At 46.2% G+C, this 282503-nt stretch overlaps 2 protein-coding genes and 1 long non-coding RNA gene across 5 annotated transcripts; 1 reads left to right on the forward strand and 2 right to left on the reverse strand.

The window, feature by feature from the left end:
- Window positions 1-396: 396 nt before the first annotated feature.
- On the reverse strand, window positions 397-141046 carry SPECC1L (sperm antigen with calponin homology and coiled-coil domains 1 like). Of its 3 annotated transcripts, none has more exons than XM_042962151.1 (16): window positions 140894-141046; window positions 108091-108280; window positions 91731-91884; window positions 85799-87432; window positions 84559-84766; window positions 73041-73114; window positions 71721-71896; window positions 67030-67193; window positions 62622-62713; window positions 56888-56978; window positions 43199-43282; window positions 40769-40925; window positions 36957-37059; window positions 5623-5739; window positions 4734-4793; window positions 397-3037 (listed from the first exon to the last, which is right to left on the reverse strand). In XM_042962151.1, the coding sequence occupies exons 2-16, from the start codon at window positions 108241-108243 to the stop codon at window positions 2948-2950; spliced, it is 3357 nt and encodes a 1118-aa protein (XP_042818085.1). In that variant the 5' UTR covers window positions 108244-108280; window positions 140894-141046; the 3' UTR covers window positions 397-2947. The 3 variants fall into 3 exon arrangements, with proteins under 3 accessions (XP_042818085.1, XP_042818083.1, XP_042818084.1); XM_042962149.1 differs by lacking the exon at window positions 140894-141046 and adding an exon at window positions 135623-135641; XM_042962150.1 differs by lacking the exon at window positions 140894-141046 and adding an exon at window positions 134173-134191.
- On the forward strand, window positions 135935-138946 carry LOC122232541. Its single transcript, XR_006209891.1, has 3 exons — window positions 135935-136104; window positions 136438-136546; window positions 138729-138946. It is a non-coding gene; the product is annotated as an uncharacterized LOC122232541 (long non-coding RNA).
- Window positions 141047-154105: 13059 nt separating the features above from the next.
- Window positions 154106-281537, reverse strand: BCR (BCR activator of RhoGEF and GTPase). The gene is made up of 23 exons (XM_007092344.3): window positions 280086-281537; window positions 216451-216632; window positions 208569-208673; window positions 208028-208213; window positions 202952-203059; window positions 199198-199258; window positions 197861-197913; window positions 195808-195948; window positions 184546-184667; window positions 183151-183319; window positions 182471-182590; window positions 181516-181591; window positions 179997-180101; window positions 179275-179349; window positions 175833-175930; window positions 173871-174002; window positions 161941-162000; window positions 161143-161252; window positions 159696-159835; window positions 158708-158842; window positions 157839-157944; window positions 157187-157349; window positions 154106-156839 (listed from the first exon to the last, which is right to left on the reverse strand). The coding sequence occupies exons 1-23, from the start codon at window positions 281398-281400 to the stop codon at window positions 156750-156752; spliced, it is 3852 nt and encodes a 1283-aa protein (XP_007092406.2). The 5' UTR covers window positions 281401-281537; the 3' UTR covers window positions 154106-156749.
- Window positions 281538-282503: the final 966 nt, after the last annotated feature.

A 282503-nucleotide genomic window follows, 5' to 3' on the forward strand; every position in this document is an offset into this window, starting at 1 on the left:
AGAACAGCACATGTCTGGGCTACAGTTTGGGAACGCCAGGGCTTCTGTTCTTGTAGGGCAACTTAGACTGTGCTTCTGGGGTCTTGGTATCTGTTACACAATCTCAGTGGTCCCAGGGCCACCCTTGTCTCAGGCCCGGGCACTTGGTCATGCCTGGTGGCTCTGCACAACAGCCCAGGGTGGGACCTATCACACACCTCCTCCGTCCCTCAGGTCCTTTCCCCACAATGTTTCCTGGCCTATGAGCTGAAGGGGAGGGGGAGATAAAGGGGACAGAGCCTGGGCTCAGGTGCCCTCCTCTTGCCAAAACCCAGTCCCAGGAGGCTTCAAGGGTCCTGTTCACACATGTCAGAGGGGCAGCTGGAAATGTCGAGCTAGAAAAGCCCAAGCCTGATGTCTTTCAGCAATTTTAATACATTTGAGAATATTTCATAGAACAAAATAAAAAAGTATTGTCAGTCAGCAGAAGCCCATGGTTGAGGGATACAGAAATGTAACTGGCCCTTTTGCAGTAAAGCTTGTGCTTGAAGGGAGAAGAGGCAAAATGACTTCCTGGAGGCTTCAGGTCAAGTGCCACTGGACCAAAAGCACCTCACAGTAGCACTTTTAGGTATGTATGACCATCTAGAATTATCCTATAAAGCCAACATCATAAAAAGAATCCTATTAGAAAAAGCAAAAATCACGCTTCTAGAATCTTCTCACCTGTGGACCCACATGCAAAATGTGGGCAGCCCAGCCAGACACCCCTGCACAGCTTCTTGTCAGAGAGACAGAAATGGGCCTTTAAACAGGTGGGCCTCGTCCCGGCACTCCCCGCGGCCACCCTCTGCCCTGTCACTGACCTCACTGGCAGCCTTGTGAGCACAGCCCCATGCCTACCAGCATGAGTTGCCAGGGCTGGCTCGCTTGGCTAGGAAGGGACAGATGTGTGAAGTGCAGATCCAGGGAAATCTTTTCCTTCACAGAACAAAAAAGCACCCCCCAACACAATAAATAAACAAAAACATGGCCGCAGATCGGACATACTGGGTCCAGACAGGAGCACAGGCTTCCATGAGGGCGAATGAGAGCCAAAGCGGAACTCAGAAAGACCAAGTGGAAAGACACTGAAAAACAATTAGTTCTCACCTAACAGTCCCTCCTGTGACAGCACAGGGCAACTGTCAACAGAACAACAGAAATCAGAATAGAACCTCGTCAGGAAGGTTGAGACAGGTACCATCTCCCAGGGTCTTCCAGTGTGCCCTGGGGCTGGACTCTGCTGACCTCTCCTTCCTTAGCTGAAAATAGGCATTTCACAAAGAGCCTCCAGTTGGGGCAGCAGGTTAGGACCTCTGGGCAGGGCTGATGGGCACTTACCAGCCACCTGACTGTGGGCCAGCAGGCCACATGCACACAACACACAGCCCATTTCACAATAACCACATTCTTCTCTAGGCTACAGACATATCAAGTCCTAGTCAGGAACACCACACTTGAACGCAGAACCCTCGGCCCATGTGTTGGCCGGGCACCTTCTTCACATCCTGTGGTTGGGGCAGTGATCCTGCTTCCACTGGTGGCAACTCTTCCTCATGCTGCTTTGCAGGTGCCAAACACAGCTGTGTTCTAGAAGCAACAGGTCTTGACACTGTTTAAACCAACAGCTACTGTGTTAGGCACACATGAGATGCAGGCTCCCTGTTTCCAAGAAGGGCTGAGTCCCAGTCTGAGAGTCATCTCACCAGGACACCTCATGATAAGGCTTTGGTTCCGCTGCACAGAAGAGGTGCTGGTGCGGCTGCCTGTCACTCGGAACCTGGAAGGTGGTGTGGCAGGGGACCAACTCCATCGCTGGGCTGCATGTCATGAGCCCTGAAGACATCTGCTGTAGCTGTGTATGCAGTGGCCTCCAAGACCCCCCTTGCAAGGAGAGTTAAGGCACTTCCTTAAATTCTTGCCTAGGAGGATTTCGTCTGAGTGACTCAGAGTGACTTTAAATTACACTGTCTGGGCTGCCTCCAGCTGTTTAGCTTTTTCTCCTGCTATGTCCGACTTCATTTCTGGCTTTCACCAGGCTAATGTCCAGATTTTGTGTTTTAGCTCTACGTTCACGAAACAAATTTAACTTTGGTACCAATAGAACAGGAGCTTTTCCCCCCAATATTGCTCATAAGAAAAAAAAAAAATTTTAACCAGAACTTCTTTTGACCAATTCTTTTGTCCAGAAACCTAATGCCAGAGCTGGGTTTCCAAGCCCCTTCAAGGCTGAAGGACAGGTCGGCAGAGGCGTGACAAGGGGGACCCAGCAGCAAAACCAACCATTCAGCAGCAGCAGACCCTTTGAGCCAGGAACTTGAGTCGCAATCATTTGTTAGCTCAAGTTGCAAACACTTAAATCACACGGGCCAGGACAGCCCTGTCACCCGGAAGCGGTGGCCATCCCACTGCCATGGGATGCACGCCTTGAAACTGAGCCCGCGTCCAGGGCCGTGGCCTGTTCACCCAGCCATCTCTGCCAGGTGCCGACTTCCCTGCCCAGTTCTCCCAGGTGACAGAACCTGCGCTGGCAAGGAGTCCAGAAGAGCTGCAGCTAAAGCTTTCACTAACCCCCTGTGAGCTGCCCACATCATTTCACCCCCTTCCCCAAGTTTAGCTGTGCGTGAGCCGTTTTTTACACCCCGCAGCACTAATGTAGTTCAATATTCTCTTCAGAAAAGAAACTCCGCAGCAAACAGCGTGTGTGATGTGCATTGAGCCCACGCCGACCTCTGACCTGACAGGTCATGTACGAGGAGCCCAGTGTGAGCCGTGGGCCACAGACGCCTGAGTTCTCCCAACTCAGAGGCCCCGGCTGAAGGCTCACACGCTGCGGGGCAGCCCAGAGAGTCGCTGAAAGCTTTACGGGGTGCATAGCTAATGGCGTTGGTGTCACTTGGTAATGGGGAGAGTCCTTCTGGTGTGCTCAGGTTTCAAAGTACTTGTAGATTGCTGTCACGTAAAGCATCACGCTTTGCCAATCAGGCCGCTCGGTCCGGACCATTTCATTAATGTCCTGGCGGAGAAGGAAGAGACCTGCTTAGAATCCCAGGTCACCTCTGGGCCCATCCCAACAGGCTCCCCCCACAGCTGGGGTCGGGGGCTTCGACTCTGGGCTAAGCTGGATCATACCCACCAAAGGCCTGGCCAAGATGCCTGCTCCATCGCTACCAAGTGTGCCTGCGAAGTGTCAGCATGGTCCCTGAGCTGCCTGTCTGTGCCCGAGCCCTACCCCAGAGTCCCACACCGGGGTGCCCATGCTCCCGGCCACAGCCCTCCAAGGCTGGCTTTTGTCTTCTTTGGGGCCTTGCTCTCTGCCTACCTCTCTTAAACCCCTCCACATGGTGGCTTCTGAGAGCCCTTCTCACCCTAGTCTCTGTCCTGAGAGAGTCTCTGTGGGCCCAGGGCTCCCAGAACTCAACTTTCCAATGTCCTTCACCATGGCAACCATCTGAAATCATCAAAGACACTGTTCTCTAACTGTATCCTGCAGAATATCAGTGATCTGTGAGATGCCAGCTGATGAAACCCAAGACTTGGATATATGACTAGAAGACCCCAAAAGAGTTTCACTGTTGCTGAAGAACATCCATGACTTTTCAGGGGAGCCATGCTCAAGAGAACCCGTGGAACCATGGGTGAGGGACACAGAACATGTTGCCACAGCCAGCACAATGGAACGGGCCACCCAATGGTGGTATAGAAAAAAGAAAATACATTTGTTCAATGTAAGATCTTGACTAAAAGCTCTTTAGGGTGGGGAAACGGACAGCTTTTTATATGTTAGTACTTTACATGTGATATAAAATACCCAGCTAACGGGAAACATTTCAATAATGGTAATTTCTCTTTCTCTCTGTACAGCTGAATAGAGGACATATTTCTGTCAATTCAGAAGATACAACTTCTGGGACTTTACATGAACACTCCTGTGGGGTAAATATGAATGTAAACACTTCTTCAAAACCATCCAACGGTTACAAATGAGGGTAAGGGGTGTCCTTGAGTCCCTGACCCAGTCCCACAGGGCTCTTTACTCTGTGGAAATCTCAAGCTGGGCGCCCTGGACAAACACCTCAGTAGAGTTTATATATATAATGAAAGTGTCTCTAGGTGTGGAAGTACTGGCTTTGCATCTGGACGCAGTATTTTCTTCAGAAAGTCAGACATAGTGACAAGGTGAGAGCTCTGACAGAAGCATGTGTGGTTTGAGCTACTGCGGGCACTGAGCAGAGGCCTAATGACCCTGAAATGTGGGCTCTCTACAACTAATTTCTCACACTGTGAGTGGCATTTGCCACAGCACTTGTGAAGCGTGGCATACCTGCTCCACCTCTAAAGTCTCCTTCCTCGAATCGCACTCGCCTCCTCTCCCCCTAGCATGACAAAAGGCAGACAAACCCACAGGAATGCATCTCTGACAATGACATGTTATTGTCATGAGATTCACCTGAAAAAGAAGGTGACTCTAAGGAAGTCAAAGTCGCTGGGGCTGTGGTCAAGATGACTCCACCCACCTCAGGTGCTTCCTCAGGACGCACAAAGCGCCCACAGGACTGAGGTGAAACCCCTGCCGGGGCCCCTCTGGCAGGATGCTCACTCGGCCGGCCAGGGCCTGTGTGGACCCCTGTCTCGCCCAGTAGCCACCCAGGAACTCTCTTAATGAGAAGGAAGCTCTTCCCAACAAAAGAAGGGGCCTGCCAGTGACTCACCAGTGTGGATTTGATGCCGACGCTCTCAGCTGCCTGAAAGGCCAGGGTGAAGTTCCTTCGCTGTAAAAGAAACTGTGTGACTGGAGTGGACAAGCGAGGCCAGGAGGAAGGCAACCTGCACTACCTGTGCTGCCGGGGAAGATGGACAGCCACCTCCACTTGGTGCCAGAACAAACCTACACTGGAGCCCCTGAAGCCCCCACCTACCCTGACCACCCCTCCGCAGGGCCCACCCACTCCTCTGGTGACCGGCTGTAGAGCAATCTCCACAAGCCCCTTCTTTCCTCGCTGTGGAAAAGGGATGCTTCTGACACATCAGCCCTGAGCTGCCTGGACCTGGACCCCAAAAGCTGATCAGAAACACCTGTCAAATGAGCTTCCTCCCCAGGGGAAAATCTTCAAGGGTTATCTGAGGGCAGGAGGGGACCAGAGGAAGGCTCGGGCTTGGGACCTCTCCTAGTGCCCATCTGGATGAGGGTTCTCCCCAACCTGTCTCCAAGCACCTCCCTGAGTGGGACACCCGGACTGCACAGGGCTGGTGGGAGGCTGGCCTGGTGTGGTGAGAGCCCTGCCCAGACTGCTCATGCCTTGAGCAGTTCTCCGTGGCCAGTTCTTGGTAAAACCCTCAATTCTAAATATCATCACCCAGGAAGGCTGACAGCTCCCACAGGGAATGTTGTCACTTGGGGAATTCTGAACCCACCAAATGTCCTAGAAAGGTTGGTCAGGGACTGGCTGGCTCAGCACAAATAACTCAATCCCAGAACAAAACTGAGCTGGGATGAGGCCACTGTGAGCCAGCAATGTGACTTGGGTCCTGCCAGTGGAAGGCTCTGCCTCTCCTATGCGGTAAGGACTCCAGGAGCTGGCCATTCCACAGCCGGCCTACCTTATCTTGGCTGTTCAGCTCTTGATATGGAATGTGGGCCGGAAGGTACGTATGCAGGAGAGCACAGAAGGCCAACCCGTCATTCCAACTGCTGCTGAAGTTTGTAATGTCAATATTCTGAAGGAAAAGAAGAAAAACAGGTAAGTAACGCACGTTGTGATCTTCTGAGGAGGACGGTAAGGAGGAGAAAGGAGGCCTCAGATGCCACGTGGCCTCCAAATGCCAGGCAGGGGGAGCTTCCGGAGAAAGCACAGAGTGCTAGGGGCCATGTCCCAAGACCAGCAGGTGTCAGTGACTGGCCTTGTAGCAATTCCCCACTCCATCCTATCCACCACCTACAGATTGCTGCCACCTTGGTGGCACACGTTTGAGCCACCTCCTCTTCACGTGAAGAACAGTGGGCACAGGGCACTGTTCTGGCAGTTCTGCAGCATCGTGGGGCCCTGGGGAGCAGAGTTCTACGCTGAGAAGTTATGATTCAGCCTGACCTCCCCTATTAGGGCTCAGGCACAGATTTACAGTACATAAAAACCCCTGTGTTCTGAAGGCATCAACAGCTGCCATCTTGCATTAGGAGACATTGGGAGCTGATTCATGCTGGGGCTGTGTGCGTCCCCACAGCGCTTCTCCCAGATCACCTCGACTTTCTTGTAAGAGGTACCTCATTCCATATTTATAGTATAATTATTTGCAACCATAAAAGTAACATATTCAGAATAGTTGACTATATGGTAACACAATTTGGCTAATGTGTAGCCTTTACCTTTACTTGCGAGAATTCTTTTTTTTTCTTTGAGAGAGAGAGAGAGAGAGAGAAGAGCATGCTCACTCGAGTGGGGGAGGGGCAGAGGGGCAAGGGGAGGGGCAGAAGGACAAGGAGATGGGGAGAGGGAGAGAGGGAAGGAGCGGGAGGGAGAGGGAGAGAGAGAGAGGGAAGGAGGGAGGGAGGGGAGGAGAGAGAAAGAGAGAAAAAGAGAATATGAATCTTAAGCAGGCTCCACACTCAGCCCAGAGCCTGACTTGGGACTTAGCTGTGAGATCATGACCTGAGCTAAATCAAGAGTCTGATCCTTGGGGCGCCTGGGTGGCTCAGTCGGTTAAGCGGCCGACTTCGGCTCAGGTCATGATCTCGCGGTCCATGAGTTCGAGCCCCGCGTCGGGCTCTGTGCTGACAGCTCAGAGCCTGGAGCCTGTTTCAGATTCTGTGTCTCCCTCTCTCTGACCCTCCCCGTTCATGCTCTGTCTCTCTCTGTCTCAAAAATAAATAAACGTTAAAAAAAAAATTAAAAAAAAAAGAGTCTGACCCTTAACCTTCTGAGCTACCCAGGCACCCCATAAGAATCCTTTAAAAAATTTTTTTTTTGTTTATTTATTTTTGAGAGAGACAGAGACAGAATACCAGTGGGTTAGGGGCAGAGAGGAAGACACAGAATCCAAAGCAGGCTCCAGGCTCTGAGCTGTCAGCACAGAGCCCGATGCGGGGCTCGAACCCACGAGCTGTGAGATCATGACCTGAGCCGAACTCGGACACTCACCCGACTGAGCCACCCAGGCGCCCCAAGAATCCTTTTGAAAGTAAAACTCCACAATTAAATTTTGGAAATTCACACACTTTATATAAATGCCACAAACTGAAAAAGCGAGCACTTCCCAAACACCTCTTATTTAAGGTCACACTGTTCTTTCATGCAGACTTCAACTGCATCAAGGGTTAGTTCTTGGGGGGGCTGGGAAAGCCCACATTTTATTATTGAAGGCAAACCACCCGTTCCTGGGTACAGGTTCCTACTCCTTCCTGGGACAAGTGATCACACAATATGAATACCATGTGTACATGTACAGAGTTTTACAAACTTTGCCATCCCTGACCCTGGTTTACAGACTGTTAGGTTCTCACACCGAGTAGGGGGATGGATGAGGGGCAGGTGGGGAGGACAGGACCAGGCCTAGCAACTGGCCCTTCGGGAAAGACAGTCTTAGTCCAGACTCAGCAGCTCTCAGGCAGTTTCCTTACAAAAGCAGCAAGCAATGTGGAAGAGCACAGAGCTGAACTTTTCATAAGCTTTTATCATCCAAGTGAATTCTGGCCCTCGAATGCAGACACCCAGAATGCTGCCCTCTGGGGGCGGGGGGGGGGGGGGCTTCTACTCAAACATAAGCCGTCAAAAAGGCAGCAGCTCTGTGGGCAATTATTCCAGAGGTCATTTCCCCTCTGTAACCTGATTATTTGGGGCAGCCAGTCACGCTGATCTGGCCTGAAATCATTGTTCATAAACTGTGGTGAGAGAAATTACCAGATTAAAGCACAAAAGGATACAAACCTGCCAAGAGTCACAGGGAAGATCGCAGTAAGCTTTCAGGGCCATCTGACTTGGCCTCAAAGAGTGCACCCGCCCACCCTCCCCCAGTGACTGGGGCCTGACAGGTCTTCCCTGCCTCGGTGCTGCAGTCCCCACACTTCCTGGCCACGAAGACACAGTCCAAATAAGCATGCCTGTCCGGTTCCCGACAGCCCCTCCCCGCCCCCCTCCAGGGGACAATACCAGTCACCACCTCCTTTAAGGGCGCCGTGCAACCAGTGGTGTCTGACAGTTACTGCTGAGCCGCCACAGCAAACGTGCCGCTTTCATCTCACATGAATCTCAGGAAGCAGCCAGCCAAGGGGTGCCAGCACCATCTGGGAGGAAACTGGAAGTAGGGAAGGGAAATGACCTGTCCAAGGTGCTGGGCTGGTAGCAGGGAGGATTGAGTGTCAGTTTAATTCTATCACCCGGGAGCAGTTTTAGATAAGAAGGCTGGGGCGCAAGGAGGCCCAGGTCCCAGAGCTGATCTATGTGGTTATTCAAACTCAGGCCTGTCCAAAGCCCATCCACACTCCAGAAATCAGACTAGATCTCATGACAAGTGCCCTGATCAAAGACCCGAGGGCACGGAGTATCACTGTGTGGAAAGCAGGGCGAGAAGCTTCTTAATGACTGTCCAAGGCCTGTGGGAGGCCAACAGCAACATGTGGCTGCTAAGGACTCCCAACCCTTGCCCCCAGAGGTCACATTCATTTCTGGAGGAAAACAAATCTCTACTTCCTGCTGCCGCAGCCCCCTCTTCCAGCTCCTGAAAGTCAGGCGTCTGGCAGAGCTGCCTACGTGCCTGGCTTCCCAGCACCTCCAGAGGAAACTGCTGCGCTCCAGCTCCCCAGCTGTGGGAACCCCAGCCTTCCCCAGCTTCCTCAACACAAACCCAACCTCAAACCTGGAACCTCCAGGCAGAGCAGCGACTTCATTTACAAAACATGCCAAAGATATTTAAACAATGAGGAAACAATGGCTTCTTGAGTTTCAGGGCAGGGGGTGCTAACTTTGAAGTACCTGACTACCAAACTTCCAAATCAAAACAAAGTCCAAACCCAGGCAGGCTGGCAGGTGTCACTGTCCCCGCCAGCTGGAGGCGAGCCAGGCTGGGTGCTGTACCCAGCAGGGACACTGAGGCCAACATGCAGGAAACCCAAGTGAGACCTTCAAATGCCCTGTCCCCGTCCTTCTATCTCCTACCCCCTCCAGAGAGACCCTGGGGGAAAATGACGCCAGTGCTTCAAAGGAAATGGAGAAAAGCCTAAAATCTGAGAAAGCAGGCCTCAGGCAAGGCTGCCATCACCCCATGCCACCACGGCTGTGCTGGGCCTGCACCCTCTGCTCCCAATCTCACTGCTTATTCATTTAAAAACAAATTTTTTTTAACGTTTATTTATTTTTGAGAGAGAGACAGAGAGCATGAGCAGGGGAGGGGCAGAGAGAGAGGGAGACACACCATCTAAAGCAGGTTTCATGCTCCAGAGTTGTCAGCACAGAGCCTGACGCAGGGCTCAAACTGAGATCATGAGCTGAGTTTAAGTCAGATACTTAACTGACTGAGCCAGGCGCCCTTCTGCTTGTTCGTTTTTGATGTTCAGGGCTGGGATATCAATCTACTGTGAAATAATGCAGACTGAACATGGAAAAGTCTATAAACAATGAAGCTGGTTCTCTGAGGCTGAAAAGGGTGCTAGAAAATCCAGATGGGAAGACAGGAAAGTTCCGCTGGCTTCCTCTCTGGAGCTCTTAATTTTGAGGCTATTAATTTAGGCTTAAGAAGCCACCTCGTCACAAAGTTATCTGTAACAGCCTTAGGACTTTCACAGATATACTTTTTGGCATGTTTATTTCACAAAGGATGTCTAGGAATGGACCTTCTATTTTCAAAAAGTGGCATTTTCAGTGCATAAGGGAAGTCCTTGACTGTAAAACCTAAGTGTACTTCTCCCTGGACAGAAGGGCCATTTACACCTTACAGATTACCACAGGGGCTGCGGTAGGATCAAGGGCCTTCCCCCCCTGGATGTGCCCTGACTCCTACATGGATGGCTTCTTCAGCAGGCCAGCCAATACCTATAAAATGAACTATTCTTAAAGCCCAAAGCATGATGTTTTCAGGGAATACACATACCAATGCTTTTCTTACTGTTCACTATTCACAGGTACTGATACTAACAAGCTCTCTAAGAAGGAAACAGTTTTCTTTTTCTTTTTAAAAATTTTTTAATTTTTAATTTTAGAGACAGAGAGAGCACAAGTGGAGGAGAGAGGCAGAAGGAGAGAGAGAGAATCTTAAGCAGGGACTTGATCCCACGATCCTGGGATCAAGACCTGAGCCAAAATCAAGAGCTGGACTCTCAACTGACTGAGCCACCCAGGTGCCCCCAATTTTGTTTTTAAAAGAGACACAGAAGTAGTAATTACAAAAATAGACACATACAGTAGTAATTATAATGCAAGTTTCTTTAACAAAATTTTTTTTAACGTTTATTCATTTTTAATTAATTTTTTTTAATGTTTATTATTTATTTTTGAGAGTGAGACAACATGAGCAGGGAAGTGGCAGAGAAAGAGGGAGACACAGACTCTGAAGCAGGTTCCAGGCTCAGCACAGAGCCTGACACAGGCTCAGACCCACGAACCGTGATACCATGACCTGAGCCAAGTCAGACGCTTAACCGACTGAGCCACCCAGGCACCCCCAATGTTTATTCATTTTTGAGAGACAAAGAGAGAGAGCACAAGCAGAAAAAGGGAGAGAGAGGGAGACACAGAATCTGAAGCAGGCTCCAGGCTCTGAGCGGTCAGCACAGAGCCTGACGCAGGACCCCAACCCACGAACTGTGAGATCATGACCTGAGCCGAATGAAGTCAGACACTCAACCAACTGAGCCACTCAGGTGCCCCTATAATGCAAGTTTCTACTTAATGAATTCAGATTTTGCATTCAGTTTTCAGGTCAATTCAGGACTTTTCTACTTTTCTAGAGAAGTCTATGTTTGGATTAGGCGGACAAAAATGAGAGGCTTATGATACGTGCCAGAACAAAAGTTCAGGAAAGCATTCAGCACAGACTCAAATGAGGCACTTTGTCGCATTTTCTCCCACAGCCGCACGTCCTCCCATCCAGGAAATGTCCACTAAGAGATCTGATGGGGCAGATGGACGTGGCCTGCTTCACAGGCCCATCTGTTGTCCTTTTCACTATCATAAAAATTCAGACCAGACACCTAACACCCTCACGCCCCTCCATAGGATTGGCTGGGTGATTCCCACTCATTCAATTCTTGACCTGGGCCAGAAGCCCTCTCCTACTCCTGTGACTTAGATATGATGCTGTCCTTTGTCTGTGGCCTTCAGGTAGCCCCACTTTGGTGTGTGTTTATATGCACTGAGAGTTGAGCGGTGGAGTAAGAGAGCAAAAAAATTACACAAAATCTCCACAGAAAAAAATTAAAAAGTGTCATAAAACATCTTAAAATGTTTTAATTGGTCTGAAGCTTAATTAAGGGCCATAAAATACACCCCCAAATTCCACATGTTCTTTAAATAGTTATTAAGGTTCTGATCTATTTAAGGAAATGCCACTTTTATGGGCACAGGGCAAAAAGCCAAATACCATGATTCATCTCTCTGCTCACATCAATTTCCTTATGCCCGTCTCAACTGTGGAAGAGTGGGATCACAGCCAAACACAGACAGAGAGGCCAGGTCCTTCCTGCGACTGAAGATGCTGGGAATGCTACCTGCTGGGGGTCACAGCCCAGCCTTCAGGAGACACAAGTGAATTACAAACAAAACCAACCCTGCCCAAGGTGCCTCAGCCCCAGGCCATGGGTCAAGTTCTGGAGGGTGTGTGGAAACTGAGAGAGGCAGGCAGGAGAGGGTACCTTTAAATATGTGGTATGGTAGGGGGATGTGAGGTCTAAATAGCATGAGGCTCTTGATCTCGGGGTCGTGAGTTCAAGCCCCACACTGGGTGTAGAGATTACTTAAAAATAAAAACTTAAACAAACAAATAAATAAAATAGAGGGAAAAAACATCAAGAGACAGTATTTACCATTGCTGGTAGTGTTAAACACGGAGGCCTCAGAAGACTCTGGATGTAACCAGCAAAAGCCTGCTTGGTGCCCAGGGCTGCCACGGTGTGAACTGGCAGGCCCACTCTGGCTGCAGATCTAAGGGAGGTGTCCTGGGGACCTTAGTGCTTTCTCCTTTTTGAAGGAGAGCTAAGCTCTCTCTGCTCCAGGTCAGAGAAGGAGAGGGGAAGGGAGGGGAAGGGAGGGAAGGAGGGCAGCATATATCCATGAGGCTTGCTCACCATGGAGTCCAGTGTTGGGACTACGTGGTAAAGAGGGAGGAAGGAAGGAACCAGCAACCCTGAAGACAGGGCCCTGCAGCTCGTGCCACTTGTCAGGGAGGGGCTTCTAATAAGGACCTTTGATCTTCACTGTGCATCAGAATCACGTGCAAGGCCTTTCCAAGGCCACATGTTCAGCTCTACCCCAGAGAGGCTGACCCAGTTGTCTGGACGTTATTTTCGTTAAAGGTCCCCAGATCACCTGAGTCAGGACCACTGATCTAAAGACTGACAGCGGTGGAAGTGCAGTGGATGGGAACATTTAAAGGTGAAATCCGGGAGTTCATGATGATGCTCACAGAAGCACACCCAGCCCAGCTTGGAAACCACTCACAGTCTTGAGGGCTGGGAAACCAAGGGAGAGGATCAAGCACCGGATGGAACTTCCCCGACCAAACTGGATGTCAAAGCAATTAAACAGCTGATGAAAGAGTTTGTGAAGAGGAATTCCAAAGAAGCAGGAGTGACTGACAGAAATGGAATGGTACCATTTGGCAACAGTGATGATGAGTGGCCAGGACCATCTCAGAAACACAGAGCCAGTCCTGCTCTGCTCTATCTGAAAGGGCAGGACACAATTCCACAACTGAGGTGTTTCTGCCAAAACCTGGAACCGGAATCAGATCTAACCTGTAGTTCTATTTTCCAGCTTATATTAGGGAGAGCAGCACAGGGATGTAGTCAGCAAAACCTAAAATGTAGAACTCTATAGAATACATGATCCACTTCCCTCAAGAGGACAAACTGAAAGGAAAAAAAACGGGGGTGAATCTTACGATTAAAATAGACTTAAAAGAGGTATGTTATCCAAATGCAACGTGTGAACCTTATCTGGATCTTATTTGTAACAAATCAATGAAAAAAAACCATGATTCAATCGGGAAGTTTAAACTAAATGTGAGAGGGCATTAAATGACTGGGAGTTGTTCTGGAAACCTCCAGGTGGGGGTGGAGAGTGCAAGGACCATGTGCAATGACTTGTGTCCAGGCGGCATGTGCACAGGGTCACTTTGCCACTCTCATTACTGTAGTGGGTATTTGAAAATTTCCACAAAAAGACAAACCAGCCTACAACTCAACAACTCAACTAAAAGATAAATAACCCAACTGCCCAAATGCAAAATCGAGCAAAGGATCTGAACAGATATTTACCCAAAGAAGACAGATGAATGGCCAACAACACATAAGAAGACACTCAACTCCATTCGGCAGCAGGGAAATGCAAATCAAAACTACCAAGAGCTACCACTTCATAGCCAATAGAACACATGTCATTTTACAAAACAGAATAACAGGGGCATCTGGGTGGCTCAGTCGGTTGGGCGTCCAACTCTTGGTTTCAGCTTAGGTCACGATCTCATGGTTTCATGGGTCCAGGCCCGTGTTGGCCTCTGTACTGGCAGCGCAGAGCCTGCTTTGGGTTCTTTCTCCCTCCCCCAGTCGCACTGTCTCTGTCTCTCTCAAAATAAATGAATTAAAAAAAAATTGAATAACAAGTGCTGGTGAGGATGTAAAGAAATGAGAATTGTACACTGCTGATGGGAATGGAAAATGATGTAGCTGCTGTGGTAGTTCCTCAATAAGTTACACATATAATTATCAGATAACCTGGCAGTTCCACTCTAGTATCCACATAAAAGTGAAAACAGGCATGGAAATTAATACCTGCCCAGGAATGTTCACAGCAGCATTATTCACAATAGCCAAAATGTGGAAACAACCAACCAACAAAAGTCTACCAACAGAAAAATAAACACAATGTGGTATATCCATACAACGGAAATTTTTGAGTCATAAAAAAATGAAGTACTGGGACACCTGGGTGGCTCAGTCGGTTAAGCGTCCAACTTCAGTTCAGGTCATGATCTCACAGTCTGTGAGTTTGAGCTCCGCTTTGGGCTCTGTGCTGACAGCTCGGAGCCTGGAGCCTGCTTCCGATTCTGTGTCTCCCTCTCTCTCTGTTCCTCCCCCACCTGCACTCTGTCTCTCTCTCTCTCTCTCCTCTCTCCTCAAAAATAAAGATAAAAAAATTTTTTTAAAAAGTGAAGTACTGACACGTTACAACACGGATAAATCTTGAAACATTCTGCTAGGTGAAAGCTAGACACAAAGGCCGCATATTGTAGGACTCCATTTATACTCAACATCCAACTTACTGAGATTCAGAGAAAGCAGATTAGTGGCTGTCAGGACGTGGGAATAGGGAGTGACTGCTAATGGATATGGGGATTTCCATTTGGGGGTGAGGAAAAGTTCTGGAACCCCACACAGTGGTGATGGTTGCATAACACTGTGAATGTACTTAATGCCCCTGAACTGTGGACTTAAAAATGGCTGGAACGGGAAAATTTTAGGTTATGTCTGTTTTACCACAGTAAAAACAACAACAAAAAGAAAACAAAACAAACAAAAAACAAACTCAACCCCCCCCCCAAAAAAAACTGGCGAATGGTCTGAAGTAGTTCATGCTCAATAAACTCTATACACCAAGTAGATCTCATAAGCAACTAACTTATCCTAGAGCGTTCACTGGGAAGTCACGTTTCTTAAATATGATTCAAAGTAGGTTTTATGGGAACTTTTACAGCCCTACTTAAAAAATTTTCTTAAAAACAAGTAGTTGAACACAGAAGGCAGGGTATCAACCTGTTCCCTTCACCACCAGGATAAACAAGCAACTATGGTAACTAGAAAGGAAGCTGATCTATCATTCTCTGTATGGCTGTTCCAAAGTCAAGGGAGGGAAACTGCCATGATTCTGTGGGTGAGACAGCTACATTTAACCACAATGATGTTGCTCAAAGTAGCAAGCACATTTCTAGGATACAGCTCCAACTGTATCGAAGCTTCACAAAAACAAAATCTAGTCTAATAATAACATTTTGGGCTATATAAATTGTTTCAGTCAAATGAACCAATTTTGGGGGAACAATTCAGAATAAGTTAGCAAATGTCATTCTAAGAGATGGGAGTAATATCCCCACATTTCCCATAAACTCCTTCAAAGGGAGACTTTTTGTGGAGGAACACACAGGAACCAAGATACCTGCTTTTTGAAAATTCAGGAAAATTGCCACTAGGAAGGGACGGTAGGCAGGAGCCGCTGACTAGGTCCTACTTGTCCTGGGCATATTATGAGCAGTCTTATGAGCAGCTTAGGAATCAGTCCTGCCTTTTCTAGATTTAGTTTAGCTTTGGCAGAGGTTATTACTCATCAAAATGCAATTTGAACTAAAGGAGACACACACAGAAATCCTCAAGCAACATTTACCATGGTGTGTGCTCTGGGGAAGGGCTTGCTTGGCAAAGGAGGAGAGAAGCTTCATCTCCTCATCCTAACCTTCCCAACGGCTTCCCTGAGAATTCTTGTGTTTGAGAGGAAGAAAATGAGGCATTCCACAATATCTTTGGGATAGCCTCCTTTAGTCTATCCTTAGGACAAGTGCTACCAATTTTGTACTCAGGCTCTGAAACCGACAGATGCAGGGCAATCTGGGTAGTGAAGGCTGCCCGATGTAAGAAGCCATGGCTCACACCAAAACCCTGTTCAAATGCCTTCTCTGAGAAAAGGCTCTTCAGAACCTTCTGGTGACAGAACGGAAGCTCTTTACCTTGCAAGCCTGACTGCTCCTCCATTTTAAGTCTTAAGAAATTCTTTACACTGATTTGAAAGCCACAGCTCTTATAGATCATCACTGAAGAGAGAGTGGTGTGACAGGATACCATGGGTTTTAGAATCCCACAGACCTGGGCTTTGAATGTCAGGGCCACTTCCTACTACTAGCTAGCTACAAGACTGGGGGAGCATAATTTACCTCAGAGAGTCTCCATTCTCTCATATACAAAATGGGAAAGATACACAATTATGAGGATTTAATAAGACAGAGTCTATGAGGTACACAGAACAGCTCCCTCTGCTAGAGTTTGGCATATCCCGTCCCCTTCTCCCACCTCCCCCAAGATGGTGCTGATTCCACCTTCTAAACCACAAATAAGCATACGACAAGAGACTCTGTCCCCACCCCAGGAAAATCCCCGGAGTACCAGAAGCCAGCCACACTGGTTCCGAGCCCCTCTCTTCTAGTTCACACCCTGGGACTTCAGGACACCTACCATCTGGGCCAGGGAATATCTGATGGCTCTGTGACAATCACATGGACTTCTGTCACACGTCTCCCCTGTGCCTACTGCAAATAGATAGCACTTACATGACTTTGTTTCCCTCTCTCGGGAGTGTTCTTTGCCAAGCACTGAACTCAAAAGCTAGCACCCTCTTCAGGCACTCCACAAAGGTTTGCTGAATAACATGCTTGTTTAAGAAAACTGAGTGGGGCTGAGAAAGAAAAAAAGAAAACTCTGAGGAAAAGCAGAGAAATTCAAGGGAAAAAAAAAATCCAGAGTATCGGAAAGCTTCAGTATAGAGGTAGGTCTTAAAAAAAAAAAAAATGCTTCAGGGGCGCCTGGGTGGCTCAGTCAGTTGATCATCCAACTCTTGATTTTGGCTCGGGTCATGAGCTCCAGGATGGAGCTCACATCAGGCTCTGAGCTGAGTGTGGAGCCTGCTTAAGATTCTCTCTTCTCCCTCTGCCCCTTCCTGCTCTCTCAGAAAAAAAAAAAAAAAAAGCTTCAGCTTCTAAACATGAGGGCTGCTAGAAGACAGCACTTATAAAGCATAAAGGACAGATACAAAGTATACCTAGACTCATCCAAACACCTTAAATTTGAAAAATGTGATTTGTGCAAAAAAGGATACTACTACACAGAGACTACAGGATACTATTAATTCCATGCAGAGCAAAGATTCAGACCGCTGCATTCATGGCAAGCCCCAGTTAGGACGTTGCCCATCTGGATATACTGTTATCCTCCCGGTGAGTACCGAGCACTCACATTTCAGGGAGCACTCACGTTCAGGTGCACCTTCTGATGCAAGCCCAGACAGAATGTGAGCCTAGAAGGACTACTGACCTTCCTTGGCACAGCACTTCCCTTTCTGAAATCATAGGGCATATATCTGGTCTGACCCAGGACACTGAAGTACAAGGCAGCCTGGATGTGAAGTGGCTATGGTAGTGCAGCAGCTTGGGAAGGAAATGATCTCAGGAAAGAATTGCTCCATATGGTGTGCCCACCTTAAGATGAACTTATCTTACTGCTTACAGCAGGAACGGTTCTTCTAAATCTGTCAGGGATTTGTTTCTACACCTATAAGGTACCATTTTGGCAGAAGGAAAATGGCAAAATGTCCAAAAACAGGTATCACACCTGTGGAACCACCCTCTTGTAACCCTAACTCAATGGTTTACTTACCTTCCCATTGGTGCAGTAAATGTGAAGGAAATGGTGAAACGCTTTACACTCTGAACCAGATACAACCAGATACCACCAGTGGAAGAAAATGACGGTGTTGTCACAGGGGAGGGGATGAGCCTGAATTCCACTGGAACCCTGTGTGTGGCACTTTACTCCTGACCCCATACTTATTTTTCTGGTTTTGCTTTGCATGCAAGTTGGTTACAGGCACTTTTTGTGGGTGTCTTGGTAAAAAACACTAATTAGGATGTAGCCAAATAGAGAGGGTTGAGGGTCCTAAGGAGGGATACGATGCAGCAGAAGTATAAAGGCCACTCAAAACTGGATTCTACACAGAACAGTCATGAATGCTTATGATTACAAATCTGAGTCATAAAAAAGGTTACAATTATGCCCAGGAAACGGCATACTTTTTAAAGGCCTGTAAATACTATTATGTCTCAGAAATAATTTTGAGAGTTTCTTGAGGGCAAAGGTCATGCTCTAGACTGCATCATATCCTTCCTTGTATTTAATGACCATTCTAGCTGTGCCTAGGCACATCACTGAAGAAGATACATGGATGTCAAATACGCACACAGAAAGATGCTCAACAGCACTGGTTCCCAGGCAATAGGAAAATTAAAACCATGAGGAGATATCACCACACAGTTATCAGAACGGCTGGAGGCTGACCACACAGTCTCGGTGAAGATGTACAGGAACTGGAACTCTTGTGCACTGATGGTGCAGCCACTTTGGAAGACAGTCTGGTGGCTTCTTAAAAAATGACACCGGGCCTCTGGGTGGCTCAGCTGGTTGAACGTCCGACTTCAACTCAGGTTACAATCTCACAGTTTGGGAATTTGAGCCCCACATCAGGCTCACTGCTGTCAGTGCAGAGCCTGTTACAGATCCTATGTCCCACCTCACTCTCTGCCCCTCCCCCACTCACACTCTCTCTCAAAAATAAACATTAAAAAAAAAGTAACACCTACACCAACCACATGGTCTAGCCAACCCACTTTCAGATGCTGACACAAAGACCTGCACACGAATGCCCACAAGAGCCTCACTTATAAGCAATAGCTGGAAACAATCCAATGTCTGGCAACAGCTGAATGGATAAACAAATGGTGATATGTCCATGAAACAGACTTGCTCTTCAGAACAAAAAAAGGAAGTGAATTATTGATACACACAGTATTGAATAAATCTCACAATCATTATGCTAAGGATAATGCCAAGTGAAAGAAGCCAGAACTCTCCCCAAATTGTACACGCTATGATCCCATTTATACAAAATTATAAAAAATGCAAACACTATACAGTGACAGCAGACCGTGGTCGCCTGGGGATTGTGGAGGAGGCAGGGAAAGGCAGGATGAAGGGGATACAAAGAGGCATAAGGAATCTTCTGTGGAGATCGATATGCTTACCATGTGTGGGGACGGTTTCACAGGCATAGGTATGTCAAAACTCAAACTGTAAACCTTAAACATGTGCGATTTATTATGTGTCAATTCTACCTCAATGCATCCTTTTTTTTTTTTAATGTTTATTTTTGAGAGAAAGAGAAAGCACTAGCAGGGGAGAAGCAGAGAGAGAGAGAGAGAGAGAGAATCCTAAGCAGGCTCCAAGTTGACAGTGCAGAGCTGGCCCAATGCGGGGCTCGATCTCACAAACAGTGACAAGATCATGATCTGAGCCGAAATCAAGAGTTGGACACTTAACCGACTGAACCACCCAGGCGCCTCAATGCATCTGTTTTTCTAAAGCAATCTCAGGGCCACAAACACATTTAGGTGGTGCCTAGGTTCTCTCCATTAAAAAAAAAAAAATTGTTTTTTTAATGTTTATTTATTTTTGAGAGAGAGAGAGAGAGAGAGAGAGAGAGAGAGAAAGAGCTAGTGGGGGAGGGACAGAGAGAGAGGGAGACACAGAATCAGAAGCAGGCTCCAGGCTCCGAGCTGTCAGCACAGAGCCCGATGCGGGCCCTGAACCCACCAACTGTGAGATCATGACCTGAGCCGAAGTCGGTCACCTAGCCAATTGAGCCACCCAGGTGTCCCAGTTCTCTCCATTTTTAAGCTTTTTCTTTATCCCCAGTGTTTCAGAGTGCTGTAACTGAATGTAGTCTGGGGTTAAACCACAGTATGACCAGATACAATCCAAGTGACTCTGCTACAAGACACCCTGGGCCAGCTCTGAGAAGGCAGAGTCATGTCCTTGAGTTCTCAAGGCTCTAGGTAATTTGCTACACATGACTGTAGAGACAAATGCAATTCAGCTTTCATAAGGTAGACTTCTTTGCCAGACTGTCACTACTCTACCCAGGTTCCCTCTTACCTGTGAGGCAATGTTTTTAAAAATACCATTATAGGGGCACCTGGGTGGCTCAGTCAGTTAAGCATTCGACTCTTGATTTCAGCTCAGGTCATGATCTCACGGTTCATGGGTTCAAGCTTCACATCAGTCTCTGTGCTGACAGCATGGGAGCCTGCTTAGGATTCTCTGTCTCCCTCTTTCCCTCTCTCTCTCTTAAATAAGTAAACAAAACATTAAAAAATATAAGGTTCTGCCAGGTTAGTGTCACATTATTAGGTTCTCTACTTAAATAAAAGACAACAGCACATTGGATTTTTCAAAAAAGGCCATAGCACTATATCTGACCCTAAATCTTTTCCAGAACTTTACTGCATCCCATCAAGGGGCAGAATCTATCTCCCTTCCCCTTACAATTGGGCAGGCCTTTGTGACTGCCTTGGCAGATAGAATGTGACAGAAGAGATGCTACATGACTCCCAAGACTAGGTCATAAAAAGTGAGGGGACTTCTGCCCATCTCTCTCTTGGGACATTTACCCTGGAACACAGCCAGGAGGCTGTGAGGAAGCCCAGTCCACATGGAGAGGCTGCAATGTGGGCTTCTAGTCCTGACCCAGGGAAAATCTCGGCAACCATCAGCCACCAGAAACGAGAGCGGGAGCCTCAGATGAAATTGAAGGGAGCAGAGATGAGCCGTCCCCACTAAGCCCCATCCAAACTGTAGATTTATGAGCTAAATAAATGTCATCATTATTTTAAGCTATTAACTTTTGGGGTGGTGACTGTTATATAGCAGTAGGTAACCAGACCATCCTCCTTTCTCCTGGATCTAAAGAGCCTATTTGGAAAATAGTTTGTCTTTTCCTCCTCCTTCCAGTATCTAATGGTTAATTACCCTTTCCATAATTATGTATCGTGAGGCAGCAAACAGAGCATCTTTATAAATTACCTGCTTCTACAAACAGAGAGGTCACCCTAAATTTCCTGAATGACCTTGGGCTAAACTCATTTGTGAAAAGCCAGAGCATCATGTATATAATAAAATTAACCTGTCAAATTTCAACTCCTCTGTAGACTTCATATTGTTATGTTGGCATCATCCAAAGTGAATGAACACACACACACACACACACACACACACACACACACACACACACACACTTTCTCATGATATAAGGCAGTAAAGGACTGCTGAGATGATGTATAAAGATTATTTGACGCAGATAATTTAATGATTCTGCTTTTAGCAAAATAATTAAGCAGCTTTTGAAAATGTCACTTACCTGATTTCTCCTGTATTTCTCAGTATTCCTCATAATAAAAATGCCCATTTACTAGAATTTTAGTGAAGAGCCTGGGACCCTGCTGGGGAGGCAGGATAGTTAGCAGAAACAGCCTGAGGCTGGGTGTTTGGAGGCCCAGGTGAATGATCTCAGGCAAGTCTGCCATTTCTCTGATTTGCAGTTTCCTCACCTGAGAAGTAGAACCTCCTGTCTGCGTAATTCCTAGCGGTTATCTCAAGACCAATGTTCTCCAACTTCTAAGAGTGGAATTTTGGCTGCTCATTCAGATTAAGTACTTCAACTTTTATCTAAGCAAATGAACTCCTGAGACAATTGTATTACAGCTAACCAAGAGCACTGGCAATCAAACCATGTTCCTACTTCCAGCAGGTTTCCATTATGGATGGGAGTTAAATGGGGAAAGAATGAGGGGAAGAGAAACGGAACCCCGAGTTATGGAGAACAACAGGCCTCTAGGGCTCTGTTCAAAGTCCTCAGGTCCCTCTGGCCTCTAGCACTTCCACAGTCCCATTCTGTTGATGAAGTCATAACAAGTACACGTGAGGGGGCTGTCAGCCAGCTGGGGTGGGGGAAGGGGGGGTAAATATGATTGAGTAGTGTCACCTACCATGCATGAAAACCCTGATCAAACTAATGTATGGTAATGGTATTAAGCAATTAATTAAAAAAAAAAATTTACAGCCTTGACATTTCTGGAAATAGATGTTAACGGTTGCTATCAAATTATGTTTAAACAGAATGTAAGAAGTACATTGTGATTCTGGGAAAACTTTGTTTCCCAGCTGCTATGTTTGGCATTAAAAGGAATCCCCTGAAAACAGGAAGCCATTCTTTCACTCCGCTGTGACCATGAGGCCACCCGCCTAACCTCCACTGTGTGCAGCAGAGGACACAGGCCTGCAAAGAGCTCAGAGATGTGAGCTCTTTGTAGACATGTGAACTTCACACTGGGCCACCACAAGCTTTCTGGACATGAGGGCAGAGAATGACGAGGCTGTGGCAGTGTGAATGGCTTCACTGGAGAGAATGAGTGGTATATGGAATCCACATGAAGACTGAGTGGGACTACAAATCTGCCATTCCTTTTCCCTTTGTTCAAGTATTTTTAACCCCTGGAACAGTGATATTTACAAACAATAAGATTTCTGCATGGAAACTTAGCTTCCATCCAAACTGACAATGTAAAACAGAAAAAAAAAAATTTAGACTTTCAACCTAGATTCAACTCAGAACAAAACTCTTATCTGCTGCCTGCACCTTTCTTATTTTTTTAACTCTGGGAAGTCATTCCTGTGACCTAAGATTCCAGTTATAGAAGAGGAAATGAAACCATCTAAGCTTTGCTTTGACAATCAGGAATTCCGAATGTATTATTTTAACTGCACTCTATCTACTGGCAGAACTCCCAGCTCTCCTGACCTCTCCCATTCCACCCTCTCTGCCTCAGTCCTAACTTGAACCACAAAGAGAGGATGCTAGGAAAGTGGAAGGAGAAGACAGGGAAGAAGGACTGGGGGAAGAGGCACTCCACTCCATAATGTTTCTGTGTGAGAGACTGAAGACCACTCCGAAAAGAAGGGGAGTATCAGTGGAAACACCATTCCACCCTCAGAGTTGAACAGACAAGGGGCAAGGGGGACCATGTGTATAGGGTATGCTTCTCTATTCCCTGCCCCAGGATGCAGTGAACAAGAAGAGGAATCACAAGAAACCTGAGCTTTGGGGGCCAGTATATTCAAGTAAGGAAAGCTACCTTTATCCGGAGAATTCACTCACCCCACAAGTTTCAGAGTGCTGGAAATGCACAGTGGCCCAAGGGAAGGTGGCAAATGCCAGGTGCCTGGGCTACCCAGGTAGACACTAGCAAGTATCATATAAACACTTCATAAATTTATTAAGAGAACTTCTTTTTCTCCTACTTGTCTATACCCTGTCTAATATTTCAAAGGAAGCTATGGGGGACTGAGCTATTTTTATCTGTCCATTAGTTCTTACTCTACTGACTCTTCAATTCATGGGGACACACAATTCTAGGAGAAGAAAGGGTAAGTACTCCTTTGTTGTTGTTGCTTAGTGAAAGAGAGTCGAGGGGAAAAGAAATACAAAAAGGAAGCATGTGAGGAAACTGCCAGCTGTGGTGGGGCAGAGATTGACAATTCCTCTCTCTAAAAAACAAATATAAAACTGGACAAAATTGTCAAAAATAATAATTTCAGCATTCTGGAAATGAATCAAAGGCAAATAATTTCAGGTAAGAACAGTGGGAGTCTGTAGCCCTCATGCCTAAAACTGCTCTCATCTGTTTCCCTCTTTTAATTAAAAAAAATAATAACAATGAACAAAGTAATAACGATAACACTGTACTACTGGGTTTATAACACAAATAAATTGAATATATATGGCAAAAGCAGCACAAAGGAAGAGTGAAGAAGAGGACCCACATCAATATAGCAAAGTTGCTATATTTTACCATATTAAGTCTGAAAAACCTTAAATCAATTGGGATAAGATATGTATTGTCATCCCTAGAATAATCATTAGAAAAATAACGATTTCAGGGCACCTGGATGGCTCAGTAGGTTAAGTGTCCGACTTTGACTCAGGTGATGATCTTGTGGTTCATGAGTTCAAGCCCTGCATTGGGCTCTGTGCTGACAGCTCAGAGCCTGGAGCCTGCTTCAGATATGTGTCTCCCTCTCTCTCTGCCCCTCCCCTGCTCATGCTCTGTCTCTCTCTGTCTCAAAAATAAATAAAAAAAATTAAATTAAAAAAAAATAATAATAAAATAATAAAATAACTAAATAAACTTTATTAAAAAAGAGGATAAATAACTTTTATAAACCTCTAGCTAGATTAATCAGGAAAAAAGAATATACAAGTTGCATTGTCAGGAATGAGAACAGAGACAACACTTCAGATTCTACAGATATCTAAAAGAAGGGAGTATTATGAACAACGTTATGCCAATAAATTCTACAACTCAGACAAAATGAACAGATTCCCTGAAAGACAACCAACCAAACCTCACTCCAGAAGAAACATAATCTGAATAGCTCTGTATCCATTAAAAAAAAACAACTGGATTTGTAATTAAAATTTTTCCCACAAAGAGAATCAGACCAGGTGACTTCACTGGGGAATTCTACCAATTATTTAAGAGGGAAGTAATACTGACTGCACATAAACTTTTTCAGAAAACTGAAGAAGAAAGAATTCTTACCAACTCATTCTATGGGTAACATTACAGATACCAAATCCCAGGAAAGACATTATCAACAAAGCAAACTGATCAATACTCCACAGAGACATAGATGCAAAAATTGTATACAGAATTCTACCAAGTTGAATTTGACTTGCTACAAAGGATAATACATCATAACTGAATAGAATGTGTCCCAGGAATATATGGTTGGTTTGCCACTCAAAATAAATTATCTTCACTTGATCTTAGCCAAAAGGCCGAGAAGCGATCAAAATAAATTCTCTTAAACAAACAATGGATCAAAGAAAAAAATCACAAGGGAAATCAGAAAATAATTGGAGACAAAGGTAAAGTAAAACACAACATATCAAAATATATGGGATACAGAGAAAGCAATTTAGGGGGAAATTTATAGCAATAAACTCTTATACATAAAAAATAAGAGAGGTGCCTAGATGGCTCAGTAGGTTAAGCGTCCGACTTCAGCTCAGGTCATGATCTTGTGGTTCGTGGGTTTGAGCCCCACGTCAGGCTCTGTGCTGACAGCTCAAAGTTTGGAGCCTGCTTCTGATTCTGTGTCTCCCTCTTTCTCTGCCCCTCCCCCACTCACACTCTGTCTCAGTCTCTCTCAAAAATAAACATTAAAAAACATTTTTTTAAATAAGACCTCAAATCAACAAACTAACCAATTTTAAAACTTAAGGAAGTAGGAAAATAAAAACTAAACCCAAAGCTTGCAGAAGAAAGTAAATAATAAAGATTAGAGCAGAGGTAAACACAAGAGAACAAACAACAGACAAAAAAAAATCAATGTAATAAAAAAATTGGTTCACTAAAAGGTCAAAAAATTGACAAACCTTTAGATAGACTAAGGAAAAAAGAAGCCCCAAATTACTAAAATCAGAAATGGAACTGCAAATTACTATAGATTCTACAGAAATGAAAAGGATAATAACAGAATACTACGAACAACTGTCTGCCAACAAATTGTATTACCTAGATGAAATGGACAAATGCCTAGAAACACAAAACGTATCAAGACTGAATTACAAAGAACAGAAAAATCTGAGTAGATGTTTAACTAGTAAGATGACTGAATCAGTAACCAAAACTTTCCAGTAAAGAAAAGCCCTTGACCTGATGGCTTCGTTGGTGGATTCTACATAACAGTTAAAGAACTAATCCTAATTCTCCTGAAACTTCTCCAAAAATTGAAGAGGAAGTAACACTTTCTACCTCATTCTATGAGGTCAATATTACTCTGATACCAAAGCCAGATAAAGACACTATCAGAGAACAATGCTCAAGACCAATATTGATGCAAAAATCCTCAACAAAATACTAGCAAACCAAATTCAGCAGCACATTAAAAGGATTATACACAATGACCAAGTGGCACTTATTCCTGGAATGCAAGGATGATTCACAACATACACAAATCAATTTTTTTGGTATACTAACCACATTAACAGAATGAAGGGGAAAAAACCCACATGATCATCTCAGTTGATACAGAAAAAGCATCTAATAAAACTCAACAAACTTTCATGATAAAAACATTTGAAAAACAGAAATAGAAAGAAATTATCTCCACACTATAAAAAGCTGTATATGAAAAACTCACAGCGAACATCGCACTCAATGGTGAAAGACTGAAAGCTTTCTTCTAAGCTGAGGAAGAACAAGCCAAGGATGTCCACTTTTGCCACTTCTATTCAACATAGTTCTGGAAGTTTTACCCGGGGCAATCAGGCAAGAAAGAGAAACAAAAGGCATCCATATTGGAAAAGAAGAAGTAAAATCATCACTGTCTGCAGACGATATGATCTCTGTAGAAAACCCTAAATATTCCATACATACAAACTGTTAGATATAATCAATGAATTCAGCAAAATAGCAGGATAAAGGTCAACATACAAAAATCAACTGCATTTCTATACACTAACTATGAACCTAAAAGGGAAATTAGAAAATAATTCCATTCACAGGAGCACCAGAAAGGATAAAACAAATAGGAATCAACTTAATCCAGGAGGTAAAGGACTTGTATGATAAAACCTACAAAATTCTGCTGAAAGAAAGTAAAGACATCCCATATTCATGGGGTGGAATACTTAATACTGTTATGATGTTATTATTACCCAAAGTGATCTACAGATTCAGTGCAATCCCTACCAATGTCCCAGTGAGATTTTTTTTGCAGAAAGAGAAAAACCCTCCTAAAATCAATAACAAACTCAAGGGACCCTGAGTAGTCAAAACAATCTTATAGGGGCGCCTGGGTGGCTTGGTCAAGGTTAAGTGTCCGACTTCGGCTCAGGTCATGATCTCGCAGTCCGTGAGTTCGAGCCCCGCATCGGGCTCTGTGCTGACAGCTCAGAGCCTGGAGCCTGTTTCAGATTCTGTGTCTCCCTCTCTCTGTGACCCTCCCCCGTTCATGCTCTGTCTCTCTCTGTCTCAAAAATAAATAAACGTTTAAAAAAAAATTAAAAAAAAAAAACAATCTTATAAAAATAAGAACAAAGCTAGAGGACTCACACTTCCTGATTTCAAAACTTACTGCATAGCTACAGTGATGAAAATACTGTAGTACTGGCATAGGCAGACCTATATACCAATGAAAGAGAATAAAAAGACCAGACAGGGAAATAAGTAAATAAACCATGAATATAGTCAATGAATTTTGACAAGGGTGCAAAGACCGTTCAATGGGGAGGAGTTTTTTTCAATAAAATGGGGCTGAAATTGTTACCCTCTTGGCCACAGCTTCTGCTGAGTTTCTCTAAGCCTGCCTCCACACACCTTAGGACATGACAAACAACCTTGAGGGCAAAAGCTAAGTCAAACTTGGAGCTCACTACCCTGGGATTGTCTTTTCCCTGAGATTTAGGACCCTCAAATCTTGACTGTGTCCTTGTAGCTCAAATTTTAGCATCCCTACTCAGAGACTCTGAAACAAGCTCTGGACTACTGCTTTTTCTGTTTGGTCTCTGTCCCATGCCAAGAGTTGGCAAATAGTCAGTCCAAAGATTTAAAAAAGCAGGGGTAAATATGGGGCTCAACTCAATGTGTTTTCTTTCTGCAATTCTGGTTTCTGCCAAATTGGTCTTAGTTGCCTAGGTTAGTCCCCAGTGCCTTCAAACACACACACACACACACACACACACACACACACACACACACACACGCAGACGTGTGTGTGTGTGTGTGTGTGTGTATTTTAAACAACATAGTAATTCTAAGTGGAGTCTGGTCTGATATTCTTACCTAAAAAGAAGTTCTAATTAGTTTTAATTATTGATGTGTATTTTACTGACTAGTCCATAAGCTTCCTGAGAATAGAAATTCTTTTTACTTACTGATTCTGCTTTAACACCCATAACACTATCTGGCACAGACTTTATTTAGTATGTATTTGGTAAGTTAATTTTTATATCAGGAAAAATTGCTAGAATGCAAGTAAAGCACAGCATATAAAAACATCACTTCCAACCATTCAAGTCCATCAATTCTTCTTTTTCCACTAATTTCCACTAAGACATGTACAATCTTTTGTTCTTCAGCCCAAGAATTAATGAGCAAATACCTCAATAATACTTCTTAATGCTTATTTGAGATTATCTCAGGCAATTCTAAAACCTTTTTTTTCATTTATTAAAACTATTCCACCATAACCAGTAAAGAAATTGAATTAGTAATCAAAAATCTCCCAAAAAACAAGAGTCCAGGGCCAGATGACTTTCCAGGGGAATTCTACCAAACATTTAAGGAAGAGTTAACACCTATTCTCTTGAAGCTGTTTCAAAAAATAGAAATGGAAGGAAAACTTCCAAACTTTCTATGAAACCAGCATTACCTTGATTCCAAAACCAGAGACCCCACTAAAAAGGAGAACTATAGACCAATTTTCCTGACGAACATGGATGCAAAAATCCTCAACAAGATATTAGCCAGCCGGATCCAACAACACATTAAAAAAATTATTCACCATGACCAAGTGGGATTTATACCTGGGATGCAGGGCTGGTTTAATATCCATAAAACAATTAATGTGATTCATCACATCAATAAAAGAAAGGACAAGAACCATATGATCCTCTCAATAGATGCAGAGAAAGCATTTGACAAAATATAGCATCGTTTCTTGATAAAAACCCTCAAGAAAGTAGGGACAGAAGGATCATACCTCAAGATCATAAAAGCCATATACGAAAGACCCAACACTAACATCATCCTCAATGGGGAAAAACTGAGAGCTTTCCCTCTAAGATCAGGAACAAGACAGGCATGTCCACTCTCATCACTGTTATTCAACATAGTTGGAAGTCTCAGCCTCTGCAATCAGACAACACAAAGAAATAAAAGGCATCCAAATCAGCCAGGAGGAGGTCAAACTTTCACTCTTCACAGACGACATGATACTCTATATGGAAAACCCAAAAGATTCCACCAAAAAAACTGCTAGAACTGATTCATGAATTCAACAAAGTTGCAGGATATAAAATCAATGCACAGAAATCGATTGCATTCCTATACACCAACTATGAAGCAACAGAAAGGGAAATCAAGGAATCAATCCCATTTACAATTGCACCAAAACCCATAAAATACCTAGGAATAAATCTAACCAAAGAGGTGAAAAATCTATACACTGAAAACTAGAGAAAGCTTATGATAGAAACTGAAGAAGACACAAAAAAATGGAAAAAGATTCCATGCTCCTGGATAGGAAGAGCAAATATTGTTAAAATGTCGATACTACCCAAAGCAATCTACATATTCAATGCAATCCGTATCAAAATAACACCAGCATTCTTCAGAGCTAGAACAAATAATCCTAAAATTTGTATGGAACCAGAAAAGACCCTGAATAGCCAAAGCAATCTTGAAAAAGAAAACCAGGGGAGCCTGGGTGGCTCAGTCAGTTAAGCCTCTGACTTCAGCTCAGGTCATGATCTCATGACCCATGACTTAGAGCCCCGTGTCAAGCTCTGTGCTGACAACTAAGAGCCTGGAGCCTGCTTCAGATTCTGTGTCTCCCTTTCTCTGCCCCTCCCCCACTTGCACTCTCTGTCTCTCAAAAATAAACAAACATTAAAAAAAATTTTTTAAGAAAAAGGAAAAGAAAACCAAACAAAGCAGGAGGCATCACAATCCCGGACTTCAAGCTGTACTACAAAGCTGTAATCATCAAGACAGTATGATACTGGCACAAAAACAGACACTCAGATCAATGGAACAGAATAGAGAACCCAGAAGTGGACTCACAAACGGATGACCAACTAATATTTGACAAAGCAGGAAGGAATATCCAATGGAATAAAGACAGTCTCTTCAGCAAGTGGTGCTGGGAAAACGGGACAGCAACATGCAGAAGAATGAACCTGGACCACTTCCTTACACCATACACAAAAATAAACTCAAAATGGATGAACGACCTAAACGTAAGACAGGAAACCATCAAAATCCTCAAGGAGAAAAGCAGGCAAAAACCTCTTTCATCTTCTTACTCAACCTCTTCTTACTCAATATGACTCCAGAGGCAAGGGAAACAAAAGCAAAAATGAATTATTGGGACCTCATCAAAATAAAAAGCTTCTGCACAGCGAAGGAAACAATCAGCAAAACTAAAAGGCAACTGATGGAATGAGAGAAGATATTTGCAAATGACGTATCAGATAAAAGGTTAGTATCCAAAATCTATAAAGGACTTGTCAAACTCAACATCCAAAAAACAAAAAAATCCAGTGAAGAAATGAGCAAAAGACATGAACAGACCCTTCTCCAGGAAAGACATCCAGGTGGCCAACTGACACAGGAAAAAATGCTCAACTAACTCATCAACAGGGAAATACAAATCAAAACCACAATGAGATACCACCTTATACCTGTCAGAATGGCTAACATTAACAACTCAGGCAACAACAGATGTTGGTGAAGATGCGGAGAAAGAGGATCCCTTTGGCATTGTTGGTGGGAATGCAAGTTGGTGCAGCCACTCTGGAAAACAGGATGGAGGTTCCTCAAAAAATTAAAAATAGAACTACCCTATGACCCAGCAATTGCACTACTAAGGTATTTATCCAAGGGATACAGGTATGCTGTTTTGAAGGGACACATACACCCCAATGTTTATAGCAGCACTATCAACAACAGCCGAAGTATGGAAAGAGCCCAAATGTCCATCGAGAGATAAATGGATAAAGAAGATGTGGTACATGTATATACAATGGAGTATTACTCGGCAATCAAAAAGAATGAAATCTTGTCATTTGCAGCTACGTGGATGGAACTAGAGGGTATTATGCTAAGTGAAATTAGTCAAAGACAAATATCATATGACTTCACTCATATGAAGACTTTAAGACACAGAACAGATGAACCTAAGGGAAGCAAAAATAATAGAAAAACAGGGAGAGGGACAAAACATGAGACTCTTAAATATGGAGAACAAACAGAGGGATACTGGAGGGACTGTGGGAGGTGGGATGGGCTAAATGGGTAAGGGGCATTAAGGAATATACTCCTGAAATCACTGCTGCACTATATGCTAACTAATTTGGATGTAAATTTAAAAAATTAAATTAAAAAAAAAACTATTCTGTACAAGATTAAGTGATTTCATTATCCTTTGGATTAAATAATCCAATTCTAGGTCTGGCATTTTATCAGAAAACAAAGATTTTTCATCCAAAGTAGGGCTCTCTTAAAGCATAAGAGACTCTTGGGGCGCCTGGGTGGCTCAGTCGGTTAAGCGTCCGACTTCAGCTCAGGTCACGATCTCACGGTCCGTGAGTTCGAGCCCCGCGTCGGGCTCTGGGCTGATGGCTCAGAGCCTGGAGCCTGCTTCCGATTCTGTGTCTCCCTCTCTCTCTGCCCCTCCCCCGTTCATGCTCTGTCTCTCTCTGTCTCAAAAATAAATAAACGTTAAAAAAAAATAATTAAAAAAAAAGCATAAGAGACTCTTAAAAACTGAAAACAAACTAAGGGTTGATGGGGGGTGGGAGGGAGGGGAGTGTAGGTGATGGGTACTGAAGAGGGCATCTTTTGGGATGAGCACTGGGTGTTGTATGGAAACCAATTTGACAATAAATTTCATATATTAAAAAATAAAAAAAAAAACAAATTTAAAAAACTGAAAAAAAAACAAAAACCAAAAAACAAAGTAGGGCTCTCTTAAATTAACCTTTAGAGGCTCCTTGATTGTATTCAGTTAGGTTTTTCCAGAACAAGAAAACAATGGTTCACCAGCTAAATATAAAGCTGCTAAATATAAAATTTATAATCAAAGAAAATATACTGAAACTATAAATTATTTTCTCAATTACCTTATCAATCTGATATTGTCAATCCCTAACCAAACATAGCCAGAAGAATTGAAAGTAGTTGCCTCTGGGAAGGAGAAATTATAGAGGTTATGAAATAGGGCAATGTATTAGCACTTTTCCCCATAAGCGCTTAAGAATTATTAATGTTAGGGGTGCCTGGGTGGCCCAGTTGGTTAAGCGTCTGACTTTGGCTCAGGTCATGATCTTGTGGTTTGTGAGTTCAAGCCCTGTGTCAGGCTCCACATTGACGGTGTAGAGCCTGCTTGGGATTCTTGCTCTCTGCCCCTCCTGCACACACACACTCTCTCTCTCAAAATAAATAAAGTTAAAAAAAAAAAATGTTAACTGCATATTTACATTAAAAGCATAACTGTAGAAAAAATAAATAAAAACATAATATGTAGAAAATGAGGCACTGATTTAAAACACAAGGAAGATTTAATCCTTAAAGCAATAATGCTAAAGGTTGTTAGTATGATGTCGTGGACTCATGATACAGCTTTGAGGCTGTCATTTGTCCTGTGGGGGTTTTCAGTCCCACATTTGTAAACCTGACAGTAAATCAGAATGCCAAGGCCAACAGTAATAATTCTAGTATTCTAAAACTTCAGTGAACAATAAGTGGCAGGACACAATTTAAAAGAGAAAGTGTATTCGTTAGATAAAAGGCAAACTCAGAAGGGCTTGTTTTATAATGGATGGTTAATGAAGTTACAGTGATTAGCACAATTATTTTAGGATGACTCTTAAGAGAGTTAAAGGAAGATGATATGGTATTAGGGAATCTATCTCCGTTGATTAGACAGCTTCTACGACATAAAGCATGCATGGTCCAAGCATTAATGATGCATTTGGGGCCTGAGAGAGCAGTATGTGCTGAGTGTCACGTAACAGGTCCTGCTCTAGTGAGCTAGTCAAGTGTCACAACCTGCCCTTTCCTGTAGACTGTGAGTAGTCAGAGACCAAAAAAAAAAAAAAAGAAAAAAGAAAAAAAAAAACTGGTCCCAAACTGCTGGCTCCTAAGGATGGGTATGGTCATCCATACTTAAAACTAGATAAGGGAAGGGCTCTGGCACTTCTTACACGGCTCTTGACAAATTAAGAGCTTTATCAGATATATCTTTCAGTTTACAAAGGTTTTTCATTTCAAACTGTCCAATTTTAACTCACAGAGTTTGAAATAAAAGAACCAGCATCCTATCCACTTTTAAACAGCAAGAGTAGAGATCTGTGTCACAGGAAAGAAAAAGTAAGACAAAGAAAAAAGCCGTACGTAGGTTATCATTACAGAAGTGTCCACAGGAGGTAAAGAAAGGGGAAACTGGGTTTGTAGCATAAGACCATCTAGTGTACAGAAAGGTTTTATCTATGTTCATTATTCTGGTATGCATTATATTTCTCCCTGTCCTGTAAGTACCCACTCAATGAAAAAAAACTTAAAATTATTAATTGAAGTTTTTAAGTTGATGTGTGTGTGTGTTATAACAGTTGGAGTACTTCTGTAATAAAGATTTCCTTATAAGAGCAGCGATATGGGAGGGTATCTGTGTAATGTCTACTTAACACTACAGAAGGATAAGACAAAATCTTTGGTATGCCCATTTCCAAAAATCTTAATGGGGGGAACCATCTGGAACCAGCCACATGACAAATCCCATGTTCACTGAAGCCTCAAATGTTTCCTCGTGGGTACAAGTGTGGACAAATGCCAACAGGGAGTGACAGTTTCCTACACTGCAAACTCCTAAGCAGGGCATCCAACTCACGAAAACTCCACAGGACCTCAGGGCCCCCCTGTAGCTTTCCTCAAAGTACCTTGGGATTAGCCTTGCTCTTCTCCCCTACACTTCTCCCCCTTCACTTCCCTCAGATTTGTGTTTTTTTGTTTTTTCAACCAAAACAATGTACTTTAGGATTATAATCAGAGAATTTAAGTGGAAAGGAACCAAGGGACATTAGTTAAATCATTGATTTAAGGCTTGAATCATCTAAATTTGATTATTTAACATTTTAAAAGTTCATCTTATTTATTCATTTATTTATTTATTTGAGAGTGAGAGTGAGAGTGAGAGTGAGAGTGAGAGTGAGAGTGAGAGAGAGAGAGAGAGAGAGAGAGAGACAGGGAGGGAGGGGGAAGGAGAGAAAGAGAATGAAAGCTGGGGAGGGGCAGAGAAAGAGAAGAGAAAATCCCATGCAGGCTCCGTGCTGCCTGTGCTGGAGTACTTAAGGCTTTTAGGCTGGAGCTTCCTGTCTGGCTTCTTCAAAAAGCATATTTTCTAAGTTCATTCATGCTGTAGCATGTATCAAAACTTCCAATCCATGAACATGGGATGTCTTTCCATTTATTTAGATTTTCTTTAATTTCTTTCAGCAATGTTTTACAGTTTTAAGTGTAAAAGCCTTGTTCCCTCCCCCACTTTGGTTAAATTTATTTCTAAGTACTTTATTCTTTTTGATGTTATTGCAAATGGGAGTGTTTTAATTTCATTTTCAGAGTTTCCATTACTAGTGTATAGAAATGCAAGTGGTTTTAGTATACTGACCTTGTATCCTGCAATTTAGCTGAATGTTTATTAGCTCTAACAGTTTGTATGTTAATTCTTTAAGACTTTCTAGATATAAATCATGTCATCTGCAGAGATGGTTTTACTTCTTCCTCTTCAATAACTTATTTTTTTTCTCTTGCCCAACTGCTCTAGCTAGAATTTCCAGGAAAATACTGAATAGAAGTGGTGAGAGTGGACGTCCTTTTTTGTTCCTGATATGATAACAGCTTTCAAAGGGAAAGCTTTCAAAGTCTTTCACCATGAGGTATGCTGTGAGCTGTGGGTTTTTCACATATGCTCTTTAACAGACTGAGAAAGCCCCCTTCTATTCCCAATTTGCTATTTTTTATCATAAATAGGTTTTTAATTTTGTCAAGTATTCTTTCTGTGCCTACTGACATGATTATCTTCGTTTTTTTCCCTTTATTATATGTTGATTAATTATCATATGTTGAACCAACCTTGCATTCCAGGGATAAATCCCACTTGGTCATGGTGTAGGATTCTTTTTATTTGCTCCTGGATTGTTTGTCAGTATTTTGTTAAGAATTTTTGCATAAAGAATATTGATCCATAGTTTTCTCTACAACGTTTCTTTCTGGGCTGGTTATCAGGGTAAATTGGCCTCAGGGAGTAAGTCACAAAGTGTTCTCTCTTCTGTTTTTGGAAGAGTTTGAGAAAGACTGGTGTTAATTCTTGTAAACATTTGGCAGAATTCACCAATGAAGCTATTTGGCCTTGAGCTTTTCTCTGTTGGAAGTATTTTGATTAATAATTCAGTCTCTTTCATTGTTATAGGTCTGTTCAGATTTTCTTTCTTCTTGGGTCATAATTGATAGTTTGCATATTTAAGAATTTCCCCTTTCATACCTAGGTTACCCAATTTGTCAGCATACAATTGTTCATAGTATTCCCTTTTAAGTATTCCTATTATTATTTACTAAGTAAATAAGTACTCCCTATTTCTGTGAGGTCACTAATAATGTCCCCTCTTTTATTCCTGATTATTTATTTATTTATTTATTTTTTAATTTTTTTTTTCCAACGTTTTTTATTTATTTTTGGGACAGAGAGAGACAGAGCATGAACGGGGGAGGGGCAGAGAGAGAGGGAGACACAGAGTCAGAAACAGGCTCCAGGCTCCGAGCCATCAGCCCAGAGCCTGACGCGGGGCTTGAACTCACGGACCGCGAGATCGTGACCTGGCTGAAGTCGGACGCTTAACCGACTGCGCCACCCAGGCGCCCCTATTCCTGATTTTTAATTTCAGTCTGCTCTTTTTTCCTTTGTCCATCTAGCAAAAGGTTTGTTGATTTGTTGATCTTTTCAAAGAACCAACTTTTGGTTTCATTAATCTTCTCTACTGTTCTGTCTGCTGTAATCTTTATTTCTTTCCTTCTGATTGCTTTTGGCTCAGATTGCTCTTCTTTTTCTACTTTCCTAAAGTGAAAGGTTAGGATATTGATTTGAGATTTCTTCTCTTTAAAGGTAGGTGTTTATGGTTATAAATTTCCCTCAGAGAGCTGCTTTCAATGCCTCCCATAAGTTTTGATATGTTGTGTTTTCACTTTCATTCTTATTTTCTAATTTCCCTTGTGATTTATTCTTTGCCCACTGATTATCTAGAAACTGTGTTTAATTTCCACTTAGTTGTGAATTTTCCTTCTGTTATACATTTCTAATTTCATTCCACTATGGTTAGAAAAGATACTCGATATAATCTCAATCTTTGTTCAAATTTATTGAGTCATTTTATGACCCAACATATACCCTAACTTGTGATGTTCTACGTGCACCTGAGAAGAATGTGTATTCTTCTGTTGTTGGATGCCAGGAGTCTCCAAGCCTATACAGAATATAACTCATTTATCCATATATATCTGTACAGATATGCAGATACACCATCTATCTACATTTAGTATCTAGTATATACTTCAAGTCATGTACATCCTTGCTGATTTTCTATTTACTTATATCCCATTCATTTACTTTTATTTTTTTGCTAAGTAATTTTTTATTGTAGTAAAATATAACATAAAATTTGTAATTTTAATCATTGATGAAAATATTAATTTAAAGTAAAATAAATATATTTTCACTCTTAGATCAGATGGGACCTCAGTGAAGGCAGTTAACAGGAATTAGTTAAGAAAGTGTTATATTGGGGCGCCTGGGTGGCTCAGTCAGTTAAGCATCCGACTTCGGCTCAGGTCATGATCTCGCGGTTTGTGAGTTCGAGCCCCGCATCGGGCTCTGTGATAACAGCTCAGAGCCTGGAGCCTGCTTTGGATTCTGTGTCTCCTCCTCTCTCTGCCCCTCCCATGCTCATGCTCTGTCTCTCTCTGTCTCTCAATAACAAATAAATGTTAAAAAAAAAAAAAGAAAAAAAAAAGAAAGTGTTATAATAGCTGAATAAAAGTACTGGAAAGATTAGCTACTCTGGTAAGGTAAAAAATTTATGCCATCCAAGTGACACTCAGCCAAGTTTGGGATAGACTTTGTGTTGAATGTGATCCTGAATTCAGCACAGGATTCCCCATTTTAATGTGAGACGTGTAGCAAGCTCTGACACTCCAGCACCTGGTTTGGCCCTTGCTCATGTGGGAGAAAGGAACCATATGATTACCTGATAGCCTTCTGTTTTCTTCTGACACCACTTCAGCAAAGCATTCCTCTTTGATCCTCCATATTCTCTCGCCAATGCAGACAGAGGGTCTTTCCTTTCTTCCCTAAGTGAAAATAAGGAATCCAAAGTTAAAATATTTTTTATTTGAGCACATTATAAACCAGAAATCCCACAAAGAAGAAAGAACAGTGTCAGTTTGCATTCCTGGATGGGATAATTGCACATACTAAGGCATCTAATAGCAAGATGTAGGCTTTCATTCAATTGATTTTACTTCTCAATTTTTACAGGATCCTCACAGACCCAGTTTCTGCTATCTGAAGGGATGGACTCTGTTTATTATCCACACGGAAACTGGCAAAGATTTAGTATGGTGTGCACTCACAATTAATGGAATGCTTTCCAGAATGCTCAGGAGGAAAAACAACCTGACAGTGGCTGCATATGAAAGCTGTTATGGCCGACTTTTATTCAGTATCTTGCCCTTCCATAATCTTTATGCTTTTGTTTTATTTTACTAGTTTTTGTTTTCAACCTTTTATGTCCTCAATCATTTCGTCTTTTTTTAAAAAATAAATCACTTGGTGGGGGGGCGCCTGGATGGCTCAGTCGGTTGAGCGTCCGTCCGACTTCAGCTCAGGTCATGATCTCACGGTCTGTGAGCTCGAGCGCCGCATCGGTCTCTGTGCTGCTGACAGCTCAGGGCCTGGAGCCTGCTTCGGATTCTGTGTCTCCCTCTCTCTCTGCCCCTCCCCTGCTCATGCTCTGTCTCTCTCTGTCAAAAATAAATAAACATTAAAAAAATTTTTTTAACTATTTAAAAAAATAAATAAATAAATCACTTGGGGCCCCTGGGTGGCTCATTCAGTTAAGTGTCCAACTTGGCTCAGGTCATATCTCACGGTTTATGAGTTCAAGCCCCGCGTCGGGCTCTGTTGCTGACAGCTCAGAGCCTGGAGCCTGCTTTGGATTCTGTGTCTCCCTCTCTCTCTCTGCCCCTCCTCCACTTGTGCTCTGCCTCTCTCTCTTTCTCTCAAAAATAAATGTAAAAAAAATTTTTTTTAAATATAAATAAAAATAAATCACTTATTGTAAATACAAAGGGCAAGATTATGCAAAGTGAAGGATTAGAAGGAATAGTGCCTACCTTCAAGGTGCTTACATTTAGGGGAAGCAGATAAGACAACAGATGGCAACACACATTAAAACATTCATAAAATGTTTCAAATGTGTTTATTGTGAAGATATACACTCTTTATTGACTACAGGTAACTAGAGTTTTATCTTGCATAGAAAATGGGATTTTTCTGTAAACTCACTCACTTGTTCAATACCTCCTTATGGAACACCACTCTGCCAGGCAATGGATAGTGAACAACACAGGGTTCCTGCCCCCTCAAGGAACTTCAAAGTTTACTATAAAGTAGACACACCACAGGAGTTCAAAAAAAACAAAAACAAAAACAAAAACAAAAAAAAACAACAACGGCTACTTACAATTCATGTCTTAAAATTATATGTAGAGTACCTTTTAGGCACTGTCAATTTCCTTGAAGATAGAATAAATATCCTGCTCTAAATAAGACAATGAATCAAAAAAGATTTTGTGATCACTCTGGTGATGAAGCAAGTAAGGCATACAATCTGACATATCCTGGACCAAATCCTGCTTTTTAGTAACTACTTGATGAATACCTGGAGAGAGAGCGCTTCTAAAATGACCTGCTCTTTGATAAGTGGCATACTCTTAAAAGTTTGTTCTATTTTTTAGTGATTACTTTAGGAATAAAGCAGAGATTCTATCCCACACCCCATAAGTATACTTATGCCCAATAAGTATCCTAACGGCTACTATATTACAAGTGGCTTAATATTCTTCAGTGCATTGATTCTATGTTTTCACCCTTCAAGCTATGCTAGAAAATCAAAGAGTACATATTTATAACTGAAGCTTTTCCAATTCAGAGGTGTGCTCAAGCAGCACCGGTTTGATTTATCTTAGAACCAAAAGTAAAATACAAAAATTTCCAGCAAGGAGTTAAGACTGCTGTCTTGAAGAAATATACTTTTATGTTTGCATGCCAGCCCACCAGACTCCTGCTTTGGTTTAAAAAGCCCAAAGAAGTGTGTTATAATACCACTGAACATAGGAAAAGAGAATGAGAATAAAGTTAATGAAATACGAACACAAAAAAAACAAGCCAAATGAATGAATGAATGAATGCATGAATGAATAAATCTCCAACACGCTTAAAATAATACTATTATAATCAATGTGAAAGGTTTACTCTGGCTCACACCAGGTCTGTTTGTTTATAGAAACAGCTTAAAATTAAAGTATCAAAGAAGAGTTAACTTTATGGACTACAATGGCAAGCTTCAGAAAAGAGCCTCCCAGAGCTGGAGGGTCGTCTCTCATAACCTCTTCATTATAAGATGAAGACACCTTCCATTATAAGATGAAGACACCTTCCAGTTGAAGATCACAGCTTCTGAGTAGGGGAGCCAGAAGAGTGGGTGCACTTCCCACAGGCATACTACAGGTATGGCCTACCACCCAGGACAGAGACAGGTGTGAACAGTGCTCTCCCTGCATGAGCCTAGGCAGAGCATGAGCTAACCTCATCATCACTGCACCCCTACTTGCTCTGATGGCGCACAGCTTATGGGACCACTATTCTTAGAGGTTGAGTCCCTAGAGTCAGGGCTTTAAACTAAAGTATATAACTTGAGTTTGAGAGGCCAAACATTCCATTTTATTCTCATACATATAAGGCTAAAGTTCTGAAATCCACTCCTATCCCTCCTTCAATTCTTCCCAATACACCTCGACAGTTTTCCTCACCCCTATATACGATGTATGCTATCTTTTTGAAATTTTTTTTTTCCTCTAAATTATAACTACTTCTTAGTCCCAAATGGATTCTGACATAAGAGAAGTATGAATAAAATATACTACTACATTTTCAGGTACTGTTTACCAAAGATCAGTGTGGCACCATGTTCCCACCTTCTGGTCTAGAACAATTAAAACCGTCTCTGGTGGCTCTCATTCTTCCATTCCTTTTCTAGAAACCTGCTGCCAAAACCAATCATCTTTCCCTGTGAAAAGCCTCCTGAGTCCCACCTTCCCTTCACCATTTCCACTGCTGTCATACTGATTCGGATTCAGCATCTTTGTCCCCAAAATATTATAATGTCATTTCAGTTGTGTTCCCCGATTTTTGTCCACAATGGAAGAATCCTTGAATCATCTCCTCACTCTGATTTATTTACCCCACTTTATATCTCCTACTATATCAAAGTGATTCAATTTGACTGTAAGGAGGTTCCATGCCTAGCCACATCCTACCCTATCAATCTTTTCTTCCACTGCCCCCAGATATGGTGGGTCCACACCTTCCTCTGGTCTTCTGTGCCCATCCTCTCTGCACATGGTGTACCACCTACCCATAGCTCCCCCAAACCTTGGTTACTCACCCTTCTGTACATTCACTCATGTCTCTGACCTTGCCAGCCCACCCTCCACACCCAGGCACCACTCCCCTAGGAAGCTTCCCCCTAACCCTCCACCCACACCCCATATTGTAATTCCACAATGCTTAGGAGGAAAGGAACCACCTCTTTGACTTTGCCTTGCTTTTTACTTCTATACCATCTTACCCAATTCTGGGCATAGAAGAGATGAGAAAACAATAACCCACAAAGAAAAAAAATCAGTGCTCGATTGCCATTATTTTATAATCTGATTATTGATCTCCGAAGGCTAGGAGAGGTATACATGAAATCCATCAGTATTAACTGTTCTCTACCTTATCCGACTTCGGGTGGTGGGGGTGACGGACGCCGTGGGAGAGGAAGACAGGGAAAGCTGTGGAGACGTGGTTCCCATAGCCATAAGAGAGGCCGGCGATGCTCCCTCGGGTGCATTGATGTCTCGTTTCATCTCTTCACTACTTCGTCGAGATACTGATTGTGAAAAATAGTCATTATGCATTTCATAATGGAGAAAGATGGTTACTTTTATAAAATACTTTTAAATTAGGTTTTTGAGACCTTTTCTTCAGGTTCCAAAAAAAAGTAGAAATTACCATATATGAAAAAAACTAACATTTCCTTTATCATACTGGTAACTTGGAAGGATTTATTTCTTTCATTAAAAAACCTGTAAAAAAGATGCGGTTGAGATATGCATTGAACCCCACATTTCCTGAAGGTATGGAATACATCTTATCCTTCACCATAACAATCACAGAACATACTATCCACTCTCAACTAAAGTAAACATAACCCTTCTGAACATAGCCAAAATACCATTTAAGGGGGAAAAAAAGGAAAAATACATCATCATTTAATTCTGGGTCAGGCCATGTTTTAAAAAACATAAACCAATGAGACAAACAGAAAACCAAAAGGTGTCACTTCAACTACTGAGAAACAAGATCAGTCAGAAAAGTTCTATTTTGAAAGGCTACCACAGTAAGCCATCACACCTTGTTAGAATTACGGAAATTCTAAGAACTGCTAAGTGGAAGTAGCTCCTGCTTTAGCCGTTGGTAACAGAGCCACAACAAAAGCAAATTTCTAGCAAGGAGGCACTGAGTTGGCACAGGTGCTCAAGGCTCTGGGCTGAATGCGGGAAGAAGTGAAATATGAGACAAAGTTCCTGACCTCAGACATATACTCTCTCACATCAGAAGATGCTGGATATACAGGTGCCCTGAGCTGGCTGTAATCAATGTTATACATCAGTAATTCTTCCCAGATTACTGAAACTGCCCCTGCTTTTACGGACTAAAATTTTCTTGGTGATTATAGGATGGTCACAAGCAGAATATAACTCTGCATTAGTGAAGTGATGTCTGTAAAGATCCAGAGGAGAGAGACGCTTTCTCCTATTACATAATCTTATTAGAATGATATATTTATAAATATTTCTGACATAATTTTGTGATTATTCTTGTTTTTCTTTCAATATCAGATCTTCATATGCCTTAAATCAGCAGTTTCTTTTAAGTGGTGTGCTAGGAAATTGGATGAGAACCCCTTTCATAATTTTATATAAAATAGAGGAAACTGAGGGCACACCTGAGTGGCTCAATTGGTTAAGTGTCCGACTTCGGCTCAGGTCATGATCTCGCAGTTCGTGGGTTCAAGTCCCGTGTCAGCCTCTGTGCTGACAGCTTGGAGCCTGGAGCCTGCTTCTGATTCTGTGTCTCCCTCTCTCTCTGCCCCTCCCCCACTCATGGTCTGTCTCTCAAAAATAAACATGAAAAAATTTTTAAAAATATAGGGGAAACTGAAAACGAATCAGAAGAACTCTATGATAAGAAAAGGCTTTGGAGGCACCTGGGTGGCTCAGTCAGTTAAACATCCAACTTCGGCTCAGGTCATAATATTATGGTTCATGAGTTTGAGCCCTGCATTGGGCTCTGTGCTGACAGTGTGGAGCCTGCTTGGGATTTTCTCTCTCCCTCTCTCTCTACCCCTCCCCCCCCCCCAAATAAATAAATAAACTTTAAAAAAAATTCAAAAAAGCAAGAAAAGGCTTTGGAATCTGAGCTTTGGGATGGTAATTTTGGCTGGACTTCCCACTAATACAAAGATCTGGCTATAATGCATAAAAACTGTACTAGCTTAAATCCCCATGCAAGTGGAAGGTTAACTGTATGAGGTAAAGTTATAGGAATTTCTCCTTTTCTGGTCCAATTTCTAGCTGAGTTATTAAGGGCAAATAAGGGCCACAAAGGGAAAATAATGAGAGCAACTGATAAACTGGGGTTAGCTCTATGAGACAAAGTAAGCTTGTTACATTCATCATTATAGGATGGCTTTTTTATACTGGAAAAATCTGGTTTCCAGAGAATTTTTGGTGTGCTCTGAAATAACAGTCATGACACACCTTGGGATTAATACTAGAATCTTTCACAACTATACCAACTTTGTATCAAGCTATATTTTCAGCACGACATCTAGCCCATTCTAGGCACTTCACAAATCTTGTTAAATAAATGGAACAATCTAGTTTTGGGCCATGAAATTGATTATTTTGAAATCAGGGCCATGAAATGTGATTTCTATAGAATCTGAAAAATACAACAGGGGAAATTCAGAGTGAAAATAATCAACTCAAGAGCTAAAGAGGCAAGAAAAGCTAGGTAAGTCTAAAGAGAAAGTATTTAGTACCATCACTAAGACCTCTGGAAGTCTTTCTAAGGGAAATTCCAGATAAAAGTCATCACCTGAGATGGTCTTGGCATTTTCCATGGCAGGTACTCTTGGCAGAGAAGCAGGTCGGCTGGTTGAAGATGTTCTTAATAGGTGCTCTGCACAAAATGGGAAGGGTCAAAATAAAGACATCAGACACTGAACTCTGAAGAAACAAAGGCAGCAGGAAGGTGAGCTCTCCTCCTGTCCCCCTGGAAGCTAACCCTTCTTTCTCAACCCAGGGCACTCTAACAATTCCCTATGGAGTCCATGTCTACTAAAGAGTTTCCTGAGACAAAGACTGTGGGAAAACATTTCATTCAATGTTTGATTTCTAGAGATAAGATTTGATACAGATGAATGCTTCTAAATCACTGACTGCTACTTACCACTTTGACGCAACTCAACCAAAATTCAAAGATCCCCTACTGTATGTAGGTCTAAAAGTACAAGCTAAATCAAAGGCTTGCCCTTCTGTGCCTAACAGTAGTGGGGAATCCATACATATACACAACCAGAGACAAGTCAGGACAGGACGATTGGAATAACAGAATGACAAAGTATTATCAAACCACAGAGTGAGAATCCATTCACTCTGATTTTAGGCAGCAGGGAGGTCTTCAACAACATAATGATATTAAGCTGAGCTTTACTAGTAGAGAAGAAGGGTGGGAACAGTATTTCAGCCAGACAACAAGCAGAACAAAGGTATAAGAGCATTCAAGTTACAGAACGATAAAATCCCAGTGGCCTCAACATGGGGCATATGGAAATCAGAAAGGGCGACAGAGAAAGGGGCTTTAAAGGGAAAATGAGGCTAACTAACAAGAGCCTTCATTACTTAGTATGTGGACTTTAGTCTGAGGGCAACAAGGAAGCAACAGACATTTCTGAAATTCAAGGAAGGACGCAGAGAAAGAGTGCCTCCACTGTGCAGTTTGCAGCCGCACCCTGTTCCACTCCTCCCTTGCTCTCTAAACACAAGTCATCTTGGGAGTTTCTGGAGTTCCTCAAACACTGGCACTGTTCTCCTCCCTCCTATTCTCCTCCTCCATTTCCTCCATAGCCTGACTACTTTCATCACCCTTCTGGTCTAGCTTCAACATCACTTCCTCAGGACCTGCTACCCCAGAGTGGGAGCCCCCAAACACAGACCAGCACACTTCTTACCTAGGGCTATAAGCCTAACAAGGCTGATGTCAGGCCAGGACGACAAGCACAAGGAGGGACAGACTAGATGTTCTGCCTGGGTGCCATGTCCTAAGGACATGTGATTAGCATGAGGGAAAACACCACCCCTTACATTTAATGAAGACTTAGCCTCACTGTCCAAGAATGGCCCTATAGCAAACATATTTTAACAAGGGAAAAGACAAGATTTACTGTACATTAGTCAAACAGGTCATTCACCACTTCTTTTTAAGAACCAACAATTAAAAAAAAAAAATAGTTCCTCTCAGAATGTCATGATGTCAAAAGTAATGGCATATGGCACCTTTCAAGGATAGCACCTCTGTTATTCCAAAATTTATTTTCTAAGTGTATAAAGAACATTTGGTTCTAATTACACACAACTTTGAGAAGGATGAACTTCCTTTCTTAAGGAAGACAGGACTTACACAGCCTACAGTCATTACATCTTCCCAATCCTGAACAAGTATCACCTTTGTACGAAGAGCCTGCAAGCAAGCATCAATCAGAATTCTGAACCCTGTCAGCAGTTGGCACTCATCCTCACAGGAAAAGCATATTATGCACAACGTCTGACAGACAAAACAAAGTTAGTAGAACACGGAAATAGTAGGAAACAGAAATCAACATTTTTAATTTAATCAAAATTTCCATTTTACAATTCTGCAGCTAGTCATTTCCCTAAATTCTTAATCTCCCAAAACACAGCAAATGAAGCAAGTGAAAACAAAGGTTGTACAGACAAATGAATCCAAACACATAGCATGCTGGCCAAGGCCAGAAGCCCTTGCCATTCTCTCCAGGGAAAGTGTTTCTAAATTACCTGACTTCTTTCTCTTTAACACTGCACACCACAGGCACACAACTGAAAGAAAGTTCATGATTCCTTTGCTCAACGCTGGCTAAGTCTTTTCTTGCTGCATGTCTAAGGATCCAAATGTGTCTCAAGTCAGCAGGTGGTGCCCTACCACATACCAACACCTACTTTTTGAAAATGTACAAAATTGTACTGAAGCCCCAGTTCAGTTATTCTTTTCAAAATTATTTGTGGTAAACTCAACAGGCACAACACAGCCTGCAGCCATTCCATGAAGTATTTTCACCATGAGACTCACACTCGCTCAGAGGCACTTGCCCCAGTGGGAGCACATGTCCAAAGACTCCTGCTGTAAGCAGCTGGGTTCCACCTTCATGTCATACTGTCAGTTTATCTCTTTTCAGGAAGTAAGATTAGTGTATTACAGTCAAGTATGGCAAGCAGGAGAGACTATATTTTACAGTAATAGAGTCTATTCTATTGTCATATGGAGCTTTTCTTGTCTCTAATCCATTCATTAAACAAAAATCCCTTGGATGTCCACTACTCACTAGGCACTGGGCTTGGTACAAAGGTCAGAGAAAGGAAGAGAAGAGGCAAGAAATGGGACTCAGAATCTAGAGCAGAAGCCAGGTTTCTTTAAAAAGTCTTTATAAGTGAGGGATGCTAGGAAAGAACAAGTACTCGGGACTCTGGAAACACAACAGGGGACGTGACCTGCTCTTGAGGGGAGGTCCGGAAAAGCCTCCCCAGGAAATAACATCTCAGTTCAGACAAGAAGGGTAATTAATAGCTTTTATACAGGCAAAGGAGAGGTTGGAGGACAGAGAGTGTTCCCAGCTGAGTGCTCAGCACATACCAAAACAACCCCAGGGTGTCTATGTTCAGAGGACGGGGTGGAGGAAAGGAGCAGATGAGGTGGCAAAGGCAAGCTGGAAGGGCCAGAGCAGGCAAGGGCAAGCATGCAGGTGATGCAGGCCAAATTGAGGAGTGTGGACTTTATCCTGCTGGCAGTGAGGAGCCAATGAAGGTTTTATTAGGAAAGCATCTTTGTGGATGAAGCGGAGTGAAGGGCAACAGTGCACGCAGGATGAGGAGTTAGACTGTACAGGGGAGGGATGAGAATGACTTGGACTTGGGTTGTGCCGGGGGGATGGAGAGAAGTAAACAGCTTCAAGAGCTGTTCAATGAGGCAGAATCAACAGACTTGCTGACCCAATGGATATGGAGGTGACAACGGATAAGGTTCCACATACACAGACAAGAAAAGGGAAAAGTACTGTGGGAGGAAGATAGATGAGAACATGCTGAATTTGAGAACCCTATGAGAGATGCAGGGGAAGATGCAGAGCAACAGAGGAGGTTCAGGAGAAAAGTCAGAGGGGATACATCACTTTGGAAATTATCAGCACAGAGCTAATGAGAATGAACTTGGTGACCTGGGGGCCCTGGTAACCTCGGTCAGAGCAATCTCATACACTGGTGGGGACAAAAGTAAGGCAAGAATGTGCTGAGGAGTGATTGGGGAGAGAGGAAGAGGACAAGCTGTGCAAGGAGAAGAGAGAAAGTATGGTAGCTGCAGGAGGTGGGGAAGGGGAGAGAATTCTTTCTCTTAACCTCGGTGAGATGTGAGCATTTTTATTTTATTTATTTTTTTTTTTTATAAATTTTTTTTTAACGTTTATTTATTTTTGAGACAGAGAGAGACAGAGCATGAACGGGGGAGGGGCAGAGAGAGAGGGAGACACAGAATCGGAAGCAGGCTCCAGGCTCTGAGCCATCAGCCCAGAGCCCGACGCGGGGCTCGAACTCACGGACCGTGAGATCGTGACCTGAGCTGAAGTCGGACGCTTAACCGACTGAGCCACCCAGGCGCCCCAAGATGTGAGCATTTTTAAATGACAGTGGAAGGGAGCCAGTAGAGAGGGTAAAGTTGAAGATATAGGAGAAGGGGGTAATAGTCCAAGGCTAACAGCATCTGTGAAACCTAAGGGGATGAGATCCAGGGCTCAGAGGAAGCGATAACCTACATAGAAGTGTTCTGTTTACCTCCAACAGACAGGCAGTGATAACATGAGCATACTAGGTCTGCTCCTTAATTCTCTTATTTTAGAAATCACAGTAATAAACAGGTACAGGCAGTTGTCCCTATATTGTCTCCCAAAACAAATTTACAGGCAAAATAGTGGGTTTAGAAATAGGAGCCTAAATAGCCAATTTCTGTTCAGAGAGTAGTTCCAAATAGACCGATGCTCCTGCCAAAAACAAGTACAAAATCTGAAGAAAAAAAAAAAGAAAAGAAAATCAACCACTTAAAGACACTAAAGAGAATCCAAAAGCAGGCAGAAGAGGAAAGAGCAGGGGGCAAATTTCCCAGTTTATGGCTATAGGCATGAGTGTAGACCCCAGCTAAGGCTACAAGGGCAAATGGTAGAAAACCCACAGCTTTACTGCCTTGAAGAAGCAGAAGATATATTTCAGGACAACCAAAGATGCTGGAAAAGGAGGGAGTAGAGGAAATACCAGAAAGAATCACAAATTCTGTATATAAACTCTGCCCAAATCTCTCACTGACCTCCGAAAACCACAAGCACAGATTCTAAGGAGTTGAATTAAGGACAAAATAACTGAACAGGTATTTCAAGTGAAGGAAAAGAGAGGTTGGATGGAGTTTGAGGTGAGCCAAGTTAATTCCTTGCTATCAAACCCCAATTTTCTGCACAGGAACAAAATAGAAAACAATCTCTACAATGTGTGATTCACGCCACCCAGGATACAATCCAAAATTACTGGACATACACAGAAAGAGAAAAAACTGACCCACACTCAAAAGAAATGGAAACCACCCAAGGATGACCCATGTGTTGAATTAGCAGAAAAGAATTTTAAAGCAGCTATTATTTCAAACATGTTGAACATTATAAAAGAAAATATGTTCTCAACAAATGAATAAATAAGACATTTCAGCTGAAAGAGCTGCAGGAGTATGAGACCAGCCCTAGCTGAGATGCAATGCAAAGGGAGCCTAAAGCTGAATTTGGAGCAGACATTGAGAAAACTCCCAAACACCAGCCCCTCTCTAAACACTAGGATTACTGGAGTAACTGGAAGGCTGCTATGCACTGAGGACATCACAGCAACTTAACAAAACTCAAACCCAACCCAGCTCCTGCACAGATTAACTCAAACTCCCACACTAAACAACTAATGGAGACAGGTGCACGTGTCAAGGCAAAAAACAAAAAACAAAAAACAAAAAAACAAAAACAAAAAAACAATCTACTGCCCTATACAAGATGTCCAGCTTTCAATAAAGAATTCATACACAGAAAGCAAGAAGAAAGAAAAAAAAAAAAAAACAGTAAATCCAGTTCACTATGTCAAGGCACAAAGTAATCAGTAAAACCAGACTCAGATATGGCAGAATGTTGGAACTATTGGACAAGGCATTTGAAGTACTATGATGAATATGTTAAAGTCTCTGATGGAAATAGTAGACAAACATACAAGACCAACTAGGCTTTCCTATTTGTTTTTAGCTTATGGTTTCGATCTCTCTGCTGAAATTAGACAAACAGAACTGTGAGAACCATGTCTCCGGTTACTGCTAAACACCCTACAATGCACAGAAGAGAATGAATTTTACTGGATACAATTTTTTTTTTCTAATCAACCAGAACTGGGGGGGGGGGGGGGGGAGGGGATGAAATGCAGACTGTGACAAAATTAATCTAACTGTATTACAGAAGCATGATAAAACCACACTGAGAGTGATGAAAAAAGGGGCTGATCTACGTATCTTTAAGAAAACAGGGGTTTTGACCGGATACTCTAAGGTTAAACACAAAATGAACTGTGTGCATTGTACTTTGGTAGATTTGCTTCTCAGGGGGGTATGGTGTAGCAACTTTGAAACTACTGCATACAAACAGGAGGGTTCAACAAGTAAGTCAATATATTGTAGATAATGAGAGCCAGGTTTCCCATTGTCGGGAGAAAGAAGGTATAAATAAGGAATAGGAAAAAGCTTAGAATGCACCCTTTGGTGCTGGCTCGGAGTCAAAGACATTAGCACAAACTCATGGTTTTTGATATAGAAATAATACATATGTGTATGTACACATGGGTTGGTATACATGCAAAGTTTTCCTAGCTCCATCCAGAGAGGGACAGGAGGCATTGAAACCTCAATGAGCAAAAAGCCAGCACCCAGATCTTGTTTTCAAATACTATTCTCTAATAAAAGTAAGCAGGGATCCTTGGAGAAGTGGTTAATTCCAGAGCTAGTAGAGGAAAAAGAACAAGTCTGGATCACTTGGTGCCCAAAAGTAAGAAAGTGCTTTTGAGGGGAGGGGGGCTGTGTCAAAAGAACAAGGAATCAATGTGAAAGAGTTCCCAGTGGCTCCCAAGTTGAAATAATTTAACAAAAGAAATAACAGTAAGAGATTACAACCCAAAGAATAAAATAAATGCCCATGAGTCTATACTAATACAAATAAATGTTATAAATAGAACAGTAGGTATAATAATATAAATAATTCCTTACAGAAAGAAAGAAAACAAAATCATGGTATAGAACACCACAGTAATAATTACTGCAGGCAAAATACACAAACAGATGCTAAAAGCAGTGAAAGAAAGTTTAAACAGGAACAGGATATTTATTAATTACCAGCAGACAACCATCTTAACCAAGTGGTCATGGCCAACACCGCCAGTAGTAAGATGTACTGACCTTACATGCCCCTGATATGATGATACCCTGAGAAGGGCACCTCACCTCTGTCGGGGTGCTTTCCCGACAGTACATAACCTCAACCCCATCAGAAGGAAATACCACACAAACCCATACTGAGAGATATTCTAAAAAGTTCACTGGTTAGTATTCTTCAAAGTCATGAAAGAGAAAGACTGATAAACTGGTGGAGACTTTAGGAGGTAAGACAACTAAGTCTTAAAGTGGGGCCCGGGATTTGACCCTGGAATAAAAAATGGGCAGCAGTGGAAAAACTGGTGAAATCCAAAGTCTGTAGTTTAGTTCATAATATTTTAATGATACAGATTTCTTATTTTTGATAACTGCCCTATGGTTGTATAGGATGCTCACATAAGGGAAGCTGGGGAAAGAGTGTAAGAGAGTTCTGTAATATTTTTCCAACTCTTCTGTAAGGCTAAACTTATCTCAAGAGTTTAAAGGCTGAGAGAACACCATAAATAAATATTGCAATGCATGCTCAAGTGTACCGATTGCAACTTACCTTGAAAAGCATTAAAAAAAAAAAGCATTAAAAAAAAGATGGATAGAGGGATGGATAAATGTGATAAAGTAAACACAGCAAAATGCTATAGCATCTAGATAGTAAGATGTGGGTTTCCACTATATAATTTCTTCCAACTTTTCTGTATGTTTGAAATTTTCCTAATAGTATGTTGGGAAAAAAATATGAGCCTAGATACTCTGGTTTATCAAGACAAATACCAAGAACTACAGAGAAAAAGAAGGAAAGGGCAGGGGCGGAGAAGGGGAATGTTTCAAAGTGAATAGGTAGATACTCACTAGACTATAAATAAAAGAGAGTAGTGTAGTAGTAGGTCTATTTGAATTTTCCCTAGGAATTGTGCTGCTAGAGCTGGATCTAGGGCTGAATCAGATCCAGAATCTGATTTAGATCTATCCTCTGAAGAATGAAAATTACTGTGAAACTGTAAACAGAAAGCTCTTTTGCTTTTACTTATATTAACTTAAAAGAGACTATAACTTTTAACAAAGATTTGGCTTTCTAGTAAAACCTCCTTTGTATCACATTTATTATTTGCACCCTTACCATAAATCAATGTTTTCAAAATACTGTGTTTTGAGACTTTTTTACATCTCTAGATTCAAGTAATACAATTTAAACAGATGATAAGAGTATGAATTTCTTGGGGCGCCTGGATGGCTCAGTCGGGTAAGCATCTAACTCTCGATTTCAGCTTAGGTCATGGTCTCACAGCGGTGGGATTGAGCCCCACATGGGGCTATGTGCTGTCAACATGGAGCCTGCTTGGGGTTTTCTGTCTCCCTCTCTCTCTGCCCCTCCCCGGCTTGTGTGTGCACATGCACTCTCTCTCTCTCCCCCTCAAAATAAATAAACATTAAAAAAAAGAAAAAAAAAGAGTATGAATTTCTTTGGAGCACCTGGGTGGCTTAGTTGGTTTGAGTGTCCAACTCTTGATCTTGGCTCAGGTCACGATCTCAGGTCAGGATCAAGCCCTGTGGCAGGCTCTGCACTAAGCATGGAGTCTGCTTAAGACTCTGACTCACTCATTCTCTCTCTCTCTCTTTCTCTCTCTCTCTCCCCCTCCCTCTCTCCCTCCATTCCCCCCACCACTCACTCACACTTGCTCTAAAATAAAAATTTTTTTCATAAAGTATGAATTTCTTTACAGAACATAACTACACTTGGATTAATCAACTTTCACAGATACCAAATATCTGAGCCATGACACAGGACACTCACCAGGTCACCCTGATACTAAGCAAACCTAGGTTCCCCAACCATCTGCAACATCCAGCTGAGGTCTTTTGCTTAACACTCTGGACCTTATAAGATCACTGTGCAAGTGGGGACAGTAAACACCTTTTCAACCACCTGTATGCATGTATCTGGTTAGCAGATCTATCCTTTCCTGCTTACTAGGCCATAAACACTAACTCATATCCTATCTACAAAGAGTCACTGAGGGGGCACAATCATGACCCTAACCAACATTACCAACCAAACAGCATTTGATTAGTCCATTTATGATAAGATTTCTCGACTGAAACATTTTTCTGCAACTGACACATAAGCATGATGCTAAAATAGAGCAAACACAAAACCCCTATACCTGTTATAATACGCTTAACTGACAAAAACACCAAATTCTCTAACTTAAGTGTAGTAGAACAAGAGGCAGCACCTTTTAAAATTTTGGTAATGAAGCCACTGAAATTTTCAAAATGAAAATTATACATTGTTCTTTAATTTATGTCATAATAAAAGAAACCATCAAGGAAGAAAAGTGCTTCAAGAGAGAGCCTAGAAATCCTACTCTCTTATCACAGTTTGGATAACCATGGTGGCTTTTTATGACCAAGAATCACTTGGTTGTTCTTAGTTGCTGGGGTTTTTTTTAAGTTTATTTTGAGAGAGAATGAGAGAAAGAGTGAGCAGGGGAGGGGCAGAGAACAAGGGAAAGAGAATCCCAAGCAGGCTCTGTGCTGTCAGTGTGGAGACCAACACAGGGCTGAATCCCACAAACCATGAGATAATGACCTGAGCTGAAGTCAAGAGTCGGATGCTTAACCAACTGAGCCACCCAAGCCCCCTAGTTGTTCTTTGTTTTATACGTGGTTTCTTTCTCTAATGACTGTTTAAAATAAAAGATCACACTATCAACAAATTCTCAAATAAAATTCACCTAAGTAAAGGGGTGCCTGGGGGCTCAGTAAGTTGAGTTTCTGACTTTAGCTCAGGTCATGATCTCGCGGGCTCGTGAGTTCGAGCCCCTCATCAGGCTCAATATCAGCATGGGAGCCCACTTCAGACCCTCTGTTCCCCTCTCTCTCTCTGCCCATCCCCTGCTTGTGTTCTCTCTCTCAAAAATAAACATTAAAAAAAAAAAAATTCACCTAGGTATGTTGCCCACTCTCTCTTGTATTTGCGCTGTTTCAGCTAAGCCCCATGAAGCACAGTCTAAAGTGGAGAAGGAGACCTGAATTAACACAGACTGACCACATACCCCCATATCCAATAGCATTATCATTTGATACCTTACCAGGTAATAAAATGAGGAGAACCAGGGAAATGTTGCATTCAGCAGAGCCCTGGAGACATTTAACACATTTAGTCTGTGTCAATAACCTTGGCCCACCAACCTTCCACACCCCCATTCTGTACCCACAAAAGCCAAGTTAATAGGAAAAACTAAATAATATTCTTTGCCCAATTTCCCCAATTTGTCCTTTCCCAGAATTACTTGGGGTGCTTATGAAAATGAAGTTTCCAAGCTCCCTTTCCTAGAGAGTATATGGCAGTAGATCTGAGGTGAGGCCCAGGATTCCCTATTTTACAAAACGACTCAAGTAAGTCTTGTCAACAGGTAAGTTCAAGAAACACTGCAGGTGCTGGCTTTCCCCAGTAAACCTTGCCTAGTTGCGAGCCGATCAAGAAGAGCCTGGGAAGGTAGCTGCTGAAAGGGGAGAAGGCTCCCATGGTCGGCTTCAGCATGGCCTTCGGAAGTTTGGAAGGCCCTGAGTCACTTCTCATTGGAGCATGGGGCATCCCCATCTTTCTCCAACTGTGACATGGGGACTCAGTTTTTTCTGGTGTCCAAGGATCACCTCAAGGCTCTAAAGATAGGGTCTCTCCCATAGGCCTGTCACTGGCCCAGGGTTATTTTATACATATTCTCAAAGGCTGTGGTATCGTGGCTCCTGGCTCCAACTGAACTTGGCACTGACTGCAGACTTTATTGATAGAACTAGGGCACATGCAACAGGCAGCTGAGTGGGAGTGCTCCTGAACCCTTGGCTTCTATTTTTGTCCTTAGTGCCTGCAGCTTATAGATGCCCAAAACATAACGCGTAGTGATGCTTTCTCACAACCACCTGCCGGCAGCTAAGCAAAATTCTAGAGACCTTGGTTGCCTTGCAATGAACTAAAATCTTGTACTCAGACAATAAAGAGCCATCCTTCTCAGCCACTTGCGCTATTAAGTTCACACATAATAGTAATAAAATTTAACAGTGGGCATTTACTGTGGACTAAAATCTATGCTAAGCCTTTTACAGGCTTTAACTTCATTCACTCATCTTACAACTTATTATCAAGAGCCCAGTACTTTGTAACAAGTGCTGAGATACCTCAGTGAACCAAACAGACATAAATCCTTGAAATCACGGACCTCCCGGTTTAGGGAGGAGGCAGACAATAAAAGTTACAGACAAGTCAACTATGTAGCCTGCCCGAAGGGATAAGTACTAAGTTAAAATTTTTTAAAGGGAAGAGGGGTCCTGGAAAGGGCATGTGAAGGAGAGTGTGGTTTATAATTTTAAGTATGGCATGCAGGGTCCAGCTGAGGTGAGACTAGAACACCTCACCTGCATTGAAGGAAGGCAAGAGTGGGCAGTCCAGACACACAGCAGAGCACTCCAGCAGCAGACACGCCAGCCCAAGGCTCCTCAGTCAAGAGTGTGCCTGAGTGCCCAGGGAGCACAAAGAAGTCCATGTGGCTGAGCAGAGTGACTGAGAGAGAAATGTGGGAAGGCCAGAGAGGCAACCAAGGCCACACTGGGAGGGCCTAGAGACCACTAAGAGAACTCTAGCTTTTCTTCTGAGAGAAATCGGGAGCTAGGGGAAGGTTTTGAGTAGAATGACGTGTTACAATTTCTATTTTTCAAGATTATGCTGGCTGAAGGGTTAAGAATAGACTGTGAGGGGGATTAAGAATCTTTTTGCCAGAACCCTTGTGAGAAATGATGGTGGCTTGACCAGGGAGATGGTGGTAGAGGGAAGAGCAATGCTCTGAGTCTGGATGCAGAGCCAATGGAGCTTCCTAAAGAATGAAACAGTTTTGTAACTTTGTAATGGTGACAGATGGTATCTAGTAACTAGACTTATTGTGGTGATCATTCTGTAAGGTATACAAATACCGAATCATTGTGTTGTATACTTGAAACAAATACAATGTTATATGTCAGTTATACTCCAATTAAAAAATGGATTTGATCATGAAAAAAAAAAGAGCCACACAGTTCTCACATATGGGGTCTAAGATAAAGAAGGGGGTTAAGGATGACTCCAATAAAACTGCCATTAACTGAGATGGAGAAGACAGATTACAGGTAGAACAAGTTTAGGAAATGTGAGAATCTTGTACTGGACACACTCAGTCTGAGAGCATTCAATATCAAAACGGAGATATTGAATAGGCAAGTGGATAGATGAGTCTAGAGTTAGGGGAGAGAAACAGACTGGAGATATCCATTTGACAAATAACAGTTAAAGCCATGAAAAAGAATATAGTAACAGCGTGAGTACAGAGAGAGAAGAGAGGCCCAGGGACTGAGCTTGGAGGCACACCACCACTGACAGGTCATGGAGGGGGAGCAAGCACAGGAGATGGATGAGCAGCCTGGGAGGGAGGGAGAAGACACAGGAATGGGCATCACAGAAAGCAAAAAGAACTTCCCAGAAAAGGGAGTGCTCAACAGGGCCACATGCTGCCTACAGTTCACAGCAGATGAGGACTGAGAGGTTAGAACCACAACATCACTGACAACCTTGACAGAAGCAACCTCGGTGGAATGGTAAGGGTGAAAGACGGAGAGTGGATTTAAGAGCCCGGGAAGAGAGAGATTTAAGAAGTTTGCGATTATTTCCAATTCACAGATGAGAAGACAGCCTCAAAGAAGTCAATGGCCAGGACACACAAGGCCGATGATATATGCACTCTACACATACATAATCCTTAATGAATTCATCTGGGAGGGAAGGGTGAGAACATGGTCAAGATGTAGACAGAGACTTGATACCTTCTACTCTTTTTTCCATTAACAAAAGGACCTTCTGAGAGGAGAAAAGCCCTTAAGTCATGATTGATGAAGGCACCAGGGCAAAGAGCCAGGAGTAGAAGGCAAGCCTCTGTACAGGGAAGGGAGCAGCAGCACCATCTTGTGTTCCATTGTCCCTAAATATGGGCACAACCAGTTCATCTGAACATTCAAGACTGGCTGCAAAGGGCCAGTTCCATTGCCAAAAGGAATGCCTCCTGCACCAGGTGCTCCATGGAGTCCATAGAGCATCCTCTGGTTCTTTAAAGGGTTAATTCTCTCAAGTCTGCTTATTTCCTCCCCAAAACTGCTGAAACTTTGTAGTCTCACGCTTAGAAGCTACCTGCCACAACCAAGAAAATGTGCAGAGAAACACATGGAGGTGTCCAGCATGCATCAGTGAGAAGAGCTCCAGGCTCCTGAGGGATGTACACCCCTGAGCACATCCATGCCTACCGCAAAAGAAGTCCGACATCTGCATCTCACAGCACCATCCCCAATGCCAGAAACCATTTCTCCAGTGCACTTCAGCACCACACAGGAAGAGGCAGTGTAGGTAAGAGAAGGAGCTCTCACTTCCAAAGGCAGGAGATGTGGGTTCTGGTACTGGCTCTACCACAAGCTGTGTGAAAATGGGCAAACCCCTTACCAGTGGACAAAGGAATGGACCTTATCTGGACCTCATGTCTCAGAGTCTCAGTTTCCTCTCGTGGACAGTAATACAGAATACAGAGGTTGAAAGAATGGGCTTTTTGGTCAGGCTGCCTGGGTCCACTATTCATGAACTACGTTAACCTGTATTAAATTATTTAACTTTCTGAAACCTCATTTTTAGTAGCTATAAAATGCAGAGGGCAGTACGTACCCCATCAAGAACTATGAAAACAAAGTGTCCAGTAATGGTGTGGACCCTCCACTGCCTACTGTAATGCTACGAGAGAGCTGTCTTCCAAGATGCATTTATTAATAACTAATCTCCCCATCTATAACTAAGACATATAATTAGTAAACTTCTGATAAAGATATATACCAGATCAGTTGAAATAATGTCAAGAACAAAGAAAATCAAAATTTATTTAGCCAAAAAAGTCTAAAGAATAAAAAATGAATAGCGAAAGTGAAAGACTGTGACAGATATACCTTGAACGGGGATCTCCCCATAGTTTGGTCTCTTATCTGACAGCGCTGTCAAGGGTTTGGATGCAGAGATCGGCCCACTTATAGAATGTCTCTGAAATCATAAGATAAACGGTATCAAAGTTAGCTTAAATCTAGAGCTGGGACTCAGAAATAAAGTCAATGTTGTAGAGAGTAAATATTTAGTTATGAATTTGCATAATTCTTTCCACATGATTATAATAAGGCTAACCATACACACACTTACAGGCATATAATGCAATCAATACACTATTTTAAAAATTCACAGAAATATCCCATGTGCCCATTACTGTTTACCCCAATGGTAACATGTACAGTATAATATCACAACCAGGATACTGACATTGATACACACAAGATAGAGAACATTTGCATCGCCACAAGGATGCCTCCCATGACTTTTGTATAGTCATACTTTCCCTCCCCACATCACTGAACCCTGGTATTTTGAGTGTGATCTCATTATTTTGTTTAAAGAAAATTCTTAAATATTACATACCAATCAGCTAAATATGAAATGTGCTCCTACTACAACTGCCCCAGTACAACCCGTCATCTTGATCCATTACCACTGCAGTGGCTTCCCCACTGGCTTCCCCATCTCTGATCTTATACCCTCTCTCCTCTGCTTCATCTCCTGCCATCTCTAGGTAATGTTCAAATACCACCAAACTACTTATTTTCATACAGTCCATGGTGTTTACATCTCTGTCCTTTCTGTCATGCTTATTTCCCCAGTCTTTTTTTTTCATCTAGTGAGCATCAAACTACTTATTTCATATTCCCAGGAGAAAAGTATGCACGGCTCAACTTCACATCCTTATCAACAGTTGATATGGTCTTTTAATTTTAGCCATCTGAAAGGGTACATAATGGGATCTTATTGTAAATTTAATTTTTACCTCCCAGTGACTAATGGTGTTGGACATCTTTTCATGTGTTTACTGGCCATTTGTGTATCTTCTCTTAGGAAGGGACTTTTAAAATCTTTTGTCTGCAGGGCACCTGGGTGGCTCAGTTGGTTAAGCATCTGTCTTTGGCTCAGGTTGTGGTCTCGCAGTTTGTGAGTTCGAGCACAGACCCTGCTTTGGATTCTCTCTCTGCCCCTCCTCTTCCCTCTCTCTGGCGCTCTCTCTCTCTCTCTCTCTCTCTCTCTCAAAAATAAATAAATAAACGTTAAAATCTTTTGTCTGCTATTTACTGGTTTGTCTTCGATCAAGAAGACAAATACATCTTGGAATACAAGTGTTTTGACAGATAAATGTATTGCAATCATATTCTCCCCAGTCTTTCATCTCTTAATTTTTTTGTTTTGTTTTTTTTTGAAGGAGAGAGACAGAGCATGAGCGGGGAAGGAGGAGAGAGAGAGAGAGAGAGAGAGAGAGCGAGCGACACAGAATCCGAAGCGGGCTCCAGGCTCCGAGCTGTCAGCATAGAGCCCGACGCGGGGCTCGAACTCACGAACTGTGAGATCATGACCCGAGGTGAAGTCAGACACTCAACTGACTGAGCCACCCAGGCGCCCCTCCAGTCTTTCATTTCTTAATTATCTCTCAGAGCAGTTTCAAATTTTGATGCCCAATTTATTACTTTTATTTTATAATTCATTCTTTTTGTGTCCTAAATATGAAATCCTGGCCTTCTCCAAAGTCAGGATGATTTTCTCTAACGTTTTCATTTAGAAGTTTTGTAGCTTTACCATGTACATTTAGGTCTACAGTTAATTTCAGGTTTTGTTTTTTTTTTTCTTTTTAAGTTTATTTTGAGAGAGAAAGAGAGAACATGGGGAAGGGCAGAGAGAGAGGGAGAGAGACAGAATCCCAAGCAGGCTCTGCACTGTCAGCACAGAGCCCGATGCGGGGTTCAAACTCATGAACTGTGAGAGCGTGACCTAAGCTGAAATCAAAAGTCCGACACTTAACCAACTTATCCACCCAGGAGCCCCAGTTTCAGTTTTTATACATGCCTTGAGGTAATGGTTGTGGTTATTCTTTCCCCATGTTGATTCTAGCTGTTCCAGAATCCTTTGTTGGGAAGGCTATCCCTCTCAATTGAATTACCTGGGCACCTTTGTTGAAAATCAACTGACCTATTGCTGGATTTTCTATCTATTCTGCTGAACATTAGTCTATGTTTAAACTTACGTCAGTAATTGCAACTTCTGGTACTCTAGCTATTTGTGGGATGGGGAGTTTACCAGCTTAATAAAGACTCTGTAAAAATGAATAAATAAACAAACTAGGTTGGTACCACACTGTCTTGATTACTGTAAGTGTTGTAATCAGGTAGTATAAGTCCTCCAAATTTGTTTCCTTTTTTATCCCCCAGATGCTCTGGATATTCAGGGTCCTTTGAATTTCCATATAAATTTAAATTTTTATTATCAATTTCTACAAAATAGCATGCAGGACTGTCATTGGGATTGTGCTGAATCTACAGATCAACGTAAGGGAGAACTATAAGATAATAACAACGAGTCTTCCAATCCATGAATATATCTCTCCATTTATTACTTAATTTCTCTCAGCAATGTTTTATACTTTCCACTGTACAAATCTTGCACAGTATTTTGTTAAATGTATTGCTAAGTATTCCAATTAAAAAAATTTTTTAATGTTTATTTATTTTTGAGAGAGAGAGAGACAGAGTGCGAGCAGGGGGAGGGGCAAAGAGAGAGGGCGACACAGAATCCGAAGCGGGTCATGAACTGTGAGATCATGACCCCAGTCTAAGTCAGACACTTAACCCACTGAGCCACCCTGGCGCCCCAGTATTTCAATTTTAAATTATTCACTGGAGTGACTAGATCTAAGAGTTAGCAAGAGGGGTCCTCAAGACATAGCTAATCTTTTTATAACCTTACCTTGTAAGTGACATCCCATGCCTTTTGCCACACTCTATTCATCAGAAGTGAGTCAGGAAGTCCAGCCAACATGGTTCCATAAGAGTGTGACTACCAGGAGGTGAAAGTCACTGAGAAGTATTTGAGAGGTTGAGTACCCCAGTTACTCATGGATCTCCTAGGTCTTTTTGAGCTTTATTTTTAAGGTCTTTTAAGGTAGGTCTAGCATAGTGTTTACTCAAGAGCTGCTATTTAGTTCTACTTCATGGTGTGCCCCTTAGGGGTCTCTAACGAATGTTCCAAGTATCGCAAGATTTCTCCATGGTGACCAGTGACAACTCAAACGATTCCCTGCCCTGTGTGAACTATGGGAAGTGTTTGCTTGACAGCTCCCTGGTAACTCTATTTCCTGAAAATTGTTCATGCAGCCTTGTGAGAATTCACCCTGTGACTGGCATTTAAGCAAAGACTCACAGGGATGCCTCTGCAGAGTTCTAGACCCTTCCTCTGTGTAGCTCCCTTCTCCCAGGTCCTCTGCCCTGCAAATGCTAGCTCTCTCATTCTTCCTAAATGCTGATCTGGGTCTCTTCAGACCCAACTAGTTCCCCCTTCCCAGCTCTATCTGGATTCATCTCCCCTGTAACCACCATCTGAAACCTCCCTACAGGACACGTGTGGACCCAGCAGGACTTTTATTAACTTGTACTCATGGATCACAGTCTTGTACTGCCTGTTGTATGTATCTGAATATAACTGCTTCCTATAATTTGTCCAGTGCTCAAGTTGCTTGGGGTGGCAGAGCAATCTGGCCGCCACTCCTGCACAGCTAGAAGAATTCCCACTCAGAGAGTTTTGAAAACTAACAATGCCAATCTTGGGCCCTATTCCATAGAGATTCTCATTCACTAGGATGAGGCCCAGGAATCTATGATTTTCATGCACAATTAGGTTTGAGAAGCACTGTGCTAACTATAAATAACCAAGGACTACAAAGCTACTAAATGGGACTTGTAATTATTAACTTTTTCAACTTACAGAGATCTTTTACCTCCTATCTTTACAAAGTCATGCTTTGTACATTAAATTTCAACTGACATATACCATTTAAAGAAACTTCACCTTATTTGAAGTTTATATTTTGCACCTTTATTTTGCTTTTATTTGTATCTTGAGGTCTTTAGAAAAAGTGTGATTAACAGAGAGCACATAAAGAGCATTAAATCTGGGCACCTTGCTGGCTCAGTCGGTTAAGCGTTCAACTTTGGCTCAGGTCATGATCTCGCAGTTTGTGAGTTTGAGCCCCACACTGGGCTGTGCTGACAGCTCAAAGCCTGGAGCCTGCTTCAGATTCTGCGTGTGTGTGTGTGTGTGTGTGTGTGTGTGTGTGTGTGTGTCTGCCTGCCCCTCCCCTGATCGCACTCTGTCTTTCTCTCAAAAATAAACAAACGTTAAAAAAAAAAAAGCATTACATCTATAGATGGGATATGGAATTCCCTTGCCTTCTTGTAAATTAAGAGCATAACACCTTCTATATACATGCAAATACAGAGCCACTAACTTGCAGCATTACAAATGCAGGAGTGCACTTTTACCCTAAATGTCACACAGGAAAAAGTTTAAAAAAAAAAAAAAAAAGTATTCATTAGCAAAATACATGGCCAATAATAGTTAACACAGAACAAAAGTCTCCACTCACAAATAAAATGCTCCCAAACCCTATGGCCAAGGCTACCCTGTATCACAGGGTACTAGGTTGAAGGCCATTTTTTCTTTGGCTACTCTCACCTAAGTGGAAAAACTCCACCAGAGCCATTCTTTCCAAAAGTGGCTAACCAACAAGAGCACAGTGAGAGGGCCTCTTGGGCACTACAGAGCAATAGCCATCTGCCTTGCTTCTGGTCTGCATTTCCACAGTGGTCGAAGAGCAACTTTGGAGACTTGTCTATAATGGATTAGCAATGCCCTTGTGCTAGCAATGCCCTTGTGATATAAAATGGTCCACAATGAACCACACTTTTCTGAATTCATGCCTTGTGCAGAACCCTCCCACTCTGAATCTGTGCTAGCTTTATGACTTGGCTGGACCAAAAGAATGGGACAGAAGTGACACTGTCCAAGTTCCAAGACTAGGCCTTAAGGGGCTTTGCTAACTTCCACATTCACCTTCATGGAGTTTGAGACACTGCACCATGAAGGAACCTGAGAGGAAAGACCACATGGAGAGAGTGACCCAGCCATCCCTGGTGACCCAGGCCCCAGACCACCCTACGGCTAAGTGCAGCTGCAGAAGTGAGCCCACGCAAAACCAGCAAAGAACTGCCTGGTCAACACTGAAATGTGAAAAATAATACAACTGCTGTCTTAAGCCACTAAGCTTTGAAGTGATTTGTTATATAGTAGAGACTCAGACATGCCAACTACAGCCTCTACTTAGAGAGATGGTCCCTGGAGCCACATGCCCAGGTTCGAATCCCAGTTCTATTACTTCTTCATTATATGATCCTCAGCAAGCTGCTTAACCTTTCTGGGCCTCAGTTTCTATATGTGAAAACTAGGGGTAAGAACAGTACCAAATACTCAATAGAGCTGTTTTAAGGATTAAATGAATTCACATTATAAAGCATTTGGAACAGTGTAGAACACACAGCAATTACTCAACCCCTGTTAGCTACTGCTATTATTGGAGACTTTCAGAAGAGTAACATAATTGACATTTACATAATTTATCTCAATGTAAGGATACTTACAACATTTCACAATTCCAAGTACATCCCTCATGAGGTTGTCACTGCCCCCTAACGTAACTGTAAATGACTCTGAAGAGGACTTTCAAGTGCTGAGGTCCTCACAGCCTACATGGTCATGGACACTTACCTGCATAGGGGAGACAGCTGCTGCAGGAGGGGTTTTCATAGGACTTGGACTCAGAGGCGTTCGAGGAATTGCAGCTGCAGCAGGGTTTGGTACTACAAAAACAAACAAATACTGAGTATATCACCGTACAGTGGACGCTTTCATAACTGGTCTCCCCTGAAAGGTTCCCAAATTATCCAATGCTTTGGCTCCCCTGGAAATCGTCCTGACGTCTAACCTCCACAACACAGACACAGTTGTGCCTAGCAGGTGGTGCTTCTCCCGACACTAGGTGGACTGCCTGTTCCTCAGAGTCTTTGCGTTGATTCTCAACCCTGGTTATGCCAGTCATTTCATCTTTGCCATTTAATTAACTTTTGTAGTTAAAGAGCTCCATAAGCCAATGAAATTCAAGTTCAAAAAACCCAAGAGGAGTATTTCCATAAAGGCATCAGGTGAGAAGCCTGACCCACAGTGGATGCACATTCAACGAAGGAACACTGGAAAACAAAAACAAGAAACAAAGGAACGCTGGGCTCCTATTCATCTTTTCTCATGTTCTCCTGTGGAGTTCATCACTTCACAAGTATTTTCTGGTCTGCATTTAATGCATGATGTGTAATTATTCACTCGCATGTCAGTCTCCCTCTCTAAACTAAACTCTTCAAAAGTAGGATTCATAATTTACTCACTTCTAGATACTTGGGCTTGGTACAGATTCTGGTAGAGGGTGCATAAAAATGGTTATTCATTTGAAGTTAAATTAAATACAAAACAGGACAAACCAATGAAATCAGACATATCACACAGTGAGAAAAGATGAAGAAGTAGATCACTGTAGATCACTGTGGACCTTTTAAGGCAGCCAAGCACTTATATTTAAATTGCTATTGGGGCGCCTGGGTGGCTCAGTCGGTTAAGCGGCTGACTTCGGCCCAGGTCATGATCTCGCGGTCTGTGAGTTTGAGCCCCGCGTCGGGCTCTGTGCTGACAGCTCAGAGCCTGGAGCCTGTTTCAGATTCTGTGTCTCCCTCTCTCTGACCCTCCTCCGTTCATGCTTTGTCTCTGTCTCAAAAATAAATAAACGCTAAAAAAAAAAAATTAATTAATTAAAAAAATAAATAAATAAATTGCTATTTCTTTTTAAGTTTATTTATGTTGAGAGAGAGAGAGAGAGAGAGAGAGAGAGAGAGGGAGAGAGAGAATATCCCAGGCACGTTCTGCACTGTCAGCTCGGAGCCCAATGTGGGGGCTTGATCTCATGAACCATGAATGAGATCATGACCTGAGCCAAAATCAAGAGTTGGATGCTTAACTGACTTAGCCACCCAGGCGTCCCTTAAACAGCTATTTTTAGATTCATTTTTTTTATGGAGATAAAATTCACATAATAGAAAGTAATTTTAAAATGTATAGCTCAATGGTATTTAGTATATTTACAAGATTGTGTAACTATCATCACTTCTACCTAGTTATAAAACATCTTTATTACCCTAAAAGGAACCTCAGTATCTATTAAGCAATCACTTCCCATTGATCTCTACCTGAGCCCCTGCCAACCGCCAAACTGCTTTCTGTCTCTATGGATTTACCTATTCTGCCTATTTCCTATAAATGGAATCTTACAACCTAAAGTCTTTTGTGTCTGGCTGCTTTCACTTAGCATGTTTTCCACATGGTAGTATGTATCACTACTTCTTTTATTCCTCCTTATAGCTGAATAATATTCCATCAGATGGACACACCATATTCTGTTCATCCACTGATCGATTAATGGACATCTGGGTTGTTTCTACATTTTGGCTGTTGTGAAAAGTGCTGCCGTGAACACTTGTGTACAACTATCTGAATACTTATGTTAACTTGTTTTGCACATATAATTAAGCAGTGGAACTGCTGAGTCACTTAGATATATTTTATTATAACATTGCTTTTTCTTTTTTTTTTTAATGTTTATTTATTTTTGAGAGAGAGAGAGAGAGGGGTGGGGGAGGGCAGAGAGAGAGAGGGAGACACAGAATCTGAAACAGGCTCCAGGCTCTGAGCTGTCAACACAGAGCCCAACGGGGGGCTCGAACTCACGAACTGCGAGATCATGACCTGAGCCGAAGTCAGACGCTCAACCGACTGAGCCACCCAGGTGCCCCTATAATATTGCTTTTTCAAAAAGATCAGTATAGAAGCAGATTTATCATCTTTTTGCATTAGAGCTCGTTTCATCAATATTTTGAATAACTGCATGACTTTTAGTGTAGACATTCCGTTATTATTTCATTTTAGAAGAATAGATTTTTGTAAGTCTTTCTTTCATCTTAGTCCATCATATTACCCAGAGGTAGCCACTAACAAGAGTTCCAAGTGCATCTTCCTGCACTTTTAGTGCAAAAATCTATGTATTTAAAAAACAAAATCACGCTATACAATACTAGTCTGCAACTTACTATAAAGTATTGCAGGCATATTTTAACATCAGTACTTCGAGATTGACCTCATCCTTATTAAAAAATGCACAGTATTCTATTGTACTAATGGGTCATAACTGACTTAATCCTTTAAATGGGCACATAAGCAATTTTCAGGTTTTCCATTTTTTCAAACAACGCTACATTGAAAACTTTGTGTGTATAGCTGTATCTATGCATCTTTATAAACTTGTTCCAGTATTATGTATGAGAACTTCAGGGTCTCTGAATATGGCATTTTAAATTGGAAGATATTGTCCTCCAAAACATCTGTACCAACAGTGTGTGTGAGTATACAAGTGACTTTTGCTCTGATTTTAAGTCAAAGAAAACTGATTTGTGTATAGTCATAGAACATAGATTATAGAAACTCTATTATTAGAGTGAATTAGTATAAAGCCTATCATGAAGTTTAAAGAATTTTTAGAAGAAAATATAAATTTTACGACACCTTATATTTAGTTGTTTTTTTTTTTGAGATTTTACTTATTTTTTAAATGTCTACTTATTTTGAGAGAGACAGAGAGAGAGAGAGAGAGAGAAAGAGAGAGCACAAGCACATGTGAGTGAGTGGGAAAGGGGCAGAAAGAGGGAGAGAGAGAATCCCAAGCAGGTTCCACGCTCAGCACAGAGCCCGACATGGGGCTCAATCTCACCTCCTCGAAATCACAACCTGAGCAGATATCAGGAGTTGGACACTTAACTGACTAAGCCACCCAGGAGCCCTAAGATTTTAAGTAATCTCCACACTCAACGTGGCGCTCAAACTCACAATCCTGAGATCAAGAGTCACATGCTCTACTGACTAAGCCAGCCAGGTGTCCCCCATTTAGTTGTTTTTAAAAACTACATCCCTGGGGTGCATGGGTGACTCAGTCAGTTAAGCATCCAACTCTTCATTTCAGCTCAGGTCATGCTCTCATGGTTTGTGAGATGGAGCTCCGCGTCAGGCTAAGGCTGACAGTGCAGAGCCTGCTTGGGATTTTCTTTCTCTCTCCTCCCTCTGCCCCTTCCCCTGCTTGTGCTCACTCTCTCTTTCAAAATAAATAAGCAAACATAAAAACTACATCTTTTTCCCTTTCCCAGAGCTGAGGATTAGAGAGATGAAAAGGAGGCAGGCATCTGAAGGTAGGAAGAATGAGCTTCTGGGTACAGAAGAGCCCATGTGACATGGAGCCTGACTTATTTCTGGACTGAAGTCCAGTGAGGCAGGAGTATAGAGAGCAGGGGAAGAGTGATCCAACTGAGGCAAGAGGAAGGCAGGGTCAGACCACGTATGCATCTGGGGATCTGTATTTCATTCTAACTATAATAAAGCAGCTAAAGGAGTTTAAGCAAAAAAAAAGATCTTTTTGTCATGAAATGAAACGGAGAGAACTGAAATTAGAAGATATGGTGGTTGGTACTAGCAGTTGATTGTGCTGCTAGAGATGGAGACAAGTAAACAGAACAAAGATGTGTCTGCTAGAGGCTAGACCGACATATGGAGGTGAGAAAGAAAAAGGATTTAAGGAAGGAGGATTTCTGGCTTAATTAACTGGGTAGAACAGTGCTGCCAGTTATAAGGGGAAAGACTGAAGCTCAAGGACAAGAGTGTGGTTTTGGACAGAAGATGTGTAGGAGATACCTGAGTGTCAATGTCAAGCAGGCCTTTGGATTTATAGACTTATAGGAATTTAGAGGAAGGGAAAGAGCTGAATTCATACATCCGGAAGATTTTAGGCACAGAGAAGACACTCAAAATCCCAAGACTATCTTAAGACCAAGTCTGAGACCAAGATGTCTGAAGTTGAACAGATCCTAAGTCTCCTGCTAAAGTCACTTGACTGTAAGACTAACTCATTAATACTACATGAAATTTGATGAGGCTTAGAGAATAGGATGGTAAAGAAAATCAAACCAGGCCAGAGAATTGATGGTAAGTGAATAATGACTGCCTGCCCATGGCATAGGGTATAAGAAATTACCTTGCGATGCACTGTCGAAGGATTTGATGAGGGTTTTTACCGTTGGGGTTGGCTCAGAGGAAGTTGAGGACCTTCTACTCAGTCCCATCCCTTGCCTTAAGGCTGCCAAATCTCTCTCAACAGCATTCATGTAGTTGTACACCCGGCCTCGCTCTTCCTCTTGCCTGAAAACAATATTGAAATCAGGGAGTTTTTACACATTTACTAGCAAATAACATTTTCCCCTCCCTACTGAAAAGCACTAAAAAATATCAGTTTTTAAAAAGACATTATCAATAGAGCTGAGTAAATTACCTAGTCTAATATTCTCATTTGCTTGGTAAATTCCAGGAAATGATATTAAAATTTTTATATCAGGTTATACTAAATAGGTTAAGTAACCATCAGAATCCATTTTCATCTGAGTAAGTGTAAGGTGAGGACATCAGTAATCAATTAGCAGTAAAATGGGAAGTGGACTGGCCAAATATCTTGACTCAGAACTGGGGATTTCAAGGTTCTGTCCTGCTTTGAAGAGTCTGGGAATTCACCAGTACATATGGATTATCTGTACTAGCAGGATCTAACATGCCATGCATAGACATTGAAATACAAAGAAATGAAATCAAAGCTCATATTCTTTAAAACAAACAAAATCTGCTACAGTCTCCAAATAGATTTCTACAAAGGGAAGAAAAAAAAAAAAAAAAAAAAAAAAAAAGCCTGGGCCCATATTAGTAACATGAGTCTCTGAGATGCTCAGTGTGATGGATCATGAGTCATTGAAAAAAATCAATTACACTTTATTTCTGGCCAGCTCTAATTCACTGAGCTGACAAAAGTTTTCATCTGTAATGAGATTCAGTTGCAGAGTTTGTGCATGTCATAAAACTATCAAGTAAGATTATAGGTGGACAAAAACAAAGTCAGACCTTAGGAAATTTTGGTAGCCACTTGGCTCTTCTGACAGTTTTTTTCCTCCAGATGTACCACAGGGTCTCATGCTCAGAAGGTTTAACAAAGAATCTGTAACAGTGATTATCAAACTTTTTGGTCTTGGAGCCCCTTTTCACTCTTAAAAATTACTGAGGATCCCAAAGAGCTTTTCTTTATGTGGCTTATATCTATTGACATTTATCGTAATGGAAATTTAAACTAAGACATATTTAAAATATTTAACGAACTAAAAATAAAAATAAACCCAGGACTTATCAATATGACATATTTTTATGAAAAACAGCTCTTTTCTAAAACCAAAAAAAAAAAAAAAAAAAAAAGGAAAAGGAAGAAGAACAGCAGTGTTTTTACACTTCTCCATATCTCTTTGATAGCTGACTTAATAGAAGACTGCTAGGGGCACCTGGGTGGCTCAGTGAGTTAAACATCCAACTCTTGATTTTGGCTCAGGTCATGGTCTCAGTCTCACAGTCATGGGATTGAGCCCTGTGCTGGGTTCCGTGCTGACAGTGTGGAGCCTGCTTGGGATTCTCTCCTTCCCCATCTCTGCCCTTCCCCACTTGCTTATGCACATGTTCTCTCTCTCAAAAAATAAACTTAAACAAAATAGAAGACTGCTAGATTCTCATTTCTTCTCTATTCAGTCTATTGCAAAATAAAAAAGAACAAGCCTCACAGATAGTAGTAGCTGGAAAAGATTGTTTTAATGATATTAAAATAGATAACTGTGGCTTTTTAGACAACTGAGACTTTTTCCTTGATACTATACCAAAATGTAGTAAGTGGTGGTTACTTAAAAGTTAGGTGCAATGTGGAATTTGAAACCATGTGAATAAATTTTTCCTATTCTGTCCATTAAAAATCTCCTAGCCTAATGTGGAGAAAGAGGAACCTTTTGCATTGCTGGTGGGAATGCAAACTGGTGCAGCCACTCTGGAAAACAGTATGAAGGTTCCTCAAAAAATTAAAAATAGAACTACCCTATGACCCAACAATTGTACTACTAGGTATTTATCCAAAGGACACAGGTGCACCCCAATGTTTATAGCAGCACTATCGACAACAGCCAAAGTATGGAAAAAGCCCAAATGTCCATTGACAGATGAATGGATAAACAATAGATATATATGTGTGTGTGTGTGTGTGTGTATACACAACATATATATACATGTGTATATATATACACACACACATACATACATACATACATACATACATACATGGAGTATTACTTGGCGATCAAAAAGAATGAAATCTTGCTATTTGCAACAATGTGGATGGAACTAGAGTGTATCATGCTAAGAGAAATTTGCCAGTCAGAGAAAGACAAATACCGTATGACTTCACTCATATGTGGAATTTAAGATACAAAACAGATGAACATAAGGGAAGAGAAGCAAAAATAATATAAAAACAGGGAGGGGGGACAAAACATAAGAGACTCTTAAATATAGAGAACAAACTGAGGGTTGCTGGGGGGTTGTGGGTGGTGGGATGGACTAAATGGGCAAGGGGCTTTAAGGAGGATACTTGTTGGGATGAGCACTGGGTGTTATATGTAGGGGATGAATCCCTGGATTCTACTCCTGAAATCATTATTGCACTATATTTTAACTAACTTGGATGTAAATTGAAAAATAATAAATATAAATAAAAATTTAAAAAAATAAAAATCTCCTAGTCTACCTGACATTTTAAATAGATTTTTACCCATATGTGACTGTGTAAGATCATGCATTGGTCATACTCAGTGTTCACTGAGTTACCTGAATTTTCCAAATGTTGACATCTGTCATCATAGGATTTATTTTTTAAAAGTCACATTTGTTTATATCCCCAGTGATCTCATCAGGAAACTCTTTAAATATGGGAAGCTGTTCTCTGTCTCAAAAATAAATAAACATTAAAAAAAAAAATTAAAAAAATTAAAAAAGGGGCGCCTGGGTGGCTCAGTCGGTTGAGCGTCCGACTTCAGCTCAGGTCACGATCTCACCGTTCGTGAGTTCGAGCCCTGCGTCGGGCTCTGGGCTGATGGCTCAGAGCCTGGAGCCTGCTTCCGATTCTGTGTCTCCCTCTCTCTCTGCCCCTCCCCCATTCATGCTCTGTCTCTCTCTGTCTCAAAAATAAATAAACATTAAAAAAAAAAAAATTAAATATGGGAAGCTGCCAAGCTTGCGATGGTGGATACAAGTTTCCCCAAATCCTAACATTCACTTGAAAGCCCACATTTTAGCACTGGCAACAAATATGACCAGCCGTTTTCCTTGAAATGACATGGACAATCTCTCTTAATTCGTCTTCAAGAAATATCCACCAAATCTGAATACCCATAGTTTGCCAGTCAGAAAAAAACTCAAATTAAAACAATCACAGAAAGCTTTCCTGGAGACAACCTTGTACTTGGGTATATAGCAGACAGAGTGCCAAGTGCTTTATATATACTTCCCATTCATCACATGGAATGTTACAAAGAATATACTCAAGGACCAAAAGTTAGTAAAATTATTACATCAAAGACATCTTTAGGACGCAATGGAATGATTCTATAAGAACAGAATTTCAGTTACTCGGGTTAGCTTTAGAATGAAACATTTCTGATACACCATTCATTTAATAGTATACAGAAAAAAGGTAAAGTAATAGGAGTTTTACACCAATAGAGAAACAATACTCTTCCACCTCATTCTACGTTCTGCTTAAGGAAGCCAAAGAAAAATGGTTTAGTAATACTTTTCTCTGGGTCATACACTAGAGCTAGGCAACAATAAGACAAGATAGCTTTTCAATGATATCCTGTTAAATATTTTTCTATATTTTTTCCTCTGTCTACTAATTAATGCATAATCAAATTCTTTTTTTTTCCTTTCAGTAAACTCTATGCTCAAAGTAGGGTTCAAACTCACGACCCTGAGATCAAGAATCACATGCTCTACTGATTCAGCCAGCCATTATCAAAATCTTAGTAATATCCTCAAACATAAAAACTACTGCCCCCCTCCTCCACTCATTAGATGGAGTTTCACTGAGGAACTCAGAGCATATCACAAATGTCATCTCATCTAATACTTTACATGGGTTTCCAATGACCTCTATGTTAGGTGGGAAAAAACACTACTATAGAGATCCAGATGGTTATAAACATTACAACAAGTGAAAACTCCTCAAGCTGAGTGATGGAGAGAAACTCATTTTGCATTCTTTATTTGGATCTCTAATAATATTAAAGTATACTCATCATTGCCCTGAGCACTGTATAGACAGATCTCCTTTAAGCCTTACAGCAATACTGTAAAGCAGGCAGTACTGTCTCCATTTTAAAGATGAGCAAACTGAGGCTTGGGGAAGTTAAGTGGCCTGACCAAGAACACACAGCCAGTAAGAGGCAGAACTGGACAGAAGCCAAGCCTGTCTGCCTCCAGAGTATACATCCTTAATCAGAGGCTATTAATCTAAAGAAAAGTAACAGTACTGGAGTGTGTGGATACAGGAAAGGAGAGACCATAAGGTACCATTCTGGTCCCTTCAGAGTTATTGATTACAGACGCTGCCAACAGCTCTGAAAGATCCATATAGACTGTGCTATTTTACAGGTGTCATAAAACGAGGCCAGGAAAGCTGAGTAACTCCCACTAGCATCCATACTCAGTCACACTAGTGTCAACCCCCACATTCTTTCCGTAATACCACATCACAAAATTGGGATTTAAGTGTTCTCTATTAAAACATAAGCGCACAATTGGCTTCTTAAAACATACTTGCGTGACTTTATTTCCTCCAATTCTTTTGTGAGCTTCTCATTTTTTTCTTGAGCCTCATGTAACCGGCGCTTCAGATCACCAATCTCCTCTTGGGCTTCAGATTTAATATCATTTGCAATTACCACAGCAGTCTGGAGATCAGCTTGAAACTGCCGCCATTCTGCAGATTCTTCCTACATTAAAAAACTAAATTTTTATTTCTAAAAGAAAGTAATAAAAACTTATAAAAACAATAAAATGTATTTATGATTCAGACTGTAATGCACTGTCCTAAATGATGATTAATTTCTTTTAAATCCCAGAGAATTGCTATTACCATTTCTAACAGGCAACAGGTAATACAATTAATAGTAGTAAACTTGTTCTTAATGAGGAAAAGATTTTCTAGTTGATCTGTCTGCTAAGGCATCAAGCACGAGTGCTCAATCAGTATGAATGACAATAATGTCAAGCCTCCCTTCCTTATGCAAGTTTATAAGTCTTATGAAAATAAACACATTATTTAAAATTTATATAGCATTTTACCTCTGAAAAGCTGAAGAAGGTAGATAAATGGTGTGTGAACCATACTGAAAAATTTTACATGAAAAACTATAAATATCCTGACATCAAAAACTAACAGGAAAAAAAAAATCAAAAGTAAAGGAAAAGGAAGAGGAAGCCAGAAGAAAAACACAAAACTCAAACTAGGCAGACAAAATCATACAAAAAGAGCAGCTAAGGAACTGTATGATCTGCTGCTTCCCACAGTCATGGAGGATGCGGGTGTGGCTGGGTGGGCAACCCTCCTCCCCCCCGCCCCAGGGCGTCTCTTCCACCAGAGCCACAGCTGTCCACTCCCAGGCCCAGCATCCATCACCCCAAAGCAATTTTCTGACACCATGAATATAGCCTAAGTAACTGAGGAAGGACCCAAACTATGAGATAAGCTTCCCCAATCTGCATCAGAGTGGCACTCCTATTGGCAAGCTGATCAAATCCACAGAAGACAGAAAACCCAAATGGAAACAGCTTGGTTTGGGACACTTTCTAATCAAGAGCTTATAAACTTTCTTTCCAAAATATAACACTTGCTTTCTAAATCCATCTTTTAAAAATTACCACTCATAAATTACTAGTAGATTCTTCTATCCAGAATCTAGCACTGATCCCAACTTGAAATGATGCCATTTACTTTCTGCCCAAAGCCCAGTGGGATCAGTATTTTAACCGTATCTGAAGCTTAAGATGAATGCTAACACAGTCACAGGCTACATGGCACTCAACTTTCAGAAACCTAGGTTTTCTAATGAGATAATACATGAAGATTTATCCTACCCGAAGTCTCCTGTGGAGTGTCTTGATTTCTCTTTCCATGTCATGTTTTTGGTCCTGGAGTTTTTTAACCGTATCTGAAAAGAGCACAGAAGTTTAAATATTTATTCTTAAAGCTGTGTTCAAAAGGAATAATATAAAGGGAGGAGGAATTTAAATATAACATTAAAAAAAAAGGTCATCCTGCCCAAAGACTTTATTTTTAATACAAAACTTTAAAAGAAAAAAAAGAATGTTCAATCCAAGTATTAACCAATATTACTTTATATGGAAAATACCAAATTTAAATCACAATTTCTGGATTGCTTCCTTCCTCAGTGTCTAAATTCTGAAACAAAAAGTTAAGTAAAATCAATTGTTAGAAACACGCACATTGTTGGCTCATAACCAATCAAAATAACACTGACTACTATTAAAGTGTGAATTTTCAATCAAAAGGGTTATTAAACTAAACTCTTTATGAAAGCATAACTTACTTTACACACTGGAAGAAATTCTAAGAAAGTGGTGAATTAGAAAAATTTTTACAGATTTCATTAATTATCTACATAATACCCTGGAGAGCTGCTATTTACATGAATTCTATGGAAAGTCTTTTTATAAAATAAGTGGTATATTCATAAAGTAAATTAATACTCCTCAAATTAGTTCTTGCATAATATAAATTTTCTTCATATAATTCTACATTCACTGTAAACATTTAATTAGTACCACTAATATGCAAAGTACCATTCTAGATACAGTGGGAATGCAAATGTGAAGGTACAGTCAAGACTGGTGCCCCTGGAACGAGAAATGTATGGGAAGTCACATTCTATTTGGAGGTTCTGCTCAAAAATCCATGCTTAAGAGGAAATGTCTTAGGAGGTGCCACACTGGTAAATGCCACCAAGTAAGTCTATCACAGTTGGTTACTTTGATAGCTCAGCACTTTCTCTTGGCTTAAGCACCAGAAAAGGCACTGATATCTAGAGACAAATACTCTAACTTTACCAGTTGTCCCCCACTGCAGGAGAATCCTATCCTTTCTGTGTTCCAACTGTTTGACTGTTAGTGCCAACACTATTAAATTTCTTTACACATCTGTCTTGACCACTAGACTGGAAACACTTCAAAGTCAGAAGCTATGTGGTAACTTCACAGCCCCAACACCTGGCACACGGTAGAACTGTAAACAGAATGTCGAAACATGCAAGCTAATGGAAGGAGAAAGAGAAAGCAATACTAAAATCATAACCTATGGAGTTTTAAAAAATACTCCACTGACAGGACTGAACTTTCTTTTTTAATTTTTTTATTTTATTTTAGAGAGAAAGGGTGCATAAGCAGAGGAGATGGGTGGGGGGGGGGGATAGAGAGAGAGAGAGAGAGAGAGAGAGAGAGAGAGAGAGAGAGAGAGAATCTTAAGAGGTCTCCTTGCTCAGCACAGAGCCCAATGGAGAGCTTGATCCCATGACCCAGGAAACCATGATCTGAACTGAAATCAAGAGTCAGATCCTCAATTAACTGAGCCACCCAGGCGCCCCTGAACTCTTTATTATCAGGGACATCATCACTATAGACATTGGTGTTTTTGGTAAAAATTCTCTCCTATTCATTACATTTTGTAGTAGGAACCTAGGCATAGTGAACACCTGCATGCAATGTCACATGTAATCAAAAAATCTTTCTTAAGGGGCACCTGGCTGGCTCAGTCGGTAGAGCATGCGACTCTTGATCTCAGGGTTGTAGGTTCAAGCCCCACATTGGGTGTAGAGATTACTCAATATTAAAATCTTAAAAAAAAATCTCAGAGTGCCTGGGTGGCTCAGTCAGTTAAGTGTCCAACTCTTGGTTTTGGCTCAGGTCATGATCTTGTAGTTCATGGGTTCGAGCCCCAACGCAGGTTCCCCATTGTCAGCACACAGCCTGCTTGGGATTATCTCCCTCTCCCTCTCTCTGCCCCTCCCCCACTCGTGCATGCTCTCTCTCTAAATAAACTCAAAAAAAAAAAAACCAAGAGAATAAAAAAATCTGTTAATCAATTAATCAATCTTGGGGCACTTGGTTGGCTCAGCCAGTTAAAGTATGTGACTTCTGATCTCAAAGTTGTAGGTTCAAGCCCCATGCTGGGTGTAAAATCTTAGAAAAAAAACTTCCTTAAGCTAACAAATTATTAGCCTTTTTAACGTTTATTTATTTTGAGAGTAAGTGTGTGCGCAGGCAGGGACAGAGAGTGGGGGAGGAGCAGAAAGAGAGGGGGACAAAGGATCTGAAGTGAGTTCCCATGCTGACAGCAGCAATCCTGATGAGGGGCTTGAACTCACAAGCCCACAAGATCATGACCGGAGCCAAAGTTGGACATTCAACCAACTGAGCCACCCAGGTGCCCCAGAAATTATTAGTTTTTAATCAACACACAAAAGTAGGGGTGTGCTGATGATGTATTTTCTTAGACTGCTTATCTTCCCCTCCCAGTTCCATCAGAAACCTGCTCTGTTGTAACCTGTGTGACATGATACCTTTAATTCAGCATTGATACATTTGTGTTCAGATATTTTTAAATGACATGAATTCACTTCAGTAACAACATAAAAGCCTAGAATATTTATAACAATTATATGTGTAATATTATAAATATATAATGATGATAAATTTTCTAAAGCTGGAAAAAAAAATAAATGAGTAAAACATGGGGGGAAAAACTGGCCAATTTTGGTAGCCAGTAGTTAACTCCCTCCCATTCATCGCCACAAAATTCTTCAACCAATTTCGGGCCTTTGAAATAAAAACTGTTCAAAATTTACATCAATTCAACAAATACCTCATAAGTACGTACTTTGTGCCAGGCTTTTTTCCAGATGCTTAAGATACAAGGGAAAGGGAAAAAAGATATAGTCCTTACCCTCCTAGGGACAGAAAAGAGGATGTTTTTATAATGCAAAGGATTAAACTTTAAGTCTGTCTCTGTATAAGCTGCCTCAGACCTCATTTAACCTGGAAACAGGGCAAAAGGGCTATTCAATTTGGTTAAGGGCAAAGTGGACACCGATGAGTGAGTCCAATACCCTGATCCATATCTCCAGAAGCAAGGATAACTCTGGAACCAGCATGGGACCTCAGCTCCCTATTACCTATACATAGACAAATTCAAGGTCTTGGTGATATAATCATACACAAATAAGAAGGACAGAAACTGAAATATTTCTAGTGTTGAAAACACTAGGAGTTATATTTTTCATTTACACTATATTTAAATGCAAAACATAATTAAAATAGGCAAGCGAACAAAAAAATGTGAATTTCTCCTCCTCTGCTAAAAACCATTTTCTTTTTCTTCTGGTCACAAAGGACATATATACCTATCTTTATATATAATTCACACAAGACAAATGACAGCAAATCTTAGTACTGTTCAATTTAACATCTGGTGTGTCTTTGTTCTCAAGTGACATGTGAAGCCACCTGGCCATCTTAGACTGATCATAAAACCTCAAATTTCATTCATTTATTTTGTTCTTATCCTTCTCTCTTTACCCGCCACATAATCACTACTCTTAAAAGGACATTCTTACACACTCAGCACTATGTATTTATTATCGTCATGTCTTATTAATGCTTTTAAATAGGAAGCTGGCAGCCAATGGAGATATTTAAGCAGAATGAAGTACACTACAAGTGTCTCTAGGGAATTTGATTTAAACTTCATGAATCCCAACCGTATTTTCACTTTGTAACATAAAGTATTAAAAATGACAACAGGCTTTTTCCTCCTTGGAAACAGAGGAATGTGTACTTATGCTCTTGTTTGGAAGACTATCTTAGCAAAATTGCCATCTGGCCCAATTAATGGTTACACGAAAGGATACTGTTAGTCTTCAACTCTGGGGCCTGTAAAAGCAGTTTCCTTCCTCTTCCAAGTTCTTCTACAATGAGGGACACTGCCATCTACTGTCTTCAACTCAAAAGCAACATTAAATTCTACCAAAGAACAGAAGTACTACTATGATCTCATTTTTAATTACAAGTTACAACTCAATTTTACAATGTTATTTTTATTCTAGAAATCAAGTAAATTGCTATTCTCACTGTAATTAGACCAACTTTGCTCTGAACAATTCTGAGCACTGCTCTGCCCATTTAATAATGGGGTTCATAATCTTTTCACCACCAAGAACTCTCACCCCTGACAAAGAAGGAACAATCAACCAGGCCTTCGTTCCGGCTCCAGTTATATACCCATCACGCATGCTGATGTTACTGGGCAACTACCATGGGCACAGGCTCAACCTGTGACTCCTGGGGGTAGAAAATAACGAAAGTTCACAAGCAACCTTTCCTGCCCTCCAAATCCATGAAACTCCTCAGAATACTGATATCCCAATACCATCAGACCCTTACATCCTATCAAGCACCTCCACCTAACATCAGGGGCAATTACCAGAGGAAGAGAAATGGCAAGAGTAAAATACCAGTTAAAATACCATGCCTTAGGGGCAGAGGGGAGAGGCAGGCAGTACATCCAGCCACCAGGCCACACCTTTATCCCCAAACCACAATTCCTGATGCTTTGAAAGAGGACACAGATGAGTTTCAAATAAACCATTTACTACTATGTTTTTTTAATTTTTTATTCATTCTTATCACCCCTTCCCCCCAAAAAAGTAGATACAACTTTTTCCCTTCGACTCTAAAGGGAATGCATGCTCACGATAAACAGTCTGGAAAACAGAAAAGCATTGTAAAAATAAAATTACTCATTATTTGCATTTGGCATATATCCTTCCAGACTTCATACGTGTGTGAACTTTTTCCCTAAAAGTGGGATAATACTAATTATACTTCTTCATAAGCCTTTCTACTTAGCAGTAGCTAGATAATGGACAACTATTAATTAATTTCAGATCTACAGCACTATCTGATGGCTGTTAGTGTTCCACCAGTTGGACATATGATTTGTTTTAGTAATCTCCTATTGACAAACAGAACGGTTCCACAATTTTTGTCATAAACACGATGAGTATCTTTACACAATTGTTCAGATATTTCTTGCAGACACATTTCTAGAACTGTAAGAAGTAATGAAGGACAACTTGGAACTACTGACAGGATCCAAGTCAATCCGTTAGAAGGATCCAGCTCAAGAATGCAGAAAATTTTTTTGAGAAGTCACCAAGTTATAAAATTTATTGTATAGAATACACTGTATCAGTATTTCTTAAGGAAATCATCATGCCTGGTCACCATTTCAGTGTAATGCTGTATTTAAAACTTGTATGTTTTTTAATTACAGAAATAATACACACAGCTCATATTCTACTGTCCCATTATCTGCTTTATTCCATCTATGGCTGTACACATAGACCTGTCTAATTTATCCTCACTGATGAAACGGCAGCCATAGTGGGGATGCACTGTGCTCACAGGTTATTAACTAGATCTCAACTTCCAAGTTTTCGTGGTAACCAGTAATTCTGCAACATACATGTCTAAGCTTATATTTGCAAACTAGTAAGAATGTTTCTAAACATTGTTGCTAAAGTACTGTTGTACTTTAAATTCTGATCAATACCCCGAAAAGGTTGCAGCAATCTATACTCCTTCCGACAATACACAAGAGGTCCCTTTTCTCCTCTCCTACACACTATCATCCTTTTTCACTTTTCATACCTGCCAAGTGAAAACTGGCATCTTGTTTTAGAGTTTATTAGTGAAGTCAAGCATATTTTCGCACCTTTTCTGCCTTACCTATTCATACACTCTTTTTGGCTAATGGATTATCCTAATGTCATTGATATATGTCAATATATATATATATATAGATACATATAAGACTCTCCTTATATATTTTATATGTGCTACAAATATTTCTCTCAAAGTCCTTTATGGTACTTTTATTTTGCTGAACTGAAAATTTCAGTAATACATAGTCAAATAGGAAACTTTCCTTTATGGCTTCCCACTAGTGTTGAAAAAGGCTTTCCCATCAAGAATTATACAACTCTCCTCCATTTCCTTCTGCTACTTCTCTAATCTCAAGACACGTTTACTCACCATAGTCAATAGTGTTCCATGGAAAAGCGCAAAACCTGTGTTGCTAGATGTCAGGCCCTAGCCCCCAATCTCAGGAACTACAGAGGGCAGGAAAGGAGCTATACATAAATGCAAGCACACAGCAAGCATTACTACACAAATACAAAGTGGTCAAAAAAGTCACTGTAACTGATGGGCACATCACTTGAGCCATACCCGAGATCTCGTTCATGCCACTACCCTCAACACCACTCAGCTTTGGTTTGCTGGACTAGCAGTGAAATCATTAACTTAATTTATTCAGGCTCAGTTAAGTTGCTTCTTTCTGCTGTTTCTCTTTTAAGAAACTAAATGTCCAGTAAGTCCTGGTTGGCCTTTCTTACAAAGGACAAGGATAATTAATATTAGCGACTTCCACATGTCTCTCAATAATTGTAGAAGTCACTGTTCTAACTACAGGCCTCTCCCCTCAACGCAATGACTGGATTAAGGCTCCACTGATGATATATGCCTACGGGGGGCCCTCTTCTGGAGGCAGAAGTGGGTGGCTTCAACCAAGGAAACAGGTGTGTGTGTGTGTGTGTGTGTGTGTGTGTGTGTGTGTGTGTGTGTGTCTGTGCGCGCACGCGCGCGCCCCCATTTCACTGCTGGGCCAAATTGCCTCTCCCTAAGTGTGGTCTTCATTTCAAGACAACATGGCAGCCTGCTGTTACTTCGGGCAGGGCTTTACTTCTCTTTCTGATACCGAAGTTACGGCAGGAGCCCCTGGCACCACGTTCCCCACCTTATTTAGAAAAAGAATTCGAGGAGCGCCTAGGTGGCTCAATCAGTTGAGCATCTGAAACTTGACTTCGGCTCAGGTCATGATTCCAGGGTTGTGGGATCGAGCCATGCGTCAGGCTCCGAGCTAAGCATGGAGCCTGCTTAAGATTCTCTCTCCCTTTGCCCTTCCCAACTCAAGCTCTCTCTCGTAATAAAAAAAAAAAAAAAAAAAAAAAAAAAAAATTGAGCCTGGGGCAAACACCACAGCCAGCACTCTACAATGGAGAGGGTGGTACAAATGCTGACAATCTTTTATACCACAGCCTGAAACTGCTGCTCGTCCCAGACCCTATGACCCCTGAGGAAGAGGTTTTAGTACCCCACCCCCAAAGTTTGGCTGGGAATATCAATACTCAGAGTTTCAGTGTTCTCCTGGACTGTAGGTTTTTTTTTTTTTTTTCTGTTCTGTTTGATTTCTCCATAACTCCAATTCTATCTGCTTTATATATTCCAGAAGTTACTCAAAATTGTTGATCTACTGATGAGACCCCTCACCTATTTTCTATCTTTGGTTTAGTTTCATTGTAAACTTTTTTTACTTTTTAAAAAATGTTTTTATTATTGAGAAAGAGACAGAGACAGACACAAGCAGGGGAGGGACAAAGAGAAACAGAATCTGAAGCAGGCTCCAGGCTCCGAGCTGGCAGCACAGAGCCTGACACAGGGCTTGAACTTGAGAACTGCGAGATCATGACCTGAGCTGAAGTCAGATGCTCAACCGACTGAGCCACCCAGGCACCCACAGATTCATTGTAATTTTTGTATTACATGGCAGGGCCATGTTACTAGGATTTTGGGAGGGAGAGGAAGTATATGTGTGGCCTCAGGCCATCATCTTGAATCAGAAGTGTTAACAGTATTTATTTACTGAGTGAATTTTATATCAGATCTTTCTAATCTGGATGCTAAATCCAAATAGTACTAAAAGGTACTGCAGGCCAAATCTAATCAGTATGGCACTGATGCTATCTGGAAAGCCATCTGGGACTCCAACTACATGTTATGCCCTATGATACTGTCCCATACTCACTGATGCTGTACTCCTTTTTTTCAATCTTTTTTTTTCTCTGTCCTGCAGACTGGATAGTGACTACTGACTGATCTTCAAGTTCACTGGCTCTTCTATGTTTTTAATTTGCTGTTTAAATGATTTAGTGGGCTGCCTGGATGGTTCAGTAAGTTAGGCATCTGACTCTTGGTTTCAGCTCAGGTCATGATCTGGTACAAGTCCTGATTTCGTGAGTTCGAGACTTGTGTTGGGCTCTGCGCTGGCAGCACAGAGCCTGCTTGGGATTCTCTCTCCCTCCCTCTCTCCTCCTCTACTTGCGCTGTCTCTGTGTCTCTCAAAATAAATAAACTTAAAAACTATTTTAATGATTTAGTAAACTTTTTAAATTAGCTGTTAAATTTCTCAGTTCTATAACACATACTAGGTTCTTTTTAAACAGTTTTTATTTCTTTCCTGAGATTTGCAATTTGTTCATTCATTACTGGCAGATTTTCCTCAACACCCTGAGTGCAGTTACAACAGCTGCTTTAAAATCCTCGCCACTAATTCCAAAGTCAGGATCATTTGGGGGTCAATGTGACTACTAATGGGTACAGTTTCTTTTTAGGGTGATGAAAAAGTTCTAAAACTGAGTATGGTAATGGTTGCTAAAATATTCCACAAATGAAAAGCTCAATTTCTCAGGGACCTGGGCTGGCTCAGTTGGTGGGGCATACGACTCTTGATCTAGGGGTTGTAAATTCAAGCCTCATTTTGGGTGTAGAGATTAAAAACAAAATCTTAAAAAGAAAATCTCAATTTCTCAATTAACAGCGTTCCTTGTTATCAAGTGCCCTATACCAAGTGATGACTTAGCATCAATACCAAGTGCTAGAATTCACTAAGAAAGAAATTAACTCCTATCAGAATACAGGATCCTGGTTCCTAAGAAAACTGTTAAAAGTCATTTTGAAGACAGGTGAGAAAATCTGAATGTGAGCTATTAGATGGATACTAAGGAATTATGCCAAATTTAGTAGATATGATTATAAGGAAAACAGGCGTTGCATGACACCAAAATATTAAGTGTCTCATGGAGTCTACAACTTACTGCCAGCTGGTTCAGTTAAACACACACATATACAGATACACACATGGAAGGAGAATATTATAAAACATTAACGACTGTCAAATCTAGGCAGTGGGTGCTATCTCTACCATGTTTGCAGTATTTATGTATATTTGAAATTTTCATTTTAAAAAAATTGGGGGGAGAAGATACCGGGCTAAAAAAATTTATTCAGTATTTTCAGCCACTTCATAATAAAAATCCACATAAAGTTTATATAATTTTTATTTTGTCAATCATTTTTCATTCCAGGAATCCTTATCAGCTAACATTTTTCTAGCCATTAACCCAATTACCACAAGGTGTCACTCTTTCTGTGTTCAAATCAAAAGGCCTGCAAGGGAAAAGGTTGTCATCAGTACTACATGGAAAATGCACTCAACTTCCAAGTTAATCTGAAAAACTTTAGAACTTCTTACATTTAGGAAATACAGTTACATAAATCCTCTCCGTTCAGAGACACTGAAATACAGACTAGATACAAATGTTAAACTCTCCAAAGTTTTTCACAATTTCAGATAAGAAAGTTTTATCTGTAGGACTGTAACTGTCTCCAAGAAAAGAGTCCGACAGTCAGCTACTTCAGTAGCCAAATGACTCAAAATGTTCAGAATAACCTTGGGGTCAGTCCACAGATGCCGAGCCAACTAGCCAGAGCTCAGAACTGGCAAAAGACATGTTTAGGACTCCTGCAAATGACCCACTCTCTCCTGGAACTAGCTCAAACCTCCCTGCCTCTGTGCCCACAGCACATGGGATCTGGCCCAACGCTGTATTTGCCTACTGATCCTCTGTCAAGGAATAACACAGAGCTCAAAGGATCGGTATCATGAACCACAAGGCTGAAAAGCTTTAACCAATGTATCCAAAAAGGTTATTCACATTCTCCTTGTCCCCACCTGGCTATCATTAAAGTGTACTACAACTTAAAATTTGTTAACATTTGAGGAATCTGGATGAAGAACACTAAGAATTTTTAAGATGTATTATTTGGAAATAATTTCAAATTCACAAAAAGGTGCAAAAACCAGTACAAAAAGCACCCATATGACCACTTTACACAGATTTGCTTATGTTAACTGTTTACCCATCTTTTTCATCATTTGCCATCTTCTATCCCTGTCTATCTGTCTTTATCTATCCCTGATATTTTCCCTGAATCCTTTAAGGATATACATCATGGTCCTTTACCTCTAGATATCCAGTGTGTGATTCGTAAGAATAGGGACGTTGACTTACATAAACAGTATAGTTATCAACTTTATAAATTGATATGGTTACATACGTTTATCTATAATCCACTTTTGTCCTATCTAGTTTTTTAAAGTTCTAGTTCTGTCAGAACACCTGTTATAGCATTTTCCCTACAGCGTTAGACAGAGTCTAGGCACAGGTATTGCATTTAATTCATGTCTCCTCAGACCCCTTTAATCTAGAACTTTTCCATAGTCTTTGTCTTTTATGACAGACACTGGCAGTTCTGAGGAATACAGTGCCACACATTCTTGTGTTTTTAGTAAAACATTCATTTTTTGTCTATTTAAAGTTTCTTTTTTTTTTTTTTTTACGTTTATTTATTTATTTTGAGAAGAGAGAGAGAGGGAGCATGCTCAGAGGAGGGGCAGAAAGAGAGAAGGAGACAGAGAATCCCAAGCAGGCTCCACACTATCAAGTGTGGAACCTGACATAGGGCTCGAACCCACGAACTGTGAGATCATGACCTGAGCCAAAATCAAGAGTCAGACACTTAACCGACTGAGCCACCCAGGTGCCCCTATTTAATGTTTCTTTATGATTCGTTACAGTTATGCTTCAGCCAGAATATGGCCCAGCTGATGGTGAGTCTGATTCTCTGTGCCTCTGTCATTTATTTACAGGATCACCAGTGAGGTCAAAGTGTTGCCCAATTTTTCCACTGAATAATTTCTGGTTGTTTCTTCTTCCTCACTTGCAACATAATAAATAGTCTGTGGGAAGACATTTTAAGATCAACCAAATTTTTGCTCCTCATCAAACTATCAACACAGAAATGCTTTGTACTAGTTTTGCGATTTTTGTAAGTGAAATAATTGTAAAATAATTTCAAAAAACTTAAAGCAATTTAAAATAGGAGTTTCAATTCTACCAGATCATAAAATCTCCATGGTTGGGAGGAAAACCAGACAAATAAAGAAAAACCTGTGCTTTAGACATAAGATTATGAAGGATGACGGATTTTTGTCTCAGTATACCTGCGATCATTAGAACAATAAATGGCTTTTCTTAAGATCTAAAAAAATAAAATAACAATCAGTTTTTCCTTAAATGATTTTCTGTAACCAAGCACAGTTTTGAAGCAATGCTTCCTCTTAACAGTTCTTCCTTATGAACAAAACATAGCAGTCCAAAGACTATTGGCTAATGTATGAAATACGCTTTGCCACATGCGTATTTCTGCAGGCCACTGTCTACTGTGCCTGTCCACTTCAGCAGTGACAGCGACCAATTTTCATTTTGTTACTGAATGCAAACTGTCCCCACTCGTTAACATGGGTACAACAAAAGGAATGAAAAGCTCCCCCATCACTTACTCTCTAAATCGGAAATAATGAGGTTGTCATGAAGTTTCACAGCTCGGTGTTGTTCTACTTCATCTTCAAGTTCAAAGATGGTTTCTTTCATGTCACTCCTCTCTGTGTCTTTTTCTTCCAGCTCTGATCTTAGTTTCTCTAATGTCATATTCAAATCTTCTATTTGTTTCTTAGCTTCTTCTTGGAAGGCTCGGTATTCATCTTCTACCTGTATAGAACGATAGTGCACATTAGAAAAGTAGGAGCTGCTCTACAATGGATGTACACACTGTTTCAAAGGAAGCAAAGCATGAGTTCCGAGGTATGAGCTAAAACTAGCTCCGTAGTAACTGTATGAATCTATGAAAAAGCACTCTATAATATGCTTAAACATAATTTGTTGCTATATCACTGACAAATTATATTAACATATCACTGAACTTAACTAGATTATTTATGAGGAAATTTTAAAAAATTTCCCTTCTCCAAAGTATGGACCAAAGACATGTATTTGATTAATAATTAATATCCCTCTCCCATCCCACCCCCCCTAAGATGTCTGATTTGTGACAGTTTCATTACCAAATTAAAAATGGAAACAAATTCTCAAATACTGTTATTGCAAAAGTATTAGCTCAAAGTGCCTTCCAACATATATGTTCCAACAAATAATACATACCCTAACTTGTATCTCTAAACATCATCACTAAAAAATTACAATCTAAATTATTTAAATTTTGGCCAAAGATATACTAGTGTTTCTTTAAAAACCAGTGCCCTAAAACAGGAAATAAAATGGAAGATAGAATAATTGGGTAACTCATGCAAATAAACACTGCATCAGCAATGACATGGGGCACAGACCCCTGGCCAGAATGCCAGCAACCCCAGGCTGTAGTTCTGCATAAGTCCTTGCTATTATGCTACGTATAAAACAAGGGGGCTGGACCAATGATCTCTAAGGTCCTTCCTTGTCAGCAACAAGACATAGTCCTCTATGTGCCCCTGGGCGCACCTAGACTAGGGACAAATTCTGTTATAATTACAGTCCCATCCTCTCACAGGCAGTGAAAGTGACATTTTTTCAAGAATATGTTTTACTGTATCCCAATAAAGGAAAACCATTCTCAAGCTTTAAAACAAAATCAGCCTACAAAAAGTGAATGACATATCACAGAAATGATACCGGCTTTTGGTAAGCATGGTGTGTACTGCAGCTGCATAATGCTGATGCAGAACATTCTGTCTACTTAAACGGTACCTTTGCAATGGTGTCCTGCAAACGATTGGCATCATTTCGGGTGTGAGCCAGATCTTCCTGCAGACTACTAGCCAAAGTCTCTGCTTTTTCTTTGTCCAGCCTGACGCTCTCCAGGAGATCTTGAATATCAGATTTGTCTCCAGAGTTATGGATGGAATACAGCTCTGCCACCTTCTGCTTCTCATTCTCCAGCTGGGCCTTCAGACGATTCATCTCTATCTGATCACTGGCCACTGTGGCTTTGTACTCCTCTAGTGTGGCTGCCAAGGCTGCTTTACCCTTCTGTTCAGACTCAATGATGCGCTCCATATGGTGATTGCGTTCTTTGAGTGCCCCTATCATTTCTTGAGCTTCCTTGTTGTCTTGTTCTGCCATCTTCAAAGTATTGCTTAAATGCTGCTGGACACCAAGAAGCTGCTCTCGTTCAAAACGGGCATTCTCAGCTAGATCCATGTAACGTTGCTCCAATTCCATATAGCGTCCGCTTTTTACATCTTCATCTATGACATAAGAAATGTGATGCTCATCCAGAAGGGAGCGGAAATATTCAATCTGTCGGCTAAAGTGTTCCAACTTATCACTCTGCTGACATAAAGACTCCATAAGAATAACCTTCTCTTCTCCAAGCCTTTCATTTTCACTATTCAGTTCTTGGGTTATCTGCTGCAAATCAGCTAGCTCTTGCAGAGTTGCCTGAAGTTCCTCACTCGTGCTGTGTTGGTTCTCTTCCATCTGGTGTATCCTTTCTGTCAAGCAAGCGACGGACACTTCACTCGCGTTGCCGCTGCTCCCCTTCCGGGAGCGCTCTATGCTTGGAATGCCTTCGGACTCTGAGGACGATGGCGCATCTAGGGCATCGTCACTCGATGTGAGGGGCTGGTACACCTCACTGCACTCACTGTCTAGATTGTCCATTGAGTTGCTGTGCTGATGGTCCATGAGGGTGTTCTCGTCCTGACTCAAGAGATCCTCCACAGACCCAGGGGCAGAGCCTTCCACCGAAGAGGTCAGGGTCCCTCCTCCATCACTCTGATTGCCAGGGGTGATTTCTGGGCTCAGGGACTGATAACCAAATAGCTTTTCAGAATTATCCAGCCTCTGCTCTAGGGAAAAGCCCAGGGCATTCAACCTGTCCTTTAACATTCTGTTCTCATTTTTCAGCTGGTTCAGTTCTTCACGGATGGCAGTATTCTGTTCCTGCAACTGCAACAAGGTGGACTCAACATCGGTTGGCTGGTGAGCAATGACGGCTTCCTTCTCCTCAGACTTTTCATCACCCTCTGAATGATCTTCATTAATGCCCAGCTGGGCCCGCATGTCTCGGAGCTCATTTCTCAAATGTAAGATTTCCACATCCTTTGTTTTTGCCAACGTGAGCAGCTCTTTCACTTTGGCTTCCAAAGCAGCTTTGTCACTGATCTGATTGTCCGACTTAGACTTGCTCATGCGAACATCACATTCTGTTGTGGTGCGACTGCGGGAACGCTTGGCCAATGCCACATCATTGGCTCCTTGACCCGCGGAGGGTACTTTTTTGCTCTGGTTTAGTCGGGTACGTTCGCGTAATCTTTCTCGCGTAGAACTGGATTCTTTATTACCTATAGAAGTGCTCCGCTTGGTTGAAGAACTTGTGCCTAAATGTTTATAACAAAGAATGTAAGGCAAAGATATTAGCAACAAAAGGCACAGAGGTTATTCCCTAGGTCTAATGAGATGAAATCTAGAGGCCTACACATTGATTTTGACCGACATTAATCCTGCCTTAGATTCTAATCACTGTAAAATTCAGTTTCCTCAAAACCAAATCATTTATTTTTTTAATTATCCATGAAAAAGAAGTTATACATTGTATTGTACGCTTTAAGTGGGTGGATTTTATAAAATGAGAATTATATCTCAATAAAGCTATTAACATAAAAAAAAGTTACCCATTAACTTGAATCCTAAACCATGAACTTTAAACAAGTGGCCAGGGGCATAATACTCTAGGGCAAGCTAGATGAAGCAGACTCTAGGATTAGCCAGTCAGGTAGCAAACTAACTATAGTAGCAGATGGTAAAGAAGGATGAGCAAGAAGGGAAAAGCAGCCTCTGGACAAACCAAAAATCTAAGATACCTGTAATAAACAAAAAAAGTACGATCAAAGTAAGTGCAAAAAGTTTTTCACATCACAGAATGACATATAAATAGTACCAATAACATTAATTATAATATAGCTAACATGTACTTAGTGCTTATTTTACACATACACAGATGAACACTTCACATACATTAATTTATACAAGCCTCATTATTATTATCATGAAGAAACACAGAGATGTTAAGTAATTTGCCAACATCCCACATGTAATAAGTGGATGAGCAAGGATTCAAATGCAGACAGGGAGTCTGGCTCCAGAATCCACAACTTAAGTAGTACACTATGCTGCCTCTTTAAATGTTAGAAAACAGGGAAACCTGGGTGGCTCAGTTGGTTAAGCAAACGACTCTTGGTTTCAGCTCAGGTCATCTCACAGTTCATGGGTTGAAGCCCCACACTGGGCTCTGTGCTGACAGCACACAGTCTGTTTGGGATTCTGTCTCCCTCTCTCTCTGCCCCTCCCCCGCTCACTTTCTCTCTTTCTCTCTCTCTCAAAAAGAAAGAAAGAAAGAAAGAAAGAAAGAAAGAAAGAAAGAAAGAAAGAAAGAAAGAAAGAAAGAAAGAGCGAGCAAGCTGGGGTGCCTGAGTGGCTCAGTCGGTTGAGCGTCCAACTTCGGCTTAGGTTGTAATCTCGCAGTTCATGAGTTTGAGCCCTGTGTCGGGCTCTGTGCTGACGGCTCAGAGCCTGGAGACTGCTTTGGATTCTGTGTCTTCCTCTCTCTCTCTCTGTTCCTCCCTTGTTCACACTCTGTCTCTGTCTGTCTCTCAAAAATAAACATTTAAAAAAAATTTTTTAATAAATAAATAAAAAAGCAAAGAAAAATAAGATCTACACCTAATCAGTATTTTGTAAAAACCTGCTAGTTCTTTACATGGCAGGCACCAGGCTTCAGGGGTAAGAGGGAGCAAAAGGTCTATGTGATATAGGTAGACAGCCACTGATTCTGCCAGGGGTTTGGTGTAGAGCAGGGGAGGCCAGAGGACAGAACAAGGAAGCAGAAGTGAACAGGACACACAGAAAGGAAAAGTAAGGTCACACAATTAATGGGAACAGTAGGGGAAGTTTCTACAGGGCCCTGAACATCAGGGAAAATTTAGTGAGTCACAATAGTAAATGTTTAATAAGTGTTCTGGAGCAGGGAAGACACACAGAAAAGAGTATTTTTATGAAAACTAATCTAGAGGCTAAGTGAAACATATAAGGAAGAAGAGCAGTTAAAGGAGGAATGTGGACAGGCAGAATAGTAAAAGAAAAAAAAGGAGGGCCTACATTTGGGGAGTGAGATCTGGATCTCTGTAAGAACACAGACGGGATAATACATCTGTAACAGATTTAGGGTAGAAGAAACAAGATGAGAAGAAACAATTGCAAACCAAACCAAAATCCGGTGTAAGAAAGAAAAGATCTGGACATGCCTGAAAGCCAAAAAGGAAAGGAGCCAGTAATGAGGGAAGGGATTGACAATGCCCCAAAAGGAAAGGGGAGGTAAAGAAACAAGAAAGGAAGAGACAGACAGAACATGAAAAAGAAAAGCTCCCCTTCTGAGATTATTGTGACCAGCGAGTAGATAGAAAAATCTGAGTTACAGACAAGTGAACTGGTCTTAGAGAAGTCATGAGGAGTAAATAAACATAGAGTAGATGAACTGAAGAAGTAAGGATGTTGTGATGGGCTGAATTGTGTCCTATAAATTCTTATGTTGAGGACATAACCCCCAGTACCTCAGAATGTGACTGTATTTTGAAAAAGAGTAATCAACTTAAAGAGGTACTTATGTTAACAGAGGGTTATTAGGGTGGGCCCTAATCCAATCTGACTGGTATCTTTATAAGAAGAGGAGAATGGGATACAGACAGAGAGAGGGACCACCATGTGAGGACACAAGGAGAAAACAGCCGTCTACAAGCCAAGGAGAGAGGCCTCAGAAGAAACCAAACTGGCTGACAACCTTGATCTCAGACTTCAACCAGTTTTAGTGAGAAACTAAATGTCTGTGTTTGAGTCACCCAGGCTGTGTATTTTGTTACGAGTGCCCTAGCAAACTAATACAGATGTATAAAGCTGCCAACCAGTAGGGCAATGGATCCAGGGAGGTGATAACTGAATTCAGCCTTGTGAGGGAAGGTGTCAGTAGGGAACCAAGGCCCAAATCCAAGGGATCTCTCCCAGTAAATTCTAAAAACTGGAAACAGGAAGATATATAGATGGTATTAGAGTACTTAATTTCCTTCTTACCACACAAGCTGGAGTGTTAAATGTGGTGATGACCTCAGGCTTGAAAATAAAAGACCTAAGGTGCAGCCGTTGCTCCACTACCAGCTTTGTGGCCCGGTACAAAGCGAGTACCCAATAAATATTTTCTGAACAAACAAATGCAAGGCCTTAGGCCAAGATACTTGAGCTTTAAGCATAGCTCTCACAACTCTAAAATGAGGATAATAATAGCCTCTACCTCATAGGGCTATAGTGAGCATAAAATGGAATGATGCCTAATATAATGCCTTCCATGTTTCCTCCTCGTGATCATACACATGACTATTATAATTAGCAGGAGGGTGTGATCTGGGATGGAAGGAAAAAACCACAGAAGGTCAAAGCAAGAAAGAGGACAGTAGGTAAACCTGAGCTAGAAAAAAGTCTAATACATACAAAAAGGGCTAAGAGCCTAAATAAGGATGATAAAGAAGGTCTGTTATAATCTTTACTAACAGGCTTTCATCAGCTGTATTACAAACATATGGTCTTGTGTTCATTGGAAGACTTAAAGTTTTTCTGTAAGTGTAAAAAGTAAAAAATGATAGCATTACTCCTTGGACTACAGGACGAGTTAACTTATGGACTCTATCAAATCTAAAGCCAAATTGCTACTAATGAATAAAGAAAGAATGGTAGAACAGGAATGAATGGATACAGGCATTGATCATCAAAGGCTGCCTATATCATGGAAAGACAGACAACCAAAAATGATATGCCTAGTAGTGGATGGACAACTACCATGTTTGAAGGAGTCTTGGGGGTAAAAAATGAACCTGAATCTATCCCATCAAGACTCTAGATCCAATCGCATTAACAGTAAACAAACAAAGGAACATGGCTAAGGACATCAAAGGGATGTGACATCAAAATACAGATCACAGGAAAGGATAGGTCAAACAAACAGTTTTTACAAAAATTAAATTATAAGATAAAAATAGATTTAAGAAAGAAAACTTAAGAGGGGCGCCTGGGTGGCTCAGTTGGTTAAGTATCTGACTTCAGCTCAGGTCATTTCATGGTTAGTGAGTTCAAGCCCCGTGTCGGGCTCTGTGCTGACAGTTCAGAGCCTGGAGCCTGCTTCGGATTCTGTGTCTCCCTCTCTCTCTCTGCCCCTCCCCCACTCATACTCTGTCTCTGTCTCTTGAAAATAAATAAATGTTAAAAAAAATTTTTTTTAAGTTGTAAATTTGAGTATTTCTCTATATTTATGATTTGAAGAATGATTATTAATTATTTTAAGTACTGATAATGGCATTGTGATTTTCTTTTTAGAAGAATCCTTATCTTTCAAAGATAATTATATATTTGTGGAAGAAATTAAATGACACCTGGAATTTGCTTCAAAATAACAAGGAGGGGAGGTGGATGTCAAGGAATTCAGACTGGCCATCAGTTGATAAAGGTGATGAGTACATGGGGTTGAAATACAAATACATGTCTGACATTTTCTAATTAGTGGAACCCCTTAAATACCACTGCACTCTGGCTTCAAACAAAAAAGCACTTTAACTCTTATTCTGAATGCCACCTATACCTGTGCTGATCTTGGATTTATTCTCCACAGTGGTCATGGCAGGGACCGATGCTGAAGATGCAGCAGAAGGGCAGGTGCTTTTCTTTCCTTTAACACCATTAGTCACTGTCACCCCTCCAGCCATTCCAGCTAAGAGGTCATCATTGCTCTTGGTCTAGAAGTAACAGAAAAGAAAAACAAATTGACTAGATGAAGCAAGAGTAAATAACATTTTGAGACTAAAGCAAAGTTCTTGGCTTTTATATTAAATTCAAGAGCCTCACAAAGACTTTCTGACAGTTACCAATGCATCATACTGTGCTGCAGAGAGTACTTTACTGGTTTATAAACAATCACACATTTCTTTTAAAAATGCAAAACTCTGGGGCGCCTGGGTGGCTCAGTTGGTTAAGCATCTGACTTTGGCTCAGGTCACGATCTCACAGTTCATGAGTTCAAGCCCCACATCAGGTTCTATGCTGACAGCTTAGAGCCTGCAGCCTGCTTCAGATTCTGTGTCTCCCACTTCTCTCTTTCCCTCTCCTACTCACGTTCTGTCTCTCTCTCTCTAAAAAATAAACATTAAAAAAAGTTTTTTTAATAAAAATAAAAATACAAAAATATGGGGTGCGTGGGCGACTCAGTCAGTTGAGTGTCAACCCTTGATAACAGCTCAGGTTGCGATCCTGGGGGTAAGGGATTTGAGCCCTGTGTCGGGCTCCATGCTAAGCATGGACCCTGCTTGAGATTCTCTCTCTTTCTCTCTCTCTCTCTCTCTCTCTCCCTCTGCCCCTCTCCCTAAGTGGCATGCTCTCTCAAATAAAAATAAAATAAAATAAAATTTAATTTAATTTAAAAATTATATATATAATCAAAAACTTTATGGAAGCCGACTGTGTGCCCACATGTGCCACAGTCAGTGGGGGAGTGGAAAAAGTGAAGACATACTCTTTATTACTTTCAGATAGGACGTGACTTACGAACAGGGATCATCTGAGCACTATCACATGGGCTCCCAGTAAAGTTCTGTAATACCAAAGAAAATGCCATCCTGCAATTTCTAGAGAGAAAAACCACTGAGAATCCGATATAATATTCATTGCTTTATAGTAAATCATGGATGTAAAGTGATGGAGCCATTATTTGGAAATTTAGTTTTCTTATCTGATCTAATTTTTTAGTAGTCTAATTTAAGCCAAAATTGAAAGGTTTTTTTTTTTGTTTGTTAAAAATTTTTTTTTTTTAACATTTATTTTTGAGACAGAGAGAGACAGAGCATGAACAGGGGAGGGGCAGAGAGAGAGGGAGACACAGAATCGGAAGCAGGCTCCAGGCTCTGAGCCATCAGCCCAGAGCCCGATGCGGGGCTCGAACTCACGGACCGCGAGATCGTGACCTGAGCTGAAGTCGGACGCTTAACCGACTGAGCCACCCAGGCGCCCCTGAAAGTTTTTTTAAAGCCGAGGTAATATATAAAAAACTAGAGAGTTTATGGTTAGAGTGAGGGTTAGTCAGTCTAAATGATCATACTACTTGAGAAAGACCCTTTGTATTAATTTATTTATATTTTATAAAGACGACTGAAAAAAATATGAGCTTTTTACAAAGAAAACAGGTGGCCGCAGCAACTTCTAACTCAACACGTCCCCAGAGGCAAGGGAAACAAAAGCAAAAATGTACTGGGACCTCATCAAAATAAAAACCTGCACAGCAAAGGAAACAATCAGCAAAACTAAAAGGCAACTGACAGAATGGGAGAAGATATTTGCAAACGACATATCAGATAAAGGGTAAGTATCCAAAATCTATAAAGAACTTATCAAACTCAACACCCAAAAAACAGATAATCCAGTGAAGAAATGGGCAAAAGGCATGAATAGACACTTCTCCAAGGAAGACATACAGATGGCCAACCGACACATGAAAAAAGCTCAACATCACTCATCATCAGGGAAATTCAAATCAAAACCACAATGAGGTACCACCTTACACCTGTCAGAATGGCTAACATTAACAACTCAGGCAACAACAGATGTTGGCGAGGATGCAGAGAAAGAAGATCTCTTTTGCATTGTTGGTGGGAATGCAAGCTGGTGCAGCCACTCTGGAAAACAGTATGGAGGTTCCTCAAAAAATTAAAAATAGAACTACCCTACGACCCGGCAATTGCACTACTAAGTATTTATCCAAGGGACACAGGTATGCTGTTTTGAAGGGACATATGCACCCCAATGTTTACAGCAGCACTATCAACAATAGCCAAAGTATGGAAAGGGCCCAAATGTCCATCGATGGATGAATAAAGAAAATGTGGTATAGGGGCACCTGGGTGGTTCAGTCGGTTGAGTGTCCGACTTCCGCTCAGGTCATGATCTCACAGCTTGTGAGTTCGAGCCCCGCGTCGGGTTCTGTGCTCAGAGCCTGGAGCCTGCTTCTGCTTCTGTGTCTCCCTCTCTCTCTGCCCCTAACCCACTCGCATTCTGTCTCTGTCTCTCTCAAAAATAAATAAACATTAAAAAAAAAATTTTTTTTTAAAGAAGATGTGGTGTATATATATACAATGGAGTATTAGTCAGCAATCAAAAAGAATGAAATCTTGCCAATTGCAACTATGTGGATGGAACTAGAGGGTATTACGCTAAGCGAAATTAGTCAGAAAGACAAATATCATATGACTTCACTCATATGAGGACTTTAAGAGACAAAACAAATGAACATAAGGGAAGGGAAATAAAAATAATATAAAAACAGGGAGGGGAACAAAACATAAGGGACTCTTAAATATGGAGAACAACAGAGGGTTACTGGAGGGATTGTGGGAGGGGGGATGGGCTAAATGGGTAAGGGGCATTAAGGAATATACTCCTGAAATCATTGTTGTACTATATGCTAACTAATTTGGATGTAAATTTTAAAAAATAAAACTAAAACTAAAATAAAATAAAGTAAAAAGAAAACAGACATAAACTATACTTCAATTAAAAAAAACAAAATAAGCACTCTGGATAATGAGATTGGGTATAAAATTATTACTTAAAAAAAAAAGAATGAAAAAAAATTTATTTCTAGAAAGAACATAGAGGAGTTAAAAATCTGTGAAAAAAGAAAAACTACCTTTTTTTAAATATAATTTATTGTCAAATCAGCTTACATACAACACACAGTGCTCATCCCATCAAGTGCCCCCTCTTCAGTGCCCATCACCCATTTTCTCCTCTCACCCACCCCCCACATCCACCCTCAGTTTGTTCTCTGTATTTAAGAGTCTCTTGTGGTTTGCCTCCTTCCCTCTCTGTTCATAACTAATTTTTTCCCCTCCCCTTCCCCCATGGTCTTCTGTTAAGTTTCTCAAGATCCACATATGAGTGAAAACATATGATATCTTTCTCTGACTGACTTACTTCACTTAGCACAATACCTTCCAGTTCCATCCACGTTGCTACAAGTGGCCAGATTTCATTCTTTCTCATTGCCAAGTAGCATTCCATTGTGTATATAAACCACATCTTCTTTATCCATTCATCAGTTGGTGGACATTTAGGCTCTTTCCATAATCTGGCTATTGTTGAAAGCACTGCTATAAACATTGGGGTACGTGTGCCCCTATGCATCAGCACTCCTGTATCCCTTGGGTAAATTCCTAGCAGTGCTATTGCTGGGTCATAGGGTAGTTCTATTTTTAATTTTTTGAGGAACCTCCACATTGTTTTCTAGAGCGGCTGCACCAATTTGCATTCCCACCAACAGTGCAAGAGGGTTCCCGTTTCTCCACATCCTCACCAGCACCTATGAAAAACTACTTTTTAATAAAAGAACCAAAAGTTTTGTCCCATGAAGGTGAAAGCACAAGTTAACCAACCGATTTAATATTATTGTCTATCTGGAGCCAAGCTTACTCTTAGATAATCATAATAAATTCATTTCAATAAATCAAAATGGCTCGCAAATTATTAATCTCTAAAGTCTCTTCCTGTTCTAAATGTTAGTGGAGTAGATTCTGTTCTCATCATTCAATTATAAAAGTTACAATATAATACCATTAGGTAGGTCAGTCTCACTAAAAAAGAGGTAGAAAAAGATTAATGTTTTAATTTAAATGAATTAAACTAATTAAGCTTTGGTAATTTAGAGTTGTCACATTATGAAAAATCTGGTTATGTAAGAAGGAAGGAGGATATTGCATTAATCATAAAGGATTGCTCATATTCTTTAAGACTAGTTCCTGTTTATGAAATTGATCATCAACTATGATACAAAAAAAATCTGCAAATTAAGTTCTACTTCCTTCCTGTCAATTTGCCCCTCATCCATTAGTCAGTATATAAACTCAACACACTCTTATGTTTTCAAATCACCTTTTATATTCTGTTAATAAAAGTTAAATATATATATAATATACAAATATATATATTTATATATATAATATATATATAATATATATAAATATATATATTTGTATATTATATATATAATATATATAAATATATATATTTGTATATTATATATTATATATATACATTATATATATTGTATATATACATATTGTATATATATATTGTATATATTGTATATAATATACAAATATATATATTTATATATATTATATATATAATATACAAATATATATATTTATATATATTATATATATATAATATATATAAATATATATCTTTGAGGTATTTTTTTCTTTCTCCATAAGTTAAATATGTTTTCTTTCATAAAAACTACATCTGAAGACAACCCTACACAGTCATGTGAAAAGTGGCTTAATCAAACACACTTCTGTTTACTATTTGTCTTTGGTTAATGGTGGAGTTCAACATACCTCAGAGAACCAAGTCAAAAATTCTGCAATTATCACATTAACTATGATAGTAGAGTAATGGCACATGAATAAAGCAGTGGAACACAAAAGAATCCCAAAAGAAACTGCTTATATAGATACCTGTTTTATGACCAAAGAAAGAGTACAGGAAAAAAAAATGGGTTTTTCAATAAATAGTACTAGGTTAATAGTATATTCACACACACACAAAAAAACCCCTACAAAAATGAGTAAGCCCTATTTCACACCAAATCAAAAATAAGTCCCAAGGTTTTCTATGACTCAAAATCCTGAATGATAAAACAAAGAATTGATAAACCTAAGTCTATAAAAATTAAAATCTTAAAAAAAATTTAATCCTGTGTATGATACACAAATATCATCGTAAGCAAAATTTTAAAAAATGAGAAACGGGGAGAGTATATCTGCAATACCTCACAAATAAACAGCTAATATCCTTAATACAAAAGAACTCTTAGCAATAAAGGGGTAAAAGACACATAGAAAGGTGACCAAAATGAACTATCACATATAATGAATACAGACACAATACAAAAGATATAACCAGTCTAACTCACAATAGGAGAAATGTAAATTAAACAACATTAAGACACCACATCTCACCTAAGAGACTGGCAAAAATGAAGAGTTATGCCACGTTCCTTTGGGAAGGATGTGGGGAAACAGGCACACTCACAGGTTGCTGGTGAGAACACAGCTGGATGTGGCCTTATGAAAGGAACCCAGCAATGTCTAACAGAACTACATATGCATTTACCTTGTGCCCAGCAATCCCACCTCTAGGAATTTCACCCGAAGACATACCTCCAATAATACAAAAATACATACACATAAGGTTAGTCAATGCAGCATTGTTTTTAACTGCAAAACACTGGAAACACTTTGAATGTCCATACATAGGACACTAGCTGAAAAAACTGTAGTACATCCATACAAAGACACATTAAACAGAATGAGAAAGGCTGCCATAAATTGGTATAAAGAGATTTCTAGAATATATTAGGTGAAAAAAAGAAAATGGGCAGAAGTAGATCTAATTATGGCAACTTTTGGGTAACAAAGGGGAAATAAAAAAATAAATATACATGTATCTGATCATTTGTGCAAAAGGAACACAGGAAGGATAAAAACAAAAACCCAACCAGACTCTTAACCTCCTAGGGACAGGTGGGGACAGAGTAAGAAGGAATCGGGGAGGAGAGGGACACTTTTCACATCTTGTCCTAGTTCTGACATGTAGAATTGAACTGTGGTAGTGTTTCACATGCTGGCAGTAAATTAAAATTAAATAAACAAGGGTTTAAGGTTTCCCCTAAAACGGAACACAATAGGAACAAATAGACCAAACTGCATTTCAAATAAATGACATAGTCACACGGGGTAGGGGGCAGGGGAAGAATCCAAATATCTTCTGAAAACAGTATTTTGACCATAAATCCTCAAACTCTCAAGCTAACCACTAAAAAGTATACATTTTGAACTCTAGCTAGTAGATTTGTTTTTGGCAGTGGCATGGGTGAGCAATTCTCTAACTAGGATTTAGAAAATAAGTAAATATAGATAATGAAAACCAGGTCTTTCACTGTCAAGAGATTGGGATTACGATTACATAAAGTGAAAAGGCTACTCTAAACATTGTATGTCAACTGGATTTGGAAGTAACAGTGTGAACTCATAGGCTTTTTTTTTTTTTAATGTTTATTTTTGAGAGAGAGAGAAAAAAAAGAGAGAGAGAGAGCAGGGGAGGGGCAGAGAGGGAGACACAGAAGCAGAAGTAGGCTCCAGGCTCTGAGTTGTCAGCACATTACCTGACTCGGGACTCAAACCCATGGACCGCGAGATCATGACCTGAGATGAATTTGGCCACCCAACTAAGCCATCCAGGCGCCCCTCATAGGTTTTCAATATATGGAGAGAAACAGATATGAAAATTGATACAGATGTGTGTGTGTGTGTATGTTTCCTCTCTTGTCTACTAAGCAGGCTTAAAAACCATACACTCAAAAGCAAGAGCACACCTCATTTCCAAAGGCTTTAAGTTCCATCCTCTACTAAAAGGAACAAGTCCTCTTTGGAGAAAAGGCTGACTGACTATAGGGCTGGGGCTGGAGAAATAGAAAACTTATCATGTCAGGATGTCCACTCTCACCGCTGTTGTTTAACATAGTGTTGGAAGTTCTAGCATCAACAATCAGACAACAAAAGGAAATCAAAGGCATCAAAATTGGCAAAGATGAAGTTAAGCTTTCACTTTTTGCAGATGACATGATATTATACGTGGAAAATCCGATAGACTCCACCAGAAGTCTGCTAGAACTGATACATGAATTTAGCAAAGTTGCAGGATACAAAATCAATGTACAGAAATCAGTTGCATTGTTAGACACTAATAATGAAGCAACAGAAAGACAAATAAAGAAACTGATCCCATTCACAACTGCACCAAGAAGCATAAAATACCTAGGAATAAATCTAACCAAAGATGTAAAAGATCTGTATGCTGAAAACTATAGAAAGCTTATGAAGGAAATTGAAGAAGATATAAAGAAATGGAAAAACATTCCGTGCTCATGGGTTGGAAGAATAAATATTGTCAAAATGTCAATACTACCCAAAGCTATCTACACATTCAATGCAATCCCAATCAAAATTGCACCAGCATTCTTCTCGAAACTAGAACAAGCAATCCTAAAATTCATATGGAACCACAAAAGGCCCCGAAAAGCCAAAGTAATTTTGAAGAAGACCAAAGGGGGAGGCATCACAATCCCAGACTTTAGCCTCTACTACAAAGCTGTCATCATCAAGACAGCATGGTATTGGCACAAAAACAGACACATAGACCAATGGAATAGAATAGAAACCCCAGAACTAGACCCACAAACGTAAGGCCAACTAATCTTTGACAAAGCAGGAAGGAACATCCAATGGAAAAAAGACAGTCTCTTTAACAAATGGTGCTGGGAGAACTGGACAGCAACATGCAGAAGATTGAAACTAGACCACTTTCTCACACCATTCACAAAAATAAACTCAAAATGGATAAAGGACCTGAATGTGAGACAGGAAACCATCAAAACCCTAGAAGAGAAAGCAGGAAAAGACCTCTCTGACCTCAGCCGTAGCAATTTCTTACTTGACACATCCCCAAAGGCAAGGGAATTAAAAGCAAAAATGAACTACTGGGACCTTATGACGATAAAAAGCTTCTGCACAACAAAGGAAACAATCAACAAAACCAGAAGGCAACCAACGGAATGGGAAAAGATATTTGCAAATGACATATCAGACAAAGGGCTAGTATCCAAAATCTATAAAAAGCTCACCAAACTCCACACCCGAAAAACAAATAACCCAGTGAATAAATGGGCAGAAAACATGAATAGACACTTCTCTAAAGAAGACATCCGGATGGCAAACAGGCACATGAAAAGATGCTCAACGACGCTCCTCATCACGGAAATACAAATCAAAACCACACTCAGATATCACCTCACGCCAGTCAGAGTGGCCAAAATGAACAAATCAGGAGACTATAGATGCTGGCGAGGATGTGGAGAAATGGGAACCCTCTTGCACTGTTGGTGGGAATGCAAATTGGTGCAGCCACTCTGGAAAACAGTGTGGAGGTTCCTCAGAAAATTAAAAATAGACCTACCCTATGACCCAGCAATAGCACTGCTAGGAATTTACCCAAGGGATACAGGAGTGCTGATGCATAGGGGCACTTGTACCCCAATGTTTATAGCAGCACTCTCAACAATAGCCAAATTATGGAAAGAGCCTAAATGTCCATCAGCTGATGAATGGATAAAGAAATTGTGGTTTATATACACAATGGAATACTACGTGGCAATGAGAAAGAATGAAATATGGCCTTTTGTAGCAACCTGGATGGAACTGGAGAGTGTGATGCTAAGTGAAATAAGCCATACAGAGAAAGACAGATACCATATGGTTTCACTCTTATGTGGATCCTGAGAAACTTAACAGAAACCCATGGGGGAGGGGAAGGAAAAAAAAAGGGGGGGTTAGAGTGGAAGAGAGCCTAAGCATAAGAGACTCTTAAAAACTGAGAACAAACTGAGGGTTAATGGGGGGTGGGAGGGAGGCGAGGGTGGGTGATGGGTATTGAGGAGAGCACCTTTTGGGATGAGCACTGGGTGTTGTATGGAAACCAATTTGACAATAAACTTCATATACTGAAGAAAAAAAAAAACAAAACTTACATCAGAAATTAAGAGGCTGTTCAAAAAAGAACAGGAACATGTCAAAAGAACATAGGGGCCAGCTTGAAGGGGACAATCTGAGCATCAAAATAAATCATGCTAACCATTGACAGCCCACTGAATAAACAGTCCATTATTCCACACTAATATGCAACTACTAAATGTAGAAAGAATGATGGAATTAAAAAACTACCACTTGGCAAAAATCATACTAATAACAGATTCTGGAAAGAATTACCAAAAATTGCTAGTTAGGGTGTGAAAGTTTGATGACAAAGAGGGTATTTATAAAATCTCCCAAGTGTTTTTGATAAGATACTTTATTAATTAACAAAAGGAAACATGGTAACCTGATAGTGGAAAAAACCAGACACCACCCTAATCAAATTAAGTTAATATCACCAGGAATGGAACAGATTGACAGCATGTACTTCTGGAAATGCTATGCCAAGGACATGTGGCTTCTGTAGGACTTCTGCCAAAAGTGCATATCCTCAACCTAATCACGAAGAAACATGAGAAACCTAAATTTGGAAGATAGTCTACCAAATAAACTGGCCTACATTCTTCTGCAATGTCAAGGTCATAAAAGACAAAAACTGAGGAACTATTCTAGACTTAAGAAGAATTTGGAGAGCATGACAACTAACTGTAATTCACTGTCCTAGACTGAAAGCTGGACCAGAAAAAAATGTTCGTCTTTTTTGCTAAAATGGACATTGGCACAATTGGTGAAATTTAATTAAAGTCTATAGATGAGATACTAGCATTTTATCAATGTTCACTTCCAGATCTAGTAACTATACTCTGGTTACAAGAGAAAATATCCTTGTTTTTTGGGAAATGCACACTGAAATATCCAGCAGTAAAGAAGCATTATCTCTACAATTTACACTTTCAAGTTCAAGAAAAAATTATATATGTATGTAGTACACGTGTAAAGGGAAAATGACCAGCCATGATAAGAGGTTAACATGTAGGGGGGCGTCTGGGTGGCTCAGTAGTTAAGCATCTGACTCTCAATTTTGGCTCAGGTCACAATCCCACAGTTTGTGAGTTCAAGTCCCACATAGGGCTCTGTGCTGAAGGCGCAGAGCCTACTTGGGATTCTCTCTTTCCCTCTCTCTCTACCCCTCTCCTGCTCATGTGCACACATGTGCATAGTCTCTCTCCCTCTCAAAATAAATTAAAAATAATAATAATAATAATAATACTCTTGAAAAAATACAGGAGACTCTCTTCCTGACCTTGGGATGACGAAACATTCCATAAACACACACACATACACACCACACATCCCTAACTATAAAGAAAAAATTAACAAACTGGACTATATTAAAATTAAGAACTTCCATTTATCAAAAGATACCATTAAAGAAAGAGAAAGAAAAGGCACAGAGTGGGAGGACATATGTGCAAGACATATAAATGACAAAGGACTCACATCTAGAATAGCCAAAGAACTATAAATCAGTACAAAAAAGACACACTACACCACTTCATATCCATTTCAGTGGTTACTATTAAAGAAAAAAAAAGTGTGGTGAGGACATGGGAAAATTAAAACACTTATTGGGAAGAGAATTCCTTGATGGGAATGTAAAATGGTAGAGCTGCTGTGGAAAACAGTATGGAGGCTCCTCAAAAAATTAAAAATATAATTATCATATGACCCAGAAATTCCACTTCTGAATATATCCCCCAAAAACTGAAAGCAGGGCCTCTAAGAGATATTTTCTCACACAATTTCACAGCTATTATTTACAACAGCCAAAAGTCCACACAGAAACCACCAAAGTGTCCATTGATGGAAGAATGGATAAACAAAATGTGGTATATACATACAGTAGAATACTATTAAACCTTTAAAAAGGAAATTCTGATACATGCTACCATGTGGATGAACTCTGAGAACATTATGCTAAGTGAAATCAGCCAGTGGCAAAAAGACAAATATGATTCCACTCATATGAAGTACTTACATAGTCGGATTCAAAGAGACAGAAGGTAGTTGCCAGAGGCTGGGGAGGGGGAATGGGGAGTTGTTGATTAATGGAGACAGAGTTTCAGTTTTGCAAGATGAAAAAGTTCTGGAGATGGATGGTGGGAACAGTTGCTCAATGTGAATGTACTTAATAGTACTGAACCGTATACTTAAAAATGGTTAAGACGGTAAATGTGTTTTACTACAAAAAAAAAAAAAAAGAGTTAAAAAAGAGAGACAACATAGTAAAAAAAATGGGCAAGTGATTTTAAGAAGCACTTCACAAATAAGATATCTAACTGTCCACTAAACACATAAAAGTAAGATACAAAAATGTGCTTAATCCCACTGATAATAATGCAAATGCAAACTGAAGCCACTTCGGAATCCCTCTACATACACCTGAATGGTTAAAATGGAGAGTGACTTAAGTGCAGGTGAGAATGTGGAGCCACCAGCAGTGTAAAATGGGAAATGATCTGGCCCTATATCCAAGAAAGCTGAACATTATGCACCCTATGACCTCATAGTTTCACTCCTAGTTACAGAGCCAACAGAAATGGCTGTACATGTGGACTAAAAGACATGAATAAGAATGTTCCTGGGGCACCTGGGTGGCTCAGTCAATTAGGTGTCTGACTTCGGCTCAAGTGATGATCTCACGGTTCATGAGTTTGGGCCCCGAATCAGGCTCTGTGCTGACAGCTCAGAGCCTGGAGCCTGCTTTGGATTCTGTGTGTGTCTCTCTCTCTTTGCCCTCCCCCCGCTCACACTCTGTCCCTCTTGCTCAAAAATAAACATTAAAAAAAAATTTTTTTTAAATGTTCCTAACAATACTGTTCTTAGTAGCCACAAAAGGGAAACTCCAGATGTCCATCAACAACAGAACAGATGAGTGACATAGTCATTCCATGGATTAGTAATCTGCAATGAAGACAGAACTGCTGTTATAACTATATGGATAAGCAAAGTGATGGTAACACTGAGTTAAGGAAATCATACAGACACAGAAAAGAACAGAGTGTACAATTATACCTATGTAAAGATAAAAAATTAGCAAAATTCAGACACCTGGTTGGCATAGTTGGTAGAGCATGCAACTCTTGATCTCAGGGTTCTAAGTTCGAGCCCCATGTTGGGTGTAGAGATTACTTAAAAATAAAAATCTTAAAAAACATTAGCAAAAATAACCTCTGGAGCTAGAAGTTAGGATGGTAGTTACTTCTAGAAAGGGCAGAAATTAAGAGGGGACATGTGGGGAGCCACTGTGATATAAGTCTGCTCTGTTCCTTGACCTAGTGGTGGCTGCAGAGTATATTTGCTTTGTGGTGATTCACTACACTGAACACAAGTGCTTTTGTGTTCTGGGTGTATACTTCATCAAAAAACTAAAAACAGGGATGCTTGGCTGGCTCAGTCAGAAGAGCATGCAACACTTGATCTCAGGTGGGGTTGTGAGCTTGAGCCCTATGTTGGGTGTAGAGATTACTAAAAAAATAAAGAAAGAAAAGAAACTTAAAAAATTAAAAACAAAAAACAACTCTGTACTCACCAACTTCCTTTTACATGAAGCTACTGCAGGCTGATATTTTTCCCTATTTCAATTTTTGTTAACACAATTCTGCAAATGCATGTGCATTTCCACATGTAAACTCCACCCTCCCCCACCATTAACAACAGGCCAAAAAATAAAATTGATGGAGGGAAGAGATTTTTAGCCTACTTTTTAATAACAGATACAAAAATATCATTTGATAGAAAACTTCTAGATACAGGCGCACCTGGCTGGTTCAATTGGTAGAACATCCAACTCTTGATCTCAGGGTCATAAATTCAAGCCTCATGTTGGGTATAGAGTTTACTTAATAAAAAAAAAAAAAAAAGAATAAAAAAAATTTTCATTTTTTTAACATTTATTTATTTTTGAGAGACAGAGAGAGACAAAGCATGAGCCAGGGAGGGGCAGAGAGAGGGGGAAACACAGAATCCAAAGCAGGCTCCAGGCTCTGAGCTGTCAGTACAGAGCCTGATGTGGGGCTCGAACTCACAAACTGTGAGATCATGAACTGAGCTGAAGTTGGATGCTTAACCGACTGAGCCACTCAGGTGCACCAATGAAAAATTTTTTTAAAAAGAATGTTTAAAAAAAACCCTTCCAGATACAAATAATGAAACAATACAACTAATGTATACATGCTTCTCAAGGTAAAGTCCACGTTTCATGGTCTGCATCACCAACTCAAAATTTAAGTTTAGTTTTTAAATTTTGCCTTTCAAGTTTCAGAGGTGGATTGTTCAATCACACGGTTAACTAATTTTTATACCGAAAAGGTGTATGATCACAAATAATCATAATCATCACAGTCATCAATTATTTAGACAGATTCTAACTGAAGTAACTACAATTTACTACTTATCTATTAACCTTTAGAAAAATGTATTCTTGGGACAATAAAAAAGTATATTACTTCTACTACAAGGATTAACCATGAACACCTGAGCAGTGTGTGAAACCTGGAAAGTGCAGGCACATAGGAGACCAAATCATCCTCTCCGCTCACTGTGACAAAGAATTAGTCATACAAAGGCTCCAAACCAGACGTCATAGCTACTCACAAGAATGGGAATAATTTCCTCAAAACTAGGAACAGTGGGTGGCTCAGTCAGTTAAGCATCTGATTTTGGCGTAGGTCATGATCTCATAGGTTCATGAGTTCAAGCCCTGCATCGGGCTCTGTGCCGACAGCTAGGAGCCTGGAGCCTGCTTCAGATTCTGTGTCTCCCCCTCTCTCTGCCCCTCCCCCATGCACTCTCTGTCTCTCAAAAAATAATAATAATAATAATAATAATAATTAATTAATTTAAAAACCTAGGAACAGCAGTAGTGTTGTATTTTATATTTACAAAAGTTCCAATCAGCAGTGAGGTGCTCTGGTCAAAAAAGGTCCTTTCTCCTCCACCTTAACTAAATCTAGCCCCAAACAATATTTGAAATGAGAGGTAAAGAAACGTCCCCAGGCCCTGCCACTATAAGTAAAGTGTTGAACACTGTGCAGTGACAGAGACACATATGTGGGTGCCCACATGAGTGGGTGAGTATGTGTACATGGTGTCTACATGATCAAAAGCCAACAGCTTCATTCATCTGGTTAATCATCAATGCTCCAACCCAGTTACAGGAATTCAAGTTGTGGGAAGTATCCAAATGCCAGTAGAGAAGCACAGTGAAGTATGAAAAATTAGGAAAATAAAATAACACTTAATTTTGTGGGGTCTCCAAACCCTTTTGATCTGAAATTTTCAATTTTTCTGTTCATTTTCACTATTTCTTTCTTTCCTTCTGTGTCTTCTTCAATTTCTATTCAGTGACATTTTTCTTCTCCTTTCTTAAGTAAAAGCAATTGCTTCAGTCTGGATAAAGTGTTCCCAAACAGTTTCACCTCTTCTGAGACCCTTCCCACTCCACACACCCCCTACTTAAAAGAGCCAACAAAGGAGAGCCACAGCTATGGACAGCTGGCCATGTGCTGGCACAGAGCAGGAATACAGTTGTTTTTGCTTTACAATAAAAAAGTACTCACTGTTCAAAACCAAACTACCACCAACTCCAGATACAGACCTCAGAAGATCTGAAATGCCTCCTCAGGGCACACTCCATAGTGAACCTTCAAAAACTCTGCTTGCCACTGATGGGGAGGCAACAGAAGGAAAGCAGAACATATCCAATGCCAATGTTTCAACCTGTTCTTCCAGTCACGTAAATAAAAGGTCACCCAGTCACAAAGACACTCTGCTCTGAAGACAACCCTAGCAACTAAGTAACCTGTTAGGTCAGAAAATGCCAGCTATCTTACACAAAAGAGTGACAGCACTGCCACCAAGGAAGCAATTCAGGATCCTGATTCAGACTAACGGAAGTAGGACAAAGGTCTATTCCTGGTAGCCATAGGATGACACCCAGCAGCTCATCAAAGCTGTAGCAAGGAAGAAATCTGGGGGCAGGTGGAGTATGTCTGGGTTTAGTTTTGACAACCCTGGAATAGAAAAAACCAGCATTCCCAGCTAGATCTTTCAATACATATAAGGAATTCCCTCATCTGCTGTTCCCATGAGATGCTTCTTAAAATAATTAAGCCACAATCTATCAAAGCCCTGCCTGGACAAAAGGCTTTTAAACAGATCATGTTTCAAGCAGTGCTTGGTTTCTCCCTATCAGACTAGCAGAAACCCTCTCCAGGTTTTCTCCATAGAGTCAAAGTTTTTACTCAAAACACAAAATTCCCAGGACAAACAAGCAAAGAACAAATAAGTAGATTCTGCACGAAGAAAGACTAGAAGACTGTGTGGATCTCTGCAGTGGATCTAAGATTTGACCAGCAGAAAAATGGTCTGGAGTCATCTTGTCCCTTGGATGGTCCAAATCAACCGAGACACTGAGAACACCCAAAGAAGACTATTATTTTCAGAAATCAGTCCTGAGCTGGTAAAAATTTCTAGAGGTAATCAATAAAAATGCTACTACCTGTCATTTTCAAAGCACTTGCCATGTGCCAGATTCTGTGCTAACCACTTCCATACATTCCTCCTTTCATCCTGACTATGATGACGCCATGAAGCACATGCATACAAAGCCTGGGTCCGTCTGCTATTGAAGCCCATAGCCACTATCCTGTACCAACAAGAACTAAACCAGCCTCAAAAAGAATGTAAGAAAAACGAGTTATGCTCTAACTAAATAAATATTACCCAATTTTAACGGGATTAATACAGGATTAGCTGTCAGAAAAAGAGTAACAGTTTACGGTGTGCAAGGGGGTAAGACTGGAAATAAAAAATCCAATCTAGGGGTTCCAGGAATGTTATTGCTGGTCATCCTTTAAGACCTGGCACACATGCTCTTTTCATAAAACCTTCTTTGGCTGGAAACAATGTTTTCCTGAAATGCTTACACCGCTTTCCTGCTCTCCCGGGTATCTGAATTTTTTGCGTGAATTTTAGTTATGTTTGTATATGACAACCTCCACCCGTTACACCACAAGCTCCTTGAAGGCAGACTCTACCTCCAGCTCACACCAGCACAAGAGCCTTGCACAAGGCAAGTGCTCAGTGATTTGTTTCACAATAAGCCTACTATTTGGTTTCATTCATAAAGTCAGACCAAACACACCAAGTATACCACACTGTGAACTCTTCAAAGGCTGTGTGTTCCCAGAGGTTCGCAGAAGGCAAACCCTAAATAATGTTTATTTAATAAATCAAACATTTTAAGATTCACTCCTCCTAAAATCCATCACATATTCAAACACTGCCACATTTTAATACCTTTGACAATGATGCTGTTGTTCCAGGTTTTACGAGTTTGCCTCCTGTAGATGCTGAAGAGCTGTTTTCAGGTTTAGTTTTTTCTACTGTTTGTGTTTTGCTTATCCCAGACACTTTAGGCACTGAGCCGACACTCCTGCTTGCTTTCTTCATTCTGGGCTGCCTCTTTGTGATGCATTTACAAGCAAATCTGTGAAAAGAAATGGCACTATACTGAGAACACAACTGGAAGAAAACTCTGTAGAAATTTGTTTCTGAAAAATTTTATTATAAATAAATAAATAAAAAGATAAATAAAACTGTTTGAAAGCTCGATGTTGATGCAGAAAAGAAAAAGCTGAAAAGGTCTTAGACTTAATCAGAATGCACCCCATGTTTAAGGCATCCTCCTTGAATATTACTAGCTTGAAACTATTTTGTGCATTTCAGTTCAGTCATTAAAAAGAATATCCTAGATCTCTAATGGAACTGGCTAAATACAACACAGCATACATTATCTTTGGCATTTAATGAAGCAATAATCAACCTGCCATTTGAGAATTAGCCATTTTACATGTATCTGAGGGTGATCGTATTTTCCAAATTATCCAGCATAGTCTTAATTTCAAATACTTGCTGTGATAGCCTCATAGAAGCCAGGAGAACTTCCCAGAAACTCCAACATTCAGTATCTAAATATATTTCTCAGCTTCTCTCTTTTATCCAGAGGTAGCATCAAAATTCCTTATTGGAGGGGGGAGTACAGGGGGTACCTGGGTGGCTCAGTCAGTTAAGCATCTGACTTCAGCTCAGGTCATGATCTCGAGGTTCATGGGTTTGGGCCCTGTGTCAGGCTCTGTGCTGATAGCTCAGAGCCTGGAGTCTGCTTTGGATACTGTCTCCCTCTCTCTCTCTTTGCCCCTCCCCCACTTGTGTGCACTCTCTCTCTCTCTCTCTCAAAAATAAATAAACATTTAAAAAAGTCTTTATCGTAACATAAACCTTGAGGCACCTGAGTGGCTCAAGTGGTTAAGCATCAGGTCACAACCTCATGGTTTGTAAGTTTGAGCCCTCTTCACTGACAGTGCAGTGCCTGCTTGGGATTCTCTCTCGCTCTCTGCCCCTCTCCCACTTGTGCACTCTCTCTCAAAATAAATAAATAAACTTAAAAAAAAAAACCTTTGGGAAAAAAAGAATATAAATCTCAATTTTTTGGTTCAGAAAACAAGGGCATCTATATTACCTGTAAGGAATGTGGCAAGTCTACCACCTAATGGCTCATACCTGATTTCACAGCTTAGAGGACTTAGAATAACACTGGCAGCACACAAAACTGCACCCAGATAAACCTTTAAATATATTTTTATTAACTAAGCTAGAAAAGCAATCCCTACAGTAAAGCATGTTTGGAAAGATGCCATGGACCAGGCTGGGTAGAGCAATACAATTTACAAAATGAAAGCCTACTTGAATGTAAGAAAGTTTGTGTATGGTGACTCTGAGACACTATAATCAGCACAAAAAGAGGCTATTCTATTCTATGAAGATTTCTACACCCTAATAAAAATAAACTTACAGAAGAACCTTTGGAAAAGAAAAGGCTCTTTCCAATAGCCTTAATGAATACTTTACCTAGACTGAGCTCGAACACTCCAGATTTATCTTGCCTTGACATAATACAAACTGTACCAACTGGTTTGGTGGCAGGAGCAGTGAGACAGGGTGAAGGGGGCTCTGCTCCACCCTCAACATGATAAGGCCTTTGAGAAAAAGGCACTGTTATTAACAGCAACCAAAACACAGCGACACCTCAGAGACTCTGCTGCCTACCCTTCCTCCAACTTCCTGGTTATTCCTTATAGAAAATATTGTATACAGTAATGATCAAATTATCCACCTTTTTTTTTTTAACGGTTTAGCTTTCTACTTTCTATTCCATTTGAGTAATCTGCCCAGTGGAAGTACTCCCTACAGTTCAGCTCCACCATCTATCTCCTACACCTTCCCAGAGGATACTGAAACTGACCAAGATAGATTCAAGTAGCTTCCCCCTGCCAACCAGCAAGGAATGACACTGGGTCCATCACTAACTCAGAGTACTGTGGAAAACAATCAAGTCCCCAAGAGGCTTTCCTTCAACTTTTCACTTTCTCTTGTTTACCTGTTTGGGGTTTTTTTGTTTGTTTGTTTTTTGTTTTTTTGTTGTTGTTGTTTTTCTGTTTTGGGATGGGGGTAGAGAGACAGAGACAGCATGAGTGGGGTGGGGGCAGAGGGAGAGGGACAGAGAGAATCCTAAGAAGGCTCCACGCTGCCAGCACAGGGCCCAATGCAGGGCTCAAACCCACAAAGCCAGGAGATCCTGACCTGAGCCAAAACTAAGAGCCAGACACTTAACCGACTGAGCCACCCATGCGCCCCTTACCTGCTCTTTTCTAAGTCTCATATCTTGCATATGGCTCCCTGGAGTTTTGTTCTTTTCTTCTCCAAATTCCATGCCTGCACCCCTTTTCTACACCACTCAGACCCTCTGCCATTCTCTGCCTACTTGTCCAACTCCTGCCAAATTAACTTCTCCTAGACAGGCAGCACCCAACAGAACCTACTGCAATGATGAAAATGTTCTATGTGTATTTGTGCTGTCCAACATAGTAACCACTGGCCACTTGTGGCTACTGAGCACTTGAAATGTGGCTAGTGTGACTGAGGAACTTAATTTTAAGTTTCATTTTAGCCAATTTAAACTTAAAGGTACGTGGTAGCTACCAAAATGGACAATGTAACAGACTGTCCCTTTCCTGCTACTATCACCTAAAACCTAATGAATTACCACTTTTGACCCACTAGGAAGGCTATAATCAAAAAGATAGATGGTAACAAATGTTGGAAAGAATGTGCAGTAATTAAAACCTTCACATGCAGCATAAAATGATGCAGCTGCTTTGGAAAAGAGTCTAGCAGTTCCATTTCAAATGGTTAAACACAGAGTTACCATACAATCCAGCAATTCTATTCCTGGGTTTATACCCAAGAGAAATAAAAACATTTGTCCACACACAAACTTACGTACAAATGTCCATAGAAAGATTATTCATAATAGCCACAAACTGGAAACAACCCAAACAACCTCAAAAAATTCTCCCAAATTAAACGATAATAGAGCATTTAGATTACTTTTCATTATCAGCATGTATTTGTTACTGGATACATATTACTATCACTTAGTTCTATTTACATGCTTTCTACATACAAAATAACTTTTTGTTTCAATTCCAAATGTCTATCAACTGGTGAAAGATAAAGCAAATATGGTATACCTATTAAATGGAGTATTATTTCGGCATAAAAAAGAAATGAACTACCACTACCAGGGTACCTGGGTGGCTCAGGCAGCTGAGCATTTGACTATTGGTTTCAGCTCAGGTCATGTCGTCATGGTTCCTGGGTTCGAGCCCTGCATCAGGCTCCACGTTATCAGCAGAGCCTGCTTGGGATTCTCTCTCTCTGCACCTCCTCCACTCATTCTCCCTTTCCCTCTCTCTCTCAAAAATAAATAAATAAAACTTAAAAAAAAAATGAACTACCAACAGAAAGTATAACATGGATGAACCCTGAAATCATTATACCAGGTGAAAGAAACCAGACACAAAGAATCACGTATATATGATTCCATTTATACAAACTGTCCAGAATAGGCAAATTCATAGAGACAGAAAGTAGATAAGAGGTCATCAGAGGCTAGGGTAGCGGAAATGGATACTGACTGCAAATGGACACAAGGCTTCTTTTGGGGGACGAAACATTCTAGACATTCAGTTTTTAAATGGGGGAATTGTACGGAAATATGAATTATATCTCAATAAAGCTGTTACAAAAACAAAACAAACCCTGGGGCTCCTGGCTAGCTCAGGGAAGAGCATGAGACTCTTGATGTTAGGGTTCTGAGTTTGAGTCCCACATTGGGTATAGAGATTACTTAAAAATAAAATCTTAAAAAAAATTAAAAACCTAATAAAAATCAAACAAGGACTTCTAGAAAGTAAATCCCAACACTGTAAAATACCCAATAAGATAAAGAAAAGGACTACAGTCTTGCAAACATCTGAGATGAGGCAAGCAGCACAGCCAAAAGCTTTAAAGATGCTGAGATACATAACTGGTCCAGGCGCCTGGCAGCTTGAGATCTTAGGAGAACTTAGACCAGTGGTTCTCACCCACATTGGACCCAAAGCTCCCTTTCTATAATAAATATGTAAATACCCTTTACTACTGAGTGAAATCCAAAGCTAACCTATTTATTATATACATACAGATGCTTTCTAAAGACATATGTGGCAAATACAACTTTTTAAAAAATGTTTTATTATTTATTTGTGTGTGTGTGTGTGTGTGTGTGTGAGAGAGAGAGAGAGAGAGAGAGAGCAAGCATGAGTGGGGGAGGGGCGGAGAGAGAGGGAGACAGAATCTGAAGCAGGCTCCAGGCTCTGAGCTATCAGCACAGAGCCTGACACGGGGCTTGAACCCACCAACTGTGAGATCATGACCTGAGCCGAAGTCGGACGCTTAACCAACTGAACCACCCAGACGCTCCTAAAACTTTTATAAAAATAAAAAATAGAAGTATTCTGTAATAAAATAAATGTGAATTTCAATATGTGAATGTTCAAGCAATACTATGCTAGGAACAAAGCAGTCAGAAATCACACCTCTAAGTTAAATCACTGAATTTGACAACTGCAAATAGTCTTGACTTGGGCCTGTGGTGGTACTACAACTGAGATACCATGCCATCTATCATGCATACTATCAATAATATGATTTTCGGGACACCTGGGTGGCTTAACCGGTTGAGTATCTGACTTCGGCTCAGGTCATGATCTCAGGGTTCATAGGTTTGAGTCCTGCATCTGTGCTGACAGCTCAGAGCCTGGAGCCTACTTCTGATTCTGTGTGTGTCTCTCTCTCTCCCCTCCCCCACTCGTGTTCTGTCTCTCTTTCTCTCTCTAATAAACAAACATTAAAATAATAATAACAATAATAATAATAATGTGATTTTCTAAGAGGATGAACCACATTTAGTGTGATAGTCAATTTTATATGCCAACTGACTACACCACAGAGTGCATAAACTTTTGGTCAAATTATCCTGGGTGTAAGGATGTTTCTGAAAGAGATTAACATTTAAATTTAGTTTCCTGACTCCTTGAGTTGGGATGTTGGTCTTTTCCTGTCTTTGGACTCCAACTTGAAAAACTGTATCTTCTTGGCTCTCAAGCCCACCAACTTTCAGACTAGAATTTACACCATCAGCTCTCTTGGTTCTCAGGCCTTCAGACTTGGACCAGAACTTACACTGTTGGCTCTCCTGGGTCTCCAGCTTGCTGACTGCAGATCCTGATACTTCTCAGCTCCATGATCATGTGAGCCAACTCCTTGTAATAAATCTATTTTGGGGGAGCACCTAGGGTGGCTCAGTTGGTTGAGCATCCGACTTCAGCTCAGGCCATGTCATGATCTCACGGTTTATGTGTTTGAGTCCCACATCAGGCTCGCTGCTGTTAGCGCAGAGCAGGCTTCCAATCCTCTGTCCCCCTCTCAAACTGCCTCTCTCTCTCAAAAATCAATAAAACATTAAAAAAAAAAAAACTTAAAAAGAAAATCTGTGTGTGTGTGTGTGTGTGTGTGTGTGTGTAGATCTTACTGGTTCTGTTCCTCTGGAGAACCCTGAATAATAAACTTGGTAAAGCTGAGAACAAAACAATTTCTCCTCAATGTCTACAGTAACTGCATTCCTGGAAAATTCCAGGAAGTGTAGTTCCAAAACTACACTTAAAAAATGCCTTCTTTGTGTAAAATCGAATTAGATTCTAGGCTCAGTCATAAGCATTTTTTTTCTATCTATGTAAATTATTCAGCAAGATATTCCAAAGTTGTGGCAGATCACAGGAAAAGTTTGGTTCTATGGAATGGACACTTCATTGAGTCTAGAATTCCATGGCCCCTACCTACTAAATTTCAACAGCAACCACCAACCATTGAGACAACCAAAAAAGCTTCCATGATTTTCTAAAACAACCCCTATCTAAGGACAAAAGTCTTCAAAAACAGATTATAATTCATCAGTAGACCTTGGCCCCTACCTGGTTAAGAAGGGGGAATCACTACCCTCCCTAGAGAGCCTCTAGAGTCCCCTGAGCATAGGAGAGATTACAGAATGGAGGGAAAGGACCAGCACAGTTCACAGCACTTCAAGTGCCTGGAAGTTTAAAAAAGGGGTGGTGTGGTGTATGTAAGTAACTACTATCCCTTCCCCAATTCTGTTCAGGGCGTCATGTCAGCACCCACCTCTCATCCAGAGAAGTCAAGGTTCAGGGGGACTAAAAAGCAGCCCTCCTCACGGTAGTAACAGTATGGATCCTGTCTCTCTATATATACTAAGAATAATCTCAAACTACAATAAATCCATGAAGTATGTTAGATATCTTTCTCAAACAATATTTCTTAAAAACATCAAAATTGACGCACTGCTCCCAAAATAGGGAAAGGCACTGAAGGCCTTGAGCCGTGCCCTTCCGCCACCCCCCTCCCCGCCCAGCAAAGGGGCAGGCATCATGTCCCAGCTGTGCGGTACCCAGTACAGTTCACTGAATCTTCAAAAGAGCCCACACAGGCCTTGACAGAGGCTCAGAGAGTGTAACTCTCCCTGGGTCAACTATTCTTAAGTGGCGGTAGTCTGAATCCAAACCCCACACCCTGCCCACCACCCCATATGGTCCCCAGTGCAACCATACCCAAAAACCTCATCAGGAATGTGCAGTGGGTTTTTTTTGTTTTTTTTTTTTTTTTAACATTTATTCATTTTTGAGAGACAAAGACAGAGTGCAAAGTGGGGTGCGGCAGAGAGAGAGGGAGACACAGAATTCTAAACAGGCTCTAGGCTCTGAGCTGTGAGCACAGACCCAGGGCTCGAACCCATGAACTGAGAGATCATGACCTGAGCCGAAGTTGGACGCTTAACCGACTGAACCACCCAGGCACTCCAGGAATGTGCAGTTTTGATCTGAACAAATATTTCATAAGATATGAACAAAATGTTACAACACTAAAACTACACTGCTCAATCTGCACCTTCTAAATTTATCTACTTGTCCTATGGGTCAGTGTTGGTATTCCTGACCACATTTTTTTTTTCATTTTGAAGGTACTGTCATGTTATTTAATATAAAATCTATAGATTTTTTAGAGCAGAAAATGTATCACCAGTTCTAAATCAGTATATATTAAGTTACAGCTATAAAAGTAAAATTCTAAGCTGCTATTTTTTCATTTAAAATAATTATTTGTTAGGCATGGGCAGAGACACAGCTGCCCTCATTTTTTCAGAAATAACCCTGCATTTAGAGGGCTGCAATCTGGGTGGCCAGAACTCTCACCAGGATGTCCTAGCCCAAGTATGGGCTCCCCAGAACAGGATTTACAGCTCCAGGAGCCCTGCCTAAAGCTAATTACACATGCACAGCCATACAGGAAGCTTGAGCTTCCTTTACATCTACGAGATCACATAATTAAAACCTACTGAGGAAAACAAATAAAGCACCATCTCTTACCTGCCAGATATGGTAGATAAAATACTACTTAAAAATCAAACCACAGGGGCACCTGTCTGGCTCAGTCAGTGGAGCATTTGACTCTCGGTCTCAGGGTCGTGAGTTCCAACCCCAATTTGGGTACAGAGATTACTTAAAAAAAAAAAAAAAAAAAAATCAAACCACAGACTCCTAAAAATGGAAAAATATCTTGGAGACCATTTATAGGAAATCCTGCATGAAGCATCACTGACAAAAAATCTTCTAGGTACAAGCATCTACTGTTGGAGGAGACTGACTACTAAAAGTTATGAAGCAAGTCATTGTTTACTCAACATTCAGTGAATACTTACTTTGTGCCATGGGAAATGCCAATTCTCTAGGACACTAGTCAGACAAGGCATAAATAAATGGACACATAAAGATAATTAAGACAAAAATACCCACTTTCAAGGAGCTCACAGTTTAGTGGAAGAAACAAGATACATAAATAGTGAAGACCCAATCCTTCATAAATTTTACCAAAAAAACAAGGTAAGTATATATACAAGGCAGTCCTCGGTTCTGCCTCTGGGGAACCAGTGTGAGGCACACACCTCCCAGAGGTGTGAGAAAGCTTGGGCTCACTTGAAGGACTCTTAAGAACTGGATGTGGCTAGAATACCAAAATATCAAAATGAGGACTGGTGGGGAAGGGCCCAGTGGACCAAACCCTGGCCTTCATCTGACACAGGAAGGCAAACCGCAAATAGATTGTCAGTGCAACCCTAAGTCAGATTTGTTATTTCCTAAAGACAAACCTGGCGCTGTTGTGGAGGAGGGACTGAGGGGCATAACGCCATGGCAGGGCTTAGGCAAGAGAAAACCTGATCAGCATCTCTAACTCCCTTCCTCTGACCTGGCTCCAAGCTCTCTACTCAAAACAAAAGTACACTGTCACCCCACAGCTCTCCCAGGATCTGAAGACCACCACAGCACTTCTCTATGCCTGCCTTTCTCCCACATCACTCCCATGAATTTTCAGCCACTCCTTCAGATTCAGCACCATCTGTGTCTGTCCGAAATGTGGTACATGGGCCCCTCGGAACTGGGCACAGATTACACGGATCTGGTCTGGCAGACAGAGATCCTCTTAACTTACAGGAAAAAAACCTGCTTTTCTAGGAGCTACCAGAGGCACATACTGAGTTCATGGCTACCTAATTAATACTCACATTTCTTTTTCACACATACAGACACTAAACTGTTTTTCTTTTTTGCCCTCCCCCCAACATTTCATTATGAAAAATTTCAAACACACGGAAATGTTGAAGAAAGTATAAACACCTCACTTTTCTCCTTTTCATAGCTGTGTAATTTATACTCTGAAAAATTTTCATTTGGTCCGATTCAGCTCAAGGCTGAACAGGGTATCTTAAAATTCTTTTTTTTTTTTTTTTTTTTAACGTTTATTTTTGAGAGAGAGAGAGACAGAGCTCGAGGGAAGAAGGGCCAGAGAGAGAGGGAGACACAGAATCCGAAGCAGGCTCCAGGCTCCGAGCTGTCAGCACAGAGCCCGACGGGGGGCTCGAACTCACAAACCGCGAGATCATGACCTGAGCCGAAGTCGGACGCTTAACCGACTGAGCCACCCAGGCGCCCCGGATATTTTAAAATTCTGACTCTGACTTGAAACTCACAATTCTCCCTCCAACAAGTGCTTTCTTCAACCTAAGTCACACGACCACTCAGGATCCTTATCTACAATACAAGGAGGCTGGATTCTAGGATCTCAAAGGTACCTTCCAACTCCAAAAAACTTCTAACTTAGTAAAATTCACAGTACTGATGACAATGTTACATAAGACAGGGTAATGACAAAGACCCCTCCGGGTCTCAAAACAGTAGCAGAATAGTGAACTAAAATCAGGAGAGATGGGTGCAACTGTTTCCTCTTCTAGAAGAGGAGCTGATAAAACCTAACTATGGAGTTCTACAAAATAACATGTATAGATGAAGGAAAAGAACAAAAATCCTGACATATTTATTCCAGGAGAATTTACTTTGCCAGCACTCGAAGGTCAGAAAAACAGTGCAACAATCCCAAGGTCAGGGATGGCACTTAATCTCAGTGATTCAGAAACCCCATCCTCCCAGGGCACCTGGGTGGCTCAGTCAGTTAAGCATCCAACTCTTGATTTTGCTCAGGTCATGAGATTGAGCCCCATGTCAGGATCCATGCTAAGTGTGAAGTCTGCCTAAGATTCTCTCTTTTTCTCTCTCTCTCTTTAGTTCTCTGCCCCTCCACCCTTCTTAAAATAAATGAATAAACATTAAAAAAAAAAAAAAACTCCACCCTCCCCAACCACCCACCTATGAAGAGCACACCAATCAAGTTTCAGAAATAATGCCAAAAGAACCTTGAAAATTTATCTTAACTGTCATGATATTACATCAAGAAGGATCCACCCTGCTGGAGAACACAGACTGTCTTGGTAACTACCAGAGAGCTGAGGCCCATCCCTCACTAAGAAGCACCTTCAGCCCTGGCAGAGTGAGGGAAAGGAACGCTTGATGGCACCTACAGGGTCATCCCCTAACTACCTCTTACAGTCACACCTCGATCTTGATACTGTCACTAATTTTTCCTTTGAACTCCTACTATTCACCTCCAATTAGAACCTTTTTTTTTCCTGTTATGCAAAATGTATTGCTATTTAAAACTATTTAAATTTAATTATTATTTAATTGATATTTTTAAATCTACTGTGCTCCTTTAAAACAACCAGTGATCCCCGAGACTGCTCTACCTTGCATGAGCGAACCTGTATCCCTGGGCAAATTACTCCACCTCTCTGAAATCTCAGTTTCCTCATATGTAAAATGGGCTGCTAATGCTACCTACCTTATAAGGATTTTGAAAGAATTCAATGAAGTAATGAACCTAAAGTGCTTAGCAGGGTTGACAGCCCACAGTATAGATGGATAAATGTGGACTATCATAACGTAAAAGAATACACCGCATGCCCCAAGTATGACTAATGCCTTATTAAAATACAAGCAGCAATTCAAAAGGCACTTTGTAAGAGAAACCCTTTATAAGGAATGACTAAAGACTGTTTATACTCACTACTTACATTAAATTATATACTATTGCACATAGATGTCAACAAACAACACTTGCTGCTGGTTCTTTCCCACTGAAAATTATATATCAGGAAATACTGAAAATACATGGTAGGGAGTTCACTGGAATGATAATCAGGAGACCTGGATTGTGGTTGCAAGCCTGACAAGTCTGCATGACCTTGGTAAGTCATGCTACCTCTAGGAGCCTTGTTTATAAGGCAAGGAGGATGGATTAGGATCTTTCAGAAATTCAAAAATTCTATGCCATAACTTATACCATTCAGAACCAGGAATCAAAACTACTTTTAAAAAGGAAACTGCTGGGCGTCTGGGTAGCTAAGACAGTTAAGCATCTGACTTCAGCTCAGGTCATGATCTCACACACAGTTCATGAGCTCAGGGCCCGCTTTGAGTGAGCCCCGTTTCTCTCTCTCCACGTCTCCCCACCCCCCGCCCCTTGCTCACTTATGCCATAAATAAATAAATAAATAAATAAATAAATAAATAAATAAATAAAACTGCTTATTAATTATTATTTTTTACTCCTATCAATATCCCACTAAAAATCCAAAAAGGGTTTCAACCTAAACAATCTAGGGATGCCTGGGTGGCTCAGTCGGTTAAGCGTCCAACTTCATTCAGCTCAGGCCATGATCTTGCAGTTCGTGAGTTTGAGCCCCCCCGTCGGGCTCTGTGCCGATAGCTCAGAACCTGGAGCCTGCTTCAGATTCCGTGTCTCCCTCTCTCTCTGTCCCTCTCCCACTCACATACATTCTCTCTCTCTCACAAATAAACATTTAAAAAAATTAAAAACAATCTAAACGTATTTGTCCCTTATTTTAAAAACTCCGTATTTGAAATGTAGGGATCAATTCAAATTGTAAATTAAGAACAGACTTAAAACCCTGAGGAGAAGGAATCACACAGTCAAGGGAAATTTAGGAAACTAACCACACTGGAGTTAGTAACTACACGTTACTAAATGAATCAAAACCAACAACCAATCTTATCAAAGCATGTGTACTACAAAAAAACAAACAAAACACTGAAAAGAAATTCAGCAAGAAATGTTTTAATTAGATAAATCACAATGCAACATACTGATCCACTGAATTCCTCAACACATGTGTGTTTATAACCCTTCTTTTGTGAACTGACACACAATCAGAGAAGTGCATTTAAAGAGAGACTTGGAGCAAGACTCCATTGAAAAAAGTCAAGACTTACTCAGAGGAAAAGCATGAGCACTGTCAGGTCAAAAAACCGCACGTGTGCAAATGGGCGATACACAAGATACACAAAACAGGGACAGGAAGGAGAGAGAAGACTTTGGATGTACAATTCTCTGCTTAGTCTGGATCCATATACAAAAGTCCATTACTGCCCCAAATACTTCAATGCTTACTAAGGAGCTTACTGACAATTATAATGCTCACTATTTTCAAATGCTTATTTTTACTGTTAACACCTTCTCTCTTTTATTTGAGAAAGAGACTATATGTGTACATGCGAGATGGGGAGAGGGGCAGAGAGAGAGAATCTTTACCAGGCTCCAAACTCAGTAAGGAGGTCAACACATGGCTTGATCCCACGACCCTGCAGTCATGACCAGAGCCAAAATCGAGAGTCGGATGCTCAACCGACTGAGCCAACCAGGCACCCCCCTTCTCATTTTTAACACCAATTTTTTAAAGAATATTTATTTAAGTAATCACTACACCCAATATGGGGCTCGAGCTCACTACCCCAAGATCAAGAGTCTCATGGTCTTCTGACTGAGCCAGCCAGGCACCCCAATACCAATTTTATTTCATGCCTAAAATGAGGGTGTGATTATCAACTAATGTGCACATTTAATACAGTAGTCTGTCTTGTTATGGTACTGTTTCCAGAAATCAATGATCCACATTATGACTTAGTGAGGAAAGGTGGCATTAATATCCACCTCTCCTCCACTTCCACCTCCAGCCCTGAGAAGGAAGGAACTTCACCCCTATGTCCTCTTCTTTACCCTAGGGGTGCGCCGCCCTTAAACACCTTCATGGTCACAGAAGAAGGAAAAAACAGCTTCCTCTCTGATTTCCCCCCCTTTCCCTCCCAGCTTCCTCCTTTCTGATTCTGGCCACACTCTATGAAGGGAGCAGGAGAAAGGCCACACTGACCAGCCATGCCCAACTGGATACTGAAGTTAGCAATAAGGAGCTAATGGTAAGCAGGGCCAGCACAGCCCCCAGGGGAAGGTCAGGGGCCAAGTCAGACTGTAGTGGAATGGGATAAAAAGCTGAATAGATGAAGGATAAAGACCTTTTCAAAACTTTGGCTTTGTTAAAGGGGAGAATGTCAGAGAGTCATGAGGACGTGGAGACACTTTGCTGGTGTTGCTGTTGTTGCCTGGAGACTGTCAGCCTGCCAGCAAGAAAGGTCGGTGCTGCACCAACACACCTGATTCTCATCATTGCCCTACGTGCTGGGAAGGAGGAAGAAACTGGGGTTAGAGAGGTAAACAGCTTGCCCAAAGTCTGAGCTCTTTCCACTAAACCATAACTGACAGACAGGATGCTAAGAAAAGGAGTTAATTATCAGCAACAAAAATTCAAAAGCACAACTCCGTGTCCATGTGTTTTTGGCCAGAGAGAAGCCCACTCATATTAATTTATGATTTTTCTCTATTACTCTACAAGACTTAACACAAGGAAATCTTTAGAAACTAGAAGCTCCCTGGATTTTTCAAATTTAGAACCCTAAGTTTTCATTTTAGTGCTTTCCAAATAATGACAAATCTATTTTTTTCACTTAAATTCCAGTTAGTTAACAGTGTAATACTAGTTGCAAGTGTACAATATAGTAACTCAGCACTTCCATTCCTCACCCCGTGCTCACCACAATGAGTTGCACTCCTTAATCCCCGTCACCGATTCAGCCCATCCTCCCTCCTGCCCACCTCCCCTATGGTAACCATCAGTTTATTCCCTATAGTTAAGCATCTGTTTCTTGGTTTGTCTCTTTTTCTCTTTTCAAAAAACCTAATCTCATATGGAGACCTCTTCAGATCCATTTCTGGAGATCTCTCTTTTTAATACAAGCTGCTGAAAGGCTGTTAAACTGACAATACTTAACATTCCAGACAAGTGACAAGGCTGGAAGAGGACAGCCTGAAAGAATTTCTGGCTACAGTACACAAATGATTTTTCCAGATTTAGTCCAAAACAAATTGGTTCTCAAAGTTCAAACTCCCAGAATGCCAGAAATGTTGAGTCTCCTCTGGCCATTCCCTCCTAAGCCAAAGTCTGTGAATATTTATTTACAAAAAGAAAACGTTTATTCAGGACCCCTTCAAACCATGGCTTTATGCTCAGAGTTTTGGCAGACAGTTACACACTTGCACAATGCTATATTCATAGAATAAACTGTCAGCCATATTTTTAATTAAAAACACCATTTTGACATATTCTTACATTTATAACAAACTCTGATCTGAAACACAAAATGAAATATTTTCTTTGCATTTCACTAATCGTTCAATGTAACAGTGTAAAAAATCCTTTAAAAATAAGCTTGGGGGCACCTGGGTGGCTCAGTTGGTTAAGCGTCCAACTTCAACTCAGGTCACAATCTCATGATTCATGGGTTCGAGGTCTGCATTGAACTTCAGTTCCTCTGGCCACCCCCCCCTCTGCCCATCCCCTGCAGTTCCTCTGGCCCCCCCTCTCTCTGCCCATCCCCTGCACTCTCTCACTCTCTCTCTCTCTCAAAAATAAATAAACATTTTAAAGAAAAAGCTTACAGGGGAGCCTGGCTGGCTCAGTCAGTGGAGCATGCAACTTTTTAAAAATTTTTTTAGTGTTTATTTATTTTTGAGAGAGAGAGAGACAGAGCATGAGCAGGGGAGAGGCAGAGAGGGAGACACAGAATCCGAAGAGGCTCCAGGCTCTGAGCTGTTAGCACAGAGACGGATGCAGGGCTCGAACCCACAAACCATGAGATCATGACCTGATCTGAACTTGGAGGCTTAACCGACTGAGCCACCCAGGTGCCCCAAACGATTCTTGATCTCAGAATTATGAGTTCAAGCCCCCACACTGGGCATAGAGCTTACTTTAAAAAAATTTTTTATAAATTAAAATAAATAAATAATACAAAAAAGCTTAAAATTTTAGATTTGAACCACTTCACTAGAACAACCAAAATGAAAGACAGACTAAGTGTCAGTGAGGACAGGAACACCTGGAACTCTCACACACTGCTGCTACAAGAATACAACTTACTGCTACTCTGGAAAACATTTTGGCAGTTTCTCATAAATTTAAACACATACTTACCAGTACTTCCAACCCCAGGTATTTATCCAAAAGAAATTAAAACACATATCCACACACAAATGTTCACAGCGGCTTTTAAAAAATACATACAGGGATGCCTGGGGTGACTCAGTTGGTTGAGCATCCGACTCTTGATTTTGGCTCCAGTCTTAATCCCAGGGCAATGGGATTGAGCCCCAAGTCTGTCTCCGTGCTAGGTGGGAGCCTGCTTAAGATCCTTTCTCTCTCTCTCTCCCTCTGCCCCTTCCCTGACCTGCGCTCTCTCTCTAAAATAAAATTTAAAATTTAAAAAGTTAAAAGTCAAAAATAAATACAAAATACAGGGGAGCCTGGGTGACTCAGTCGGTTAAGTGTCCGACTTAGGCTCAGGTCACAAACTCACAGCTTGTGGGTTTGAGCCCCGCATCGGGCTCTGTGCTGACAGCTTGGCGCCTAGAGCCTGCTTTGGATTGTGTCTCCCTCTCTCTCCACCCCTCTCCCACTCACGCTCTGTCAAAAAAATAAGTTAAATAAATAAATAAATAAATAAATAAATAAATAAATAATACACACAATAACTCCAAACCAGAAACAACCCAAATGCCCATCAACAAGGGAATGGATAAACAAACGGTGGTATGGCTATACAACGAAATAAAACTCTGCAAGAAAAAGGAAGAATCCACTGATAACATTCAACAGCATGGATGAATCTCAAAAGCATTATGATAAGCAAAAGCATATGAAACCAAGAGTCAGACACTTGGCCGACTGAGCTGCTGCCGGTTGAGCATCCAATTCTTGGTTTTGGCTCAGGTCATGATGTCAGGGGATCAAGCCCTGCATCAGGCTCCATGCTGACAGTGTGGAGCCTGCTTGGGATTTTCTCTCTCCCTCTCTCTATGCCCCTCCCCTGCTTGTGAGCGCACGTACACACACACACACACACACTTTCAAGACAAATAAACTTTAGGGGCGCTTGGGTGGCTCAGTCAGTTGAGCATCCGACTTCAGCTCAGGTCATGATCTCATTGCTTGTGAGTTCGAGCCCCACATCGGGTTCTGTGCTGACAGCTCAGAGCCTGGAGCCTGCTTCAGATTCTGTATCTCCCTCTCTCTCTGCCCCTCCCCTGCTCATGCTCTGTCTCTCTCTCTCAAAAATAAACATCAAAATTTTTTTTTCAAAATAAATAAACTTAAAAAAAAAGCATTATGATAAATGAAAGAAGCCTGATATATTCCATTTACGTGAAATTCTACAAAATGCAAACTTTCCTACAGTGACAGAAAGTAGATCAGTGGTTGCTTAGGGGTGGAAGAAGGGGAAATCAATTGAACAAGATACAAGGGAACTTTTGGGGGTTATGGAAATACTCTGTATCTGGACTGAGGTGCTGCCAATATGGCTATATACATTTTTCAAACCCCACCAAACTGTACATTTAAAATGGAAGCATTTTTCTGTATATAATCATATTGTAAAGTTCATTTAAAAAAATACAATAAAAAAATTCCTAAATGCTCAATTAAAAAAAGCAAAAATTTAGATCTGAGAATTGTCTTGTCAATAGCACAAAAGAAGTCTTTCTAAACTAGTTAAAACAGATTAGAATTTGAATTTGGTTTGATAAAAATGAAATCTTTTTCAACAAGCATTTCACTAGTTAGATAAAATGAAAATTAATAAAAAGAAATACTAAGGAGTCCTTTTTCCTTCTGTCTACTGAGTACAAGGTCATGGTCTCAATAGTAGGCAATTTTGCCCCCTAGAGGACCACTGGCACTGTTGGTAGATATTTCTGGTTGTCATGATGGAGTAGAGCTGTTACTGGCATCAAGCGGGTAGAGGCCAGGGATGCTGTAAACATCCTACAATGCACAGAACAGCCCCTTTCAGCAAAGAACTGTTTGACCCAAAATATCAATAGTGCCAGGACGAAGAAACCTTGGGGTACAGGGATTGGTTTAAGCCTGGAAGGGAAGATGTCTATCTTTCTGCACCTTACCATACACAGGGTCACATTCGCACAGACATTCTGTTGAATTGAGAAAGCAACTCAACAGAATTGGCTGATAGGAAGGGACTGTCCCTGCCACAGGGCCTATTACTACCCTGGATTTCCACCCACATTTCCTGGGAAAGGACAGCTCAAAGAAGGGCTCTCTCTGATCTCCCAGAATGAAATGTGAGAAGGAGCCACAGGTCTCACTGCTTAGCTGCACCTCTTTCTGCAGTCCCCTAGCTGCCTGGCAGAGACTGACCACCCCAGAGGGTATGTATGGCCGAACTCTACCGTTCTCACAACCCTCTGAAACCTCACTGGCAAGAGGAAAAGAAGTAAAACCTGCAGGCCAACTATATGCACCAAGCACTATGCTGGAAACTTCACACACATCATTCCATTCAACTGTCCTTCATCTAAGGAGATGGGTGATTATCAAGTCCACTGTAAAAAGGATAACCTGACCCTTCACAGCTGGCAAATGTACAGCAGGGATCTGAGACGGTCTGATTCCAAAACCTAGGGCATTCCACCACAACTGGGGAACTCTGTGGATTGTCCTTCTTTATCTCAAGGGGTGGCATGTACAGTGAGACTCCAGAGGGCCTTTGGTGTGTTCAATGTTCACAGATGTTTCACTATGGTAGAGTCGTGTCTTGCCGAGACTTACAGCATTCCCTCCTCTCCATCCCCACCACCCCTGCAAGCCCAGCTCCAGCCTATTTCTGTTGGGAAAAAGTATAGCCTGACAACTACCACAGCCTCATGATGTTCTCCCAGACTGCAATGCTCCCACACCACAACTGTTTCTCCACACCGAAGCACAAAGTCCACCCTGCACTCCCCTGTGGCAGGCAATGCCCCACTCCCTGCCTCAGACCAAACACCCCAATGACTAACACACGTCCTCCAGATCTCAGCTCCCACCGACCCTCCCCACCTGGTTTCCTGTTTTACACACAAACATAGCCATGCTTTTCCAAACACCCACACTTCTGCTCCTACCGTTACCTATCCCTGAGAGCTCCTTACCATCTTCTTGCCTGAGAAATAGCTGCTCACATGTCACGTCAAGATTCAGCTCAAATGACATCTCCTGGTACTTCCACTACAGCAATCACTTCACTGTATTTTATCTAGGCAGCATTTGGTACACAATTAGAGCAAAAAAAAAAAAAAAAATGCTGTTTATCTCAAATTTAAATATAATTGGGCATCTGTATTTTCTCTGGCAACCCTAGGCTTGGCACACAGATCCACAAGTAGGGAGGAAAGGAAAGGCACCAGTAGGGAAGGGAGCAAAAGAACACAAGAAATAATATACAAAATGAACCACGATGAAAAAGATGAACAGAAGTCTTATGCCATACTCAGCAAGAATATTAAAAGTCCGAATCTCTTTGCTTGACATCAGTCCTCCACAAAACAGCCTGACCTACAATTCCAAAACCAGTCTCTGGGACTCCTCTCCAAACAGCCTAAGTTTAGAGCAGCAGGCCTGTTTCTCTTTCACGAATCCAGCACTGGTCACTCTGCCTTACTCACACAGCTCCCACGAACTGATGTGTTCTCCCCTCAACTCTAATGTCCATTCACTGAAAATGCCTCCTCCTTCAAAGCCAACCTCAAAGGACGAGCACAGCTCATGTACCCTCAAGGTCTAGCTCAGACAACCTATGGCACTGATACCAATGGTCCCCCCCACCTCATGAGGGCCCCAGCCCTTAGACTGTAACTCTTCCAGCAATTACCTACACACCTTCAGATGCAGTTGTATAGAGACTGGTCCCCACACTGAGCGGGGGGGGGGGATACAAATACCCACTTATGAGGCAAGGCAGGGATAAGTACTTTAAAGATATCATTTAACAACTGTAAAGAAAATGGAACCAAATACCTGAAAAACAGACAAAAATCAAAGCTATGAGGTGAACAGCCCAAATCTCTGCTGAAAAGGACATGTGTGTCAGAAGTAAATCCTAATAAAGTCTTTCTAGACAGGCCAATTAACCACCTATTACACAGTTCACCGCCTGTTATGAGACAACCTGTAACAGAGTGTAGAACTTCTGTTCACTGATTAGTGGTAGGATAAGGATATAAGACGAAAAAGAGAAAAACAGTGGAAAGCACTTCCTTCTGAGTTCAAAATGTCATAGTCCACACTTCCTTGTTAAAATGCTGAGATACACCATTTAACTCAATTACACTGATTTTGCTGTTGCCAATTTAGGATCATACTGTTTGTCTTCAATGTTCAAGCAATAAACCTCAGTGACATGTCAGAATTTGAATAAACCATAACCAATCTGGTATTAAGAAAATATAACATGTAAAATTTTTTTCTTTTAATGTTTCATTCCAATCTTTTAAAAAGTAAAATTTTAGAGCACTGCTACACGATGTTATTACTAGCAAGTTGAATTTCAGTAAAAGGTTAGTAGTAGCATATATTAAGAATAACAGATTCCCAGGGCGCCTGGCTGGCTCAGTTGGTTCAGCGTCCTACTTGGGCTCAGGTCATGATTTCATGGATCGTTGAGTTAAAGACCCGAGTCAGGCTCTGTGCTGACAAGCTCAGAGCCTGGAGCCTACTTTGGATTCTGTGTCTCCCTCTCTATCTCTGCCCCTCCCTCCTCGTGTGCGCTCTCTCTAAAATAAACTTTTTAAAATTAAAAAATAGTAATAATAACAGATTCCCATACAAGTATCACAGCATCTTACCCCCAACTCAGCAATGGAAATCTTCAAATTCTAATACAGAGCTCTGGAAACAAGTCAAAGAAGAAAGACTTTCAACTTAAGAGGTTGTTTAAAAAATATGGCTGTTTTCAAATCTGAAAAAATCCAGAAGGCAGGAATAGGACTAGTGAACAACAGATATCAAGAGGCAGATTCCGGGACAGCTAATAATCAGAGATGCCCCTACACTAAATGAACTGTCTTGAAAGTAGTTGGATCCTCCTCTTCGCTCTTCAAAAGCCTTCTACTAGTGGGGCTGGGAGGGCTGATTTATCACCAGACATCAGCGGAAATGGGAAGTTCCTACACTAACCTCAGTTAGCTAGGTATCAGATATTCACAATGGTTCATCTCTAAACCATCAGACAGCAGTGGGATAAATTCAATTATTTTAAAAAGCATTGTATGGTAGTATGGCAGGAAGAATTCTCCTAGCTTACTTTCTCACTTGCTTGTAACTTGATGCAATCTTTTTTTTCAGTTCAGCTACCCTTACCATCTGAAATCCACCACGCACACTTCTGACACAGCATGGCATGGAGATTTAATCACTGAACAAATATCTAAAGTCTGGGCTTCTGACAAATTTTTTTTTAAGTACATAGACAAAAGATAAACCAGTAACTGCTATGCAAAAATTCATTGGCCATCTGAGAGATAACAGGTCTTTTTCTTCTTGATCTCACTAATCTCTGAAACCACTTTCAAAGATGTGTGGTGACTAAGAGTTCTAATGATCCTTTCTCAGAAGCCATTCTGATGTCAACACAGAACCTACTACCACTGCTTACCACCCTCTCTGCCCATCTGCAGTGTGTAACTCCTTTGGCTATGCAAACACAGTGCCTATGTAGCTTTTTCTATAATCACATGCAACTGGGAACAAAACAAGGTAAGAAACCTGGGTGTTTATCTCCAAGGATATAAACCTGGGTAAGACAGTAAATACTGCATTAGCCTTTCTTCAGAGAATCTCACACTTACAAAATAAACCTCTCTTTAGCCTACCATCCTAGTATACACTCTTCCCTTTTCATTTCCAGTTACAAAACAAAATCTCTGGGTGGCTCAGTCAGTTGAGCGTCTGACCTTGGTTCAGGTCATGATCCCACAGCTCATGATTCGAGCCCCACATCAGGCTCCCTGCTATCATGACAGCACAGAGCCGGCTTCAGATCCTTTGTCCCCCCCCCCACCCCCCCACCTTAAAAATAAATAAACATTTAAAAAAATCTCCCTAGGAATACTATTGGAAAAAATTATAAATTCAAAATTCATTCTTTACTGTCACTTTATTTAAAATAATACAGAAGGAAGGGCACTTGGCTGGCTCAATTGGTACAGCATACAACTCTTGATCTCAGGGTTGTGAGAGCCCCATGTTGGGTGCAGAGATTACTTAAAACCAGAATCTTTAAAAACATAAAATAAAATAAAGTAATACTTGGAGCATGTGGGGGACTCAGTTACTGAGCATCTGACTCTTGATTTTCGACTCAGGTCATGATCTCATGGTTCGTGGGATCAGGCCCCATGTCAGGCTCCATGCTGACAGTGCAGAGCCTGCTTGGGACTCTCTCTCTCTGCTCCTACCATCCCCCACCTGCATGCATGCACACATACACTCTCTCTCTAAAAAATAAAAAATAAATTAAGTAATACAGAAGGAATAAGGATATATTCTAAATGTGAGAAAAATGAACCAAAGAGAATTATCATTAAATATTAGCAAGAGACTGTCCCACTTTTAAGTTTTTTTAATGTTTATTTTTGAGAGTGTGAGTGAGGGAGGGGCAGAAAGAGAGGGAGACACAGAATCAGAAGCAGGCTCTAGGCTCAGAGCTGTCAGCACAGAGCCCAACGTGGGGCTCAAACTCACAAACCGTGAGATCATGATCTGAGCTGAAGTCAGATGCTCAACCGACTGAGCCACCCAGGCGTCCCATGTCCCACTTTGAAAACTTGACTCTGAGTGGCTTAAGGAAAAAGAGGCAAGGAGAAGGGAGGAGGCCCAGCCAAGAGCTCAGGCAAGAAAGGATGCAGAGGGAGGAAGCAAAGAAACGTAAAAGGGGAGAGGATGTTGCTAACAGTGGTCTGGCATCAAGTTTAATCCCCTACTCATCATCCCTCAACACCCAAAGCCTTCATTATTAGGTAGTAGCTTCAAGGGCAGTCCCTCCAATTCTTGGGCAGTTTATGGAGCCAAATGTCAGTACAACTTTAACTACCACTTACCAGAATACCTGCCAAAGCAAAGGGAATAATTTCACCCCTCTTTACACATGAAAGCTCTTCAAATATTTCAGTTACAAGAGAAACAACACCCACCTAAGTCTTCCATTCTCCAGGCTACAAAGTACTGTAGTTCCTTCAACCTTATGACAAATGCATTCTAGTTGAAAGGCAGCAAAAACATAAAACTTTTAATCAGAAACCGTGGCTCAAATCCAAGCGTGGCCACTGGTTAACTCTGTATTTTTAACCTTGTTTCCTCATTTATAAAATTAAGGAAAATAATAGTTGTGCTAACTACCTCAAGATGTGTTGTGAGAGGACCATATTTAATGAAAGATACACATGAAATGTATGCTTTTTCAGCTCTGCTGCTATAGATGCTCAATCGATTCCACAGTACTATTAACATAAACCTCATAAACCTTATGAATTAAATTAGTTTTATAAATAAAGTTTTGGAACCCAACCCAACTAAGCACATGTGTGATGGGAGGAGTCAGAGCAAAGCCAGGAGAGGAAGTGATTAAAAATCCCAGTACAAAATAAACAAACAAACAAACAAACCAGTACAGCTAGACAGCTTTCTGATTGACATTTATATTCTATACTAGACTTTTAAGAAATCCAAAATTTAGGATGCCTGGCTGGCTAGGTTGGGGGAACATGCAACTCTTGATCTCGGGGTTGTGAGTTCGAGCCCCATGTTGGGTGTAGAGATTACTTAAAAAAAGATAACTAAAAAAAAACAAACAAACAAACTTTAGAGCATTTGGGTGGCTCAGTCAGTTACGTGTCAACTCTTGGTTTTGGCTCAGGTCATGATCTCATAACTCCTGGGTTCAAGGCCTGCATTAGGAGCAGTACAGAGCCTCCGGGATTCTCTGTCTCCCTCTCTCTCTCTGCCCCTCCCCCACTTGCTCTCTCAAAAATAAACAAACATTACAAAAAAAACTTTAACATAAACTTCCAGTTTGCATTTTTTTAATTTAAAAACAAGGAACATTAGTAACTGAAATGCCAAAAAACTTTTTTTGCAAAGTATTTTATTAACTACAGTGAAATTCTGGTTATTAATAAATGATTTGCATTCCATGATGATTGAGCTGGGTCTGGCCCAGCAAGCCTTTGAACTGGATAGGTAACAGGAAGGTTGAGTAAATGCGTGTCTAAAGTGTGTATTTCTAACTTCATTTCCAAGTCAAATACAAATATAAAAAAACAAAATCAGAACAGAAATGTTTAACTGCATTACTTCTAGAGCCAACCAAGAGGAGTTAGTGCAGGCCCCACTAGGCTGCATATCAATGTAAATCTGCCCTTGTGGGGAGGACATCTTTTTTCCCTCCAGACCTAACCACTCTAGATGACCCAGATTATTTTCCCTAAGCATCAGCATGAATAATTTAGAGTAGGCTTTACTGTAGGGGCAATTTCAATAATTCACAGGGCAGTATTATAAGTATACAAAAGTTCAGGAAGAAAACAAGACTATCGTGTGGGCCTGGAAGTTTTGCCAAGTCACCCAAAAATCCTCTTGGCTGCACCCATCAAAAACTTCCAACACATATTATATACCTTACATGGCTTTTTGGTCAAGGTTGTTTATTACTGATCACTAGAGTAAGGGGATTTGTATACAATTTATAAATATGCAAACTTTGCTACCAAGGACTTACCCACTTACCTTTCAGGCCTATCAGTTTATCCCCCAGAAAAACTCTGTATCTGCATTATCCAGCTGGTTTTCTATTTTCCCCTTTATGAAAGTTGCTTTTACCTGCAAGGTGAGTAATACTAATACTGACTTACAATAACTTGTAATGTTTAGGGTAATCTAGCCTTTGGTACTTCATATACGCTACTCAGAAACTGCCACAGACTCACACTGCACTGGTAAAATCCTATCTATATTATTTATTTCCCGACTTCCCACCCACTCCCCCACCAGAAAATAGAATTCTCAGAGTGCAGGGGAGTTTGGCTGGTTTGTTCAATGCTGTTGCCCCAGAGCTTAGAACAGTGCCTGGCACTTAACAGCCACTTAATAGATATCTGAACTGATGGAGCGCCTGGCTAGCATAGTTGGTAGAGTATGTGACTTGATCTTGGGGTCTTGAGTTTTACTCCCACAATGGGCATAGAGTTTATTAAAGAAAATGAAAAATAAACAAATAATTATCTCCTGACTTGAAAAACTAATATATTTTTATTATGGATTATTACTAGGAAGTCTTTAATCACGAGTAAGAGTGATACCAGCTAATTTTTTTAAGTTTGTTTGTTTGTTTATTTATTTAGAGAAAGAGGGGCAGAGAGAAAGGGAAAGAGAGAGAATCCCAAGCAGGCTTATTTATTTAGAGAAAGAGGGGCAGAGAGAAAGGGAAAGAGAGAGAATCCCAAGCAGGCTCCACACCGTTAGCATGGAGCCCTACACGGGGCTCAAACTCACGAACCATGAGATCATGACCTGAGCCGGAAGCAAGAGTCAGATACTTAACCAACTGAGCCACCCAGGTACCCAATACCAGCTAATTTAATGGAGCTTCCAGAAGTATTAAGCAAAGAAAACAAGAAGCATGGGTGGTTCAGTTGGTTGAGCATCCAACTCTTGATTTCGGCTAAGGTCATGATCTCATTGTTCATGGGTTTGAGCCCCGCATCGGGCTCTGTGCTGAAGGTGTGGAGTCTGCTTAGGATTCTGTCTCCCTCTTTCTCTCTGCCCTTCCCCTGTTCGCTCGCTGTCTCTCAAAATAAGTGGATAAACATTAAAAAGAAAAAGAAAACAAGAAGCAAAAGTGTCAAAAATATCCCATTTATTTTTTAAAAGTATCCTCCAAAAACCCAATGCTGATGAGAAGGGAAGAACTTGAAACCCTCATACACTGCTGGTGGGAATGTAAAATGATGCATTTTTGGAAAACTGCATCACTGGTGGTTCCTCAAAAACTTTAGCATAGCTACCACATGACCCAGTGATTCCACTCTGAAATACATATGCAAGAGAACTGAAAATACTCATCCACAAAGAAACCTGTACATGAATGTTCACAGCAGCATTATTCATAATCGTCAAAAGTGGAAAAAACCCAAATGTCCATCAACAAAATATAAACTATTATTTGGCCATAAAAGGAATAAAGTGTAAATAAATGTTACAACATCAACAACCCTTAAAAAGATTACACTAAATGAAGGAAGGCAGACAAATGACCACAATTTGTAGGATTCCACTTATATGAAATATCCAGAATAGGCAAATCCACAAAGACAGAAAGTAGATTGGGATTTCCAGGGACTGCAGGGAAGGGAGAATGGGGAGAATGGGGAGAATGGGGAGAATGGGGAGAATGGGGAGAATGGGGGACTATTAATCAGAACAAGGCTTCTTGGGGTGCCTGGGTGACTCAGTTGGTTAAGCATCCGACTTCAGCTCAGGTCACGATCTCACGGTTCATGGGTTTGAGCCCAGGGTCAGGCTCTGTGCTGACAGCTCAGAGCCCGGAGCCTGCTTCAGATTCTGAGTCTCCCTCTCTCTCTGTCCCTCCCCCAAGTCATGCTCTGTCTCTCTCTCAAAAATAACTAAATACTAAAAAAAAAAAAAGTTCAAGGCTTCTTTCTGAGGTGATGAAAATGTTCTGAAATTAGTGAATGGTGATCAATGCACAACTCTATCGATATACTTAAAACCACTGAAGTGTACACTTCGAAAAGGGTGAACTTTAGGGTGGATTAATTCTATCTCAATAAACCTGTTCTTTTAAAAGAAATATACATGGGGCATCTGGGTGGCTCAGTCGGTTAAGCATCCGACTTCGACTCAGGTCACAATCTCACCCGCGTCGGGCTCTGTGCTGACACCTTGGAGCCTGCTTCGGATTCTGTGTCTCCTCTCTCTGCCCCTCCCCAATTTGTGCTCCGTCTCTCAATAAATAAATAAATATTTAAAAAAATACATGTTTGCAAATGAATACATGAATACATCATTCAGGTATTCAAATGAATATATGCACTCAGGTATTCCTGTGTTCAAATGAACACATGACATGATAAAGAATGTTAAAGAATAAAGTATGGGAGGGAGAGGGAGACAAGAGTTGAAGCAAGGAAGAGATAAACAAAAAAACAAAGACAGACCGGGGCACCAGGGTGGCTCAGTCCATTAAGCATCTGACTCGATCTCAGCTCAGGTCTTGATCTCAGGGTTGTGAGTTCAGGCTCCACAGTGGGCTCTGCGCTAGGCATGAAGCCTACTTAAAGAGAAAAACAAAAACAAAAACAAAACAAAGAAGGATTAAAAAAATACAAGGCTGGGGGCACCTGGGTGGCTCAGTCGGTTAAGCGTCCGCCTTCAGCTCAGGTCACGATCTCACGGTCCGTGAGTTCGAGCCCTGCGTCGGGCTCTGGGCTGATGGCTCAGAGCCTGGAGCCTGCTTCTGATTCTGTGTCTCCCTCTCTCTCTGCCCCTCCCCCGTTCATGCTCTGTCTCTCTCTGTCTCAAAAATAAATAAACATTAAAAAAATAAAAATAAAAAAAAAAAATACAAGGCTGCAGGCCTTGCGTGGGGGGACTGAGTCAGGCTGAATAAGCGTACAATGAGGGGAGCATAAAGAATAAAAATGAGGGAGCCCTGGTTGCAGAGTCCAGCAGGTAATTTGTAACAGGGGAGAGACAGCAAACCTGGGTAACTGTAACGATTCAATGGAGTTTGCAGAAACCGGACCAGAAAGGGAGAACAAGAAAGAACATGAGAGAAAAGATTTAAGACTAGCCCAAACCCACTAATATTTAAAAAGAAAAGTGTACAAGAAGAAAATTTAATAGTTTCCGCTCAAGAATCCTTGAGCCTGGTAGGATAAAACCAAACCATAACAAGAAGCTTCCAGGCAAAGAAGGGAGTGGGCCTCAGGACACTGGCTGTCTTCTATGTAGGAGAAAAGGGGCATCTCCTGGGAGAAAGTGCAATTGTGACTGTTCTGGAAAACAAGCAGCTCCAACGGACTGCCTCGGGAATTCTCGGTAGAAGAGGTGTGACTGAAAAATGGCTGACTTAGGATTTTTCCCAAGAACATGAGAAGGGAGAGAGGAAGAAAAGGACACCTTTAATTTTTAACAGATACTTCTTTATAAATCTTAACAATGCTGCCAGATTTTTTGCATGCTTCTTTCCTAAGCTTAACCAAGGTCTTTTAAATTTTTCTTCGGATAACCTCAGTTCTTTTGACAAGAAGTATAATATGGGCTTTTATCATTTTTTTCTTAAGATTTATTTTTAAGTAATCTCTACGTCCAACATGGGGCTCAAACTCACAACCCTGAGATCAAGAGTCACACTCTCTCCCCACTGAGCCAGCCAAGCGCCCTTCCTTTATCATTTTTGTTTTCCCTAGGCTACACGCACAATGGATAAACTTGAAATTTAATATCTTGATTTCTTAAACCTTGATTGTCCAAATACATCAAATTAAAACAAAAACAAAAACAAAAAACCAACCAAGGTGAAGGTATATATACAAGGGGAGAGGGGGAAGCAATATACAACAAATGCATATTTCCTCTAGAGCCAGGAAGAAAGTTAATGCCCACCTGGTTTCTGGATTACAACACAGATATTAGAGATAGTCCCCTCCTTCAAGAAGTTAAGATTTGAATTAGACACCAAGATACAATTAAATAGACTGCAAACTGGTGTGTACAATGGGAGGTGTCTCAGGGCCTGAGAGGTCATGCACACCTGGAGTGAAAAACTCCAAAGGGCAGGGACTAGGTGATCTCTACACTCTTGGTAGTGCTGACATGCCTAGCACATAACACACCCAGCAGATGTAACAACCTTCAGTCAAACCACACACTCTGCTGTGCACTGTGATGTCACTGGCTCATGGAGTAAACAGACAAAACACAGGCCACCAAATCCTACCTGGACAAGGAACTGGACAAGTATGCCGGAGATAGGTCAAGAGATCCCTTCAAGGCAAGGTAATATCTAAGCTGAGTTTGAAGGAGATAATTCAGATGAAGTGAGCGAAGAGCATTCCAGCAGAGGGAAACATGGAGACTGGAAAGAGGTAAGGGACCAAGAGTTACTCAGCAAAACTCAGTGAAGCACCAAAAAGGGGGAGTAGAGGGATGAGAGTGGAGGCCAGAGCCCAGTGATGAGGTGTCACAGATACCAAGCTAAGGATTAGTAAATCCGATTATGAAGATAGTGGGAGCCACTGAAGTCCTTAAAATTGGGGATGGGGGTGAGGGTGGGGTTGGGAGGAGTGACTATGAACAGATATATTTTGGAAATATGGAGGCAGGAACAAACCTCTGGATTTAATCAGAAAAGAACTACACTGAAGACATGGGAAACGATCAAGAAAAGCACTGTAAACAAGATCTGCACTCTTTTCTAGGGGACAAATTTCCTTTTGGGGGTTACCAAATTATCCTTTGAAAATGGACAACTTATGGAGCACCTGGCTGGCTCAATAGGTGGAGCACATGACTCCTGATCTCAGTGTTGTGAGTTCAAGCCCCACATTCGGCGTGAAGCCTACTTAAAATAAAAATTTGGGGGGTACCTGGGTGGCTTAGTCGGTTAAGCATCCAACTTCAGCTCAGGTCATGGTCTCACAGTTGGTAACTTCGAGCCCCGCATTGGGTTCTTTGCTGTCAGTGCAAATCCCACTTCAAATCCTCTCACTCCTCTCTGTCAGTACCCTCCCCTATGCGCAGACACTGTCTCTCTCTCAAAAAAAATAAACATTAAAATAAATAAATAAAATAAAAAATTTTTTAAAGTTTTGAACATGGAGAACTTACAGGTAGCTGAGAAGAGTACAGAAGTTAGTATTACGAAAAATTAAACTGCATTTGTAATTTTAATTCAAGACACTTAAAATGAGGGGCACCTGGGTTGGCTCAGTTGGTTGAGCATCTAACTCTTGGTTTCAGCTCAGATAATGACCTCACTGTGAATTCAAGCCCCAAGTCAGGCTCTACGCTGATAGTGTTGAGCCTGCTTGGGATTCTCTCTCCCTCTCTCTCTCTGCCCTTCCCCCACGCTTGCGTGTGCCCGTGCTTCTAGGCACTTTCTCTCAAAATAAATAAATAAACTTAAAAAAAAAAAAAAAGACACTTTTAAAATATATGTTTGGAGCACCTGGGTGGCTCAGTCGGTTAAGCATCCAACTTCAGCTCAGGCCATGATCTTGCAGTTTGTGAGTTTGAGCCCCACATTGGGCTCTGTGCTGACAGCTCAGAGCTGGCAGCCTGCTTCGGATTCTGTATCTCCTCCTCTCTCTGCCCCTCCCATGCTCATGCTCTGTCTCTGTCTCTCAATAATAAATAAATGTTAAAAAAAATTTTTAATGTATGATACATTTTAATATATTACAGTTTTGTGAGTACAAAAATAAGTAAGTAAAAAAATTTACAATAACTAACTCTAAGTCCTATTAACAGCAGACCAGGATGAATTTTATAAAGACTTCGCAGATATAGAGATCATCTGCTACATTAGTTTTGAGAGACAGAGCACAAGCTGGGGAGGGCCAGAGAGAGGGGGAGACACAGAATCCGAGGCAGGCTCCAGGCTGTGAGCTGTCAGTACAGAGCCTAATGTGGGGCTCGAATTCACCAGTCGTGAGATCATGATCTGAGCCTAAGTCGGATGCTTAAACGTCAAAATCTGAGCCGAAGTGGGACGTAACCCAATGAGCCACCCAGGCGCCCCTGCTACATTCACTTTGGAACAAAGCATAGCCACTTCTTTGCTTCAGCATATCTGAAATTCAATCTATAAGCCTAATTTCTTGATAAGCTGTTTCACAGCAAAATTCTAAAGTCACATACTAAAAGATTTCTGAGCTAACAGAGAAACCCCATGGGGGTTCTTTACCTCGGCAGCTAGTCTATTCACCACTAACAATTCCAACTACCAGGAGGAATTTCCCTGCCTAGGCTTATTTTGTTGGCACAAGCACACACACACACACACACAAAATATCCTGACACTTTATATCCAGTAGGAAAGAATAATCAGAATAGTAACATCTTTAATATCAAGCAAATGTAACAAAGCCTTCTCAGTTGCCTGTGTATTTGGACAGATGACCACGAAGTAAACTCATATTTACTTTTAAAAAATAACCTTTATTTTAATTTTTTTAGCACCAAAAGCCCCAGGAAATTTTCCCTGAACTCCCTAACAATAGCAAAACAATAGTTTCTAGGCTCTCTTTTTATCTAAAAATATATTATTGTGATAAGATAACCAGCCTGTATTTGCCATTTACAATCACCATATACCACCATTTGCCAGCACCATCATTTCATAAAAGATGTTTAATTTTTAACACCAAGAAAATGACATATATTTTTTTAGAAAGGGCAATCCTGGGGCGCCTGGGTGGCTCAGTCGGTTGGGCGTCCGACTTCAACAGGTCACAATCTCACAGTCCGTGAGTTCGAGCCCCGCGTCGGGCTCTGGGCTGATGGCTCAGAGCCTGGAGCCTGCTTCCGATTCTGTGTCTCCCTCTCTCTCTGCCCCTCCCCCATTCATGCTCTGTCTCTCTCTGTCTCAAAAATAAATAAACGTTAAAAAAAAAAAATTTTTTTTTTTAAAAAGAAAGGGCAATCCTTTAATTGAATAAATTTAATGAAAAATTTCCCATATTGTCCTTGTTTTTCTCAATATGCCAAGGCCCATTCAACACTCCATTTCAGGGGTCTGACCAAGAGTCTCCAAGATTTGTTCTCACCAACTCCCAGTCCTTGTGGAGGGACCACAAACAATGTCATGGAACTGGTGAGAAGACCCAGTTCTACCAAAAGCCAGAGGACTCTATTGACAAGGATACATTAAATGTTAAAACTGGCAACTTGGGCGCCTGCGTGGCTTGGTCAGTTAAGTGTCTGACTTCAGCTCACATAATAATCTCCTCACGAGTTCAAGCCCTGCATGAGGCTCTCTGCTGTCAACACACAGAGCCTGCTTCAGATCTTCTGTCCCCCTCTCTCTCTGCCCCTGCCCTGCTTGCGCTTGCGTTCTCTCTCTCTCTCTAATCAATAAACATTAAAAACAAAAACAAAAACAAAAAACGGGAACTCAAGCTCCTTTCACCTCCACCCCTCCTTCACCCACTCCACCCCCATCCACACTTTACAAATAGGGAAAGGAAGGTCCAGAAAGGAAAACTGACTTGCCCAAAGCCATAAAACCAAGAGAATCTCTAGCCTGCTGACACCCTCACTGACTAGTCCTCGACTGAGCTGGACAGTTGATGTAATACTATATACAAGTTAGCCATGTGATTTAAATATGTATGTGGTTATATGGCAAGTCTTAGGTGAAAACCCAACCCTGGTAGTAATTTTGAACCCATATACTATCATCTGAGTCATCTGAAATTAAGATGTACTGTCTCAAATCAATTATAAAGAGAACCTCTGCTTCACAGAAACCCCATCTCAAGACAACACAATGTAGATATACACCCTAAAAATGCAAGTTTAAAGCTTTTCTATGGCACAATATTCACTTTCTTACTGAAAATGAATGTCAAGAAAAATCCCTACACACCTAGAGTATACACAGGCTATTAAGAAACATTCTCCAGCTACCTAAAGTTGCTGAGTCTTTAAAGGCTCTGCTTGGTGCACACTAAATCAAAAGAGGGAAAGAGACATTTTTAAGAAGGAAGATAAATTATTGGACCAACTAGCTATTTCTTTACCAAAAAATTTTTCCCCAAATCAATAACCCTACTGCTCCTTACAGATATACCTATCAGTATTGTTTGACTATTTCATAACCTGCGTGTGTTATGCTGATGTCTACTGATATCTACAAAGCTCTGATTTCATCTCAAGATACATCCTCCTGGCTGACAGCAAACGCTCTTGGGCTCTGCAACATTTTTCAGTTTCCTGAATCTGTTGTAAACTTAGGAAACATTATCAATGACTTGAGACGCTCTTCTTACGATATTTTTCTCTGTAACCAACACACTGCAGAGAATTTATAGGAATTTTTCCTGGCCCTCCCATACCTGCCGGGAAATTACCAAGGGCATTAACAAATGAAGGATCTCTACATTTGAATGATCACAGGAATTCTTACTTGGTCTCGTAAATAGGCTGAAACTACGTGGAAACTGATTTATTTTCCAGTCATCTCCAGGGGAGGTGCTCAACAATGAAGTATGTCTTAAATATAACCAGTTATGCCATACAATGACCAGATTGAGTTAAATGCAGAATTCCTCGGCAAAACACCAGATTCATATCCAACCTGATGCAAGTAACCAGGTTTCAAGAAAAAAAGAACATTCCGCTCGCATAAAGATGACCTCCCATGGGCGCGGGCGAGGGTGGGGGCGCGTGCCCTGGCGGAAACAGAGCCTTCAGGAGGCCCGGGGTCCGGCGCCCGCAGCCCTGCTCCCAGAACCGCGTCCTCGAGGCCCCGGGCAGCGCTGTCTCCGCCGGGAGAAGGGACCAGGGCTATGGGGCGCCGGCCCCAGCCTCTCCTGGGGAGCGAGGAAAGGAAACGGAGAGGGTCACGTTCAGCCCGACGCCTCAAAGGGACCAGCAGGCGGGGACTGGGGTGGGGGGGTGCAGAGCCACCTGGGACCCAATAACAGACAGGAGTGGCCGCGGACCCAGGGGTCGGCCTAGGTGCCCGGGAAGGGGACAGCGCAGGCGCGGGACGGGACGGGGGGGGGGCGGGGGGGGGGGGCCAGTGGGGGACCGCGCAGGCGCGGGCCCGCTGGGGTCTGCGGGGCCGCCTGGGCCTGGCCGCGCGGGCGGCGCTGAGGAGATGGACAGGCCCGCCAGCGCACACTGAGGGAACCCGGCCCCGGCTCTTACCGCGCGGCGCCGCCTCGCTCGCTCGCTGGCTCCGGGATGGGGCCGGGCGGCGAGCTCGCCCGGTGGCGCGGCCCGAATCCGTTGAGTCCGGCCTCAGGGCAGCAGCCAACCCCGCGGCGCCGTTCGCCCGGCCCGCCCTGCCTCCTTCGCGGCCCCCGCCCTCGGCCCGCCCCTGGTCCGCCCCACACAGCGCCTGACAATTGCGCAGGCGCACTAAGGCTCCGCCCACGTCCCGTCGCCGCGCAGGCGCCTACGGCCCCGCCCACTCCGTTCACCTCCCTCCGGTCTCTGGGCAGCGCAGGCGCCCTTTCACCTGGCCAGCCATAAAAAAAGACTCCGGCACGTGGTTCTGACGGGTCAGGTTTTGCGCCAGAGCTCCGGATGGCAGATGCTCCTGGGTGCTGCGTTTGGCGCGGTGGGGTGATGAGTGTAGAGCTCTCTTGTCCCAAAGCCTTACCTCAGCTCAAAGGTCCACCTTTCCTGCAGCACGTATTTACAGTGTACCAAGGACGGTGCCAGGCATGAGGTAGACAGTAGCGATAAAAACACAAGCCCTGCCCTTCTGGCGCTCCCCGTGCAGCAGGGGACACAGACACTAAACAGGTGAGCAACCAAAAACATGAAGCTAAGTATCTTTATCAAGTTAAGGAAGTTCTGTTAGGTCACTATTATCTTACAGATTTTTTCCTTTGCTTGAACTACGTTAATAAATGTTTATTACATCATGTTAGTTTCCCGTGAAAAAGAAAAATTGGACTTGATAAATTTTTCATACATTGCTGGACTATTCACTAATATTTTATTTAGCATTTTTGCATTTATGCCCATAAAGGATGTTGCCCTTTACTTTTTGCTTTCTTTTTTTATTTATTTTCTATTTTGGAGAAAGAGAGAGCACCAGCGGGGGAGAGGGGCCGAGGGAGAGAGAATCCTAAGCAGGGTCCATGCTCAGCATAGAGCCCAACACGGGCTCGATCCTACGACCCTGGGAGCTGAAATCAAGAGACCTACGCCCAACCCACTGAGCTGCCCGATACCCCTCCTTTTGCTTTCTTGTACTGTCCATGGCTGGTTTGGGATTTAATTTATAATAAAGTCATAATGAGTTGAGGCGACTGCTGTTTTCTTCTTTATCTGGAAGATTATGTATAAGAGGATGTTTCTGTTCTTTGCAATGTTTGCTGAGGTTGCCTATAAAATTATCCAGGCCTGGTATTTTTCTTTGGTTTTGTTTGTTGTGAGACTTTTCGGGGGATAGGATGCTGATTTTAAACTAAGCATTCCATTTCTTTAATGGTTCTATATTTAGACAATTTTTTTTTTAATGTAGGCTCTATGCCCAACATGGGGCTTGAACTCACTACTCAGATCAAGAGTTGCGTGCTCTACAGACTGAGCCAGCCAAGCACCCCCAGACAGAATTTCTACTTCTTTTTGTGTCATCTTTGATAAGTCATATTTTTGTAGGAAAGTGGCTGTTTTATTGATGTTTTCAAAAACCATTGGCATAAAGTTATTCATATAATTCCCTTATGGTTATTTGTTTTAATTTTATTTCAGAATTTTAATTTCAGAAGACATCCATTCCTATGGTTCCTCTTCCCAAATGCACCTACTTGTATTCAGTTTCTGGATATCCTTCTAGAGATACTTTATGAATATAAACAAATATAAAAAATAAATAGATATGTTCTAGGGCACCTGGGTGGCTCTGTCAGTTAAGCGTCCATCTTCGCCTCAGGTCATGGTCTCATGGTTTGCCAGTTCGAGCCCCACATAGGGCTCTCTGCTGTCAGCACAGAGCCCACTTTGGATCCTCTGTCCCCCTGTTTCTCTGCCCCTCCCCTGCTTGTGCTCTCTCTCTCTCTCAAAAATAAGTAAACATTAAAAAAAAAACCCACATGAGCAAGTTTACCTCTGTACCGTCGGTTCCATCCTTTAGACCCTTACCTAGGTCCTCACGGGCCCCTGTGTCTCTGAAGCCATGAAGACAAAACCTGTTTCCCACAAGATGGAGAATACATACAGGTTTCTTACATTTGCTGAACAATTGGGGAATGTGAATATTGATATTATTCACCAGATTGATAGAACTGCAAGCTATGATGAGGAAGTCGAAACCTACTTTTTTGAGGATCTGCTGAAATGGAGAGAACTGAACCTTACAGAACACTTTGGCAAATTTTACAAAGAAGTTATTGACAAGTGCCAGTCCTTCAATCAGTTCGTCTGTCATCAAAATGAGATAGTTCAGAGTTTGAAGACTCACCTGCAAACCAAGAACAGTTTTGCTCATCAGCCCCTTTTGGATTTGGTTGTACAGTTGGCACGAGATCTGCAGACAGACTTCTATCCACATTTTCAGGATTTTTTCCCGACCATCACCTCAATCCTGGAGACTCAGGACACAGTTACTAGAATGGGCTTTCACCTCACTGTCCTATCTTTACAAGTACCTGTGAAGACTGATGGTGAAGGACATGTCCAATATATACAGATGACCCTTTTCTCTCTCTAATTTGGGTTTGGTTTGATTTTTGTTCCTTTTAAATTTTATTTTATCTTACGTACAATTCAGTGCTGTTTAGTAAATTTATAAAGTTGTGTAAATACGACCATAATCCAGTTTAAAAACATTTCCATCATCCCCAAAAGATTTCTTATGTCTGTCTACAAGTCAGTTGTGCTCCCCATCTGCATCAGTTTTGAGGGCAAAAGCATATGGCCTCTCCTTCACTAACGCTCTCTCTCTCCCTTTCTCTCTCTCAAATTGAAAGAGAGAAAGGGAGGGAGAGAAAAAAAGAAGGAAAGATTTCATAGAAACATTCTGCTTTCAGATTACAGGGGAAACCTTCATTCTTTTCTTTATAAATACTATTATTTATTTTCTTTTTTTATTGTCATTTTTTATTTTTAATGTTTATTTTTGAGAGAGACAGAGTGTGAGTGGGGGAGGGGCAGAGAGGGAGACACAGAATCGGAAGCAGGCTCCAGGCTCTGAGCTGTCAGCATAGAGCCCGACACGGGGCTCGAACCCACGAATCATAAGATCATGACTTGAGCCAAAGTCAGACGCTCAACCAACTGAGCCACTCAGGTGCCCCACTATTATTTATTTTCTATTCTTCTGCCTCCTTTCACTCAACATTAGGCCTATGAGATTAATCAATTTTGTTGCATGTACCTGTGGCATGCAAAATTAATATCTATTTGGTTACTGTATAGTGTTCCATTGTGTGAATTTACCATACCATACTAGATCCATTTTCCTACTGATGGACATTTGGTTTGTCTTCAGCTGTGAGCTGTTAGTGGATGGAAAATTGCATGAAGCAAAAAAGATTCCTGGATTCTCCAATGGAAAGTTATGCATCCTTGGAACATACCCTTCTAGGTTGTCTGGTTCTGATTTTGTGGGGGCTCTGAGCCTTCTATTATCTTTGAGCTCTTTTACAACTCTGCAAATTGTAGAAAACTGATAGCAATGCAAATGGTTCTTATCTAAGGATAACCCTCCCCCACAGTGGAAAAGTCAGTTTTGCCTCCATTTGCAAGTTTATTTCAATATTTCTGATCTATAAATGTGTCTGACCTTTGGATTCTACTTTGAACTGATAGTAGCATCTTTTTTTTTCTTAAAGTGTATTTATTTTGAGAGAGAGAGCAGGGGAGGGGCAGAGAGACAGAGACAGAGAGAGAGAGAGAGAGAGAGAGAGAGAGAGAGAGAGAGACCATCCCAAGCAGGCTCAGCACTGCCAGAAATAGGCTTGATCTCACGACCCTGAGCCGAAATTAAGAGCTGGACACAACTCACTGAGCAACCCAGGTGCCCCCTGATAGTAACATCTTACTGGCAACTTGTTTAATTAACAAATTGTTACTTGGTACGTGTTTATTTTATATCCACATAAGGGTCATGATTTTACTTTTTTTTTTCATTTTTAAATTTAATTTTAAATTTTATCCTCTAACACTAGAAAGAAAGTTCCTAGGAATATCCGGGATCTAGCAAAGTACTTTTAATGAGCCAAAACTACTGAAATAGATGTTCTCCCATTGAAATTCCAAAGCAAAAGAGCCATTTTTGACCAAGCAGGAGGCTGCTGACATTTCCTGAGCAGCAACCAGGCCTGTGGAACCAGACCCTGTGCCTGGGGCTGGGGCTGGGGATGGGGCAGAGATGGCTTTGACCAGTTATCTAGCCTCTAAGAATCTTCTCTGGCCCAGGCAGCAGTGTAAACTGGTCCTAAATCAGGTAAGCAGTTGCTAAGGTGTCCTGGAGGAATCAGTGGTATTTGAGCAGCATTTCCATAAAGAGAGGGCACATCCCGGATAGAGGACAGCAGGAGAAAGAGCAAGGAACTGAAGGCAAACAGGCATTGGCAAAGACAAGGAACAGAGCAGCAGGCAGCATGGCTGTCCATGCAGAGGTGGGGGTAGGGGCAGAGCAGAGAATCTTCCCCACCAGGCCTTAGAACTTGGGTTCAATAGTGTGGACAGCGACTAGTAACTGCACCTTTGGGACACGGAAGTGATGTACTGCAAGATTGCCTTTGGAGGACCGGCCTCCTGGCATGCACAGGATTGGGAGGGCAACCCTCACAGTCGGGGGCCTGCTCATGGTTCTGGGGATTGGGGAGTCTGGGAGGTCTGGGCTAGTGACAGGGTGGGAGAGAAGGAGACAAATCTGAGGGTGGGGCACACAGAACCATCTGGACTTCAGTCTGTGGCTGGACCTCAGTGCTGGCATCTGTGTGGTCCCATCAACCTCATCCATACTCCATCCTTTGTCCTTGCTCATCCTCCTTGGCTCCCCAGAACCAAAGGGGAGGAAAGAACAGGCATTTGTTGCAGCTGCTGGCCTGGAGCAAGAGAGAACCTGGGGAAGCATGTGGCTCACTGCCTGTGCAGGAGGTCATCTATCAGTGTGTGAGCCCCTCCCAGGTCCCAACCTCCAGATATCTGGCTATGGCCACCGAGTGGCAGGGTTTGGGACACTGTGATGATTCATTCGTGAGCTGAGAGCGCCCCTCGGGTCAGACCCTGCTGGCCCTACCATGCTAGGGTCTCAACACCACTAAGGTGTGCTGAGCCCTGCAGCCTGGAACCCCTTTGAGCTCAGTGCTGCTGTTTTCCCACTGACCCACTCAGCTCACCCGGATGCCCACCGCAATCACTGACTGCCCCACTCAGGCCCAGCTGCTTCATCCGCACCACAGCTGGAGAAATCAAACAGCATCGGCAGTAGGCCAAGTTGTAATCGGAAAACAACTGTTCCCAACAGTTAGCAAGCCATCAGCTTTGAGTGCCAGGACGTGGAGTTTGAGATTCTTGACATGCATCCCTCAGAGCCAGGGAAGCTCTGGGTCCCAGGAAATATGCAACTGTCAGCTGAGCAATGATGTGTCTGCAAGCAGAGATGGGCTGTTGGCCTTCCACATCTATGCTGCTCGCTCCAGGAGGGACCCATGTACTGGCGACCACAGCCTGAAACCCCAAAACCTCCTTGCAATGCCCAGCTGGCCTGCAGGTGACCCAGAAGGATACAAGGCATCCACCTTGTGGCCACCTTATGGCCTACAGAGATCAGACATAATCAGGCCCTCTTATGACACAGTCAGGGAAACTGAGGCCTGTGAGCATTTCTGGGGGTCCCAGACTTGAGCTCAAACCCTGGCTCAGACAGCCACTGGCTATGTGACCTCAAGCATATTCCTCAACCTCTCTATGCCTCCAGTTCTTCTGTGAACAATGGCAATACTCCCCTGCCAGTTGGGGTCCTGGGGGGACTAAATAACAGGACCCCACACTATTTCATGCCCCCTGCACACCACACTTCTCTTCGAAGTCTTTGGCACATGGAAATCACATGGCTAATAAACGGCAATGATGCATTTAGTGTCTGCTGACATGGAGACTGTAAACATCCCAAGGACAGGGCTTGGCATGTGGTAAGGGCTCATGACATGGTTCCTCTTGTCTCTCAGTGTCCAAGTTCCCATCCACAGAAAGCAATAACCCTTGTCCAGCTTCCTGATTCAACTACCCAGCACTGGGGACCTCTGGGAAACAAATGCACATCTTGATGGGAATATGGGGACAGCAGTGATGAGCTGGAGAAAGGGACTCTAATGTAAAATGCCCGGGGTTTATTTTTTTAATTAAAGAAAAACATTTTAAATATTTAGTTTTTGAGAGAAAGAGAGATAGAGCGTGAGGGAGGGAGGGGCAGAGAGAGAGGGAGACACAGAATCCGAAGCAGGCTCCAGGCTCAGAGCTGTCAGCAGAGAGGCCGATGCGGGGCTGGAACTCAAGAACCATGAGATCATGACCTGAGCTGAAGTTGGACTCTCAATCGACTGAGCCACCCAGGCGCCCCTAAAGTGCCTGAGGTTTAAGTAATGGTCATCGGTCTTCCTAGTGTCAGTGTCTAACTGAATCCTTATTTATCCTTATTTTCCAGGTGAGGAAGGTGAGCTTCAGTAAGATAAATTAATCATCCAAGAGGTGCCACAAGTCTTGGCTTCTAAATCCTGGGGCTGCACCCCCAGCTGGTGTTGCCCCACACCTTGCAAAGGAGCCTCCTGGGAATTTTGCACACAACCCGAACCTCCCAACACGCCCACATCGCTGAGAACCATGTTCAGGATTTTTGGAAAAATTCACCCTTTGAGGGTAAATTTCACTCTGGGGAAATTTTAAGAAAATGGGTAAAAAGAGAGGGACATAACAGTGTATCATTATCCTGTTTGGAACCCAAAGCACTGTTTTCGCAGGAAAACCTGAAGGCAATTCAGAGAAGCTCTAGAAATATCTGGAGGAAAGACACGCCTGCTGAGAAAACATGAAACTGCCCTGGGGAATTAATTTCAAACTGGTTAGCAGGACACACCTGTCACAGAAGCCAGGGGAGGAGGGGATCAGCAGGAGGGACAGGTAGCCATGTCAGAGGCTGTCAGGGCGGGAACGGCCTTTGGCTTCCAGGCAGAGCCAGACTGACCCGGACACAAAGGAAGTGGGCACTGAGGGGCGAGACTGCAAGGGCAGGCAGCCCTTCCTGGGAGCTCGATGGGGAAGGAGAAGGAGGGTGTGGTTGTACCTGGGCGGGGGGAGTGTCAAGAAAGGGCTGTTTCTTCTTTCCCTCCTGCTTTCTGCGAGCTAGAAGTGAACTGAGTGTGTTTATGGGCAGCAGTGTTGAGATATGTGGGGCATCCTGATTGCGGAGTTCAGTAGCGGGTGGAAAAAGAATTCACCCAAGGCAGAACACAGGAGATAGAAGGACTAGGGAGCAGTGGGCAGGACAGCAAAGGAGAGACTGTCTGCCACAGGGTGGTGGTGGGGGAGACTATAGTTACAGGGTGGAGTGAGGAGGCATGGGAACAGATGGAATTTCCCCTTTTTTGGTAACTGTGACTGGTTGTAAGTAGCCCATTGGTCAGTGAGGGCTTATGGCCATTTTGAGGCAGGCGGCTTAATGAGCCTGTTTGCATTCAGCCCAGTGGTCACTGTGGGCCCTTTTGCCTTGCTTAAGTTTCCATTGCTCAAGCCTGTTGCCTAAAAGTGGCCTCTACAGGATTCTCTGCAGAGGTGGGGCACAGGGGGTCTATAGGTTGAGCTGCCTGAGGAGACAGGCCAGGAAAGAGCTGTCTACTTTCTCAGGGTTTCTCTTTCTCTCTCTCTTTTAAGTTTATTTATTTATTTTGAGAGCGAGAGCGAGAGAGAGGGAGAGAGAGAGAGAGAGAAAGAGAGCATGAGAGGGGGAGAGGCAGAGAGAGAGAATCCCAAGCAGGCTCTGCACTGCCATCACAGAGCCTGACACAGGGATCGAACTCACAGACTGTGACATCATGACCTGAGCTGAAATCACGAGTCTGACACTTAACTGACTGAGCCACCCAGGCGCCCCTCTCAGGGTCTTTTGTAGGCAGGGCTGTGGTGGAAGAGGGACCCGAGGACAGTAGCCAAAGCTCTCAGGCTGGGTTGTGTGTGATGATCCCCGTGTCTGTCTCCAGGGACCCCACCCCAGCCTTTCAGTCTCTGGCCCTAGGACAAAGGAGGGACAATCCATTTCTGTTCTGAGCAGGAGCGCATTTGGAGGTGGGAGAACAGGCGAGGAAGCTGGAAAGCCAGGGTCTGGCCACAGTGTTGGATTTACTAGCAGGATGACAGTATTAGTTTCTGGAGATGGCATTACACAAGGGGGCTTAACACAACCGCAGTGGGTTCTTTCCCAGTTCTGGAAGCTGAAGTCCCAAATGCAGGTGGGAACAGGGGATGTTTCTTTCTGGATTTTTGGAGGGAGAATCCCTGTCCATGCCTCTCTCCTGGCTTCTGGTGGCTGCCAACAACCGTCAGCTTATAGATGTATCTAGCGAATCTTGGCCTTCAATCCATGTGGTGTTCTCCCTGCGTGTCTATCTTCTCTTTTTCTGTCTCGTGTAAGGATGATTGTCATTGGCTTTAGAGCACACCCTAATCTGCGAGGATCTCATCTAGAGATCCTTACCTCAATGATATCTGAAATGACCCTTATACCAAATAATATCACATTACAAGTTTCCAGTTGGACCTATCTTGAGGGGGGGAGCACAATTCACCCATTACAGGGATGATGGAAGAGCCACTTCCTCTTTCAGAGGTATTGTCTGAACATGGGAATACTCTCATAAGGAGAATCAGAGACAATGATGGCCATGAGCTGGCTTTAGGGACCACATGGTCCAGCCAGGACAGGCATGTGGCTTAAGTTCTAAGGACCTTGAGAGCAGCAGTCATACATTACCAAGGCAAAAGGCCACAGTGCGTACCTCCTGGCAGTGCATGCCAGTCTGTCCAGTATCCCAGCCTTGTTTCCCAGTTAGCTTTTACTCCACTGGGGCTTAGGAAATCCTCAGTACCCTGAGGCCTCCCCTCCCCTACCACATTTGGGGTTCAGCCTTGACCTGCCTGTCAGGTGCTACAATTTCTCACCCATCCACTTGGCCCGGGAAGTAGGAAGCACAGGCCTTGACCCTGAGTTGGGACCTCAGAACTCTAGGGGAAGGGTCTCGAGGCTGAGTAGCTGAGGGGATGGGGGGAGCTGCATAGGGGTTTTGGGCCCCTAAAGATCACCATTGTCTGGGGACCCTCACAGTGAAACAAGCAAGCATGTGGGCCTCAGCTTGGGATGACCCTGTATATGCCATGCCTGGGTGGTGGCTATGGTTAGATCACTCATAGGAGCCACAGGGTGACTGTGAATTAAAAAAGATTTGCATTGACTATAAGCAGAAGAGGAGGCCACAAAATATGTTTGTCTGTGAGGTTCACTGATGTAGCCTAGACAGGGCAGGTGAGTGACACCCCCTTCCCTCTGTGTGGTCATCCTGGCCCCCCACGGAGGAGTATAGGGAGAACTTAGGTTCCCAGCTTGGTTCCACTTCCAGGAGATACAAACAAATACAAACAAAGGTCATTGTATTAACCTTAGTTACCTCTCTAAGGGCTTCTGAATATAGTCACATTGGGGGTTAGGACTTTAACATATGAATTTCCGGGGAACACAGTTCAGTTCATAACAGCCATGGCATAGTGGAGTCTGGAAAACTCTAGGTCAGCCATGAAGAGTGTGGGAAGGGGGTAGGTAATGCCAACCAGACAGAAGAGGGATTTTTGCTGCACTCCAGCACCCCAGCATGGCATCAGTAGGAGGCAGGTCTGGCAGGAGGTGGCCTGGGTGGGCCGAAACTCAGAGGCTGGAGACCGGTCTGCAGGGGTGGTTAGGGCTCCTGCAGTCACTGCTCATTGTCCAGGCGCCCCGAGAGTTGTTTCTTGGTGATCACCAGGTGAAAGGGCCCCAGTTGGGAAGTGCAGCCCAGAAGTGTTTACCTAATGGAGCACACAAACAAGGTCATAGATGCCTTAGCTTGTTCCAAACAACTGCTCGCCACTCCCCAACATTGTAAATACTGTCTCCAAAAAATAGAAAAGACAGCAGCTATTCCCCTCTGTCCATTGTTTTTCTCTCCTTCTGGCCCATTTTCCCCTGCAGCTGGGAGGTGGGGCTCACCTCCCAGAGTTGAGACAGCAAATCCTGAGGGGGGTCCGTCAACACCACTCCTTCATGTAATTTAAATGATAGCTGTATTTAAATGAGCATCTGCAGAATCTGCTTCCCAGTGGATGGGGCTGGAATTTCCCTGCTGGCCGTTGGGGGCCATGCCACGGGTTTGGGAGGTCCATCTGTCCTGGTCACTCAAGCTCTTCCCCCTGGGGGGTTCCTGGGGCCCGGGTGGCCACCATCCTGGCATCTCTGCTTCTGTGGCTACTCAGCCTGCAGCTACTTTGGGACCTGAACTTGCTTAGGTACCCAGACTTGTTTAGGCCCCATTCCTAAGGCCCCTTCTTTGTCCAGCATCCCATTTGAACTTACACACCCTTGGCTGCCAGGCTCAGGTTGCAACAGAGTGACTGAAAAACGTAAGGAAGAGTTTCTGGTTGGGCCCTGCCTAATTCCACCCACAGGAGAATGGAAAAGTAGTTGGCGTGTGGACTGCCCTCAGTGTTCTAGCTGAACTGGCCGGAGAGGCGCCTAGAAGGCCCTTCTCTGGACACATGGCCACGTGATGTCCAGTCAGCTGCCTGACCCAGGGTGCTCAATGCATCTTGTTTGGGAGTGCACAGATGAGCAGCTTAGGTCCCCCAAAGCAGCTGGTTTCCTTTCTGATCTCAACACATCTGAGAGGTGCAACGGGGCCCTGTCTTCCCAGAAACCGTTTACGTGGGTGCCTCTTTGTCATGGCCCTGGTTGGCCTTTCTGGGCTACAAGTATTGGGGTGACAGAGACACAGGGCTACGCCTGGCAGCTGACCCATTGCTCTCCTCCACTCCAGTTACATTGAGTTCCAACACCCCTTCCCTCAGGCCTGACAGTCCCTCCTCATCCTGGCGTGCCCCTCAGCCTGCTGCTGCTTGCTGACCCATGGCAGCTTCTCCAGGAGGCCATTTGGGCCTCTTCAAGAGCTGGGTCTGTCACCCCCTCACTTTTTCTGTTTATCTTTCCAGAGCTATTTGTGATAGTCCACCGTTAGTTCGTGGAAATGTTTCCTTTTAATGCAATTGATGCATTTTTTTGAGGGGCAAGTATAGAAGTTTTGCTGAGATTTCTACACAAAACTTTGTCTCCTTTTATTTGCCCAGGGTGTGTACATGTGGGCTACCTGGAGGCCTCAGCCTGTGTGCCCTCACGAGCCTTGCCACATCTAGGCAAAGGCTGGTGGTCAAGGCCTGGCTCTGCCCTTTCCTGCAGAAAGGGAGCTAGCTTGGGGAGCCAGCAGAACGCAGAGATCCTAGCCTCTGCTCATCTACTGGCTCTGGGACCCTGGGTGGGGAGGACTTGGTGCCCACCCCACCCCCGGCCTTGCGTGCCTCAGTGTCCCCATCTATCAAGCAAAGGGATTGGACTAAGAGGCCTCTGAGGGCCCTTTGAGGTGGAAGATCTCAGATTTGGGACCACTGGCTTGGACTTGGCTGGACATGGAGCCTGCTCTTAGGAACTTGGGTAGTCAGCTCTTGCCCGAAAAATCAACTCCTAGTAGGAGTGATATGGTAGGGCTTTATTTTATTTATTTATTTTTTGAACGTTTATTTATTTTTGAGACAGAGAGCATGAACGGGGGAGGGGCAGAGAGAGAGGGAGACACAGAATTGGAAGCAGGCTCCAGGCTCTGAGCCATCAGCCCAGAGCCCAACGCGGGGCTCGAACTCACGGACCGCGAGATCGTGACCTGAGCTGAAGTCGGACGCTCAACCGACTGCGCCACCCAGGCGCCCCTGGTAGGGCTTTAAAACATTGCAAGGCGCCTGGGTGGCTCAGTCAGGTAAGCATCTGACTCCTGGTTTCGGCTCAGGTCATGGTCTCACAGTTCGTGGGTTCAAGCCCCATGTCAGGCTCTGCACTGACAGTGTGGGGCCTACTTGAGATTCTCTCTCTTCCCTCTCTGTCCCTCCCCTACTTGTGCATATGCTCTCTGTCTCAAAAATAAACTTAAAAAAATAAAACATTTTGTTATTGTTATTGGTTTTCAAACAGGACCATGACTGTAGGGACAGAGAAAACTAACTGTAGCCTTTTAGGGGTCGAATACTCGGACAAGGGCCAGTGGGAGCCTGTTCTTCATCGGTAGATGTCAGAGTAGACAGATGGCATGGTGTAGGTGAAGCTTTTCCAATGCAGGCAAAACCCAATGTCAACTCTTATACCTGCGAGAGGAGGGGACACTGTGGGAGGAGGACTTGTGGGGGGATATTGTGGGAGGGGATGCTGGAGGGGTGCTGTGGGAGGGGGCTCTGATGCCTTTGGAGATTCTGAGGGGGGAGGCTCATCCCAGGGCATCCTGTTGCACTCTCGGTGTGACCTCCTCCGGGTCACCACAGGCCAGTGAAACGGCCGCAGTGATGCCCCATAGGCAGCAGTGTTGGGAGGCCAGCCAGAGGGAGAATCACAGGGCAGGCAGAGGACCACACACCACACTGCCCCCACCCTCGGGAGCAGACCAGGCAGCCGACGAGGAGACCTTCCTCCCTGGGGGTCTGAGGAAGGCCTTCACTGGCCACTTGCAGTCTCCGAGGTGAGCCTTACCCTTAGGAGGGTCTCGGGGTGAGACGCAGGGGGGTGGCAAATGAGTGTGACCCAGCTTCCCCCAAGTCCTACACCGGTCTCCGCCCTGGGCACAACTTCCCTGTAAACTGGACAGACTTTTCCTGAGGGCAAGGCTGGTGGCAGCTCAGAGAGACCCATGCCTGCAGGCAGCAGGAAGGCCAGACATGGCAGGACCACCAAACCTTGGTGTCAGCGGAAACCACAGAGACCAAGGAACCGGTGCAGGGCCAGGCTGTGGGGGCTGGAGTCCTCCCTGCCTCTGGGCTTGGCATGGCTGGTACCCCCACCGCCCTAAACCAGAGGGCTCCAAGCTCCTGCTCTGCTGCTTCACGTCCCAACACTGCCTGTGGTGCCCGCCTGTGGTACGTAGACACCACTGGGCCTGGCTTCTTCACTGTGGTGTGCGCTGCCCTCCTAGGTGGCCTCCAGGGCACCCGGGCCCTCTACATCGCCTGCTGCTGCTTCCAGCTCTGCTGCCCACCCCCAGCTCCCACCCAGCAGCTCGGGGACCCTCCCAGAGGTTCCGATCGTGTTTTTTTCCTTCTGAATGGAGCAATCACCACTGACACAAGTAGTCTCAGGTAACTTTAATGAAAGTGTCAGCAGTCGCTTCCCCCACGGTGGTATAGGGATGGCTGGGCCCAAAGCAGAAATGCAGCTGCAGAGACAGCCAAGCTCCCTGCTCCAGATTCGGGGGCCAGATCAAGCTCCCTGCTCCAGGCTTCTCGTCTGCTGCAGAGTCCAGCAGCCATGCCTCGTGGAAGGTCATCTCTGGGCTTTAGGACTCTATTTGCCCTATGCTCGCTTTACCAACCCCCAGGCCCGTGTGTGAGACAGGGCGACAGAGGCGGCCAGTGACCACTGCCACTGTGACCCGGCGAAGGAGCGCTTTTAGAGCTACACAAGGAAGAGTGGTCATTCTGTCATCAAACAGCACACATTCTATATAAATAAAAAGTAAGAAGGGGGAGGAGGTAGGGGGAGGGAACGAAAATTGGCACAGACACTGATATATTGCTTTCCAGTTTCAATGCGACAGATGCAAATCATGACACCAGGGGAACAGAAACGAGTGCTGGGTGTAGCTTTTCTAAGCAGAGTGTGTTCCCCTTGCAGGGCTGGAGGGATGCTAAGATGGATGGGGCTGGGAAGCCAGGCCAGAGGCGGCCCAGAGCTGGAGGCCTAAGAAACCCAGTGAGTCCAGAAATGTGCAGAGGGCAGAGGACCCTGCTCCCTGCCTCTACCCCCAGGAGAGCCACACTCCTTTAAAATGGTGGGTCTGCTCTCCTCGCAAGGAAAAAGTACAAAGAAATAAATATGGTATGTGGACATAAAACCTTTAAGAGACTTTGTTTTCTGCTGCCCTTCCCCACCCCCACCCTGCTTCAGCAGGTCCACAAGCAGAGGGGAGGCTGGAGAGCACATGTCCCCCCATGTGCTGCGAGTTTGGGCAAGAGCTGCCTATTGACGTGTCAGGCGAGCCCTCCCACCCCCACCCCTGCCACCCAGGACATGGGAGGGATCATGGGACATTGCCACCGTTACTGGTGTAATCATGTGACAAGCAAACACCTTTTCCTGAGTCACACTATTGCTTTCCTCCTCTGGTTCACTACATTCTCTTTTCTTGCAAGACCAGCATGGAAACTTGGCTTCTCAAGGTTTTTCTCCTTGCCCTAACCCCTCTCTTAAAAAAAAAAAAAAAAAAAAAAAAAAAAAAAAAAAAAAAGGATGCAATTGTTTATAGATCTATTTCTTCAAAAGACTTAGCGGCCTCCCTCGTTCTCTTTTCTACAAGCTGGATGGTCAGGAGGGTTACCAGGAATGTCCTGGCTTCTGTACCGGTATCTGGAGAGCAGGGAGGGGAGGTAGCTGCCAGTCCCTGTCCTTCTACCTGCTCCAGGACAGGAGCACCCCACCCTGAGCCTGGCCAGTGGAACAGCCCCCTGCTCCTAACCACCCCCTCCCCCCACATTCCTGACGCTCAGGAGACTTCAGAACCGGCCCCTGACAAAAACAGTTGGCGTGTAGAGGAAGACAAAATGCCGCTGGGACACGAATTGTCCATGGAGTACATTCTAATATCGTATTAGTTATCTGAATCTGTTAGGAAAAAAATTAGAAACTATGTAGAAAACTTAAAAATATTCAAGTATCAAAAGGCTATTCGGATCAAAGTTTAAAACGAGCTGTCAGCAAGCTGTTGCTGCCGAGAGGAAACTTTTACAAAAGTTTACTGAGTTTGTTCAGCAGAGAGCAAGAGAATGAAGTGACTGATGTCGGGGGATGATCAGGGGGAGGGAGGGTGTGGGCAGAGGGGGCGACAGGCTGGAGGAAGCCAGAAAGACTGAGGCCTTTTTAAGCCAAAGAGGAGAGCTTGTGCCCAACAGGCAGTGGACAGGGTCACTATCCCTGGAGAAGAAGCCATAAAGTGCGCAGCCTGGGCCTCCCTCCCCCTGGTGTCAGTCCTGGACAGACAGACAGGCGTTACAAGGCTCCACGGGGAGCTGCCTTCTGAGGGGCACATGAACAGCAAAAACAACGCAACAGGACAGAATAGGAAGACCCATTTCTGGACAGAGTTCCTTCTAGAAAGAAGGAGAAGGAAGGAGGCGAAAGGGGTCAAACGCTACACAGTGTTGACTTAGCTTTTCAAACTCTGTTACACAAACAGAGTTAAATTTCTAAGTCAGGGAAACTGAAAAGCCCCCACCCACACAGGGACAGGGCTGTGGCCCCCACGGTATGAAGCAGCATTGGTGTTTATTCAAGACACGATAGTGAGGGAATCTGGTCACGTTCCCTTCTCCCTGGAGAGGGTGCATCTTGACAAGCGTTCCAGTAGAAATCTCTTAAACTCTGGTAAGTTCGTAGAAACCACTCCCTTCACCTGGTCCCACGGCCAGGCCTGCTGCGCGCTGAGGCATGCTGGCTTGGGGCACCCTCTGGTGGCAGCATGGAAAACCACAGTCTGAGGCTCCTTGCAAGCTCACAGGCCCAGGGGCCGGGGGCGGGGTCCAGAACTGCCCAGGCCACTTAGCCTTTTGCCTTGGGTAGTTGTCTCTAGGCAGTCCCTAGACAAGGGTAGTCCAGCCCTTGGGGGCGGGGTGGCCTAATTACTCCTCAAGAAGATTCGGTTCCCACTCTGTGGATAGCCCGTTTTTCCAGGAGGTTTCCAGGCCGTTCTGCTGGCCTCTCAGAGATGGAATTGACCCTTTAGACTTCAGTGGAGAATAGGATGCTCTGTCTCTTGCTGTCTGGGGCAGGGATGGCCTCCAGCTGCAGGAAGTACAGCAGCACCTGGACCTGCCGGGGCAGAGCAGGGAGGAGGAAAGAGGAAAGTGGCTCAGAGGGGTGCTCACAGCTGCAGAGTGTGCTGGCGACACGAGCCCCTCCCGCCAAGAGATCTGAAGGCCCCTGAAAATATCAGACAGGCCTTGAGAAGCCCCAGTAAGAAACAGAAAGAAGGACAGTGGCCTGGGTCCTCCCTTCCCCTCCCAGCCACACGGCCTCAGGCAAGTGCCTCTCTCAGCACCTTGGACCCCTCCCCCTGTACACCTTGGATGGGAATAACCCATAGGACCCTGGGTGGGCCAGGCAGAAGCCACCTCTGAGATCAGGTGGCATGAGCTGGAGCCTGTTTCTGCTCATACCTGGGACATGACTTCCAGGGACCAGCTGTCGGTCATGGATATGGGCTGGCTGGGGTTGGCAGGGAGCTTGCTCTCCTTCTCTGATGGCCGGAGCAGCGTGGGGCCGAAGACTGTGGCAAGGTTGTGCAGGGACATCTTGTTCACCGTCTCCTTCTCTGCCACCCTGCAGAGGGCCAAAGCAGAGGGTGCTGTTGAGACACGGCCTTCAGGATGGAGGTGAGGTGGAGGGGCCAGACCACTCTGGAGGGTGGCTCAGGGAATGTGAGAGTGGGAGCCACCCCTTTCTGCCTTGGGTTGGCTCCACAACACAGACACCCCACCCCTGGATGTGCTGGAAGCAGACTGCACCCCGGTTCTTCTGGGTTGGAGGGGCCTAGGACAAAGAGCACCTGGGGCTGGCAGGTGGCTGGGCCAGCTGTGGGCCATGACCTGGAGCGGGGAGGAAGCCCAGGCACACCACGGGCCATGGCTGAAGCGCTTCACTCTTCCCTTAAGGCCGTGGAGCAATACCCAGAACGGATGAGTAACCACAGACAGGGGTGGGGGGAGAGGGCCCTAGGAGCCATGGAGTGTGACTAGGGCCTAGGAGCCAGTGGGCCACAAGAGAACGTGCCTTGCTGCCTGGGGGCCCCTGAGGAAGAGCTGGGGTTACCTTTTCAGGTGGTCCAGAAGGAACAGGAAGGTCAGCAGGTTGGCCTCTGGGAGCGACAGCAGCAAATTAAGCATGCAGCTCTCCTTTGCAACGGGGTCTGAAAGAGCTGCAGGGGGTTGGGAGGGGTGTTATTCTCAGGGTCATGACCAAGTTGGAGGCCCCTCCTGGGGCTCTCAGGGCAGTCCAGGCCCATCATTGTCCTGGCCCACATAGCACTGGCCCCCAGTGAGGATCCAGTGCCAGGAGGTGGCAGGCATCACCGCCCTCCCAGCCGACCTGGCCATTCCCACCTTCTGCTCAGAAGAGCCCAAGGCATGAGGAGCTGAGCATGGACTGAAGCATGAAGAGTGAGGGCAGGAAGGTTTCAAGGCCCTGGAAGTTCCCTCATCACCCTGCATACCCTGGGGGTCCTCTGCTGAATGAATGGCCCTGGAGGCTGGGTGTGGAAGCTGCAGTTGCCTTGTCCCCCCACACCCCCACTTCGGACACCACCCTCCAGGAGGACCTAGGGTCAGGTTGGGCTTGAAGCCCTATGTGACGGGACCAGGAGCTGGGGTTAGAGGAGCAGAGGGGCACTGCAGTGAGGAGGAAGGAGCCTCCAGGACCCCATACTCCGGTGTGCCGCAGTGGTACCAGCCCTTTCACCCTTTTGGGCTCCTTGGAGGAATGGGGACAGCAGGAGGCCCTTTGAGGATAGGCAAAGGCCTTCTAGGACCAACTAGGTTCTTGGTCCACTGCCACTGTGAAGTTTGGGCTCAAAGGTGGACCATGGTGGAGGGGGTGCAGCTCACCCTCACCTTGCTGTTGACATCTCTCCCACCTCAGAGCACCACTGGACAGGAGGGGCTGGGAAGACCTCCCATGCTCACCGATGCCTTCGGCGAAGTTGGGGTAGAACTCGTCGGTGAAGAGGGGCTCCGGCAACTCACGGAAATACAGCTTCAGCGTTCCGGCAATGGCGTTCACGTCCATCTCACTCATCATCACGGACACGTCCTTGTTATCTGGAAGGAGCGTGGAGATGAAGCACGACCTACCTACTCACGGAGACCAAGTAGGGTTCTGCTCTCCCTGCCTCAGGCAAGTCAGCCCATAGCAGGCAGATGGTTTTTGGGGTTCCTCCTTTGAGCAGGTTGTGTCTTCTTCCAAGCATGCCAGCAGTTCTGGCAGAGGAGGCGTCCTCCCGACCCCTCCCTTGCTGGGCAAGGGGAGGCCTGGCAGCAGAGCCACCACGAGAGGCTGTCAAGGCCAGTGGAGGTATCATAGACACGGTGCCCGGGCAGGAGTTGGGTGGCTACGCTCTGCAGCAACTACCTGACGGCAGGCATCTTCTGATACCGGGATTATTTGTGCCACTCTACAGTTTAAACCAGTGTCTTCCCTCTGGCCTCAGGTGGCCACTGGCCCTCTGTGTCACAAACCAGGGAGGGAAGAGTATCCAGGCACGATGTCCTGGCTCTGCCACCTTCTACTCTGAGGAGCCTCTGGGGTCTCAGTGGCCTCATCTGGGTATTGAGGTAGTTCCACCAACTTAGAAGTCAGACCACACTGACTCCAAAGCTTTGGTCGGCACCTCTTTCCTACCCTGTGAAGCAGGCCAAGCCCCAGTGGGAGGTGGGGCGGCCCCACATAAGCCCCTGGGCCAACTCCACGAGAGCCATGCACATGTGGCTCAGACAGGAGAACGGGCTTCTGCGGAACCTCCTCTCACCCCTCCCTCTTCTTTTCACTGGAAAAATCAGACAAGAAGTGAAGAAAATGTACGGAGCCTAATATACTCAGCAGGAGCCTTGACCATGGAGGGTGCAAGGTCACCACACCACACCCCATCCTGCACCGCGTGGGGCCGACACTCACTGACGTCAAAGGCCGCCTTCAGCGCCTGGATGTCTGTGGCCACTCCAGACACACGGTAGATGCCTACTTCCTCCATGCCCCGCCGCTCGATCTCCTCCACGCACTGGCGCACGATGTAGGGCACCTTGGACCTCTCTCTCCTGCAGGGTGAGGGGAAGCACCTTCAGTGCCTGGCAGCCCCTGGCTCAGGCCACAGGGCTGGACCCATCAACTGTCTGCACACCTGGATGCCTAGAGATGGGGGTGATGAAGACCCCCGGGTGTGGGCGTACACAGACCCTCCTGCTGCATGCCTTCCCTTTGCTCTCAGAGTTCATGATTACCATTGTTTAGATCTTATTAGGGTCTTTCTAAGGTAGTCAGATGACCTGTGAGTTATATGTGATCTTTAGAGAAGGTCAGGAGGCTTTCCTAGGTGTTATCAGCCATAGGAAGTCAGTTAAAACATTCCAGGCATTGGGTTAATAGGTGGCTGCGGAGTCCTGGACCCAGGCTTGGCTCTGCCAAGACTGCTATGTGAGAGGTGAACCCTGACCCCTCCAGGCCTGAGCAAGAGGTGAGCCCTGTACATAGCAGCACTCCAACACCTGCTGGATTGCTGGATGAACAACCCCACAGGGCTGCCTAACCTCAGCACTCAGAATCCTGTGGTTCTAAACACTTTTTGCTCACATCTTAACAACACCCAATTCCCAGAGTAGGAGTACCCTAAAAATAGGAGATGTGCTGTTTGGAGGGTCAGCTTTAGACTAGTTTAGCAACTGGATTCGGGAGCTCAGCAAAGTTCCTTCCCAAGCCACCCCCATTAGCGGTGCTTATTTGGGGTAACTGCTGACACAGTCCTCTCTGCTCAAGCCCAGGTCCACCCAGAGAGCTGTAGGGAAGGCTGGGGTGCAGCTGGGGGCAGGGAGTGGTGTTTGGATACAATTAGGTGTCCGGGGGACATGTGACGCAGGCTCTGGCCTTTGAGGTCAGGGGCCCGGCTGGATTCCAAACAGGGGAAGTGAATGGATTCTGGGAGGAAGAGGCCTGTGTCCCTGAGAACTGCTCTCAAACCAGCATACAAACTTCTCCTCACAAGTGACCTGTGCCCCAGGGGCTGGGGTTGCCACAGGAACCCTGACTGTGACAAATTCAGAGCCAGGGAAGAAGACCCTGACTCTGTGCTGCTCCAGTGGTAGTGTGGGAGCCAGCCCGCTGGCCTGCATGAGGGGGCGAGGACATTCCTGAACTGATGAGGACAAGTTTCTAGGTAAACACAGGAGGCAGCTAAGCACACTGAGTGCTCCATTGGCCTGAGAGGCATCCTGTGCTCAGAGGACCACGCAGAGAGTGGAGACCCTTGCCTGCTCTTTCCTTCAGAAACACCTGCTCGGCGGGGGTGGGACGGGGTGCCCTCTGTGCCTGAGGATGAGAGATGCATGAGCCCTCACCCCTCTCCACTCACTTGGTGACCACGGCAATCTTGACTCCGAAGACACCTGTCTGTTTTCGGGAAGGCATTCTCTTCAAGCTGAACTCCCTGCTGGTGAACTTGATGGAGAGTTTCACTTCAATCTGCAGGGGGAGGCAGGGAGCACAGCCCTCTAACCCTTCTGAGACTCACAGTCTGAGTTCCCAGAGGCCCTGGGGGCTTGGCAAATCATCCCCCTCCCCAGGTAAGCGGGCTAAGATCCCAGCACAGGGCAGCCCCCTGGCCCAACTCAGCAAGGGCCAGGAACAGTCAGGGTGATTTAAAGATTGGCTCTTGCAGGACACTGCTCCCCACCCTAATCCCCACTGCTTCTCTTTCTTTCTTAATAGTTAACAAGAGGAAAAGCATAGAAAGTAACATAACAAAAAGCCATGAATTATCTATCAAATGTAATATTTTGTTATATATGCCCAGACCTCTCCTGGTAGGTAATTGTTTTGTTTCTTTTTTCTTTCTTTTTTAAAGATTTAAATCCTTCTGGGGCACTGAAAACTAATCAGGGATCTCCATTTCTACAGGCAGACCCCAGGGTTGAGGCCCTGCCTAACTTGGTGGTACCACTGGATCACTGTTTGGGGAGGGAGGCTCAGTGCCTGGCTGGTGACTATGACACCAGCCACCAAATGTTCATAGTGACTCTGCTTTGCAGCACCGCTGCCTCCTGCAGCCATGCCCCACCTCACACACTAGCTCAGGCTTAGCCTCCTTCGGACTGTTTTGGAAGGAATGGGGGCCACCCTAATCTTCTGGGAAAAGTAGGGGCCAACATACCCCGTTCATGGCGATGACAGTCCGCTGCCAGTCTCTGTCCTGCAGGGCCTGGGGGTCCAGCTGAAAGCAAGCAGTCATGATTACTAGGTGCCCTGGGGGCTGTGCAGAGATCCTGCCAGGCAGCAAGCAGCCCAAGCCTGTGATGTCTCCACACTTAAGTCAGAATTGGAGCCGGACCTCTGCTGGCACCTGAGAGGGGTCCAGAAAGGGGACCTGCTAGAAAACCCCTGGAAACTGAGAGCTCTCCTATGCTTCATGTGTCCCAGACTCACCCCTGGTGTGAGTTGGTGACAGCTCTGGGCCCTGCACCCTGCTCCTCCCTCCGTGCCTTCTGGATGGGAGCTCAAGTCCATGGCAGCAGCTGTCCTGCTCCCCCTCACCAGCCATCACAGGTGCTACACACAGCTCAGTGGAGGCCGAGCTGTCAGCTTAAATATTTTGGGAAACCCCGTTTCAATAGTAATTTTCAGAAGGTGTGCCAACCAAGAGTTTGAAACTGTTTTTTCCCTGTGTGTGCCTGGTGGTTTAATTGTAGGAGCCCATGCAGGAGGGGGTCTCCAGTCCAGGCCAGTCCTATGGCTCAGAGTCAGGCCCAGAAGGATTCAGAGCCCAGCTCCAAACCACACAGCTAGTGACAGGGCTGGAGGAAGGCCCTCTGCAGCCCTCTGACTTCTACCCCACAGAGTACTGTCTGAGTGCCGGCCCACGGGACCATGCTGCCCCATCTCACCTGACAGCTTGTGCTGCTGTAACATACCCAACTTTGTGCTCAGGCCAAGCTCTCCCCATCTATGAGGTCTCCATCCTCCCTGTTTTGGGGAGCACACATTCACACCAGTGGGCTGGACAAATGAGCACCTGGGAAGAGCTTGTTTGAAAAAACAGCTCCCTGAGTTCTACTCACAGAGTTGCACTCACAGCTCAGGGTGGGATCTGGGGTTCACTTAACTAGAAACCTCCCTAAGTGATTTTGGTATAAAGCCAAGTTAAGGAGCCACTGTCTGACACCATGTAACCTGGTGTTCCTCATACAGGGCCTTGTGATGCATGGCTGAAACTAGGCAAACCACTTGAGAGCAGGGTCCGTGTCTCGTGATTTCTGCACACACAAATTTGTGTGTACACACACACACGACGGTACTGAGCATAGTGCCAGGTCCAGTGGGGTGCTCAGGACAGGCATCCCATGTTTATCCACTGCAAGGGACCCAAGAGATGACAGCCACGTGGACCTTGTGCAGGTGAGAAAACAAGGTCCAGTGGCTGCTACCTCTCAGCTGTGTGCAACCAGAGCCTCTATCCCTGCACTGCTTGGCATGGAGGCTCGTCACAGGCACTCCTGGGGTGTGGGCTCCCCTTACCTCCCCTTCACCATCCTACTGGTTAACATCTCCAAAGATTTGAAATGTACAGACACAAGGACAAAGAAAAACAAAGGGTGGCAGAGTGTTTCCCTCCTGGGGCTGTGTGGTTACAGGTTCTTGCTCCATATCTGTCCCTGGAAGTTCTTGGGGGTGGGCATACTGTTGGGCCATGGGGACCCCACCCTGAGGGGCAAGGCCTGTCAGCAGGGACCAGTCAGTCACAAACCACTCAGAAAAGGAAACCTCCCAACTAGTGTTCCCCCGCTAGAGTGAATCCTAGGCATCCAGCTCAGGGAACAGCCTCCTCCGGGGGGAGGCAGGAGGGGGATGACGCTAGGGCCCTAACTCGCTCTCAACCAGACAAGGTATGGTGGGAAAAGGTAAGGGGGGGGGGCATACTGCCAGACTATCACACTCAACTCCTGTGCCCTGGCTTCTCAGGAAGGAAGGGGATAGACATCATACCTCCGGCTCCTAAGGAAAGGGAGAGCTCAACACCGCCACCAGGAGTTTTCTTTAAAGGAGACACAGAAGCAGCTTCAGCAGGAAATCCCCTTCCCTTTCCCTCCCAGGAACAGTAATCACTGGATCCCTTTCCTCAATGTAGCCAACAGGCAGAGGGACCCCTGGTCCTACACGGCCCACCCAGGAGACCATGGCACCCCCATCTGCCCACCTTGCCCTTGCAGATGAGGTTTCGGATGTGGGTCCACATGGCCGTGCCCCGAGCACACAGGTGCTTTTCGGCAGAGGCCAGTCGGCTCCGGCTGGCCCGGCTAGGGTGGAAGTACCGTAGGAGGCCCTGCATGGCGGTGGGGGCAGATGGCGTCTCTCGCATCCCTGGCCCTGCTGTTCTGAGAGGCCGATGTGGCTAACAGGAGCACGTCCAGACAGAAGCGCAGATGGACAGTAGTGTGACAAACTCCCGGCCTCTACTGCCTTTTGACCACGCTTCTCGGGAAGCCCCACCCCTGCAGCCTGGCTCACCAAGGTCAAAGTTTCCGATCACCCCTGGATTCTCCTTTTTTGTGTGTGTTTGGAAAATAAACCCCCGTCCCCCCACCAACAGCCTATTGGTTACGGGAACTCCAGCGTGTCAGTTTTCTTTAAAGCCCAGAAAAGCCAAACTTCCTTCTCAAGTGGCTGGTTTCCTGTGGGCGCATTTGGAGACATTGAGTAACACACGTCTGCCTGGCCAGTCTGTCTCATGGCTGTACATGTTCTAGAGACCCCCTCCCCAGAGCCAGTACCACACCAGCTAGTGACACCAATAACAGCTTGCACAGTCTCGACTGGACTCGAGCAGAGAACACCCTGTGGCCCCCCTCCCAGAGCATGGCCAGCCCAGTGGAGGGGGGGGGTTCAGTGCCATCATCCACCACCAGCACCAATGTCCAGCCCCACTGCTACCTGGCCCCAGAGGCTGTGGCACGAGCTGGCCTCCAGAGTGCAGATCTGGGCCATGGCGCTGCCAGGCGGCTCCTCACCCAGCCCCCAGGACTCGCGGCAGCTCCAGTGGGAAAGACCGACCCCATGCTGGCTCAGCTCCAAAGAACAGACTGTGCCGAGAAGAGCGGAAGGAGCATGAAGAATAACACGATGATGAAGCCCAAGGCTCAGTGCAGTCCAGTCCCAAACGAAATTCAAGGCTGGCACGCGCTCTCATGTGGCTATTTAAAGGACCAGAGAAGTAAACAAGCTGGGGACTGGGATTTGGAAAAATAGATGACAGAGTGGAGAGAACCAGGAAATGGTGCTTCTGATGCCTGTGGGCGCCCCTTGGGGTCTCAAGGTCTCAGTGAGGAATGTGCCTGCTGCAGGGGGGCTGGAGGACTGGACAGGGACTGGGTGGGTGGGGGGTGTCTGCTCACACTCAGTGTTCTCAGAAGGAAGGGATGGTTTCCTGCTTGTCTCCTCGGGGTTGGGTGAGGCAGGGGCCTCGAAGGAACAACAGTGGGTAAGTGGGGCTGGTAGATGGTTGCGGCCCTGTGCCCAGGTGGCTTTGCTGAGGACCAGGCATTATTACCCTGAGCCTGAGAGGCAGGACTAAACAGTCCGCAGGAGGCAATGCCCATTCCCTCCTCATTAGCCTCCGTGTAGACTGTAGTTCCCCCTGTGCCCACTGTCACTGCCCAGGATGGTCCAGCAGGGTTTCCCCAGAGCTCCTTACTGAGCTCCATGTCTGCACTAGAAGCTACTCCCTGGAATGGGACTTCTCAGAGCTGCCCGGAGAAATCTCTCCGGGAGGGAAATTTGGTCTCCCGGTTCTGCTTTTGTTGTCACAATCTGTTCTCCTGAGCTCTAGCATCCACATCTTTAATTCTTTGCTACCTTTCTCTGATCCCCACCAGGCTCCAGCATCACTTAAAAGGATAAAGGAACACTGCCCAGGACATCTATGATCTAAAAGACAGATGGTAACAAGTGTTGGTTAGGCTGTGGAGAAACAGGAGCCCTCAGACTCTGCCGTTAGGGATATAAAATACTGCAGCCACTCTGGAAAAGTAGGGCAGCTCCTCACAAAGCTAAACTTGGCTGCTCGACACAGCATTTCCACCCCCAGGTCTCCACACGGGAAGAATGAAAACATCCATTCACACAAAGACTTGTGTGCCCACGTTCACAGAAGCGTTAACGGTAATAGCCCCGAGCTGGAAACAACCCAGTGTCCATCAACTGGTGAATGGATAAATAAAACGTGGTAAATGAATGTACAGAATGGAATATGATTCAGCCATAATGAGGAATGAAGGGCTGATACTTGCTATGATGTGCGGGATGCTCAAAAACTTGCTAAGGGGAAGAAGCCTGTTGCAAAAGACTACATAAATATACAATAATTCCATTTACATGAAACATGCAGGAAGGGCAAATCTATACACAAAAAGCAGATCGGCCTGGGTCTGGGGGTAAGAATGGTGAGTGATTATAAATGGGAATAAGGAAATCATTTTGGGGGATGGAAATACAGTAAAACCTTGGATTGCAAATAGCTTGTTCTGCGAGTGTTCCACAAGACAAGCAAATATTTCTAATAAATTTTAACTTGATAAACAAGTGATGTCTTGCAACACGAGTAGTACGTGATGCCAAATGTCACATGATCACAACTGAGCCAACGGTTCTTGAAATTTGCTTTGATATACAAGTGATTTAGGTTACAAGCATGTTTCTGGAACAAATTATGCTTGCAAACCAAGGTTTTACTGTATTCTAAATCTGGATTGTTGGTGATTGTTCTACAACTCTGTAAATTTACCAAAAATGATTGAATTGCATACTTATAATGGATGCATTCTATGGTATGCCAGCTAAAGAAAAAAAGATAGGGTCCCAAACGGGACCTCAGTTGAGCAAGGAGGGTCCAGGTCACGTGGCCACACTTTCTCCACGGTGGTAGTGGTATGCTTCTTCAGGACAAATCTTGGGGAAATCTGTACAAGAAGGATTTGCTCACATGTTTTTACATGTTCGTAACTTCTACAGCCAAAAATCTTCCTCAGATGTTTGTTAAAAACAATCATCACCCATTTTATGTTACTGATGCAAAAAACCCTTTGGACCTGCTCCCTCCAAGATGGTTTAAGAGGGGACATTGGTTTCTCCTCTTGCTCACCCCCAATGCAGGCTGCACCTCATTCATCTCTGAGCACCGCACCCCCAACCACGCAGGAAGGCATCCCTCCCCCCAATAATAGGAGGCCCTGGCACAGTGAATGGCTGTGTGGGTGGACAGTGCATGGCCCTGAGATAATCCCCTGTAATGAAAGGCTGGATCTCTCGGTACCCTTGTAGTAGTACCTGCTGTACCCAACTACCGAACTGAAAACCACATCTCCCCCAAACCCCATCTCCTTCCCACCTGACCACAGCTCTTACTCTTATTTCGGTTGACGTCTGCCTCTCCTACCAGCCCCGACGACAGGGCTTTTGTCTATTTCATTCGCTGTGGTATCTCAGGGCCAAGACATGTGTTTATAAGACATACAGTATAAACATATTTAATATACACGTGTTGCAGTACATATTGGCACAGACTGAGCATTTGGTCACTGGGAACTGCTGAGAGCCAGACGTTTGCCCTCTTACAGGTGAGGGTGCCGAGGCTCCAAAGGGTGGCTGTAAGAGACTTCTGAAAGTGGCTTTTCCACCATGCTGCACCGAGCAGGGGCTGACTGTCATTCTGCTGAGGGATTTCATGAAAGGGCAAGTGGCTGGGTCTGGGCTCCCATGTCCATTCCTGTACCCTGTGGACATGTTAACTGTTTTTTCTTTTTTTTTTTTTTAATTTTTATTAGTATTATTTTTTAATGTTTTTATTTATTTTTGAAAGAGAGACAGAGTGTGAGTGCGGGAAGGGCAGAGAGAGAGGGAGACACAGAATCTGAAGCAGGCTCCAGTCTCTGAGCTGTCAGCGCAGAGCCCAACCTGAGGATCGAACCCACAAACTGTGAGATCATGACCTGAGCTGAAGTCGGACGCTCAACTGACTGAGCCACCCAAGCACCCCATGACATGCTAACTCTTTAAAAAATGGTGGTAAAATATATATAACATAAAATTAACCATTTTTAAGTGCACAGTTCAATGGCATTAAGTACATCCATAATGTTGTGCAATCACCACCACTACCTATCTCCAAAACGTTTTCATCATCCCAAACATCGTATCTGTGAAACAGTAGCTCCCCATTTCCACCCTCCTCCGGCCCCTGGTAACTTTTATTCCACTCTTAGTCTTGAGGAATTAGCCAGTCTTAGATACTTCATGTAAGTGTCATCATATATTACTTATCCCTTTGTGTCTGGCTTCTTTCACTTATGTCTTCAAGTTTCATTCATGTAGTGTGTATCAGAATGTCCCTCCTTTGTTCTGGCTGCATAGTATTTCATACGGATATATCACACTTGGCTTATGAACTCACCAGCTGATGAGCACTTAGCTTCTTTCCAGTTTCGGGTTGGCATACTCAGTGCTGTGGCTGCACACGTGCGTGTCCAAGTGTTGGTGGCATCTCCACATTCATACAGCTGTTGCTGGGCACTTCAGTGGGCTCTTGGGGCACAAGTGCCACAGAACTGGTGGTCGAATGAGGATACTGCCCGTGAGTGGGCAGACCTTACAGTGAGGTCTTGGTGAGGGCTGGAGTGTGGGTGCCAGGGCACCCCCTGGAAAGGGGCACCGTTGGACCTCTCGGTCTGTATTCAACCAGGTTTCTACGCGTGAGGCAAACAACCCAGGCTGGCAGAGAAGTTTGGGAAACCACATACAGACAGCCCTAAGTACCAGTTTCGAATAAAGTAAGGGTCAGACCAGAGATCTGAGGCCCCAGTCTCAACCAAGACTCACAAAAAAATGTTTAAAAAAAAAAAAAAATCAACTTTGACGTCCCCATTGGAACGTGAGTCGTGAGCCCAGCTAGACACATAAAATATCAGGAGAAATGGCAGATGACAATATTCTAGGATTTGATATAAAGTTAATCACTAAGAAGGAATAGGGTAGGGGGTTCAAACAACACAGAAAATTTGAAAATGGAGAAGAGAAGGGTGCCTGGGTGGCTCAGTCAGTTAAGCAGCTGACTTTGGCTCAGCCCTCCGTTCTCCTCTCATGGAGACTGCATCATTTAGGAGGGGAAGCAGGGATCTGCCAAGTCATCTGAAGAGCAAGAGCTGGAACCTCAGACTCAGGCCAGTGGTTCCTAAACCCTCAGCTCACCACCATCATGTAAGGCAGTAAAACCAGACCGATCTAGGACCCCAGCTCTGGGAAATCAGGCCCTAGCTCCCCAGATGACTCTGACACCATGTGCCCAGACAGGCATGTGAGCAGCTTTGCTGGAAACTTGATTTCTGTCCCTGGCCCCTTGGAGGGACCTGCCTGGCCTCTGCCCTTCTGGCCAGCTGTGGGCTTCTCCTGGGCCCCCTCAGATACTCCCAGGGTGCTGCACCTTCTCCACCTCACAGGAAGGGCTTTCCACTAAACTTACGAGTCAAAGAGCATGTGGCAGGTGGGGGTGGAAGGCACCTGCAGGAGAAGGCCATGCTATTCCCACCTCCCCTACCCCAGCAACAGGATGGACAGGGCTACGTGTCTGTCCCACATGGCATACTCGGAAGGTGCCTGGTATTATTGGGAAAAGCCCCCACTCAGGAAGGCTGTCCCCCCCTAGAGTCACGAATACCCTCCCCTAAGGGTGCCCCACACAGAAAACAATGTCTGTGGGGGTTGGGGGAGGCAGAAAGAGGCCTGGCTAGGGTCACAGGGCGTCATCACCGCTCTTCCTCTGACTTCCTTCCTACTCGTATTGGGGATCCCGGGTTTGTAAACAAGCCCCCCCCCCTCCCCACGGGAATGGGGGTCCTCAGGGGCCAGGCTGGCCACTGCCTACTCTTTGTGAGTCACAAACGGACCTTGGGTTATGCTGGGATTCCTTCCTGGCTAATGATTGCTCAGCGGCCAGGCTTTCCATTCACTCATCTCTTCCACCGAAGCAGACACAGACGAAGCAGTGGAGCCAGAGCCTGCCTTCTCCACTAACAGTGACGACAATGAGTAATAATAACAGTGGCAGCTGACACTGAAGGCCTCCACATCCGGCTTCGTGGCCCCCGAGTAAAGTTTACATTGAAGAAACAAGTTTATACAGGCAGTGATGAATTGCCCCAGGTCACAGGAGGCACACTGGGGCTGAGGAAGTGGACAGAGTCTCCCCTTGACCAAACCAGTCGGGCTCCTCTGAGTTGTTTTCCAATAGACCTCATTCTTGGGAATTTCCCTAAGAGCCCAATTTTAGCAAAAACCCTGCCTCGATATCCTTAATAGTGGATTACCCTCAACGTCTAACCAGATTCCTCATTTCTTCCCCCCGCCCCAGCCCCCAGTAACATCTGATTGCCCTGGCCTGCCCATTAGGTAGGTTTAGCCAGAATCTCCCTTACCCCTGATGTTTCCTTTCAGTAACTTCCAATCGATGACCGCCACCCCCCCCACCACCCCACACCCTGCTCCTTGTCTATAAATTCCCCCTTCCCTTGTTATAGTCAGAGTTGGGGGTCCATCTCTCTCCCCTGCTGCAAAACCCCCCTGCAGTGGTCCCTATACCTGTATCCCACTGAATATTGTTCACCTTTCTGTTCTAATGAGGTTGTAATTTTTTTTCTTTTTAAATACAGTCCATGTCCTCTACTCCTGTCCCATCTTGTCCTACTGAAGGAAAAGCAAGGGAGATTATTTGCTGAGGAGCACCTCTCAAAGCACCTGTGAGGGGAAACACAGACTGGGGCTAGATGGCGGAAAGGGGCAGAGAACAGCCAGAGTTTGGAGAAATGCCCCAAGCCAGCCCCCATAACACCACTTGCTGTCTTCTTCCCTGGGACAGGACAGGGTGCTCATCTGACACGTCCGTGTGTCCGAGAGTGTTTGAGAGCTCAGGTTATGTGCACAGAGGAATATTTTGTTTATATCCGGCAGTAATGTGGCAAAGGGTTTCCAAAGAGGTCTCAATACAATAAAAGAAGAGGACAAGTATCTGTTCTTTTCTCTCTTCCACTGAGACCCCCCAGTTACCCACCAGTGCTCAGAGGCTCTGGTTCAAATCTCACTGCCTCCTGGATTATTGGAAGGAGTCACCTATTGGAGAATTTGGATGATTTGAGTCAAAGGTTGGTGGAATCTGAGCCTCCTTTAGCCTTGTGTAATGGGCTGAAAAAAGGGGCCAGACACCCAGCCTGTCTGCATCCTCAGATTGCCATTGGGCTCTGCAAGATGGGGGTCAGGGCTGGGTGTGGAGAAGGGATGCCCGGGCTGGAACAGATGCAAGCATGGAAAGGGAGAAGGGAGGGGTAGAAAGAGGAACACATTAGTTGTGAAGCAGCAGAGCAGAGCCCAAGCTGTGACTGTTGCCCAGTAATGCCAAAACATATCAGTTTTCAAAGATGCCCAGCACCAGCATGCTCACAGAATAGCAAAATCTGGAAAACTTAGTGTCCATTAAGAGCAGAATGGCTCAACGATGTGGTTGATTCAATCCATGGGATCCTCCGTAAAGCCAAGAAGGTGAACGCAATCTATGTGGAAATACAGAGTTGGATCTCAAGGACACTGGGGGGTCAATGTCTCAAGGACACTGGGGGGCTGCAGAGTGGTGAATGTCTGCATTGGGCATGCGAGCCATTCCCAAGCATCACCCCAACTTTGCAGTGGGTGTACGTATCGGTCAAGATGCGACGCATGCTCAGCTCATGGGGGTGACCCTGGTTGGGGAAGGTACCTGGCTTGTCAAAGATCCTTGGATAGGACCCTAAGAGTGGAACAACTGAAGAGCACTAGCTTTCATTTCTGCTTCTTCCACCCAGAAGCCTTTTGCCACCAAGACCCTACAACTGGCTCAATGGTGTGCCAGGCTCATGGGAAGCAAGGAGGAACCATCTCCTTCTCCCTTAGCATCTAAGTCACAGGTAGGACTCAGGTCCAAGACATCCACTGAGTGCCCCTGGACTAGGAGCTGGCCTACACAGACTCTGCCCATTGAAAGAGGATTTCAACTACCTCCATTACAATCTCAGTCCGTACTTCCTCACTGATGAAGTTCTTTCCAGCTTATCTCTTAACTACGGCAAAAGAATTAGCAGGCAAAGCATCCCCTGAGAACTGAAGCTACCCCTCAAGTAATAAGGACTATCCTGATGTCAGCAAGACACGACATGACTGACCCCAAGACAATGCTTCACCTGACCATCACTGCCCACCTGCATACGCCCACCGACCTTTGTCCCACACTTATCTCATATGAACCTGGAAGCATTTTTGGCACGTTGGAGACAGTCTTTGGGATTCTAGTCCCGTCTTCCCAGTGTTGGCCTCTCTGAAATAAATTCCCTATTTCACCACCACTCCTCTCTGTGCCTTTGGATTTTATCAGCAGTGAGTGGCAAACCTGGTCTGTTTGGGACCCCCAGTTACATCTTCTGAGAGGGGCCAAGAATCCTGCTTTCCCTATGCTGGGCAAGGCTGCCCCACTGATCCCCCCAACATGCACCCCACACTTCAGTGGACTCACTGGAGTATTGCCCCAGGCTGGTCTTACTGCCCACCTTAGGAGAGTCCAGCCCCAGGTCCTGTCTGTAGGGTCAGCTGAAGCCTTGGACCTGCTCTCCTAGGAAGGTATGGGATGTGGCGCGGGGGTGGGGAGGTGCTTCATTAGTTTCCTTTCTCTGTGTCTTTGTGTGGGGGTAGTGTCTGCCCCCTGGCTGGGTGATGTCTGCTGGCAGGTAGGTGGTGGGGGGGGGGCGGGGGGGCCAGGTATAAGGTGGTCAGAGGAGCATTTTTACTTTTAGATCTGGTCTCAAGGTATGGGGTGGGAGTGGGTCCCTGGAGACCCTGAGCCACTGAGTTCCCTAATAAGCTTCCAGGGTGGGGAAACAGGCAGCGTGAAAACTGTCCTGAGGACCTGGTGAAACAGAGGGAATCAGAGCCACTGCTCAGGGAGGACTTGCTGGTCTGAATGAATGCATGTGGGCCCTCCCCAATTACTCAGGGGAGACTCATCCTTCTCCTTCATTCCTACCGCTTAGTATTTCAGCACAAAAAGAATTTTACTTCTTGCCCTCAGGGAAGGGAGGTGGGGCTTCATGGAGAGCCCCTTTCTCCCACAGACACCTGGAACGCCCAGCCAGCCCACTCCTGCTGGAGGCTTTGTCGAAGGATCTGAGGGTCTGAAAGGAGTGGAACAGTCAGTGCCCACCTCCAGGGCAGGGCAGGGAGGAAACTGCTCAGCTGGGTCTGGTAAGATGCCCTGTAAGGAATGTGTGTATCAGGGTTTCCCCTGATGGGGCACAGAACTGCACAGGTGAGGCCGTGAGAAACACAAGGCAGGCGGCGCAGCTCCTGTCTGCCAAGAAGCACAAGGGCTGATGGTGGGCTTCCAGTGGCTAGGCAAGCTTCTGAAGGACCGAGGGCCTGCATGGTTTTCACTGAGGACCTGGGGTTCCCTTGCTCGTCCTGTATGGACACTTACTCTTAGCCCATCAGGGGGCTTCTATGCCAACTCTGGTGGGGGGGGGGGTGTGTGTGCTGTGTCTGCCCTGCTTAGGGATGCAGTTGCACCCCCTGGAAGCCGGGTCTAGAAGCCATAGAGAAGATGTCAGGTGGGTAGACTCCAGGATTTTTGTGCTTTTTCCAATTTGAGATGGTCTCTGAACTGCTAACTGCAGCCCACAGCACCGCCTCACCGTTTTGCCTTTGGACTTTGCTAACTAAGGGTATGGAGGAACTGAGGCCCCCGCTGCAAAACAAGTCAAACTGAACTTCCTGTGGGGGCAAGATGGGGCATAACAGGCACTCAAACAGAGAGAGGGGCAGGAATTCCCCCAACCACTCCCAACCTGTGGAGCCAGGCAACCTCAGTGTCCCAGAAGGTCAAATGGGGAAAGAAACTGGAGCATTTGGAGGAGGGTGTGGGCGGGTTCAGGGGCAGGTGTACGAAGCTGTGTCGGAGGTGGGGGGGGGGGCACGCGGTGGTGGCAGAGGGACTCTGCAGGGGGCAGAGGAGGGCGGCAGCCTCACCTGGACTTGGCCCTTCCCCATGATCCTGTCTGTGCTCTCGCCGTCCTCCTTGGTGATCTTTGTTTTGTTGTAACACTTTTCATAGCAGAGAATCCTCAAGGTCTGGGAGCCTTCCAGCTCGATCTCAAACTCCTGTAGCCCCAAGAAAGGAAAGTCCCTTGTTAACAGGTCCAATGACTTCCTTGCTGCCCCAAAAGGACCCATGACTTGAGACCCTGCTTACTTTAGTCCTGTGACAAAGACCCTCAGAAGCTACTTCCCTGTGAGCATCCCATTGTGGCTCAATCTGGATGCTTCTGGAAGCTCAGAATGCCTCTCACACTGAATCCAAACTCCCTAAGCTAGTATGTCAAAAGGCAGTCCCCATTCCCCCTGCATCAGAAGCTCATGGGTGCTGGTTATAAATGCAGATATTCTATGGACTTTGGGTGATAATGATGTCAGTGTAGGTTCATTGATTAGTTGGGGAGGCTGTGCATGTTTGGGGACAGTGGGCATATGGGAAATCTCTGTCCTTTCTGCTCTGGACCTAAAGCTGTGGACCTAAAGCTGCTCTATAAATTAAGTTTATTTGAAAGCGGGGAAGGAAATCGACCCATGGAGGTGATATAGGAGAGGAAAGAACCGTTCTTATAGGTTTTCGAGTTGTCTGCTGTGGGATGTGTGGTGTTGACTTTCTCCTCCATCACCACATGATGTCTTCAGTAAATTCTACATTTCACACCAGTGTTTTTGCAGGCACAGGTTCACGGTGGGGAAATGGAAGAGGGTGGGGGAAAAGAAAGGAGATATTTCTGAGCCTGCATGGGGGTGGGGAGGGTGTGTGTGTGCCAGGAATGTGTAACAGCCCTGATGATCCATATGCACACCCAGGGTGGCCACCAGGTGATGCTGGTCTGGAATCCTCCATGCCTGGGTTCCTTGAGCCCTCTACTGCTGGTGCCTCCAGAACCCCTCCCTCATTGCCCCTGTCAGGTCATGCTCATTTACTCTCTGCAAAGCCTTTGATGGATCCGTCTGGCTGTGATGCTCCCTTGTCACGGCAGCCATCACCCTTTCTGCACAGATGCCCAGAGCTATAATGATTGGGCAATCCTATGGGCTCCCTGTGCCCCAGTCCTACTAAGGCAGCAAATCTGACGATGAGAGTCATGGATGCCAAGAAAGGAGAGCTGGGTGCTGGCCCCATGGCTCTACCAGCCACATGACCCAAAGTGGACCAGACAGCCACTTGGTCTTAGCTTCTTCTTCTCCAAGGGAGCAGGTGGTTTGCTTTCCACCCACAGCCTCAAGCATGAGGCTTTCCTAGGCCACAGCTACTCCAGAAACTGGGAAATGGCATTCTCACAGATCTGGGGACTTCATCAATATTGGCTACTCTATAATCATTCCCACACTCCCAAAGGCTCAAGGTGAGATGGTGAGCAAGTTACACAACAGCTCTCCAAGGTGAAGGAGAACAGAGCAGCAAACTATACAAATCCAACACTCGGGACAGGCAAGTAGGGTCCCTACCCCAGCCCTCCCCCGGCAGAGCCCCAGGCTTCCAGAAACCAAGAGGGCTACAGGGCTCATTCCAACTTCCGAGGAAAAACAGTATGGAAATCTACCAAGTAAACTAAGCAATAACAAAGGCAGCACAAAAAACCCTTTTAAGTTTCTTTTCCAAAACCTTCTCCAGAAAAATAGGCTGTTTCTTTGTGATGGGGAGTGAAGGGGGTTGGATTCTCAGGAACACAGAGATAAAATCTCTTGGACTGGTCGCCCCCCCTCCTCCCAGGAGATTCCTGGAATGCTGGTGGAATGTGGGCAGCGGAGGCGGAGGCGGCTGCCTGCGAGGAAAGACATTAGGGAGCCCAGGGCGGGTGGGGTGGGGGCGGTGTTCAGACTCTCCCCATGGAAAAGATCCTGGCCTGCCAGCCAGGGCCAACATACAAGACTTGCCTGGAAGTAGTGCCTCACCTCATTCCAGTTGGGCTCAGCTGTGTCTCTGTAAACGCGAGTCTTGGCTTTATTCACAAAATAACCGAAGGAATCAACCTCCAGGGTACAGTACAGATCTGTGGGAGGGCAACAAAGGGAAGGTGATCGTACTTTTCCATATTACCCGAATTTTCTATCAGAAGCAGGGGCTATTTTTGTAGGGGCCCAAGGGCAGGCTGCCCTAAGATGGGCGGGCCACTGGGACAAGATCATTCTGAGCTGAGAGCAATCAAGACCATCTGGGCTCAAGAGAAATTTTGCCCTTCCTGAAACTGCACAGAAGAATCTAAATTGGGGGGTCTTTCCCAGAATAAGGGTTATTAGCAGAGATAAATCTAATCTGAGTGACCTACTGGTGAGGCAGGGCAAACATCTAGTTGCTAAATATCTGCTCTTCCTGTCGTCCTGTGAAGTGCATTCCTTTCCTCTGAAGCCCCAGACCTCTGCCCCCTTCTCCTAGGTTCAGGATGACATATATGCCTCATTTTGCCTGTCTTTGTGACTTCCATGTCTGTGTGGATTCCCAGCGTGTGTGCTATTAAGTTTAATTTTTTCCTGTTAGTTGGCCTTGAAGGGGACAGGAGTTCTTGCTCCTTGACATTTTCAAAATCAGAAAAAAAAAAAAAGTCTTAAGTTTCTTTTCAAAATAACACAACACTGAAACCAATAACCAATATTGCACTGCACATTAACTAACTAGAATTTTAATAAAAATTTGGAAAAAATAAAGCAAAACACCAGTGGCCAGCATGGGCCCCAGCACCTCACGTGCAGATTCCGCCCCGTGGTACAGCTGAACCAGCACCTGTCAGAACATGTGCTCACCTGGTCATTTGACAAATCCTGGCTAAAGCCTCTATGTGAGCAGAACCCTATGGGTGGTGACCTGGGCAGAGATGAACGTACCATCACTATCAGGAGGATGATGCACAGAGAAGGGTGGGGCTAGGGGAAGTGCCGACCACCTGCGCAGACCCTGCGCAGACCTTACTAGGTCAACTGGGGCAAAGGGTGCTGCAGGCCAGGATGGGGCACCAAAAACAGCTCACTGCTGGGAGAATTGTGGGGTGCAGGGAGAGCGGAGGTAGGGACCAGGGAGGAGGCCACTCCCAGGGCCTGGATGAAGGGTGGGGCAGGTGGCCAGAGGTAATGAGGAAACTCCACGGACAGAGAATGTCATCTTACTGATATGGCCAGGGAACCAGATGGTGGTTTCTGTCCTAGCCACAGGGCAGAGAGGGTGGCACCTCTCACTGGGGCAGGGCATAAAATAAGAGAAACAAGTTTGGGAGCCCAAGTGATAGATTCAGTTTCGGGATGTGGAGCGTAGAGTGTGGGACACTGGGGACTCAGACAGAAAGTAATAGAGGGAGGCCAGGAGACAAGAGTGGGGACGGAGAGGCAGTTCCAGACATCAACTGCGCTGTTGATGGAAGGGCCCCTGGGCCTAGGAAGAGGGAGTGTATGCAGTGAGGGAGGAAGGCCTAGATGGAACCCTTGAAAACACCAGCATTTGTGTGAGAGGGGTGTGGAGCAGGTGCTCCCAGGGGAACAATTACACCTATGTGACAACCTAATGGAGGTAAAATCTGCACACTGTACAATCCATTTGCTGTAAGTTTGAGGATTTTTAGTAAATCAGCATTGCCACTGTTGCAGAACACTGCTGCCCCCCCCCCCCCAAAGGCCCTTTGGAATCAACTTCAGGCAAATCTCCCATCCCCAGTCCCAGGAAACCCCTGCTAGGCTTTGTCTCCAAATTTTGCCTTAGAAATTTTACACATGTGGAATGATACAACCTGTAATCTTTTGCACCTGGTGTCTTTTTTTGGGAATAATTCTTTTGAGGTTCATCCTTATCGTTGCCTGTATCAGTACTCCATTCCTTTTTATTGCAGAATGGCGCTCTGTCGCATGGATGAACGTGTTATGTTTATCAGGCACATCCAAGTCTTTATACAGACATGTTCTTATATCTCTGGAATAAATACTTAAAAGCAGGGCTGCTGGGTCACGTGGTACGGGTGTGTTTAACTTTTTAAGAAAGTGTGAAACTGTCTTCCAGGGTGGCCAAACCATTTCACATCCTCACCAGCGGAGTGTCTGAGGGTTCCCATTTCTCCATATCCCCACCAACAGTCGTCACTGTGTACCTTTCTGGTTATCACCATCCTGGTGGGCATGAAGTGGAACCTCAATGTGGTTTTATTTATTTTTTTTTAATGTTGATTTTTTAGAAGGTGCAAGTGGGATAGGGGTGGAGACAGAGGATCTGAAGTGGGCTCTGTGCTGACAGCAGTGAGACTGATGTGGGGCTGGAACTCACAAACTGTGAGATCATGACCTGAGCCGAAGCTGGATGCTGAACCGACTGAGCCACCCAGGTGCCCCCTCACTGTGGTTTTAGTTTACATTTCCCTATGACCGTGAGCATCTTCCCATGTGCTTATTAGCTACTTGTATTTCTTTGGTGAAGTGTCTATTCAAATCTTTTGCTCATTTTATTTTATTTTTATTTTTTTTTAATGTTTATTTATTTTTGAGACAATGCGAAAGACAGAGTGCAAGCAGTGGAGGGGCAGACAGAGACAGACACAGAATCTGAAGCGGGCTCTAGGCTCTGAGCTGTCAGCCCAGAGCCCGCCGGGGCTCGAACTCACGAACCGTGAGATCATGACCTGAGCTGATGTCGGATGCTTAATCGACTGAGCCACTCAGGCACCCCTATCTTTTGCTCATTTTAAAAAACTGGCTTGTCTCCTTAGCACTGAGGTCTAAGAGTTCTCTAATATGCTCTGAATACAAGTCCCATATCATGTATATATGGTTTGTAAATATTGTCTTCTATGCTGTGGCTTGTCAGGGATTTCTTGTTTAGTTTTGCAGCATCAGTGGGACAGGTCAATAGCACAGTGCCTGTCCTCTGTCCTCCTAAGAGGGACGATGAGGACTTGTTTGGAGTGCCATGCTGAGAGACACAGTATGTGCCACCCTGGACTGAAATGAAACCAGCCCTCACTGATCTGACAGCTTGCGTAGCTGAGAGGCGTTCCCTGCCTGGGAGGGGAAGGATGAAAAGGGTAACCAGTTAGCTGTCAGCAGCCAAATCTACTCTACTGGCTGGGGTCAAAGTGCTCCCTGCAGCCCTCCTTGCCTGGAACTCAGGCTGTATTTCCTGGCTACAGAAAACTCCAGTGCCTGCAATTACAAGACCCGCCTGCAGGGGGCAACTCACCAGCTCACACATCCCGTCCACAGACCAAAGAAGGCAACAGTCCACTCTGGGTATCAACCAGCACAGGACCTCACCCGGTTAAGGGCCAAAGGCGCCTGATGATATTCTGAGCCACGACCCTGGTTCCAGGGTCCACAGCCTCCAGCTTGGTGCCCTGTCACCTTCTTCCTCAAAGTAACCACTTACTTGAACTCTGCTTAAAGCCGCTGGCGGAGTGGACGATGACATTGAGAAATCCATAGAGCCCCGGAGATTCATCATCTGCGCAAGAGACCAAAGAGGTGAGCATCGTTCTCCTGAGGGAGGCAAATGACAGGCTGTGCTTCAAAATCAACCCTCAACGGGAGGGTTTGCCATTTGCTCAGCATGGGGCCAGGTGATGTCATGAGCCAGAAACATAACCATTGTAGCCTCTGTCTCAGGGGTCTTAGGATCTGAGTTGGGTTTACAACACAGGCAGACCAGGGACTGGGTTGAAACACAGTAAGGTTCCCAGGACAGGAGAGGGGAGGGGTAGGGTGTGTCATGTGACATGCATGTTGTCATGTGAGGAGTGGCATGTGACGTGTGTTCATGTGCACAAGCACATACCTATGAGTGGGAATGAGTGTACATAAGTGTGTGTGCAAGTGAATGCAAAACACAGCATAACCAAAGGTGTGGGTGGGAAGTGCCTGGCTGGGAGGACAGGGGAGCAGGACCAAACCCAAAGCACAGAAGATCCGAGATGCGTCATGTGACCAGGCACAAAGTCATGGGGACAGACCACCCCTGACCCATCCCATCTACCCCTGGGAGGGGCCAACAGACCCTATGCAGCACACACATTCTGTCAGGATGAAAACCCATGGTCTCACAGACAGTGCTGGCAGCAAAAAGGGAAAGCAGCCCTTGTGAGGACAGCCTACCTTCTTTGTTGATGGTCAGTGGAATGCTGTGGACGGTCTGAAGTTTGACACACGAATTGGTCAACATCTGCAGCTCCACGGATGTTAGGGAGAAGCTTTTGAAACCTGAAGAAAGTGGAACCCAGGTGCATCAGCCAGCCAGTCAGCATAGCTCCTCAGACTCCAGGGACACCCAGAGCGCCTTCTCCAATGTGCCTGCACTGGACCTGCACCACACCCTGGTGAGGAGCTGTGATGGCCAGGAGGGGGCGATCTGCTCCCACGAGAGGAGCTGGTAAGTGGCCAAGCAAGGTGTGGCTTTGGCCCAGGCTGGGTTTGGCTGGTGGGGACGGGATTAGCGTTATGCTTGCAAACCCATGAGCTGGCCAGGCAACTGTGAGTGGTGACCTGCAGAACCTTCCCGTGGGGTATCCCCCCACAGACACCCAGTACAACCCTGCCCTGCACTCTGCTAATGAGGGCTCCCCATCCCCACCCGGTGAGGAAAAGGGGTTTATTTCTGTTACGGTGCTGAGCAGAGAATAGACGCTGACATGCTGCAAATGGTTGGGGTCCCCTGGTTACAAAAGGAAACCCGGGACATGAGCATGGATGGGCAGGGCAGCAGGCACCGCCATCAGAGCTGCCAGGAGTGCCTCGTCCTCCAGGACACAGGGGCACTGCGGGGGGTGGGGGGCACTGGCTCAGCACAGGCACGGATGATAAGCTTGGAGGGTAGGGAGCTCAGGACAGGGCAGAGGCATGTGGGGCTCCCAGCCCACCTGGGACACGGTGCTCAGCCTGGCTCTCTCTGCAGACACTCTCAGAACAGTGGGCACACAGAGTGCACATGGGAACCTCTTAACAAGACAGCTGAGGAATCCCAAACTATACAGCTGGGGGGCAGAGGAAGGAAACAGGACCTGTGGCAGAGTCTGTCTTCCCACCCTTGAAGACGGCCAGACAGAACCAGGGGCAGCTCTGAGCTTGGGAGAAGCAGGAAAGAACAGCTAAGAGAGGGAAGCGCCCAGGGAATAGACTGCCCCAGACAGGAGCAAGCACCCTATCCTAAGAGTGGTCAAGTGCTGGCCCCTCAGATAGCAGAGAGGGGCCAGCACAGTGTGGCTGTTCAGGCTGGTCCAGCCAAGGGCTCCTTTGGCAATAGCACCTGCTGAGGGGACAGGCAAGAGTGCAGGGGGAGCCACAGGGAGCAGGCAGGTTCAGGAGGCAGGCAGGGCATTGGGGGAAGGCATGGGTGGTGGGGTGGTGGGAAGGAAGGGTTCATAGGGGAGGTCAGAAAGTGGGAGGGGGTGATGCACAGGGGATGTGGGGAAGGCCTTGGAAAGGGGGTACAGGGGGTAGGGCCCTGGCAGGAGCTCCTGACCAATTTATTTTCTGAATCAGAGCTCCCTGTAGCCTCTCACTTGGATAAGAGTGCCACTGCCCAGCTCCTCAGGAAGAAAGAAAAGGCTTGAAACCACAGGAGGAGACGAGCATCCAGGCCTGAGGTTCTAAGCCTCTACATGCGGATGCCACTTACACTTCTTCTGCTGCTCCCGGATGTTCTCTCTCCACTCAGCACGCTCATAGTCAGATGAGATGAGGAATGTGTAACTCTAGGGGGTGAGAAGGAGAATACACCCTGGTTACCTCCACTGCAGCTCAGGCACCCACATAGAGTCCTGCAGTGCACCCCTCCAAGGCACACCTTGGGGCCAGAGACTGGCTGGAGCCTGGTGGCTGAGTGTGCTCACGGCTTGGCTCATGCTTCTGGCACTCTCCACCCTTCCTGCCAGCTGGGCTTCAGGCCATAGCTCCTGTGCCCTGGGCAGCTCTGCCTCTGGCACCAGCCCCCCTGCCTGGACTGCCTGGGCCAGGGCATGACATGTTGTAGCTTAGGGGCCACAGAGAAGGTTAGCAGGTGGGATCTGCAGAAGCCGATGCCACTTTGACTGACCACCTGTGTCTAACACACGAGCCCTGAGCTGCGACCCAGAGACAAGGCTCCTGCAGAGCCCACCAGCTGCCTCTCCTAGCTGCACGCTGACAGCTATGTGTGATGCCCACAGCCCCAGAGGGAGAGGCCCGGGCTCCAGATGGCCCCAGGAGCCAGACTCAGGAGAGAAGGTACCTCGCAGGTTCACAAGGTCCCTGGACAGAATCCCCGTACGAAGAGCCCGGTCTGCACAGATCTGTGAACCCCCTGCCCTATTTGAACTTCTTGGAGACGCTGTTACCGCCCAGCTGTGGGGGTTGAGCCAGCTGTCAGTCAGTCTGGGGGGCTCTGGCCTAAAGCACCAGTCAGAGGGACACATGGGCCTGGGTGTGCTATACTGAACAAGTGTCCCTTGGCATGGGAACATTCTCCAGAAGAAGAGGGCTGCTGTTGTAGAGGCCACACAGGAGCCAGAGACCACAGCTGCCACACAGCTGGGTGGTGAGTCTCGGCCACAGCACAGTGAGATTCTAGATAGACAGGAGCCAGGGGCACTCACCTTGCCATTGCGGTTGTGCACCCTGAAGGCCATGCTGGGGGACATAAGCAGGAGCAGTGACTCTTGCTCTGAAAGCTTCTTCTTCAGCCTCTCGATGGCCTTGCTGCCCTTGTTTGCTCTCTGTGGGGAGAGGCCACATGATCACATTTCCATTCTGGGGGCCCCTTGTTACCCGTTCCTGCCTGGCCCAGTCCCACTGCCCCCGGTGCCTCCCTCAACCTGTTCGGTTTGTGGTGTAGTAGGCCAGCAGGTGGGTGAGGGTTGAGGAGACCCCTGTCCTGCTGAGCCCACCTCAGCCAGGCATCCCCGAGCTGAAGCCCAACCTTCTGGGGACCCACTTTGTCTGTGGCCACCGCATGGTACCTGCTCTGGCCGGGCCTAATCCTACACTTGAATGCCCCATCTTCACTGTTCCTCAAGTCTTGTAAACCTCTCCAGAAACAACTGGGGGCCGGCCTAGGGTGGGCTGGAGGGGCTGTTCCCCCACCTGGAACGCTGTCCCCATTAGGGCAGCTGAGCACCCCTCCCACCCCCTATGCAAGATGGCTCCAAGCTTGACGGCGGGCTCACAGGGGTCCCAGCAGGCCCCAGGCTCAGGAGTTGGTCAGATACTTGTGTGCAAGGGGCTGCTGCCACTCAAGCTGCAGAGCCCAGCCTTGCTCCTTTCCAGCTGGTCTCACCTTCTCTCTCTGGATATCATTCTTGATCTGGGATATCTTGATCTTCATGGCATCCAACTCCTCGTCCAGCACCAGGGGGATGTTGGGAGCCGCCTCCGACTCATCCACTGTCTGGAAGCTGAGATCCGTGAGCGGGATGTACCATTTGCAGTCATACTGCTGGGTTTTGCTGAGTGAGGAAACCACACATTAACACTCTGCTTTCCTTCGCTAACGTCTCTGTTTTCAAGAGCCGGGAAACCCCAAGTTTGGGGCTTGCGCAGTTTACCTGAACTTAAAACCTAGCTTGTGGTCCATGTAGCAAGCTGGCATAAGGCCATCGGCAGACACTGGTGGCCCTGGGAATGGGCACTCTGCACATGTGACTTAGGCCAGGTCCACCTTATCCTGGGCTGATGGTGGCGGCTCCCTGGCTCCCTGACGTGGGAGCATATCGGGGAATCCACTGGAAGGACAGGACTGCAGACACCCACAGAGCTGTAGAGTTTGAGGGGCTACAGACCTACCAGGGGTAATCCTCTGCCTTGACAGAAGGGGAAACTGAGGCTCTCTTCTGAGGTGACTGATTTAAATCTGCTCAGAACGGGGGAAAGAGCCTAGCTATGGTCTTTCCCAACATAACCTTCTTTCCTCCATTCCAGCTGGTGCAACCTGGGTCATCTGAGTCCCAGGAAGAGGTGTGTGTGTGTGTGGTGGGGGAGCACCTGCAGCCTAGGCTGAGAACAATTTAGAAGCTCTCACAGGTATGGGGAGACAAAATACAGTGATGGTCCAGTGATACCGGCCCCACTCTGCCAGCCTGTACTAGACCCTGCAGCTCCCTGTCCTGCCACTTACTCTTCCTGGGTCATGACATGACAGTTGCCCAACAGTACCTTGTCAGGTAGGTCCCCCTTTTTTTCTTTTAATGTTTACTTATTTTTGAGAGAGAGCTAGAGACAGAGCACAAGTGGGGGAGAGGCAGATAGAGAGGGAGACACAGAATCTGAAGCAGGCTCCAGGCTCTGAGCTGTCAGCACAGAGCCCGACGTAGTGCTGGAACTCACAAACCTTGAGATCATGACCTGAGCCAAAGTTGGACTCTTAACCAACTGAGCCACCCAGGCACCCCGATCCCCCTTTTATCTATAGGAGGCAATAGGCTGGTCACTGATCCTGAACTAGACTGTCTCCAGGTTGTTAATGATGACCTTTAACCCTGAGCCTGGCATCATGGCCAGTTGGAAACAATGTAACTTAAAGAGTATATCCTGACCACATAGTTACAGAACTCTTTGGGCTCATGTCACAAGAGAAAAACAAAAGCCAGGTTTCGTCCATCTGTGAAACCCACCCTGTCCCCCCGACCCCAAGACCCTTCCCACCCGGCAGGATGGGCGCCATGTAGTCACTCACCCTCCACTCTGCTTCTTCAGCTTGGTGCAGAGGAGCAGGTCGGTGAACAGGAAGACGTGGCGCAGCTTGCGGGCCCCCTCCACCAGCTCCACCATGAAGCTGTCCTTCAGCAGCTGCCGGTGCTATAGGGGGGGCAGGGGGATGGTGCGGGCTCGAGTTAGGGCAGTGGGCCAGCAGGGGGGCAGGCCCTCACACCCTCAGCCTCCTACTTTCAGGCCCACTCTCCAGTGCTCCCTCTGTCTCAGCAAACACACACTACACTTTCCTCTTTGTTCAGTAAAGTTTCTTGAGTGCTTGGCCTGTTGAGGAGGGTGAGTGGATAGAGTACCAGCCATTGGCTTGGAGGCTGGGGAGGGGGAACACTATAGCTACGTTGATGGCCTGCAGAGAAAATGATGGCAGGAAAAACCCCTGTGGGCAGGGCGGTCCACGCCTCTCCGAGACAGCAACTGGAGACCCAGAATGGGCAATAGGCCAGCCATGTGAAGGACATTCTTGTAGAGGGACCATCATAGCCCAGGCCTGTGGCTAGAAGAGCTTGGTGCTCCAGGCATGGGTGGGGCAGCCTGGTGAGTGGAGAGGAGGTGGGCCCAGAACACTTTAAGGGGGCAGCCCCGACAATCATGGTAGAGGCTGAACTTAGTTTTCCGTTTTTGTTTTTTAAAGTTTATTTATTTATTTTGAGAGAGAGAGAAGGTGCGAGTAGGGGAGGAGCAGAGAGGAGAGAGCGAGAATCTCAAGGAGGCTCCATGCTACCAGTGTGGAGCCCGATGCAGGGCTCGAACCCACAAACTATGAGATCATGACCTGAGCTGACCTGAGCTGAAGTCAGACACTTAACCAACGGAGGCACCCAGGTGCCCCTGGACTTAATTCGAGGGCAATAGGAAGCTGAGTAGTGTGCCTACAGATGGGACTCCATGCTCTAATCTTTCTAAGGTCAGTGCCCACTGACAGGCAGAAGCCCACATAGGATGCCTGGATTCCGACAGCCTGAGTCTGAGATGACCTTCCCAGGGCCCACTGGACCTAGACCTAGAAGGGGGATGCGAGGCACTAGCCCACCAGCAAGCTACACGCCTCTGCACCCGGGTACTTCATCTGAAAGACCAGAACATTCCCACTGGGTCACACAGCTCCAGGGGTGGCTGAATGACGTGAATGGCACACCAAGGTAAGTCAGTAATTCATCTGAAAAACAGTGCCCAGAACCTCATGTGGGTCAATGCTGTGCCATGCCAAGGACACAAAGACAGGACGAGAGGCTGACGTGGTGAGCCTTTCCTTTCCCCGTGCACATTCCAAGTATGCTGTGCAAGCAAGTACATGGCCTGATTATTGGATGGGATCCCCAGAACACCCTGTGGGCAGGTCCTTAGGCCCATTTCACAGGTGAGAAATGGGAGCCTCAGATAGGTTTACCACCTGTCCCAGGCAGCACAGTGAGCGAGCAAGCAGCAACGCTGAGCAGTCTCTGTCCTTGGGAACTCACAAACCCAGGGGAGAGAGACCAGGTGCTTAGAGGCAACCCAGCCAGCCTGGCTCCAGGGAAGGCCCCCCAGAGAGGGTGACTCTCCACTTCTCACTGTGATGGCCAGGGAAGGGTCTGGAGGATCAGGTACATATATAAGAGTGGGCAAAGACCCATAGCATCTCCCCAGCAAGAGGCATCTCCAACGCCCCGTGAACTTGGCAGGCCCACACGCCTGGCTCCGCTGCGACCTGCAGCCTCAGAGTTGTCTCGGGGAGTATCTGCCTCCCTGAACTTTCCCATACTCTCTGCGAGAGCTGGAGCCAGCAGGGCTGCCCAGAAGCAAGGATAGCTTGGGCTGGGCCCCAACACTCCCAGGTGCAAAGGCCACACGTCATTGTCGCATTCAGCTTGGCTCACAATGGCCAGCTGGGTCCTGGCTACAGAGAGCAAATGATTTAAATGGGAGAGCATGAGTGGAAGGGCTGGAAGGCTGCCTGTGTGCGAAGGCCATGACTCATTGTCACTCACCCTGTGCCTGCCTGCCATGGGCAGACAGCCCACCTGGCATTGACACCCACAGGAAGCAAAAAAGTGTGCACCTGGAGAAATGTCCACACAGGGCTGGAGACCCTGGGGTAAACCTGACTGCTGGGTCCTCACTGGAGAGCAGGTCTGAGACGGGTCCTGGGACCCTGAAGTCCCAGAGGAATGAGTGGACACATGCCCCCTCAGCAGGGACAGGACAGAGGGTCTTCCAGCCCAGAGGGCAGGGACCAAGGGACCTTCTGTGATGAAACATGGATCCTTTCTCCATACAAAGGGGCTGAGCTTCTGGCCACCACCAGCAGAGGGCCCCCTACGTCCAGCTCAGAAGTAGACTCCTCCCCTCTGTCAACAGGTCAGAAATGCCCAGAATCCAGGCAGTGACCACCCTCCACACACCAGCTGGCCCACCTTTTCTCGCTGCGAGGTCCTGTTGCTCACACATTCAGCTGAAGTGTCACATTCATCCTCCACAGGATCATTGAGTGTCACCCTGGTGCTTGTGGCAGCCCACACACCTGCCTTGCTGTGTTGAGAGGACATATGGCTGGCTGACTGTGGGGAGCACACAGGTGCCCCGAGGGCTCAGACTGCAGCCCTGGGAGGCTCTGATGGGCTGACCCTGTTCTGATACTATGACAGTCGCCAGGCCCCTCCCCATGAACGCTTGCCTGTGCAAACCCTCATCTTTCTATGAGAAATCCCAAAGCTGAGGGCACCCTGACACTTCCCTCGAAGCATCCCAGTCCAAACCCTGCTCTGGGCCACACTCTGTCTCCAAGGGCCATGCAGAGCATGTGAATCATGCGTGTCACCTGCCAGACCCTGGCAGCATGGGTGGTGAACAGCAGCAGCTCTTCAGAGTAAGGCTCATTCACTGAGTTTTCCCTGTCATGTCACAGTTGGCCTCCCTCGCGAGGAGGCACAGGGCCTTGCTTCTGAACCCCAGTCCACCCTGGGTCTTGCAGCATGCCCAAACAGAAAATACCCAGCCAATGGGCAGGAGGGGGTTCCCAGCCCCAAGAAAACAGGCCCCCAATTACCATGCTGGCAGATCCACAAAGGGAGTCTGGACCCTGGCACAGAGACCAGAGCCAAGGGAACAGGAGGGCAGCAGACTGATGGAGTGTGAGGGAGATGGGGGCTGGACCTGAGGCACAGACTCTTAAGGCTGGTAGTCCCATCCTGATGCACAGTCTAGAGCCCTGACCCCTGGGTAGATGCCACATCTTGACTATGGAGGTCAGCCAGCCTGGGCCTGGGATCAGCCCTGCTCAGAGCCCAGCTCCAAGCCATACGCTGAGGAAGGATCCTGCTGCTGAAATAGGCCCATGAAGAAACAGCAACAAATCCCCATCTGCACCCACCCAATTTCAGGAAAGAGAGAGGCCAAGGGTAGATGATCGTGGAGGAGGACAGAAATGAAAGGAGGGATGGACAAGCTGCAGGTCCAACAGCGAGCTTGTGAGGGGATGCTCGGCCCTTTGATCGAGGCATCTGAGAGGCTGCTGGACCCTATGGCCATCACTTGGGTCTCTTCTCAGAACCCTGGCTTCTGCAGGGACACCCTGACAGCCGACATGGGACCAGTGTAGAGCCGGGAGGCCTGTGCCTGCCCAGGAGACAGCCCTCTCAAAAATGATCATGAGCCCTAACCTCAGGCCCTCAGAACCAGTACGACTTCCAGTCTGGCCCACCTGTCAGGTCCTCCAGGGGCCACAGGCAGGGCCACAGCCTGGGCTGCACCTGGGTCACAGTCCCATAGCACTGTGGGCTGTGGTCTAAAGATGGTGTGACGTCAAGTGGCTGGTAAGGACTGTCCCTTTGACTCAGCATCTCATGCAGAGCAAACACGCCTGGGTAGAGCTGTAGGGAGAGAGCTAGAACCCGCTGGACCCCAGGACAGGGTAGCATGATGCTTCTTGAGGTCTGAGGGACAGTGACTCAGAAGAGCCAGCTTGCTGGGGCCATAGGAATGTGTGTGAAAGAGAATCCATGTGTCTCTGTGTCTCTTTGTGTGCATCCCCAAGCAGGCAGGCATGTTTGTGTGTGTGTGTGTGCGTGCGTGCGTCCCTGTTGGTGTGTGTCCAACTAATCTCTTTGTGTGTCCCATATATATGTCTCTGTGTGTCCCCTGTGTGTTTCCCTGTGTATGTGACCACGTGTGGGTCATGTTCCTGTGTTTCTGTATGTCCTTCTGTAAGTTTCCATGCCCCTGTGTGCCCCAACCTATGTGTCCATGTGTATGTGTCCCCCATATATGTCTGTGTGTGTGTTTGTGTTCCTGTGGATATCACAATGTGTGTCCCCTCGTGTGCATGTCTTTGTGTGCACTCTGGGGCACCGTAGTGGTGGCAGGAGGGAAGGCACTCCCCTTGGGAGTGGGGAACACCTGCTCGAAGGGACAGCATTGCCTCCTTGAAAAACTAACATCACCCCGCCAGGGAGTGAGGTGTCTGCAGCCGCTGCTGTGCACCTTCACTGCCTGTGGCCCATCCTCTTCTCTCTGCAGGGATAATGCTGGCTCAGCCACTTCAGTTTTCTGAGCCTCAGTTTCCTTAAACATAAGAAGGGATGCAAATACCTGCCTGGTGGCATTTTTTAGAGGATTAAATGGGCCCCACAGGGGGCTATTGGTACTATAAGCCAAGTCCTCTGTAGGTACAGGCCTTGTGTTGAGAGATGCCCTATTGTCGTCGGGCCTCCCACAGTTGATGATGACTCTGAGTGGGGAAGGTACCACCACCCCCATTTCTACAGACAAGGAAACTGAGAATAGTGAGGTTACATCCTGTGTCCGCAGTCTTCTGAGGACGGGCCCCTCCTTCCCCAGGGGTCTTCCCCTAGGCTGGCCGGCCTCCTCCAGCTGTCATCTGGGCAACATTGGCCCTCACCCCTAGACAGAGCCCATTCAGGGAAGACCCATCTGGAAGAAGTGCATTGTTATGGACTGATGTTTGTGTCTACTCCAAAATTCATATGTTGATGCCCTAACCCTTAATGTGACAGTATCCAGAGGCAGGGCCTTTGGGGTGATTAGGTTTAGGTGAGCCCATGAAAGTGGGAGCCTGTGATGAGACTGGTGTCCTTATACGAAAAAGAAGACAGAGATCTCTCCATGTGCCATCTCCAAGCTGGGAGCCATCTCCAAGCTGGGAAATAGGCTCTTACCAGATCCTGAGCACACACCTTGACCTTGGGACTCCCAGCCTCTAGAACTGTGAGAAATGAACATCTGTTGTTTAAGCCCCTAGTTGATGGTATTTTGTCATAGCAGCTGAGCAGACTCAGACACAAGGTTCTGAGAAGAAGAAGCTAGAGCCCAAGGTTCCATGGAGGGGGTACTGGGAAGTTTCCTCAGGTACAGGAACTGGAGTTTAGTGATAAACCTGTAGGGCCTTGCCAGGTGAGACCAAGAAGGGTTGCCAAGGAGGGCACAGGTGGGGGCAGAGAGAAGAAGGAAGATGGTCAAGGCAAGGACCAATGAGGCATCAGTTGCTGGCTGAGGATGCCTGGTTTGGCTCCAAGCAGGGCCGGATTTAGCATGTTTGGCCCTTGAGGAGGCCAGGGGCCCGAACCTCCATTCCCATGCCCCCAGAGCAAGACCTGAACCTGGGGATAGCTGGCTGCATGCCAGCGACCCAGCTGACATTGCCCATCAGAGTAGCCCTGGCTGTGGGGTAACTCAGTGGGGTGTGGAGGTTCAGAAGGTGGAAGAAAAAGTGTCCCCAAAACAACATACCCGGCAGCTGAGTGTGTGCTGAGGGTCCTGCCTGACCCTCCTGCCCTCAAACCTGTTCGAGGGCTCTCAGTACCTCCCTGCAGAACACGCCTCCACTCCCTGGTCCCTGAGAAAGCCTCTTGTTTCCCATGCCCTGGAGAGACACCTCATAAGACAACTGATCGGGGAGGATGAAATCAGAGCATGACACAGCCCGGAAAGGACAGGAACCTGCTGGGTGGAGAGCAGGGTGAGCCTGGGAAGCACACTGCTGATTCATAGCAGTAATGTTCACTGAGCACTTGTTGGGTGCTGGGACCTGTGCAGAGAGCGCTTCATAAAACATCTCCTTTCACTTGGCAGGACTGTCCCAGGCAGCAGGTTCTAGCTCCACCACTTGTTGGAGAAGGAAAGGCTCAGAGAGGTAAGTAACATGCCCAAGTTCCTAGAAGAATCCAAACCTGGGCCTGGACAGGTTGACAATCCAAGCTCCATTTACAAATATTTATGAAGGGTTGAGAAAAGACCCAGACATGGAGCACTGGCTTTGCCCTTATGGGGCTCCTATGTTGTGGACATCCTTTGAAACTGTGGACAGCACATGGTCTAGGCTCACCCCAATCCCACAGCTGAGCAAACTGTTGCTCAGAGGTGAGTGGTATTGCTGAGGTCACATGCCATGTCTGATGGCGCTGGAACCCCAATCCCTATGCTGTCTTCACCCCCACCCCCTTCCCACAGCATCTCTTACAAACTCTGCCAACAGGGTCTGGAGTCTCCAATTCTCTAATCCTCAAGCAAGAGCCCTCTCTTCTCCTCTGCCTGAGCCTCACCACCTCTCGTCCTCAGCCTGCACCAGTGACATTTCCTCAGCGGCTCCTATTCGGCCTGCCCACCTGCCTTCTTCCATGAGGGGCATTTGGGAATCTGGATAGAGAATGGTTCCAAGAAGTGGCTGGCTGTTGGGAAACAAAACACCCACACGAAATCATCCCGTTTGTGTCCCAGCCTGAGTTGGGGATGCCGGGCAGCACAGGGTGCAGTGCTAAGAACAGGCAGGCAGCCACATGGGGAAATCACTTGGCAGTGTAAAGTTAATTCAGCTAAATAAATGAGCACCCACCCACTAGCCCATAGGACCCAGGCCTGGGAAGAAAAGTGCCAGCAGGATCCCTTGGTCCTGACTGGTTCCTGGGAGCCTGAGAAGGGTATCCTCCTGGGATATGCTTGCTGCTCACAGCCCCTGGGGTGCCAGGGGTGAGAGCATGCAGGCTGGTGACAGCATGTTCCAGCCACAGTTTAGTGTCAAGGAGACACCTGTAATGCTGCCCAAAGTCACTCTTCCTCAAAGAACACAGCCCTGGAGCTGTGGGGACTGGCTGAAAAGGATGATGAGATCATAGAAGCCATAGCAGGGGCTGGGGCTGTTGGCTCTGCTCAGGGCTCACACTGGGGCATCTCCACAATGCCCTGACTTACTCAGGTTGAGCGGATGGAGACAGGCCACTTCCCAGGGGACCAGCAGTGACTGTGGGAATACCTCCAAACACCCAAGCCAATGGAGGTACCTCTCCTCTCCCTAGAAACTGCTGAGAGAGCTAGAAACAGAGACACCCCTCCCCAACCCCTATTCACCAACATGTTCCCAGCAGGAGAAGCAGGGGAAGGGGCTCCACTCAGTGCTTAAGACTCTAGTAGCATGCTGAACCAAAGGGGCACATTCTCCTCCTTGTGACCACCTATGCCCAGGTAGCTCTTCATACATGGACCAGAGGAGGGGTGGACATTGGTTCAAAGGAGTGTCAGGGGAGTGAGAGGTGACGATAAATCATAACACACCTGTGATGAACACAGGTGCCAGGGCACATTTGGCCTCACATCCTGGGTTAGCTACTTAGTGGCTGTGTGACTGTGGCCAATTTCTTCAACCTTTCTGAGCTGCAGTGTCCTCACCTGGAAAATACCTCCTGACTTCACAGAGTCATCAAGAGAACTCAGAAGCCCACTTCCTCTCTTCTTTTGGAAACTTGATATTCAATGTCATATACCAAATTTAGAGACAGGAACACAGGAAAAAAAAAACAACAGGTATTTCCAAATCTCAGGTCCTCCCCAGCTGCAAGTTCTAAGAGGAAGTAGCCCGCAGCTCCCACCCCTCCTGGGACCTGCAGATTCCCTCCTGACTGGTGATGTAGAGGGTGCTTTCCCCACATCTACAATATGGACAGTGTCCATGTGGGGAAATCAGCACCCCCTGCTTTTAGACAGCCCCTCAGAGGTCATGAGATCCTTTCTGCCTCACAACAACCCCATGGAGGGGCCACAGGCCCTGAGTCACTGTCCTCAGAGAATATGGACACTCAGCAAAGAAATAGGGACTTCCCAAATCAATACCACTGGTAAGTAGTGGGCAGGACTAAACCCAGGTTGGGAGACTACCCTTATAACATCCTTTTTTTTTAAGCTTTAAAATATTTTTTTATTAAAGAACTATAACCAAATGAGAATAAATCAAATAATAGTACTTTAAGAATAGCAAGTTTCCTCCATTTATTTCTTACTCCCAATTATACTTCCCAGTTACTCTCTTTCCCTATTTAATTCTGGTGATTTTATAATTTTGGAAGGTATGCTCATACCTCTGATCCTTGATTCACTGACTTGATTTATTCAATTTGTTGATTTGCACACTGATTCCTTGAGATAAAAAATTAGGACTTACCACACACTACTGCCATCCTCATCCTCCTCTCCTCTTCATGTCTGATGCTTATCCAAGTAGTGTCCTTTCTACCACACTGGGGACTGTAAGCTGGGTTGGGCAGCCTGAGAGGATACACTGAGGAGGACACTCCGGCTGCAGTCAGCTCAGAGTGTAAGTGCCCGACTGAATAGTGATGTCTGCTCCTGGAACAGTGGGGGTGGGGAGCATGAGTGTGGGCACCTGTCTGTCATACTGGGCTGGCCACCACCACCCTTACCATGCGTGGGAGGGAGAGGAGGTGCGTGCAAGTCAGACTCACGGCGTTTCAGAGGGCATTTGCTTCTCTCCTCTCTTGCAGCTGAGGTACCCAGGTGATCCCTCCCACTGAGCAAGTATCATCAAAGCCAACAGGGCCAGATGCTGATGGGGGAGAGGGTGGGTACAGATAAAAGCCCTTGTCCTCATGAAGTGCCCGGCCCCTACATATTTCCTGTCTGGTGGCCCTGAGACCCTGACCGTGGGTCCGCACGAAGGAAGCCTGTGATAACAGATGTGGGAACAAGGGCAGGGCTGCCAACTCCCAATTTTCCTCAATTCCCTAGGGCAGCTGCCTCCAAGGATCCGAAAAGCAAGAAGGGATTTCTCTCCAGGGATCCTGAACAGCAGGATAGGGGGGCTGAGGTCAGACTCAGCACCATATGAAAAGCTGAGAGGAAAAAGGACTCGCACGTTTGCTTCCCAGGAGGACAGTGCTCTCATAAAAGAACAGTCGGCAAAGGAGACAGAGCAGGTGTCCTAGGAGCTGGGCACAAACGCACTCAGTATAAGTGGACTGGGCAGAAGCAAATCCCACATCCAGTTAGGGAGGCCAAAGCTTGGCACTCCTTCGGGGTCCCTAAACTTGGGGCAGGAGTGAACCAGGGGCAGGGCCCCGTTGATCTGAACCCCCAGGGTCTGGCCACTGGACAGCTGGGTGTGGAGGTCCTAGGAGGTGCTGGGGACCCACTTCTGCCTTCTATGAGCTCAGAGACTGCTTCTGTATGTTGGCTGGCAGGGCTCTTTCCATAAACCATGCCCCTTTGGGTGCCCAGGCACCCATCAAGGTGGGCCCGCGTTCCCATCCTGCTGTAAAAAGGAGGAACAGGCCCAGAGAGGAGAAGCAAGCATCGTCCAGGCTGCGTGGTAGTACGTTCACTGCGATGCTGGCATTGGATCTCGATGTCGGCCTGGCTCCAGGCTCTGGTCAAGCACAGAGGGTGGACTGGAGGGGATACCTCTCTCCTCCTTGGCCCTTCCTGGCCCAGGTCCACCAGGAGAAATCCCACCAAGCCTGTCACTCATGGTCAAGCCTGATGAGACTCTGGGCACATGGGAGCTTTCTGCTCAGCACTTAGGTACCACTTCCCAAAGAGGAGTGGGGAAGACAGATCTGACAGTGGCCTGCCCACCAGCCCAGGCAGGAGGAGAAGAAACCCTGAGATGGGAGGGTCAGGCCTCAGTACTGAGCACCTAGCACATGAACTGGAAGGAAGAAGTGGCTTTCAGTGGCAACTACAGTCAGGTTCACTGCCAGCCATGTCCTTCCTGGGCTGTATGGCTCCTGTCCCTGCATAAGACCCCAGAGGCAGGTCAGCTTCCCTTGCCATGGTGCTACTTCTGATAATAGATGCTCATGCTTGTGTGGGGTGCCGGCCTCCAGATTTATACAACTCTGCTCTCTCACTAAGTGCTGCCCGCCCAGGATGGCACCTGCCTAGCATCTAACTGGGCCCCTCCCAGAAGGGTCAGAGGCCACTGGGGCAGGCTGGGTCCATGAATTCTTAGCCCCTCTGTTCTATATCCTCTTTTCAATGATGTGCAGGGAGATAAAGACCAGGGGTCGCTGTTAAGCAAGGAGGGAGGAGGAGGACGAAGGAGAATCCTCTTAGCTGAAGACAAGTCAGGCCTATAAACTGCATGTACCTCCCTTTCTTTTTTCCTTTTAATTCCTTAAATCTGATCATACGGATTTCCTGTGCTAGCTACCAAGTCTGTGTTATACCACTTTACTTTTACCAAAGACCTATGTTAGTATCTGTTTTCAGTAACAAAAATAAATCCGAAGATTTTCACTTTTACAAATGGTAATGGCTTCTTCATTTTAACCATTTAAGTTTACAAACGATTTTTTGTTAAGTTTATTTATTTTGAGGTAGAGAGAGAACGTGAGCAGGGGAGGGTCAGAGAGAGAGAGAGAGAGACAGAGACAGAGACAGAGAGAGAGACAGAGAGAAAATCCTGTCAGCACAGAGCCCGATGCAGGGCTTGAACCCATAACTGTGAGATCATGACCTGAGCCGAAATCAAGAGTTGGATGCTCAACTGACTGAGCCACCCAGGCGCTCCAGTTTACAAAAGATTTCACAGGAACACTCTACCTTTGGATAGCAGGGAAAACCTGGGACTGTTTTTTAATGAAAGAACACTGAGAAGGAACCATGTAGTTCCAGACAGACAAAATGACATCCTCCTTCTCACCAGTCAGACCATGAGCTGACAAGGGTGTGAGGAAAAGAAGGGGTGCCTTCTTGTATCTGTGGATACAACCTGCCACGATGGAAGAAGAGGTAGCCAAGTGAGGCGTGCAGCCCTGTAACTCCACCCTGACTCCCCACACAAGGGATTTTTACCCTGCCAGCGTCAAAGACCCTCAAAGGTAACACATTTTCTGTGTTAGGCTGAATGGCAGGCACAGTCTGCCAAAGACGAGAAAGGTGCCCTGAATTCCCCCTGCCCGGTGGGGCAGGCTAGCAAACCCAGACCATCCCCAGTCCCGCTCACCTCTCCCTTCTTCACAGTCATGGACTGGCGGCGGGGCGTGATCTCCTCATTGATGCTGGACAAGAAGTTCTGTGAGATACGTAGGGCATCCTGCAGCAGAGGGTGGTCTGGGTGGCTGGAGGGCGTGTGCTTCAGCAAGTCCTGTGTCGGGTGAAGAGAGGACTCAAATCAGAGACAGCACAGCCCAGGCCCCACCACTGTGTGCAAACTGTAGACACACACTGGGCAGACCCAGGGTCACCAGCTTGCCAAGCATCACCACCACCTCTAGACAGGCTAGGGCTATGCGGGTAGTGCTTGCACGAGTATCACCCCACAAGCAGGTCCTAAACCTAGACGGTGCTCCCATAAGCCCATGCTGTGTGCACGCTGCCAACAAGCTTTTCCACTCTCAGGAGCTAGGGCAGGATTCTCCATCTTCGGCCCTAACACTCTGGGTTGGATCATTCCTTGTGGTGGGGGCTGTCCTGTGCACTGTAGGATGTCAGCTCCCCATCCCTGGCCTCTACCCACTAGATGCTAGCTAGCACTCCTCTTCCTTTGCAGCTGTGACAAGCGACAATGTCTCCGACATGCCCCTAGGGGGCAGAATCAGTCTCCTCTAGGACCACTTGTCTGTGTAAGCTCAGGAGAAACCACCTGGCCTTCCTGGCTCCTCCCCCTTTAGAGACTGAACCTCTCAAATAAGATAAAAACAGAGGCAGGCAAACCATAAGAGACTCTTAAATATAGAGAACAAACTATAAGGGTTGCTGGAGGGGAGTTGGGTAGGAGCATGGTCTAAATGGGTGATGGGCACTAAGGAGGGCACTTGTTGGGATGAGCACTGGGTGTTATATGTAAGTGATGAGTCACTGAATTCTACTCCTGAAACCATTATTACACTATATGTTAACTAACTTGGATTTAAATAAAATTAAAAAAAAAAAAAACAGAATCGAGAGGGAAATGTTGACTCCTTCACCAGGAACGTGTATAATTTGTGCTCAAGGTCAACAGCACCCTGGTTCAGAGAAACAAACTCCGCCCTGGAGAGAACTTAGCTCTCAAATCCCCCTTGGTGAGAAGCCCCCTGCAGAGGTGAAACAAGTCTGGAGGAAGGTTCTGGTGTCAGTGGTCCCAGAACCCCCACACCACCCCCCAGGGTGGCTCTGTCTTCTCCCTATCAGGACACTCAGCTCAGCGAGGGGACAGAATAAAGGTCTCCGACACTCCATTGGGTCACCTGCCAGAGCCTCCCAAACCACGCCTTTCATCTCCCTCTTAACTGGAGGAGAGTGAGGTATTATGAAATGTGCACTCGACAGAATGCTACATGGCTTAAATACTACAGGCAGAGCTGTTTGGGCTGAAGTAGGACAATATCTACCATATCATATTAAGAGGAAAAAAAAGCAAAGTGTGGAACGATACGTATAGCATGATGCCTTCTGTGTAATTAAAAAAAAAATGTTCAGGTATGTTGGCATGTGCATAAAAGAATCCCTGTGGTGCTGGCTCCTTTGTGGGGAAGAAACAGGAAAGGAAACTTCACACACTTTTATGACTTGATTGTGAATTTAAAAAAAAAACAACCACGCATGTACAACTTGCTCTAAACATAAATGAAAAGGGCCACCTGGGCAGTAGGATTAGGGGCCATTTTTGTTTCCCCCACTGCCTTTAGGAGCAGCCCCACTGAAGTGTGCTCTCCCCATGCTCCCTCTCCCCAGGTTGCAAGGCCGTGGTCATCCTCACGGGCCTGGAATGCACCTGCTGTCTGTGTCCTCACCCCATCTACCTTCGAGGCTCGTTTCATGCACTGGGACCAAGAGGCCCTTCCTACGTGGGACAGGGCACTCCCTCCCTGCACTGCCTCCTACGAGAGCACCCATGACAGCTCCAGAACCTGCTTTCTTCCTTGCCATGAGCCCCTCATTTCTGCATATTCAACAAAGGTATGTGGCAGGAAAAGGGGGAATGGCTGGGCAGCACTGACAAACATCAGTGTCAGGCCCAGAACAACAGAAGCCAAGAACCCCAGGGTGAGAAGGTCCCGGGTGGAGTGACTCACATGCAGAACCAGCGTGCTGCGCGTCACCCGGTCCACAGGCTTGTAGAGCAGGGCTGCAGAGAGATGGGCAGGGCAGGTGAGAGGTGGCCAGGCATGGAGAAAGCAGCACCAGACCACCCGCCTGCCTGTCCTTGCTGTAAGTGCTTGGGCAGAGGGAGCAGCCCAGCCCAACCTCCACATCCCCTGGGAACTACCCATCCCCAGTGACAAGGGCAAACAAACCCCAAGCACCTAGAAGGCCAGGCACGTGGCTTTGAGATTTTGGTCCGTAACATTAAAGCTGAGTCCAGAGCTACTGGTCAGAACCCAAGTTGATGCTCCTCCCTCTGGAGTTGGGGAGGCCACCTGCACTCGACTACAGATGGGCTGGCAAGGATGCCAATCCTGGCGGGACACCTGCTCTCTGGCCTGGTGGGTCCCCCAGAAGCAGACTGGCACACTGCTAGTGATGTCCATCTCGGCGCAGTTTGGAGGCCTGATTCGGAGGCTGGCAGAAACTAACTCAGCTGCCAACATAGCTCTTGGCTTTCAAGTGTTTTCAGACAGCTGGACTCCAGCAGCACAGAAACCCTGGCCAGCCTTGGCAGCCCCCACTTCTCCATGACGATGTCAAGCCCAGCCCATCACGGGCATGGATGCTTAGATGTGTTCTGACACAAGTCAGGTACATTTCCTCATGTGATTCCCACGACTACCATAAGACACGCATTGTTATTTATTCCCATTTTACAGATGAGAAACTGAGACTCAGAGCATGGTGAAGGTCTGGGACCAGAGCCATGGCTGCTGTTCTCTGTAACTATTCATGCTGTCCTAACAACCACAACTGAGAAGTGACTTATCAGTCCTGATCCCCTGCTCTTTGCCCAGAGTGAAGAAGGAGGCTGAACACACAGGCCTGGGAGCCTGATGACTCTGGCTTTATCCCTGCCTGGCCACTTAGGACCTGTGTTCCATATGGGTTACTTTCATTCTAAATCTGTTTTGTCATCTGAAAAAAGGGAAAACAAAATCCTCCTCACAGGGTTGCTGGGGAGAACATGATGACATTTTAAACGCCCAGCAGTGCCTGATTGGTGGGCGTTTGCAAAACCCTCCCATTCTTCCTGGTTGCTACTGTTGGTGACAAGCTGGTCCTGCCTGTGTCCTTCCCCACCCTGCCATATCCAGTGCCACTTTTTCCACATCCCTGCTCTCAGTATTGGAAGTCAGGAACAGCAAAGGAGCCAGAGGCTGACCCAACTGGGTGCCATGTTTGTTTTTGCAGCCAATGCCCTATCCTCTCGCAGCAGCTGCCCCACAGGGAGCACGAAGAGGCCTCGGCATAGAGAACTCACTTTCCAAAGAGTTCTTGGTCGTCTGATCCTTGGCATCCTTGTTGCTTCTGGCTCTCAGGTTCTGCAAAGAGAAAAGCACATTTTCACACAGGACAACTGACGCGGCTTTGATGTGGCAGGACGTTCTGTGGTCAGAAACCTTTAGCAAGAAAACTCACCCTTCACTCACTGCAAAAAAATCTTAGTTGAGGCAAGCCTTATGGGGCATCCTGGACCATAGCATGAAATACAGGATGGGCAGAACACAAGGCATGCCCTAGGTGCTGTAGGTTCGTCTGGAACTGTTGATACTTGGGGACAGAAATTCTCTTACTGTGGGGGCCTGTCTTGTGCACCTCAGGCCACTGAGCAGCATTCCTGGCCTCTATCTATTGATGTAGCAGCACACCTTCCTCCTGCTAGGACAATCAAAAATCCCCAGGCATTGCTAAGTTGTCGCTTGGGACAAAGATCACCCCTGCTCAAGAGCCTGTGACATAAGGAATCCTATAAAAACAAGGCAAATCGCAGTGCCCTCCCTAAATGCATAGAACTGTTTTCTCAGAGAAGTTAAACAGTGGGCAAGGGGGCTGGGGGGTGTGAAGAGCAGTCACCTTTAGAAATGGCCAGGGCAGCCCCACCACCACTGAGACTAACACTGGATTCCACCTCCTCCCCACCCTCTCCTGACTTTGCAAATATACCGGCATACCTCGGGGTGCTGTGGGTATGGTTCTGGACCACTGCGATAAAACGAACATCGCAAAAAAGCAAGCCCAATGAATCTTTTTTTTGTTTTCCAATGCATATAAAAATTATGTTTACCAGTACATTGTAGTCTATTAAGTGATCGACAGCATCATGTCTATAAGCAATGTATATACCTTCATTAAAAAATGCTTTATTGCTAAAGAATGTTAACCATCAACTAAGCTTTCAGCAATCATAATCAATGATCACAGATCATAAGAAATATAATAAAAAGGGGCGCCTGGGTGGCTCAGTCGGTTGACTGTACAACTTCAGCTCAGGTCATGGTCTCACAGCTCGTGAGTTCGAGCCCTGCGTTGAGCTCTGTGCTGACAGTTCGGAGCCTGGAGCCTGCTTCGGATTCTGTGTCTCCCTCTCTCTCTATCCTCCTCCACTCGCATTCTGTCTCTGTCTCTCTCAAAAATAAATAAACATTAAAAAATTTTTGAAAAAAAAAAGAAATATAATAATATTGCACAAGCTTGAAATAGCCTGAGAATTACCAAAATTTGACACAGTGAGTAAATGCTGCCGGGAAGGTGGCACTGACAGATTTGCTCAATACAGGGATGCCACAAACCTTCAATATGTAAAAAACACAGGATCTGCAAAGTGCACTAAAGCAAGGTATGCCTGTAGCTGCTAACAAAGAGGTGCTATGATCCCCAGGAGGAGAGCAGAGCTTTTCAGTGGGTAGGTCATGCTTTCACACAACTGCATCAAAGGATTCACTGATTTGGTCCAAGGTAACAAGAAAAGCCAGGATATAAGATGCCTGGGTACCTGAAATCATCTCTGGAAAGAAGCTATGGTTAATCCCATTACTAGGTTGCTGAACAACAACAAAAACAGCATGGGAACAGGAAGGGACTCAGACATGGCTCTCCCAACCTCTTGCACTGCGGTAAACTTCTCAAGACTAAAAATGATGGTATCTTAAACTCCTTGGGACCAAACTCCACAATGCTCTTTGGAACCTCTCTTGAGAGTTTAATGGCCCTCACAGTGATTATTCCTCTGAACATCTGCCTCAGCAGTTCCAAAGGGGTGTGGGGGTATGAGGGCATGTGAGAGCTGAACCTGAGCCTCTGTAAAAATCTGCATCCATGCTCACGTAGGTCTGCGAGGCAGCCTTCACACCACATGCCCCTGGACAGTCTCATGCACATTAGCATGCAGAGCTCCAGAAATCCTGTCTCAAGGAAACTTATGATTTGGCTTAATCCCCCAGTTCTCAAACTTAACTTGATTCCAGAGGCCCTTTTCCCAGAACTCCATCATGTGGGAGCTGGCATTCCATGAAACCCAGTTTAGGCAGCTCTGGCCTAACTGGAAACTGCCCTGGCTCATTGTCAGGACTGGGAGATGAGGGACCACGGCTCCACAGCTCCCTCTCCTGGAGGTGACCATCCACTCCCCACGTCTGAGTTCTGACCCCCAGAGTGAACCTCTACACAGCCTGCTGCTTCTGTTTCCTTTGGCTCCATTTTGCTCTGTCTGGGTGGTTCCAATCTCTCTGAGTCTCTTTAAAAAATATAGGTGGAGAACCAAAGTGGATGATGCCTCCAAAGTACAAGCTTCACTGAGGACCAGCTTTCGGCTGGCCCCAAGATGCTGTCACCCTCCCGGCATCCCTGCCTCAGCTCAGATTCCCACCTGTGCATGGTCAGTGGGACCACGTGACCTTGGGTTGGTGTCCCATCATTGCTTCCTCCCTCCTCTTCTAGAAGCCTGGCTGGGTGGACTTGAGCTTGGCTCCATTTAACTAGAGCCTGCTCTTAAAGGATTAGGTCTCTAATTTGTCAAGGTCACTCAGGATTCTGTGCCAACATTGCAGCTGTCAGGGGTGGGGGGGAGGGTTGCTAAGTGAATGACCTAAAGAAAGATATGGTCTAAATGACAGGGAGGGACATCTGGAGCCAGCCTGGAACCCTGGGTGCATGCAGCCTGTTACCAGCAGCACCAGGCAGGGAGTGGATGGCCCCACGGGCTCTGGAGGAACAGCATGGCACCCATTACCACCATGAGGGACGATCAGCACCCACAACATGCCACCTCTCATGATAAATTACAAAATGGCACAAAGCCCCCGGAACAAAGCCAGGTATGATAGGGTATGATTGTCTCTCAGCAAGGGAGACCCCACTCACTCCCTATTTCTAGTTTCCATTTATCTTTCTTATGCTAATTTCTCCCTTGGAGCCTTTCCATCTAGAATCCTTGTTTGGTGGAGGGAAGGCAAGTCAGAGCTCCGAGGAGCTGGAGGCATCACAAGTGATGACAGGCCCAGAAAGAGGAAATGTCACCCCGATGCAGAGGGTAGAAACAGGATGTGGAAGGGTGGGGAAAACCCCCGCCGGGAACCCTGGGAGGCAGGTGCTGCAGGTCCTGGTCCAGGCATGGGCACCAGCCCCAACAGGCCACTTGTCCTGTGTATCTGAGAAAGTCTTTTGAGGCCCCTCATGCTAATACTGGGGGCTTGAGGTTTCAGTCCTCCTGGAGCTCCAGCCTGGAGCTTTCTGCCCACGTGGGTCTAGAGAGAGCAGCTATAGCAGCTCCACGCCCCTGTGCTAGGGCTCAGCTTCCCTGGTGAGCAAGGTCACCAGCAGGCTACAAGAGAAACGGAGCAAAACACACCTCCCCACCTGCTCTCTAGTGACAAGGTGCATAGCTGGCCTCGGGACTCGCATGGCCAGACCTCTGCTCATGAGACAGAACTACGGACACTCCTTACTGCACACAGGTGGTACAAGACAGCATCTGTCTGGGGGACTTGGCAGAGCCCCAGAATTGAGTCCTGGACCCTAGAGAGTCAGGGAACTCATGGAGCTGCTCCTCCTATCTGTTCACAACAGAGTCCCCACACAAGGCTGACAGAGCCAACCCAGAAACATCTGGAAACAGAGCTGAGATTTACCACCAGAACTTGGCTTGGTGCACCCGGGTCATGGTGTACCAACGGCCAGCCCACATCCTACCCGTGGGAGGTGGAGGGGTGCACCTGTCTGAACAGTGTCACGAGTACCTCAGAGATTTCTGCAAACTGAGCGTTGGCCTGACAGCACTTCTCAGCCGTTTCCATGGCAACTCCGTAGTTATCTACAAAGGCCCGGTACACACCCAGCTGGCTGGCCTGTAGGAAGGAAGGAAGAGAGTGTGGGACAGGTGCAGGACAGGTGCTGCTGCTCCCCATCTTTCTGAGAAATGGGCTTCCGTGCACACTCTGGAGAAATCCCAGGTGCAGCAGGCAGCACAGAGCTGCAGACACCTCAGCTCTTTCCCGCTATCGCATCCCACCTGCTTCCCCCCACCCCCCACGCACTGTGCATGCTTCCCTCTTCCCAAGTGACATGCTGAGAAGTGACTCACTGCCCCAGGCAGGTAATGGTTTCCTTCCACAGCTGCTTGTTCCTCCCACCTCACTCATTTTAATAGTGCCACCGGCAGTAGCTAAAATTTGAGGCTGTCAGTGAACGCGGACAAGAGTCTACATACATAGTGGGATGGAGTGGCACCGTTTCGTGCTGGCTGCAGGAGACTCTAGTGGACAAGGAGGTCGCCCCCCTGGCCTATGGTAGCCACAGTGCTCCGCTCATGTCTGATCCCTTCAAACACATTAGGAACACGCAATCTAGCTGCTCTTGGAGAAGACGGGCTCCCACTGTCCAGACATGAGCCCAGCCCAAACCTGGTAAGGGGGGTCCAGGTATTATATGCCACACCTGGCGTGCAGGAGACCTGCTGGCTGCCAGCTGCAAGGCGAGAGGCATTTTATTTGTCTTGTGTCAAACCAAAGGCATTAACAGAGGGTCTCTTCACTTAACCTTCTGGTCAGATACTCAACTGAGAGACAGCTTCCAAGGGCAAGTGTGAGTGTGCGTGCGTGTGTGTGTGTGTGTGTGTGTGAGCACACACGTGTATGTATGCACATGTGGGCCCTAGGTCACCTTCAGAGGCAGCCAAGGGGAAACCAGCCCCCATCTTGTACCAGCAAAGCCAGGCCTGGGAGGCTAATGGAGGACCCTGGTGACCGGCTGGCCAGGCCTTCCCACGGCAGCCGACCAGCTGGAAGCCTAAAGCTTTAGCTGATCCTGGTGTTTGTTCTGTGCTGAATCTAAATTTTATTTCTATATGCATTTGCATTTATATTGAATTTTATGTTTCTTCAGATGACAAGCCCAGATGCTGGGTAAGCCAGGCGCCCTTGGCACTGTCTGGTCTCTGGCTCCGCTCCCTGTGGGGGCTGCACGGAGGCCCTGCAGGGCCCCTGCTGCACTGATCACCCTGACAAGTCACTGCATTCTCAAATACCAATAGCTACGACAGTCAGACCCAGAGCATCTCTTTCTCTGTCTCCGTCACCGGTCACTGAGTGCCTCCCCCAACAAAGACTTGCTTTAGGCACTGTCACCACAGCCGCAAATCACTCGGACACAGTGAGGCCAGTAGCAGGAAAGATACATGATAAATTAATCAACAAACACGTAATATACCAAAGAGCTGAGAACAGAGGTTGAAAGCTATGGGGCTGCTTTAGATAATTTGGTGAGGAGCCCAGAGGGGATGTTACTGTTGAAATGCATCACTTCAAAATTCCTATGTTGAAACCCTAACTCCCAGCACCTCAGAATGTGTACTTAGAGAGAGGGCATAAGAGGAGATAGGTTAAAATGAGGTTTTTAGTGTGGATCCTAATCTAGTAGGACTGCTGTTCTCGGAAGAGATAAAGGACACAGACCCACAGAGGGACACCTGTGAAGACACAGGGAGAAGGTGGTCATCTGCAAGCTGAGGAGAGAGGCCTCAGGAGACCAACCTTGCTGGTGCCTGATCTCGGAACCCCAGCCTCCAGAACTATGAGGAAATCCATTTCTGTTGTTCAAGTTGTGCAGACTGTGGCAGCCTTAGCAAACTGATACAAGGTCCGGGAGAGGAGAATCCCTTCCATTACTTCTCCTTCTCCCTTTCCCTACGGAACTCCCATCTCCCATGTGGCATTTGAGAAGTGCCCAAACAGTCTAATCTTTTTAGCTAATCTAAAATGAAGCTATACCAATAATGGGATAAATAGAGATCACGTGCCTCCTGATACGAGGCACTGAGGAGGACACGACATCACTGCTGTGGCTTGTTTTGTTTCATTTTGGCTGGAAGCACGAAACTTGAATCTATTCCTGAGGAAACATCAGACAAACACAACATGGCCTATACCATTCAAAAATGTCAAGGCCGTGGAAGATAAGCAAAGGCCAAGGAACTGGTACAGTTTGAAGAAAACTAAAGAGATGTGAAAAGCAAGTCCATTTTGTAACCTTGGATTGGATCCTGAATCAGGGAATGAAAGTGGCTATCAAGAACATGATGGCCAACAGGAGAAATTTGCATATGGATTGCATATTAAATAACAGCACCACACCAATATGAAAGTCCCCGAATTCGATCACTGTACTACGGGTTATGGAAGGAGTTTGTCTTTGTTTTTAGCAAGTACACAATGAAGTATTTAGGGGTAAAAGGGCAGATATATCTGCAAGTTATTTTCAAATTATTTAGCACGTGTGTGTGTGTGTGCACATGTGCACACATGTTTATAAAAATGATAGAGAAAAAGATAAAACAAATTTGGCAAAATGTCACAACTGGTGTATCTGGCACATGGGAATTCTTGTACTATTTCTGCAACTTTTCTGGAAGTTTGAAAGGATCAGAAAAGCAAAAACATAGCTTGACAAAATTTCGGACAGAAACAAACCCCTGAGCAATTGCAGTTAACCTGTACGTTCCTGCAGGAAGGGATCCAGGCTTTCTGAACTACCAGACACAGTTCATAAATCCCTGGGCAGGGGAGGTGTCATAACTGGGGCATAGCAATGCGGGCTCCCCTGGTCCTAAAACTCTCCCAGCTAGGGAGCCTGATGGGGTGACCCCCCCCGCCATCTGTGGGGCCAACCGCACTTGTGCTGGTCAGAAAGGAACGGCAGAGCCCCAGCTCCTAGCTGGGTGGCGCACATGAACACTCTCCACTTGGTTCCGGGGCATGACTTCCCACTGTAGCTCCCTCTCAGTCCTGCTGCAACATCTGACCCACAAAGGTAGCTCAAGCACACCAGGGAAACCAGAAGAAATTTTCCAAATTCTGGCGTTCGTCGAACTATGAACATTTGAAAGATAATTTTCTGAGTGATGTTGGAATGTTATTCAGGGAAGAGTGCTGTTGCAGTTTCTTCTCAACAACACAATTCTCCCATTCTAAGGAGGGCTACAGGCTGAGCCAAATCTACTAGGTTAGAACCTGCTGACACTTCACACGGGGAGAAATGGGGTGAGGGTGGGTTTCAGAGCTGGGGGTGCTGCACCAATACAGTCTCCTGCTTTTTGGCTATGGAGAAAGGGGTCTCATGTGACAGGAATCTGAACAAAAAGGCATTTTTTCATGTGTTTCTTGTATCTTCATTCCAGCCTGGAGTCCAAGGTAGCTGCAGCCCAGGACAGTGTAGAGAGGACCACCAATAGGAAGGCCACACCTTGGAGCAGATCACTCAAGCCCAGGTGCAAGCCAAGGCAAGGACTGGGTCTGGGCAGCCCAGAGGGCTGTGCTCTGAGTACTTGGAAGGGGCCTGTGACCTTGGGCCACCTCTACCCCTGGAGGATTGGTTTCCCTTGGGAGCAGGAAGGCTCCAGGAAAAAAGCATGTCCATGGGGCGCCTGGATAATCTGGTCTTGGGATTAGGAATCCTCAGAAGTAGAACCTCTATTACAGGGTCCTGCCTGGCACCTGCCTTCAGTGGCAGGCCCAGGACAGCTGCTAAACTCCTCTACTCAGACTCCCTTCTCCCATGGCCTCCTCTGAAAGGGACTGACTGGTTGCACACTTTAGAACTGCAAAAGAGGTGGGGACTCCTTTCCACACACGTTGGAACTTTGTATATTGGAAGACAGATGTCGATCCAACAGCTCTCGGGTTTTCTCCTTCCTCCCGAGTCCCTTAACTGTTTCTTCCTTTTGGACAAGTTTTACTTGACCCAGGTCTTGGTTAAATATGCACTTCAAGCCAATCCCTGTCCCAGATGTGGCCTGGCCAGTGCCAAGGGGCCTGCCACAGCATCTTTCATCTGATTGCTAGGTTTTATTGGTTCCATTGATGTTTTAGAAGCCATATCCTTGGCTCTTCTTGGGTCCTGTGGTCAGCAAAGGGCTGCAGAGGCCCTTGACCTGCTTTCACGGTGGGCCCTTTCTGTCCTGATCGGGTGCTTCTGCCTCTGGGACCTGAACGGCCACAGCCTGAACCCACAGCCACCTCGGCCATAAGGATTCCTTGTCAGTATGGGCTCATCAAGCCCTTTCAGAAATTCTTATTTTGTCATCCAGCACCAACTATCCTTCAGTTTTATGACCGCTGAAGGCAGCAGCAAAGGCCCTCCTTTTGGAGACAAAACAGGATTACAGTCCCAGCAAGTGACCCGCAGTTCCTCAGGCTTCTCACCCCCTCAGTGGTGAGGACAGGACCTGCCTTATAGGGCCTGCCTCAGCTAAGGTGAGATGGGCCTCCTTGTACCCTGCTACTCAGGAGCCAGACTGCCTCTCACTGAGAGGCTATGCCTCAGTCCACACTCTGCAGTTACAAACCACCCTGCCCTGCATTTCTCTAGTCTATCCATAAGAACCAGTCTTGATTTCTATAAGGCATGAAGGTGTCCCTGTCAAAGTCAGCATTAAATATGCCTGTTGTTTCTGAAAACAGCTGCTGGTAGGAGCTAAGGTGGGTTTTCCCCACCTCTCTCTACCAGGGCCCTCCTTCAGGCTCCAGGGGTACTTTTCCCGCTACCTTGATTTTTAGTGACCACACCTCCCCTCCCCACAACACTTAAAAAAAAAAAAAAAAATTCTCCAAGGGCGCCTGGCTGGCTCAGTTGGTACAGCATGTGACTCTTGATCTCAGGGTCGTGAGTTCAAGTCCCACGTTGAGTGTGGAGCCTTAAAATAAGGGTTCGGTGTCCCAGAGCCCTTGGCAACACATGCCTGCAGGTCAAGGGAGAGGCTTGATCCCTGTAGAGCTGCAAGCTCCTGGGAGGCTGCCATGCACCTGTTCCGAGTCACTCACCAGTTTCTGGAAGAGGTCACCCACTCGCTGCTGGTGGCTCCACTGCTGTACTCGGGGGAAGAGCCCGTCATAGAATTCCTTGTGGATCTCATAGAGCTCAGGCACTTTGAAGAAGATGGTCTCAATCTGCTGGCTTGTCAGCACTGGCTGAGAGGTGGTGGCAGCAGCCTTCAAAGGCTTCATGGGCTGGAAGAGGGCACAGGTGAGGTGACACAGGTGACAGGTGGAGTGGCACACATGAGAGGGCCTGCCCTTTCTCAGGTGCATGGTGTGACCACAGAAAGTCATGGTTAAGTGACACGTGTGTTTTTCTTTTTAAATTCCATTAAAAATAAAAATGTAAAGCCACCTTGGTTTGGCACCTGTCCTAATGTTAGTGTCCACTGCCCCACGGGGAAGCCCAACTTCTACAGAGGGGAAGTTTCTGGCCCGCCTACCGATGTCTCAGGGACTCCAGGCAAGGGGGGTTGCCTTCTGATGGCTGACCTGGGGCCTGTGAGCAGCGCGCCCCGGCCCAGCTCAGGCCCTCCCCGCTCCTCACCAGCAGCAGCGCCTCCAGGTGGCTCAGGTAAGTCTCTTCGCTAGCCAGGATTCCAGACAGCACCCACTTCCTCATCTCCAAGCCCTTTTCCAAGTCCAGCTCATTCTGCAGGAGAAACAGACAGAGGTCAGACCTGGGGGACGATGCCCTATGTGGCCACTCTCAGAGAGGAAGGCCTGTTTCTCAACCTGAGGACAAGCCTCTGGAGAAGGCTCCATGTAGAAATAAAGGGAGGCACTGGAGCCTCGGCCAGTCGGCCACTTGTTCATGGTCACTGAAAATTCTGGAGGGGTCATCCAGCAAAACCAAGAGCCACCCTTTGTCATGACATTGAGAAATGGGCAGCATGGAGCTGGGCAGTTGGGGAAAGATGCCCCGGTCTGTGGGACTTTGTTACAGCTGCCCAGTAAACTAATAGAAAATATTGATGCCAAAGGTGATAAAAACTGCTGTATGACTAACTGGCCACTTCCCCCATGGGCCAGCTGGGTATCTGGGCAGCACAGGGGGCTATGCTCTGCACACTTGGAGGGGGCCTGTGACCTGGCCACTAGCGAGGGAGTCAGGGTCAGAGGTTGGTTGTGCCCACTGCCTGCCCATGCTCCCTCTGCCTGGCTATGCCAACAGGTCCACTGTAGTCCTCAGAAACTGAGACAACACCCCTGCCCATTCTGCCACTGGTTTTCCACCTATGGGTGAACATGAGACAACCACACTGTGGTAGCCCTCGGGTGTAGAACCAGAGTGCTGCCCCTTTGGTCCACTTTCCTGAACCACTCAGGGGAGACTGCTGGTCTGGGGCAGGTGCCTGGTCCTCGGCACTGCTGATATCTAGGGCTGAAGAATTCTCTTTTGGATGCTGGGGGGCCCTATAGGGTGTTGGGCAGCATTTCTGGTTTCTACCCACAGGTGCCAGGAGCAACACCCACTCCTACCCCCAGCTGGGACAGCCACAAATGTTTGCAAGATGTTGCCACATGTCCTCTGGGGCCAAATCGCCCCTAGGTGAGAACCACTGGGTTCGAGGAAGGACCTAAAGCCAGCTCAGGCCTCACGGTGTCTCTACAGAGACTAGAATCAGGGCCTCCCCAGTATGGCCCCACTGTGTGCTCCCAACCGTGCTTCCCTTTCCAATTTCCTGAAGTGGCAGGAGGGAGGCATTCAGTGACACAGATGGCTGGCCCAGCAGGAAGCACCCAGGGCCAGGAGTCGGGGGACAGGGCTACAGAGCCAGGCCTGCCTGGTGAGCCCCAGTCTCGGGCAACTGCCCTCTTGCCCTGGGCATCAGCTGCCTGGGTATAAACTGGGGAAGGAAGGCCCGATCCCCATGTCCCACCTGCTTCTGCTTTCTGGTCCCTGAGGCTTGTATCACATCCTAACTGCCCACTGTGGGACCATCCAAAAAGTCTTCCTGAACCACCACTTTGCTTTGGGAATCTCTAAGTGTGCATGAGCTAGGTGCATGCATATGTGTGTACATGCATGCCCAAGTATGTGCATGTACTCATGCATGCATACAAGGCAGCCACCAAGATCATGGCTAAGTATCGCTCCAGGGAAAGGTACCACTACACACAGAACCCCCTCCCCCACCCAGGGCACACTGGGCAGTGGCTTCACAGGCAGAAATCTCTAGGACATGTTGTGCCTGATCTTGAAACTTCCTGTGCCAGCAAAGTGCCTGGAACATATAGGTGCTCCATGAAGACAATGAACAAACAAACCAACGAATGAATGGATCTAGAACTCCTGGTTGGGCCCTAGCTTTGGCTGTACCTTTGTGAAGCTCTGAGTGCTCTTCTGGGACCCTGGTCTGTTTGACAAGCAGGTGCCAAGATCCAGAACTGTGAGCTTAGCCTGCTCCAGGGCCCAGAGTGCCACCACAGTCAGCAAGTCTGTGACACACAGTGCACAGTTGTGCAGGGGTAGGGGATGCTGACCCCTCTTATCATCTCAGCCCACTGAGGTCACCATGCATGGTGGCAGCCCGTTGGGAGAAGTAGCTCTGATGACCCTGAACACGCTTCCCATCGTGTCCAGGTGCAATTTGTGCCCCAAGCAAGGGAAGAGGTAAGGTGAAGGGCACAGCAGGCTTCTTGGGCAGCAGCAGTCACCCCCAGCCCTGCTGTGTGCTGAGGAACAATCTTGCTACTGTGAGCACCCGTGGGGGGGCTGGGGTGGTGGTGGTGGAGCCCCACCCAGCACAAGATGCCGGTGCTCACATGGGTGGCAGTGCGTCTCATTCCCACCCACACAATTTGGAAAGCTGGGAGGAAAAAAAGCGCAGGCAGGAAGGCGCCGGCTCCAGCTCTCCCTGTTCTGAAGGGTGTGGCCAGCTCAGGGGAATGTCTGGCCCAGGGAATGTGCTAGGCTGGGGAGAAGACATGGGTGCAGATACCTCTTTTTGGACCAGGAATCGTCTCCTGAGCCCCAGAATGGTGCTAGGGGCTGGTGGCAGACAGGGACGGCTCAGAAGTCAGCCAACTCTGCCTTGTTGGAGAGGGCGGGAAAGAAATGCAGAAGATAGAGAACAAAGGGCAGGGCCAGGACCAGGGTTATTTATAACCCTGCTTTGCGCACATGCCAGTTCTGGAAAGGGCACGTGAATCCAGTTGGGATCATGACGGTGGGGAGATCGTGGTGGAGAGAAAGCCGGAGGAGAAGGGCAACTGGAAAAAGAAGGCAGCAAGCCAGAAGGAAGGCCTCCCACTTCTACTCGGGCCAGGGCAGGGGCAGAGGGCAGGGAACGGAGCAAGCCACACAAACCTGAGGCAGACAGAGCAGATAAAAACAAACTGGGCATGACAAGGTGGGAAAGCTGACAGAGGGACCCAGGTGAACAGAACTGCCACCAGGCCCACAAGGGCAGGAGCTGGAACAGAGTGGCAGGGCAGAATTTGGGGAGCACCCTTTACCCCCAGCCCTACTCTGAGGGAGCCAGGGTGATCAGAGTGCAAAACCCTGGCTGTGAAGGGGTGGGCTGCTCTCAGCTGGGAGTTGACAGCCAGGTCTCTCAACAAAGGACCCTGTCTTCCTCTCTGGGCAGGGGCCATGCCTTCACTGGCAAGAGGGCTGGCCACTGTCCTAGAGTCCAGCCAGCAGAGGGCCAGGGGCTGGCCTCTGCATAAGGATCTGAGCTAACACTCAGGGCAGGCAGTACAGTTCTTATGCCTGCCCACTGATAAACCAACCCGGGAGGGCTCTCAGGAGGAAGCATACAGGCTGGGCTGGCACCAAATACCTGCTCTCTTCAACTCTGCAGAGAGGACAGGTGTGAGCAAACATTATCACTATTTAAGTCAGGACCCAGAGTTCCGCACTTATAGCCAAGCTGAGCCATAGGGACGCAACATTTATCCTGCTCTGTCTGCTGCAGAGCCTCACTGGGGGACCGGAACAATCAAAGCATCTCTAACCAGTGAATCATAAAAGTGAATGAACTTGTGGTTGCTCAGATAACAGCTTGACTCAGAGTTACAATTTCTGTTCCATGAGCACAACTATTGACCAGATACACTGAATCAAGTGATGGCCAGTATCAAAGTTATAAAGCAGGGTTGTTTGTCTTCAAACATTCCTGAGCCCCTTGTTGAGTTCCCTGGTAAAAACTGCCAATTTCACTTGCATTCAATCAGTAGGAGTGACTGATTGAATATGTGCATATACTTTGACTTCCACCTAAAAAAAACAAACAAAAACCCCACCCCAAACAAAAAATCCCCAAAGGGTCCATGGGCCCCCAATGGGCTGAGGCAGCCCAAGGGCATGGCATTTCTGCCAAGCAGCAGAATCCAAGTGTGTGTTTGCTTTCTCAGCCTCTATGTGCCCACGAAAGGTCCCTGGCTGGCAGACCTATCCAGCTCTGCCACTCACTGAAGGGCCCCTGAATGTGAGAAATGTGGGCTGAGGTGGTATCAGCCCCTTCTCGCTGAGGTCCAATGTTTCTGGGCCTGCCTCTTGCTGGTAAGCTGGGGACAGGGCCTGGCAGGTCACTGTGGGGAGCAATGTCACACAGCGTGTCACAGAACCCAGTGAGGAGATGCTCGACCACTGTCAGCTCCCGTCTCTGTGCCTTGACGTCTCCCCTTATAAACAAATAGGTGGGATGATGTTGGGACTCTTGAGGACGCTAGGAAGGACTGACCATGCTGATCTGGCAGAACACAGGCCCTCTGCCACTGACCCCAGGATGGCAGCTGGGGGTGATGCCAGACCCTCACCCCTTTCCCTGACACTGTTGAAGGAAGGTTACTTGCTAGCCCACAGCTCTGACTACAGCCTCTAGAAGTGTCCATGATACTGCTTTGCTTCCCTCAGTTCAATGATGTCAGCTTTACCCTCCCAGCAGAGAGAGGCAGTGGTCATCAAAATGGCCTGCTCTTCTTCCAAGGGGCTTGCTAAGATGTATCCTCACCTGGCCATGAAGAGATGGAGGTATGCCTGATGGCTCTTGCCTGGGGGCAGCCTGCCCTCTCCTGCGGCTTCTGTCCCCATCTGGGATTGCACGGTCATCGTTCAAGGGGGAAATGCAGACAGCTTGGTCAACATCAGCAGGCACCTCAGAACGTCCAGGGGTGGAGAATGTCATAAGCCCTCAGGGTTGGAAGGTAATCTTGGTCACCAGGACCCACCCAAGGTGGCCTGGGTCCTTCCCACAGCATCCCAGGCAAGAGGATTCCTGGCCTCTGCTGACTCCCTACCTTCCCCTGGGGACAGGCATTCATGGAACAGACCTGCAACTTCGGAGTTCACTGAGCCACCTGGTTGCCATGGAGCGCATAGAAAGTTCTCCTGATTGCCCCCCAGCCCAAAGAGCTCAAGCTCAGTAGATGGAGATGAGCATCCTCTGGGAGGGTAGGAAAAGATAAGCAGGGATTTCCCCCAGCCTAACTGGTCAGGATTGGGCACCTTGGGCCTCAAGACCAGCATGCTGCTTGTGGGCATTAGAAAGTAACAGCTGTCTTCTTCAAACCAAAAATAAAAAAAATAAAGAAGAAAGTCTCACTGTCCAGGCACTGCACTGCCAGGGAAACCAGAAAGTCAATGCCAGGTCTATCTTTAGGGCAGTGGAGGGTGTCCGCCCCAGGGCTCCAAACACCTAACCAGAGGGCTTCGGGAACAAAGCTACACAGTCCTTTTCCAATCAAATTCCCATCTTACCACCTCACATTCATTAGGAGAACCACTATAAACAAACAAACAAAAAACCCAGAAAACAAGTACTGGCAAGGATGTGGAGAAACCAAAATGCTTGTTGGCTGTTGGTGGGAATATAAAATGGTGCAACCATTGTGGAAAATGGTATGAAGGCTCCTTAAAAAATTAAAAACAGAACTACCATAGGATCCAGCAATTCTATTTCTGGGTCATTCCCCCAAAAGAACTGAAAGCAGGATCTCGAACAGATATTTGTACTCCCATGTTCATAGTGGCATTTTTCTTAATAGTCAAAATATGGAAGCAACCCAAGTGTCTACCAACCAATGAATGAATTACCAGAAGGTAGTATATATGTACAACGGAATATTATTCAGCCTTAAAAAAGGAAGGGAATTATTCTGCAATATGCTACTACACGGATGAATCGAAGACATTACGCTTGGTGAAATAAGCCCGTCACAAAAAGATGAATACTGTGTGAGTCCACTTACATGAGGTGAAGTAGTTAATAGAGACAGGAAGCAGAATGGTGGTTTAAAGGGGCTGGGGGCAGGGGAGAGTAGGGAGCTGTTTAATAAGTGCAGATCTTCAGATTTACAAGATGAAGAGTTAGGGGGATGGACAGTCCTGATGGCTGTACAACAAGGTGAATGCATTTAATACTACTGAATTGCATACTTCAAAATGGTTAAGATGGAAAATTTTACATTATGTGTATGTGAATGCAATAAAAAAGAAAAGAGGGGCACCTGGGTGGCTCAGTTGGTTAAGCGTCTGACTTCAACTCAGGTTACAATCTCATGGTTTGTGAGTTTGAGCCCCACATTAGGCTCTGTACTGATGGCTCGGGGCATGGAGCCTGCTTCAGATTCTGTGTCCCCCTCTCTCTTTCTACTCCACCCCTGCTCACGCTCTGTCTCTCTCTCTCAAAAATACACATTAAAAAATAAAGAAAGGAAAGGAAAGGAAAGGAAAGGAAAGGAAAGGAAAGGAAAGGAAAGGAAAGGAAAGGAAAATTTCCCATCTTCTCCAGACACTCACTCCCTGACACCTCCTCTGGGCCAGGTGGCATACTTGGGATTGGAGACCCCATGTCTGGCAAGCACAGATGTATAAGACGAGACATGGCTATGGGCTCCCACGGGGGCCAAAGGAGGGAGTGGACACCCAGATGTGGATAGGCTCCATAGCAGTTAAGCCCTCAGATTATGACTAAAAGCTGAGGGCAGAACTCCAAGTCAGTGTAGATGAGGGTCTGAAGGCAGAAGTCTGGTGGGGATGGGCAGCCAAGCTGCATGGGGTCTGGGCACAAGGAGGGCAGATCAGCCTCCTAGGGCAGCCCTATCCCAAGTTCAGGACTCAGCCTGCTTATTCAGGACTGGAAAGATCCCCGTCTGTACCAAATCATGCTTGTGAAGCAAGAAGCAAGGGAGGGCACTGAGAAAGGCAAGGTAGTTAAAGAAAAGAGTGTCATCTGAGGATTTGAGAAGGCTTCAAATCTGGTAGCTGCATGGCCTTGAGCAAGTTACTTCATCTCTCTGAACCTCAGTTTCCTAATCTGTAAAACAGTGAAACCAGATGTTGGATCAAAACTGCACAAGGTAGGTGTGTGTTACACACTGGCTTCCCTTCCCATCCTCGTGTTTCAGAATGGGAAGCCTACCCAGCGCCAGAGTCTTTAGAAATCACAAAAGCATAAATAAGAAGCAGTCCTGCAGCTGAAGCATCAGCCCAGCAGAAAAGCAACTGCAGTGAAAAGATATGCTTCTGGCACTTCCCACCAACAACGGAAAAAAGCAGATTCCTCTCTTGTATTTAAGCCTGGGGAGGACATCATCAGAAACAAGCTAAGCAAAAGAGGGAAGGTATCTGTCATGAGGGGCAACAGGAAGACAGTGAGGTGCAACCTGCCCCAGGGACAGGATCTCAACTCAAGAAGGAAAGAACCTGAGAAGTCAAAGGGACACCCTCTGTCCCAAAGGTAGGGGGTGCATGCCTGGGCTCTAATGTACCTCTGAAGTGCCCCTCCAGGGCAATGGGACAGATCAAAGCAGTGAGGCCACCAGCTCATGTGGGACTACCCTAGGAGCCTACAACAACCCCGGGGCTATGTGCTTACAAGAGAGGGGCCCAGGACCATCTCTGGGAGTAAAGGAGGGCATCTGCTGAATGTGCCAATACACACTAGCCACATGACCTTGGAGCTTTGGTTCCAAAGTGGAGGTGACATCAGGACTGTTAATGACAATGATACCTCAAGAGGAAGACCCTGGTCAAATGGATGGAGTCATCAGCAGCACTCCTTCTGGCAAAAAGGAGCAAGTGCATTGCATGCAGCACAAGGACAAGAGCCCAGACACTGTCCCCCTCCCCTGCCCCTCAGCACCACTGCTGGGACCGCCACCACGTCCTGCTGGTAGGACAGTGGTGGCATTCTCAGCCTCTGCATATGCTGCCTGTCTCCTCCACACTTGGCTGACAGAGTTCCATGAAGTCCCTGCTGAAAGCACCTAGCATGCTGTTTCCAGATCAGCAGGTGCCCCGGATGGGGGAAAGAAGGCGTTTTTAGTGACTTCAACCACTGGTTGCTCCTGACATCACCTACTTGCTACTTGCCCCTGAGAGAGTGGATGTGCTGCAGGGCACCTTTAGGAAGTAGACAGCAGGCCAGAGCCAGATCTAAGCCTTATTTCACACCTGGCCCTCCCACCCTGGGACTCACCGCTTTGGTAGACTCCAGGGCTCCTGAGGCCAGTGCATCCCGGCTGCCCCTGCCCTTGCTGCCAAGGTGGGGCGAGGAAGAGGGTGAGTCATCGATGTAGGGCAGCCCATCTTGGTGCCGGCGCTGCTCCTCAGCCCGGTCTGCAGCACAGCTATAGCCAGGTGGCGTTCCAAATGACGTATCTGTGTGTAGAGAAGCAGCTGTGTTAGATATAGGGAGAGGGGCCAGAGAGAGCTCTGCCTGGGAGGGTCCACACCCCACCTGCCCCAGCAGGCATTGGGCTGATGCTGTCTATCACCCAGAGGTGTTGAACAAAGACTTCAGGTAGGCTGACCGCACCTTCACAACCGACTGAGCAAAGACCACAGGGTGAGGCAGGGCCAGAACAGTGGTATGCCCCCCAGACAATGAGACTGGGTTTTCAGGACACTGTCTGGGGCACATCTGCCCTTGTCCTGGGAGTGGGCCTGAGCCATTACAGAAAGATGGACCTCAAATGCTAGCATCTTGCTCTCAGGGATGGTCCTTGTGCACCTGTCCGTGGGGATCTGATGGGGGCGAGAAGCTCAGATCATGCCACTCCAGGTGCAAGCCCTGGCCACTGTGAGCAGTGCCCCAGGCCCACCAGTCCCAACCCAGGGAACGGGTGCTGCAGCCCTTTCCCCTCACCCCACTCTGCCTCTTGGCTGACTCTCAGCCCACCTCCCAGCTGGTGTGGCAAAGTCCCAGACCATCTTTACCCCAACCTGAGTGTCCCTGTGAGGACAAAAGTGGCCTACCCTATGGCCGGCTCCATGCTGTTCGGAACACCTCCATCCTAAAAGCACCTGAAGACAGTCACCCCTTCCTCCTGGCTAAATTACAAAGCCCATACCCCTTGGCCAGCCTTTGTATAGCTCTGTTTTCAGAACTGTTCTAATCCAATGGATCCTCACCAGGACATTAACCCACAAGGGCCCAGTCCACTCCACGTCTCATGTGGGGGTCACTTCTTGACTCCTTCCACAGGGCATCTTCACAGCCCATGGGATTTCTGAGGTCATCTTGATTGGGTTACATCACCTTCCCCATGACTCATCGGCAAGCAGTCCTGTCCAAATGTCACCACCACAGGCAGCCTCTGCAGTGTTTATTTACAAGATTACAACTTCCGCCACCAAGCACACCCAGCCTGGGGCTCAACCTCTAGGTGGCACTGACCACCCAGGCCAGGCAGGCACAGGCTTCCAGAGTCGACCCTGCAATTCTAGTGGGAGACTATTTTCTCAGTTCTTTCCATGCAGCAGCCAAGAGAAGCCGTGGCTGGAGTGACCAGGTACTCACCACATCCAGCTATGACGGCTGCCAGTGCACTGTGCAACTCATCTGCCTACGTCCCAGCTTCCTCACACACCTCTGCCTCTCCCACTTTCTCCATTTCTGTGTCCCAGCAGGTCACATGCCCTCTAAGAGGTGTCCTTAGCCCTGGTTACACGTTAGTGCCACCTGGGGAGCTTCAAAAACAGAGACCAATGAAATCAGACGCTCAGGGAGATCTGCGTCCTGGTGGCTGCAAAGGCTTCCTGGGGGTTCTGGAAGAAGCCAGGACTAAGACTGCTGCACTGGCACAAGCTGGGAGCTGGCACTGTGCTGGCTGTCACCCACACTGTGTCCCTGCTGTCTGCATACAGGCGCTGACCACAAAGGCCAGGCAGAGCTCTGCTGCCCTGTGTGTCTGCAGGAGGGCTCCAACAGAGGCCAATTCTGAGTTGAAAGTGGCAGACAGGGTAGGGGACACTCAGAGCTGGGTGGGCTCCTACCGTGTCCCCTAACAAGCTCCATGGGCTACAGAGGAGCTCCTGGTACCATCACCGTGTTGGTTATCAATGCTCAGCCCTGCTGGGGTTTGTACTGTCCTACCAGGACAGTCAGAGGCCAAGGCCAAGTTCTGTCTCCTCCTCCTAAGTATCTCCAAAGGCACTCAACCAGCTCTGGCCCAGCATCCCTGAGGACAGATGGGGAGGGTTTAAATGTATTAAAAAACACAAAACCCTGTTAATGCAGAACCCTAACCCCACACCCCAGCCCCCAAACAGGTCTGACTTCAGCTTCCATTTCCTTCTGGGGAATCCCAGATTCTTTTTAACCAAAATGAACACAGAGGACTTCTTGTCCTCTCAACATCCATGATATGAACCCTGTATTGCAGCAGCCCCTACTGAAAACTTGCCTTCCATGGGAGCTGCTTTCAAAGGCAGCTCAGGCCCTGGACAGAAGGCTTTAGCTGTCAGATGCCTTCCTCACAGGTAGCCTGAATGATCCCCCTGGGCCAGGAGGGTCTTTGCTCTACTTCTGTAACCCAGGACACTTCCTCCAGGTGGGGCAGGTGGGCCAGTTCTATGGGCTGTGGTGTGAATTTCCCAGAAGTGAGGCTCTGGTCCTGCCCAGGTTACTACCTACCGGTGAGAATTAGTGCAGGTCACTTAAGCTGTCCGTGTCTCAGTTTTCCTGATTTTACAATCAGGCATGTGAACTATACAATCGATAGAGGCCCACTCAGCTCTAAAATGTTACGGTCACTGTGTGGGTCAGCCAGTCATGCCCTGCCTGCCTCCTGACCTCACCTCCTTCGACAGCTTTCTTCCTCTGCTCCCCACTCCTCCTCTGGACTCCACTTTTATATTAGCACAGGATTTTCAGCGTCCGCACATCCTAAGAAACTTTAAACTGTTCATTTTTTTTTTTTTTGAAATAATGACCTTTTAGAAAGTCAACAGATTCATCACCTGGAAGAGCAACCTTAATCTGAGAACCACCACCTGATGTCCCGGTAACTACATTGAGCTCATGTTCAAGATCAAATTAATATCAAGTGACGCCCCAAGTAAGAACTTTAGGGTCAGACTCGGGGGGCTCTCTCCAAAGACTGTAAAGATTCCACATGTGTGAAACAAAGTGCTAGCTTAGCAATGTCCTAAAACCCAGGGCAAAACCTAGTGCCTGCTAAAGGTTTGCTGGCCAGGGTTGTGTGGGGCCATTGACTCTGATACGGACACTTCACCTCCACCAGGTGAGACTGAAAAACCAGGTTCCATAGCCGGACTCCACAAGGTAATTATAACCATCAGACAACTAAAAACCCAGCTGTTTCCAATTCTGCACACATATCCCCAAACTGATGTCTGAGGAACTGATGCTTTTATGTCTGGATTCCGGATGGCTGGTCACTGCTACTGCAGCATTCCACCTGAGGCTTCAGCCCATGGTCCCAGTGAATCCAGCCTGCTCCAGTGCAAATGAGACAGAGGGAGCAGGAAAGCTCTCATTTTCTTGTCGCCCATCCTAAGCGGCATACAGGGACTTCCTTTCACACTGCAGTTTTTCCACTCCTGGGTCCCCGCATCTCTTCGAGCACAAAGTATATTACTGGAGGGCTCTGGGAGCTGCCATTTCCCAAGAACCAGAGCAAAGTGAGAGAGGGGCCTTGCTCTCCCCTCCTCTACCAGGAACACCCAGTGGGAAGTCTCATTACCTCAAAGAACTGGGAACCTGGTGGCTGAGTTAAGCCCGGAGCCTCCTACAAAGTTCTACCCAAAGCTGAAAGCAAACACTGGTTTCAGAGGAGGGGGCAGGGGGAAGGGGCTACGATCCTAAGGCTACAAGAGGCTCAGGGAAATGAGGGTTGATCAACAGAGCAGCTAACCAGCGGGGAGGAGGGCGGGGGAGAGTGAGGCCCATTCAGAGCTGGCAGACAGCGGCTGGCTGAGTGTGGAAAAGGGATGTGCACAGTGAAATCCAAAACCTCCTCCGCTCCAGGCAAGTCGGCTTAGCAGCCACAATCCCTGCACTCTGCAAATCTAAAATCTAGTCTTTGATGCAAGAACAAAAGGCAGCCATCCCCACCCCCACCAAGTGGGAGGAATAAGTCCCCGTCAGCCCAGATCACATCCCCTTCTTACACCTCAAGGACAATGCTGGTTAAAAAAAAAAAAAAAAAAAAAATCCTTCAGAAAGATTAAACATAGTGTTACTATATGATCAAGCGATTTCACTTCTGGGTATATACTTAGAAGAATTGCAAACAGGGACTCAAATAGATATCTGCACACCCGAGTTCCTAGCAACAGTATTCACAACAGCCAAACTGTGGAAGCAACTCAAGTATCCACTGATGGATGAATGGATAAGCAAAATGTGGTATGGATATGCAGTGGAATATTACTTAGTCTTAAAAAGGAAGGCAATTCTGACTCCATGCTACAACATGGATGAACCTTGAGGTCATGATGCTATGGGAAATAAGCCTGTCACAAAATGCTCAATTTACTGTGTGAGTGCACTTATATGAGGAACCTGGAATTGTCAGAACCATCGAGCAGAAAGTAGAATGGTGGGTGCCAAGGGAGGAAGGAATGGGGAACTGGTGTATTGTGGGTACGGAGTTTCCGTCTGAGAAGATGAGAAAGTTCTGGAGATGGATGGTGGTGATGGCTGCACAACAGTATTAATGTACCAAATGCCAATGAGCATGAGTGGTATGCTTAAGAATGATTAAAATGTTCCATTTGATGTTATGCAACAAGTATATACCACATGCACATATTCCTAAGATCCGTCCCAGATAGGGGCAATGCTTGGGTAGCTGAGCTGTGGGGAGGGCTCAATCCCTTCATGTGGACAGCCCCCTGCAACCACATCTAAAATAAGCACAGAATGGAAACTTCCAAGCAGTGTGCTCCCTGAGTTGATGAGAGCAGGCTGGGTGGCGGGTACCCGGGCTTCATTATAGTCTTCTGTGTATTTGTTTCATAACAAAGGACAATAAAAGGAAGCCTTGCTCGGCTATGTGTATGTAGCCTCAAAAGGAGGCCCAGTGTCACACGGCCAGGCCAGTCCAACTGGCACAGCCACTGTTTGTTTCCAGCAGCTACCCCTCTACTCTTACAGAGTTTATATATCATCTTTTCCAGGCCACGTCCCTGCCCACCCGCATTTTCCTGATGCAGACTGGATGAGATTCCTGCCAGCCCATAAGAATCTGGTAATCACAGATCACACCCAGTGCTGGAGCAGGACCCCTCACAGGATCACAGCACCACAGGTGCCCAAAGCCCTGCAGCAACCATCCTCAGGGCTCTCAGAGGGCCAGAGTTACCTGCCTTCAAAGCATCAAATGCCCTTTGCCCAGCTTCAGTCCTGTCAGCCCCTCCAGGGGCCCCCAGCCTCTCCCCACAGCCTGTCTTTCCCTTAGCCCAGTCTCGGTTCAAACATCTCCAGTAACTTCGACACTCCTTCCCTATTTTCATTATCTGCAAGCCAGGAAGCAAGCATCTCACTGTGAGGCCTTTACCAGGCCCTGCTGGGATCTCTGCCGCAAGGGTTCCCAGGACACGTGTGCAGAACCAAGCTCAGACCACCGGCCACATGTCTCCCAGCTGTAGGAGAGGCCCTCCTGGACCCAATGTACCTGGAACGTCCCCAGATCCTGCTTCCATTGCCTTGCTGCTGCCAGAGGTACAGGGCTCAGATCCCAGCTCCTGTCCCACCCTCTGACCAAGGCACCCCAAGAGAAGAGCCTGAAGCAAATCCTCAGAAGGAACGAAGGTTATGATCTCAGCCCTCCCCTCCCAGAACAGATATGGGAACAGCTGTAAATGGCCAGGGGAGCGATCCTGATAAACACATACCAGGGTTGAGAGGAAAGAAGAAGGGATACTGGGAACTCAGGTGGGGGTGGTGTGGCAGGAACTTCATTATGCATTAAGACAGAGGCAGGGTGGTCTCCTATCCCTGTTGACACTGTTAGCAAATGGCTGGGCGGTATTTTACCAAGGTAAAAGAGGATCAAACACCATCTTCTTTCCGGTGGCTCGCCAGCTACAGTGGGCAGGTTTCTGCAGATGCAGGCACTGAGCCCCCACCTCGTCGTATCTGCAAAAGCCCTGCTTTCCCCTCCCTCCCTGGGCCACAGGCAAACAGCACAGTGCTGACGATGTTGTGGTACTGGTGACTTGCAGACGGCAGCTCATGTCCTTGGGGATGTCTTGCCAGGTAGGCATCGCCCCTCCAGGAGAGGCTCAGAAAACTGTGGCTGGGACAGAAAGATCTAGGTCTCACCGAAGGGCACACAGGTTCCACAGGTTCGAGCTGGCTCTGGACACCACGCTTATGCACAGCCTTGAGGCTTCCTCCCACACCCCGTGTGCTGAGAGCAGATTCTATCTACAGGATAGGCCATGGGTCCTGGGGCTCGGCTGGCTTCTTTACTGTGTAGCAGAACCCCAAGTACAGTCAGGGAATATCTGCGGTGCTTCAGGGAAGTGAGTTTCCCAAACAGTAGAAAAGTCTCAAATGTGCCACAGCAGGCAGGCATTTTTGCAAAATACCTGCTACCCTTTCCTGGGCACTTCCTCTGGGTGAGGGACAGTGCTGATCTCCTTGAATCCACTCTGACCCCTTAACAGGCAGAAACGTCTAGATGCTCATTTTTCAGACAAGGAAAGGAGTCTACAAGAGAGGAACAGGTGGAGCTTGACTACGCCGAGGTCCATTTGTGTCACCTGCATATTTGGTCATTTTCTGAAGACATTTCTAAAAGGCTGAGCTGATAACTACATGACTTAGCAATTCCTCTCCATATGACCAAAAGGAGAGAGAACAGGTGTTCAAAGCAAAACTTGTACCAGAATAATACAAGCTATATTCAAGTGGCATTATTCACAACAGCCAAAAGGTAAAATGACCCAAATGTCCATCAACTGATAAATGGATAAATAAACTGCAGAGTATCTATATAACGGAACAACATTCAGTCTCAAAAAGGAATGAAGTACCAACACAGGCTGTAACACAGATGCACATTGGAAACGTTACGCTAATTGAGGAAGGCGATCATAAAAAAACACCTACTGTCTGATTCCATTTATATGAAATGTCCAGAAGAGACAAATCCATTGAGACAGAAAGTGGATACTTAATGAGTATGGGATTTCCTTCAGGGGTGATCAAAGTGTTTGGGAACCAAACAGAGGCGGTGGTTGCACAAAATCGTGACTGTACTAAGCATGAGCTGTTCGCATTGAAACGATTAGTTTTATGTTATGTCATTTCACTTCAAAAAAAAAAGATCTGTTTTCCTCTGTTAAAACAGGGAACCCGGAACATTATCCAGCTGTTTCCTGAAGACCAAGAACATCATTCCGGACAGACGTCAGCACTGCCTGGCACCAGTACCTCAGGCCACCCGCTGCTTTACTTTCTAAGATATCTGGTTGGTTTGGGTGGCTTTCTGCTTTCTTCTCTGCCATCAGGCTGGCAGCTGTCCCTTCTGTTGTATCTACAGCAAGGGGGTCAAAATTCTTTATAAACAAGATGTCCCCCATCTAGTTGGCCACTGTATCCTGGAGAGAGGTCTGTTGTTAGAGCCCTTGGTTTTGTGGGAGAAGGAGAGGCAAAGAGAGCACCCTAGGATCCCGGGACCATGATCCTACTTCATGCTGCCACCCCAGCAATGACGTCACCAAGCTAGTGTGGAAAGCTCCGGCTACCTGGGTAGTAGGAGGTCACAGCCCAGACCAGCTTGTGCACACAGAAGGCCCTGAGGCTAGGCAAGTCTCCCTGAAAGGCCAGAAAATGCCAGCTGGGAAGGGCCCGAGCCTGTCCTGCTCAGGCCTGATGCTTCAGCTCTCCAGGCAGCTCTAGATTCCCTGAACAAGGCTAAGCTCTCTCGGAGGAGACAAACGGACTAATCACAATAGCTCTTATGACTCTTACACCTGTGGTTTGGGTTCCAGCTGGTTGGAGACTGAATCACCACAAGGTCAACTTTGAGGGTGACTTTTAGCAATAAAGACTGAATGCCCCAGTGTGGGTAGACGAGGACCCCCAATCAGCATCCAGAGAGCAGTTAAAAGATTTTCTTCTATCTTCAAGGACCCACCTGTGCCTAAAGCTCTTGGATCTTCGAGGAGGGAAAGATTATTTATGTTCTGGGCCTGGGGCTGGAACACCAGCTGCAGCCCTCAGTCACCGGATGATGGGATTATTCTCCTTTAGCACCACCTTGACTCTGCAACAAGGTTCAGAAAGGTTTCTTGGAGGCAGTTTGGCCTCAGACAATGTTGAGTACCCAACATTCAGCCAAGATGTATGACACTTCTATTTCTTTTCTTTTTTTTTTTTAGTGTTTATTTATTTTTGAGAAAGAGAGAGAGGGCACATGCATGAGCAGGGGAGGAGCAGAGACAGAGGGAGAGAGAGAATCTGAAGCAGGCTCCGTGCTATGAGCGCAAAGTCTGACATGGGGCTTGAACCCACGACATTATGACCTAAGCCGAAGTCAGATGTTCAACCGAGCCATCCAGGTACCCCATGACACTTCTATTTCATGCCAGGCACTGTGCTGGGCATATGATGGCAGGCACCACAGACCCAGCCCCTGCTCCTGTGAGCTGCCAGAATTCCAGGAGTCACATGATATGTACATCATGGCAAAGCCACACATGAGGGGCAGCCAGACCCTCAGGCAGGGCAGCAAAGACCATCTCCCTAAGAAAGTGACCACTCCAAGACCTAAAAAGAGGCAGACACTGGCTACCCTCCAGAACATGAAGGTGGGAAGGACACTATAGTGTGTTGAATCGTGGCCCCAAAAGGACATGTCCATATCCTAACACCTGGCATGTGTGAATGGAACTTACTTTGGCAAAAGAGTCCTTGCAGATATAATTAAGGACTTCGAGATGAGATCACCTAGGATTATCCAATGGACCCTAAATCCAATGACAAACGTCCTTTTGAGAGACAGAAGAAGAGAAGGCTGTGTGAAGGTGGAGGCAGAGATTAAAATGCTGTGGCCACAAGCCAAGGAACGCACGGGGCCACCAGGAACTGCAAATGGCAACACAAGATTCTCCCCTGGAGCCTCAAGAGAAACATGGCCCTGCCATATACCTTGATTTGGCCTCCTGAACTGTGGAAGAACACATATTTGTTGTTTTAGGCAAGGTAAGCTTGAGAGGGCAGGAGGAACACCCACTTTCCCCACCTCCACCTTCACACTGCCTGGGGAGGGTTAGGAAAGGAGATACACGTATATATATATCCATGTTCATAGCAGCATCATTCACAATGGCTGAAAGGCAGAAGCAACCCAAAGTGTCCACTGGCAGATGAATGGATAAACAAAATGTGGTATACACATATAATAGAATATTACTCAATCTTAAAAAAGAAGGAAGTCTGGGGTGCCTGGCTGGTTCAGTGGGTACAGTAAGTGACTCTAGATCTTGTAGGTTCAAGCCCTATGTTGGGTGTAGAGATTACTTAAAAATAAAATCTTTAAAAAAAAAAAAGAAGGAAGTCCTATAACATGCTATATAACATGGATGAACCTTGAGGAGATTGTGCTTAGTGAAATAAGAAAGTCACAAAAAGAAAAACACTTCATGATTCCACTGACATAAGTATTAGTTTGCTAGGGCTGCCATAACAAAATACCATAGACTGAGTGGCTTAAACGATAGAAATCTATTTTTGCACAATTCTGGAAGCCTGAAGAGGACAATCAAGGTGCCGGCATGGTTGGGTTCTGGTGAGAGCTCTCTTCCTAGCTTGCAGACAGATGCATTCTTGCTGTGTCCTCATATGGCCTTTTCTTGGTGGGTGGAAAGAAAGAGGGTGCTAACTCTCCAGGTCTCTTCTTATAAGGGCACTAATCCCATCATGAGGGCTGCCCTCGTGATCTATCTCCCAAAGGCCCCACCTACAAATATCACATTGTGAGTTAGAAGGATTCAATGTATGAATTTGCGGGGGGGGGGGGGGGGCACACATATTCAGTCCATAACATAGGAGGTACCTAGAATAGGCAAATTCATAGAGATAGATAATAGAATGGGGGTTGTTAGGGGCTGGGAAGGAAGGGCAGTGGGGACTTACTGCTTACTGGGTGTAGAGTTTCTGTTTGGGATGAAGAAAAAGTTATGGAGATCAACAGTGGTGATGGTTGCACAACAATGTGAATGTATTTAACACTACTGAATTGTATGCTTAAAAATGGCTAAGATGGGGGGAGCCTGGGTGGCTCAGTTGGTTAAGCATCCGACTTCAACTCAGATCACGATCTCGCAGTTTGTGAGTTTGAGCCCCACGTCAGGCTTGGAGCCTAGTTCAGATTCTGTGTCTCCCTCTATGCCCTTTCCCTACTCACTTTCTCTTTCTCTCTCAAGAACAAATAAACTTAAAAAAAGTAAAGACTTTAAAAGCCAAGGCTTAAAAAAAAATGGTTAAGATGGGGGCGCCTGGGTGGCTTAGTTGGTTAAGCATCTGGCTTTGATTCAGGTCATGATCTCATGGTTTGAGTTTGAGCCCCGCATCAGGCTCTGTGCTGATGGCTCAGAGCATGGAGCCCACTTGGGATTCTGTATCTCCCTCTCTCTCTGCCCCTTCCCCACTTGTGCGCGCTCTCTCTCTCTCTCTCTCTCTCTCTCTCAAAAATAAACATTTAAAAAAATGGTTAAGATGGTAAATTTTATGTTAACCACTGCCCCCCCCAAAAAATAAAAACTCAAACAAAAAAATAATGATCAGCCAGGTTTAGACATTTTTTAAAAAGAGGAAAGAAGTACAGTGTTATGGGCTGAAGCATGTCTCCCCTGCCACCCAAATTTATGTACTGAAGTATTAACTCCCAAAATATCCAAATGTGACCTTATTTGGAGACACAGTCTTTACCAAGTTCAAATGAGATCTTAGATTGGGCCCAAATCCAATATGACTATATCCTTATAGAAATGAGAAATTTAAATACAGGCCAGCAGGTAGAGAAAACACCACGTCAACATGAAGACAGCCACCTACATACCAGGAAAAAAGGCCTGAGGCAGATTCTCCCTTACACCCGCCCTCAGAAGGAACCAATCCTGCTGAAACCTTGATCCCAGACTTCTAGCCTCCATAACTGTGAGACAATAAATGTCTATTGTGTGAGCCACCCAGTGTGTGGCTCTTTGTTACGCAGCCCTAACAAACTAACACATCGGTAGTTATGGAGATTGGGCACCAGCTCTGAGAAGCCACTTCCTACCAAGTGTCTCCATGATCATGTCTCATGGAAATGGGACTCTGCCAGGCCAGCCAGCTGCAGCCACCTGGAGGCCATCCACACTCAGCAGCATACCCACAGCACCTCCATATTCCAGACTCTGACAGCAAAGAGAGAAGAAAAGGGCAGCCACTGAACCCCACATGGTCAGAGGGCAAGAGGTAAGCCCCGGGCCTCATATGCTGCATTCACCCAACACATGCACACCATCCTGGGCTCTCCTTAACCAGGGCCACTCTCCCTCAGAAGATAAGCTATTGCAGATTTGCCCCAGACTGTGCTACTTAAGAACAGACCAGAATATGGGGTGTCTGGGTGGCTCAGTTGGTTAAGCGTCCAACTTTAGCTCAGGTCATAATCTCATGGTTCGTGGGTTCGAGCCCTGTGTCAGGCTCACAGGTCAGAGCCTGGAGCCTGCTTCCAATTCTGTGTCTCCCTCTCTGCATCCCTGCCCCCCACCCCCTCAAGTTCTGTCTCTCAAAAATAAATAAATGTTAAAAAATTTTTTTTTGTAAAAAACAGACCAGAACCACTGGGATATCCTGCAACTATACAAGTCAGAAATTATAGAAAACCAGCGTTCTGAATCCACACAATAGTCCACCAACTCCCCCCTACCCCCGTCAAGGGCAGAGCAGGAAGGGTGGGAGACTCCCTCCTGAGTGAAGCCCCAGCAATTTTTTCCTTCCTGACCTCAGGACGTGAGATGGGGGGCTCACTTTGCTCCCTTCATCATGCTCTGAAAGGGGGATTTCCCATGCACGTAAGGAAATTGAAGATACTGAAGTGATAAGTTCACAGCACCTAGAAGTCAGAGACCAACTCTGGGGACAGACTGAGAATATGCCTGTAAGCCTGTTATGGCCTGAATGTTCTGTGTCTGCCCTGTATTCACGTATTGAAGCCCTAACCTGCAATGTGATGGTACTTGGAGGTGGGGCTTCTGGGAAGTAATTAGGTTTGGATGAGGTCACGAGAGTGGGGCCTCCATGATGGGATTAGTGTCCTTATAAGAGGAAGAGACACCAGAGAGCATGCTTGCTGTGTATGCACTCTCGCTCTCTCTCTCTCTCCCCCTTTCATATGTGAGGACACAGCAAGAAGGCAGACATCTTCAAGTCAGGAAAAAGTTCTCCACTAGGAATGGAATTGGCCGGCACACTGATCTTGGATTTCCTAGCCTCCAGAACTGTGACAAATAAATGTCTGTTGTTTAAGCCCCCAGTTTGTGGGGTTTTGTTATGGCAGCCCTCCTTTGTCCTCAGTGGATTTCCAAGGCCCAGGTCCTTTCCACTGGAGAAATAAACAAGGAGGAGGGGCAGAGGCGAGCTGGAGACTCCCTACCAGGCAAGGGAACCTCCTACTAGCCCATATTCCTACCTTGGAGAGGTGTAGGTCTGGCTCAGTCCTAGAGGATGGTCTGCAAATCTCACTGCTGCTCTAGTCCTGGGTCACCACCATCTATGGCACTCCTGAGAGGTTTATGGCTTCTAGATGCACAGGAGGAGAAGGGACCTGGGATGCCGGCTTGAGTTAGGGGCTCTGAGACTTCTGAGGGGCAAAACATAGCGTGGCAACAGGCACATGCCAGATGCATGGCTTCAAATCCTCGTGTCTCTGAAAGGGAGCCAATACCTTGTCTTACAGATGAAAGTTGAAGGTCTGGAAGCGGAAGCAACATTCCCTGAGCCCCATGGCTAACAAGTCGAGTTGAAAAGCAAGGATCCACCCAGGCAGGTGTGCCCAGCCAAGGCTACCTCCTGGAGGTTCAGAAGGTTTGGCCCCACCCTAAGCAGGATCCCCAACTTCAGGCACCCTGGGGATGAACCAGAGATGAGGTGGGGCAGCGGGGTGTGGGCATATTTTATATTCTGCACCAGAATATGAGATGTACCAGATGTCAAAAGCCAAGGAACAGACCACCAGGCAGCATGGTCTCAAAGTCTAGGGCAGAATGGATTTTCCCCTGGAAAACCTTCTGTGCGTTTGAATCAAGTGGCTAAGAACTCTACCATCCTTGACTTACATATTTGGAAAAGGAAATATAATTCCTCTGTTCCAAGACTCCCTCCAACCTGCCCAACCTCCAGGGCCTTCTTCCATCATGCCCCCAAAAAAGACAACAAACAAACTGGGATTACCGTGGCCACGCGGAGACTCGTTTCATCTCTCAATGTTCCCACCAGTGAAATGGGGCTAATGACACTCTACCCTCATACCCTGAGGGGGTGATGAGCAGGTCACCCTTCCCCTGCCAGAGGGAGGAGGCATCCAGAAGCACAAGCATTATTTATCATAATTATCAGAAGCGTTGACTGTTCATATGGTCAAACCTGTGGTAGTTGCTATGTTGCTCCTTTCCAGAAAACCGCATGATTGCCTCTTGCCTGGTTTCTCCTAGAGTACTCAGCATCACCCTCTACTTCCTTGTGAGGGTGAGGCCTCCACTTTGGTTAATGTGGTAGGGGGGTTCGTGTGCTTGGGACTACTGGGATGATTCTTCCCAGGACTGCGAGCCTGCTGTCAGCAGAACCCATGGCACCCACCAGATCTCAGGCTGCTGTGGGTCGGAGGGTGACCCTGGCAGGGTGACCCCACCCACCTAGCCCGCTCCAAAGCCCACCAGAGCTCCAAATGCCAGCCCCATTCTGCCCTTCTCAGCAGCCCAGAGATGGCCTACGAGGAAGGCTGTGGCCCTCCACCGCCCCACAGCAAGGATCAGCAGGCCTGGAGCTTTCCCCATTCCCCTGGGGCCTCAGAGTCTCTGTGGAGCACAAGGTCTTGAGAACAGCTGAGGAATGAGCCGGAAAACATGCCAGCAAGGATTTCTGTCCAGATGAAAGAGGAGACAGAGGACTAGCTTTGGCTCTTGACCTGAAACTTGAAACTGTCATGTGGGAATTACCACCTATGGTGATAATCCCAGTTGTCATCACGATGTGACAGCCTGGTCCAGGCTCCATGCTCACTCCTCAGTTGGCCAGCCCTTGGGAACCAGGCTCGGTCCCCTCCACTTGCTTTCCCCAGCTCCGTGGGACGAGACAGGATTCACACCCCCAAGACACCCCCAATGGTACAACTGCCAGATGCCCACTCTGGCCTCTATCTTGGCCACTTGCCAGCCCAGCCAACAGACCCAGGAGGTCCAGATGAGGGTCTGCAGTATGCTCAGTCCTGAAAGCAACCTTTTGGGAAAAGCAAGTCCTCTGGAGAGAGATTCAACCCACAGGGCAGACCCATAGGCACAGGCACAGAAGGTCCTGGGCCCATCAGGTGTACAAATACTAGGAAGAGGCCCTTCCCTCAAGAATCAAGGGATCCCAAGGGAAACAAGGCATCTGGAAAGGCTCCCAGAGGCATCGGAAACCAGCTCTGAACCTGGCACTTTTCCCAGAAATACTGCACATGGTAGAACAACAGCTTGGTTCAGCTGGGTCACCCTGCCCAGCAATCATGCTTATCAGGCTGGCACCTCACTCAGGGACTATTGAGGGCACAGAATTTGAGCTTGGACTTCCCAGACAAACTTCAGGTCTGTCTCCTGTCTTTAGAAGCAGGCCAATCCCTGCTTCTTAGGGCCCTGACTCTAGCCCACTACCTAAGGTCACTGTCCTGGCATCTCTTTACCTCCAGGGTGGGAACTGCCATCCCCCCTGCAGAGGTGAGCAGTGGAGACCCAGTCAGACCACACATTCACAGCAGCATCTGGCACACAGCAGGCATCTAGCAGGTGTGTGTCCCCCCTCAGTCCTTGTGAAAGGAACTCTGACAGCTTATGTACAGGACGCTTTGCTGTGCCCACATGGATCTTCCCAGTATGAGGAGTTTTCTGTCCTCTTAAAACCAGTCTCAGCTGAACAGGTGTGTATTTCCCTGTTCTTGCTTTAATCCAGCCTGAGGCATGCTTTGCTCTTGGCCAGAGGGTGGGGGGGTATCGCTAAAAGAGCTGGGGGCAACTGGAAGGTTGGGCTGGTCTGTTAGAATGGCTGGACCCAGACTACCTCAGAGCCACCAGCTTTCTCCCAGCCCTTCCAAAGAGGCTGTAGGAGTCAGCACCACAGCAGCAGTGCAGACAAACATCCCCTAGCTCCCAACACCACTCAGCCATGGTGTACCTTGCTACTGCAAGGTGGAGACAGCCATGGGGTGCTCAGAGCCCACGGGACAGCAGGAGCCCAAGGAACCTGTCTGAAGAGGCCAACTTTTCTCTACGGGATGTAAGAACCTGGACAGCAGTGTCCAGAATGGCTGCATGTGGAAGGCATCAGAGCTGGGGTAACAAGCTGACACAAACATGCACATGCCATATTCCAAGTTTCCAAAAAGACCCACAACTCACCAGTGATTATGACACATCCCTTCTTTTCTGCAGCCTCTCCTGACATGCCTTAGAAGACATGGACCTGGATATTTACTTCCTCCATCCCCTGTGCAGAGGGCTCCCTTAATTGGAGAGTTTACACCCAATGATCTAACCCAGAGGGCAGGCTGGGGGCAGAGTTGCTTTTAGGGAATCCAGAGCCAAAAAACCCATGAAGTGAAACAGGAACAGAGTCTCTGTTCTCAAGCCCACTCTGGTTTCCACGCTCACTGTGGCTGAGGGAGTATCAGGCGCAACATATTGCAGAGCCAGGAAGGCCACCGCTGACCTTTGCCAAGCCACCCCAGGAGCGGCAAGGGCCCCCTCACCCTCAACGCCCCATTCTGGGCCTTGGTTCACACCCTCTCCACCCAGATGGCCTCCCTGGGCCTCTGAATTCTACCAGTTCTTCACCACCCGCTGCTCCAATGACCCCCTCCCAAATGTGACTTAACCTGATAGTCACCTCCCACCCCACCAGGGGGACACTCTCCTGGGTTCTTTTTTCCACTCACTGTGTGTAAGAGCCTGACTTCTCACCTACTTTACAACCCACATCGAGTCCCTCCTCGACTACTCATAAGCTCCTTAGGACTGCCAGGAGTCCTAAGTCCCATGACCACCCAGGGACCTTTTGTAAAGGGACCATCCCCCACCTCACTTATTTAGCACATGGTACCCCCTTCCCTCCCACCTCTACCTCCCCACAGGGCCAGGATCAAAATAAACAGACAACCACCTATACACATAACCACCAACAAACACATGGGGTTCTGGGAAACATGAGATTAAAGGCAACCCCCCCCCTCCTTTTTAAGCTGGTAAAATACATAGTAAATTTTCCATTCACTTTCTCTAGAGAGGCCAGCTGTGCACAGGTCTCTATAAAAACGCTCACTTAGACAATCCCACAGCTGACAGCCATCCGGAGGACTCAGCCCAGGTTTTCAGAACATCTGAAGGGTGTGTGGGTTGAGCTCATTTCTGAGTCACAAAAACCGAAAGTGGTTTTTTGGGTCACTGACAACCAGGAAAGCCTTCAATGTCTGCCCACTGACCCCACGTGCCCATGGCCTAACAACTGATTTTCCACGGGCCCCTGGTTGGCATACCTCCTGCAGGAGGGGGGGCCACTGTGCTCTTCTGAGAACTAGGAGGGAAGAAGCTGACAGGGTGGGGAACAGGGTGCTAAGGGCCCAGGTGCCTATTACGTGCACACACAGGGCCAGCACTTTATATGCATCACTGAAGTTGAACCTCATTGTTTGGGAAAGGGAATAAAAAAGCAGTGATGGTATCTTCTGTTTCCAAACAAGAACAGCCTGTCACCACCAGGCAGAGAACTGCTGCAGGCTCCCTCTGCCAGGAGAAGGGCCAGTGGGAGCCGCACGGAGATGCTGCCAGAGCCCGGAGCCTACACAGGCTGCTGGGAAGCACATTTCAAGAACTGAGCATCCGAGTGGGGAGATGCTGCTGCAGGCAGGCAGTTAGGGCCTTGGGAGGCACTAACACAGGTCCTGTTCTCTGGTCCGGGCCCTGCCAGCAGACCTCAAGGGGGTCCCAGAAGACAAAAGCAGGAGCAGAGGAGCCCTGGAGGGGAAATTTCTCATTAGATCCCAAAAGCATGGGAAGAATCTTCTTTCCAAGGCTCCAGACCCAAGTCCAGGCTGATAGCATCTGAGCTGATTTCTGTCCCTCGATATTTTCCTCCTCTGTGTCTCTCTGCGTGTAGCACGTGTGTGCACATCTGTATACGTGTGTGAAGTGTGTGTGGCATATGTGTGTGCATGTGTGTGTAGGTGGCACATGTAGGAGGCATGTGCATCCACCAAAGGGAGCCTAACCCAGCCTCTCCAGCTGGGAGCTCCTGCTTATCTTTGCCAAACTGCCACAGAACAGCATCTCCTCAGCCAGACCCCACAGCATGGTCCTCGTTAATAAGCCCTCTCACCATCCTGTGACACAGCAGCACTTACAATCCCTCTCGTTGGCTGTCTCACCTTGAGGCTGGGGCAGGACAGGGCCACAAGTGCCCACAGGTACATCAGGTCAGCTCACTGCTGACTAGCTACAGAGACACAGAGTTGGCGGGTACCAAGCTGGGCTGGAACCTCAATCCCAGTTAGGTCCCATCTGCCCCAGGCTCCTGCCTTTCCAAGTGACAGGATCTGCCACCCCCACGCTGGTTGCATCTGAGCTGCTGACCTGAGGCAGAACTCACATGCAGGGCAGCACAGATCTTGGCTCAAACCCAGACCTACCACTGCCCAGCTGGGTGACCTTGGCAAGTTACTTCATCTCTCTAGGACTCAGGCTTCTTTATCAATAAGAATGGCCAGCAGATCCCGAGGAGAAGGTGCCAGGCATGGTGCTTGGCACAGGGCAGCTTCCAGGGTGGCACGTGCCCAGGGTCCTATCACCCAAGCTGGGCCTGAGGCTTAGAAATCAGCAGGCTCTGTTCTCGGCTGAGCACTGGGTCTCGAGGCTTTCAACTGCTAGGGAGCCTAAATAGCAACAAAAAATTAGGGAATAGAGCTAAGGCTAGATTTAGTAAGTTGACAGTGCATCCTGGGACAAGGTGACTCAGCATCTAAATGATGAGTGGCCTTCAGAGAGGCTGAGGGAGTCCTGGGGGGCAGGCAGGCATGGCAGGACCACAGGCAGAAGCAGCAAGGGCTGAGAAAGAGGACAGGAAGACTCGCCCCAAAGACTTACTAACTCATCTGGGACTTCCCTCCCCCACCTGAAGCTTCAGCCAGGGATCAGATTCTCCCTCTGAAAATGGGGCATAAACGTGGGAGCAGGCGTGGGTGGGGACATAACTCACAGGCCCATGTGCTCCATGAGCCCGGCCAGATGGTGCAGGTGGCCCAAGTATCCAGGGAAGAACGCACCGCGCATTCCTGTTGGATTCCATTCCTGCGGGAAGGGGGTGGGGAGAACACAGGCAGCACAGCCTCCACACAAGGCAGCCTGAGTCCAGGACAGCCCTCAACACCACAGCTCCCCTACCCCCCGACATGTGCTTCTGGTCCCCATACAGAAACGGAGCACGGAAATCATCTCTGAAACAAAACCCCTCCTCCCCTGTTCCCAGGCATCTATAGCATGCCAGGCTGTTACAGACCTTACTGCTAACCCCAACACAGCCCTGTAAGTTCCTAGAATCACTCCCATTTGACAAATGGAAAAACAAGAGTTCGCCTGTCACCATCTGTCCTCTCAGATGGTTCTGGACGCTGGGCTCCCCATTCCACCTGTGGCCTCCACCACACAGAAGCTGGAACCCCACACCATGATGGAGCACATTCCATGAAGGAATGCTATGTGTCCATGACAACTGCATAGGGTGGGTGCTCTAGGGAATGACAGCTGGATGTGGGGTTGGGGAGCAGGCAGGTGGGAAGGCAGACCTTGGCATGCAAGACAGGCAGGAGTGAGGAGGCGATTTCTGGGATCCTGTGGCCAGGAATTCCCAATCTTGCCAAAGATCTCCATGCATTCATGGCCTGAAGCCTTTCTCCCCACTAGAAACACAGGCCGATGGCTATACCTACCCCTGAAAAGACCTCTGAGTCGGGCCACAGATATCAACAGAAGGGCCTGAAGCAGAGCAGGGATTGAGCAAACCAGGGTATGATACCGCCAAGTATCACAGGGGCCAATCCCAGGGAGCACTACCACACACACAAAGAAGGAAATTCAAAGGCAGAAGCTTGAACTTCTAGTTCCAGGCGAGATGGAGAAAGTGCACTCCATATTTTCCCACTCACCATAACTACAGATTTTGGACAAAACACATGAAATCACTATCGTGGGACTCTGAAAGGCAGATGAGAGCAGAAGCACCGGGAAGGCATCTCAGGACTTGAGGGACGCCCCGGAACTGCCTTCTCTGGTTTTGTTTGCTTTAAGCCTTATTTCTTTTAGAGCAGTTTTAGGTTCATAACAAAACTGAAAGGAAGGTACAGACTTTCCAAAGTCCCCTGCCCGCACTCATGCACAGCTTTGCCCATTATCAACAACCCAGCAGAGCAGTGCATGTGTCACAAGTGATGAACCTACATGGATACGTCATCATCACCCAAAGCCCATAGTTTGTGTTAGGGTTTACTCTCAGTGTTGTAGATTCTATGCGTTTGGACAAATGTCTCATGACATGTATTCACAATTATCTTATCCTGCAGAAGAGCTGGAATTTTTTTTTACCTCCCATCTATCCCAGCATAAGCATTAGAGCAACCTGAAAGTGTCAACAGGCATAGACAGAAAGAAAAACAGAAAACCTCAAACAACAGAAAAGCCTGCTCTCTCCAAACAAAGGACCAGGAAGGAGGGATCCAGTGAATTAAACTCTTGTAATCTTAACTACTTTGCTCCAGGTAAACACCAGCAAAAATGAGGCAGCAGTTCCCCTCCCTTATAGACACAGCTGCAGCGGCAGTGGCCCTGTGGGGTGGAGTCCTGTGGCCTCTCCACTCTATACCAGGAGAGTACCACCAAAGAAGCAGAGCCCCATGGGGCACCTGGATGGTTCAGTCAGTTGGGTGTGTCTGACTTTTGATTTTGGCTCAGATAATGATCTCACAGCTCATGAGTTCGAGCCCCGAGTTGGGCTCTGAGTTGACAGCATGGAGCCTGCTTAGGATTCCCTGTCTCCCTCTTTCTCTGCCCCCACCCCCACGACACATGCGCATGCGCTCTGTCTCTCTCTAAAAAATAAACATCACACACACACACACACACACACACACACACACACACACACACACACAAAAGAAGCACCAGAGCCCCTATCTCCACTGGTAGGGTAGCAGTGGACCTTTGGGTGACAGCATGGGAGGGTGGAGCCCAGCTTTCAAGTCAGGACCTGGGGAAGTAGAGAGTGTGGGACAGATCAGGGAGAGGAAGGAGGTAGAGAAAGGATCCCTTAAGTCTGTGTATGAAGCCCTAGGCTCACCCTCAAGCAGCAAATGTGTGAAACCACTTGTCTTCAGCACTGCACAGGTTTGGGAACTGAACTACATAGGTGAGAACTGATACTACTGTCCAGCTTGCAGACTGATCCCCAGCTGATGAACAGCAGGGTAGATGATGGAACTACAGGCCACAGAAAGTGGGCTAGAATGTGCAGTCTGAATCGAACTGGGTTGACTGGCTGTTTAAACAACTCTATCAATATCTCCAATATACTAAAACAATCTAGACTCTTATCATGTAACATTCAAAATGTCCAAGATACAATCCAAAAATTACTCAACAAACAATCTGGAAACCTAAGCTATTAAAGGAAAGGGGCATCAACAAACATTACCCTCCAGATGACCCAATGTTGGAATAATCAGAGTACAACTTTATTATTATTTTTTTAATGTTAATTTATTTATGAGATAGAGACAGAACGGGGGCAGAGAGAGCATGAACGGGGGAGGGTCAGAGAGAGAGGGAGACACAGAATCTGAAACAGGCTCCAGGCTCTGAGCTGTCAGCATAGAGCCCGATGCAGGGCTCGAACCCACGGACCACGAGATCATGACCTGAGCTGAAGTCAGACGCTTAACCGACTGAGCCACTCAGGCGCCCCCAGAATACAACTTTAAAGCAGCTATTATAATCGTGCTCCAACATAATATAATCTATTATAATCTATTCAATTCAATCTAATCAATATAATCTATTATAATCATGCTCCAAGAAGGGCAAAGACTCTAGAAACAAATGGTAAGAACAAGAGTCCTCAGCAAAGAAATAGAAGCAATAAAAAAAGAACCATATACAAATTTTAAAACCAAAAAAAATAACAACTGGAATTGGAATTCCTGGAAAGGAATTCAATAATGGAATGGAGATGGAGCAGAGTCAGCGAACTTAAAGACAGATCAATAGAAATTATCCAATCCAACATCACTCATCATCAGGGAAATACAAATCAAAACCACAATGAGATACCACCTTACATCTGTCAGAATGGCTAACATTAACAATTCAGGCAACAACAGATGTTGGCGAAGATACGGAGAAAGAGGATCTCTTTTGCATTGTTGGTGGGAATGCAAGTTGGTGCAGCCACTCTGGAAAACAGTAGGAGGTTCCTCAAAAAACTAAAAATAGAACTACCCTACAACCCAGCAATTGCACTACTAGGAATTTATTCACGGGATACAGCTGTGCTGTTTCAAAGGGACACATGCACCCCCATGTTTATAGCAGCACTATCAACAATAGCCAAAGTATGGAAAGAGCCCAAATGTTCATCGATGGATGAATGGATAAAGATGTGATATATATATACAATGGAGTATTACTCGGCAATCAAAAGAATAAAATCTTGTCATTTGCAACTACGTGGATGGAACTAGAGGGCATTATGCTAAGTGAAATTAGTCAGTCAGAGAAAGACTAAAATCATATGATTTCACTCATATGAGGACTTTAAGAGACAAAACAGATGAACATAGGGAAGGGAAACAAAAATAATATAAAAACAGGGAGGGGGACAAAACGGAAGAGACTCATAAATATGGAGAAGAAACTGAGGGTTACTGGGGGGGCGTTATGGGAGGGGGGATGGGCTAAATGGGTAAGGAATCTACTCCTGAAATCATTGTTCCACTATATGCTAACTAATTCGGATGTAAATTTTAAAAAATAAAAAATAAAATAAAATAATAATAATAATAATAATAAATAAATTATCCAATCTAAATAAAAGAGAGAAAAAAGAGTAAGGAAAAATTGGAACAGAACCTCAAGGATGTGTAGGGCAACATCAAAACATCCAACATTCATGTCACCGAGGTCCCAGAAAGAAAGAGACTGGAGCAGAAAAAAATATTTGAAGAAATCAGAGCTCACTAATTCTCAAATTTGGTGATGGCCATAAATGTATAGGATCCAAGAAATACAGTGAACCTCAAACAGGATAAACAAAGAAAACCACTACCAGACACATCATAATCAAAGTGCTAAAAACCAAAGATAAAAAATCTTGAAAGAAGTCAGAAAAAAACCAACATATTACATATAGCGAAATGAAGATCCAAATGATTGTAGATTTCTCACCTGCCACTATGGAGGTCAGAAGAGGGTAACATAATAATAATAATAAAGTGTTAGAAGAAAAGAGAGAAATTATCCTTCAGGAATGAAAACAAAATAAAAACCATCTCAGATGAAAGGAAACTAAGACTTAGCCTTTAGGACCCATTTTGAACTTCCAACCTCCAGAACATTAAAATAATAAACTTGTGTTGTTTTAAGCCACTAAGGTTATGGTAATTTATTACAGCAGCAATAGGAAACGAATTCATGTGGCTTTGACCACATGGAATCAAACTAAAAATCAATAACAGAATGACATCTAGAAAAATCCCAAATATTTGGAAATTAAATAAGACACTACTAAAGGATCCACAGGCCAAAGAGGCAGTCCCAAGGAAAACTGGCACACGGTTTAAAGGGAATTAAAATAAAAATACAGTGTATCAAGATATGTAGGATGCAGCTAAAGCAGTGCCCAGATACAAATTTATAGTATCAAATGCTTGTATTAGAAAAGAAAGGTCTCAAGTCAATAATTTAAGTTTCCATCTTTAAAAACTAAAAGAAAAGAGCAAAATAAGCCTGTAGAAAGGAAATAATAAAGATTGGGGCGCTGGGTGGCTCAGTTGGTTAAATGCCTGATTCTTGCTTTCAGCTCAGGTCATGATCTCGCCGTTTGTGAGATCAAGCCCTTCACTGGCTCTGCACTGACAGTGCAAAGGCTTTTTGGGATTCTCTCTCTCCCTCTCTCTGCTCCTCCCTCCCTTTCTCTCTCAAAATAAATAAATAAACTTAAAAAAATAAAGGCAGAAAACAATAATATTGGAAACAAACAAACAAAAAAACAGAAAAATAATTGAAAACAAAAACTGATTCTGGTGGTGCTGGGGGAATTAATAAAATTGATAAACCTCTAGCCAGACTGACCAAGAAAAAACTAAAGACGCAAATTAGCAAAATCAGGAACGAAAGGTGAGGTCTTACTATGGATCCTACAGACATCAAAAGGAAATATTACAAACCACTTTATGTACATAAATTTGACAACTAGATGAAATGGGCTGAATCCTTCAAAGACACAAACTACCAGAACTCACTCAAGAAACAGATAAGTTGAACAATCCCATGCCTACTAAAGACACCAAATTTGCTGTTGAAAAACTACAGAAGTAGACAAACAAAAACCCCTAGGTCCAGCCAGTTTCACTACCAAACATTTAAAAAGAAATCACACCAATTCTTTACAAGTTCTTCCAGGAAACAGATAACTTCCAAACTCATTTTATGAGGCCAGTATTAGTCTCATATCAAAGCCAGAAAAAGACAGTACAAGGAAAAACTATAGACCAGTATCTGTCATGAACCTTGAATACAAAAATGCTCAACAAAATATTAGAAAATGAAAGGCAGCAAACACACACACTCAGACAGACACACACACACAGATGCAGCTATCTATCACAACCAAATAGAGTTTATCTCCTGGAATATAAGGCTGGTTCAACACTCAAAAATCACTCAAAATTCCCAACAGACCTAATAAGAAAATCCATATGATCAGATCAATAGGTGCAGGAAAATGGGTTGCCAACCAGATTGGTACTGGCTATTGCTGTGGCTTCTAGTAGTTCCTTGTGCAGTCAAGGCAGAAGACAAGAAATACAGTTGATGCTTATTCAGCCACGTGCTTGTTTCTCAGGGAGGCTCTTTCCAAGACTCTGATTTGAATTCATGCTGAGAGTAAACTCCTTTGCAAAGTGCGTCGCCAGAGGACCCACTCAGACCTCCACATACAATTCAAGGGGAGGGCTCCTAGTTGTGAAGTCTGCTCTTGCCAAACTCAACTCCATGCTACCTCGACCCCACTACCTTCCCCACTGGGGAAGCCCCTCTGTTGGGGCTCCAAGCCTATTCCTCCAGGAGGTAGGACAAACCCAGGTGGATGTTCTTCAATCCACCAGAAGAGTAAATGGCATCTGCCCTGGAGGAAAAGGAAGCCAGCTGCAACCCATTCATTCACTTTCCCTGGTAACTTCCTAAAACTTCTGAGTTTGATTTTCTCTCAATGGAACCTGCTGGGGACAACTCACCTTGACCCCCATGTCCCCAACCATTTGTGACAAGGCTGACAAAAGCTGTTGGAAAAGGAGCCCTGAGCTGATAACCCAAGACAGATACAGGCTCAACACATAGACACAAGGACCTCACGAGATGGTCCAGCCTTCTAGAAGATTTCTATGGTGCAAGAACCACTCTAGAAACCAAATCTCCAATAACTCAGGGCCTTGGAAGTCTTTCTGAAGGGTCTTGGTGCTGTTGTGATCTGACCAGCAAAGGGTTTGCTATGAGACAGGGCAGTGGGTATGTGAGTGAGTGAGTGAGTGAGTGAGTGTGTGTGTGTAAAATGCTGATCAGAAAAGGTCAAAAGATTGTCTTCCAGGTGCTACTGGGGCCAATGCCCTGTCACCAAGCAGCTGAAAACCCAGGTATTGAGAACACACTTGAAAATAGTTTATCTTTTCCAAAGCTCTCCCCAGATGGGAATTTCTCACACTCCTTTGACAGCTTATCCCAGTGTTTAACCATGCTTACAGTCAAGATGTTCTTCCTTCTGTCCCACAGGGCAGCTTGGATGCTGGCTAATTTCCTGTGCTGTCTCTGAGGGCTGGACCACAGGGTGGCATGCACCTGATGGTTCCCTCCCTCCTTCTGGGCTGAGTGATACCATGCAAGAGACCCACCCCTCGCACCTCCGCTGGCAAGGGGATAATGGGAGTTACCTGGCAGACCTGTTTTGAGATTCTGTCCTCCCCAAACCCAAATTCCAAGATCTTGCTCCTTCTGGTCCCCATCAGGTAGTATTAAGGAGACTCCTATATCCATCTTAAATCTAATTAAAAAGATAAAACTGCTGGAGAAAAAAACCTCCCTCTATGCAGAAGCGCTATTCCGGGGTCTTCCACCTCTGTGTTCTATCCTAAACCAGGGGTCAGTAAACTTTTCCTGCAAACAGCCAGCTTGTAAATATTTTCAGCTGTGCAAGACCTGTGGAATCTATCACTACTACTCAGCCTTGCCATTACAGAGGGAAAGCAGCCATACATCATGCATGGACAAATGAGTGTGCTGCATTCCAATAAAACTTTATTCACAAAAGCACATGATAGGCTAGGTTGAGCTGTTCCCTGGCCTGACAGGGAGAGGCCCCAACAACCTTCCTTTCCCCAGTTTCAGAACTTGGCTGTCTCTTGCCATCACTGTGGACCTAGAAATTTGTTATGAAGATTAGGAACCTTGCTCTTCATCTCTGCCCAGGCATTTAAATATTGCCAAGAACCCACTAGCACAGGCAACACGCCATGAGATAAAAGAATGTCTTCCCTAGCTCCCTTCATGTGCAGCACCTGATTACAACACACACACACACACACTCATTCGTAGTACCAACAAGTATAAAAGAATGACTTTGGGGGGAGGGGCACCTGAATGGCTCAGTCGGTTAAGCGTCCAACTTTGGCTCAGGTCATGATCTCTGGTTTGTGAATTCGAGCCCGACGTCAGGCTCTGTGCTGACAGCTCAGAGCCTGGAGCCTGCTTTGGATTCTGTGTCTCCCTCTTTCTCTCCCCCTCCCCTGCTCACACTCTCTTTCTCTCTCAAAAATAAATAAACATTAAAGAAAAAAAAAAGGATGACTTTGGGCCCTGTAGGAAGAATATTTCTAAAGGGAAAGATCACATCAGTCATGGCAGAAAATATGAGCCAGGATCTTGATTCACACATAACAGAGATTCTACTGGAAAACAGCATAGGACATTTGAAGGAAATGAATCATTTAGGGAGCCCAAGGAGGAGGTTTGCAAGGTTTCTGAGGCGACACCACACCCCACCCTGCCCCGACCAAGGAGGGGCCCCCAGTTCAGCAGGACTCCAGGTCCCAGGGAAGGAGAGCAGGATGTGGGCAAGGGAGTGTGCCAGGCTGGGTGGGGAGATGTTTGTCTAGGTTTCTACCCGCCTATTGCCAAAAGGATCTGAGGCAGCCTTAAGAAATTAAACAGTGTGAAAAAAAGACCACTGAGAAGAAAAACAAAAAGGCCCAAAGAAGTTTTAGGTCTCTGGGATGCATTAACCATGTCAAATGAATTAAATTTGGCCCCCAAGATTCTAGATAGCAAAGGCCAGACAAGGGGTTAAGTCTTGGATAAGTGCTGCCAATGGATGGAAAAGCTGGGATACAAGGGGACATGAAGGGATCTGGAATTCCTTAGTGTGAACTCCCAGGTCTGCAATTCTACCCATCCCCCAGGCTGCTGGATGTACCACAAAGAGACAATGGTGTCAGTGGGATTAAAAACAAGAGGTAAGGATAAGGAACAAGCCCTGGGTCATTTCAGCCTCCTCCAGACCCAGAGGGATTTCCTCCAAATCACAGTCAGTCCTGAACAGCTGCCAGCATAGACAGGGCAGAAGAGAGCTCAGGCCACGCCTTCCAAGTCTCAGGCATAAGAGCCTGGGGCACAGGTCCTGCAATTTGGTCTCTGGCTGGCAGTCTTGGCTTTGGCAGAGCCCATACCTTCCACCTGACCTGGCCAGCCTACCATAGACAGGATCTGAGAAGCAGGAGTGGGGGTGGGGGGTCCACTGACTGAGCGAGCCCAGAGGTGCATGGAGAGGAAGTCCCAAAATAATCACAATGCATGCTACTATGGGCTCGAATGACGTCTTTGGTCCAGACGGGTCCAGGGTCAGGGTCAGGTGTCCTCCTCTGTATTTAAATGGAAGAGGGGAATCCAGGCACAAAAAAACCACGACACCAAACTGTTTCTTTCATTAAGCAGGACACACATGATCTCAGTATGGCTCCAGGCAGGCTTGGCCACCTCCTGCTCAGGCACACCCTTCCTGGGGCAGCCCAGCCAACTGCCCCTGACTCCCGGACTGCCTGCAAGGTCTCTGAGGCTGCCTACACCTCGTGGTCAAGAGGACCAGAGAAACCGATGAGAATGCCTGGCTCCAGCCCCCAGCAGTCCGGGCTCATCAAGGGCTGCTCTGTCCAGCTTTGTGAGGAAGTCTCTTCTCTTCTAATGAGTGAAGGGCAGATGGCATCACAGTGGATGGGAAGGTGAGGAGTGGGCTTGCCTCCTGGCCTCTGCCCTCCCCTAAGAGAATGTGGCTTACCCACTCACTCTTTCACAAGGTAGCTCAGAGTGAGATATCTGATCCTCCCGGATAACGGAAGTGGGCAATGAGACTTAGAAGAAAAGTGTCCACCCCGTGCCTCACCCAGGCTGCCAGGGAGGGGGCAGCAGACACTTCCACCTTGACCATGGTACCATGGGCAGGTCACCCCAATGTCCCATTGCACAGTCTACAAAGAGCTCTGAGAAAATGTAATCAGGTCAAAAGTATAAAGGCCAGTCTGAAAAACCACCTCTGAGGCAGCCACAGGACAAGAGAGCCCTGGAAACCAGCAGGAGTGACTGCGGTGTGGCAGCCGTGGTCGATGCCGGAGGACCTGCGCCCACGCCCGTCTTCCTGTTGTGGAGTCAGTCCAGCATTTGCCGTTTCGGCACCAGCTTCCTTTAGACCGTGTGGACAGGAGAGATAAACTGGCCTCCAGGCTGGCGGCTGAGATAAAGGCAAGAGCGCTCCTGTCACTGCCTTTGAGCAGCAGTGGGTCCCAGGCACCAGGGCTTCTGCCTGTGGGAAAGGCAGGAAGAGGTAGGGCCTGGTTCAGGGCTCCCTGGGGAAGAAGAGGGAATGAGGAGGAAGAAGGGGGTCAGAGCCCCCGGTCATCTCTGTGTGGGCAGCTGGGTGAAAACCACCTATAACTGGGGCCTAGAAACAAACCTAAAATCTCAAGGCTAGTGACATAGCCCTACTGTACCCTGGAAGGATGGAGAACTGGCCTGGCCCTTCACCAGCTGGAGACTGGGCTTTGAAGGTCCCACTCACCTAGCCTCTCCTTGAGCCCAGCGTGGCCCAGCAAGTCAGGAAGCCTGATGCTCTGGAGCGGGGTGGGGAGGGAACCACCGCACGTGCACTGAGGGCCTGTCTGGGAGACACCATCATGCGAGGGACTCCATACAGGCCTCTCATCCCATCTTCTCAGAGGCACCCGTGGAGAGGGCTCAGCATCCTCATCTGAGAGACAAGGCTCAGAGACACTAAGAAAATGTGGGACAGCCCAAGGCCCAACCTGGAGCCACTGCTCCTCTCCCCCAGTGGGCCGCACAGCGCAGGTGTGTGCACACACATACACAAGCTTACTCACACGTGCACACTCACAGAGGTGTGTGCACACCCATGGACACACATGGTCACGCCTGCTTACACTTATGCCAACTCCCTTGGTTGAGCCCTTGTCTCACTGCTAGGCCTCCTTGGCCTGCTCCATAGAGAGATGCCACCGGACACCCAGATGGGCCAAGGCGGGGACAGGAATTCCGCCCAGGTACCTCCCTCTAGGTCCTGAGGGGAAGGCTCAGGCCCTTGAGCCCGGCATCATCACAGGCCCCAGCGATCTGGCTTTGGCCTTTCTGGTCTGCTCACGGGCATATCGCTGTCAGGGCCCCCAAACCGGCTGGGCCTCCAGCCACCCTCACCCTTCCAGACCACATCTTCTTGTGCCCTTTGCCCTTTTGCCAAATCCCACCCTCCCTTAGCCTTCTCCACAATTTCCCCTGCTCCGCACCTGCACAGAAATTAGCATTTGTATGGTTTGACAGTCATAGCAATCTTTTCCACGAACATGTTGTGAACTATCACTGTGCTTCTCATTTTAATTCACATATTTGTGTCCCACATTACCACTGAGGCTGGAAACTGCCCATATCGAACTTCCTTCCACGCCTTACTGTGCCTACAAGGGGGCTGAAGACGAGACAGGAGGTGTGTGATCCCTTCTCCCTGCAAACATCAACATCCCTACTGCATGCCCAGAGTTGTTCCAGGTTCTAGGGACACAGAAGTGAACAAAGTACAAGCAGTAACCTGGTGCCTTGGGCAGGGAGCCTGCTCTTGAGGGAGAACAGGAGGGTTGGAACACCTGATGAGTGTGTTACTTTTCATAACAAACATGACTCCTCCTCCCAAGACCTGCCTGTTGGAAGAAATGGGGGAGGAGGGTAGGGAGAAAATCCAGTGAACTCAACCAAAAAAATAAAATTTATACTCACCACCAATTGGGGATCTGGCTCCAGTCCTGAGAAATAGAGCTTCTTTCGCCCTGGAAGGGAGACATCCTCACAAAGAACTGATCAGAGCTGGGAACTTCCCTTGAGAAGCACTGAACAATGTGGGTGGCCTCTATCTGGCCTCTGCATTCAGCATGGAGGTGGGTGAAAGGGACTCTCTGCTCCCCTTGTCCCAAGTCCTACAGAATACCCTTGCTCTGCACCCATTATCTCCTGTGCAGACATCTCTCATTTGCTCTGGTCCTGGGGGAGGTGGCACAGAAACAGGAGAACCACCATGTATGATTTGAAGGGAAGAGGGGAGAAAGGCAGGGGGAGGACTGGCCAGGGTATGGAAATGGTCCCCCACAGGTCCCCTGCAAAACAAAGGTACCTCTGCTCTCCTCAGGGAGGGTCATCCTTGGATGTGAGCTTCAGAAGCCTAAAGTCTCCATCTGGGACACAAGCAGATCATTTTACATCTGTGCCTTGCATCTCCAATTCATAGAAGAGGAAGGGAATTGTGGATCTAAACTACTTGGGAAGAATGAAGTATGGCTCCCAAGGAAGCCATCGTCTGTGTAGATCCCGCCCTACTATCAACAGATGGTTCTAACAGACAGGCTTCAAAGATGCCAAGAGACTTCCAGGTGAGAAAGACTCCCTGGGCACAAAGGGGGGGGGGGGGAGGGTCGGTCCTCAGGGACAGTCTAATAAAGACAGAAGCTTGATTCTTTATCCAAAAAAACATACAGAATAACATAAATCCTGTTGAAAGTCCCACAGTATGTGTTGGCTCCTCTCTGGTGCTCAAACCACCTCAGGGAGCACTAAGTGCGGAGGCCACTACTCCCATCTTCCTGACAGGAACATCGAAGCCCAGAGAGACTCTAGTCCAGGGTTTCTGACACAGCATCTCTGACAGCAACACCCACAGCTGATTTTGTCGACATCTCTGCTTATCACAAAGAACATGACTAAAGAACCAAGTAGAAGTGATGAAGTAAGCCGAGCTTTCCAATGGCCTGGGAAGGAAAGCACTCCTCAGGATACCACAGGCCTCCCGGGCAGCCTCAGGGCCTCAGGCTCAGAGATCCCCAGGTTCTTAGCACTTCAGGCCTGGAAGAAAATGCTGCCTCAAAGATAGCTGGAGCCATTAGGCCAACATAACCCATGTAGAGCAGCCATCCAGGGTTAGCAGACACCCAAACCACTCCCCACCGGTATTGCCTGCACCCCACTTCTCCAAGGATGTTCTTCCCCCAGCACAGCCCACCTGAACCCAAAACATGGCTGTCACTTCACTACAGGCAAAACTTCAAGGCAACCCTCCTCCTTTCAGAAGCACTTTGGACAGAGGGAGAAATCTCACGGTTCCCACTTGAGGGATGAAGTGCTTCATGGACCCAGAGGGTGGGGGACAGCAGGGCCCCTGTGAGCTCTGCTGGACCTGGAGCTCACAAGAGAGCCGCTGCCCACACAGCCTCAAGGAGCAGGTGGCAGGTGAGCTTACTGCTTTGTGCAGCGCGCACGCGTGCGCACGCACACACACACACAGACACACACACACACACACACACACACACACACACACACACACACACACGGCAGCCAGCCCCAGGAGGCTGGGTCCTCTGAGGGACAGGCAGTGATAACAGGGCAGCTCCCTGCTCTGGAAAGCAAGGTGATATGCACACAAGTACCAAAGAGAGGCTGGACAGCACATTATGGGCCACTTTGAGAGGTCAGAAGAGGGAGTCAAGTCAAGAGTGAGAGAGGGATATGGGGTAGGACAAAGGAGGGTCATGAAGAAAGGAGCAGGGGAGCTGGACCCTGGTGTACACGTGGATCTGGGCAGGTGGAGACACGTGGAGGGCATTCCAGGTGAAGAATGCGGTGCAGAAAGCTCAAGGGAGGAAGAACTTGGAACCAGTGTAGGGGAGGGAGTTAGGAGGGTGGGAGAGCACAGTGTGGGTGGACCCGCAGGCCTTGGACCCCAGGCCAAGGGCAGCCTGGGCCCTGTGAAGACACAGGTGGTGTATCCACTGACTGACCTGAGGAGGGGCCAGGGGCCATGCCCAAGGGCGGGCCAGGGTCTCACAATCAAGGTGAGGGAGTCACAGTCAAGGCCACAGGAGATAGTTTTAAGGCACGGTGGGAGAGGTTGGAGTAGGAGGCTTCCTGCTAAAACACCATCTAACATCAGGGGTAGACCTGGAAGATTCAAGCACCCTCAACTTTTTGCTGACTCATTCCAATTTCCAGCTCTGAGAAGCCCCAGCCGCTGGAAGATGTCTCCCCCACAGAGGCCATCTGTCAGTTTGTGCTCTTCGCTTCTTCACTTTCTCCCCTCCCCCGGATTATTGTGAAAAGATTAGGTTTCCTGTTTTCACTGCCTGGCAGGCCCAGCCTTCTGTCCATCCATCCACTGTCACAGCCATTAGGGTAGTAGCAGGGCAGGAACGGGCTGGCACGCTGCAGGCCCTCCTGGCTCCCTAATGAGGGATTAGCCACCTCCTCACCCCGCACCAGCTGGCCGCTCTGTAAACACCACTTCCTCCCCACGAAGGGCGGGCAAGGCTGCGACCTCTCCCACGGGCAAGGAGTCTCTTAATGAAACAAGTAAATAGGTGATTCATCCTAGCTGCTGACAGCCACTCATCCTCAGAGCTGGCTCATGCCAGGACAGAAAAATCAGCCCTTTTTGGGGTGCTTCCTCTGCCTCTTCTCCCTTCTCCTCCCCCAGCAGTGGGTCCTGGACCATGGCCCCACTGCCCTGGGCTGGGCGTGAAGGGCCCTCACTAGGAGGACCAAGGTCCTCCACACCCGTCCAGTCACTTGTGGCTTGAGTGGTGAGTGAAGGCCGGCACGCTGTCAGGCTGGTTTCCAGCCTCCGCTGCCCAAGCTGACCCCAGCCTCCCAGCTAGGCTGCAGAGCTATCACTAGTCACTCCGCCCCACCGGGACCAGACCCCTCCTCGCAGTGAGCTCTGAGACCAGGAGGGCCTGAGGCAGCACTTTCCAGCTCTCAGACCCACAGCAGCAGGCTGCACTGGGACAATGTGGAGGAGAGGGGAGTGTCAACCAGCTTCATCTGCCTTAGATACTGGAGGTCCCACAGATTCTGACTAATCAGACTTCTGCAGCTGTTAAAGAAAAAGTTGAAACCCTGTGGGGTTCCCCCTCAGGGAGGGAACTCAGTTTCTGAGCGATTCACCCTCACTGGCTGGTCATGAGGCCCTGTCCTGGTCACGTCTTGGAATCTTTACATGGCCTTGGGAGATGTGAGGGGGATGAGGGGTCAGAAGCTCTGAGGGTGACCAGCAGCAGGAGCAGACATGGATGTTCACCCAGCTCTGAGGGCTTCTCACTGCTTCTGACCTGCCCGGAGAGCCAGGGCACTGGCAGGGCCCCGAAGATCAGGTCAGAGCACAAACTCCAGGCAGAGGGGGCCAGAGGGACCAGCCAACAGCACCCTATGGGAATTCAGGATGAAAAGAAGAATGAGAGCAGGAACGCAGAGAGGAGGCAGGTCCCCATGCAATAGGAAAGGAATTTCTCTGATCAGAGGAGGGTTATTCCACAGCCCACATTTCCTCTAGGGCCATTTATTTGCTCCGGGCAGGATCAAGCCCTTTCCCTGCTCTTCCGGCCACAGTCCTGCAAGACCCAACTTTTTCCCAGGAGGCAGGATTCAGTAACCTGGGACACGACTCTCCTTCCAGCAGGATGTGGGTGTTGAGACCTCTCCTGTCCCAGCAATCAGCCCCGCTCATGGCTGGGCAGGCAGCTGGAGCCCAGAGCCCCAGCCTGTATGGGAATGTCTCTCCTCCAGTCCCCATGCTATCCCATGCTTAGGCAGAGCGTGGTTTCCCAGCTATTTATTTAATTTTTTATTCTGAAGCATTTTCAAACTCACAAAATCTTGCAAGGAGATTACGAAGAACCATTTGTTTAGGGGAATAGCAGTGACCTACAAATAGGAACATGGGAGGACAACTCAAACCAACCAAACAGCACTGTCCTTGGACACAAGGGTACCCATGATGTCCTCTATTCCTATATCAAGATGGTCAGTTCTTGCTGGCTGAGCCCACGCTTGCCTTAGGGAGGTGGCTGACCAATACCTCCAATGGCATGGGGCCATTTGTGCTCTAAGACCATCCACCCTCTGTCCGGATGACAAGGAAGAAAGAGCACCATGGAGCTGAAACGTGTCCCACAGTGCCAGTCACTACCTCCAGACATCTTCCTGAAGTCCAGGCTGCAGAGGTCCCACACTGACCAAGCTTGCAAGTTTAAAAGACCTAACAGTCACCCTCACCCCACCCCTAACCCCACCATTCTCAAGCTAGGTGCCCAATGAATAGCATGTGGAGAATTTTCATTTTAAACCTATTACAAGACATGGTAGTAGCCAAAATCAAAGGGAAGAAACCACATACCTCATCTCCTTGATGATTTGTTACACAGCAAGAGATGACACATACAATGCTACACTTCACTTTTCCAGTAGGAACAAGTTCCATGTTGCTATATAACTTGCGTGGTTATCATTTGATGATTACATAATAGTCTACCAAGTTATTGTAACCCCTTTTCTATCGCAGGGCGTTTATTTTGTTTCCAGTTTTCCACTGTTATGAACACAGTGAATAGTTTCATATAATAATACCAAAAAGGAAAAAGGGGGGAAAAAGTCCTGTTTCCTTAGGAAAATACCCTAGGGTGGGATGACTGGATCTGAGCTTATAAACATGTTAATGACTTTTGAACAACGTAGACACTGGAATTCAAAGAGAAAGATGCCCTTGAAGCATGGTGAAAAGGAATAACCTCTCGCCTTCGCTTTCTGCAAAGGCATCTGTGCTCTGAAGCCAGGGCCCACAGATCGAAAGTGGGCTGCTGACACTTATCAAGGCCCTCAGCCCCAGTCAAAGAGGAAAGAGCTGGGAACACCTATCCATAAAATGCACCTACAGCTTCCTCCCAAACACTCAAGGGAAATAGAAGGTTATACACAAGATGTTTCTCAGTTAGACTTTGTAATTACCAGCTCTGCCAGATTTCCTGAACATGCCAAAATCCATGGGAATCTGGTGATTCTAGAAAATGGCCCAGGTTTCCAGGAATGGTGCAATTCCTGGAGTCTCAGTCATCGTCTGACTCCTTTCTTGACTCACTGGTCCCATATCACTCTTACATGTCCCTGTCTCCTGAAGGCAGGCTCCAACCCGGATGCCTGAACTGCTGATGGGGGCACAGAACCACAGACCCGGCCCAGGGCTGGGCCCAACACTGCTTGGAGAAGAGCTCCAACCTGCCCACTCTGTTCCACATAGGAAGCAAAATGTCAAATCAAGCAGATCCCTGTCCTACCTCCACTCTGGTTTTGTCACTGACTTGCCCAGGGGCAGCTGGAATCACACAGAAACACTCCCCTGGCTCCCCTCACTCATCAGAGAGGCTTACCACTTCCCAGGAGTGGCTGACTCAAATTCCCTTGGCAGAGAAGGTGGCTGGAAACGGAGGTAGGACTCGCAGCCAGGAACGCCCCTTTCCAAGAACTCCAGCCCTTTTTATCAGCAACCTGCTACATTCTAGAAGGCTGTGTGCTCTGGCAGTCACTGTAAGAGAACAGTTCCCTCCTCCCATCTCCCACTAATGGTGGCTGAGGGGTGCCCTGGGTGCTCATGCAGGAGGGGCCCATCTGCAAGGGGTCAGGAGTAAAAGCACATACACCCATGCTCACAGTCAAAAGGGAGAAGTAAACCAAGTATCCATAGATGGAAGGGGTAAACAAAAAGGAGTATAATTCAGCCTTAAAAAGGAAGGAAATTCTGACACATGCTACAACATGGATGAACCTCACACTATGCTCACTGCAATAAGCCAGTCACAGGACAAATACTGTATGATTTCATGTATATGAGGTCCCTAGAGTCTTCAGGCTCACAGAGACAGAGAGGACAATGGTGGCTGCCAGCGAGTGGGGGAGGGAGGATGGGGAGTTTAACAGGGACAGAGTTTCAGTTGGGGGAAGATGAAAAAGTTCTGGAGATGGATGGTGGTGATGGTTACAAAACAGCATGAATGTGCTTAATTCCTCTGAACTGCATGCTTAAAAATTTTTTTGCTATTTAAAAACAAAAAGAGCAAAAGGAAAGTTTTGTGACTGGCAGAAAGCCTCCTGCCTTTAACCCTTTGCAAATGAAGGTTTGGACATAGGGCTCGCAGCTGCCAAGCCCCCTTACCTCAACGCCATATCTGCCGCCAAACAGAGTGGATCATTGTCATGACCGACTTGGTTTCTCCACTCTGGGAAGGAAGTTGTGCCAGGATCCCTGGCTGGCGAATGCTACCTTGGAGAAGACCCAGGACACTGATCTCCAGGAAGAGTCTCTCCACAAATCCCCAGCCACTGCCCCCAGGAAAGCACACAGAATGAAAGTATCAGCAACAAGCTAGAGTCCCAGGAGCCAGAGGAGGCTGACCTGGGCCAGGCTCTGCTACTGGGGCTTTTGTCTGTTCCCTAAAAATGTCAATCTAAAATGTCAAAAATGTCAATCTAAAATGCCCCCGTTAGGGGCGTCTCAACTCAGTCAGTTGAGTGTCCAATTCTTGATTTCGTCTCAGGTCATGATCCCAGGGTTGTGGGATTGAGCCCTGTGTCAGGCTACATCCTGAGCATGGTGCCTGCTTGGGAATCTCTCATTCTCTCTCTCTCTCTCTCTCTCTCTCTGTCCCCGTCCCTCCCTCCCTCCCTCCCTCTGTCCTTCCCCCTCTCTAAAATTAAAATAAAAATAAATAAAATAAAAATAAAACAGTCATTTCAAAAGAAGGGCTCGCATCGTTTGTGAGTTCGATCCCCACATTGTGCTCTGCTGTTGGCTCAGAGCCCTCGTCAGATCCTCTGTTCCCCTCTCTCTCTGCCCCTCCCCCCACTTGCATGTGTGCACGCTCGCTCTCTCTCAAAAATAAACATTAAAAAAAAAAAGAAAAACCACTGCTTAGAAATGCATACTCTGGACTTTTCCAACTCTGATGAAAATAGGCAGCTTCTCATCTTCCACTTTGGCCTCTAAAAAAAAAAAACAAAACAAAAAACCCCAAACCCAAACCTCCAGCCAGCTGATGAAGCAGCCAACATCCTCTCCTGCTATCTGTCATAACAGCAACAATGATAACAACAATAAAATGAGAATAACCAGTGTTATTAAGCACTCGAGGCATGCCAGGAGCTGGGCTAAGTGCTTTTCTTGCACGCATCATCTCATTGAATCTTCATGGCAAGTCCCTGAGCAGATAGCTACTCTGATTCCTATCTTACAGATGAAGAAATGTAACCATCCTTCATCAAGTCTCAGACATACATTCTCCAAAAGTTTCAAAGCAGGGTCTTATAATCATCTGGGCCTGCTACCATGACTGGAAGTGTTTCCTTCTTTCCTAGTGGCGCATCAACTAATGGTGCACCTCACCAAGGGAGTGTCCGAATGAATGAAATGCCCCACCCTTCCAGTGATGGAGATAAAGATTCCTCACATTGCCAAGTCTTCTGCACACAAGACCCTGATACCTGACCAAATAATTCATTCCTTGGTCTGGGCAATACTCGGAACTGGCTCTGCAGTTTGCCCCTGTCATGTCTCTTGGCCAGAGAGCAGATGCATCTATTTTCCTCTTCGAATGAGAAACACACTAAAGCACACAGTTATAAACACCCTGTCTGTCAGATTCAGAGTGGGTGGCCTGTGGAGGTTATCACATATACCGGGAGATGCAGAGCAAAGCTCACGGGTGGGCACACTCCATAGATGCAAGTCTACAGTGCTGTCCAGTTCCAGACAAGAACCATGCTCCTGTCAATGGCCCTGGCCCCACAGAGCCCGAGGGGGCCTGCTCCAGGCACTAGCAGACCTGTGGGTTTTGTGGACCCAGGCAGCAACAACTCTGGCAAGCTTCCAAAAGTGTATTCCTTGCTAAGGCCCTGGGGTCCTGGGCAAAGGGTTGGTGTCCCTGTAGACTTCAACTATCATAGAGGTTCCTAGGGACATGTGTCAGAAGTCACATGCCCAAGGACTATGGGTGGCAAAGAGATCCAACTGTGAGGACAGCCCACCCTGCAGATTCTCCCTTTGACTGAAGTCAGTCCTCAATCCACAGCTTGGATTCCAGGCTGCGGGTGACCATCATGGCCATATGCCATGGCAGCTTTTCTCCTGCCCCCAGCCCCCTTTCTGGGGCCTGGCCAATCTGGCAGCAAAAATAACAGGGGAACTCAGCATCTGGACTCACGGGGAAGAAGAGCGGCGCACAAGAAAACTGCAGGCCCTTCTCAGAGGCTGAAGGTTCCAACCTCTCATCCACATGCCACTGGGACCAAACCCTTGGGGGAGGCTGAGGCAGGTGGGTTACAGGAAAGGGGAGCCAGAAGCCCAGACAGGGGTTTGCTCCCTGGTACCCTGAGGGGAGCACCCCGAACCCAGACAGAAAGGCCAGGCTTGTGGAGGAGCCAGGGACACACCGAGGGGTGTGCTCCTCACCCCCCACCCATCCACCAGGATGCAACACAGCCTGGAAGATAAGCCTTCTAAAGAAACCATAAAAAAAGGACAGTGTCCACCAAAAGCCACATGCTGTCTAACCTTATTTGCATGAAATGTCCAGAAAAGGCAAATCCACAGAGATAGCAAGATCAGAACATTCAGCACTAAAGGGTGAGAGACGAGGAGAGACCTCTGGGTGTGAGGTTTCTTTGGGGGTGATGAAAATGTTCTGGGACCAGATAGTGGTGGTGGTTGCATCACTCAACTCAATGAACATACTAAAAAACAGCAAACGGTATGCCTGAAAAGGGCAAAATATGCATATAAATAAACATATTTATTTATACATAGTCACACACACATATGGTACATAAGTTCTATCTCAGTAATGCTGTTCAAATAGAACAAACAGGAAAAGGACTGTATGGACCCGCCAAGATGATGAAACACTCCTCATTAATAAAAAGGAACGAGGGGCGCCTGGGTGGCTCAGTCGGTTGAGCGTCCGACTTTGGCTCAGGTCATGATCTCATGGTCTGTGAGTTCGAGCCCCGTGTCGGGCTCTGTGCTGACAGCTCGGAGCCTGGAGCCTGCTTCAGATTCTGTGTCTCCCTCTCTCTCTGACCCTCCCCCGTTCATGCTCTGTCTCGCTCTGTCTCAAAAATAAATAATAAAACATTAAAAAAAAATTAAAAAAAAATAAGAAAAAAATAAAAAGGAACGAGCTGTCAATACACAGAACTTGGATGAGTCTCAGCTGCACTAAGTGAAAGAAGTCAGACCCAAAAGGCCACACTCCGTAGGGTTCCATTTATATGACATCTGGGAAAAGGCAAAACCACAGGGACAGAAAGCCCGTCAGTGGTTGCCAAGGGCTGTGGGTAGCGGACAAGATGCCCCCAAGAGACACGGGTGATGAACATTCTAGGGTAATGGGCCATTCTGGGGTGACGGCACTTTTCGGGGTGATGGACTTGTGTACCTTGATTGTAGCAGTGGTTACATGACTCTGTCAGCACTCGCGGAATAGTACACCAAAAAGAATGACACTTACTGTCTGTCAACGCATACGTGCATATGAACCTCAACTGACATGATAGCACTTTTGAATCTTTGGTATTTTTTTATAAAGAATTGGGAATTGGGAATATAGGTATTCTTTTTCAAAACTTTATTTTCCTAACACAGACAAAAATTCCTAACTGGAAGTCTATTGAAGGAGGAAAGGTAACTGACTGAAAAACAATTTGCTGAAGAGAAGCATTAGTAACTACATTTGGTAAGTAATGTTAACTTACTGCCATAATTATTTCACAATGTATACATACTTCAAGTCATTATTCTGTACACCTAGAACTAACACGATGTTAGATTCCAATATCTCAATAAAAATACACGAGGCAAATAAATGCAAAATCTGATGTTAGAAAAAGACCACAGAATGTACAGATTCACATGCACGCAGCATTATTTACAACAGCCCATGGTGGGGGCAGCCTAAGCATTCACCACAGATGAATGGATAAAACAAATGGTATATAAATGGAACATTATTCAGCCTTAAAAAGGAAGGAAATTCTGGGCACAGTTGGTTGAGCGTCTGACTTCAGCTCAGGTCATGATCTCAAAGTTTGTGGGTTCAAGCCCTGCATCAGACTCCCTGCTCTCAGTGCAGGGCCTGTTTTGGATCCTCTGTCCCCCTCTCTCTCTGCCACCCACCCCCGTGCTTGTGCCGTCTCTCTCAAAAATAAACAAAACATTTAAAAACAAATAAATCAATAAAGCCTACCCTGGCTTTGTTTAAAAAAAGGGGGGGGGGAGGAAATTCTGACCCCTGCTGTAATGTGAATGAACCTTGAAAACATTAGATAAGCCAGTCACAGAAGGAAAAATGCCATACGGTTCCACTGATATGAGGTACCTTGAGTAGTCAGGTTCATAGACACAGAAAGTGGAATATGGTGATGGCCAGAGGCTGAAAGGAGGATGGAATAGGGAGTTAGTGTTTAATGGGGGCAGGGTTTCAGTCTGGGAAGATGAAAAAGGTGTAAAGACGGATGGTGGTGATGGCCACACAACAATGCACACCAATGTGAATGACTTAATGCCATTGAACTATACGTTTCAAAATGGTTGAGACGTTACACCTGAAACTAATGTAACATTGTGTCAACTACACCTCAACTGAAAAAAAAAAGTTAAGGGATGCCTGGGTGGCTCAGTCCGCTAAGCATCCAACTTCAGCTCAGGTCATGATCTCACAGTTCATGAGTTCAAACCCCATATTGGGCTCTTTGCTGTCAGTGCAGAACCTGCTTTGGATCCTCTGCCTCCCTCTCTCTCTGCGCCAACCCCCCCCGCCCCGGCATCCCCACTTGTTCTAACAAAACATTTTAAAAAAATATTAAGATGGTAAATATCATGTTATTTGTATTTTGCCGCAATTAAACAAACAAATTTTTCCAATGACTCTTTCCTGTTCCGGGCCTGGCGAGGGCTTACCATCACAACCTTAGTCACAGCCTCCAACCAGCCACAGGCACAGGCCCAGGAAGAAGAGCACTGACAGAACGAGGGTTGCTTCTCTCTGCTTTTCCAGCCTGAGCTTGTCACAGCCACCAAGAGGTACTCATGGAGGTTTTTGGACAGCTGCCCCACACCATCCTTGCAAGAAGCCAACTGAAGCATAGAATTCCACAAACACTGAAGCTCTCTAGAGGGTATGTTTTGCACACAGACACAAAACACCACACTGTCTGGACTGGTGCTCCCCAGCAGGAGACATGCGAGCCAAGAAGCCACAACAAAGGTGAGTGCAGGAAGGTGCACCTGCCTCGGCCAGAGCGGGGCTGTCAGCTGCTCAGCTTAGGGAGGAGTTCTGTCCACAAAGCACCCAGAAACCCACAGAGGCCTGGGCACGTGGAGGGTGGAAACTGAGCAATGTCTGTGGCTGCCAGAAAGGCTCTTGCATCCCATACTCACCCCATCCTCCATGTAGGTATCACCAGGGCTTTCTCTGGCCGGAGGCAGCATACCAGACTGCCCTACCTCATGGCCAAGTCAGCCCCTTGTCCCAATGCCATGCTCCAGCTGTCCCAAGCCTCAAAGAATACTACAGCAAGCCATGCCATCCCACTCCTCCATGCCTCTGTGCACAGGTCTGCCGCTGTCTGGAATGCCCTCCCTCTCCCCCACTCCCACAATAGCCTAGCACACTCCTTGCTTTCCATTTGGGTCCATTCAAGACCCAACTAATGGCCCACCTTCTCCAAGATGCCTTCCTTGAGCTAACCCAGCAGAGTTAGTCTCTTCTTGGTGCCCAGTTGGTACTGACCTCCATCACATCACCCATATATCACGTGTTCCATGTCTATGGGTTCCTTGGGGTCAAGGACCATATCAATGCCTAAGCACAGGGCTTGCACCCCAGTAGGTGCTACATAAACTTCAGATTAACACATGGACGAAGAGATGGTTGGAGATGCGTGATGGATGGATGGATAGATAGACAGATGATTAATAGATGGATGTCTGGACAGGTAGATGATGAATGGAAGATGGATGATGAATGTTTAGTGTTCTCCTAAAATCCATATATTGAAACCTAATCCCCAATCTGATGGAATTAGGAGGTGGGGCCTTTGGGAGATGATTTGGTCATGAGGGATGCATGTTCCAATGAACACTAATGAATGGGATTAGTGCCTTTATAAAAGAGACCCCAGGGAGCTCCCTCATCCCTTACACCATGTGGGGACACAATGAGAAGACAGCCATCTACGAACCAGGAAGCGGACCTCACAAGACACCAAATCTGAGGGTGCCGTGATCTTAGATGTCCAGTCTCCAGAACTGTGAAAAATAGGTATCTGTTGTTTATAAACCACCCAGTCTATGGCACTCTGGTATAGCAGCTCAGGATTCAGGATTCTAACACCCTGTTCTTTCAAGGTAGAGGGGTTTGTTTATAGCTTTGATTAATAAATGACTATTTTCTGAGCTTTTTGTTATGGAAATTTTCAAACACATACAAAAACTGAGAGCACAGTACCATGAAGGTCATGTCCCATCACCTAGCTTCAATGACTGTTAACTCATGGCCAGCCTTGTTTCAGGGCATGAACATTGAACACTGGGAAGCAGCTGGGAATTGTTAACCAGGCAACCATCTCCCATCCCAGCTCTACCCCTCCAGCAACTTCGTGGAGGAAAGAGCCCTTGTGGGGGTAGGAAGACTGACCCTACCTGCCTCACAGGTTCTGTGAGGAACACTCACGAGGGCTCCTGAACAGATGTGAGACACCCATATAGGGTTCTATTAGCTTATTTCATAATCACTACGAATTAGAAGGCAGCTCACTATAAGACAGAGGTCAGCAAACTCCAGTCCACGGGCCAAATACAGACTATCACTGCCTGTTTTTGTGTGACCTGGGATCTGAGAATACTTTTTATATTGTTATTTATTTAAAAATTTCTTAAGATTTATTCATTTTGACAGGCAGGGAGAGACAGAGCATGAGTGGAGGAGGGGGAGAGGGAGACACAGAATCTGAAGCAGGTTGTCAGCACAGAGTCTGATGTGGGGCTCTAACTCATGCACTGCGCGATCATGACCTGAGCTGAAGTTAGACGCTTAATTGACTAAGCCAACCAGGTGCCCCTGGTTTGTTTGCTTTTTTTTAAATTTTTTTTAACATTTTAAAATTTATTTTTGAGGGAGACAGAGCACAAGTGGGGGAGGGGCAGAGAGAGAGAGACACACAGAATCCAAAGCAGGCTCTAGGCTCTGAGCTACTAGCACAGAGCCCAACATGGGGCTTGAACCCACGAACTGTGAGATCATGACCTAAGCCAAAGTTGGATGCTTAACCAACTGAGCCACCCAGGCGCCCCTCCTGTTTTTTATTTTATTTAACAAAAAAAAATTTTTTTTGAATGTTTATTTACTATTGAGAGATAGAGAGAGGCAGATCGTGAGCAGGGGAGGGGCAGAGAGAGAGGGAGACACAGAATGTGAAGCAGGCTCCAGGCTCCGAGCTGTCAGCACAGAGCCCGACGTGGGACTCAAACTCATGAACCACGAGATCATGACCTGAGCCAGTCAGACGCTTAACCGACTGAGCCACCCAGGCGCCCCCTGTTTTTTATTTTTAAATGATGACACTTTAAATGGTTATATAAGTACCTACTTAATAGCCTCGATTTCTCCTTGGCCACAAAGCCTCAATTAGTTACTATCCGGCCCTTAAGAAGAGGTCTGCCAACCCCAATACTGCAGAGCAAAGAGCAGAGGCTCAAATAATCGCCCTTGGTTCAAATCCAGGCTCTGCCTTGGAAGCTTATTACCCTTCCAAGCTCCTGCTGCCTGAGCATCAACGTGGCAGGCACCACCTAGCTCCCTGACGGGTGGAGTGGGGCTCAGATCCTGGAAGGATCCCATTACAGAGAGCAAAGCCAAACCCAAATGCAAAGTTCCAGTAAAGGGAGGGGTCCTCTCTCTCCTACAAGACCACCAAAGAGGGAACACTGGCACGGTCTGGGGGTATACTCCCTGCACTGGGAGTCAAAGTGCGCAGGGAGCTGAGCTTGCCGAACAGAAAGTTCTTTAGGAAAGTGCAGACTTCCGCTGAGGCATCCATGCCCCACTGGAGTGCAGACAGTAAACAGAGTCTCCTTCCTGTCCTCTAACCCTCCAGGCTGACCAACCCATCCCCGGCACTGGCCAGCTCCAACACAAGACAGTCTCTGCTCTACTGGCAATAAGAATGCTCAGGCAAGTGTAACAGGAACCAGACAGAGAGCTCTCCCTACAGGCAGCAAGCCTGGGACTCTGACCCCAGGTGGGGCCTACACCAAGCAACAAGCTGCCGGAGACGGGTCATCTGTGATGAAGGAAAACAATGGCCCCACAGTACCAAATGTCCCTACCGTTGAGGTGTAGAGACGCACACAGGAAATAGGCACACACGTGAGCCCTGCTCATCTCAGTGCTAGCCTTAGTACAAGCGTGCCTGACTATGTAGGGCTGTGCTCCGGCTGGCAAGACACCAGCTGGCACTACCAGGCCTCCCCCTGCCAACCACCTGCCTGGATACTGTCACCTCCACCGGGGCAGACAGACACCTTCCACACTGCCCTCACACCCTCCCACTTCGATCTGGGCCTCCTGCTGTCCATGCTCTGCATTTCAGCACGTTGCCCAGGTGACACCTGCACAGCCTCTGAGCACCTGCTCCCAACCCAAGGACTGGCCAATGAGCAGAGAAGGAAAATGACAAATGAACCAGCAGAGAAGCATCATGGTTCCCATTTAAACTTACATGCAGAGCCAAATCCACCCCTTGGCTCACCACAGGCTCCCTGGACCCCAGTCACTGCAGGCAGCCAGACCCAAGGGGGTCTTACAACAAGACTGCTTTGAGACCCCTGCCGAAAAGGTTTTCCAAGTAATGTGCTGGGAACTCAGAGCAGCATGACTTAATTTTATTTGGAATCATGGAACTAAAAAGGGATCTTAAAGATGTTACTATGTGGCTTGCTCACTTATAGGTGGGAATTCGGAGGCCCACAGAGTTTAAGTGAGCTACCAAGTATCAGAGCCATGGAACAACCAAGATAGGCAACACAGAGCAGGACTAAGTGTGAGCCCCAGCTCTACAATCCATGCACAAGCCAGGATGGCTACAACTCCTGAACTGTTGGCTCCCAGCAGGACTAAAACAATAAAGTGGATGCCCACCGCAGTGTGGTGAGACAACTTACTGGTGTCAGAAAACTGTCCATTCCCTTTCCTCCATAAGCCCATTACACTACGCTGCCCTCCCTCCAAACATGGCCTTGCTGCTGCCCTGACATGGCTTCTGTCGGCTGAGTGTGGCCATGCAAGCTTCTCTCCCTTCTATAAAATCCTTTTTTTACCATGGTGTTCAACTCCCTTACAGCTTCCATTAAAGCCAGGCAGGAACTCCATGGGCCACAATTAACTGGACAATTCTATCTAGTACACCAAATCCACGGCCAGGATGCATGGAAGAAAAGCTGATGTGCTTTTCTGATACAGTTACGAGCAGCCCAGGGCAGCAATAAACTATCAAGTTTCACGATAAACAAGGGGACAGCCAGTTCTTTCCCCACCAAGAACCAAGGAGCTCACAAAGAACTAAATGTCATGTAGCCAGTGGCCTTGGGAAGCTTCCCAAATGAGAGACTGGATGGGTGTGGCCCCTGCTCAGGGCCTCTCCTGATTCAGGACCCATGGGACCTGCTATTTCTGGGGAACATCAAGGAGCTAGGAGTTATGATGGGACCCAGTTTAGGGCCAATGCCTCCTAAAGCAGACCTTAACCTCAGATCCTGCTTCGCTAGATAAAAACCTCAGATCACAATTTTGGAGTTTTTTTTTTTTTTTTTTAGAGAGAGACATTGACAGAGCTCAAGTGGGGGAGGGGCAGAGAGAGAGAGGGAGACACAGAATCCAAAGCAGGCTCCATGCTCGAGCTGTCAGCACAGACCCTGACTCAAAGCTCTAACCCACAAACTGTGAGATCATGACCTGAGCCAAAGTCAGACGCTCAACTGACTTGAGTCACCCAGGCGCCCCACAATTTTGGAGTTTTGAGAGGCGAGCCTCCACAAAGCCTTCCTCCCCTTTCCCCTTGCCTCAGGGAAAGTTTTATCTCCTAATGGAACCACTTCAGTAAAGACCTGCAAAAGGAAAGGGCAAGAAAGAAGTCCAAAGAGAGTAAAGGATTAATTCTAAAACGAAGGGTAACCTGGAACAACATTCCTAGAAGGTAATTTGGCAGAAGGTATCAAGGGTCTTCAAACCAGGAACACCTCTGACTTGGTAAACCCACTCACAGATGCCCACCCTCAAGGAAGGAGGCAGAAATGTGAATAGAAACCCGTATCAGAAGATGTTCGCTGAATGTAATGAATGACACTGAATTGTATACTTAAAATATGGCATATGCAAACAATGGGATATTATCCAGCCTTAGAAAAGAAGGAAATTGTGACACATGCTACACCATGGATGAACCTTGAGGACATTATGCTCAGAGAAATAAGCCAGTAATACTGTATGAGTCCATTTATAGGCGGTCCCTAAGAATAGTCAAATTCATAGAGACAGAAAGTAGAAGGGCGGCTGCCAGGGGATGGGGGAGGGAGGCTTAGGGAGTTAGTGCTTAATGGGGACAGAGTTTCAGGTTTGCAGGATGAAAGGCATTTTGGAGATGGATGGTGGTGCTAGAGGCTGCCCAATAATGTGAATGTACATAATGCCACTGACCCGTACACTAAAAAATGCTTAAAATGGTAAATTAAAAAAAAAGTTTTTTTAATGTTTATTTATTATTGAGAGACAGAGAGAGACAGAGCGTGAGTGTGGGAGGGGCAGAGAGAGAGGAGGAGACACAGAATCCAAGCAGGCTCTAGGCTCTGAGCTGTCAGCACAGAGCCTGACGCAGGGCTCAAACTCACAAACCGCGAGATCACGACCTGAGCCAAAGTTGGACGCTTAACCAACCGAGCCACCCAGGTGCCCCTTAAAATGGTAAATTTTATGTTACATGTATTTTACCATAATTTTATTTTTTATTGTATTCTACCACAATTTCAAAAATTATTTTTGAGAGAGAGAAAGAGAGCACGGGCGGGGAAGGGGTAGGGAGAGAGGGAGGCAGAAGATCGGAAGTGGACTCTGTGCTGACAGCAGAGAGCCCAATGCGGGGCTCAAACTCATGAACTATGAGATCATGACCTGAGCTGAAGTCAGACACTTAACTGACTGAGCCACCCAGGTGCCCCGTACACTTTATTCACAATATGTATATATATATAATATATACAATACATACAATATATATATAATATATATATTATTTTGTAATCTCTACCCCCCAATGTGGGGCTCAAACTCATGACCCCAAGACCAAGAGTTGCAGGCTCTCCTGACTGAGCAAGTCAGTCGCCCCCAAACTGTATACTTTATTTATTTTATTTTTTAAATGTTTATTTATTTTTGAAAGAGACAGAGATAGAAAGACAGAGCGTTGAGCAGGGGAGGGGCAGAGACAGGGGGAGACACAGAATCCAAAGCAGGCTCCAGGCTCTGAGCTGTCAGCACAGAATCCAACACAGGGCTCGAACTCACGAACCGTGAGATCATGACCTGAGCCGATGTCGAACGTTTAACTGACTGAACCACCCAGGTGCCCCCAAATTGTACACTTTAACTGGATGAACTGTATGGTATGCGAATTATATCTCAATAAAACTTATCTTTAAAAAAAAAAAAAAAAGATGCTCACTAGAGCGCCTGGGCTGGCTCAGTCAGTGGAACATGCAGCACTTGATCTTGGGGTCATGGGTTCGAGCCCCATGTTGAATGTAGAGAATACTTAAAAAAAAAATTTAAAGATGGTCACTGAAATACTGCAATTATCAGCTACATTCAGTAAAACTTTAAATGTCCAACAAAATTAATTAATATCAGATCAGTTAAACTGTAACTCTATCACAAAGTAAAAATGTGAGCCTTAAAAATAATGTTTAAGGGGCGCCTGGGCAGCTCAGTCAGTTAAGCATCCGACTTCGGCTCAGGTCATGATCTCGTGGTTTGTGGGTTCGTGCCCTGCATCTGGCTGTGTGCTGATTGCTTGGAGTCTGGAGCCTGCAGCCTTCTTCACATTCTGTGCCTCCCTCTCTCTGCCCCTCTGTCTCATGCTCTGTCTCTCTCTCTCTTTCAAAAATAAAAAAAATTAAAAAAAAAATGTTTACAGAAATATTCACTAAAACAAGAAAATGCTCATGTTAACTGACAAAGGCAAGACACCCAAGTAACGTAGCAAGATCTCAGCTACATAAAATTACAGAATATGATTTTATAATAAAATCTGGAAGAAAAGAAAATCTCCACTAACACTGAGCAGAAACCTGTCTCCCTGAAGCTTCAGGTCATCAATAACAGGTCAGCTGTCCAAATAGGACCTAAAAGAAATCCGTGCCCTCTTCCACCCACCAACCATTTAAAGCATGTAGCTAGCACTCATGGGTTCCTGGAGGTGAATGGTTCTCAACCCCGGCTGCAGAGGGAATCACTCACAGAGCTTTTCCAGAAACCCAAGGCAGCTTGGAGGAGGAAATCGAACAGCCATGTGTGGACTGTTCATGAAGACGGGTGATGTCTGGGAGCGGGGAACAGCTGACAGCCAGCAAGAAAATGGTACCTCAGTCCTACAACCACCAGGACCTGGATTTTTGCCAACAGTCTGAAACTGGGGGAGACACAGAGCCCCAGATAGGAATGACAGGAGCCTGGGCCCTGAGCAACACTTTGTAGCCTTGGGAGACCCTGAACAGAGGGCCCAGCTAAGCCATGCCCTGACTGCTGATCCATGGACACTGTGAGGTTTCAAAACAAAACTAAGAAGAACCTCACAAATCAGATTCTCCGGGAGTGACCAGCTGTAAAGACATGTGTGTGATTGCTTTAACTATAGCAGAGGCAGTCTATGTGGGCAGCTAGGGTGGAGACCTACCTCTTTCATTCTCTGCCAGGCCAAACACCCCCATTTCCCGTAACCACTCTGCTGACAGCCTTCAGGCTTAGCGGCATGGAGCAGAGTCCAACTATGGTGCGCTGAGGTCTGCACACTTCCATGAATACCAGGCAAAAGTTGGACTCCTAAAGATCATGTGCTATCCTGCTGGCCCCTGACCCCTAAAAGGTCCCAGTCAAATGAAAACCCCCAGACTTTTTCCAAGTGAACTACAGCCCCGCCCAGCCTTTCCAAAACCTCTCTGAAGCTTCCAAACAAAACAGAGCTGACAGGGAACAGCCAAGGACAGTATAGGATCCTGACCCACTGCTCCTGCCTGGTCTGTGTACCCCAGAGCCTGAGAGTCAGGCCAGTCTGGGTGTCTGAACACACACTGCAATGCCTGCAGGTCCCACCTCGGCCTTTGATGTCCAAGGTCATATTTATGCTCATGTCTAGTCATGCCCAACTTAGAATTCAATAAACAAAAAGTGACCCTCCTCTCCTTAGGAACAGCTCTGATTAATTCACACAATGGAGGGAACTCAGTGCTTTGGGGCCAGGGAGAAAGGGGGAAGAAATGAGAAAGAGACACCCATGTTCTGTTCTCTCAGATGTAAGCCCCCTGCTGCACCCCCAGGGCACTCTGGTTCTGGCAGCCACAACCCTGTCTGTTGCTCCTTGAAAGCCAACTGTGACAGTTTCGCACCTGCAGAATTAGGAAGCAGGCCCCTTGCTGGCTTTCTGGGGGCCCGGCTGCCCAGCCCAACCCAGCAGACATTTCCTGAGCAGAACAAAGTGCCTCCCCCAGACAGCCAGCAGGCTGGGCCTCAGCCCATTAACCTTCCCGGACTTCCTTGCCAGAGTTTCTGGAACCTGAGACCACAGACTAAGCGGGGATAAATAAGCAACCACAGGGCTCATGGGGCTAGGGAAGCCGGGAGATGACAAAGGAATTTTGGGACCAAGTCTCTGACGCTTCCTCACACGCCCCTTTCTGGAGCCCACAGGCTTCTTTCTAGAGCTGTGGACATCCTTTTCCAGAGCCACACGGGTCTACTTCTGGAACCCCACTCCGCTTCCTAGACCCCCACCCTCCCGCCCCGCACACCTCTAACAGTCCTTCTGGAGCTTTGCCTGCTCTTCACAGAGAAGAATCTGCTGCAACAACTCACACCATCTGGACACCGAAGAAATACCACAGGAGAGGAAACCACACTTATGTTAATAATCACCACCCGGATTTCTTAGGGCCAAATTCTAACAGTGGCTCACCAGCTGGTTTGGGGGGCAAGCGTGGGCCCATCTGACTGTTCTGTGACAAGATGCTGTTCCACAAGCGCCTCCCTACCAGGCACCCATGTGCATGGCTGTCTCAGATCCCAGACCATTACCGTGACTCACTGGGGCCCCTAAGCCATAGGCTCCCTATCTAACACCCCATTAGCACAGGGTTCATCACTGCATTCCTCTCCAACCACACTTGGCCACCAGCCACAGGGACACAACCCACATGGCCACCCTTTCATTCCCCCTCTGTACCAGTCATAGGGCAGACCTCTCTGTCCCCTCTCAGACCTACTAAAGGGAGACCCCCACCCCAACCCTCCCAAACTTGCTTTCCGGCCTCACAGCCACCTTTATCTCTCTCCCCCTCACCCGTCAGTCACCCCCTACCCTCTGGGCCCCAGGGTGAGCCTTGGCTGTGTCCCTGAAGCACAGACACATGCACAGAAGGCCCTCGTGACTGGATGCCAGTAAAGCTACATTGCTCCTGGATGCTGTTCAGTACTTGCTCAGTCCTTTGCTGGGGCCACTAAATCCCCCCACACACCTTGATCACCTCCTTGGAGTTCCCACTTGGACCAAGCAGGCCCATGAGTAGACACTTGGAGCAGAAACCCCGATCCCAAACCCCTGACCCCTTTGCATTTCTGCAACATAAACTCCCCTCTTGGCTCAGACTCCTCCTTTCTCTCACGAGACCCCCAAAATATGCAAATCTTAGGCCTGCTCCAGCCCTCTTCTCCCTACACACCTGCTCTGCTTCCAGCCTTCCTCATCTTTCCTTGCCCGGCCCTTTCTCTTAAAGGTCTGCAGCCTGCTGCCCCACCCCCATGCCCGCACTGAGGCCTCTAGCACAGCCCTCTCAACCCCCAGGCTCCCCCAGTCTCGCCTCCTTTCTCTTCTGTCACCCCCTCCCACTGTCTGTCTGCTCTTGTCCTCCCCAACCTCCCCCAGCCCCACTCACACTGACACAACTCCAGGAGCCCTATCTCCCACCAGACCATTTTGCATGCTCCTGGCAAATGCCTTTCCTGAGGTTCAGCTCCAAAGGCATCCTCTCCCCTGCTCAACAACCTTCGACCTGCCCCATCACCCTCCAAGAAAGCACAACATCCTCAACCTGGCTTCTGGGTCCTGCAGAACATGACCCCAACCCTCTGATCCACCCTCAGCTCCCCTGCTGCCCATATTTTATACCAATTCTCCAACCAAACAAGTTCTGCTATTTCCTCAGCCCGGTGACTACTTTCCAGCCTCTGAGCTCTTGCCCACTCTACTCTCTGGCTAGCAACCCTCTTCCCCAAGGACATGGGACAGACACGAGGCCTCCCTGCCCACATGCTCCCCAGCACCACTCTCTCCACAGAGCCCTGAGACCTGCCCCACATCACAGTACTTCAAGTGCCAGCTCATTCCTGCTCCTACCCAGGTCTGCAGGCTCCTCACACTCTAGTTAAGGGCTGAATGTGAACCATCTTCATATTTCCTAGGACAGCGGGAGGCACAAACCCTCCTGAAGAACAGTGTTTTCCCATCCCCTTTGCCTCTTAAAAAACGGAATACTTTAATACTACTGAACTCTGCACATAAAGTGGCTAAGATGGTACATTTTATGTTATGTGTAACTTTTTCCATAATAAAAAAAAAAAAAAAACACTGAAAATGAGGGAAAGAAGGGTTCAGTGAGACAGGTGCAGCCAGACCCTGGTGCTGTCCAAAGTGGCTGAAGAGCAAGAGGGCTCAGTGTCCTGTCTTTCTGGCTTCATGAGGGGTTTGGAAATGGCAATGTTTTCTACATTAAGAAAGCAACTGGAAAGAAGGAAGGAAGGGAGGGAAGGAGGAAGGAAGCAAGGAAGAAAAGGCCTGTAAAGTACATTGTACATTTTAGGTGACAATCCCATGACTCCAAATACGAACGTGGACATGTTAACCCATGTTCCTACAGGAGGAAGTGGAAAGCTTTCAGAAGTCAACACTCAAAAGTGAGTTACCTTTTCTGGTCTAAGGTCTAAGACTTGGGCAAAAACAAATATTGTTTTGGCACACACCGGCTTGCGCACGCACCCAGAGAACGAACATGCTGTGTTGAACATCCACTTAAGGTAATTCACAGGTCAGGCCACTGGGACTTCCAGCCAATCGGATGATGGCTCTGAGCCTGGTGTGGCAACCTTCGTGCTTTGGAAAGGACAGGAGAAGTGGGTACCTGTATCACTGGTCCAGCCTGTGCATCCCCAGTCTCACATCACAGCCACTCCATGACGGCAGAGAGGGTTGTGGGACAAAGATCACCCTGTCTGTTCAACTGTGGAAGAAGTCCAAAGAAGTGGATGGCCTTGAGTCCTGTACCTACAACCTCAGATACCTCCGCTACGGCAGTCCTTGCTGCTCGTCCACGAGAAAACGCAAAACTCTGCAAATGCATCATGCTACCCAAAGCACTGGCTGCTCTTCTCCCTTGAGCAGAGGCCTCAGTCAGCTCAACCTCTTGGGGACTTGGGGTCCAGCCACCACCCACGCCTGGCACCAAAAGGCTTGAGGAAGAAGCTCTGAAAACATCACGCTAAGTAAAACGATCCAGACACAAAAAGACAAGTGCTATTATGAGTCCACTTATATGAGGTCCCTAGAGCGGAAAGGAGAATGGTGGGTGCCAGCGGCTGGGGGGTAGGGGGAACGGGGAGCTGCTGTTTAATGGGGACAGAGTTCCCGTCTGGGAAGATGAAAACGTTCTGGAGATGGATGGTGGTGATGGCTGCATGACAGTGTAAAAGCACTTAATGCCAATGAACTGGACACTTCATGGTTCAAACAATATATTTTATGTTCTATATATCTTACCACAATGAAAAACGGGGTGGGGGAGCAGCGCCTAGAGGAAAACCACAGCCCTAGAGGTCCACAGATGGAAAGAGCTGCCTCTGAGCAAGCAGGTCCCTCATGGACAAACCTGTGAGGTGGAGCCTCAGGCTGGCGGCAGGATGAAGCTGAACTGCCCAGGCTCCTTTTCCTGGTGAGCCCAGCAAATTCCCAGCCACCACTTGGCTTCCGGCATCCCATTCCCCCCAGGGCTCTTCCCCAAGGAAAAGGAGACTCCACCAGTCCCTCCAGAACCTCCACACACAGGCCTGACCAGGGTCCCCATGAACCAGCAAAGTGGGTCAGGGCCCAACCAGCCATGTACCAAAACACCGTCTGGAACATTACTCAGCTGCCAAAAGGAATGAGGTGGTGCTGAAATGCGACAACATGGAGGAACCCTGAAACCTTACTCTGACAAAAAAGGCCACGTTACACAATTCCATTCAGGTGAAATGTCCCAAAAAGGCAAAGTTACCGAGACAGAAAGTAGAGTGGTGGGGGCCAGGGCCTGTGGGAGAGAGGGGGTCATGGTGGCTAAATGGAGCAGTTTTCTTTTGAGGTGATGGAAAAATTTTCTCAAATTAGACAGTGGTGATGGTTGCGTAACTCTGAATATACCAAAAAACACTGAATTGCACGCTTTAAACGAGTGAATTCTGTGGTGTGGATTCTACCTCAGCCATTGAAAAAACACCACCACCAGTCAGGAACATAGCTCCTCATTTACAGGTGAAGGGAGGGAAACCAGGGAATTAGCTGCCTCCCATCATAGCAGGCCCGAGACAGGATGGAAACCGCACACACCTCTAGGTCTCCAAGCAAGATTTTCTGGAGCTCTTAAAAAGACAGCGAGGAGGGGGAGCCTGGGGGCTCAGTTGGTTAAGTGTCCAACTTCGGCTCGGGTCATGATCTCGCAGTTTGTGAGTTCGAGCCCTGAGCTGGGCTCTGTGCTGACAGCTCAGAGCCTGGAACCTGCTGCAGATTCTGTGTCTCCCTCTCCCTCCGCCCTTCCCCCACACTCTCTCTCTCAAAAATAAACACTTACAAAATAAACATTTCAAAGACAGTGAACAGAAAAAGAGACAGATCTCTGCCTGCCCCAGGTGTGCTACAGCTCCAGCTGCCCCAGCCCCTCAGGGAGGGGGTCAGGTGTGGCTGGGGAACAGCAGATGGCAGTGGTCACCGTGGGCCACCCTAACTGCCCCTGAGGCTCTGGGGGAACATCGCCCAGCTCTTCCCCATGCCCCACAGCTCACAATAGGGTCAGCTCCTCACCCACCCTCCTGCTCCAGGGGCTGCCCCCCCCCACACACCTCACATCACCCTGCCAGGGCCGGGGCCAGCTCTCCAGTATCCTCCCCAACTGTACACAAAGCAACACCCTCTGGTCTGTGCAGCCTTAGGCAATCTGCAGATAGAGCCTGCATATGACAAAGCATTAGTAATTTTCAGGGCTTCCCGTCTTCCTCCTTTATTTCCTATTAAAATAAGAAAGTCTGTGGTTTTCATTTCCTCTCTTGAGGCCTCACAATCACTGAAAGTGAGAACAAAGTGGTTCTAAGCCTTTCCTCCACAAACTTGGTTGGGGGGGGGGACTCTATGAGAAAAATTAAGGTCTCTCTCTTCCTCCAGCCTCTAGTTTCTGAGGCCCCCCAAAGCCATAAGGCCACACAATCGGGAACACTGCAAGAGGACTTCACTCTACACAACTAGTGGGTGGATGTGGCCCCAGCATGGAGGGCTCGGCAACATCGGTGTGTAGCCCCAGGTACCCTGGGCTGATGGCACATCATAGCAGAGGAAGTAGCGAAAGCTTCATTTGCGGCCATGATGCAGAAAAGATATATGCTGTACATTTAGGATGTAAGAACTCCACTCGACGCCCAAAGATACACTATGAGAGGGAAAAGATGGGGCCCACGGCCACGGCAGACCCCTGGAACCCCTGGAGCTCATACTGGGCACTCTTGCCGAGCCAAGTGGGTAAAATGGCCTGCACCTACTGAATTATGCATTTCTCCTTTAAAATCTCTTGCTAAATGGCACTCAATCAACCTGCATTAGATGCCTAAGAGGGAGACTTCATGAGACCAGACAAGGGGCCAGACCCTCAGGGACCACTCGCTCTATGCACTCATGTTCCCTCAAAGTCTCCCAAGGAAGGGCCATGGTCTCCAGCCCACAGAATGAACACCCTGTGCAGGACCACACCCTGGATCTACCTTTAATGTCTGCATTTTCTCCCCGGACTAGGTTGACATACATTGCCTCTAGATTGCTTCTAGAATATCTACCTTGTCATTTGCAAGTATATATGTATATATATGATATGCAAAGAATCTCTTCCTGCTCTACGGGCATGCCAAATGACTCTAGCAGCATATATTTTTTTTAATGTTTATTTATTTATTTTGAGAGAGAGAGATAGCGAGCAGGGGAGGGGAAGAGAAAGGGAGACACAGAATCCCATGCAGGCTCTGCACTGTCACCACAGACCTCCACACAGAGCGTCAGCCCACGAGCCATGAGATCACGACCTGAGCTGAAATCAAGAGTCAGACATTTAACTGACTAAGCCACCCAGGCACCCCTCCAGCAGCATATTTTAAAAACAGCACACCAAGCCTTTAAAATGAAGTCAATCTTCAAAGGATCTTCAAAGGCTCTTCTTAAGGCAACAGAAGTACTCTGAGTGGCAATTCCCTTGGCCAGCTCTATCCCTGGATTTGCTGTGGTTGGAGCAGCAGGTCTCTCCCTATCCTTCTAGTGTCCCCTTGCATCTCTTGGCCAGCCAGAGATAGTTCCTTCCTAGTGCTCCTTGGGCCATGCACTGACCCTCCATGCACGTGGCCAGCATCTCTGTCACGTCTTCTCAGCCAGGCCTTGTGCCTCTGCACCTCCTGGAACCTGCTCACAGCAGAGCACCGTTAGCCTCCACCAACCCCCACCCTCAGCCCTTGACAGCTGGGTAGAAAAGGCAGACAGGCAGTGTCCTCGAACATTTTTGTCCTCTCGGGCCCTTTGTCACATGACCTGCTACAGGAATGAATCTTAGCAAAGTACCCCAGGAGGATGTAGGGAGAGTGAGGAAATTTCCTGAGATATTTGCAAAATAAAAGAGAAAAAGGACATTTCTTGGGTGGCTGATACATTCACGGACCTGCCTAAAGGCTGGGACCAGACGATTCCTATCACGGCACTTAGCTCTATGTGGCTGTCTCGCCAGCAGACCGAAAATGACCTGCTGGGAAGCCTGTTGCCTGACACTCAGCACCATTCCTGCCTGAAACGTGTTTGCTGAACATCCCTTCCACCTACTGGGCAGGGGGTCACTCTGTGACCACTCTCCTGTGATTGGTATCACCCCATGGTCTGAGGAGAGAGGCCAGCACCAGCCCCTCCACCGACCGCTTGACCTTGGGCAAGTGTGTTTGTCTCACAACCCCTCAGATCCAGTCAGATGATGGCATATAATTAAGTTCATAATCTCGCTCCAGCCACGGCACAAGAATGTTGAGGGCACATGAAACAGCCTCCACCAAAGGTGTAGTTACTACACAGGTGAGGCATCACAGTCTTTCTGCACCAGACCTCAGCAGTCGCATCTTTGAACCCACCAGCCATGTCTCCCTTGGGCGCCGGCCACCATCCCTGTCCAGTCATTTTGCAAGGTCACAGTAGCAAGTGCTAGAATCCAAGACAGCTAATTAGCAGGCCCCAGTCTGAGGACTCGGGAAGCTCTCTAAGGTTGAACAGGGTAAGAGCGAGCCTCAGCAAAGAAGGAAAAATCATCTCCAGATAATTTCCAAAGCTTTTCCTTCCTGGGGCACATGTATCACTGGGCCCCCGAAAATCCAGTGCCGCTTACCTGATGGGGTTAAGTGAAATTAAGAACAGGGAAGGGTCTGAGCAAACAGAGACCTCAGAGAAAGGGTCTCATTTCTTCTCTAACCCACAAACACCCACAAAACCCAAAACACAGACAGATCCACATGGGCTTGGTACACCACTATCTCATCAAACATGGTTAAGAGCCTAGACTGAGGCATGTCCTAGGACACCAAGGTAAGACCTTGTCTTAAGGATTTCACTATCCTGGAGAAGGAAGTCAGAGAGACACAAGATTAACAGGAAATAGCTGCAAACATACAGTGGAAGAAAGATATACAGTTAGGGAAGACGCCAGGACATCACAAAGATTTTGTTTTAGTATGTTCGTTTTTATTTTACTTTTTTTAAAATTAAAAGAAGAATTGTGTGTGTGTGTGTGTGTGTGTGTGTGTGTGTGTGTGTGTGTTTAAAGACAAGGCCCCTGGAGATTAGCCTTTCCACAAATCTGTGAATAAAGGCGAGAGAGAATTTCCTTAGAGACAGTACCCAGCACACAGTAGATATTTAATAAATACTTCTGAGTGACTAAATGGGGAGAGGTGGTTGCCTTGGTAACAGAAAGGTAGGTAGAAAGCAGGATAAAAAAGATATGGGAAGAGCTGTGCTAATAACCTAAAATTTTAAAGAAAAAAAAAAAATCGAATAGGACAAAAGGATCTTAGCAATAACGTGGTCCAACCACTAACTTGTTAGGCAAGGAGCGAGATGTGGCAACCTGTAGAACTTTAGGACACAGCCCTCCTGATGCCAGGCTGTGTTTTCTTGGCTCTATGAGGTTCCCGTACAACACATTACTCAAATTCTTCCTGAAACACAGTCGGTGAGGGTAGCACAGGCTCCATCTCTCATTGCCATGGCAGCCTTTCCTCTGTTGCCCAATGAGGGACTCATGGAGTGAGTCCAATACTTCAAAACATGACTGCATTTGGAGATGGGGTCTTTAAAGAGGTGGTTAACTTAAAATGGGGTGGTTAGGGTAGGCCTTAACTCAAATGAATTGTGTCCTTATAAGAAGAGGACATTTTGGACACATGGACAGGCATCAGGGGTGCACGGGAACAGAGGGATGACCATGTGAAGAGGCGGGGTGGGGGGGAAGAGCAGCAGGGGAGCATTTGCAAACCAAGCCAAGGACAGAGGCCTCCGAGAAAACCAACCCTGACAGCACCTTGATCTTGGAATACTAGCCTCTAGAAATAAAAATTCCTGTTACTTAAACCATCTTCTGTTTTGTTATAGCAGCCCTAGCAAACTAATACAAGGGGCCACTTTACAAACGTGGGTGTGAAAGCCAAGGAAATATCACCATCACTAACAGGTGTTTTCCTAAAGAGAACATACCTATTAAGATTAGAAACGGGAATTAAGGATGAGACTACTGCTCCCGGCAACTTCAAAACCCTACTTGAGTGAAATAAACCAGACACAGAAGGACAGATATTACAGGATTCCACTTATATGAGGGACTGAGGGACCAATTCACCGGGACAGAGAGTAGATTGGTGCTTGCCAGGGGCTGGGCTAGAGAGAAGATGAGTTAGTGCTGAACCGGGACACAGTTTCAGTTTTGCAAGATGAAAAAGTTCTGGACATGGATGGTGGTGATGGTTGCACAATGTGAATGTATTTAATGACACTGAACGGTAAACTTAACAATGGCTAAAATGGTGCATTTTGGGGCACCTGGGTGGCTCAGTTGGTTAAGCGTCCAACTTCGGCTCAGGTCACGATCTCACAGTTTGTGGGTTCGAGCCCTGCACTGGGCTCTGTGCTGACAGCTCAGAGTCTGGAGCCTGCTTCGGAATCTGTGTCTCTCTCTCTCTCTGCCCCTCCTCTGCTCATGCTCTGTCTCTCTCGGTCTCAAAAATAAATAAAACATTAAAAAAAAATTTTAAATATAAAAATAAAAAACAAAATGGTGCATTTTGTTACATATGTTTTACCATAATAAAATAAATAAACCTATCACATGTTATACAAGTAACATTTTTCTTAATGTTTCATTTTTTTGAGAGACAGTGAGCAAGAGCAAGCAGGGGAGGGACACACACAGAGAGAGAGAGAGAAAGAGAGAGAGAGAGAGAGAGAGAGAGGAGAGAAAGAATCCCAAGCAGCCTCTGCATTGTCAGTGCAGAGCCTGACATGGGGCCCGAACCCACAAAGTATGAGATCATGACCTGAGCTGAAATCAAGAGTCAGACACTTATCCAACTGAGCCATCCAGGGTGCCCCACTTAAGTAACATTTTAATTTAAATTACTACATTGCTTTCAAAGCAGAAAACAAACAAACTAAAAACCCAAAACAAAATCCTACATGACTGTATTCTAGTCAGGGGGAGAGACCCCAATGAAATTCATAATAAATAAATCCACCACCCCTACTACCCCCTGAACCTTGATCTAAAAAGCAGCCACAGTCAAAACTCAGGCCTAATGTTTGACAACCTGAGCGCACTTGAAAATGCCAGTCTATTCGTTGTGAATGAGGAACCCCTCAAACCACAGGGGTGAGCTGCAGATAGGTGAGCTGCCTCAGGCACTGCCGGGTCTTCTCCCAAGTGGGCTGAGCTTATGGTTCACCTAGATGCTTTGTCCTAATAAAGGCAGCAGTCACATACACAGGGCCACAGGACTCCTGGCCAGCGAGGGGAGGTGGCTACTGAAGCCTGAGACAAAAGGGAGGAACGGAAAAGGCACATTCCCTCCCAAGAGCCACGCAAATCGACAGCATTCCCAGCTAGCTCCTTCTTTAGTGAATTATTTAGTGAAATATTTCATTCTGTTCCCAAAACAAGGAAGTCATCCTTCCAGAATTGGAAAACCCTTATAATATTTGAACTAGACTCTGCTTCCACCCTGTTGATGACTCAATGGTCTCAGACTCTACCTGGTTGGTTCTGTCCACTCTGCCTCTGCTCACGAGAGGAGCCTATACTCAGTTCAAAGGTGACCACAGGCTCTGATGTAAAGAGATGACGATCGAGCCAATGCAAGGCCTGAGTGACCTTTTCCTGGCCCAGAGTTACTCAATCTAACTGGTGGCTGATCCGTTCAATCACCCAAGGGAAAAACAAAGCAATGATCATTCTGGTGACACCACACTGCCACAATCCAAAGAGAAAATTAAACTGCTTAACAGAGATGTGAACACATAGGGAAGCAACTCACATGAAAGCCCATAAAGAAACATAAGACATGGGGTCAGATCTCACAAATGATACTTGGAAAGGGGCCGAGGGACACCGGGGCTGAGTGTTCAGATCAAGAATTCCTCAGACCTGCAGGGCGCCTGACTGACTCAGTTGGCAGAGCGTGTGACTCTTGATCTTGGGGTTATAAGTTCAAGCCTCTCATTAGGTATAGAGATTACTTAAAAATAATTTTAAAATCTTAAAAAAAAAAAAAAAAAAGAATTCCTCAGACCTAAAAGAGTAAAGGCTCTTGGGTTGTCTGGTCTCTCTTGTGAAAGGCTCACCAAAGGTCTCAGAAAGGGAAGTTCAAGGACAGGGATGGAGTTAGAGACAAATACAAGAGGTAAGATGCTTCCTAACTTCTCAAATCCACAACCTAATCCTGTAGCTGTGAAAAGGCGGGAGGGATCTTCCAGTAAGTGCTATGTGTACGGCTCTGAGCCAGGCTTCCTGGGAGATCCGGAAATGAACCAGGGATCCCTGCCTTCAAAATACAACACGGTCTGTTCTACCATGGGGATGAACCTTGAGGATACTATGCTAAGTGAAATAAGCCAGACACAGAGGAACAGATCCAGTGTGATTTCGTTTATATGAGGTACTAAGAGTAGTCAAATCATAGGAACAGAAAGCACAGTGGTGGTTTTTAGGAGCTCAAGGAGAGGAAATGGGGAGCTGCCGTTCAGGAGGGAGAGAGTGTCAGTTGGGGAAGATGAAAAGAGTTCTGGAAATGGATGGTGGAAATGGTTACACAGCAGTATATGTTTAATGCCACTGAACTAGACACGTAAAAATGGCTAAAATGAAAAAAAATGGCTAAAATGGGTTAAGATGGTAAATTCAGTTATGTGTCTTTTATCACAGTAAAAAATAAATAAATAAATAAATAAATAAATAAATAAATAAATAACCACAGTCCAGAGAGGGCTGACATGGGTGCCCCAGAGCCTTTGCTCCCACTGCCCCTCAGGGCAGCCAGCTTTCCCCACTCTTTGCCACTAGACATGTGCGGACAGGTGAGGCCTCTCTCCAATTCTGCTGCCTCCGGAAGCTTCCCTGATCTCACTCTCTCTGAACACATAAACGATGTATGTGTGTGCTCCTGTCTCCCATTAACCTGTAAGCTCCCGGATGGCAAGGACTACACTCTTTCTATGTCGCCTGCATGGTAGAAAGGGAAGGGCTCGCACACAGCAGGGCTCACGGCTGATGGGCCCTGAGTGTGTGCAGGGGAAGCACCCCTGGACCAATCCAGTCATGATTTTCAGGTTCAGTGTAGGGCGATGCAGAGAACACCCTAAGGTGGCCACGTTCGGGAAGGAACACATTTGCATTCCCGCAGGGACCCGGAACCCCTGGAATCCCAGCTCTGCCACTTCCTGGTTTCATCTTCAGCTATGGTTGGGCAGACCCATCACTGGGTGATGTAAGAGCCTGCGAGGGGGCCCTGCATGAGGCACACCGTCCCCATGCCTGGCACAAGGTGGCAGGTGGTCATTTCAGCTTCTTCTCTCGACACCAGGGGCCCTCAACTCAAAAATATGAGAGCACACACATCCAAAGGGATGCTGAGGCTATTAGATCCAGGTCTCCATGTCTGCTGCTGCTGTGAAAAATTAGGGTGCTTCCACTCCCTTCCACGCTGTGATTTTCCTCTTTGTCCCTCTGCAGGGCGCAGCCCTGGCCAGCAGGCCCCACGGCTGTCTAAAGAACATCAGTAAACAGTTTGGAAAGAGACAGATGGCTTTGCCAGCACAGGTTCCCTCCTTCCCCTCCAGTCACTACCCTCAGAGGAGTGCTGAGCACAGAGCTGAAGACTCCCAGAGCTAAAACCTAACAGGAGAGAAAACATGGGGCCTTGAAGACATTCAGAGAAAGATCCAGAAAGTCCTCAGAGTGGGGTCCGAGTTGTAAAATTAACCCTGCAGCCATTTTCTGAGAGCCTACCGTGGGTTACACACAGAGCCAGGGTCTCACGCTGGCAGCAGCTGTATGAGAGAGAGGCCAGAGGAGTCGAAGAGAAGCGGAAGAGAGCCCAAAGGGCAACCTACTGAGAACACATTCGGTCCAACCGGTCCCTACTTTCTGGAAACTCAGAATTCACCATCAGTAAGAGAATACCAGTTCAGATTGCAGGTCTCCATGAAAACCTCTCATTTTCTTTATTGAGCACGTTCTCCCGCATCCCGGTGCGGGATCCCGGCCAGTTCAAGCTGGCTGGCTCCGTCGACAGCTGGCCAGACAAGGCTGGTGCCCAGTGACCACAGGGCAATCCTCCAGACCCCAGACGAGCCGCTCTGCCTGCAAAGCAGGCTTCTATATACTACAGCCTTCCACCCCCAGCAAGGGACCCAGGGGATGCAGCTGGGTCCAGCCACAGGTCTGAGCAGCAGGCCGCAGCCACCCCAAGCTGCAAATGAAGATCAGCAACTGGCTGTATCTAAAACAAACAGGACAGAGCACTGATCACAAAAAGGCCTCTTGACAGAGCCAAAAATAACCTTACTTGTTTCAAGAGGATTCTCAGGATCGAAGCACATACAACTCCATCAGCAGAAAAAGAAAAATCAATGGAGCAGAAAACCAGATCAGCCCAACAGGGACCGGGACTCCAAGAGATTCCCCACAGCCACACACACACACACAGCCCATCCAAACCCCACACCCGCCCCACCCTCTTCTTACTCCAATCTTACAAACTGTGCCTGGATCTTAAAACCCAGTCCCATCACCCCCAAAGTTATACACACAATTCTATGGGTTTGATCCCAAGAGTCAGACCATGGATTAGGAGGCCAAAATGAGCACCAGTGTATATTCATCCTTGGGAAGCCAAGGAAGCAAGAGTGCACTGAAGGATCAGAAAATGAAGCTGGGGTAAGATGCACACAGGAACCTATGGATGAGTAATGATGGGTGATGTCTGCCATCAAAGCCAGGCAAATCAGAACAGGTGTGGCTGTGCTTCAGCCCTGGATAAAATCTTTACCCCTGTCGATTTGCAGTGGCCCACTGAGTCAGAACTGCCTGTCACCTCACTTCCTCCTAATTCCTATTTTCACCTGCTCTGACTTGCATTCGGGCCGACGGTTAGCAAGAGAACCTGACACTTTCTATGGCCTGGGAGCAGCTAGCACATCTTGGGTTCTCCAGACGTGTCTCGTAACTCTTCCAGGTCAGGAACAGTCAGGGTGGCAGGGAATTCCCAAGACACAGATCAATCTCTACTGAAAACACCCGTTCCAGACAGCAGAGATGGCCCCCACTTAATACCATCCCCACTGCCTAGAGTAAGTAGCATGATCAAAGGGCAAGGAGATCACTGCCCAGGGCACCATGGTCCCAACCCAGAGAGTATTCCCACAAGAAGCACACCACTCCAGAACCAAAGGAACAGCCGCCTACCATCCCCACACACTGCCCCTCCCAACCCAACTGCAGTCCAAACACTGGGAATCTGCATTCAGGAGAAAGTGGGGGGATGGCATTTGTTCAGGCACAAGAGGAGCATGAATCCTTCCTGTCCAGCGTGAAAATCAATCCAAAAAAGGTTATCTACCTATTTCTCCCTTGGCCAACGACCCCTTTTCTTTTCAATCGTTTCCAGCCAGAGGGCAGGTGTGCCCACCCAAGGTGGTGGAGGTACCCACCTGCGTCTCCATGGAAGGTGCCATCCTGAGGCAGCCTGCCAGACAAGCTGTCCCCATCGCTGGGCCAGATCTGCCCGGTCTTGCGGACGCCCACGATGGTGGCCTCCGACACGATGACCTGGCCCTGCCGGTGCCGCTTCTGGCACTGCGGCGTCGGGGGGCTGCTGCTGTCAAAGGATTGCTGTGAGTTCTGTGAGGGTGACCGGCTCTTGTCTCGAAACATGCGGTAGGTGGTGGGGCTGGGGGACACGCGGCTGGACTGGCCGGAGGAGAAGTCCTCCTCGCTGGAGGTGAGGTTCTCGTTGGAGCTGCAATCTGGCGTGTAGCCCCCTCCGCTGTCCTCAAAGCTCCGAGGGGAGTAGGACCTGCGGGGCCAGGTAAGGCGCTTCTCCTGCTCCGAGGTGCTCTGGCTACGCAGGAGCGGGCCCTTGCCCTCCCCTTCCATCATCATACCCCCAACGTAGATGCTCTGGTAGGGCTGGTACTCCAGGGGCGGCCAAGGGGGTCTGCTGCCACCGTTGGCATTGATCAGGTTGTCCTTCAGGAAGCGGGGGTTCAGCTCCGCGTCCTCGTAGTCGCCGTCGAGGCCGCAGCTGCTCTCCGAAGTACGGCCCCGGTTAGAGGACCTGGGTGCGTCCCCCAGGCTCGGCCCGGTGGTGCCGTGCTGGGACTTCTTACGCTCCATCTGCATCGCTTGGCTGCCCAGGGAGCTGATCCGGTCGGACACTTCTTTGTCGTTGACCTTCACCAGACCGCGCTCATGGTGAAACTCGACGTTTACGTAGAAGGGCTTCTCGGTGTCCGCGGCTCCGGGCTGGCCGTGGCCCTTGCGGATCCTCTCAAAGTTGGACCTGAGGGCCGCCACGCTGGTGGGGGGCCCGCGGTCTTCCCGGTCCGCGGCCGCGGCGGCTCCGGGCCTGCGGGCGGCCCCGGGCCTGGCCTTGCTCGGGGAGCCCTCTCCGTCGGGTCGGGCCTCGGGCTCCTCGGCGGGCGGCGGGTCGGCGCCGTCGGCGGGCGCGGGCGGCGGGCGTTGTGCGGACGCGCGGGGCTCGGCGGCGCCGTCGGGGGGTTGCGCCGCGCGTCGGAAGCCCCAGCGCTGCCGGTCGTAGCTCTTCTTCTCCTTGGCCAGCAGCGTCTGCAGGTAGATCATGCGGAAGCGCTCCTGGTTCACCTCCTGCTCCAGGCGCCGGATGGAGGCCTTGCAGCGCTCCAGTTCCTGCTCGATGTCGCCCACCGAGCGCAGCTCCATGCGCGGCGGCTCCGAGTCCGGGAACTGCGCCTTCCACGCCTCAGCGAAGCCCACAGGGTCCACCATGGCGCGGCCGGCCTCACCTGCACCGCCCGGCTGCGCGCAGGGCCCGCCTCAGCGGCGGCTCGGCGACCTCTCCAGGCCCGGCCCCAGGCGCCGGGCGGCCCCCATGTCCCCGCGCAGCGGTGGCGGCGGCGGCGGCCGAACAATGCCCGCCCCCTCCCGGGCTGCAGGTGAGGCGGCGGGCTCGGCTCCCCGGGGCGGCGCGGGGCGCGGGGGAGGGCGCGCGCGAGGGGGTCGGGCGCGCGCGAGGGCGGGGGAAGGGCGCGGGGCTGCGCGCGCCGCTATTGTGTGCGGGGCTTCTCCGCGCGGCGCGGCGCGGGCGCTGCCCTCCGCTCGGCCCGGCGCCGCTAGCCCATGGCCGCCGCCCGCGCGCTCCTCTGCTCTCGCTCCCGCGCCTCGCCCCGGCCGCCGCCGCCTCCCAGGGGCCGCGCTCGGCCCGGCCCGCTTTCGCCGCACTCCCGCCCGGCCCGCACTCGGCGCCGCAGGAAGGGGAGGGCCGGGGGGCGGTGGCCGTGGCGCGGCTGACGGAGCCCGGCGGGCCTCTTAAAGGGGCCGCGCCGAGGGCTCCGGGGGGGGGGGGGGGGGGGGGGTGAACTGTGGGTGGGGGGAGGGGCTGCCTAGGAGCCGCGCCCCCACCCAGCCCCTGTCCTCCCTCGGTCTCCGCGCTTGGGGAGACTCTGTCCCAGGCGGTGGCCGAACCCAGCTGTACCACGCAGAGGCCCTGGCGAATTCTGCACTCCTGGAGCAGAAACACCTGGATCTTCACTTCCCCACAGCCCGGCAGCCACTCTCCAGCTTTGGGGCTGAGCGCTCTGGGGGCCACCCTCCTGGCCCCTATGCGCACAAGAGCCTGGAGTGGCAGGTCACCTAGGGAAGCAGGGTGGGCTAGGTTGGGCCGCCGAGACCAACAGCGCTTATGTGCCCACGGGTCCCAGCACTGTGGGCTTGGGGTGGGTGATGCATCAGCTGCCACAGGGCATTGTCGCAGAGATAATCGATAGGAATTTTTCCCCCAGGTCACTCAACACCCACATGGCCTTCCCTGTGGTCCTGAGCTGTATGTTTGTCCGCTGGCCTCTCCTGAGCTTCAGAGGCCAGGGAAGTTT

The sequence above is a fragment of the Panthera tigris genome, chromosome D3, assembly GCF_018350195.1.
Source record: "Panthera tigris isolate Pti1 chromosome D3, P.tigris_Pti1_mat1.1, whole genome shotgun sequence".
Classification (NCBI taxonomy): Eukaryota; Metazoa; Chordata; class Mammalia; order Carnivora; family Felidae; genus Panthera; species Panthera tigris.

What these genes read in the sequence shown, in the direction of transcription:
- SPECC1L (XM_042962151.1), bottom strand. Translation starts at nt 108,243, where the DNA reads ATGAAGAAAGCAAGCAGGAGTGTCGGCTCAGTGCCTAAAGTGTCTGGG. An exon ending in CATTATTTCCGATTTAGAGA is followed by an intron (nt 73,115 to 84,558) that starts GTAAGTGATGGG and finishes TGCTCTTTTCAG; the next exon opens with ATACGGTTAAAAAACTCCAG. An exon ending in CACTCCACAGGAGACTTCGG is followed by an intron (nt 71,897 to 73,040) that starts GTAGGATAAATC and finishes TTTTTAATGTAG; the next exon opens with GAAGAATCTGCAGAATGGCG.
- BCR (XM_007092344.3), bottom strand. Translation starts at nt 281,400, where the DNA reads ATGGTGGACCCTGTGGGCTTCGCTGAGGCGTGGAAGGCGCAGTTCCCG. An exon ending in CCCTGGAGTCTACCAAAGCG is followed by an intron (nt 208,674 to 216,450) that starts GTGAGTCCCAGG and finishes TTTCTCCTGCAG; the next exon opens with AATGAGCTGGACTTGGAAAA. An exon ending in CAACTTCGCCGAAGGCATCG is followed by an intron (nt 157,945 to 158,707) that starts GTGAGCATGGGA and finishes AACCCCCTGCAG; the next exon opens with CTCTTTCAGACCCCGTTGCA.